General features: G+C 40.0%; 2 protein-coding genes, 1 non-coding gene and 1 pseudogene across 9 annotated transcripts; 1 reads left to right on the forward strand and 3 right to left on the reverse strand.

Moving 5' to 3' along the window:
* Positions 1 to 1,507: 1,507 nt before the first annotated feature.
* Positions 1,508 to 189,690, reverse strand: CRADD (CASP2 and RIPK1 domain containing adaptor with death domain). 4 transcript variants are annotated; one of them, XM_036018562.1, is made up of 3 exons: positions 189,552 to 189,690; positions 188,005 to 188,308; positions 1,508 to 2,239 (listed from the first exon to the last, which is right to left on the reverse strand). In XM_036018562.1, exons 2-3 carry the CDS (start codon positions 188,300 to 188,302, stop codon positions 1,938 to 1,940), a joined length of 600 nt encoding a protein of 199 aa, XP_035874455.1. In that variant the 5' UTR covers positions 188,303 to 188,308; positions 189,552 to 189,690; the 3' UTR covers positions 1,508 to 1,937. The 4 variants fall into 4 exon arrangements, with proteins under 4 accessions (XP_035874455.1, XP_035874456.1, XP_035874457.1 ...); XM_036018563.1 differs by lacking the exon at positions 189,552 to 189,690 and adding an exon at positions 189,354 to 189,521; XM_036018564.1 differs by lacking the exon at positions 189,552 to 189,690 and adding an exon at positions 188,843 to 189,106.
* Positions 31,218 to 31,344, forward strand: LOC114514258. The gene has a single exon (XR_003685984.1). It is a non-coding gene; the product is annotated as a small nucleolar RNA SNORA25 (small nucleolar RNA).
* A 6,044-nt stretch (positions 189,691 to 195,734) lies between the features above and the next one.
* On the reverse strand, positions 195,735 to 198,909 carry LOC118498979 (annotated as a pseudogene).
* A 68,392-nt stretch (positions 198,910 to 267,301) lies between these two features.
* SOCS2 (suppressor of cytokine signaling 2) lies at positions 267,302 to 272,742 on the reverse strand. Of its 4 annotated transcripts, none has more exons than XM_036018565.1 (3): positions 272,253 to 272,742; positions 270,432 to 270,792; positions 267,302 to 268,762 (listed from the first exon to the last, which is right to left on the reverse strand). In XM_036018565.1, the coding sequence occupies exons 2-3, from the start codon at positions 270,568 to 270,570 to the stop codon at positions 268,305 to 268,307; spliced, it is 597 nt and encodes a 198-aa protein (XP_035874458.1). In that variant the 5' UTR covers positions 270,571 to 270,792; positions 272,253 to 272,742; the 3' UTR covers positions 267,302 to 268,304. The 4 variants fall into 4 exon arrangements, with proteins under 4 accessions (XP_035874458.1, XP_035874459.1, XP_035874460.1 ...); XM_036018566.1 differs by lacking the exon at positions 272,253 to 272,742 and adding an exon at positions 271,600 to 272,237; XM_036018567.1 differs by lacking the exon at positions 272,253 to 272,742 and adding an exon at positions 271,293 to 271,544.
* Between the last annotated feature and the right edge of the window lie 15,616 nt (positions 272,743 to 288,358).

Consider the following 288,358-nt stretch of genomic DNA (forward strand, 5'->3'; position numbering starts at 1 on the left):
ACCCATCAATGTGGTGGGAGCAAAAGCCACAGCAACCCTCCATTAGTAAACCCAGGGGACAAAAAGCAACGCAACAAGTCTAGGGTTCAAAAGGACAAGCAGTTTAGTGAAGATGCCATGGAAGCACAGTCTGTCACTGGACACAGTGGGGGGCCAAATGTACGGGAATTTTACGAGGTAATGAATCAATGGCTGGGCTATCGAATGGACAGTTGGAGCCGAGGAGGCCAGGGGACCATGCCTCTGAACTGCTTGTTGAACTGTGGAATAACTGACCGTTTTAGTGAAGGGAATGCAGTTATCAGACACTTGAAAGCATGTTGTCAACACACCACTGCCATCTTTTTGAGCTCCCACTCTATGTTCAACTTTACTCCTCAATGCACATGGCTTCAGAATGGAGAGAGATAAAAAGTACAATTATGTTTCCCTTTGAAAAATCCTCAGTTAGGTTAGGATAAGAAATAGATTCTTCGATTATTTGGAAGGTCAGATCACAAATTGGGGATGCTTACCCATCCCTCTCGATTGAACCATTATAGGGTTAATAAAATCACATCACACTTTAAAGTGTAGCAAGAAGCATGGTGATAGCACTTCCTCTTACACTATGCAGCTCTGCCTGTGGCCTGTAGCCAGGCGCAGCCACAGCCACAGGTAACAGCTCCCATGTCCCCAGAGGCAATTAGGGACCAGGCAGGTACTAGATGAGCCTTCACTAGGCATTTTTCCCTTCATCACTCCCAAAATCTTGGGGGTGGGAACAATCATTTCCTTATTTCACAAATGAGGAAACCGAGAGGCTTACAGAAGTGAAGTGACTTACCCAAGGCAATGCTGCTAGTAGGAAGCAAGCAGGACTCGAGCCTCTTCAGTGAGCGTGTGAGAGAGGAGGAGGAGCGGAAGCCGCATGGGGCAGCCGGAAAGGGCACACAGGCGCAGTGCTCCCGCACCCACGTTCTAGCTCGTCCACCCAGCAAGCCACTTAACCTCCCTGTAGACAGAGGCTCCCCTCTCTTGCCCAGCTACTTCATAGCTTTTTGTGAAGTCCAAATGAGATCCCATTTATGAAAAGCCTTAAAAACAGTCAAGCATTTGACAAATATGTCATTACTATGTCATTAATAAAAGGACAGAAGCCTAAATCATACTCCTTAAGGCAGAACACTTCAGTCATTAGGGCTTCAATGGAAAGACCACACCCCCTTTTGTCCCCAGACTAAGTCCTTTAATTAAATGGTTCAGGATTTTCTTAAGCAATCTTTTAAAGATGAAGGGCTCAGGTATACACGCTAGTACTTGAACTCGTCTTTGCAGGGAGCTTCAGCGTCTTAAATTTAATGCAGACACCCTGCCCGATATATTTATCTTGACTAAAGAAAGTAACCGTTTCCTTGTTACTATCAATTCTGTTCCAGAGAAATGACTACTGTAAATTTACACCTTTAATTCATGCAATTCAACAATGAGGAAAAAAACACGACACATTCTTACAAAAGGCACCACGTTATACACAATAATTTATTTTTTATCATCATCATCATCATTAATAGCAAAGTCCATATTTCCATTCCCAGGCAACATAAAAATGGATGTTTTGTGTATAAGACATTTGCATGTAATGTGATATAACACAGTATAGTTTTTTTGAGCTACTATGCTTCACCCATCTATTTAAAGGCAACCACACAATTAAAACCTGAAGAGTTAAAATAATGCAATCTTTGAGCAGTGGAAAACAATGAGTTGTGGAGCCAGCGTGGGAGATCTGAGTAATCCGGCCCTTTGGGTGATGTCAAGTACAAACCCTATTGTCTCATTTCATCTATGGATCATTGAAAAGAGAACACATACACCCCCCACCCCAACAAAAGACTACCTGCCCTGGGCACATGTGACTTGGGGACACACTCCCCACAGGGCAGAAGGAGACCCCATCATTCCAGCATGTGCTGGAGCACTGAGGGGTCCACCTCCACGGCCTGGAGGCCCCTCTGCAAGCTCTGGAAGGTGGCCTGCTTCCCATAGCGCTGCCTCCAGCGGACGAAGGCCTCCACCACCTGCGAGTGCACGTTGTGGGGGTGGTTGGCTTTGCAGCGGTAGATGTCATTCTGGGACAGTCCCAGGGACAGCACCATGGGCTCCCACTCAGGGCCCAGCCTCTGGGCCAGCTGGTTAATCTGCTGGTCTGATGGGGAGCTGTTGAGGATGTGCGGGGGGATTCCAGCAGTCCGGTCATCTGGGGAGGAGAGAGACAAGCAAACACATCAGAAGGAGGCAAAACTGAAAAACGCTGGGAGAGTGACATACGCCTCTAAATGTCAGTGGCCGACTTCTCCTAGTCTGCTTGAGGCTGCCCAGCACCAGGCCATAGACAGGCACTTAGGAAATACCATTTGGCATCTATGAAAATTCAGCATTTGTTAGAGAAAATTGGAAAACAAGAAAACAAAACAAAAAAACCCCTAAAAATCCTATCAAAGAAGCCAACTGATGATAATTTGATGTATTTCCTTTCAGTCCTCTACATCTAAAATACACATTTAGGATTACATTGCACATATTGCGTTGTACATGCTGTTTTCACTTCCAGCTCTTTCTTTCACCAGAGGGGCCCAGCAGGGGGTGGTGGGAACGAGAGAAGGCTGCATGGGCCCCAGTTCCCTCTGGCTCTGGCCAGTGGGTGCAGGGATTACAGTCTCCTGCAGGACTGGCTGGAGTGGGAGGGTTAACACCACAGAGAACAGATACTCTCTCCTGATAAACTTGAACATCGCAAATAAAAGATGCATTTTCTAGCAGAAGCAGGAGCCAAGAGGCTCACGAAGAAGAAAACAAACTGAGTGGCCATGAGGTAGCGGGTGGAGAGGACAGCCGAGTTCTCTGGTCCAGCACAGGCCACAGGAAGAGAGTTACCTCCTGGCACAGCTCGGAGGAGGAAGAGAAAGTGTGTGCTGAGGACGGGCAATGAGAACCTGACCTTGCAGTCCTACCTGGATTCCAATCTCTTGGAAGCCAGGGTGCCGAGGAAGTCTGGCCTTCAGTGAGTGACTGTGTATGTCCACAGCACAGGAAGTGGGAAGTGCCCGTGGTTACACAGAAGGCCGACCAGAGGAAGGAAGTTAAAGCTACGCCCTGAACATAGGAGGGAGCCCAGCGAGAGGGAAGGGAAGGAAAGGAGTGTGTGTACAGAAACAACTGCACATACAAAAGCCCTGTGGCAGGAGAACATGGCGCGTTCAAGAAAGTGAAAGTTCACTGTAGCGAAGTGCAGAGATCCGGGACTCCAAATATCTAAATTACAGTGCTAGTTACTGGATAGGCCAGGACTAGGAGTGAGGCCTTCCTATTCCTGGTTCAGACATCTGTATAGTGGCACATTATGCGACCACACTTTCTTCCACCAGCATCACAGGTCAATCCCACTTCACACTCAGCAGCTCACTGTTTTGATTTATGAGTGCAATAAGACAAAAGGTATCCTATCAGAATAGCTAATGTTTCCACTCACATGCTTTTGGCAGCTGCCATTACCTTGGGCTTGAGCTGTAGAGTTATTGCCAAGGATACTTTCTGGTGTTTATTAAGATTGTCATTTAAAAAAAAATGACTAAGAAGCAATTAGAATAGTGATAATACTGCTGACCAGTATTTTATATTAACAGTAATAATTTTATGGCTTTTATAAAAAATATGGGCTCACTAAAAATCCAAGCAACACAAAAAAGTACAAAGAAGAAAACGAAGCCCCCGATATCCCACCATTGTGTCTACAGTGGGCTGACATAGCTTCAGACGTGTCTTTACACACGTATGCTGTTAGAAGAATACTGTAACAGCTTTTTCCTAAGAGTTATTTAATTTTGTTTGAAGAAAAAGACAAGAAACTAAATGACTTGCAGTGAAAATATTTAAAACATATGCACACAAAAATCAATACTGACACATTTTTTAAGATTTAAGAGATAAATTGCATATTTTACCATTACTGCTCTACAATGAACACTTTATGTAGCCTCTCACTTTCCTTACACCTCTTGATTTTTTTGTAAAAGGCAAAAGATTTATACGATCTGAAGGGAAACCAGAGTATATATATATATTTTTTGCTTACATCATTTTCATTTTGCTGGGTGCACAGCATTTATCTGCTCCTGCAACAATAACACCCCTCCCCAGCTGTTTAGTGTTAAAACTACATGATGATGGTTTAAATGGTCACCCTTGTTTTTTTTGTTGTTTTTGTTGTTACTGTATTTTTAACCACGGAATTTGTACTTCTGAGCCTGTTATTTTGACTTGAGTCTTTGGGTCAATTTCATCATAGGGTGGTTTTCCTAAGCAAATGCTCACAGTTACTGTATTCCTTGCGTTCTTTCAAATCAAGGCTGTCTGCTTATTGCCTTCACTGCTAAATAATAACTTAATACTATTTAAAAATTTCATGTTATATTATTTTAATGTTATACTTTTAAATTATGAATATAATTTTATATCATTTGAACAATTTTATTCCTCTTAAAAGTTTGTATACCTCGCTCATATTTCATGGTAGAGAATGTTGGTGTGGAGGATTCTGATACCAGCTTGCTTTCTTCATTTCATATAACTTGCTTTTTCTGTCTGGAGTTTACAGTGCCGAAGCTGTAGACCAGGGTACAGCTTGGCCATCTTCTCTCTGCCTTTCCAGGCATGTGGCATGACCTTGTGACCAAAGATTTACCTTCCTGTGTTATATCTTTGCATTCTTTATCTGCCTCACATGCTGCATGACTTTGCCTATCCTCCACAGCAATCTCTGTCCCTCTTACCGCTTTAGCTCTGTGATGAACTCCTGCTTTTCCTCATGTCACTTGTTTGATTTTCCACAATGTCTGTTCTGTTTTTTATTCCTGGTTCAGATCTTGTTTTGTGATTTTGTTCTCAATTTATTTTCTTGGATCTTTAATTAATCTCTTAAAACTCCCATTTCACCTCACACCCATTAGGATGACTACTATCAAAAAAAGAAAATAGACTTCCAGTCAAGATGGTGGAGTTGGTAAATGCTGTGCTTGCTCCCATGACCTATCAAAACCACAACTAAATCACAGGACAACCATTCTTGTCAACCAGCCAAATACTAACTGAACAGAAGTCCTATAACTAAGGCTATAACAAAGAAGCCATGTTGACTCTAGGCGAGCTGCAGATGCAAAACAAGCTGGCCCCACAAACAGTGTGGTGGTTAAGAAACACGAGCAATATCTTGGCTGTGGGGATCTCCCCATATGGAATGAAGGGGTTCCGGCCCCACACCAGGCTCCACAGTCTAGGGTTCCTGGGCTGGGAGGGGAAGTCCCCATAACTCCTGAGCTCCAGTACTGAGACAGTAGCTGGAAAAATGCCAAGGACATAAGGGGAGAAATTGCATTGTTTGGCTCAGGAAGAGAGATGGAGGGGTAGCTTTCTCCCCAGTAGAAATGCTGGCAGACAGCATTGTTCCTGTCTCGAGCCCTCCCACAACACAATCTGTGGGCACAGGTGGGCAATAGGTCTGACTTGCCATCAACATGGCTAACAATCTTTGCCCTGCCCTGGTGATTCCCTGAGACCCTGTCCCACCCAGTGCGTGGGCCTGCACAAGCTGCTTCAAATAGCTTTTTCATATAAATGTCTAGTCTCAGCTTAAGCTACGGACTTTTATACAATATTTCAAAGGTTCACAAATCCCCAACAAGCAGTGTCTGAGACCTCAGCATGCTCCATAACTCTTCCTAAGTGGCTCCAAGCTGACCACTAGTGGCAGCTGGCCTTGGTTTGCAGTTTAGCCTCTCCCAGGCACGTCTAAGCCCACCAGGAGTGACAACCATCTGCAGATCACTTTGTAGCTCCAACCAGATAGCCCCAGGCTAGGAAGAAACAGTGGCTGAAGTAGCCTGCATCAGAGCCCTACCTAAAAGGCCCCAGAATCAACACACCCAGTGGTTGGCTTCAGATCACATCAGAATATCACCCAGTTAGCTCCATAACAATATACCCAAAGAGTGGACTCAGCAGACCTCAGAGCCCCACTAAAGTGAATCAGGCTCCATGGGATCAGCCACTGTAAAACATTTCATCTGAAGTAGTCACAGCCATTCCATGGCAAATCAGCCTAAGGACCCATGCCTTCCACTGACAGGCCAACAGCAATCAAGGCTCAACTCCAACAAGAGGGCAAACACAACTCACACAGGGACAGCCCTGAAGTACCTGGGTCAGGGGACTAGGGAGACTGTACTACGAGGCTCCACAGGATACCTACCATGATGGGAGACAGAGTGGATCTAACACATAAAAACAAACACCAGGGATCAGCTAAAATAAGGAGAAAAAGAAACATGTCCCAAATGAAAAAAACAGAAAAAAACTTCAGAAAAAGAATTAAGCAAAATAAATACAAGCAATTGACCAGATGTAGAGTTCAAAATCTGGATACAAGGATGTTCAAAAAACTTAGTGGAAGAGAAGATGAACTCAGAACTTTAACAAAGAGATGGAAAACACTAAAATAAAGGTAGAAAACATATAAAATGAGTCAGAAATGAAGATTACAATAAGTGAAATAAGGAATACATTAGAGGGAATCAACAGTAGAGCAGATGAAGCAGATGACTGAATCAGCAATTTGGAAGGCAAGACAACAGCAAAAGAAAAACATTTGAAATGAGGGTGGTTTACAATATCACTGAGATAACAGCAAGTGTACCGACAATTGCATCACAGAGATACCAGGAGGAGGACAGAAAGAAAACAATGGAATGAAAACCTATCTGAAGAAATAATAATAGTATAGGGGGATCACATTGTAAGGTATATAATTGTCTAACCACTATGCTGTGCATCTAAAATGAATATAAACTAATACTGAATATGAACTGTAAATAAAAATAAAGAAAGAAAGAATGACAGAAAACTTCTCTAACCTGGCAAAGGAAATAAGCATACAAGCCCAGGATCACAGAGAGTCCCAAATAAGATGAACCTAAAGAGGACCACATCAAGACACATTATAATTAAAATGCCAAAAGTTAAAGACAAAGAATCTTAATAGCAGCAAGAGAATACCAGTTAGTTACCTGCAGGGGAGCTACCATAAAACTCTCAGTTGATTTCCCAACAGAAACTTCCCAGGCCAGAAGGGACTGGCATGAAATATTCAATGTGATAAAGCAAAAAACTACAACCATGACAACTATACCCAGCAAAGTTATCATTTAGAATTGAAGGACAGGTAGAGAGCTTCCCAGACAACAAAAAACTGTAAGAGTTCATCATCACCAAACCAGTATTACAAGAAATGTTAAAAGAACTTCTTTAAGAAAAGAAACAAAGAATAAAAAATATGAATAATAAAACAGGTATAACTATATATCTATCAATAATTACTTTATATGTAAATGGATTGAATGCTTCAAGCATAACACATATGGTGGCTGAACAGATAAGTAAACAAGACCCTCACATGTTCTGTCTACAAGAGACTCCTGATTAAAAGACACACACAGGCTGAAAGTAAAGAGATGGGAAATGATATTTCATGAAAATGAAAATGAAAGAAATCTGGGTAGCAATACTTATATCACACAAAAGAGACTTTAAAACAAAGTCTATAACAAAAGACAAAGAATGATTCAGCAATTCCACTTCTGGGTACTCATCCAAAGAAACCCAAAACACTAACTCAAAGAAATATACTCACTCCTATGTTCACTGCAGTATTATTTACAATATCCAAGATATGCAAGCAACCTAAAGGTCCATCAGTAGAAGAATGGATTAAGATGTGTTACATATGTACAATAGAATATTATTTAGCCACAAAAAAGAACAAAATCTTTCCACTTGTAATAACATGAATGGACCTAGAGGGTATTATGCTAAGTGAAACAAGTCAGACAAAAATAAATACTATATGATTTCACTTAAATGTGGAATCTTAAAAAAAATCCAAAATAAACAAACAATACAGAAACACAGAACATTTTGACACTTGCCAGATGGGAGAAGGGTTGGGGAGTTGGGTGTAAAGGGGAAGAGATTAAGATGTACAAATTGCCATATATAAAAACAGTCACAAGGACATAAAGCACAGCATGGGAATATAGTCAATAATATTGTAGTAAGTATGAATGGTGTCCAAAGGGTACTAGACTTATTGGGATGACCACATTGTACATTATATAAATGTCTAATCACATGTTGTTCACCTGAAACTAATATAATACTATAAGTCAACTGTAATAGAGAAATTAAAAGAATTGTTTTTGGTTTTTTAAAAATATATTTTATTAGCCCTGGCTGGCGTAGCTCAGTGGATTGAGCTTGGGCTGCGGACCAAAGCATCATAGGTTCGATTCCCAGTCAGGGCACATGCCTGGGTTGCAGGCCCCAGCCCTCAGCAACCGCACATTGATGTTTCTCTCTCTCTTTTTCTCCCTCCCTAAAAATAAATAAAATCTTTAAAAATAAATATATATATATATATATATTTTATTGATTATGCTATTACAGTTGTCCCACTTCCCCCCTTCATTCTCCTCCGCCCTGCACATCCTCTCTCACCCACATTCCCCCCCTTTAGTTCATGTGCATGTGTCGTAAGTTCTTTAGCTTCTACATTTCCCATACTATTCTTGCTCCCCCCATCTATTTTCTACCTACCATCTATGCTACTTAGTCTCTGTACCTTCTCCCCCTCGCTCCTCCTCCCACTCCCCTGTTGCTAACCCACCATGTGATCTCCATTTCTGCGGTCCTGGTCCTGTTCTAGTTGTTTACTTAGTTTTTGTTTTTGTTTTAGGTGTGGTTGTTAATAATTGTGAGTTTGCTATCATTTTACTATACATGTTTTTTATTTTCTTTTTCTTAGATAAATCCCTTTAACATTTCATATAATAAGGGCTAGGTGATGATGAACTTCTTTAACTTCACCTTATATATGAGAAGCACTTTATCTGCCCTTCCATTCTAAATGAAAGCTTTGCTGGATAGAGCAATCTGGGATGTAGGCCCTTGCCTTTCCTGATTTGGAATACTTCCTTCCAGCCCCTTCTTGTCTGCAAGGTCTCTTTTGAGAAATCAGCTGACAGTCTGATGGGAACTCCTTTGTAGGTAACTGTCTCCTTTTCTCTTGCTGCTTTTAAGATTCTCTCCTTATCTTTGATCTTGGGTAATGTAATTATGATGTGCCTTGGTGTGTTCCTCCTTGGTCCAACTTCTTTGGGACTTGGAGCTTCCTAGACTTCCTGGAAGTCTATTTCCTTTGCCAGATTGGGGAAGTTCTCCTTTATTATTTGTTCAAATAACTTTTCCACTTGTTGCTCTTCCTCTTCCCCTTCTGGTACTCCTACAATTCAGATGTTGGAACATTTAAAGATGTCCTGGAGGTTCCTAAGCCTCTCCTCATTTTTTTTGAATTCTCATTTGTTCATTCTTTTCTGTTTGGTTGTTTCTTTCTTCCTTCTGGTCCACTCCATTGATTTGAGTCCCAGTTTTCTTCCCATCACTATTGGTTCTCTATTCATTTTCTTTTATTTCCCTTGGCATAGCCTTTATTTTTTTCATCTAATTTCTGACTAAATTCAGCCAATTCTGTGGGCATCCTGATCACCAGGGCTTTAAACTATGCATCTGATAGGTTGGCTATGTCTTTGTTGCTTAGTTGTATTTGCTCTGGAGCTTTGATCTGTTCTTCCATTTGGGCCATTTTTTATTTTTTTGGTCGTGTTGCATCTGTTATGTATGAGGGGCAGAGACTTAGGTATTCACCAGGGAGGGGCAACCCACGTCGCTGGGTTGTGATGCTGTCTGTAGGCATGGGTTCCAAGACAGAACAATGGCACCTGCTCTGCTCTCTCTCTTGGATCCCAGTCCCCTTCACTGCATCCCCCAAGCAAACTGGGCCCTTCTGGCACTGATTCCTGTGTGGGTGGGCCTGTGTACATTCCAGGACCCTGTGGGTCTCTCCAACAAATTCTCCCCTGAGGTCAAGAGTCTCTTCCTGCGCCTCAACCCCCCCACCCCAGGTGTTTTCAATTGGTATTTCGAGGCCTTATTTCCCTGCGTTGGGACCCTGGGTTGCATGGTCTGTCTCATTCCCCAATTTCGCCTGGTTTATCTGCACATGAATGTGGGACCATCTGGTCAGCCAGCCACCTTGAGTGCAGTGCCTCGCTTCACAATCACCACCTTGCTGGGTCTGCCTGTTGCCACCTTGAACCCGGAGTCTGCCAGCTGCCGCCTGCATGCCCAGGGTCCACCTGCTGTGGTCTTGAGCATCTGAGATGCCTTACGTGCCCAGTGTCACTGCTCTTTGTGCCACGACCCCTCTCCGCCTGGCTATCTGACTCTGCCCTGCCTACTGGTCTGGATGAATGTGTCTATTTTAACTCCTTGGTTGTTTGACTTCCATACAGTTCGATTTTCTGTCAGTTCTGGTTGTTATTTTGTTTCTAAATTGTTGTCCTTCTTTTGGTTGTGCAAGGAGGCACAGTGTGTCCACCTACGCCTCTGTCTTGGCCAGAAGTAAAAAGAATAAATGTAAAATGGTGCAGCTGTAATGGAAAACTGTATGGGGAAAACTGGGTTTACCATACAACCCAGCAATTCTACTATGTACCTAAAAGAACTGAAAGCAATGACTCAAAGAACTATTTGTATTGATATATCCATTTTCATAGGGGCATTGTTCACAATAGCCAAAAAGTGAACACAACTCAAGTGTCTATCTAAGGATGAATGGATAGTATAATAATGCTATATTATACATTAGAATATTGTGCAGCCATAAAAAGGAAAACATTCTGACCCATGCTACAACATGTATGCACCTTAAGGGAATTATGCTAAGTGAAATAAGCCAGTCACAAAAGGAAAAATAGTCTCTGATTCCATTCATATGAGAGAGTCAAACACACTGAGATAGAAAGAATGATGGTTGTTGCCAGGGACTGGGAGAGAATGACATCGGGTGCTTCTTTAAAAAGTAAAATGTGAAAGTACTTACCACTCCTGAAATGTACATTTAAAAATAGAAAAGATGGCATATTTTATGCTAAGTGTATTTTACCACAATTAAAAATAAAAATTTAAAAAGAATCTCATTGTTTTATCATAGCTACCTTGAGTTCTTATTTCTATGGAATTGATACTGAGCTCTTCAATAGCATGAAACACTTGTGAGGTTGAATTTTCTCAAATTGGGTTTTTTCTTAGACCAGGTTGGTTATGTCTATTTTTCTCAAGCCATGTTCCTTTCTTTCATTCCTCTGCTGTAGTATTTTCACAGTTATCATGATACTTAGCTTCATCTTGTGCATACTTAATGTGAGTATCTCCACACAACACTTCTATTTGCTCTTACATTTTGTTGATATATCCTGGACACTCTGCTCACTTTGTAAGGGACCAGTTGTCTTTCTCCCTTGAGCTACAATTTGATATTGGCTGTTGCTTTTTGTGCATTGTTCTTCCTAGAGGAGAGCTAGGACATACTAGGCATGCCTTCACTGGGGGTCCTACATTGTACTCTCTCTTTTGGAAGCTAATTAAATATCTTGTACCAGGGCCTGCTCTGCCTAGTCAGGGTGCACTTGCTCCTATGGTCTCTGTCCTGGAACTCAGCACAGACACTAAGAGATAGCCTGCTCTGCAGTGCCCTCCTGCCTCAGCTGAGGGTGATACCTGACATTTAAGGAGGCTGTTGGCTCACCTCTACAGCCAGATTCTTTCCAAACTGATCTATATTAGCAGGAATGCTTGGGATTTTGTCCCCTTGCCTTCTGCTCCCAGTACTAATTGCTCCTGAAGATCAGTGTGAGGTGCTTCCTTCATTGCCTCCCACTTTTCAAAGTATAAGGACTAAAGCTGTGATTGGCTTTTTTGTTTGGTTGGTAGCTGCTGGTGAATGTTTTTGTTTTATGGGTTTAGCTCATTGGGTAGTGGGGAGGGAGCATCTGTGATCTGGCTACACACCATCATCTTTCTGACTCCTGGACAACTATTAATGCAGCATACGTGTTGAGCCAATTAATTGGAAGTGAGGACAGTGCTCTCATTCTTCTGCACTTTCAAAGGCACATACACCTTGTAAATACTTACACATAACTGGAAGATGGCTAGTAGTCTGTGGACACAGTCTGGGGCAAAGATAACAGGTACATAAACATACCCAGCCAAGAGCAAATCAGGTCCTCCAAGGAGAGCTTGTACAGATAAAGAGACAGTAACAGCTGTTTGTGCTGTCTGACCTCTATCTGGAAAAGTATCCTCATGAGGCCCTTCGAGCTCATGACTTCTTCTGAATGCAAGGCAATTAAAAAATGAAAGTCCTAAGGCTTCAGTGTCAACTCCTAAAGATACTACATAGTATCTGGTCAAGCTTTAAATTAGTCCACTGTGACCTCCTGGCCATTGTTTCTCACAGCTTGATATGCACACCACTAGTGGTGTCCAAGATGACGTTAGGTGGTACTTGGGTGAACATTCTATATTAGAACAGTCATGTATCTATTTTAACACAATTAGAAAAGTAGAAATAGCATTTCAAAATCATGATTGCAAGGATTAAGATAATTATATAAAAAGTAAATAAAAAGCAGATATACTACAGAATGATAAAAAAGTAAACAAAAAGAAAAGTAAAATTTAAAATAAAAAGTAAATTTTTAAAAGGATCAAATTACTGGTACAGTGGTACAAAGATATGGCAAAAATTGTACAAGTGGAACCCAAATGATTGAGGTCTGGGAAGTCCAGTGTTTCTCAACAATCTCACCATTGGCATTCTGGGCAGGACATTCCATTGTGCAGGACTGTCCCCTGTGCATAGCTGGGTCTTTAGCATTGCTGACCTGCACCTACTACGTGCTTGCTAGTCACATCCCTCAGCGCAGCCTGAGCACACGTGTCCATGCACCCTGGGATGAGGCAGTACTACCCCTGGTTAAGAACCACCAGATGCTGTGCCATAAGAACGTCCAATCCAGTTTTTAGATTCTAAGAAAGGAGTTAAATCCTTTAACACTGACAAAATGTTCTCTCTTATATAGAGCCTAAATGTTTCATGCAATGCTGTAATCGTATTTTCTGTGAAATTAAAACTTACCCGTTTCAAAGAGGTGAACATTCTCTGACAAACCCATCTACCACAGTGAAGCCAAGGATCCATTTGAGTGGATGGACACCCTGTCCCTCCATCCCCCATCTTGTCACTTACTCCTTCACTCCTACACACCCCTGTCTTTGTGGTTATTACATGAATGAAAGAGGCATAGTGTTCCCTTCTCCTTCTCCAACTTCCTCCCTCACTTATACCTATCAATAGCTGCCCTGGCCTCAAACCTAAAAGCCTCCTTTAGAATTCCTACTGCATTTAGAACCAAGTCTAAAAGACCACTCAACTTTTCTATGTTTCTTAAACAACACTGTTGTCTCCCAAGCTCCTCATGGACTTCTACTTCTGTACTCTTCTTTTTCAACCTTTAGCTCCTTACTGAGCACAAAATACAACCAAATGTATGGTGTTTAAATATATACGTATATATTTTTAATCCTTACCCAAGGACATGTTTATTGATTGTTTTAGAGAGGAAAAGAGAGAGAAACATAGATATGAGAGAGAAACATCAATTAGTTGCTTTCCATTACCAGGGATTGAATCAGCAACCTAGGTATGTGCCCTGACCCAGGATCAAACCTGCAACCTTTTGGTGTATGGACAATGCTCCAACCAACTGACTTACCTAGTCAGGGCCAGAACATATACTTTGTCAGTAACTGATAACATTTTTAAAACAAAAAGTTCCTCCAAGTCGAGTTTTTAAATCTGTTCAGATAGTACTCTCTGGTACATTTTGTCTGGGTGTGGCTTCTCTGAGTGAAGGAAAGTCCACAGACCCAGCATCCTGTTGATCTCCCCTTTTACCCTGTATCCAATCATATGCCACTAACTTAATGGTGGTCTGAGAAAAGGAACTGCACAGGGTTCAAGAGCACAATTCAAAGGCTGAAGACCATGGAGTAAAAGACAGGCATATCATACATGTAAACAGCTGCAAGGAAAGTCAAATAAATTAGCAGTCAGGGATCTAGAAAAACAGAAGGGTTTTTAACTATAAATCTCCTTTTTAACTTCAGTTATAAGATGTAACTGGAGATAATGTAAGCATATATGAATTCTTTACAAGAGTGATTCAGTTGGACATGGGGCAGCACTTTGAAAAACGATACAGATTCCTTTTGGAGAACCTGGTAATACACCAGCGTCCCCAGCTCACTGCTGTGGTGAGCCATTGTAACTGCTGGAAGTGTCATATGCTTCCTGTTTGCTAGACCAAACAAACAAAACAAACAAAAAACAGGTGACCTAAGAGATTTCCCCTTCCAGTGCAGCCACTTTTTAGACGTAAAAGGCTAACCTCTGCTTGAGAACATGCTCATGTCAAGTCTACTACTACTGTTCCATTGACCAAAGCAAGACATGTGGCCAAATCCAAGAATAATAGGACAGAGAATTAAATCTTCTCAAAGGGTAAAAAGGAGTGAAAATTTGCTAAACAATAATCTATAAGCATTCACAAGTATACTAATAAATTTTTAAAATCTAGATGAAGTTACACATTACTGGAAATATATAAGATGTTAAAATTGATGCAGAAAAATAACAGAAAACTTGAATAGACCAAAGTACTAAATACATTGAAACAGCAATAAAAATCCCTCCCTTGCTAAAAGAGCCCTAGGCCCAGATAGTTTTACAGGTGAGCCCTACCAAATATCCATGAGACATTAAAGTTCCAATTTTATATGTTTTCCCCCAAAATAGAAAAGAACCCAAAGCTATACAATCCATTTTATTAAGCTACTGTACTTTTTATTACAAACATGATAAAATGAATACAAAAATAAAAGAAAAATCACAGGCTCATTTTAGTTATGATTATTGATGTGAAAAATCCTAAATATTAACTAATAGAGGAAAAAGAACCTATTTAAAATAATAGATCATAAGCTAGTAAAATTTATCCCAAGATTACAATAATTTCAACATCATAAAAATCTATCAATTAATTTAAGATATCAGTAGTCTAAAGACAAGTCATTATTCTCTTAATAGCTGTAAAATAATTTTTTGATAAAATTTAACAGCATTTATGATGTATTAAGATTCTTTAATAATTAGAAATATGGGGAACTTTTTTAACTTGGCAAACATCATAAAAGCCTACAATAAGCACTTGATTTAATGGAGAACTTTAAAATGTATTCCCTTTAAGAATGGGAACAAGACAAGGATACCCACTATCACCATTATTGCTGAATACAGTAGTAGAGTGAGGTCCTGACCAAAGCTATAAGGAAAGAAAAAAAAGGAGCAGCAGAGAAGGAGCCACCTTCTCTGTGGCAGCAGAGAAGGTGGAAGCTACACTCACCTCCTCCTCGGACCAAACTAGAATAACAACTAAAATATAGAGCAATCAACCAGAATAAGCAACTGAAGACTAGCTGAACAGAAGTTTATAACCAAGATTTACAGAAGCCACATCGAGAGTGGTGGGAAGGGTGGAGATACAATCGGGGCTGGTCCCGCTCCCAAGGGTGGTGGCTGAGACTCTGAAGGTACATCTCCACTGTAAGGTGCTCCCCCTGAGGAGCGTGGTGTTTCGACCCCACATCAGGCTCCACAGCCCAGAGCACCAGTGCTGAGAAGAGGCATCCACATAACATCTGGCTGTGAAAATCAGTGATTCTGTCCAGGGAGAGATAGGAGTCTACTAGAGACACAGGCATCCTTTTAAAGGGCCAATGCACAAAATCTTCACAGCCACTCACCCAGGGCACAAGCCTGGGCGGAGGAGACTAGAGTCACATGAGGAGAGACTGGGGTTTGTGGCTCTGGGGAGGGAGATGAAGGGACAGACACCAGGATCCCTGTGCTGAATTGCTCTCTTGCCCTGAAGACACCACCCTTCTCAGGTGGACCACTCCCCTCAGTGCTGTATCAGCCTGGAGAAAAGAAGTAGCCCCATCCTCTGGACTCCCTGTCACCCCACCCTGGGGAGCTTGCACCCCACTGAGAAGTCAGCTGCCTGGGCTGGGATGTAACGGTCTGGACAGACTCAGGAGATGTCAGGGACTGTGCTGTGTGGCTTTGGGAAGGGTGTATTACCCCCCACTTTCTTATAAACCTGACTGGTGCCTCCCTCTCATAGGAGATCCATTAGCTCCACTCTCCAGATTTCCTACAGTCCCACCCTCATGACTCCTGGTGGCTATACCCTGCCAAAGTCTAGGCAGAATCCAGGACAGACTAAGTTGTGTAGATCTGGGGTGAGGACCACTGTCCACACTTTCTACAAGCCTGACTGGCACTCCCCTCTGGTGGCCCTGCCCTGTTGAGATGAGACTCCTGGCAGAATCTGGGAGACACTGAGGTGTGTGGCTCTAGAATATAGAAAAATTTTCCTTTTCATGCCTGAGCAGTGCAGAGCACTCCCTTCATACAGACAAAGTTTGGCCTGTCTGGGCCTGATAAACTCTGCTGGCCTCACCCAGGTGATTCCTGGAGACCCTGAGCCACCACAAAGGTGTGCGAACAACCAGTGGATGGTAGCTAGACTTGGTATACCCTGGGATATTTGCTGAGTGGCCTTATAGACTCTGCACTGGCACCAAATTTGAACCTGTATCAGTCTGATGCATATCACTCACCCCTGCCTGATGACTCACTGAGAACACATCTTGTGCAACTTGAGTATGGCAGAGGCTCTTTCATTGACTGAGCCTATCAGGCAGCAAGCAGGAAGAGGCATGAGAAGGCAGATCTCCAGGTTCCCTGTGATTTCTGCTACCTTCTCCCAGGCCCAGTGTCGGTAAAAGCCAGCCTTGGTGCACAGCTCAATTCTTTCCACACACACCCAAGCCCAGAAGAGGCAACCACAAACTATGGGCTGCTCTGTAGCTTCAAATAGGTTGCCCAGGGCCAGTCATGGGCAACATCTGATGTTGGTTAGGACTGGAGTCCCACTTCAAGAGGCCCCAGAACCAACAGACCAGCTTCAGACAACATCAGAACAGGGCCAAATTAGCTTCAAGAGTGGCATAGCGAAAGGAAGCTATTAGCAGGTGCCAGATCCTGCTGAGGCGAATTCTGTTCTGTGAGGTCAGCACCTGCACAGCAGCTTATACACTGTGGTCAAGGTTCAGCCTCACAGTCAGTCAGCCTGAGGACTGACCCTCCACACAAATAGGCCAATAGCAATCACAACTTAATTACAACAGCAGGGCCCATGTGACCCACAAAGGAACACTGCTGGAGTACCCAGCACAGGTGATCAAGGAGACTGCATCACTGGGTCCCATAGGATGCCTACTATATAAGGCCACCCTTCCAAGGCTGGGCATCATAGCATATCTACCTAATACTTACAAATAAACACAAAGCAGTAGCAAAGATGGGGAGACAAAGAAACATGCCCCTTATAAAAGAACAGGATAAATCTCCAAAAAATAAGAGCAAAATGAAATGGGAGCAAACCATTTGAGTTCAAAAGAATGGTTATAAGGGTGCTCAAGGAACTTAGTGAGAACTACAAGAAACTTAGTGAGACCTATAGCAGTGTGAAAATAGAACACAGAAATCATAAAAAAGTACATCAGCAGTAAAGAATACAATATCTGAAATGAAGAATACACTAGAAGAAATAAACTAGTAGGTTGGATGAAACAGGGAATCAAATCAGTGATTTGGAAGACAACGTAGAAGAACATACCCAATCAGAATAGCCAAAAGAAAGAAGAATTTTAAAAATGAGGATAGTTTAAGGGATTGCTGGGACAATATCAATTATACCAACATTCACATCATAGGAGTACCAGAAGGAGAAAAGAGAGCAAGGAACTGAAACTATTTGAAGAAAAAATGATGGAAAACTTCCCTAACCTGGCAAAGGATATAGACATAAAAGCCCAGGAAGCACAGGGTCCAAAACAAGATGAATTCAGAGGCCCGCACCAAGATGTATCATAATTAAAATGCAAAAGGTTAAAGACAAAAAGAGAATTTTAAAAGCAGCAAGAGGAAAGCTGTTAGTTACCTATGAGGGAGCTCCCATAAGACTCTCAGCTGATTTCTCAACAGAAACTTTCTAGGCTAGAAGGGACTAGCATGAAATATTCAATGTGATAAAAAGCAAAAAAACTATAACCAAGGTAACTCGACCAGGCAAAGCTATCATTTAGAATTGAAGGACAGATAAAAAACTCCCCAGGCAAAAAAAAAGTTAGAGTTCATCACCACCAAACCAGTCTTAAAAGAAATGTTAAAGGAACTTCTTTAAGAAGACAACAAATGAAGATTATAAACATAAATAATAAAAGAGCAGTAACTATATAACTATCAACAATTACTTTAAATGTAAATGGATTGAATGCTTCAATCATAACACATACAGTGGCTGAACAGTCAAGCAAACAAGACTCTCACATGTTCTGTCTACAAGAGACTCCACATTTGAAAGACACACACAGGCTGAAAGTAAAGAGATGGAAAAAGGTATTTCATGAAAATGGAAACAAGCAAACAAAAAAGCAGGGGTAGCAATACTCAGACAAAATACGCTTTAAAACAAAAGCTATAACAAGAAACAAAGAAGAATCTAGCAATTCCACTTCTGTGTAGTTATTTGAAGAAACCCAAAACACTAATTCAAAAACACATATGCATCCCTGTATTCACTACAGCATTATTTACAGTAGCCAAGATATGGAAGCAACCTAAGTGTCCATTAATAAATAAATGGATAAAGAAGAAGTTGTGCATATACACAATGGAATATGACAGTCATAAAAAAAGAACAAAATCTTGCCATCTGTAACAACAAGGATGAACCTAGAGGTTCTTATGCTAAGTGAAATAAGTCAGACAGAGAAAGATAAATGCCATATGATTTCACTTATATGTGGGATCTAAAAACACAAACCAACAAGCAAAACAGAAACAAATCCATAGTTACAGAAAACAGTTTGATGGTTGCCAGAGGGGAGGGGTTTGGTGAGATGGGTTAAAAAGGAGAAGGGAAAAAAAAATACAAATTTGTAGTTACATTTTGTAGTTGGGTTAGATAACATTATTATAACTTAGAGATGACAATTCTTGCAATGATAATAAAAATTTCATAATGGGGAGAGACTTTCTCCAAACTGGGAAAATTAGCTAATTATACAGACAAAAGTAAAACTAAACTTTTACATCACCATAAACAGTGAAAGATTCCATATGGGTAAAGGCCCAAATATAAAAGGTAAAACTACAAAGTTAATGGAAAACAATGTAGGAGTACCTTTATGATCTGCAGTGGGAAGTGATTTTTTAAAGTAGTACTCAATAATAGTGTTTTACATTAAAGTTAAAGATTTCTGCTCAGCAAAGGAGACCATGATCCAAGCCGATGGAGCAGAATTAGAAAAGATATGTGTTAGTACTATTTAGACTATATAATGTACTCCTGAAACCAACAGGAAAAGATAAGAACTTCCAAAGGAAGTAGGACAAAGGCATGACTAGGTGATTAGAATGTGAGAAAACACAAAAGCAAGTATATGAAGAGATGTTCAAATACAGAAATTTAATCAAAATGAAAACAACGTGAAGTCACTTGATGTGCATAGAAATCTAGATAATACCAAGTTTTGGCTGAAATGTGGAGATATAAGAAACTTTATTAACTGCTAATGGGAATGAAAAATAAATAGCCATTCAAAAGAACAAGCTTGCAGTGTGGGTAAAATTGAATACGGTTTACGATCTTGTTCCTCTATATATGTACCCAAGAAAAATCTGAAAAGACTCACAAGAGACACATATAAGGTTGTCTGTGCAAAGTTACATTATTTACATTAGCAAATATATATACTTTATAACTCAGCAATCTTGTTTGGGGTTTACACATCCCAGAAAAATTCTAATACAGATCCATGACAGGTCATTACAAGATTGTTTACATCAAGTAACACTGTGGGAAGAAAGGAGCTGGAAACAATCTAAGTGCTTACTACTAGGGGAACAGATAGAGAAATATGAAGGAACACATAGGGAATACCAGGCAGACTGAGAAAAAGGATTGCCTAAATCAAAAATGTAAGAAAAAGAATAATATCTATAGCAATGAAAACTTTAAAATACTTGTTCAAAACAACATCATTTACAAATACACACACCAATAAAAGAATAACCATCAGACATATAGTGAGTTTGGGGAGGAAAGGGAATGGGTGGTGTACTGGCTGCCGAGCTGAGAAAACCAATCTGACCTGCCACCTCCCAGGGCCCGTGTGTTAACCTTGGGCCCTGAGTGCATGGCTGGCAGAGAAATCCCTTTGGCTCAGGGACTGGTTGCCTGGAAATGAAAGAAAAGCACCTTGAAAAGAAAACTAATTAGAACCCCCCGTTCTGATAGATAATCACAGAGAACAATCTGGGCCTCACAGAAAGGTGAAGAAATAAACTGTTTGGTCTTTCTAAAATCGATTTTCAGGATGATGAAGTGACAGTCTACTCCAAATAACAAGGCTGTGTTGCCAAATACAAGTAAATCATACTTACCGTAATGGAAAACTTGATTTGACTACCAAGTCCATGGAAGGTCAACAACATAAACGTTAGCAATAATTGAGTTCTCACTGAATTAAAAGACAGGAGGCAGGATGGACAAGGCTCTGGGCTAAGAATTAGCAGGCCTGGGTACTATCAAATTTGAACCTGCCACTAGCTACACATGTTACTTGGGATAAGCGTTTAGCCTCTTTAGATTATTTTCTCACTTGTAAAAGGTAAAGCCAGATTACTTCCAAAGTCTCATGTAGATATAACATGTTATACTATCATTTTCAAATGCAATTTTATTTTCTACAGATTTTATAGAGAACAGTTTTTGATATCTCATTAATCAACAATTATTCTTTATTGTTACATCCTTTTTCCTACATGTATGTTAAGATAACAACAAGACTTGGTGGTTTTGTAATTTTTTTTGCTCATTTTTTCTCCTTTTCAAAGATCACTCACGGAAACTTATCCTTTCATAGCAAGAAACAAAACAAAACAGTGAAATGAATATTGGCAGAGTAAATTTTTTCAAAGCACTCTAAAAATTTTAAAAGTTCAAGTTGCTGAGCCATTCGTTTTTTTTTTTTTCACATTCTCTCATAAACCTGATCAAACTCCATCAGTTTGTCATTCATCCCATTGCTTGAATATACCAACCTGCCTGGAACCTGAGGGCCTTGCACTAGGCTGGTCCCTCTTCCTGGAACATTCTTCCTGGAAGCCTCCATTAAAAGTGGCTTCTCAGTTGAGCCCACCCTAACCACCCTACTCTCAATTGCAACTCCCATTCCACTCTGTGGTTCCCCCTTATCCACATATCACCTTCTAACATACTTTATATTTTGGGGGGTGTGCTCTGCTTTTTGTTGCCAACTGTCCCTACTCCACACGTCAACCCATCCCTGAGAGAATATAAGCCACTCACAGGCAGGGGACCTTTGCCTGTTTTATTCAGCAGTTTTATTCAATGACATATCCCAGGCACCAAGGATAGTCCTAGTTCATAGACAGCACTCCCTACATGTACAGACACTGCTATATAAATGAACAAATTAAAGGGAATAATCCATTACCATTACAACATATTCATTTAGTTCTGCTCTCTGTTGCCACAGTGTTACCAGATGCTCCCACTTTTAGTTTACTTTGCACCTAAAAACCAAAGAAATTATATTGTATAATCTGGGAATGGATAGAAAATAAAAAAGGGGAAACTCCATAACAGTAAATACTGTTGAGGTTAAGGATACATAGGCTACCCACTTTCTGTACTGAACTGGGCAACAATGAACGCCTCCCTCCCATATTCACATTTAACCTGAAGAGAATTAGAAACCCAGACAGACCCCCATATGGCTTCTGGATAAACAGGGCAGAGAGATCAGGGGATGGAGATCCTGATCCCAGGGTCTCCATCCCTTCCATACGATAGAAATGAACAGAAGGTAATAATAAGAAGCCAGTCAAAAAAGATGGTAGAACCACCCTCTAATTCCTGCTTCCCTGAAGCTGTATCAATATTTAATAAAATTCCACTTTGATACCCCCAAATCTTGAGAGAAATAATGAATTAAGTGGGATGTCTTACAACTTTTTCTCTTCTGATGTTAGTAGGTTGGGGTGGTGATTGCTGCATGGAGGGTTGGAGAGATCAGAAATGTGAACAATGGGGACAGATATGCCCTGCAGAACTGATGAGACCTTCCACGCAGTCTCAGGACACTACAGGACACGGCTGTCACAATTTGGCCCACACATGACCAGCTCAGCTGAGCTCACTCCTCTGTACTGACTCCTCCACTGACATGTGCCCTTTAAGATGAAGAAAGTGGGCAGACTAGGAAATGCCCAGTCCTCACATGGCCACAAACAGGGTCAGAAGGAGAAATCAACCCCAAACCGTTGATTTTAGTCCTGGTTTCCTTCCCATCACTGTTGGTTCCCTGTACATTTTCCTTTATTTCGCTTTTCATAGCCTTCACTTTTTCTTCTATTTTGAGACACTACTCCACCAATTCTGTGAGCATCCTGATGACCAGAGTTTTGAACTCTGCATCTGAAAGATTGGCTATCTCTTTAACGCTTAGTTGTATTTTTTCTGGGGCTTTAATCTGTTCTTTCATTTGGGCCTTTTTTTGTCTTGGCGCACCTCTGAGTTTTTCTATTTTTAAACAGGGACACGACCTCTTTCCCACATATAATTGTTCTCCAAATTTTCAAAATTGAAAAACAAAAGTACTTTATTTTAGTCTTCAGGATCAAGTACATAAAGTTTAAACTGATGCTCAAATTAAGAAAACAAGCTGTCCTTGTGCTCCCTTTATACCATTTGTGCTACTGGTTCCTGGGAAGTAAAGAGAGAACTCCTTTAAGAAACTTCAATTGCATATTAAAATTAAAGAAGAACTCTGACCCTGGCAGTGTGGCTCAGTTGGTTGGAGCATCATCCTGTGCACCAAAGGGCTGTGGGTTTGATTCCCTGTCAGGGCATGTAGATGCCCACTTGGGGTGTATACAGGAGGCAACAGATCAAAGTTTCTCTCTCACATCTTCCTGCCTCTCCCTTCCTTCCTTCCTTTCTTCCTTTCTTGTTCTTCTTTCTCTTTCCCTCCATCCCTCTAAAAATCAATAAATATATCCTTGTATGAGGATTAAAAAAAAGTAACAGCTACACCCTACTTAAAAAAAAAAAAAGAACTCTGATTGGTTTAAGTTTTTTAAGTCCTCTTTTTAGAAGGTCCGGCCAAGACAGAGGCATAGGTAGAAACCCTTTGCTTCCTTACACAACCAAAAGAAGGACCAATCTAAAATCAATAAACAACAAAAAGTACCAGAAAATCAAACTGCATGGAACTCCGACAACCAAGGAATTAAAGAAAAAATCAACCAGAACAACTAGAACAGTAAGGCGGTGGACCATGCAGGCAGACTCAGAAAAACCTCAGAGAGGCAGCTGAGGGGTCGAGTGGGCTGCCAAGCTCAGCGGGCTGCATGGGAGGGGCTGACTTAAGGGGAAAAATGAGACTCAGCTCACTGTGGGCTAAGGCTAGGGTTGCTGCAGGATTTCTACCAGTCTGAAAAGTGCGTTAGAGACAAGCAGGTGAGCTGCACTGCTCCCTCTCTGGACCCTCACCCACAGGCAGCGCTACAGCACAGCAAGGTTGCCTTGCCCAGGTGAATACCTAAGGCCCCGCCCCCTTACAACTTACCAGCTGCACGGATGTTGGGACCCTCCCTGCCTGGTTTCAGAAGCTGTAACCCGCCCAAGGCTAAGACTAAGTGAATGACCTTCAGACCATAAGCCACTAAGGAGTCAAAGCTTATCTCCCTGGCAGGGTCACCGTTTCTGCTCCTTTTTCTTCACCCTGCCTGGCCCCCAATGCTTGATCAGTTAGCCAGTGATGGGTAAGATTCCTCAAGGGAGGAATGATCTAAGACAGGCATGATCATGGGAAGCCCCCAGGGAAGGACTTGGGGGAACTATAGCAAAAGGGGGTGATGGACCCTCGCCCTTCAGCTTTGACATACCCTGAGTCCTCATTCTGTCTGGGAGAAGTCTCCTAATCTTTTGGCTTCCTTACTTCCCTTGCCTGACTTGAGCCTGAAACAATGACGGAGGGTGGTGCAGCCCTGTGCTGGAAAGGGCAGGTTCCCCCGGTGATCAAGCCTAAGAAAGAATATATAAAATCCTGTGAAACCTGCTTTGCTAAGAATGCTCTCAATTAAATGATAAGGGTCTGAGCAGGAAATGAATTTGTTTCTCAAAGTTTTGTAGCCCTTTAGCTAACAGACCCTGACTCAGAATAGGCCCTAGTAGTTCTTTGTATGTTATCTATTGCTTGATCCTTACTACCTGGCAATGATTAATGAGCTTTACCTGTATTCCCATGCAAAATGAACCTAATAAAAGCCCATTGAGGAAAAAGCTCTTGGTCCTTCTACTGTGAGAGAACGGCCACCTTTCCTCCCCAAGCAGATTGTGTCTTGGTAGACTTATTCTCATCTGTGGTGGACAGGGAGCTCTGCGGGCAAAGCTCCCCCACACACCAAGACAAAGAAATATGGCCCAAATGAAAGAACAGAGCAAATTCTCAGAACTAAGCGATGAAGAGATTGCCAACCTATCTGATGGAGAATTTAAAGCCCTGGTAATCAAAATGCGCACAGAACTGATTGAGCTTGGTTGAAAAATGAAAGAACAAATGAAAGGTACCCAAAATGAAATAAAGCAAAATATTCAGGGAACCAGCAGTGAAGAAAACCAGGATTCAAAGCAATGATTTGGAACAAAAGGAAGAAATAAACATCCAACCTGATCAGAATGAAGAAACAAGAATCCAAAAAAATGAAGAGAGGCTGAGGCTTCTCTGTGACAACCTGAAACGTTCCAATATCTGAATTATAGGGGTGCCTGAAGGAGAACAACAGCAAGAAATTGAAAACTTATTTGAACAAATAATGAAGGAAAAATTCCCGAATCTGGCAAAGGAAACAGACTTCCAGGAAGTCCAGGAAGCCCAGAGAGTCCCAAAGAAGTTGAATCCAAGGAAGCACACACCAAGGCACATCAGAATTACATTATCCAAGATTAAAGATAAGGAGAGAACCTTAAAAGCAGCAAGAGAAAAGGAAAGAGTTACCTACAAAGGAGTTCCCATCAGATTATCAGGTGATTTCTCAAAACAAACCTTGGCAGAAAAGAAGGGGCTGGAAAGAAATATTTGAAATCATGAAAGGCAAGGACCTACCTCCAAGATTACTCTGTCCAGCAAAGCTTTCATTTGGAATGGAAGGACAGATAAAGTGCTTCCCAGGGAAGGTCAAGTTAAAGGAGTACATCATCATCAAGCCCTTATTTTATGAAACGTTAAAGGGACTTATCTAAGAAAAAGAAGATAAAAAATGTGAACAGTAAAATGACAACAAACTCACAACTATGAACAAATGAACCTAAAAGAAAAGAAAAACAATGAAAACAAAAACTAAGCAAAAAACCAGACCAGGAACAGAATCAGAGAAATGGACATCACATGGAGGGTTTTCAGTGGGAATGGGGAAGGGAGGAATGGGGGGGAGGAGGTACAGAGAAGCAGCAGCATAATTAGTTGGCATAAAACAGATGGGGAGAGGTAAAAAATGGTATAGGAAACAGAGGACTCAAAGAACTTATATGTACAACCCATGGACATGAACTGAGGGCAGGAGAATGCAGGAGGGTTGGGGGTCAGGATGGAGGGGGGATAAAGGGGGAAAAATTGGGAAAACTGTAATAGCACAATCAATAAAAAATACTTAAAAAAGAAATATTAAAAGCTGTGTAAGTCCTAAAACTGCTTAGAATAAGGCTATCATGGAGGAGTGCTTACAGGCAAGAAAAGTACATGCATTTGATGGAGTTCAGCTGGGATGAATGGCTTGGCAATAAGACCAAAGAAGTAAAAGATGAAGAAGGTCACGTAAATTTGCCAAGCAAAATCTTTCAAAACTATGACAAAAAAATAATCTTAAAAATAAAACTTTTAATCATCTTATCAGCAACCTAAGGAGAGCGACAAAAGGCAGGCTTTTTAACTCAATGCCTTCCCACAACTAGAAGGGGCAGTAAATGTGGTGATTGACATCATCAACAATCCAAATAATGTGGATAGAGTGATGAAATGATATTAACAAGATTTAATTTGCTTTGGAATAAATGTGACATCCTACCAAGCTTAAAAAAATCAATCATGAAGACACATGCTATTTTCAACCTGCCTTAAATGCACTTTAGGAGAAAAGGTTCATAGGTTTTAATTGATTACAAATGCAATATGACTCTTGGGGTGGGGAAAATAAACCCAAAGAACAAAAAACAAAAACAAAACCAAAAACACCCCTGAGTGAACTCTTGGTCCTAAATACATGTTTGGAATCAGAAAAAAGGCGATGACAGTCTCAGAGAATTCGCATTAGTCAGAGAAACCCTTCCAAATCAGTGCCCTGATTGCATATTGTATGGACAGAGAGGCAGGTAAAGCCTGAATGAATGCAAGTCTCCCCAAAGATGTGAACCTGCAAGCATGTCTTCCACAGTCAACTATGAGTGCTAGTGAGGCAGAGACTGTGTCTGTCTTGTTCATAGCAAGGACCTAGCACAGGACCTTGAAGCCTGGTACAAACAGCTCTAAGAATTATGTTCTCAGGCTTTGGTTTAAAAATATTTGGGGCAGTTGCATTTTCTGCTGGGAATGCATTCAGATGGTCTTACATAATGCGAGATTAACCTAGCAAAGCACAGCAGCTCTGCCTTGCAAATGCTAAGCTCAGTGGAGAATGACACTTGGCTTTAAAATTTTGTAATTCTTGACAAAATTTTAATTTTCTAGGATTTGCATTATTTCAAATTTTGTGCCTAAAGTGAGACTTGGGTAATAAATTTTACCGACTAATTCAAATATGCCTAATTTCACATAATATGCACTGGCACTCTGAGGATTATTTCGGCAAATATTGAGACCTACTATGTTGCCAGGTACTGTTCAGTGCTAATGATACAGCAGTAGGCAAATTTAGCTCTTTATGTAAACAGTATGCAGTTTGTCTAAAGTTCCTCCATGGAATTTGGGCCTTGAAAACTATCTGTCTAAACCAATGAGTGTACCGATGAAGGGAATAAAATTGAAGGAATCAGTCACTTGTTCACTCTCACAACTAATTGGAGATGGGGCTGGAAGACAGTTATCTGCAGACCGGTCCTAGCAGGTATTCAGTGCCCACGTGTTGTTGCAAGTAAGCTGCTAAAGTTAACAACTTGGAGGCACATTTATGAAAGGATCTCAGAAGTAACATAGAATCATCATTAATAAATATTTTGTTAATGTCCTTGTTAATTTTCTCAAAAATGAAAAATTTTCCAGACTACGTTTTTCTATGTTTTTTTTTAAATCCTCACCTGAGGACATTTTCCCAATTTTTTTAGAGAAGAAGGAAGAAAGAGAAATATTGATGTGAGAGAAAAACAGTAACTGGCTGCCTCTTGTATGCATCTGGGACTGGGGATGGAACCTGCAACCTAAGTATGTGCCCCAACTGGGAATCAAACCTGCAGCCCTTCAGTTACAGAACAACACTCCAACCAACTCAGCCACACCAGCCAGGGCTTTCTATGTTTTTTAACCAAAAATTTCTTTTTAAAATACACATATATTAGAGGCATATACATGTATGTGTATGTGAAACTAGAAGTTTCATTTTTTGAAACAAAAAATACTTACCTTTACTATATGCTGTGCTACTTTATTTTAATACTGATTAGCAACCACTAAATGGACTTCATGTCCCATTAACAAGTAGCAACCAGAAGTCTGGTGAACACTGTTCTAGTGTACATTTGGCAGGCTAATTACCACTCTATAGTCGATAATTAACTCGCATGTCTCCTCCTCAAAGAAGCCTTCCAGGACTCTCCAAGCATAAGCAACATGACCCTCCTTAAAGCCTGAAATCAGTGACAGTGAGGATACAGGGAAGGAGCAGGTTCAGGAGAGAGTGGAAAGTGGCACTGGAATGACTATGCCATACCTAAGACTGCACTGGAGCAGGAACCCCTTGAGCACAGGGGCACAGTAGGCTTTCTCACCCCTCAACCCCAACCCATCTTACATTGAATATCAATGTAAGCAATTGTTGAAATAAATCATTCAGGGAGCTGATGAAAGAGCTGACCCTGAAAGCAAATGAGAAAACCCATCCATCAGAGGCTGCACGCTGATACCAATGGGCTGAATTTGGCCCTCAGATGTGTTTCATTTGGCCTGTGCAGTTCAAAAAACTACAGACAGCGTTTAAAAATTGGGAGGTTTCACAAATTTCCAGATTTGTGGCTTTGCTTGTCGGTACACCAGAGTCATCCCCATGCTGGTTACCCCCAACATCCACTCTCCCACAACGCACGAGAAAGCCCAATAGCTGGGCTGCTTCCGTGTGTCCAGGACCTCTCGGGCCCTACGGGTGTTTGATTTGTGAGTCTGTACCAAGCAAGGGGAGAAAATCCTGTCTAGAAAAAATAGTCTAAGACTTGGTGAATGAGCCTCTAGCAATCTGGGGGAAGGAAAAGAACAAGAAGGAAAGGACTCTTCTTACTCAAGAAAGCAGAGATCCTGAGAACATTTCCCAGGGTGAAAGGCTGCCTGAGGGAACTGTCTTTACTCTTGTCTCTCTCTGGGATGAGACAGAAAGAAAACAAAAGGTGGAATCATAAGAAAGGGCCAGCATTAGAACATTTTATTTTTCCTGTATCCTTCAGCATTGAATAACACCATTTTGCACAGGTGGGTTTTCAATAAACTTGGAAGCAAGGCTGTGGAAAATTTTTCAAATGCTGCATTGGTCTCAAAATTCCAGCTGTTCAGATATAAAAGTGATGTTTGAATACCTTCCTTCCATGAACCCATCCTCATGAAATCTGATAAACTTTCAATTAAAATCACTCTCAAAAAAATAAAATAAAATAAAGCACTCTCAACCAAAATGCCAGCATATTTTAAATAGAAATTAAGAAGCTCATTCTAAAATTTATAAGGAGATGTAAAGGAGCTAGAATAGCCAAAATCATGTTGAAAAAGAACAAAGTTGGAGAAATTATACTACCTAATTTCAAGGCTTATTCTAAATCTAAAGAAGTGAATGTAGTATGGTATTAGTGAAATGACAGACAAACAGATCAATGGAACAGAAATAAAATCCAGAAATAGATCTACACCTATAGAAAACTAATTTTTGAACAAGGTAGCTAGGCAATTCAGTGGAGAAAGAATAATTCTTCCAACAAATGATAGTGAAAAAACTGGCACACACACAAAAAGAGAGAACTTCAGTCCATACCTCATACCACATAAAAAAATTAACTCAAAATGGTTCACAGTCCCAAATAAGATGCCTAAAAGTACAAAACTTGTAAAAGACAACAAAGGTGAAAACATTTGCAACCCCAGGCAAAATTTCCTTTGGAACAACACCAAACGCATAACCCACAAAAGAACAAATTGATATACTGATATCATCAAAATATAAAGCTTCCAGCCCTGGCTGGCATAGCTCAGTGGATTGAGCATGGGCTGTGAACCAAAGTGTTGCAGGTTTGATTCCCAGTTAGGGTACATGCCTGGGTTACAGGCCATGACCCCCAGCAACCGCACATTGATGTTTCTCTCTCTCTCTCTCTCTCTCCCTCCCTTCCCACTCTAAAAAATAAATAAATAAAATCTTAAAAAATATATAAAGCTTCTGCTCTTTGAAAGACAATGTTAAGAGAAAAGAAACTACAGACCACAAGAAATTATTTGCAAATCATATATCCCATAGCGGACTTATAGACAGTATGTACAAAAATTATCAAAGCTTAATAAGAAAACAAACAACACAATTTAAAAATGGGCAAAGATTTGAACAGACATTTCAGTTGAGAAGTGTTCAGTTTATGTAGATGGCAAATGAACACACGAAAAGATGCCCAACATCATTACTCAACAGAAATTTAAATGCAAATTAAAACCATAAAGAGATACCACTATACACCTAAAAAATTGAGAAGACTGATAAACAACATTGGCAAGGATGTGGAGAAACTGGAACCCTCAAACGCAGTTGGTGAGGGAATAAAATGGGACAATCACTTTGGAAAACCATTTGGCAGTCCCTTAAGAAGGTAAACATGACACCTACCATACAATCTAGCTATTCCACCCTGATTTGTACGCCAAAGAGGAAAAAGGCTGTACAAAGACATGAACATGAATGTTCACAGCAGCTTTATTTGTGACAGCCAACAACACAGGTGTTTGTCAACAGGTAGATGGAAGAACAAGCTATGGTATATCTGTGTAACAAAATACTGTTCTGCAATAAAAAGAAACGAAATATCAACACTTCAATATGAATCAATCTAAAAATAAATATGCAGAGTGAAAGAAGCCAGACAAAAAAGAGCACTGTATAACTCTGTTTCCACAAAATTCTAGAGAATGACATTAATGTGTAATGACAGAATGAAGATCAATGTTTGTCTGGGGATGGGGGTGACAAGAAGAAGGAATTAAAAAGGGGCATGAGGAGAAACTTTGAAGGGTAATAGATATGTTCATATTTGACTATAGTAATAGCTTCATGGGTATATACACATGTCAAAACATCAAACTGTACACTAAGAATACATGTGATTTATTTCTTGCCAATTATACCTCAATAAGGTGTTTTTTAAAAAAACAAATAAAACAAAACAAAAAATAACACTCAGCTATGCTGTCCCTTCTTGTCCCCTAACCCCATGCCACTATGTTAAGTCCTCTTTCCTAGACTTTCCCACAGCGCTGTATGCTGGCCCCATTGGAATATACTTGCAATATAGTGTGGTTTTCATATAATTTTAAGTTGAGCCATATAAAACTGCCAGTATTCTGTGATTTGATCTTAAAATGGCTGCTTCACATGGCTCAACCTAAATGCTTGCTGCCTGCTCTACCTGATGATGAGCTCTCAGGTCCGAGAAGGGTCTGGTCAATGATGTTTGCTGTGAGTGTTCTGCCACTTTGAAAATTCTTTCCTCTCCAGTAGGTCATTTCAAAGAGAGTTTATGGGACCAAAACCAGGAACTCTTAATGCTGTGACCTAAGATTGAAGTTCTCCATAAGATGTAATAGACATTCAATAGTGCTCTGTTTTCCTGAGAAGATATAAAAGTGAAAAAGAAGAGAAAATTCTTTTCTCTCCAGCTACCCACTCTTTGCTGGGTCGTCACAGGCATCTGAAGAAAGGGCTCTGGGGCCCTGCCTTCACAGCCTCATCCCTTTTATCCACTTAAAATCACTCAAGCACCCTATAGCGCAAAACCTCTTTTTTGTATAATCCAGGTGAAAAGGATCTTTTAAAGCAACAGAAACATACCCCTAGGCTGCTGGCAGCAGCAGATGTAGCTTTGAAAATGTAAAAAGTGTTAAACATTTAAAGCAACCATAAATCAAAGTAAAACTCTGATTCTGGACATCTCTCAGAGGAAAAATTCCAGAGGCTGCAGTACTTTAAAATAATATCATGTGCTTTGGCCCCCCGCCTTGGCTGCTTCTCCCTTAGAACAACAAAAAGAAGCATGCCAACTATTAAAGGCCGTCTTGTTATATAATGCAGTTAATCTCACATACTCTTCCCTATGGGACTTAACCAAGTTTCACAGTGGTCTATTTTATTTAGCATTGATAGTTTTATTTGTTTCTTATTAAAGAGATCTTTCCACAAAATTGGCTGCTCTCTCAGCTTGGCTTGAGAAGGAGGAATATCTGAATTAAAAATCTGTGCAACAGATGGACTTCAGTTACAAAGAATATCTCTGGCTTCCAAAGTTCCTCACAGAGGCAGGTGTCAAGCCTGTTACTAAGTTCCTGGCTTGCAGATTTTCCTGAAGACACTTTAGGTCTCCATTTATATGCACTTAGTAGGCGTAACAGAGGATAAAGAACTCCATAAAGCAAAGAACTCCATAAATACTGGTTGAATTCTGGGGATATATTTGCCTCAATTTTGTCCATTTAAAAGGAACAGTAGTTTTATGAATGATAAAAAAAAAACAAAAACCCAATGCCATCAGGCAGACCTGAAGAGGAGGGAGAGAAGGGACATGTTGTATTGCTGACACACTCACCCTCCTCTAGAGGTGGAGTCCCAGGTGATGAAGGGCCTGAGAGGTAGGGAGAGACACACTGGATATCTTGTCTACCAGTGGCTCTTTTCGAGGAAGGGGTTGACAAAGGGCTGCAGAGTTCTCTTGGCTTCTTCCTCCTACTGTTGTTCCTCACCCCAGCCTTAGCCAGCCCCTTTAGTTCCCCTCCTAGCTACCATGTGGACAACAGAGAAGAGAAGCAAGATAAGTCATTTCCTTGTGTACTGTATGACTGAGATGACAAATGCCCTGTCTGGCTTCATAGAGTTCTCATATTTGTGTTTCCCTCCTTTTAGCCCTTTAAAGAGAAGGGAAGACAAAAGTAACACCTTTATTCTTAAAACCATTACCATGGAGTAGGTACTATCATCATATTCTTTTTATAAAGAGGGCATTAATAATAGAGAAAGTTGAATGACTTGCCCCAAACCATTCAGCCTAAGAAGTGATAGCCACCTGGTTTTGAACCGAGGTCTGGGTAGCTCCAGAGTCTATGCTTTTCTGATGAGTTTTTCTACACTCCTGAATGATTAGATGAATGGTGACAAATCCCTTGAGAAAGAAGGAAGATTCCTGAACAGTGATTTCATACTGGTTCAAGTATAGTTCCAGCTGCAGATACCCAGAGATGACTGAGTTGTAGTCAGTATGGAAAGAGAACGTCTGTAGGGAAGAATTTATTTATTGCACAGCCTGAGGCTCCTGGAGGGAAACAGCTCTGGTCAAACAGTTTGAGATTAGGTATACTTTAATAAATATACAAACAATGAAAACAACGAAACTTTATTTTCATGACTGGGTTTAAAACAAGCCCCTTGTAAATCTACACCTGTAATATCTACCTGACTAAAAAGAAAATGTGACCAATTTAAGTGACAAAGAGATGGGTGGGCCCAAAGGGACATCCCTGTAATGTGCTGCCACCTCCTACCAACATGCCCGGCTTTGTCTGGTGGCAGCTTTGGCTTCCTGCTGATCAGTCACAATCCATGACCAGAATAAGAACAGTCTTACTCTCCCCCCAGCTCACCACGTGCAGGAGATGCAGACACCATAACCAGCATCTAAAATTTTGGTAACTGAATCCTATGACTTCCCAGGGTGAGCACCTCAGGAATACCACTCAGCAGAAGTCTAGGGTTTTAGTTTTAGCTATGATATACCATTTTGAAGTATTCTTTAGTGTTAACACAATTGTTCCACAAGTAATCTGAACCCTGACAAATACATTCAAAGTAATCTTTTTGAATTTCTTTCTCCAGCAGTAAGGTACTTCTTTAAAAAAGAAAAAAGAAAAACTCCCAAACAACAAAAAGCCACATGTAATATTCTTTCAGCCTACTTACTGGCAGCATTTTGTGTGTGTGTGTTCCAAAGAGCATAGAAGCAGCTTTTATGGTTAGAAAATTGGAGTGCTATCATACCTAGGAAATTATAGGGCTGAAAAACAAAACAGCTTATCTACACATGTCCCATCTGCTTTTGGTCTTGTGTTTTGCACAATCAATTACTGGAAGCACTGGAAAGTATGCCGAGACACTGAACATGAAACCTGGGGTGTGTCATAATAGTGACCTGGAGTGGAAGTAATACTGCCATAGAGCTTGCTCCAAAACCCAGGCTCGCAGGAGTGTCCAGGAACTATCAAGGCAGGGCACTACAAATAAAAACACGACACACACCGAACTGGAGCCAGTGATCTGGAACACAGTGAAAGTAAATTTCCATTCACTGGGGAAGTGCCATCTAGTTCATTGTTTTGTTGGTGCACACCCTTGTGTTTGCCACAACTCAGCATGCTCACTGCGGAGAGCAGTTTGCTCCCAAGATGCTTGACGGTAGACTCTGCTCTTTGACAATTTCCCAGACTCTCGCATCTGGGTTTTAGGATGGGAGCCCTTGAGAGCGCTGTCTCTTTGGACCACTCCATTCTAACAGCCCTCCTCCATTCTCCTCTGACAATTCCCTACCCCACATCCATTACCTACTTCCTTTTTTTTAAAGATTTTATTTACTTATTTTTAGAGAGGGAAGGGAGGGAGAAAGAGAGAGAGAGAGAGAGAGAGAGAGAAACATCTATGTACGGTTGCTGGAGGCCATGGCCTGCAACCCAGACATGTGCCCTAACTGGGAATCGAACCTGCGATGCTTTGGTTTGCAGTCTGAGCTCAATCCACTGGGCTACACCAGCCAGGACCCATTACCTACTTCTAGACTGTCCCTGCACGCTCCATGAAATCATTATCTCCATTTCTATATGAGCCGCTGACAAGGAAAAGCAACTCACTTTTAAAAAGACAAAGTTTGACAAAGATGAGAAATGCAGTGAATTCACACTTGAAATGAATAAAGTGAATGCCTGACTATTGTAACAAAGGAACATTTTTCAGCTGAAAAAATTCAGTGGCAGAGAATTCTTAAAAGAAAAAGAAAAAAGCTTTCTACTCCTGTTGATCCAACCAATTAATGAAAATACACCATAAGTAGAAGTAATTTTAGTCTGAATTTTGAAAATTACTTTTGTTTAAGGGAAAAGGGAGTGGAGGGGGATATTAGTTATTGATCCATTACTCACTCTTGGTATATTCTTTTTTTTGGGGGGGGGGGGTTGTTTTTTTTTAAATATATTTTATTGATTATGCTATTACAGTTGTCTCATTTCCCCCCCTTTGCTCCCCTCCACCCTGTATCCCCTCTCCCACCCACGTTCCCCCCTTTAGTTCATGTCCATGTGTCATACTTATGAGTTCTTTAGCTTCTACATTTCCCGTACTATTCTTGCCCTCCCCCTATCTATTTTCTATCTACATTCTATGCTACTTATTCTCTATACCTTTTCCCCCTCTCTCCTCCTCCCACCCCGCTGCTGCTAGCCCTCCATGTGCCCTCCATTTCTGTGGTTCTGTTCCTGTTCTAGTTGTTTACTTAGTTTCTTTTGGTTTTGCTTTAGGTGTGGTTGTTAATAATTGTGAGTTTGCTGTCCTTTTACTATGCATGTCTTTTCTTTATCTTCTTTTCTTAGATAAGTCCCTTTAGCATTTCATAAAATAAGGGCTTGGTGATGATGAACTCCTTTCACTTGACCTTATCTGAGAAGCACTTGATCTGCCCTTCCATTCTAAATGAGAGCTTTGCTGGATAGAGCACTCTGGGATGTAGGTCCTTGTCTTTCATGACTTGGAATACTTCTTTCCATCCTCTTCTTGCCTGTATGGTCTCTTTTGAGAAATCAGCTGACAGTCTGATGGGAACTCCTTTGTAGGTTACTGTCCCCTTATCTCTTGCTGCTTCTAGGATTCTCTCCTTCGTTTTCACCTTGGCTAATGTAATTATGATGTGCCTTGGTGTGTTTCTTCTTGGGTCCAACTTCTTTGGGGCTCTCTGAGCTTCTTGGATTTCTTGGAAGACTGTTCCTTTTGCCAGATTGGGGAAGTTCTCCTTTATTATTTGTTCAAATACGTGCTCAATCTGTTGCTTTTCCCCTTCCGATTCTGGTACCCCTATAATTCGGATATTGGAATGTTTAAAGGTGTCTTGGATGCTCTTAATCTTTTCCTCAATTTTTTGAATTCTTATTTCATCATGCTTTCCTGCTTGGTTGATTCTATCTTCCTTCTGGTCCACTGTATTGAGACTCAGATGCCTTCCTTTCACTATTGGCTCTCCTCCGCATATCTTCCCGCATCTCTTTTATGGTAACCTGCATCTTTTCATCTACATTGCGCCCAAAATCAACCAATTCCGTGAGCTTTCTGATCACCAGTGTTTTGAACTGTGCATCTGATAGATTGGCTATTTCTTGGTCACTCAAAAGGATGAGTCCTGGGGGACTGATCTGTTCTGTTGGAAACATATCTTATGTCTTTCCCTATCTCTCCTTTTTTTTTTTTTTTTCCTGGTCAGGTCGCTCCTGTTACAGTAGGGGGTGGAGCCTTAGGTGTTCACCAGGGCTGGGCACCCCAGTCGCTAGATTGTGACGTTATATGTGGGGGCAGGAGGGAAAAATGGTGGTAGTTCCGTTCTCCTGGGCTCAGACCCTTCTCTGGGATCCTGGGCTGCGAGCTCTGTCCTGGTCCACAATCGCTGCCTCACTGGGTCCGCCAGCCGCAGCCTGCGTACTCAGGGATCACCGCTGCGTTCTTGCGCCCCAGATGGCTGTCGCGCCGATTTTGCGCCGAATTTTCCCCGACCTCCGCACACTGCCTACCCGCGCCCGCCCGGCTCGTCGTCTCCTACCAGTCTGAATGTACGGGTCTACTTCAACTTCTTGGCTGTCCAACTTCCATTCAGATAAATCCTCTGTCAGTTCTGAGTGTTATTCTGTCTGTAAATTATTGCTGTTCTAATCTTGGTTGTGCGAGGAGGTACGATGCATCCACCTATTCCTCCATCTTGCCGGAAGTCCCTGGTATATTCTTTAAGGGAGCAAAACATATAAAAGCCCCAGGGATTCCAGAAATCAAATTGACAATCTGAACCTTTCTTGAATGAGTACATTTCATTTGCATAAATCATCATATTCATTAGTCTGCCATTATAAGATGGCAATCTATGAAATCATAAACCTGATTTCCATTGTTGAGCAATGACTAATGGACTTGAAGGAGAAAATGTGATTGCTACATTTATGTCTGGAGGAAAATATTCTCTTACTGATAAAATATTCAAATTATATTGGCTTAATCATAAGACAGTGTTAATGTATGCAGAAGTTGTTGGATACACTTGAATACAGATAAAATGAGTACTATTAGGTGTCATTAAACATTTTTAGATTCCAACGGGAAACAAAAAGAGAATAATACAATAGAGACAAAGCCCAAAAGGTGAATGTATGTAACAACAAGCTTCCTCCCATGGACTATAATTGGGAACTTGTCCCGTCACTCCTTCCCATGCATCAACAGCTTGCCTTTCTACCGCTAATGAAGAAGGAGCCCAGAGTTGCCATGAGGATGAGGTCCAGGGTCCTGATTCATGACTGAGAAATCTTGTCTCTCATCTCCTTGGCAATGGTAAGTGGTGGTACAAAGAGGATGCAGGATCCGGGAGGAGCTGGTAGTTGTCGAGGCTAATTTCCCTCCAGCCTGATGTGGCCTCCTTCTCTAAAGAACACAGGAAGACTTTTTTCTTCTGACTCAGGGCTCTGAGGCTATGTTTCATTTCATTTTCTCCTGATTAGTCAAAGCCATTGTTTGCCAAAGCAAACTGCAAATTTCCCTCCTTGCAGTGATTGATCTGTACGCAGTAATTTTCAGGGTGTGACAGCATGGTACAGGGAAACAAGTTCAAAGATTTGCTTTCCAGTCCTCTTCCTGCCACTGAATATTTGCTGTCTACATCTCAGTTTCTGCATCCCTGAAAAGGTGACAACCCAGCTGACTCCCCACCTTTTTGCAACATGATTAGGTTTGTTTTCCACGTCATTTTTCAATTCTCTTTCTCCACTTTTCTTATTTGGGCTAGAGTATCACACAGAGTAGGTGGTATTCATAGACTACTATCTTGGTCCTCTAAATCATATATTCATGTGGCCACAAATACAAGCAAAACAACCAAGGGCATATTGGCTAGCAGTCACAGCAGGAAGAATAATTAGCCAAGTTGTATATGTGTTTCCTTTCAGTCTTCAACTGAGAGGCAGCTGTGATTCAGCAGAGATAGCAGAAACCAGGAGATGGCTCATGATCCCCCTTTCTAGCCTCCACTTCTTTACTTACAAAATGATGGGGTTGGCTGAGCTTAAGGGCTGCACATGCAAATGTCTGCCTGCCTGGTGAGGAACAAACATTAACAGTCTACGCCTGCAGCACGGGGGCTGGGAGCACGAGTGGGCATGCTCCAGGTAAGGGGAGCAGCTGCTGTTCAGCACCTGCCAACTGTTACCCTGGGAGGAGGAGGGCCCACATCTTCTTTGAGGAGAAGCCAAGAATCTATAATGTATTTTAGGTGAAATCTTGATTTTAAACAGTGTCCACTAATTTTAAATTTTTCAAATGCTGTGTGAGTCAAACAAAATGTGTCTGCAGGCTGGCAACAGTCTTAGGTGTTTAGTCTAGGCAGAGTGTCTCTCAGCCCTCCACAGGACTAAAATATACCCTGGGTCTAGTTTTTATAGCAAAATATTCTGCCTTATTAATGGCTATAATATAATCATCACAATGGATGTTAATGTACCACTGTAGATGGAGCTCAGATTTGATCTGGGGCTCAGGGGTAACAGGAAACCATGAAGGACTGGGGGAGGGTGATACTGGACAGAAGTGTGGCATGATCCAATTTACATTTTAATAAAGTCACTCTGACTGCTGCTGGAAGAATGAACTAGAAGGAAGGGTGAGTATATATGGTTGAGCAGGTATTGAAATACAAGGGTGCCAACCACTAAGCAAGTGAGGGGTGAAATGTGGCCTCCGTCTGCGGCTGCATCTTCCCCTAAGGGCAGTGTATGTACTTTTTCTACCCCAAGGTGCCCTGTAAGCTTGCTAGCCTTAGGGTAAAGGTAAAACAGGTAGGCCAATTAGAAAGTTATTAGAGGGGAGAGATGATGATTACTTGAACTAGAATTTGAAGCAGTGGCTATTCAGAAAGGTAGATGGCTCCAAAGATATTAAAGAGGTGGAATGGACATTTGCTGGCGATTTATTAAATATGAGGACAAGGTAGACAGAGGCATCAAAGAAGACTGTCAAGTTTCTACCTTGAGTGACTGGGTGGCTGGTATTGAAATGGAGAAGGCTGAAGGAGGAGCGAGAAGCAGCAGGATCCAGAGATGAGTGTTGAACATCTCAAATGTGAGATGTCTGGGAGATATCCAAGTGGAAATGTCAAGCAGGTGACTAGGTATGCAGAACTCAAATGGACATGGGTTAGAGAATAAATCTATTCAAACTCTGGTTTTCTTTGCTAATTGTTTTTCAAGGTCCCTTTCTGGGTAATGCTAATATTAAAAGTTTATTTATTGAGGTAGATTCTCCACTGATCCAACTTTGGTTGTTTGGCAGAACGCAGTACTGCTCCCCTCATTCTTGTGCATAATAGCAAATATGTATTTAGTGCTTACCCTCTCAGGCACTATTACAAGTGCTTACCATGTATTAACCTGACAAATTCTCACAACAGCTCTATGAGTAGGTATTAACCTCCCTTTCTCAAATGAGGACACTGAAGCATGGACAAGTGAAATAACCTTCCCAAGTCCACATAGATAATAAGTGCCTTAATCAGAATTTGAACTCAAGCAATCTTCTAACCACCACACACTAAGTTCCACTGCCTCTTCAAATGTCTTGAGATGATGTTCATGGCTTCTTTTAATCCTCCTCCCACACTAAATAACTGGCTCCTCATGTGAACTGGCTTCTATATCCCTCATTAGTTTTATTTTCCTCACATGTACTGGTTTCTAGATACCCCACCCCCACCCTCGCTAACTTTATTTTCCTGCTCTTGAACCACAAAAGTTGTTGGCTTGGACCACATGTGTGAATGAGTTTTCTCAAGATAAAGGGCAGGAATCAGGGCCTGCATTTATTCCTTCTGAATCCTTTACAAAGCTGCCAAGAGCACACATGCAGAACAAGCCCTCATCCTCAGGGCCAGACCCATCGGGACAACAGGTCTGCTCATGTGGACAACAGGAGTCAGGTGGGAACACGCTTTTGTCTGTGGCAGCCATAATTAAGGGAAAAAGCCTTACCTGTGGCTACAAATGTCAACATAATGAATTGGCTAATTGTTCCTTCTTGCTGCAGACCTTCGCCTGTGCTGTGTCCAGGTTCCAGCGCTGAAGCTGGAGGGCACCTTTCTTGGCCACATCATATGATATGACTGACCCCGTGTATGACACAGCTGCCTGGGGGCTGGGTCACCTCTCACAGTGCACTTGATCCTGCTCCATCGAGTTGGGGTATCTTTCTGGGGCAGGGTTGTTGTCCCCTTCAAGACAGTGGGGCAGAGCTCCCCTTCGTCTCTCACTGCATGGCTCTTCCTTCCTGCCCTGTCCCCTAGGGTTTGGACGGGTCAGAGAATACTCATCTGCTCCCTGCCAGGAGACTGGGAAACTCCTTTGTGCTGTTGCTAGATAGCTCCTGGCTTAACCCCCACTGCCCTGCATATCCTCCCCTCTGGAAGCACAGATCTTTCTAACTCAGCAGACCCCGGCATGCCTTTTCTCCCACTGGCTCTGTCATTCCTACTGCTTATGTTTGCCCCCACCTCCTGCCCCCAACCGTGTCAAGAAAAAAATTGGTGCAGGAAAGGGGCCTAACTGGAAGACACAGTCACCTGGCCTACATGCAGGTACATCCCTGTGCAGGAGATGGGGGCCTCAGACAACCTAACTTGTGGAAGAAGTTGGTAACAAGGGTTGCCTCTGAGGGAGAGGCTAGTAAGAAGCGAGTGGTGGGGGTGGCCTAGAAAGGAGGCTGACCTTTTTCCCTAGTTGCCTTTGTAATAATGTCCTCTTCAACCATAACTACTTAATTTTTCAACAATAATCTAACTCCCCTAGTTCTGATTGCAGGTGTGTTCAACAACCTTCTTATAAAAGGCTGGCTCCTCACACAGGGTTTTCTGTACAGTTTGTGAGGATAACAACTATTTGCAAGGATAACAAGAAAGCAGATATGATGACTACTGGACTGATGGCTACCAAACTGAAAATTTTAAACATTGTTCAGAATTAGTGTCACTATACCAGCTTATCTGCACCAATAGCAGTGCCTTCCTTGTGTTGATGTAACTGTTCCCCTTGCTTTTCTCAATAACACCTCTGCCTTTGTGCCCTACCCACTCACTGTTTGGGCTTCTGCCCGAATCAATGTGTCCAGAATAGTTATTTTTTTATCTCAAATAAATGCTTGTTGCCTTTCACTTCCGCCTTTTATTTTTAGGTTAACACCTCTTAGGAGGAATTTTTCTTTCAACACATTAATGAATGGGTGTTCTAATTTATATATCAGTCTCTTGTAAAATTGGTTACCACGAATCAGTTGCTCCTATGCCCTCTCCCAGCCTCCTCTCCTCTGGGTCTGCAAAGCTGAGGAACAGACCTGGAGGAGGGATCCCGGCAGGGCACTGGCATCTGCAAGGTGCTGCCTCAGTGGCCAGACAGCCCCCTTCTGATCTCAGGAGGCAGCTTTTCTTCTCATGAAAGGCTAAGGGGCAGCAGCAGCTCCCCATTCTGATCCCCAGGAGATGACAGGCAAACTGGATCCCTCACGGCTAGACAATGTACAGTTGAATCACACATTCCCAGTCTGAGCTTCCAGAGGAAGGAATCTGAGCCGTCAAATGGAAACACATTTAGAAGTCTGAGGGCCACAGACAATGGATTAGAGGCCTCCAGCTTGTTTTATAATGAGCTGCTCCTTACTGACCTGAAGCACATTTGTGGTTGAGGGATAAGAGGAGTGGGAAGAAGAAGATATTCATGAAAAAGAAGGATGAATAAGAAGGGGCAGGCAGGTTTTCTGCCAAGAAAAAAAATTCTGCCACGCAGCCATAAAGAATAGAATAATGATAGCTACTGGGACCTCTCCATTTCTTTTCATGGAAAATGAGGACAACCATGGCATCTACCTCAGAAGGCTGTCCTGCTGATTTAGCAGGTCACTGTATGTTAAGAACTTTGCCCAGCCAGGTTCCACACTCTCTTCCCCCATCCACCCTCCACACCATGCGCACACATATGCACCCCTGAACACAGTTGTTGGGCATTTTAAAAACATATTTCAAATACTTCAGAGTCACTGAGGGGAGACCTGGCCAGAATTTGCATCCTTGAAGGACCAGGTCCAAGGCTCTGATGGACCTCCTGCCAAATTAGAAGGCAGTAGCATAAATAGGGCAGGACTTTACAAAGACACCTAGTCCAATTCCCTTCATATCTGTATTCCATAAATGAGCTAAATGAGAAGACGAGGGTCAAATGAGAAAAAAGTATTTAAAAATAGTAAATTTGTGAAATTCTGAAGTTCTATAGTACTGAGCCCTCGCACTCCAGGTACTCCGCCACATCTCCAATCCAGACCTCTCGCACCAGGATATCTGTCCCTCTCTGGGGCTGGCGCCTGAGCACACGAAGCTGTGCTAGGAGGACCCAGCAAAAGCCCTCCCATACTTTTAAAGCCTTTGACCCTAGCACAGGGAGTGGAGGGATGGTAAATGTCATCTGCTGCACCACATCCCCCTTCCAGCATCATTTCACAGGAATGGGGGTATCCTCTAGATGGGGAATCACTGCATGTGATGAGGGAAGTTACGGATGCAAATACCTAGATGTGTGAACCAGGTAGAGACAGAAAAAGGGCTGAAAGCCATTATGGTGGCCATTAGCCTCCTATGAATTGAAGTGTGCTATCAGTGTGAAGTACACAGCAGATTCTGAATCTAGTATGAAAAAAGTGTAAAACACCTCATTAATGATTATTTGTTATTCTTGTCATGTTGCAATGATAATATTTTGAACACATTGGGTTAAATAAATATGTCAGACTGATTTTACATGTTCTTTTTTGTTTTTTAAATGCAGCTACTAGCAAATTTAAAATTATGTCCATGGCTTGCATTATGCTTGTTAGGTGGCACTGCTGTGGAAGCGGCTTTCTGTGCTCTTTTCCCTCTCTCCGCTGCTGTCCTCATGGCCAGTTCTGAGCCTTTTCATGAATGAGCAGTGATACAGGTGTGTGTGTATGGGGAGGGGGGGCAACTTGCTATTCCTGGCCTTTGTTCCTCTGAAAAAGAAAGTAGAGAATAAACTAAAATCATGTTGTTTTTTTATTGGTGATATATTCCCCACATACCCAATGATCACAGTCAGAAACATTTCTGGCCTTGGAATGCCAGGCCCCTCCCCCTCAGGCCCCAGGAGTACCGGGCCCAGAAAACAAGTGCTCAGAACAATGGTGGGTTCTAGATGCAGCTGAGCTACTAATCAGCTATGGGGTTTTCTATTTTTTATTTCTTGGCATATATTTCATCTTGGCTACCAGACTGAGGCTCCTTGAAGACAGGGATCATATTTTTGTCCACTGTACTAAGCTATGTACCCACATCTTTAGGACAGAGTCAATAAATATTTGTTGAATGCAGCCCATGTAATACTTAATGTACTTCAGTTTACTCACCTGCGAAGATGTTAGATGAAATAACCTCACAAGCTCATAGAATTTTAAAGTTAAAAGGAAACAGGATCCTCTAGTCCAGTGGTTTTCAATCCCATCAGATACAATGCATTTTTATAATATTTTATAGTACTATATTTACTAATCTGATATAAAATAATATAACCTACCTATACATATATTTTCAAAACTAATATAATGTAAAAATTATAATACAAAGGAGAAATAAAAAGAACTTCTATAAAATAATTTATATTTTAATATATAAATACTCGCACAACCATTCTAAAGAGTAATGAAGACTCAGATTCACACACCTGTAGAACGACCATAGGTGTGATCGCTACAGTGCAGACTGTACAAGTGTGTTGCTTTGGTGACTCAGAAATCATTAATGTTGGCTATTGGTGATCTTACTTTTCTGAAATGATGAATAATCCTTGGTAAAGTTATGAACAAAACAGAGTACAGTATGATCTTACCTCAATTTATACATATTCCTAGGCAATTCAGCATATACTTTTAAACAAGTGAAAAATACTATATGTTCATATGTAAAACAAGGTTGGATTCTTTGACTAACAAAAACTAAACTTCATGCAGGTTGGGGACGATGCTTTGAGGGATTACCCAGAATGCTGTTCAGCAGCTCTGCCCTTGCTCACCAACTGTCACCAGCCCTCCAACCACAATCATTGTAACAACTACAAAGCACCCCCACAGACTGCTAAATGCACCCAATGGGGTGATTCCAGCCTCTGCAGAGGACCCTTGACAGGCCAAACCTTTAAATCATTCACATAATTTGAGTGAAAGGAGGGGCACAGATATTGGAAATAGCAATAGTGAGTTTTGATTTTCTATTTTGAAGGAAAAGGTGTGTATATACACTACCACAAAATGAATGGAACCATGAACTCAGGTTTCACAATTTATATGGCTGATTTCATGCATTCCTGTTTGTTCTGTCATGTTTTGAATTATAAACATGACTTTCCCTATGCGATGCGTGGTCTGTGCCCTTCATTGACAAAGGGGCCTGAGGCTGTGAGCGTTAGCTGGGGCGAAGCTGGAGAGCCAGCCTCCCGGCTGCCGGTCCCGTGTTTGCAGGCGTGTTTCCTCCCGCACACTCAAAAGGTTCTAGGATGTCACGGCAGAAGATGTACTGGTTGCAACACTTCTGACTCCAACTTTAGTGTTTACTTTTGGTCATTACTGCTTCCATATGATTCTAGGATTCTTGATGAGGGTAGATCACTCATTTAAATCACTCAAACAACTTAAGTTGCAGTTGGACTGAATTCCTGTTGGGTAATCCCATTTAAAGCTTGTTTACTTTGGGGGAATATGGACTCTATTTACTTCATTCCAAACCCACCTAAACAGAAGGTGAAGTCAGCTCCTCTCCATTTCCCTCCACCCCAAACTGCGTAACTCAGAATGCGGAATCCATCCAGTTCTTCAGAGGATTCGCCTTGCCTTGCTCACAAGAGTTTGTGCACTCAGTGGGAACAATCTGCTCATGCCAGGAAACTAGATCCTGTTTCAATGGCTGTAGTTAGGGGAAAACAGTATTTCTACAGCCAGCACTAAAGCATGGTTTGTACTCTGTGGCTAGCACTGCCTCAGCAGAGCATCGTCAGACAGCTGAGAGACCTCACATGACCACTAGGCTCTGACAACCAAGTCGGCTACTGCCTTGCATTCCCTCACCTGTCTATACCCCTCAATTTAAGCATTTGTTCCGGAGGGCAACATTCTTGGGCTCCAAGTCAACTTTTTTCTGTGACACCCGCAGCACATAGGGTAAAGTGAGGAACTGGATTCCAATCTGCTCTCAGATTTCTCAGAAACATGTTTTTCTTCCTCTCCAATTTACATTCTTTCCCTTCTCTAGGTAGCTCTAAGCTCATCCTGCCCCCTTCCCTGCCTCAGCTCCACACCCTTCCTCAGGCCAGTGGTTGCCCAATATCCACGGAACCCGAGCCAAGCCTACATCATGCCAGCAAGTGCCCCTTGTTGTTGGCGCCTGGACCTCTGAGGTACCCTTCGCTTTGAGATAATTTGTCAGACAGATCCCAGTACCTGAGCCAGAGACCTCATTCTAAAATGTTAGAGAGGTGGGACAAAAGAAACCAACTACAGTGCTCATTAATGTCTCCAAAAGGTGTGGACAATGTGAATGTGAGAGAAGGGATATAGGCACAGATACGTCAAGGAAAAAGAAAAGGAAAGAGAGAGAAAGTCTCTGTTCTAATTTCCCCTGATTAGTTGTAATTCCATGTCTCTGAAATGAACCAAGAAAAGCTGCCAGCCAAGAGGTAGAGGATAAAAACATAAATATACCATTTAGTTTTTTAGGGCTCTATAGAATGATTTATGTTCTCAACAACTTCTACACTATTGTGCTGGATTCAAGTTTGTGGGATTTAGCCACTTTGGACATTTTTTCATGCCTAGATTTTTAGCGTCTAGTGAAAAACGGAAAGAGATTCTGACACACTCAATTTCCACTTACAGACTAGGTGTCAGTTCTTATTTAATTATACAATTCCTTTTACTCTATCAGATGTTGGCAAAGTTTTTCGTGCACCATTTCAATACTTAGTGATATAATTCTTTTAAAATTCAACACGTCACTTAAATGTATATTTCCTGATTTTTCTTCCCATTCTAATTTGAACCATACAAAAAAAAACTTATACAAAAGATGAGGAACTTCATGCAGGATAAAGAAGGAAACTGCTGGGCAATTTTTGATCCCAGTTGGCACTTCACATCACAACACAGAATATGGCAAAAGTCAACTCAAGATGCTATGTGTTACAATCGCATGATAATTAACCAAGTCCAGACCCAAATGTTACACTAAATGTAAGTCACTAAAATAAATAATGAACCTCATGCTTGAGCCAGAGTTTTTTTTCCTTGAATTTAGCAACAAACCATTATTAATTTTGTATAGGATAGACAGCAGTGGAGAAAATATAACATTTGTTTGAACTGAACCATGGTTACAAAGGGCAGCACATTGTCATTTGGTAACCAGCTGTATTTTTAAATAATAATATCACTTTTATTTAAAATTGATACATCTAAGAGAAACAGAAACTATGCCTGAAAAACATTATCATAACTTATAATAAGAATAAAAATAATAAAGACCTTCTGAAGGTTCCAGCCAAGATGGAGGTGTAGGTAGATACACTTCACTTCCTCACAGGACCAAAAGAAGGATAACAACCAATGTTAAAACAAAAAAAACAACCAGAACTGACAGAAAACCAAACTGTATGGAAGTCCAACAACCAAGGAATTAAAGAAGAAACATTCATCCAGACTGGTAGAGGGGCAGAAATGAGAACCCAGAGCAGAAAGGATGCACAACAAGGCAGTGGCTGGACTAGGGTGAGCAAGGTGGTGGCTGGTGGATGGGGAGGTCCCACATTTGCATATAGATAAGCCAGGAAGAACAACTTCGGACCAAGACAAACAGTGCAACCCAGGGTTCCAATGTGATGAAATAAAGCCTCAAAACCACTGGCTGTAAAAACCTATGGGGGTTACAGTGGCAGAAAAAACTGTCCATCTGACAGGAAAGTCTGTTGGAGGGTCCCATGGGGTCCTGGAATATACACAAACCAACCCATCTGGGAATCAGCACTTGAAAGGGCACAATCCACTTGTGGGAAGCAAGGGAAGTGATGGAAAGTGGGGCGAGAGACAAGCAAGTTAGCAAGCCACATTGTCCCCTCTCTGACCCCTCTCCCACAACAGTGCCACAATGTAGCCAAGTGGGTTGCTCCACCCTGGTGAATACTTAAGGCTCCACCCCTCACAACATAACAAGTACACCCAGACAAAGAAATATGGTCCAAATGAAAGTACAGATCAAAACTCAAAAAAAAAAGAACTAAGCGATAAGGAGATAGCCAACCTATCAGATTCAGAGTTCAAAACACTGGTAATCAGGGTGCTCACAGAAATGATTGAGCATGGTTGAAAAATAAAGGAAGGAGTGAAGGCTATGAAAAGTGAAATAAAGAAAAATATACAGGGAACCAACAGTGAAGGGAAGGAAACCAGGACTCAAATCAACAATTTGAAGCAGAAGGAAGAAATAAATATTTAACCAGAACAGAATGAAGAAGCAAGAATTCAAAAAAAAATGAGAAGAGGCTTAGGAACCTCCAGGGCAACTTTAAGCATTCCAACATCTGAATCATACGGGTGCCAAAAGAAGAAGAGGAAGAGCAAGAAATCGAAAACTTATTTGAAAAAATAATGAAAGAAAATATCCCCAGTCTGGTGAAGAAACGAGACATGCAAGTCCAGGATGCTCAGAGAGTCCCAAAGAAATTGAACCCAAGGAGGAACACACCAAGACGCATCGTAATTAAATTACCCAAGATTAAAGATAAGGAGAGAATCTTAAAAGCAGCAAGTGAAAAGGAGAGGGTTACCTACAAAGGAGTTCCCATAAGACTATCAGGTGATTTCTCAAAAGAAACCTTAGAGGCAAGTAGGGGCTGGAAAGAAGTATTCAAAGTCATGAAAGGCAAGGATGTAAGCATCCAAAATTACTCTATCCAGCAAAGTTATCATTTAGAATGGAAGGGCAGATAAAGTACTTCCCAAATAAGGTCAAGTTAAGGGAGTTCATCATCACCAAACTCTTATTATATAAAATGTTAAAGGGACTTATCTAAGAAAAAGATGATGAAAAATATGAACAATAAAATGACAACAAATTCACAATTATCAACAACCAAACCTAAAAAAACAAAAACTAAAATGAACTAAGCAAACAACTAGAACAGGAACAGGATCACAGAAAAGGAGATCACATGGAGGGTTATCAGCCAGGAGGTTGGGGGGGAGAGAATGGGGGAAAAGATGCAGGGAATAAGCAGTACAGTTGATAGGCACAAAATAGGGGAAAGTTAAGAATAGTATAGGAAATGTAGAAGCCAAAGAACTTATATGTGCGAACCACTAACATGAACTAAGGAGGGAGAATTCGGGTGGGAAGAGGGGTGCAGGATGGAGGGGGAATGAAATGGGACAACTGTAATAGCATAACCAATTAAATATATATAAAAAAAGTCCCATCAAGTACTGACCCTTCTCTTCCTGAACACCTCAATACTCATTGGAGACAGGCTGCCCTGATCTCTTTAACCATCGTGAGCCCCAGCTTCTACCTCCCTCTTCCCAAGAGCAAGACCAGAAGTATCAACATACCAAATTGCCAGTATTCCCAGCGCCACAGGACCTCCAAAGGCATATGAGATCATCTTACCCAATGTCTTGACTCTTATTAAGTATTCAACAAATGTTAGCTATTGTTATTACCATCATCATCACTATATCATCATAATTATCACCATCACCCATGCCCATGGCTTCACTTGTCACTCACTTAATTTGCTAATCACTCAAATTTAAATCTCCAGACAAGATCTGTTACCTGAGTTTCATATATTTAACTACATATTTGACATTCTCACTGGGATGAAAAATCAGAATCCCAAGTTTAAAATAATCAAACTGTATTTATTTCTCTCTCTCCCTACTCTTCACCCCAAACCTATTTCTTAACACAAACTCCCCTGCTCAGCCTTAAGCATGTGGATACATGGTAGTGCCCTCCACTCATTTTCTCAGGCTAAGGCTTCCTTGATTCCTCACTTCCCCTCATTTCTACTCAATCAAAAAGCCCTATTGGATTTGCTACCAAAGTACATACAGTGATCCAACTATATCTCACAATCTATGCTACTACTACACTAATTTAAAATTGTAAATTCAATAACTTCTGGCCAAGATGGCAGGGTAGGTAGACTTGCTTATCCTCCTTCCATGCCATAATAAGGATAACAACCAATCTAAAAACCAGGAATGACCAGAAAATTGAACTGTGTGGAAGTCTAACCACCAAGGAGTTGAAGAAACATTCATCCAGGCATGTAGGAGGGGCAGAGAGGATGCAGTGTGGCTCGTCAAGCTGGCAGCAGCTGCATCCTGCAGATTAGGTGGTCCTACATTCATGTGTGGCAAATAAAACCCAGGAGGGACAATTAGGGAGTGAGCGATTCCAGCCCCAGGCCAAAGTGCACCACATAGACCAGGGTTCCAGTGCCAGGAAATAAAGCCTCATCACCTCTGACTATAAAAACCAGTGCAGGTTGCAGTGGCAGAAGAAACTGCCCGTCTCTCAGGAGAGTCTGTTTAAAGGGTCCAGTGTCCTAGAATGTATGCAAACCCACCCACTCTGGGAATCTGCACCACGGCAGCAGCTAAAATGGTGCCAGTCTCTTATGGAAAGTGGAAGAAGTGACTGAAATTAAGGCAAGAGCTGAGCAAGCAGCATTATTCCTGCTCTAACCACTCCCCCACATACAGCTCCACAAAGCAGCAAGGCAACTTGTACTTCCCTAGCAAATACCTGAGGTTCTAACCCTTACAATGTTAGGTGCGCCGCCACAGGGAGTCAAAGCAGCTCTACCTAATACACAGAAACACAGAGAGGCTACCAAATTGAGGGGACAAAGAAATATGGCCCAAATGAAAGAATAGATCAAAACTCCAGGAAAAGAACTGAGCAACACAGAGATAGCCAATCTATCAGATTCAGAGTTCAAAACACTGGTAATCAGGGTGCTCACAGAAATGATTGAGCATGGTTGCAAAATAAAGAAGTGAAGGCTATGAAAAGTGAAATAAAGAAAAATATACAGAGAACCAGGCCCTGGCTGGTGTAGCTCAGTAGATTGAGCATGGGCTGTGAACCAAAGTGTCGCAGGTTTGATTCCCAGTCAGGGCACATGCCTGGGTTGCAGACCCCAGCCCCCAGCCACTGCACATTGATGTTTCTCTCTCTCTGTCTCTCTCTCTCTCTCTTTCTCCCTCCCTTCACTCTCTAAAAATAAATAACTAAAATCTAAAAAAATAAATAAAAATAGCACAATATTTTTAAAAATATCTTAAAAAAAAGAAAAGAAAAATATACAGAGAACCGACAGTGAAGGGAAGGAAGCCAGGATTCAAATCAATGATTTGGAACCAAAGGAAGAAATAATCATTCAACTGGAATAGAATGGAGAAACAAGAATTCAAAATAATGAAGAGAGGCTTAGGAACTTCTGGAGCAACTTTAAAAGTACCAACATCTGAATCATAGGGATGCCAAAAGAAGAGGAAGAGCAAGAAATCGAAAACTTACTTAAAAAATAATGAAAGAAAACTTCTTCAACTTGGCAAAGGAAATAGACATACAATTCCAGGAAGCTCAGAGAATCCCAAACAAGTTGAACCCAAAGAGGGCCACACCATGACAAACCATAATTAAAATGCTAAAGGTTAGGAATAAAGAGAGAATCTTAAAAGCAGCAAGAGAAAAGGAAAGAGTTACCTACAAAGGAGTTCCCATAAGACTATCAGCTATTTCTCAAAAGAAATCATGCAGAGGTTTCTGGGACTGGCAAGAAATATACAAAGAGATGAAAGGCAAGCACCTACATCCAAGATTGCTCTACCCAGCAAAGCTTTCATTTAGAATGGAAGGGCAGAAAAAGTGCTTCCCAGACAAAGTAAACCTAAAGGAGTTTGTCATCACCATATGAAATGTTAAAGGGACTTATCTAAGAAAAAGAAGATAAAATTGTAAATTCTTTAGGATATTGTTGTATTAGCACTTATGTCAAGGATATTAGGCTTCTGTCATTTGCGTCACAAATATTTCTTCCTAATTTGTTTATTTTTACTTTGCTTAAAGTTGTTCTACTGAAAAGAAGCTTTAGATACTTATATAATTAATTTTTTCCTTTTATGGCTTATTGGTTTTCTATCGTGCTTATAAAGACCTTTCCCTTACCAACACTATAAACACACTCATTTATTTTTTCTTCTCAGTCCTTTTATGGTTTCACTTTTTTCTTTGATCCTTCTATAATTTTTTTGTTTTATTTTTTATTGTTGTTCAAGTACCCTTGTCTCCTTCTAGAATTTTTTAATGATATAACATTAAAGGTTGAGTTATTTCAATTTCTGTCTCTTTTCTAGTGAACTTTGGCAATTGATATTTTCCTAGAAATATCCATTTCATCTAGGTTTTCAAATTCTTTGTATAAAGCTATACATAAAATGATATCAAAAGGTAAAAAAAAACTCTCTCTCATATATTTCATTTTCATTCCTAAAATTCATTATTTTTGTTCTTGCTTCTTTTACATGATAAAACTTGCCAAAGGCTTGCCTGTTGTTGCCTTTTTTGAAGAACTGCTTTGGTTTTATTGACCAAGTTCACTGATTCTTTTTGTACCCATTTGATTACTTTCTTCTTGTGGTTGTTTTTAATTCTCTTCCATCTGCCATTTTAGGATTTATTATCTTGGGCCTTTTGTTTTGGCTTTTCCTAGTCTTCTGAACAGAATGCTAAGTTCATTTAAGTCCTGGTTGTCCTCTTTTCTAAATAATTTTATTTAAGGCTGTAAATTTTTCTCTCTGTACTAACTTCAGTGGCTCAATCCCCTCAGTTTAATATGCAGTTCTCTTATTGTTGATCTATAATTTCAGGTTCCATTTTTGCATGCTTTTGCTCTCCATTAGTAATTTTAATGTTTTAATTAATTTTGTATCATAATTAGACATGTAGTCTGTATGACTTCTTTTTTAGAAATTGGTTTTGTGGTTTTCTTTGCCATCAGGTTGTAAAATTAAGTTCTCAATTCTGAAAGTGGTTTACCAGGCAAAATGGAAATCTAACCATTTCTCTTTATATATGTATATCTTTATAATGCTTTTGTATTTTGATGCAATATTTTTAGGTTCACACTGTATCTCTTAGCCCTTCTATGTATACTGTAAATTTTATTAACATGAAATGTCACTGTTATATTTGATACCTTCACCTTGAACTTCATTTTGTTTATTTCTAACATTGTTATACTTGCTACCTATTTCTTTCAATTCTTTATTATTATTACTATTAATTTTTGCTTAATTTTCAGCAATTTTAAGTTTACAATAAAATTGAGAGTAAGGTCCAAAGATTTCTCATATACCCCTTCCCCCACAAATGCATATCCTCCCTATTACCAACATCACTCACCAAAATTACACATTTTTTATCAAGGGTGAACATACACTGACACATCATAATGACCCAAAGTTCATACTGTACCTTAGGGTTCAGTCTTGGTGTTGTACATTCTATGGGTTTGGACCAAAATATAATATACAAGGTGGGGCAAAAACAGGTTTATAATTGTTCATATGTAAAATAATACAATTAATAAATAATGCAAGAATAAACTGTGTTTTGCATACTCCCAACTGTAAACCTACTTTTGTACCACCCTGTATATCCATCATTACAATACCATACAAAGTATTTTCACTGCCCTAAAAATCCTCTGTGCTCTGTCTAGTCATCTCTGTGTACCCCACCATCCCTGAAAACCCTGTGATCTTTTAATTATCTCCATAATTTTACCTTTTCCAGAATGTCATATGGTTGGAGTTGTACAATATGTAGCCTTTTCAGATTGGCTTCTTTCACTTAGTAATACCCCTTTAAGTTTCCTTAATGTCATTTCATGGCTTGATAGCTTTTTTTTTCTTTTTAGCACTAATTAATGTTCCCATGTCTCAATGCACCACAGTTTATCTATTCACCCACTGAAGGACTCTGGTTGCTTCCAATGTTTGGCAACTATGAATAAAACTGCTGTAAAACATGTGTGCAGGTTTCTGTGTGGAGCAATATTTTAGTTTTTAACCTTTCTTTGTAATTTTGTTTTAGGCAGTTGTCTTATAAACCACTAAAATTTTACTGGAGGTGGAAAGTGGGAGAAATCTCTAATCAGACAGCCTCCATCTTATAAAGGGAGAATTAATTCCATTCATCTATATGTTCTTGCTCACTCCTCAAAGTTTTTTATATACATATTTTCTTGTAACTTTATTCTCTTGCCTCCTTATTTTTAGTGAAATAATTAAGTTTATAATATTTTTCACTCCTTTGAAAGTTATATATTCTATTTTTATTCTGTCAAATTTAAATTAGAACTTTTATGTAGCTAGAGTATTTTTATATATTCTATTGAGCAAAACAATATCTGTGAAATGCCTTCTTTTCCTCTATTTCTGCTACTTCTCTTGAAAATTATGAACAATGTAAGCTCCAGATATTGTTTTGAGTGTATAAAATTCACTTTCTAAAGTACAAATTAAATAATAAAAATTCTTCCTTTTGCTTAGAACGCTTTCCCCCAAACTTCAATCCAAAACCTGCTCCACTTATAGCCTCCCCATCTTAACTGATACAATTCAGCTTCCAGGTACTCAGGCCCTATCCTGGACTCACACTTGTCTCTTCTCTTTCCCCTGCATTCCATTCTAATCTGAGGAGAGATCATGCTGGCTTTACCTTCAAAATACATCCAGAAGCCAATCACTTCTCACCACCTCCACTATTGCACCTGGATTACTGGGCCTCCTAAAGGGCTCCTTACTCTACTCTTATACCAGCACATCTGTTCTCCACATGGCGGCCAGAGAGGTCCTAAGTTAGCTCAAACCCCTGCAGCAGTTCCCTATTTTGTTCAGAGTGAAAACACAGAGTCCTCCCAATTGCCCACATGGCCTAGAAGGCGTGGTCCTCTGGAGACATCTCTGGTCTCCTGTCCTTATTCTGCCATAGCCATATTCTTGCCATTCTTTACACATGTCAGCATGATTCTATCCTAAGGCCTTTGTTCTAGCTCTCTCCCTTATACAGTCACCTCATTCAAGTCTATACTCAGAGTCACTGGCTCAGTGATGCCTACCCCAAACCACCATGATTAAACTTACCTGTCCCCATACTGCCTATTTTCATGAGACCGTTCTATACCTTTTATCTTTGTATAACACTCACCACCTTCTAACATAGCATATAATTTACTTGTTTATAATGCTTATTGTTTAATGTCTGTCCCCGTCTCACTGTTAGAATATAAGATTCTCAAGCAAAGATCATTGCCTACTTTCTAATGTAAACTAAGTGCCTAAACAGTGCCTGCATATAGCAGGCACCCTATAAATATTTGCTAATTTTGGAATGCTGATTGATTTTTATGTGGATAGTTTTAGGTCTCAAATGCCACTTCCTCCCAGAAGCCATTTCTTTTTTCTTTTCCTTTCCTTCCCTTTCTCTCTCTCCCTTCCTCCCTCCCTTCCTCCCTCCCTTCCTTCCTTCCTTCCTTCCTTCCTTCCTTTCCTTTCTCCCCCTCTCTCTCACTTTCTTTTATTGTTGTTGTCTCTAAGCTCCTGCCACCACATCCCCCTGCCCCACCCACCCCCCATAATCTCACCTCAATCCTCCCTGCCTTTGGCTTTGCCCATGGGCCCTTTGCACATATTCCTTGACAACCCTTCCCCTTCTTTCCTCCATTATCCCCCTCCCCCCGCCCCTCTGGTTACTGTCAGTTTGTTCTTTATTTCAATGTCTCTGATTATATTTTGCTTGTTTGTTTTGTTTGTGAAAGACAAAGAAGCCATTTCTTATCAGCCAAGCTGGAGCAGCCATTCCAGCCATATCACTCAGGTGATTTTCATCATAACTTTTGTCTCTATCTCACATGTTCTTACAGATTTGTTCATTTCCTCTGTCTCTCCATCTCAATTTCACAAATGTAAAACTTCATCTGTCTTCATTACCAGAGTATCTCTGGTACTTGGGACAATGCCTAGCACACAGTAGATACTCAATAAACGCTTCAGATCATAAGTTGGAAGGCTGAGGCCATGAGTGACTGAGCCTGCTACTTTGGGAGAAGCTCCACCTCTTGTGTTGCCTTTTGTTGGAGGTGACTGCCTGTACCCTGAAGGAGCCTCAGCGCACCCTCAAAGGCACCTGCCCCACAGTATCTCAATTGTTCTAAAAGGAACATTCCCATTCTTTCCTTCAGTCTGTCTTATCTACCCCTTCCATGCTTCTCCTCCTACAAAGCATTCACTGGGTCCACGATCTCTTCCAGCAGTCTCTATCCCAGCAGTCTTCAAATGGACTTTCCAAAGGCACAGTTTTAAGGAAACGAGTTCCTAAACTCTCAGCTTGCATATGTACTCTTTTCTAAAACTGCCTAAGAAGTTTTTGGCCCTAACAATATTCTCCCATTCTACAAAAAAAAAAGTCATGCTATTCATATAGCTCAAATCTTAATATAGTATGCTGCTCTAAATGACTCAAAATGTTAGTTTGGAAAATCCCTGTATCTTTCTGTCTCCCCCTGTTCTGTAAACACGTCTGCAAGGATGAGGTTGGCCAGTATCAGAAATTCTGAATTCACAATAAAGTAAGATATTAATGACGGATTATTTTTAAGTAACTGAAATGTTAAAAAAATAACCTGGAGTCACCAGATTTTTCAAGATGTGCTGGATAAAGTCTATATGCAGCTTTTTTATTGATTTTTCTTCAGATTTAACACATTATTTAGCAAAGTCATTAAAACCTATTTATCAGATCATGTCATAAAATAATTTATTGCACATATAGTATTCACCTTGCAATTTATAAAATGTGTAATGGTTTCTACATCCTATTTTTAAAATGTTAAGAAAACATTTAGATGTCAAGTTATAAACATGAGACAGCACATCATTTTAAACAACCATTTTAGGGGGTTGTCCCACAAACAGTTTGAAGACCAGGGATCTACACTTGCTGCTCTCAAGGTGATGCTTCTGCATGGTGAAGTTGAGCTGAAAATGAACTCTCTGCAACCAGCTATACTATGTCTAGTAGAAACTCCAACTTTCTAACACACGGACAGCACCCTTCTCTGACTTCCAGCACTTAAGCAAGTATTTTACATTTCATTTAGGATAGTAGAGAGTATTAGATAACTATCTTCAGGCACTAACCACTACTTAAAAAAACAATCTGGCTTCCATAGTGAAACTTGCAGCAATCCAAAAGTTTCACCATGATTTCTTATAAACATTAATGTCATACCCTGGGATAAAGCAAATGATATGCTTTGCATTAACGGTATTTCTCAGCAAGAATACAAATGAGTAGGGGTTGGGGGTGGGGAACAGAAGTGAAACAGAAGGGGCTCATTCACTGAATAGAAGACACTTTGTTAAGTTTCCAAACTATCAGAGGAACAAAGAATGGCTGTTTGTCAATTTACCACTTCTGTTTTTTAAAAAGCTCAACTATACCTGTTTGATGGTAACTGACATTTTCAATCACTGAAAGAAAACAGAGCTGTGCTTGGAAATTTCCTAGGGGGGGAAAATGTTGAAATACCTAATCCACTCATTAACAGCATGCTGCCGTCACCAACACCTAGGACACAACCACTCTGGCACATCGTTTTTCCTTCATCAGGCCTGAGAAGCCACAGCATCCTTCACAGGCTTACTGTACTCTGCCCAGGCAAGCTTCTGTGGGCATTCATGGGGGAACTGAGTCCTATATAGCATATGATGATCTATATCCTCCCCTTTCCCCTTTCCATCATAAAGGCCCTTGTGACATCCTAGTTCATGACCAAGAAGCAGGGTGTTGCCCGGAATACAAGGTATGGGCAGCAAGCAGGGGGAGTTGGTTTTCATGTTCTAATTTCATGTAACATATGAATGTGGATTTCTAGTGATCTTGCTAATACAGGGTCTCGCAGAAGTAACGCCACTGAGCATGGTTGGTAGGGCACATGAAAGTCTCACACAAGGTAGACAGCAATTTGAATACTTCATCTAAAATGTCGATGGTGTGCTTGAATGTGATATTGTTATGTTACAGAACTACCTGCTTATGATTTTGCAATAAAAGGTTTTTATGTAACAAAAAAGGGGCATTTCTTCAGAGAATTTGTGTGTGGTGGGCATTTCAAGATTAGTTAGTTGGGTTTTACACACACACATATACACAACACTGTGGGGTGTTTTGTTCTTTAATTTTTTGTACTGAATGACTCAATGTACTGGGTAGGAGAAAATGGCTACCAGGCTCTGAAGTCTAGCTCAAAAAAAAAAAAAAAAAAAAAAGGAAACTGACTATAATGTAATATAAAATATTTTAATAAATGTAAATAAATTTATGAAAATAATTCATTAAATGTTTTAATAAAAATGACTTAGATTGTAAATATTCCTTCAAAGTATTTTCTATACTGTAATGATTTCCCATTTCTTGTTACTTAGTTACATATTTGTTAAGAAAAAAATGACCGAGAAGTATCTTTTGGACACCAATTGACTGTAGTGTAAGGCTGCAATCTATATTATAGGATTCCATATATGGTAAGAGAGAAAACCTCAAATGGCTATGTACAAAGATGACATGACTTCATCTTCAGAATTACATTGTAGCTACAGCAAAGAAATTACCGCAGGTTTAAGAATATTTAGCACACAAAAATAACTGGTGCCAGACTCAGAAATGACTACTGAACTCTTCAAAGAACTTAAAACAAAAGCAATTTGAATGTATTCTGAGAAATCTTGAAATCAGTAGCTGTTATATTTGGATTATTCTTCACCCTTAACTATCACTTATTAGTTCTTGCCACCTTTGTGTGACAGGTATTATTAATCATCTTTTAGAGACCTGGAAAGTTAAAGACCAGGGAGGTTAATGCAGGGTCATACACTGGGTCTCCCTGAACTAAGATGAGATCTGAATCTCTGGGTCTTTCACTCAGTTTTTGGTTCTTAACTATGTGTTTCCTCCTCCCACTCCCCACTCCTCTGTGCCCAGCCATGAGGTTTTATTTCCCAATTGTTTTTTTTTGGTGTGAATTAGAAGGGTGACACCCTAATTGAGAGAGAAGCAGCTAGCCACATTTCAACAGTAGAGGAAGGCTGGTGATTTAGAAGGAAACAAAACCTCAGTTTGGCCCCAGGCTCTGGGGCCAAATCTCATTGGCCTCAGAGCCTGACCACAGCACTCAGGGATCACCCTAAGGGAAGCATCGTGACTCCAGCAGACATCCAGGGTCCAACTCACTGTTCTCCGGAGACAAGGGGACTTCTTTGCTTCCAGCTGGATCTCACATAGTCTGGAAGCATCAACTCTTGCCAGATGAAAACTGAAGTTTCCTTCAGATGTAGCTGGTCTACACCTGGCTATATAATTCCAACATTCAGAAATTTTGGAATCACACAAATGCCTGACTAAATGTTTACATTTTCCCCTTGTATGCCTGGCATCATTTCAACAGCCTGGATATATTTCAGCTGCTGAGGAACATCCTCACTGACATCACTCTTGTCAAATACATTAATTAAACACACAAGTTTCCAGAGATAGATTCTAGGCATTAACCACCTTTAAATATGCCTATTGTACAAATATATGTATACAGGTTTGAGCAAAAGTAGGTTTATAATTGTAATACAAATAAATAATACAATAATTAATAAATAATAACAAGAAAAAACTCTTTTTCACATACAACTGTAAATCTAGGTTTGCCCCACCCCTGTATATATAAGTGCTTTTTGTGGAATTCTATTGATATCATAGCAAATGATCACAAACAGTAATTTAAAACAACATTTATTTATCTTATGGTTTCTAATCTTACAGTTGTGTAGGCCAGAAGTCAGACACGGGTCTCACAGAGCTAAAATCAAGGCATCAGTGAGGCTATGTTTTGTTTTGGAAGCTCTAGGACAGACTCTGTGCCCTTGCCTTTTCCAGCTTCTACAAACTGCCTGCATTCCTTGGCTTGTGGCCCCTTCCTTTCAGAAGCTTCAAAGGTAGCAACAGTGGGTCAAATCCATCACATCTCTCTGGCCCACTCTTCTGCCTCCCTTTTCCATGTTTCTTACATGATTATATTGGATCCAGGATAATCCCTTCATCTCAAAGTCAGTTCCCTTAATCAAACCTGCAAAGTCCCTTTTTCCATGTAAGGTAACATATTCCCAGGTTCTGGAGATTAAGATATGTATAACTTCTTGGGGAGGGGGGCATATTATTCTGCCTACCACAGATGATCCTATTTCATTTTATTTATTTTCCATTTCAACTGGAAGTAATTTGAGACTTTTACTTCTCAGAATGCCACGAGAGACAAATCTCCTGATTTAAGACTTGCTAACAGCTTATTGGCAAGGAAAGGCGCTCACAGTTTTTTGGATGGTTTTAGATGCTTACTGCCAAAGGTGGATGTGGCATGGATTTAAGATGGAAACTGTATTTGTGTAGGTAGTCTCAAATACAGCAGCTATCTCTTTTTTTGCTCACAAACAGTACTGGCAGGAGAACAGATGGGACAGGTTGTCTTCCTCCATGTGTTATAAATGGGACGGCCAAGCTTTGTGCACCTTCTGATGCGATGCATTTGAGAGCACATAGCACCACTTAGTATTCTGAAATATCAAGCCTGAATCTAATCAGGCCTCTAGATCCAACTACTAAGTTATAGAAAATACAGGGGACACAAAAACATACTAAACATCACTACAAGAAAAAAGTACCCAAATCCAGAACGTGTAAAATTATACAAGACAAATAATATGCCCACTTTAATAAAGTGTATCACAAAATAAATAAAACAAAGATGTCAAGTTTAATGAAAAAAGAATCACCTACTTGGTACAGCATTTTGTACTAAGGACCTGTAAGCTGGTGAATTCAAAGGTGGAGCCATGCCCCTGAGTACTGTGGCCCAGGTTGTTCTGATGCGACTGCTTATCGACCTGCTGCAAAACCTCTCCTCCTACAGCAAAGAGACTCTGATTTGGCCTTTTCTTGATGTGTAATTCCAGTTCACAGACTTAAATAGATTAAACCACCCATGTATTTTTCTCAGTAATCCAGAACAAAACAGTCATTATTTCATACCTTTAATTTGTTCTCATGATCCAAACTCAGACTCAAATTATTAAGTAACTTAAGAAGCTAAAAATTTACTCTGTAGAATATCTTTCACTGGAAATTTTCAATGCAAACAAAAACAAAAACAAAAACAGCCCAGACATGCTCACGGTTAAATGCTGTGATCTTTCTAACTGAAGATTGTGGGTCAGGACTGGAGGGGAGGGGACAGGAGGGAAAAGACAAGGCATTTCCTATGTGGAAAAGGTAAACAGTACTTCAAGAAACATTGTGTGGCAAGATATCAAACATTTGGTCCTGAAATCAAGAGATAGAAGTCCATTAGAAGATGATCCCAAATAAAGTTATATTAATTTGTTAATTAATGTTTAAATAAAAATATCCAGTGTTCATAGAACTTGTGGATCTACTAGGTTCTTAGTCTCCCATCTGAAAAAGAATTATATAGTTCAAGTCCCTCATTTTAATATAAGGAACCCAAAATGCAAACTGGTAGGAATACATGCTCCATCTCCATCCCTCGCCGTCTCCCTCACCTATTCTCTCAGAACTCTGTTCCTGGAGTCCCTTTCTCTTCCACAGGCTGTGGGAGGGCAGGGCTCCTATGTCTGGAGTGCCAGGTTATTAGACCTGGGGTGCATGGTAGCTGGCTTGGATGACTTTGCCCAGGGCCACAGAGAAAATTCCTTAGCATTTCTTGGCCTGGACTTGCCTGTCCTGCAATCTGATGCTATCTGCGAGTTAAGTAGGGGCACATCTAGAATGAAAGGGCTTGCAAAAAAGTCAGCTTGGCTACAAAGTCAGCTATTACTACGGAGCTAAAAAATTCAGTTTAGCTCCGTAGTAATACAACAGCAATAGTAACAGCTGCAACTGACACATGCTCAGGACCTGAGCTCTTTCCATCTCTTTCAACCTTAGAGGGGAAGAACAACGGTTAGGAGCCCAGCATCTGGAGTCCAGATCCTGACTGCCACCAACTAGCTGAGTGGCTTTCAGCAAGTCATTTGACCTCTCTTCCTCAGTTTCTTCCCCTATAATACATGTACTGCTTAGAATGGTGACTGACACAGCTGCTGTTATTACACCATTAATCCTGCTTCACACTATTCCTCTTCACTGACCCTTCATTCCAGAAAAAAACAAAAAACAAAAAATAAAAATACTTCTGCTTCTTGTATACCTTTCTTTACTCATGTCCCCACCATCATTCATTCAGCAAATATTTCTGGGGAGACACAAGCACAAACAAGATAGTTTCCTGCCTTCAAGAAAGGTATCATCTCAAAGAAAACACAATCAATTACAAATTTTGTGTCAGCTGTAAAAACTAAGGAATGTACGAAGTGCTAGAGGACCAGAGAGGAGAAAGCAGTTGAGGGGTCGGTAAGGACGGGTCTCAGGTGAAGTTAAGGAGAGAGGTGAGGGAGATGATGCTTCTTCAAGTGAGGCTTAAATGGTGTGGAGACTGTTCCTGATCTTGAGTAAAACTTCACCTGTTCCCTTAATAAATTACCCAAAGCCTTAAAGATGCTACTAGAAAGGAAAGTAAAAACAGCTGATTCATAGGGCACTGGGATTATGGGCTTAATCCAGGAGGGTGCTTAAAGACAGAAACCACCTCCTGTTGAACTTCCTGTTCACGCAGCTGGACACTGACCACCTGTTTGTCAGACATGTGAGACTCTCTTGGCTAAACATGTTCCCTTGTCTTGACTTTTAACATTGCTCTTGGTACATCGTTATTTATTGTTACAATGTTCTTTGTACAATAAAGAAATTTTTAATAGACCTGCAGACATATAAACACACCAAGCACACATAAAATACAGTATTAGTAGTTGAGCTACCTATTGCAGTGGTGCTAAAATTCTTTTGACAAAATTATGCCAGTTAGGACCTAGATGTAACACATCTGTTAGCTGGACACTCACTGTGCTTCCAGATGTAGAAAAAAATGGCTAAACCCCCACCAACTCTATAGCCTCTGGAGACTCAAAGCCCTTCTTGGTGTTTTGGTGAGATTGCATTCTCAGGGCCTCTTTCACTTCCTGGACTTCTTATCACACGAGCGTTGTCTCCACATTGCAGTGCATCAACTGAGATGTGAACATCTGCCTCTCCAAGTTTACCCTCATGAAATCCACTCTATGTCGGGCAGGCACTAGCTAAGTAGACTTCGCAGAGTAGTTGGGGACCATAAGGAACTTCCTCCACCCTCTCCTCTTTTGTTCTTGCATGTATTCCCCTCACTCTCTGAACAACCAGTGAAAGCTTTCCTTTGACTCATATAAAGTAGCTTTGCCAACGCCCAGGCCTTCAGGGCCTCATATTCGTCCTCTAGCACTCACCAAGGTGTTTTCCCCAAGATTATTTCCTTCATAAAGCAGGTTCTGATACCAGGAGTTTGGATCATCGCATTTCCTTGTTCCACAGCTTCTGATATTTATAGGTAAGAAGAGGGGCTCATCCCAGTGGAAGCAGTGGCTGTGCCAAGCAGATGTGGCAGTGGCCAGTGCAAGTGTCTAGTAGAGGTGGTGCCAGGATATGATGTCACATGACCTCAGGCCTAAGCTGTTCATGAACACATTAGACACACCAAGGGGGAGAGAGCTTTGCAAAGGACTGGAGTTCTAATAAAGCAAAGGGGGCAAGAACCAGCAAAGTAAAAATTAGTATTAATGACAAGGAGACCCCATTAACCCTCGGGCCTTGGGAAACAGGGACTTCAAGTAAAAACTCCTGAGAAAATTTATTTCCTTGACAAGGAAAGGCCTAGGCCCATAGAAAAGTTTTCATTGATCCAAAAGTAAATACTTATAAGGAATAAGTGCTATTCAGATGGCTTTTACATGGTAGTTCATAAAGAGTAATCTTGATAAAAGAACAGAGTTCTATCTATATGGAAAATAATGTCAATTACAAAACAGTTACCTGTGGCAGGAAAAAAAAATACCAATGGCTTAGCTTTATATGGAGTTTTTCCTTAAGATATAATTCTTTGAGAAAGAGCCCAAAAGTACTTTTAAAGAATCCCCCCAACCACTGTATCAAGTAGACACAGATAGCTATTATTACACCCATTAGATGAAGAGATAAAATGAAATGATTCCAACTTATATCCAGTCTAGAAGATTCCTGAAGTATTAATCTATTCTGGGATGTGACAAGGATTTAATTTTGGTCAGGAATTGCCTTCTGCCCTCACAGAAGACTAACATTTGTTCAAATCCATGGGTTAATCCTAGTCCTAGCCTGTCTCAGTCTGACAGTCAGATTGATAACCTTGCACTTGCCCTGGCTATTTTACAGAAAGCTACTTAATTACTACATTAAAATTAGAACTTGAGGATAGTTTTTAGTTATATAAATAAACCTGGGAAAGGGTCTTTCTAGTATCAGGTCTTACTAAGTAGAAATGTATGAGTTGTTTGCGATGTGAAAAGAACAGAGGGGAAGGGAAAGGAAGGAGTAAATTGATAACTAAAAATAGGCAGGGAAAGATGAGAAGGAACAAGTGTGTCTTACTTAGATCAAAGAGTGATGGGCCTGGTGGATCTCTGTTGCTTTTGGCTCAGTTTGGGAAGGGTCCTAGCTCTGCAAATGAATGGTGTGAAGTTCAAAGACTGCTGGAGAAGAGGAGATGCAAGCAGCCATGGAATATTACTGTCATTCTTAGCCTGGGAAACTGGACAATGACCCCAATGTATGACACACGATATAAAGGGCGATACCCAGCTTTCACACAGTACACAGCACAAACTCCAAATGAGCAAGCTATGGAGGCCTTGGGGAAGAAGTATAGGGTAAAACTATATAAATTAGCCTTGGGGAAAAAAGGTCTTTGATCAGAAACAAAAGTCACCTGTTTGTTCATTCATGTAATGAGCATTAGCTTCTTGTATGTTCCAGATATTATTCTAAGTACTAGGGATATAGCACTACACAAGACAGACAAGGAACCTGTTCTTTTGGAGTTTAAAGGCTACAGGCAAAAAGTGAATACACAAATACTTTCTATGCTTGCACGCTGTCATATAAATTCAAATAACAGAGTATGGATGGGCCAGAGTGGGACCTGGGGTTATGTGGGTACTTTAGATAGGGAGGTCACTTGAGCTGAGACCTAATTGAGAGGAAGCCAGCTTTGTATAGTGATCAGTATTCCAGCGAGAGAGAACTACAAATACCACTTGGTATATTTAGAGCAGAAAAGGGACCAGTGTGACTACAGTAGTGAGCCATGGGAGAGTGGTAGGAGATAAGAGACAGATGTAGGCAAGAGCAACATCATAAATGAGCTTGAATTTTCTTCTAAGTACAATAGGAAGCCAATGGAGCGTTTTACATATGGGAGTGACATTTATGTTTTAAAAGACTGCTCCGGTTGCTCTGTCTGGCAGACTGCAGGGGCAAGCAAAGAAGTCTAGTAAGAGACTGGGGTGGCAACGAAGGAGATGAGAGAAACAGATGGACTTAGTTAAATTTGGAGGTATTCCAATATGTCATCCCGATACACTGGATGTGGGCGGTAAGGGGAAAAGGGCAATTATGGTGGTGCTGAGGTTTGAGGCTCAAGCAACTGGGTGCATAATGGGGTTATTTACTGAGATGGGGGTACAGGGAGGGGCAGATCTAATGAAGAAAATAGGAATGAGATTAAGAGTTCTGGCTTGAGTATATTAAACTTGAGAAACCTCACAGACATTCAGGTGTGGAAGTCCAGGTTAAAGATGTAAGTTAGCAGAGAGAAGACTGGTAAAGCAATAGAATCATGGAGATTACCCCGAGATTGAATTTAGAAATGTCTAAGCATCGAGCACTGGAAGCTTCCTAGTAGCAAGAAGTAAAGAGAAGGATGAATAACTAATGAGGTGTAGAAAACGACAAGGAAGTGCGGTTGATATCAAACAAAAAATTATTCCAAGGAAGTAAAAAGTAACCTACTATGTAAAATATTGCTGAAAGTCAAGTAATATGAGAAAAAAAGACTTAACCACCATTGACCATCATACATGGCAAAATGGAGGTCTGCGTTACCCCTGACAGAGGTACTTCCAGTGGCATGCTAGGGCTGAGGGCCAAACAATGTGGGCCGACCAGAGAGTAGAGGATGAGCAAGCAGAAATGGGGCACACAGAGTTCTTTCAGGAAGCTCTCCAGCAGAGGGGAGCAGAGAAATGATAGTAGTGAAGGGATATTTTTGTTGCTTTTTTGCCGTTTTATTTTCAAAGATACAGAAAAGTAGAGAGCAGTAGAAGGAATCTCCAGTAATTGTCACTCAGCTTCGACAATTATCAACTCCTCATCACACTTCTTGCACACTTCTTCCCCACTCACTCCCAAAGCCCCGCCCACAGGATTATTTTAATGCAAATACCAGGCATTATTTCCAGGAAAGATTGCTTGTATTTTAGTTTGCTTTTAAGTGAGAAATATTATTTGTTATGAAAAAGGAAAACAGAAAGTCCTAGTATACAATGCTTTCACTGAGAAAATTCCAGCTCCACCACTTTAATAGACTGACTCCAATAAAAGGTATAAACTTTATGTTTTTCTTCAAAGTAGAGACTCTGAAACTATGGCCCACAGCCCGTGGATGGGCTGTACGCGGCTTCCAGGTGAGCAGCAAACTGATGGCAAAACCCAAGTTCTTCCTTCAGTTGTAATGAATGGAGGAAGTCCAAGTTTGTGGTCTGTTTGTCTTTTTTTTTCTGGTGGGGGGCAGGTGTTGGTTTTGTGTGTGATTAAGTAGCATAACCTAAGTTATTTAGGATTACTAAAATGAGTACACTCCTAGAGGTTGCAGATGACTCTCACACAGAGTTATGCTAAGAAATCTGACTGCCACACAATACCTGGCATTGTTGCAAAAGACATGGTGAGATGGCTGGAATTTCTAAACTTGGATGAAGGATGCCTAATTGCCAATACATATCTTCAGTTGCTTATGGCTTGCAATTCTTCTGTCCTTGCTTTTTGACCACAAATGACTTATGTTTATTAGAAATGATTCAGTTTATTGTGTGTTATTTAGCTACACCCTCAACATATAGAGATGTATATATGTATCATTAACAGTCATTTGTCATTTGTTTATTCATTGGTAATCTGTGTTTCTGGGTACATGGGTTTGAGACAGAAAAGCTTAAAAACTAGAAAATTCTCTATATTGTTAACTTCTGAGGATTGAGGGGGACTTTATCATTTATTTTAGCTGTGAAAAACTTAGATCCTGTTGAGCCAATACAGCAGTTAAGGCAAATTCTGGATCTCAAGACTTGGTAGCTGTGTGACCTTGGGAAATTAAGTTACTTTTCTGTTCCTCAGATTCATCATCTGTAAAATGGGGATAACAATAGTACCTGCCTCTTATCTATAAATGAGTGACTATCCATAACTAGAACACTATGCAGAAGATATTAAGGTCTATATTTTTCCACAGAAAATATTACTACTATACCTACTACAACAATTGCTACTACTATGACAGCTTATGGCACCAGCGTTCTAAGAGAGGACACTTTGAAAATCATACAGTATAATTTGAAATTCACATAAGCGGTAGATATAATAGCATAAGTGGTGGCTAGCATTATAGCAAAGACTACTTAACCCATAACACAGATAAACTATTCACTAACTGTACTAGACTGAATTCAGGATCTTGGAACCCTCTGATGCAAAAAGCAGGGAAAATGTATGAATCCTTTTGTGAACACTGGACCAGCCTTAGATAATACTGGAAAATAAGCGGAGCAGGGTCTTCTTCATCCTCCCACCATCTTTCTGCAAGCCTGTCCTACTTTCTAACTCCATGCTTTCTAAGCCCCCAAGTACCCTTATTTTGTTCTGAGTCCTTTACTGTAATACTTACCAGGCCAATTCTCCCCTAAAATATTCTCTCCTTCAAAAAAAAGAGTTCTTTCTCTAGGATCTTTTACCCACCCCACTCCTCAAGCTCTGTGTGAAGAGAAAATGCTTTTTAAAATTTTACAATTAATTGTATATGGCTAACACCTTAAGGGTCTCAGACGTATACCTACTCTTAAAAGAAAATTTTTATCAAAATAGCATATTACTGGAAATTTAGGCAGAATAACATAGCTAAGTTAAAAAAAATATTCAAGTAGTCTGAGCCACTGCAGAACCTTTTCTAGGAGCTGGCCAAGAGATAAAAATCCACTAGCATTATTTTCATAGAATTTATTTTCCTCTCTATTTTGAAACAATGTAGTATTTTATTTAATCTAATTTTTTTCTACAATAGCTCCTGTGGTATCAGAGACCCCAATGCTTGGGTGAAGGGAAAGAAGAAAAGGGAAAGAAAGGGTGTGGGATTATCCATTTGTGTGGAGAGAGGGGAGGGGGGTGGGGGGAGAGAGAGAGAAAGAGAGAGAAACATTTTACCTATTGGAGGAGTTGCTGATACTCGATAATCACTAGTAATGAAGTGATTTTTTTTGGGGGGGAGAGGGTTTAAATATGATTTTTGTTCATAAAAAATTCACATCTAGTCAAAATTGGGACCTAGAGAGTCAGTTCCTAAGTATGGGGCAAAATTGAGGACCGATCATGCTTTAAACCTAGAGAACCACATTGTTTTTTCAAATTTACCATAATATCTGATTTTTCTAGCACAAGTATCCCTTATCCAAAGAAAAATCAGTGGATTAAGCCACAGATTTCTGACTCACTACAAAAAGGGTTTTACAGAATTTCCATCAAGAACATATGGTAACAGTTCTATGTCTCCAATGTTTATGCCTTTTATTTCTTTTTCTTGCCTAATTCCTCTGGCTAGGACTTCCAATATTATAATGAGTAAAAGTGACAAGAGTAGGCACCCTTGTCTTATACCTGATCTTAAAGGAAAGACTTTTAGCTTTTTACCATTGAATACTATGTTAGCCATGGGCTTGTCACATAGGCCTTTATGTTGAGGTTTGTTGAGATTTGTTCTCTGTATACCACTTTGTTGGAAGTTTTTTATAATAAACAGATGTTGAACTTTCTCATATTATCCGTTACTTAGTTAAAACTGTTAGAATTGATAAACAAATTCAGTAAAGTTACAGGATACAACATCAATTCACAAAACTTTGTTATTCTATACAATAATAATGAACTATCAGAAAGAGAATTAAAGAAGATAATACCATTTATAATTGTATCAATAAGAATAAAATACCTAGAAATAAATTTGACCAAGGAAATGAAAGACCTATATATTGAAAACTATGAGACATTAATGAGCCCTGGCTGGAGTAGCTCAGTGGATTGAACTGGTTCCACTCAGTGGATTATTTTGGTTTCAAGCCTGGGAACCAAAGGGCCGCTGGTTCGATTCCTAGTCAAGGCACATGCTTAGGTTGCAAGCCAAGTCCCCAGTGGGGGGCATGTGAGTGGCAACCACACATTGCTGTTTTTCTCCCTTTCTTTCTTCTTACCTTCCTTAAAATAAATAAATAAGATCTTTAAAAAAAGACATTAATGAAAGAAAGTGAAGAAGACACAAATAAAGGAAAGGTATTCTATGATCATGGATTAGAAGAATCAATATTGTTTTAATAATCTACAGATGTAATGCAATCCTAATAAAAAAGGCCAATGGCATTTTTTCAAAGAAATAGAATAATCCTAAAATTTATATGGAACCACAAAAACCCTAAATAGTCAAAATATTCTTAAGAAAGAAGAACAAAGCTGGAGGCATCACACTCCCTGATTTAAAACTGTATTACATAGCTCTAGTAATTACATGGTATGGTACTAGCATAAAAACAGACACATAGATGAATAAAATAGAATAGAGAGCCAAGAAACAAACCCACATATATATGGTCAATTCATTTACACCTAAGAGGCCAAGACCATGCAATGGGAAAAGGACAGTCTCTTCAGTAAATGTTGTTGGGAAAACTGTACAGTCACATGCAAAAGAATGAAACTCAACCATTACCTTATACTATACACAACAATTAACTCAAAAGAGATTAAAGACTCGAATGAAAGACCTGACACCATAAAACTGCTAGAAGAAAACTTAGGTGGTGAGCTCCTTGACATAGGTTGACTTGATGATTTTGTGAATCTGAAACCAGGAAAAACAATAAATAAGTGGGAATAGTTCATATTAAACAGCTTCTGCACAGGAAAGGAAATCATCAACAAAATAAACAGGCAGCCTGCTGAATGGGAGAAAATATCTTCAAATCAAATACCTGATAAGGAGCTAATATCCAAAATATATAAAGAACTCATATAACTCAACAGCAAAACAAAAAAAAAAGAACCCCCCAAAACGATATAAGAATGGGCTGAAGATCTGACTAGACTTTTTTGTTTCCACAAAAGACATAGAGATGGCCAACAGGTAGATTAAAAGATGCTCAACATCTTAATCATCAGGAAAATAAACACAAATCAAAACCACAGTGAAATATCAACTCACACCTGTTCAAATGGCTAATATTGAAAAGATATGAAATAACGAGTGTTGGGGACAATGTGGAAAAAAGGGAATCTTAGTGCACTGTTGGTGGGAATGTGAATTGGTGCAGTTACTATGGAAAACAGTATGGACATTCCACAAAAAATTAAAAATACAAGTACCATATGACCCAGCAATCCCACTTCTGAGTATCTGAAAAAAATGAAAACACTAACTCAGGAAGATATATGCATGCCCATGTTATCACAGCATTATTTATAATAGCCAAGCTATGGAAACAAACTAGATGTCCACCAATGAACGAATGGCTAAAAAAATGTGATAGATATACACATTGGAATATTATTCAGCCATTGAAAAAGAATGAAATCTTGCCACTTGGGACAGCATGGATAAACCCTGAGGGCATTCTGTTACATGAAATAAGCCAGAGAAAGACAAATACTGTATGATCTCTCTTTTATATAGAATCTAAAAACATGCCTGACCAGTGGGGTTCAGTTGGTTGAGCATCATTCCACCAAGTGAAAGGTTACAGGTTTCATTCCCAGTCAGGGCACATGTTTGGGTGTCCGGCTGGTCCCTGGTTGGGTCTCATGTGAGAGGCAACTGATCAATGTTTCTCTCCCTCTCTTTTTTGCTCTCTTTCCTTCTCTCTAAAATAAATAAAGAAAATCTATTTTTAAAAAATCCAAGCTCATAGATACAGAGGACAAGACTGATGGTTGCCAGAGACAGGGGGGTGGGAGAAATGATGAACTCTTTGTTTTGTTTTTAGTTTAAATAAGTTGTTTAAATGAAAATAAACGACATATAAACATATAAAGCTATCGATATTCACAAATTATGTAGTCTAAATCAGGAAAATGTAAACAAAATAGAAATTCAAGACAAGTGAAAATATAAACACTAGAATGCAGTCTGTGCTTACAGTTAAATTTCCAGTTAACTTCTGAGTTTCTTGGGGGCCAAACAGAAGCAAGGAGTAGCATCTATGACAGTTACTGAAAGGATAACTCCTATACTCCTACCCACAGAAGTGAAGCGCCTTCTGCAGCTGCATTCCACAAGTTACTTTTCAATTGGACTATAACTTCATAGCCTTGAGTAACAGAGCAGAGAGCAACCTTGACTCTGGGATCTCAGGCTAGCATCCCCACTGTTTAGGAGTCCCCACAAAATTCAATTAAGTGACAAGCTCCCCTTAGGTGGGCATGGGGCCTTGTGTCCAACTTACAGAAGCAGCATATGCTAGAATTTTCTGAAACCTCATCTACTACCTAGATGACAACTTAAACTTCTCAAGAGTTCAGACTACTTTTATGTATTATGAGATCTCCAATTAGAGGGCCTAAAACATAATTTGTGGAGGTAGAAAAAACAGAATAACTGGGGCTATGTTTGGTTTTCTTTCTAGAATGCTACTTTGTACAAACAACAAACATCTATTTTCCAAAATTTCCCTCCTTCTGGAATAATGAAACATATCATTTGTAATACCTCTATTGAAGTATACTTCTCATACCATACACAGAAAAAGTTCAACCACTGTTAACATAACAAGAACGGTTTGCACGGCATTGATGTAACCTGGCAGCCAAAGAGAGTGGACTGGAATGTACATGTGTGAACAATGACGATTTCACAGTACTACTCAGTGGGTGGTAGACGCAGTTGAGTGAGCATGTGTGCTTTGTGGCCATTGCATTCAAAATGACTGAGCAAGTAGAGCAATGAATTTGCATCAAATTTTGCGTTAAGCCCTGGCTGGTGTGGCTCAGTGGATTGAGTGCCAGCCTGCAAACCAAAGGGTCGCCAGTTGGATTCTCAGTCAGGACACATGCCTGGGTTGAAGGTCAGATCCCCAGTTTGGGTTGCAGGAGAGGCAACCACACACTGATGTTTCTCTCCCTCTCTTTCTCCCTCCCTTTCTCTAAAAATAAAATAAAATCTTTTAAAAAATGTTTTCATTAAGCTTGAACGTTCCTCCACTGAAACTATTCAGATGAATCAGAAGGTTGTAGCTATGGACATCTGGTGACTGGCAGCTTCATCATTACAATGCACCAGCTCATGTACCACATTTGGTGCAGAGGTTTTTGGGAAAACAAAAAATCACCCAGACGACTTGGTCCCCCTACGGCCCAGATTTGGTGCCCTGTGACTTCTGTGATTTTAGCTTTTCTCAAAACTAAAATCACCTTTGAAAGGAAAGAGATTTCAGATCATTGACAAGATTCAGGAAAATAAAAGGGGCAGTTAATGGCAATTGAGAGAACTGTGCAAGGTCCCAAGGCACCTGCTTTGAAGTGGACCGAGGTGTCACTGTCCTATGTACAATGCTTCTTGTACCTTGTATTTTATTCAATAAACGTCTTTATTTTTCATATTAGATGGCTGGATACCTCCTGCACAGACCTTGTATTTTAAGTATGGAATTTGATACAATTCAACATATATGCACATTCCTGCAATAATCACCACAACCAAGGGGAATAATTTACAAATCCACCATCCCCTGAAGTCTCTGTCTGCACTTCTGTCATCCCTCCATTCTGCCATACCCTACCCTCCTCATCCTAGGCAACTGGTCATCTGCTTTCAAGTTTTAAAGCTACACGATTAAAAAATAATTTCAACCAAAAACTAAAGTCCGTACTTTAACATTATGTTTTGCATGTGTTCCCTAGGCATTCCCTGCCTCTTCTAAACTAATCAATCATCCTATGTTCTATCTCTAAAATTTTAAACTGTTGAAATCGAATACCACATTTTGGTTCCTTCATGTTCTTGCAGAGCCTGCAGCATCAACGTGCATGCATAGCTCACTCAGGAAAGATGAATGAAGTCACCACCCTTCCCTTGAAGGTTCAGCTGCCCAGGTAATTTTCTGGGATAAACGAGTCACATTCTGAAAATAAATGAGTACATCAGGCACTTCTTAGCCTCTGCCTGGGGAGAAAAACAAGCTTAGCCTCTAAGAGAAAAACTTGGGCAACTCTGGGATATAAGATTCTATCAGTCAAAACAGGAAATTAAGAAAGAGAAAGACTTGGGGCTGGAGATGGGGGAGCCCCAACCACCATGTGGGGCTGGGGGGATCCCCACCACCACAGTCTCTGACTTTGAAATGTTTGACTACTGAAGGTTAGATAGATACACAAGTAACACAGAAGGAAGAAGAGCTCAGAGCTAAGAGCTGTGAAACAAAGTGCTAAAAACTTCAAGGCAAAGAGAGATGCTTCTATCAGGGTGGAGCCAAGGCTTCATTATCAGGAGGTAGTTGAAGGCAACAAAGACCAACATCCGCTGATCCCCAAATGCTTTCATATATCCAGTTTCCCACATCTCCCACAATGCTGAGTCTAAAAACAGTGCTACTGGTCTCCCTTGGAAGGTAAGGTAATTGAGGCTTATATAAGCCAAGTGGTCAAAAAGGAGAGCAGAGCTGAGACTGGTGTCTTCTGATTCCAGAGCCATTGCTTGTTTCTTCTTCCCCAGACAGGATCCTCAAGAAGTGACAGAATATGACAACAATCTCAGAGCCTCCTTCTAGAATCAAGAAGGTCACTCTAACAAGAGCTCAGTAACACATTTGGGAAAGGGGTGCTCTGAGAGCTATCCTTGGACCTCGAGGATACACATGATGACCAGGCACTGTGGCAGAGATGTGTTTCTTCAAGAGTGTGTACATATTCTAAGGGTTGTAAGATGAACCACATTTCAAATGCACTAGAGAGACCTGCACTTCATAGAATTCTGAGTAACCTTTCAGAAAAGTATAAGATAATTGACAATACTGCTATTAATTACCCTCAAGTAACAAGTTCATATTCTTGCATATCGGGTTTCCTTGGGAGTGAAACCTGTTTGTACTGTCAGAGTGCCTGGCAATGCCTGGCATACAACAGTCCTCAAAAGGGGTTTGTGGGATAGATGAATGGAGGCAACAGGCCACACCATAAAAGTCTTTAATTTTAATGTTAAGCATTCTGATGAAAATTTTATTTGTCCCTAAATTATGGTAGAAATAATCACAGTCAACAATGAGGAACCTTTCTAGTTCAGATAGTTTTCAAGAACTTGGTATACACATAAGTATTTCTTTCCATTAAAATCTTCTGAGAGTGGATCTGATTTGTTTCATTTTCTTGGAGAAAATCTGTCCCTGAGCTTGAGAGAATGCCATAACATTTCAAAGAAAAAACAAACACTAGATTTACTGAGAGGCAAATGCAAGGCTCTTGGAGCAGACCTGCTGTAAGGCATGAATGAGCACCACCCCTTTCAAAGCAACCCTGTTGGGAAGCTTTAAATCCATAGATCCAGTGATACTGGTTTCAAACAAAAATCTCGCAGACTGACTCTCTTGGAACTGCCTTTGGCTCGACAATCACTTATATGAAATACCAGGAAACCTGTCATATTACCTTATGGTCCTGGCTTGTTTTCAACCAAAAATTACACTAGCCAGTTTGATCACCACCTATGTGGCAGACTTGGTGGTAAACAGTTCTTGGCCATGCCCCCAAATCAAATCCACCTTCTAATAATGAATACCCACCCTGGCTGAGTAGCTCAGTTGGTTAGAGCATTGTCCTGATATGTCATGGTTACCAGTTCAATCCCCAGTCTGGGTAAAAACAAAAAGCAACTAATGAATGGATAAAAAAGGGAAAAAACAAAGCAATGTTTCTCTCTCTCTCTCTCTCTTCAAGATCAATTTTTTAAAAAAGAAAACTTAAAAAAAAAAAGAATGAATACCAAAAGTATAAAAAATCTTCAGCAAAACGTGCCAAGGGTTCTACAGACAAATTCCAAAGAGAGACTTCAAAGATATCCTGAACACGATGACATTATTGGAAGATGTGTGCAGTTCTCAAGGTGAACTCATGCATAATTCTGCAAAGACTGTAATCTGAAGAAGCAAGATAGTCTTGTACATAATTCCATTATGTCTCAGTTGTCTTTATATTATTCCTCTGGCATAATGCCCTACACATAGTAGGGTATGCAGCAAAATGCTTTGCAAAATAGATTTCCCTTGGAAACAATAAAACTATACAATAACTACCACAGGGTCTTTAGCCACTAGACTGTTTACCTATAGTCTTGTTTCTTTACTGTCAAAGGTGGTTTTTGACAGTAACTGATCTATTTGATTTTACTGCCTCCTATATTCACTGGCAAATAGAAAATTTATCCCTACAAATCTCCTAAAGATAAAAATCTTTATTTTTAAACAACTGAAATGTAAGTTGAAGGGATTTCAGATCTATGAAAAAGCACTGGCATCTAGCATTCTTTTCTAAATTTTGAGCAACTGGCCATCAAGATAAACATGAAAACATTACCAAAGACTTATCACCATAGCAAAGGTAAAGATATTACCATTTAGAACGTGCCTACTACATATTGAGGTCATGCTATGTGTAAATCTTTAGGAAATCCAAAAAAAGACATATTACCATTCTTATTTCTACAGATATAGAAACTTGAAACTTTGAGAAGCTGGATACACCTGTACAAGTTTACATATTTATTAGAGGGCAGATGTAAGGTCCACACTCAGGTGTGTTGAAATCTGAAACCCTGCCCTTTACCTCTAGCACATGGTGTATCGGGCAGTTGTCTAAAGCAGAAGGCCCATGTGTCGTCCACGGCAGTGATTTGATTAAAATAAAATGACTTGCCAATGTTTCAAAATATGGAATTTTCCATGAAACAGTGATTTGCACTCATATGTCTGCGCAATCCAGACAGATAACACGCTGGAGTCTACAACCACAGCCACCCACTGCGGCCTCTCCAGAACTTTCTTTTAAGGCCAAACCAAAACTAATGCTCCATTTGTCACGTCTTATCTGGGTATCTCACAGGAACTTAGAATCATACCACTGTGATGAAGTACAAAATAACCCCTGAGATCAAGGATAAGCCCTTTAAATAAAATGTAAGGCCAAAATGTGAAGAGATTGTTTCGTGGTCACACACTATAAGACTAGATCTCGAATGCTCTTATTCTTGTCTGCTCTACCACCCAGCTTCTCACTGGTGGCCAAACATATGTCTGACTTAATGACCTGTGAAATGAGATATTACTATTCCTCCCAAATTCCTTTTGAAATTACTGTTATGAGCTTGCATTTCTAATGAACATCGCTAGTCCTACCAAGACTTCAAATCTATTTTCTTTCACTCACCAGAGGTCTCCCATGAAAACCCACTCTGCTTTTACAGATCCACGCCTTGACCTCTCTTTCTTGCTCTTCCAGGGGCTGCCTGCAGCAGTTGTGGTTGAGTACTGAAGGGTTAAAGAAGCTATAACAATAGCCCCAAAGGAGCATCCCTGAGCTCTTACCCATAGGTCAGGGAAGATAAGGAAGATCACAGTGAGTGATTAACAGGTTGTATATACCAGTGGGTGACTCAAGCCTTCTGCCTTCTGGAGGAGACACAATTTTTATTTTTAATTCTGATGTTAGCCAGAGAAAATCAGTTGAAATCATTCTCAAGTATTACATAAATACTAAAGCATATTCCAATCATATAAACTAGCAAAGTTTCTCCTCCTTACTCCCAAAGGAAGTAAGTTAATCAAATTTAAATTGTAAAACTTTCTTTCCTGGACCAGGAAAAGATACTAAAGAAACAGCTTGCCAACTGCAAGTTATTTTCAGAGGTGTTTGTAGCACAGGCATTATCAAACATACTACTCCAGTTCCCATTTAAAAAAGAAAAGGAAAATACCATGCATGCATTCCAAAGTTTCTATATATGACTGAAGCCAGAAACAGCATTTGTGAAAATATCGTTCCTTTAAGGAAAGGAAACCACATTAATAATGAGTTGGCCCTGAAGAGGTTATAGGATTTCAGAGTAAGTAGGTGCCATGCTTTTCTGAAAAATTGAAAAGGAATAGACGTCTCCTTTATTAAGCAAGACAGATTTTTTTATTTATACCAAAATGATATTTCTTTGCCATTTGTTTTCATTTTGTTTCTGACCTAATTTCTTTCTGATAGTCTTCAATGAATATCTTCCATTTTCATGTCCTTTAACTGCCTTGAAAGGTAGCCAGGCCCACTGGCTTTCCCACTGGACAGAAAATCACTCAGAGACTCTGTGTTCTAATATCAACTCTGCATCTAATATCAAATACTGCAGGTTTGCCCCAGGTGCTTTGTCACTCTCTTTTAGCTTGGCTCCAGATACCTGTGAAACTGGAAAATGGAGCTCTAGCCCATGACAAAGGTTTTAAGGTTCTCTGAAGGACGGCAGAGGGACAAGTCATGGCAGTGTGGACTGCTGGTGTTCACATCTTCCTGCTGGCACTCTGAGGTTACACAGTGGTTAGAGAGCACAGGCTGTATCTCAGAAGGCCTGAGTTTAGAGCCCAGGCCTCCCACTTCCTAACTGTGCAACCTTGGACAAGTCACTTAACCTCTCTGTGCTTCAGCCAGCTCAGCTATAAAATGGAATTGCTGAGAAAGTTAAATGTAAGTAATCAGGTATTGAAAGGGCTTAGCACAGCTCCTGGCATACAGTAAGGCTCAATAAATATTAACAATACTTATTATTTGTCCATTTTCATGGCCTCACTTGTATATCACGAATATGATTAAAATTTTATCACTCAGATTCAATATATTTAGTGCCTGGATTCTTGAAGGAAACAACAATGTCAGACCCATTAGTATAATCTTCTAAGAGCCCAGTCAGACATTTCATTATGTGAACCAGCCACGAAGTTCTGCACTGCAGGTGTTTTAGAAAGCTGCACCGAATCTTGTAAGGCAGAGGGTGTGATTCATGTGCACCCTGAAGCAGTCACTCAGCCATGTGCCCACTGTCACTCCCACACTGATGCCTCGACTTCATTTCTTACATCTAGTGCAGCACACACCACCGATGGCAGTACCACAGCTGCACATGCCCACAGGTACAGCTGGGTTTCGCAAACGCCAAAATAATTTTGCAAGAAAGTAAAGGAAATAGTAGTCCCGGGGAAGTTCAATATTTTTTTTGTTTGTTTTGCTGGTTCTAAAGGGTTTCTTTATTGTGATAGTCCTAAAAATATCTTGCTAACATACGAGAAATTAAATCAGCCATTTTTCTTTGGCCTCCATTTCTAGTAATAAGATGATCAAATATAAACTGTTGAAGAACAAGCATAAATAAATATTATTTTGTGGCTTAAAGTTGCAATTTATAGAGTTGTATTCTTTCATGAATATGAAGAAAGTTGCTACACATTTCAGTCTCATCACTACTTTGCCTTTGATTATGCCTTTGGAATTACAGTAAGATCTTACATCTTCCTCAGACACATAACAAAGGTTATGTAAAAATGCTACTCCACTTAATTTATTCTTATTTACTCACTGTTTAAAATTTATCCATAAACAAAATTTTAAAAACTATAAAATGAAAGCAGTACTACTGGGAAGCAGCACAAAGTAATATGTAGAATTGGTGACAGACAACATGGGTTTGTAGGCAAGAAACTTAACCCTGTAAACTGCAGTTTCCTCATCTGTAGTGAGAATAATAAGAGTATACCTTATAAGACCAGTAGAACCAAAATAGTGCATGGTGCAAAGTGTGGCTCAGTAAACAATTTTTAAAGACACAGAAGGAATGGAGGGCATGTAAGAAGGAAAGAAGAGGAAAGGGAGTGAGTAGCCATGACATGCTCTGATTCAGACAAACAGTGGCTGTAATCCAGGCCTTTTGCTAGGATTCTGCCCCTAAAATAGCACAAATTCTTTTTTATTATGTAAATTTTCCATATTCAATAAAACTGGGAGAAAAGTGTAAACCACTCCCAGGAACACATCCCCAAGCCTCACCAATTATTACATTCTACCATTCTGATTCCATCAATTTCAGGCATCCTAGCAATTCAATAGTAAGTGCTTCTAGTAGGTAAGGAATTTTTTAAAAAATTTCAAACACCATTATCAAAATCAATAAAATAATCAATAATTTCTCAATTACATAAAATAAACAGTATGTTTCATTTTCTCTTATTGGTTAAAAAAAGAAAGGCATTTGAAAAGTTCTTATGTTCAGGTTCTAGACTTCTGGCCGAGATGGAGGTATAGGTAGATACGCTTCACCTCCCAGCACAGCCAAAACAAATATAACAACCAATTTAAAAACAAAAAACAACCAGAACTGCCAGAAAATTGAACTGTATGAAAGTCTGACAACCAAGAAGTTAAAGAAGAAACATTCATCCAGACCAGCAGGAGGGGCTGAAATGGGCAGTAGGGGAGTAGAGGACATGCAGCAAGGCAGCAGCTGGTGGTCTGGTGGTTTTTATCCTACATTCACATGCAGATAAAAACCAGGAGGAATAACTAGGGAGCGAGCAATCCCAGCCTAGGCAAGACTGTGCAGCCCAGGGTCCAGTGCTGGAAAATTAAAGCCTCATAACCTCTGGCTGTAAAAACTTGTGGGGGCTGCAGTGGTGGAAGAAACTCACAGTCTTACAGGAGAATCCATTTGATGGGCCCATGGGGCCCTAGAACATACACAAGCCCATGAACCTGGGGAATCAGAACCTGGAGAAGGGCAGAAACTTGAAGGGTACCAGGCACTTGTGGGTAGCAGGGTGAGTGACTGAAAGTAAAGCAAGAGCCAAGCAAGCATCATTGTTCCTTCTCTGACCCCTCCCCCACACACAGTGCCACAAATGCTATAAAGTAGGTTACCCCGCCCAAGTGAATGCCTAAAGCTCCACCCCTTACAATGTAACAGGTGCAATGAGACAAAGAAATATGGCCCAAATGAAACAACAAATCAAAACTCTAGAAGAAAAAGTAAGCGACACAGAAATAGCCAACCTTTCAGATGCAGAGTTCAAAACATTGGTAATCGGGATGCTCAGAGAAACGATTGAGCATGGCCACAAATTAAAGGAAGAAGTGAAAGCTACACAAAGTGAAATAAAGAAAAATATATAGGGAACCAACAATGAAGGGAAGGAAATTGGGACTCAAATCAATGATTTGGAACAAAAGGAGGAAATAAACATTCAGCTGGAGCAGAATGAATAAACAAGAATCCAAAAAAAATCAGGAGAGGCTTAGGAATCTCTGGGACAACTTTAAGTGTACCAACATCCAAATCATACAGATGCCAGAAGGAGAACAGGAAGAACAAGAAGTTGAAAACTTATTTGAAAAAATAATGAAGAAAAACTTCCTCAATCTAGCAAAGGAAATAGACATACAAGTCCAGGAAGCTCAGAGAATCCCAAACAAGTTGGACCTAAAGAGGGTCACACCAAGACACATCATAATTAAAATGCAAAAGGTTAAATATACAGAAAGAATCTTAAAAGCTGCAAGCAAAAAGAAGAGAGTTACCTACAAAGGAGTTCCCATAAAACTATCAGCTAATTTCTCAGAAAAAACCTTGCAGGCAAGAAGAGACTGACAAGAAATATGATGAAATATCATTCAAAGTGATGAAAAGCAAGGATCTACAACCTAGACTACTCTACCCAGCAAAGCTATCATTTAGAATTGAAGGGCAGATAAATTGCTTCCCAGACAAGGTAAAGTTAAAGGAATTCACCATCACCAAGCCATTGTTACCTGAACTGTTAAAGGGGCTTATTTAAGAAAAAGAAGAAGATAAGAACTATAAACATTAAAATGGCAACAAATTCACAACTATCAACAACTGAACCTAAAAAAAGAGACAAAAATAAATTAAACAAACAACTGGAACACGAACAGAGTCATAGAAATGGAGAACACATGGAGGTTTATTAGTGGGGAGGGGGAAGATGGAGATAATGGGGGAAAAGGTACAGAGAACAAGAAGCATAATTGGTAGGTACAAAACAGACAGTGGGAGGTTAAGAACAGTATAGGAAATGGAGAAGCCAAAAAACTTATATGTACAACCCATGGACATGAACTAAGGGGTAGAAGGAATGCTGGAGGGAATGGGGGTACTGGGAAGAGGGAGACAAAGGGGAGAAAAAAATGGGACAACTGTAATAGCATAATCAATAACATACACTTAAAAAAAGTTCTTATGTTCAAATCAAGTTCCAAACAAGGTTCATACATTGCATTTGGTTTATTGGTCTCTTAAGTCTTTTATAACAGTTACTCATCCCTTTTTCCCAATAATATGTGTTTGCTAAAGAAAAAAGTTTTATAGAACTTCCCACATTCAAGACCAGGCTGATTTGTACCCTTGTGGTGGTATTTTAACAACTAACTCTATCTTCTGTATTTCCTGTAAACTGGTAATCAGGTATGGAAGCTTATTACGATTCTGGTTCAAATTTGTGGGGAAGGGATGTAGGCAAGTATATTTCACAGGAGGAGTTGTTTCTTTTCTATCAGATCACATGAAGAGGAATATAATACTCCATTGTCCCACTGTTAGTGACATTGAGATTGATCAGTGGGTTCAAGTGCTGTCAGATTGGCTCTCCATAATAAAGTTCCAATTTCACAATTAGTGGGTGATTTTAGCACCCACTAATGATTGTTGCCTAGCTCCATTATTTCATAAGATGTTGGAAAATAGTGGTCACCTATTTCTAGCATCCTTCTAGACGTATTATCTGCAATTCTCTATAGAGAACTTACCCTGAAATACAGGCTACGTGTATGTTTTTATACACACAAATATTTGCATTTTCCTTTCTTTCTTATGCTGCAAGTAGCATACTTTAGAATATTTTTACTTTACTTTTATCACTTAACAAATAGATCCTCAAGACTACTTCATGGCAAAATGTACCATATGGTTATTTAACCATTTCTGTATTGATGGATATTTGGCGAGTTTCCACTCTTCTGCTATTACAAGCAATGTTGTAATAAAAAAACTTGTGTCTATCATTTTGAATTTTGGGGGCAACATCTAAATGAACTTTTCCGTCCTCTCATAAGTTAAACATGCCATATTAAAAATGATGGTTTCAACATATTACACTTAATTAAAAAGAAGTTTAAACCCAAGGTACAATATAGTGTAGAGAATGGTGTTTGCAACGCATATCTGCTTCACAATCAGTCTCTGGGAGGGTGACAATTTGTGAATTTCTAATCCCATCCCTAGGCCTCTGAACAGTCAAATGTGGAATTCCCTGACCTAGAGGGGAAAGCCGTGTACTTAGACTCAGAAGACAGACACCTGGGTTCAGTCAGGAGATTCAAACCAACACAATCAGGTCTGGTTTCTTTAGCAAAGATCCCTTGAATGTTGGAGATAAAAAAAAAAAAATACCTTCTCTACTAACTTCACAGGATTTCTGCAAAGTTCAAATTCAACTATGTATAAAGAGAAAAGTTTGGAAACTTTAGGAAAATTTAAATGTTAACATCTAGCAATAGTAGGGCATCTGCTAAACCAATATCACCACCTTCACCATTAATAAACACCCTACCCCTATCTTCAATCTTAAAGATAAAAATAAGGGGCTATCTTTTAACCTTAAATGCCTGCATTCCTTCACTGATTCATTTCTGAAGGTTCGTGTGAAAGAACCTGGCCAGTCAGAATCCAAAGCACACAGTGCTCTTCAGGAATTCCCACCTCTCTCTAGGACACCGCAGGCTGTCACAGCAAGGATTTGGTCCAACACAGCAAGAAAACAGAGCTCAGGGCGACTCAGAGTCTGCTTTTGATTAACTTTATACAAAGGTAGAAAATGTTTGGTGCTTCAGAAATCATTACCAGTAATGAGACACACAAAGAAAGAAAGAAAAGGCCAACCCTCCATAAATGTCCTAAAGAAGAATTTGTTCTGTCATAATTTGGTGCATGGTGTACTTTCAGTCTGGTTCCGTAATGCCAATAAATCCAGACAGGTTCAGAGTCTGTTTATTTTTTAAATGACAGGCAAAACCACTATAATTTTTGTCATCTTTCTAAAATAGAAAAGTATGCACTATTCAGTGGCACTTTTTTCTTAAGGTTCCAGAACAGTTCCTACTATTTGATTGTGAAAGTCATTCCTCCACTACAGGGCTCGAAGCACAAGGTGTGGCCACACAATATGCAGGGGTAAAACATGAAAGCCTTCAGGAGAAGGGGATGGCTGGATGGGTGAGAGGAAGCATGGGCACTTTCTACATCTACTCTGGGGAAAATATCTTTAGCCAATATTTATTAAGGATTCAGAGAAATTCAATAAGATGAAAAAGCTGTAGATGGCCTTTCAACTGTTGGATCTGAGTACTGCATTAAACATCCATTTTCAAAATGCACATTAGGCCTTAGGTTTGGGGGATAATTAAATCTAAATAACCTCTTCTCTGAATCAAGAGTATCAAGAATCAACTCTTCACAGTTGGCCAAGTGGCACTGGGATGGGTGCCTGTGAAGTCAGAGCCTCCGTTCCCTGTGAGCTGTCGGCTCAGCACACGCAGAAGCGGAAAAGAACACCCTTTTCTAAATGCATGTTGATCTTCTAAACAGATATTCAGATACACAGCAAACAGTCAAACAGAATGACATCTCTTTACAAACATACCTCAGTACTACTATGTTGTGGTCAGGTGAAGTTGTATGTTCAGAGATGGTACAGGCAGGGGTACCTGTCATTCTTAGTAAGAAAGAATTCATGAAGGAAAGGTGAGTTTTGAAGACTCTCACATCTCTGCAAAGGTGGCCAACTGACAGATGTGGACAGGGAGGACCAGCCCAGCCAGGAGAAGGGTATGGAGATGGGAGACAAGGGCCAGACTTGGGGGGTGGACAGTGGATTTGCTGATGCAGACTGGAGAAACAGGCAGAAAATGAGGCCAGAGGGGAAGGAGGAATGGATACAAAGCAAAATATTAGGAAAACCCAACCCATGGATGAGTCTTAAACTAGGAGTGAGGCTCTTGGCCTTTATTCAAAATAATTTTTAAAATTTATTGAGGGTTTTACTGTGGGTTTTCTACTTTAAGGGCTTTTATGTGGATTAAATCAATAATCCTGTGATGTCTGTACAATTCTTTCTCATCTTCACTTTTCAGGTGAGGAAACTGAAACCCAGAGGTAACTTATCCAAGGTCACACAGCTAAGAGGCAGCGAAAGTCAAGATTTGAACCTGGCATTCTGATACTCATGCCCACAATCTCAACCACCCCCCAGTGCTGCCTCCCTGGAAGAAAAGAGGGAGAGTTCCTGTAGAGTATATTGGAGGAGAACGGCAGAGTAGGCCTGGCAGAAAGACAAATTCTCCCATAATGCTCAGACCTGTTTCAAGAAGAAACAGGAGAGACAAAGACTAAATTATGATAAGTGAAGTGGGAGACAGCCTGGTTTTGACCAAAGGGTTAAATAGGGCTGAAAACTTGGGATATTAACAGAACATAAGCCCAATTTCAGTATTCTTTGAAAAGTGGTATGCCAAGGACCTGCCCCAATCTGTGTTCTTGATAAGGAAACAGCAGGTAAGGAGAAAGAGGGATGATAGAGAGAAACAAAGAACAATGACAAGGCATAATCCAAGGAGGCAATGGGAGGAACTTGAGGTTTGGAACCAGGGACAATTGGGTCAAAACTTGGCACTTTCTATTTATTTCTGTGTAACCGTGTCAAGGTAGCTTTGTGTCTTTGTTTCCACACCAGTAAAATAAAATTTTTAAGTGAAAGCAGTACATATTATCAAATATACAATATGTGCAAAAGCACTAGCACAGCACTTGGCATTGTGAGGTATTCCAAAAATACTGAGGCTCAAAAAAGAAGGGAGGGCGGGACAGAGGAAGGGAGGGAAGAAGGAAGAGAGAGAGGAAAAGAGGAAGGAAGAAAGGGAGGGAAGGACGAGGGAGAGAGGGAAGGGAGGGAAGGAGGGAGGGAGGGAGGGAAGGGAGGAAAGGAGGAAGGGAGGGAGGGAGAGAGAGAGGGAGAGAGGAAGGAAGGAAGGAGGGAAGGGAGGGAAGGAGGGAGGGAGGGAGGGAGGAAAAAGAACCACATGCCAGCTACTGCTTCCTTGGATGGGGTGGCTGGCAGGAAAGACCTCGGAACTGGCAGAAAAGGGAGGCATGACTGCAGCAGTATCACAACTACCAGGAATAGTACCTGCATGCTCCATTTGCATGATGTCTGCACTTTCAGTCCTCTCTCCAGAAGGAACTTCCACTTTATAGCAAAAACAATTTACCTGTTCATTCATTCCTCCTTTTATTCATTCATCAGACATTAGTTACAGCTATAGAGTTTGGCCAGGAAGTCTGCACAAATAAGGAGATGTGGGCGAGGGACCACCATAATGTCTATGGAGCTTTGTGTTCATCAGCATAGTATCTACATGCAGCAGCCAGAATGTAAGTACAGTGTAATAATGACTAATACACACTCCATAATTGCCCTGAACAAGCTTACAGTCGATCTACTAGGGAAGACACATACAACTATATTTTTACAACACAGTCTAATCATTCATGGCTATGAAGTATGTTAGAACAGGGAAGCAAAAGTGACAAAATTCTATAAAAGATTTCATAACTGTTTATACCATTATAATCAATGTCCCACAATTCTTATAGTAAGGCAAGATGATCTGATAATTACTCCAACATTAATTTTCACAAAATTTATTATTATTTTTGATTGTATTTTATGGTTTATGCTATTACAGTTGCCCCAGTTTTTCCTCCCTTCTCCACTTCCAACCATCCGCCCCACTCTTTCAGGCAATCCTCACACTGTTGTCCATGTCCATGGGTCACACACATATGTTCTTTGGCTACTCTTTTCCCTGTGCTGCACTTTACATCCCCATGACTATTCTGTAACTACCAATTTGTATTTATTAATCCCTTCACCTTTTTCACCCATCCTCCCAACCTCCTTTCCATCTGGCAGCCATCAAAACATTCTCCATATCTATGATTCTGTTTCTGTTCTGCTTGTTGAATAGAACCTTTCCCTTTCTTACAGAGTTTCTATATGGCTAGACAGGGGGAATGCCATAAACAAACATAGTATTTTAATTTCAGTAGAGCTTGTCTGTCTAAAGTAAATTCGTGTTCAACCGAATATGAATCTGGACAACTGTGCCTAGATTAATTCACCTTATTTATAAGCCATGTGGAATTGTCCTTCAAATGACAGGGTTACCAGTTAAGTAACTAAGAAGGGAGGGTGGCAGGAAGGGAACTTTAATTTGTTTGTGAACCTGTGCTGCCTCCTAAGAATCCTTACTTTCTTTTACAACAATTCATTTGCATAGCATAATCACAAGTGTGTCAAGGACCAACATCAAGCTCCTTGCTCTAGACAGTCCAAGATAAATCTTCAAAAAAGAAATCAAGACAGTCTTCTATGTTTGTTTTATCATTTTGATATTCCATTTTCCTTGTTTTCCCTTCGATTACACACTCTTCAATAACATCTACTAGGTTTTCTGTGTTTGCTTGTGTGTCTTACAACATAATTTAAGCAGAAAGATACAACCCTGTTTAAAATAGTCAGGAGCTGATAGGCATGGGAGTCAGGGTATCCAGTCAAAAGAGTTAGAGTTGGGCCCTGACCAATGTGGTTCAGTTGGCTGGGTGTCATCCCACAAAGAGAATGGTCGCTGGTTTGACTCCTAGTCAGGACACATGCCTGGGTTGCAGGTTCGGTCCCCTGTCAGGGTGTGTACGAGAGGCAACCTATTGATGTTTCCCTCTCACATTGATGTTTTCATGTTTCTCTTCCTCTTTTCTTCCCTTCCTTCCCCTTTCTCTAAAAACAAAGAAATAAAATCTTTAGAGAAAAAAAAAGAATCTTAGGAACTAAAAAAAAATAAGAGTCAGACTTTGAAGCAAGGCTGGATCTTAGCCCTAGCTCATCAGTTGCTGGCTATATAACTTGAGGTTGTTAGTTAACCTTCTGGAGCCTCAATGTTTGCACATGTAAAATGGGGTTGATGACAATAACATCTACCATACACTGCTGCAATTAGTACTTAGAAAAAAAGTAACTAAATTTTTTTCCCAGTGTTCAGTCCTGAGTAGAAACTCAACAAATTATAGCTGCAACTATTATTATCATCACCAATCTTGTGTGCTTCAGTTTATTCTTAACCATGTTTCTGTTACACATTCCAGTTTGAAGATCACTCTCTTTGATAGAGAAGGAGAGAAGCCAAATAGCTGAGTAGGTCTGCTTCTCATCATGTTATTATTCTGTCTGCCCCAAGCAATGAGCTTAGCCTTTACTTGTTCTTCTTGTTTTGAACAGAGCTTTAAAGAGCCCTTTTCTGTTGTCTTTAGCATTCTCTCTAGCTTCCACTCAGTCTGAACATGAACTTTGCAGATATTTCTTACTGGTTGTATGCCCTTCTTGTGAATTTGTCCTTAAGCATGTGCTTGTCTTTTAATCATCTGTACATGTTCTCTTAATATCCAAGCCCATTAAAAACTCTTTTTGTTCTTAACGGTTCCCTCTCTTTTTACTTCTTAATCAAAAAAAATTGTAATTTTGCCGTAAGATTTTCCTTTCTTTTTCTTTATCTCTTTCTTTCTCCCTTCCTCTTTTCTTGTACTGTCTTCTCTTTCAAAGTCTCTGGACATTAAAACATACCTATCCTTTCTCTAAAATATATTTTCTAAAGTCACTGTTACTGAGTGATTGTGCTCAGCTTTCCTTCCTTTCCCAGTTATAAAAACAATCCTATCATGGTTACTCCCTCCCAAGGTTTTTGGTCAATTTTACTTTGATAAAAACTTTTTCTAGTTAGTAAGAACTAAGTTCAGAGCAGTATTTCCATCTCATTACTTTCTCAGTTTATGGTTTTAAAAAAAAATGACAGAAAGGCTTTTGCTTTCCATAGTTTAAAACATGTATCAGACCTTGAAAAAGTTCAAGTCCTCATCAATGCCCATATATTAGCTTGGGGCCATTTTAACATTCAGCCAAATCTACATATGTGCAATACCATCAACCAGCAAAGTAATACTCTTCACTCACTTTCTATACTAACCTATAATAGTGTCACAGGGTGCAGCCAAGAGGGGGGACCCCAAAGGGGCATTTGAAATGGGGTCCAGAACTCAAGGTGTCCAGGAGATTTTAGGATGTCTTCACCGCCCCCCACCCAGGGTGTGGGTTGGGGGAAGGGACAAATGGAGCAGGGCCATTGAGAGCTGTTTCGCATAGCAATGGCCTTGCAGCTAACCCCTGGCATGGTCATTTAACATATCTATAACCTTTGACTGGTTGTGTAGATATGTTAAATAGCTGTGGCCAGGCTCTGGGTCAGGGGGATGGAAAGGAACTTCCCCACCAAGATGTAACTGGGGGGGGGGGGCAGGTCCCCCGAGTTACAGCGCCTGCGTGGGAGCTTGGAGATGATTGGCTCCATAACTTGGGGCCATGCCTGCCCAGACTCATGATAGCAGCCCAGTAAAGCTGGAAGGATATGAGTTCTAGCATGTGAAGCCAAGTGTGGGAGGAGTCTGAAATGTGGCTGCAGAGGAAGATTGGCTCGGGGATTTAAACCCAGATGTGGCAGCCATTGGGGAGAGAACCATGCAGCTGTGGCAGTGCAGAGAATATCACAGTTATTGAGAGGGGAGAGAACCACGTAGCGTGGGCAGAGTGGAAACTCCCACAGCCCTGTGAGAGAGGATCACCATGCGGCTTTAGCAGAGAACTGCCACTCAGCTTTGGCCAAGTGGCGACCCCCGATCCCGCAGCTTTGTGGGGGAGAAGCACACAGTTTTGGCTAAGTGGGGACTCCCATGGCCCTGGGAGAGAGGACCATGCAGCTGAAGCAGAGATCCCAGCAACTCAGCTGAGGGTGCCAGGAACCCAGGGAGGCCTACCAGCCTAGCACGGCTGAGCCATGAACTTCTATTTCCTTTCCTGAGATACGGTACTCTGAACTGGGCAAAGGGGGAAGGAAGGACTTTGTGTGTTTGTGGGTGTTTTAAGGGACTTTGAGATTTTGGTAAAGACATTAGGTCACTACTTTAAGTCTGTATAGCATTAAATAAACATTTCCTTTCCTTTTCACAAATCTCTGGCATTGAGAGACGCCTTTCCTATAGGTGGCGGACATAACAGACCTGGGAGCTTCCTTTCGGGTAATAGTATATTGTCCCAGGCCCCCCTTGTTGTTCTGTAACAATAGTTGTTCAAGCACAATTAAAACATTTTGGCTCCAGTGCCAGGAGAACAAGCTATGCTTTAAAGTGAAGTCATGATGGTTCAATCACGGTTTCTGAGGAACCTGGCAAAGGGTGAAAGTTTACTCCCAACCCAGGCAGTTGTAGAAACACTTTGCTCTTGTATTTGTTTTTGATTTGTTTTATTTATTTGTTTTTTTTTTAATTTTTAATTGTAATATAATTGACATAAACTCTGTTTCATTCTTGAGTGCTTGTGTGAATTCATTGCTACTTCCAAAATTCTAACATAAAAACACAAAAAGAAATTTTAATAGAAGTTCAAAACTGATTACCTTTAAAAGGTTTTTAAGACCCCTGGCTGGTGTAGCTCAGTGGACTGAGCGTGGGCCTACGAACCAAAAAGTCACCGGTTCAATTCCCAGTCAGGGCATGTGCCTGGGTTGTGAGCCAGGTCCCCAGTAGGGGGACATGCAAGAGGCAACCACACATTAATGTTTCTCTCCCACTCTTTCTCCTTCTTTTCCCCTCTCTCTAAAAATAAATAAAATATTTTTTAAAAATAAGCATTTAAGAGAAACAATCCAAAAAGTAAAACAAACCCAGTGTGGGCTAAGTGGAATGGTTGAGTTAGCTAATAGCGAGAAATAAGGAACAATTTGAATTATCTTGCAGTTTAATCTGTTAAAAATTTTATTCTTTATTTATTGAATGAGAAGGGATTCCGTGAGGGTTTTCACTTCCACAATCAGTTAATCATACTGAAGTTTCCCAAAGGCCTAGATATTGCCATATTCAAAGTAAAGTCTCTTGAAGTCTGGTAAGTGGAATCGAGTTTAATTACTCCCTAGTTAACAAAAGGCCTTAGACTAAGAATAGCAATAAATATAAATATATCCTCCAGTTGTCATTCAACTGGTGCACGTGTGCCAGATTCACTCCCTCTCACGCTTTGAATCATCAACCAAATTTTCACTCAGTGCTAAGGGTTCTATAGCAAGTTAAAGTAAAATCAGAGGAAAGTTATTTCTTAGAAAGCTTTAAAAGTAGATGAGATTCCTGTTTATATCCTGCTCAAGCACAAAGACTAATAGTTTAATATCCATTCTATATTCTTAAATGAAGTTTTCAGAAAATAAAACATAATCAGTTTAGGATAGTAAATCAAACACAGTGACAAAGAAGACTTCTACCTGATACAACATAGTTTTGCCATCAGATCAGTACAGATCCATACATGTGCTGTCCTGAGCCTCTAAAGTAAACCACTGGTAAACACGCAAAAGCTACCTAAAAAGAAAAAATTAACCTTTGAAACGGAACCATGAAAGCCTCCCTCAATTCTTTTTGAAGCTAAAAACCTCAGTCAGACCTGAAAGTAATTAGTAAGGGTTTGGATGTTACAGTTTGATCTGATTCATGTTACAGAGCGAGATTATAGGGACTGAGAAGTAAAAAGCTTGCTCAAAAAAACACAATCACAAGGAAAACTGGGCTTCTGCAAAGAGCTGTGTTGATTTCTCTTTAACTTGCTGTTTACTGCAAGATTAACCCTCTTTCCCTTGACCTAAATTTCATCAATCAGCACAACTAGGAGGCCATTTATAATACTCACTTCCTCTTAAACATTCTTATGATGATATTCACTAGCAAACACATTCCAAAAAAAGTCACTTCCCCCAAAGCTTAATTGCTGAATTTAAACCTGACTGCTTGCTCTTATTCACAAATGAGGGCCTCATTGTTCTTTGTGACCCTAGGTCTTTCTCCCCTTCTCCTTGACTCAGCAGCTGAGCTCAGCTTCCTCTCTCTGACCTTCCTTTTCCCAATGCTAGAGCACAGCAGGCATTTCTAGGTCAGCAAAGGAAACTATTACTACTGCTTTCCAGAACAGTACTTTCTGTGTATTCAAAGGACTGAACAAGGACAAGGAGCCAGTAATTCAGTGTACTAACCCTCCCAGCCCCCACCCATTCTCACCCTGACTAGGGCATGGCATTAACTGCCTCTTGTCTCCATTGTATGGGCAGGGGAAAAGCCCACCATCCACCTCTGTAGCTGGTTATCCTCAGCCACAAGAACGCTGGGCTCATAGTTACCCAGAGGAAAGCTTTCCACATCCAAATTTCCTGCCACGTAGCTTAGCATTGTCTTCCTGCCTGTCCCACAGGCACATGATAAAGGCCATCCTTTCTATCCCAGTCATGCATTCTGCAACTATTCATTTTTTTCAACAGCTTTATTGACACAATTCACATACCATAAAATTCACCCATTTAAAGTGTACAACTCAACAGTTTTTAGTATACTCAGAGTTGTGCAACCATCTCATAATCTAATTTTAGAACATCTCATCGCCCCAGAAAGAAACCCTGTACCTATTAGAAGTCATTTCTCAAATCTTCCCTCCCACAACCTCCCCAGCCCTAAGCAACCACTAATATACTTTGTCTCTACAGATTTGCCTAATCTGGATATTTCACATAAATTTGTGCAGTGTTTTGACTGGCTTTTTCTCACTTAGCATAATGCTTTCAAGGTTCATCCACATTATAGCATGCATATTATTGTTACAGAACAGGGCCAAGCAGGGTATGATATACTATTACCGAAAGGACCCCCACTAGGTTCGCTTGTCCAACGCCAGAGGAAAGACGTCTCTCAATGCCAGAGATTTGTGAAAAGGAAAGGAAATGCTTATTTAAAGCTATACAGATTTAAAGTACTGACCTAATGTCTTCACTAAAATATTAAAGTCCTTTAGGATACTCACAGACACACACAGTGCTTCCTTCTCCCTCTGCCCTAAACTGAGGTACCATATCTCAGGAAAAGTAGATTCAGGCTCCTGGCACCATCAGCTGTGTCGCCATTAGAATCCCCAGCTTTAGACCCCAGTTAATCCAAAGTCATGTGGCACCTTCTCATGGCCTACTGGCAAGAGTCCTTTCACCTTTCTTCCAGGCAAAGTCTCTCCTACTTCCTAGGCCACATGGCCAAAGGGAGCACCACAAAACCACATGGTTCTTATTTCCACCAAAGCTGTGGGGGTCCCCACTCTGGCAAAGCCGTGTGGTGCTCCTCCCAATGGCTGCCATGTCTGGGTTTAAATCCCTGCACCAATCTTCCCCTGTACCCCCATTTCCGACTCCTCCTACAGTCAGTTACACCTGCCAGAATTCTTGTATTATTCCAAGTTTACTAGGCTGCCATTGTGAGTCTGGGCAGGTGTGTCCCCATGTCATGGAGCCAATCTTCTCCCAAGCTCTCACGCAGGGGCTGTAACCAGGAGGAGTTGCCCCCAAGTTACATCTTGGGTGGAAGTCACTTTCATCCCCCTGGCTCAAGGCATGGCCACAGCTATTTAACATATCTATGCAACCAGTTAAAGGTTATAGATATGTTAAATGACCATGCCAGGGGTTAGCTGCAAAGCTGTTGCTCTTCAAAGCAGCCCTGCATGTCCCTGCTCCATGTGTCCCTTCCCCTAACTCACACCTGTAGGAAAGGGGTAAGGACATCCCATATATCTTTCTAATATTTCCTGGATACCCTGAGCTCTGGGCCCCATTCCAAATCCATATCTGGGGCCCCCCTCTTGGCTGTACCCTGTATCATTATTACTACTTAATTCCTTTTATTACTGAATAATATTCCACTGTATGTGTGGATCCCAAGAAGAAAGACTCATTTGATGTGAACCCAGAGAAGGAATGTGTTGCAAGAGACTCCCCATGGTTAACTGAGGGCCAAAATTTTACACTAATAAAAGCCTAGGCCACTTGCTGACAGGGGCTTCTCAAGTGCTTTGTACACCAGGAAAAGCCTCATACTGAACTTTCAGCTTCCCTACTATGCCCTGCTCACTTCTGCTGTCTAAATCCACTATTTTAATGGAGTTCCTGGTTTTGTCTTTTGACCAATGGACTAAGGCCGGCCCTGTCCATCAGAACTGCTTCATAAGGACAAATCAGGATGCATAATGCCAACCAATCAGAACTGTGCAATTCAGACCAATCAGAAGTATGTGAATCTAAATACCTCACTTACATAAAACAGAACTAATTGGGAACCTGGGCAGAAACTTTTGCTATAAAAGGTGGCCTCCCCTTTTTCTCAACAAAACACAACTTAGGGTGCTACCTGAAACTCTCTCTGTCTGCAGCTCCTTTTGCTCAAATAAATGCTTTTCATTATTTATTATAGTCTAAAATTAATTTTGGTATACATATATATTTATATATACCACATTTTGTTTACCTATTCAACAGTTGATGAACATTAAGGTTGTTTTCACTTTCTTGGCTGTTATGAATAATGCTATGTACAAGTTTTTGTGTGAATATATGTTTTCACTTCTCTTGGCTGCCACTTATTTTTAGCAGGCCCTCTCCTCTTTGCCTCCTCTTCTCTGGCCCTAAGTCCAGGATTGAAAAATACTTGGGAAAGGTAGCCCTGGCTGGCGTAGCTCAGTGGATTGAGCGCGGGCTGGGAACCAAAGTGACCCAGGTTCGATTCCCAGCCAGGGTACATGCCTGGGTTGCAGGCCATAACCCCCAGCAACCGCACATTGACATTTCTCTCTCTCTCTCCCTCCCTCTCTCCCTTCCCTCTCTAAAAATAGGTAAATAAAATATTTAAAAAAAAAAAAAAAAGAAAACTTAACATTTAAAAAAAAAAAGAAAAGAAAAATACTTGGGAAACGAAATCCATGTACCCCGTGGAGAGAATGAAAACAAGTACAGTTTTTCTGGAGTACACTTCATTATATCTATTGAACTTTTATATACATGTACTCTTTGGCCTAGGAACCCCATTGTAAGTTTCTGCAAATAACACTACAAGTTTCTAGATGGCTACAAGGATGTTCCCTGCTGTAGAGTGTATAATAAATAGCAAAGGATTAAGAAAGTAAACTTTAAGATTGTTCAGTAAGACTCATGTAGGGTCCTGGCCTTGGTAGCTCAGTTGGTTAGAGCATTGTCCCCATATGCTTAGGCTGCAGGTTCAATCTCCAGTTAAAGCACACAAGAAGCAACCAATGAATGTATAAATAAGTGGAATAAGTGGAACAATAAATTGTTGTCTTCTCTCTCCCCTCCACTCAGCATTCCTTTCTCTAAAATCATTAAATAACTTTAAAAAAAAGAGAGAATCATATAGAAGCAGTATAGGGACAACTATTCTGTTGATTAAAAAAAAAATAAGGCAGAACTATGTGGTACTATGAAAAGCTATCCTGCCCTGACCAGTGTGGCTCAGTTGGTTGGGCATCACCCTGCAAAGTGAAAGGTCGCCAGTTTGACTCCTGGTCAGGGCACCTGCCTAGGTTGAAAGTTTGGTCCTCAGTTGGGGTGCAGACAAGAGGCAACTGATCAATGCTTCTCTCGCATATCAGTATTTCTCCCTCTTCTTCTCCCTCTTTTCCCCTCTCTCTAAAAATAAATATTTTTAAAATTATTTTAAAAAAGAAAAGCTAAATCACATATTAATCAAAGAAAGCAAGTTACAGAAAAATGTATATATTAAGTGGGTCCACTTATATAAAAAAGGTTATGCCTTTGTATGCATATAAGTCCAAATAAAATGTCTAGAAAGATAATTTTTAAAAAATGAGTATTCAAGGTTTGGGAAAGAGGGATAATTACCTTGCATTTATATATCTTTTTTGTACAACTTAAATTCTTACTATAAGAATGCTTTTGGAATTTAAAATATATATTTTAAAACAATACAAAATCTCATGACACTCAACTGTGAATATGTAATGAGCAGCTGTGAGAAAATGAATGCTAAGGAGAGAAAAGGCACACCAAAGAGGAGCTGGAAGCACTGAAAACAGACACCTCATCTTTCTAACAGATCCCGGGCAACTCTGATTCTAACCTCTAAAAAGGAAAGCACCACAGGAACCTAACCTACCTGCACTCTCAGCCAACCACTGGGGCACTATGGGAGAAGGACAGACATTAGACAACTCTGACACCTGAGATGCCAACTCCCAACCATTTCCAACAACCCTACAAATCTAGGCTCTAAATAGTACCTATCAGAGAAAACTTTCTGAAAATCAAGCCCCCACATCCAAGCCTATAAAAATGTTCACACATCTTCTGCAGTGTATGTGTGTCCCTCTTCATACTGATTCATAGTTTTCTGGTATTTCATTCATCTTACCCCTGCCTCTACCAATTCTTGCAAGGGTCTGTACCTAACCAGAAAGTATGCAAAGCCCATTGGGGCTAGAAGGATGTTGTCAAGAACTTGCTGGCTCAAAAGGAAATATCTGTTGATGGTGATAGACCTATGTCCAAATGATTATTTTATGTAATTATTAACTGGTAAAAACTCAACAAAATGACAGGTGAATATAAATGTCAGTGCTAAATGCTAATTTAACACAGGAGACTTACTTGATCACTATTTTGGCTTTTTGGTTAGTTTGTTTTCTTCCTCCATTTTTCTTCAATGCATAGGTACAGCAAGCCAAGATGATCTACACTGATTATACAAATACATACACAATGTATATGTTTCAGAGCAGATCACATTTCCAATAAATCCTAAGCCATTCTTTAAGACCCAGTTCAAAGACCTGCTGCCTCCATGAAGCTTCCCTTTCTCTCCCTCAGCACTTCAGCAGCTGGTTACTTCCTCATTATTGCTTCTACTCCACTCTTATTTTATGTAGTAATTACTGTTTAAATATTTGACACCTTCTTTAGTACATAAATTTTCTCTCTTAATCTCCCAACCTCTGCTGTATCCACATCATCTTATATAATTTGGTAAGTACAGAAGGGGGCTAAAGAAAAGTTGCTTAAACACTTGAGCCAGTGAATGAAATTGAATTCTCATTCTCAGTACCAAATGAGAGGCCCCAGCACCTTGAGGGGCTCTTACTACCCTAAAATACCTAATTCCTCCTTCCAAATAAAGGTGAAGTCTACCTATAATGACCAGAATAGCTTATTTGAAAACTCTCCATTTTCACATGCTAAAAGGTAAGGGCAACCCTACGGCAGAAAATAAAGAATAATATGTCAAATAATTAAACACAGAATAAACAGCAGCATTTGGGAGTAGCAGATTCAGGTTCTCTAGTCCTGCCACTAATAGCTGGAAGATCTTGCATAAGTCACTAAATTTCCTAGGGCCTTCAGGTTCCTTATCTATAAAAAGAAGGGGTAAAACTTGACCACTTCTAAGGCCCCTCTTGATTCTAACACTATAGGAGTCCATGGAAAGGAAAATGAGCAAAGAATCTGGTCTTTTTTCTTTTTTTCATTTACTCAACAAATGTTACTAGATGCTAGTAGCAGAATTATGTGTTCGCCAAACAAATCCATTTTGTTTTTTTCCTGAGAAATACATTTCCCAGGCTCACTTGAAACTAGTAGGCACATTGCCCTTACCGGTGTAGCTCAGTTGGTTGGAGCATCATCAGGTTCAATTCCTGGTCAGGGAACATGCTTGGGTGGTAGGTTCAGTCCCCAGACAGGGTGCTTGCAAGAGGCAACTGATCAGTTTCTCTCTTGCATCAGTGTTTCTCTCTCTCTCTCTCTTTCCCTTTCCCTACCTCTATAAATAAGTAAATAAATAGATAAATGAATAAATAAATGTGTTTTTTTCAAGAAAGTAGTAGGCACATCTGTGGAATTGAGTTCTGACCAGTCGGGCATGAGTAGAAGTGATGTGCACTATCTCCAGCCTGGCCCATAACACCACCTGTACAATCCCCATGCTCATGCTCTTCCCTCACCTGTCAGCCAGAGACAGATGATCACTGGAAAGGTTCCAAGGCCCTAGAGAATGGCAGTGTCACCGGATGAAAGAAGTCTGTCACTGAACGTCTATGTGGAGCAGAGCCCCTCCTCTCCATAGCAGGAAATAACCTAAGTTAAATCACTGGGATTTGGGGGTCTTTGTTATAGCAGATAGCTTACTCTGACTATGTAATACTTTACATATTTAACAACTTGAATGGTAGATATTACTATTTATATTTCACTGATGAAAAAATTGAGTCTCCGAAAAGGGAAGTAAGTTGCTCAAGTCACACAGCTTTAAAGTGGCACAAGCAAGATTTGAACCTATAAATATCTACCTCCAAATTTCATCTTCATTACTCTTTACCATGAGATTGCTACTAAAGCCCCTCTATACTCCTCTCCTTGCTCCTGGATACCTTTACTTGCTGCTAATAGTTCCTACATAAACTTATTACTGAGAAGCAGTGCAAGGTATGGCAAATAGGCCCACCTAGAATCCATCAGCAAGAGAAGCCCAGAACCCAGCTTTGCTGCAATCAAGTATGTTCTTGGATCTGACTCAATATGTCTGTGAACAGTAGACCATTAAAGCTCCCACCAAGACCAGATCATCAGAAATACAAATAACAAGCTCTAGGAAATAATAGGAGGGTGACTTTACTGTTTTAATTTTCCCTTAAGAATCAGTCTGACATCATTAAGAGTGACCTTTAAATGCTAATCAGGAAAGTAGTGTTCCCAAGTCTGGAGACAAGTATTTGTATGTTAATTAATTCTGAGGATAAGAAAATCAGCTTCAAATATGAGGTGTCAAAAGGAGATAGAGTTTCTTTGCAGAGGAAGAGAAAAGGCTGTGACAGAAACATAGTTAAATTACCTGGTTTTAAGAATTTTTTTAAAAAGCTATCCTTTGCAATGCAAGTTCATATTGCCTCTTTATGAAGAGTACATTTTAGTGAAAGAACCAAAATGCAGATTTTTCAGCATCAATGCCCTTTTAATGCAGTGCCCTCACAGATCAAGATGGCTTTTACCAGAATGATGGCCAATGAGCTCACAATGGCTGTCCATATTGGAGACAGAAGCCCAGTGCCCTAGATGCCAATATACTACAAACACACCGAAATATCACAAAGAACATCAGCTTGATTTTTTAAATCAACAAACCATGTATTTTAAAGGAGTCATACAAGCTAGTAGAAGCCCACAAACCACACACTCAGATATTAGGCTGCATATTTGATAAGTAAGGTTACCTCAAATGATGATAATTTTAAGAAAATATATACTACATTCAATTTGCTATACTGACACTATATTTATTAGCATTATAACTATATTGTGTAACATCTACTGTTTGTAACCTTTTTTTTCATATTTGATCTCATCTTAGCACTGTGAGATATAGAATATAAATGTGCCCACTGTACAAATGAGGAAATTATAGTTCAGAGACAGTATGTGAGTTAACCAAAATCACAGAGGTAAAGAGAGGTGGGGCCTGGTCTAAAACCTAGGCTTCTGGCTCCATTTTCAATGATCTTCCTGTTCTATTACACTGTCTTTCTTCTATTTCACCTAGTTGCTGATAGTCCCTGCTACCAGGCACAGCATTGCTATGATATTACTAAATATGTAAATGACATCAGTATTTGAGGAATAACCACAATTTCAATAGGCTGAGCAGCGTTTCCCCTTCTGCTTTTCTGCAAAGGCCCACTCTATTAACAAGTTAACAAAAATTAACACTGGTTAGTTCATTCCTTGCACAGATTTATATTTTGTAAATAAACACAAAGGGGCCTTTATCTGTGATACATAAAGAACACTAACTAATTAATAAGAAAAACATAAAAACACTGATAGAAAATAAGCAAAAGCCATAAGGAGGCTATTCACAAAAGAACTACAAATAGTCAAATGAAACCTTGATCAATCTCACTAGTAATAAAATGCAAATTAAAAGATCAATGAATTGTTATTTTCCCAATAAAAGCAAAAAGTACTAAAAATAAATCACTAAGTCTCTACATTGGCAAGAGTGGAATCTATTATAATTATAGGCGAGAGTTAAAAATGATACAGTTCATAGGAAAGATAAAAGTGCATACAAGTCCAGTTTCAGGAGTTAATGCTAAGGAAACAGAAAGGTACTAAAAATGTACATATGTAAATGTTCATAATCATACTCTTTATAACAATGAAAAAGTAAAAACAATCTAACTTTACAACATGTTATTGATTAAATAAATTTGAATATGTAACCCACAAAGTCCTGTAGCCATTGAAAAGAATTATGTGAAAGCCAACTAATTAAAATATAAAATACTGAGCAAACTGAATAGGACCCAAATGGGGAAGATATTCCACGTACATGAACTGAAAGGCTTGACATTGCAAAGATGTTAATTCTATAGATTCAATTGTCAAAGCAATTGATCTATAGATCTTGATCCAAAGCAGTCTTGATCAAAATCCCTGCAAGTCTAAGTCTGTATATTTATAGAAACTGACACACTGAATCTAAGCTTTATAAACTGAATCTAAGTATTCAGTTTACTGAGCTACAGTAACCAAAGCATGTATTAATACAAGGGTACACACCAATGGAAGAGAACTGAACTGTGCATGTACAGATACTTGATTTATGAAACACATGGCACTAATAAGCAATAGGGAAGAGATGGTCTCTTTGGTGAATTCTTCTTGATCAACTGGATACCAATGTGGAATAAAATGAAATTTAACCCTAACTTTGCATCAGATACATAAATTGATTCCATGTGAATTACAGATCTAATTGTGAAAGGTAAAATAATAGAGTTCATGGAAGATAAGACAGGAGGATATCTTCATGTTCTTGGATTGGGAGTAAGCAAAGATTTCTTACACAGGACTTAAAAAGTACTAACAATAAAAAGAAAATTGTTAAGCTGAATTACATTTAAATTTAAGACATATTAATCTCTGTTTAAAAAGTAACAGAAGCAAAAGAGTGAGGGAAGATATTTTTTAACACATATAACTAACAAAGAAACTCATATCTAGAAAAATGAAGTACAAGCAAATAAGAAAAATTCTGATAATTCTATAGAAAAATGGGCAAGAGACTTAAACAATTACTTCAAACCTCACCCCACCAAAGAAACCCCAATAGTAAGTAAAGATGTAGAGCATAAAAAACTCAGTTACATTTGATGACAGAATATAAATGGTGCAAACACATTAGTACTATCCCCTAAAGTTGAACACAAACATATCCTATGACCCACCAATTCCATTCACAGGCATGTAAACTTACACATAAAATTAAAACCAAAAGCCATGTACAAGAATGTTCACAGAAACAGTTTCATCATTGCCCAAAACTGGAAACAAACTCAATGTCTATTAACAACATAATAAGTAAATATTTTGGCATGTTCTTTCAAAGAAAAAATATTCAGTGTCAATGAATGAACAAATAATACATATTAGAAACATGGATGAATCTCAGAAATGTTGAGTAAAAAAGTCAAAAATTAAAAATGATATATGTTTCTTTTACATAAAGTTTAGTAACATATACTACCATATGTACTAGAAGTAAAAACAGCAACTCTCTCAAAGGAGGAAGAAGAAAGAGGTCGTGGGGGCTTCTAGGGTGCTGGAAATGTTTCTCTTTACCTGAGTGTGGGTTACATAGATATGTTTGCTTTCTGATCATTCACTAAGTGTACACTTAGGATTTTTTCACATTTCTGAACATATATTATATTGCCATAAAATATGTTTGTCTATATTTAGTAGCTTGGAGCTATGTCCATGATGTATTAAGTAAAAAAAATAGGAGCTTAGCAAATTACATACTTCTCCTTTTCAGGCAGAAAGAGTAGGAACATCTTTATTTAATGCCTCTAGAACCTGAGGTTAACTTCTTCACTCAAAGGCTGGTGAAAATGAAGATTTATAACAACTGTTCCCTAAAATACTTAATTTTTTTAATACTAAGGACTTGAGTATTTTCTTAACAGAATTCCACATCATCTTTCCTGCATAAATCATACCTAGAATCCATCTTCTCTGTATTCAGTTTTAGTCTTACTAACAGAGAACAAAAATTTAAATATACTTGTGAAGCAATATGAATGTAGAATCCTTCATGACTTTTAACATTTTTTGAATCTTTTACAGTTATTCTACCTACTCTAAATTCCTGAACAATTGTTTTAGAGATTCATCTTGATCACATTTTCCTAAAACATTCAACCTAGTTTTAGCAGAGAAAATATTTCTATTTTTTTACACATTCTGTTTATTTATTTTTAGAGAGAGGGGAAGAGAGGAAGGAAACATGGATGTGTGTGAGAGATACATTGATTGGTTGCCTCTTGCACGCCCTCAATTGGGGACCTGGCCCACAACCCAGGCATGTGCCCTGACTGGGAATCAAACCAGGGACCACAAACTGGTACTCAATCCACTAAGCCACACCAGGCAGGGCCCTAGTCTGTTCCTTTAATCTGTATGTCCATCTTTAGACCAGTATTTTTATTTTTTAAAGATTTTATTTATTTATTTTTAGAGAGAGAGGAAGGGAGGGAGAAAGAGAGGGAGAGAAACATCAATGTGTGGTTGCCTCTCACATGCCCCCAAATGGGGACCTGGCCCACAACCCAGGCATGTGCCCTGACTGGGAATCAAACTGACAACCCTTTGGTTTGCAGGCAGGCACTCAATCCACTGAGCCACACCAGGAAGGATAAAACATTTCTATTTTTATACTTATTACATTGTTGGTTTGTGTAATATTGAATTAGATTTCATAATTGCAATAATAATTTCAACTAGCATAAACAGGGCTAAGAAAAAATAAAAATGGCTCTTAGTAAGAACACACTTTTGATCATACCAAAAAGAAATCTGCAGACTTCAGGTAAAGATGGCAGCGTAAGTAAATGCAGTACCTAAATCTTTCCACAACCACATCAAAATTACAACTAAACTACAAACAACCATCATCCAGAACTACGTGAAATTGAACTGAATGGAAGTCCTACGACTACAGAATGAGAGAAGAAGCAACATCCAGTGGTAGAGTGGTAGAAGGGGCAGAGATGCAGAACAGCTGGTCCCACACCCACATGTGGCAGATAAAAATCAGGAGGGATATTTCAGCTACAGAGGTCCCGGCTAGGGAGTGAGGTCCCCCTAGGATTTCAGTACCATGAAGAGAAGACCCCATAACTTCTGGCTGTAAAAACCAGCAGGAGTGTTGCTGAGTGAGATAAAGGCTTCTGGAATTCCAGGAAGGTCCTCTAAAAGTCCCACACAGATTTACTCAGAGTCACTCCCTCTGAGCTCCAGTGCTGGGGCAGTAGCTTGAAATGCACCAGGGACATATGGGGAGAACCTGAATTGTCTAGCTTCAGGGTGAGAGCTAGAGGGGCAACTTTTTGTCAGATAAAAGTAAAGAGGTTTCCAGACAAGAAAGAGCTAAAGGAGTTAATCACCACCAAACCAGTATTATATGAAATGTTAAAGGATCTTCTTTAAGAAGAAGGGAAAAAAAAAGATAAAAAATATGAACAATAAAATAGCAATAAATACATATTGAATCTAAAAAAGAATTCAAATAAAAACAATTAAATCTCAAAGACAAAATAAACTGACAAGCAGAACAGAAACAGACTCATAGATATGTTACCAAAAGGGAGGGGTGTTGGGGGATGGGTGAAAAGACGAAGGGATTAAGAAGTACGAATTGGTCCTTACAGAATGGCCATGGGGATGTGGAGTGCAGCATCGGTGTGGTAGCTGTGTGTGGTGTGGGATTGATCAGGATGATCGGCTGGTGGGTTATGTGGTGTCTGGTCATTGGAATATACACCTGAAACTATGATAGTATTATGCATTGATTGTAACTGAAAAATAAAAAGTAATGATTAAATAAATAAATAAAAGTTAAAAATTGTCTGATTATTAAAATGCCAAAAAGAGAGAAATTTGTTAGCAGAATGCAGTTAGCCTAAGAGCACTTCCAGTATATTTACTTAATTCTTTGCCTAAGCAAATGGAACAATAGATTCCAAAATGTTAACACTGGTTTATCTCAATTGAAGAGACTTCTAGTAATGTTTAATTCAATTTGTTTGTATGTATTTATTGAGGATACTTGTACTCATACATTTTCTGCATGTCATAAGTAATTTGTTATAAGACCACTGTGTGACCTACTTTTTTATTGTTGTTCAAGTACAACTGTCTCCATTTTACCCTCCCCCTTTCCCCCACCCTAGCCATCCCCACCTCCTACCCTTGATCCTACCCCCCTTTGGCTTTGTCCATGTGTCCTTTATACATGTTCCTGAAAATCCTTTCCCTCTGTGCCCCCATTATCCTTTCCCACCTCCCCTCTGGTTACTGACTTTATGACATACTCTTGAAGAAGAGTGGGAATTGGAGGAAGTCAAGGGCAATGAACCCTGTCCTCCTCTATGAGAGTGTAAAATGTGATTAAGCCTTTTATATCAAATATATCGAGACTGAAAAGCCAGCTCTGCCATTCACCTGCTATATGTCCTTGGGAAGATCTCCACCTTTATCTGTAAAATGGGGACAATACCTATAGCAAACAGTTGCTATGGGAATTAATGTGATAATGTAGAATCAAAAGCCTAAGCACAGTGCCTCACAAATAGTAAGCCTCAACAATAAATGTTAACTTAAAAAATGAAAAGAGGAGAGAGGGACCAAAAAAGCAACATAGAAGGCTTCTAAACTTCCCACCTCCCATGGACTCACTGAATGTACAAGTACACACAGAGCAATTCCCTCTGAGAAAAATCCAGAAACTAGCTGAAGGACTCCTACACATAGGCAAATGAGAAAACACCCACATTTGGGTAGGAAAGGCTGAGAGACACTCTCACCATATCCTCAGCATTGCGTCATACATTCGAGCAGGAATGTATATACATCCAGCTTCTCCCTGAGAAATGGATGCTTGGTCAGCACATTTAATGCCTGACTTTTAAGACTCCCACTGAAGGGAGAGGCCCCCAAAATCCTAGCTTTGCAAACCAATGGGGCTTGTGTCCACGAGGCCCATGAGACTATAGCAAACAAAGAGTCAGTTCTTAACAGGCACATGAACACCCGACAAGGCTATCCCTTAAGGGCTCAGTGCAGAGGGAGCAGGCAATAACTCCCATCTCCCAGTCTTTACCTAGAAGGTGTTTGAATGCATACTTTACAAGCTGCTGCCTGCAGGTCCAACTTCTAATTTAATAGACATCTAAGGACTGGCTCAGATCCATCCTGAAGCCCTGGGGAGTTGGCAGGCACTTCTCCACCTTCCTCCTCTGGTTTGCTCCAGCAATAAAACCAGGTCACTGGCATCTCTCTGGAAGGAGTTTATATACATGTCTGACACCCCAGCTTTTGTGGCTGCAACCTGAAAGACAGCCCCCAGATTGCCTAGTTCTGATAGCCAATAGGCTTGCATTCATGGGTCTCACAGGACTACAGCAAACAAAGAAGCAGTTCTTAACAGGCACAAATGAGTATTGACTGCAGCTCTATGCCAGGGCTCAGTGCAGAGACAGCGGGCAAAAATGGAAATCTCCCAGTTTTTATTGCAAGGGGTTTAACTGCATACTCCATAATCTGCTGCCTGAGGATTTGGCCTCTCTTTAGCACACATATAGGCGCTGACTGACATCCTCCCTGGAGCCCAAAAGAGCCAGTGGGAACTTCCTCCTCCCTCTTCCTCTGGTTCCCTCCAACACTAGTCACTAGTCACTAGTGTCTCCCTGGAAGGAATTGTGCCACACATTTTGTGCCCCAAGTTTTATAGCTGACTTGCTGGATGGCTCCCTTATCACATAGCTTTGACAGCCAATGGGGCTTGCATTCATGAATCCCATAGGACTATACCAAACAAAAAAGCAACTTTTAAACAGGTACAGGAGTACACTCCATCCCATGGCTACATACCCGGGCTCAGCACAGAGGGAGCAGGCAAAACCTATCTCCCAGTTTCTCCCTGAAAAGGGCTTAAGTACATTTGTTCTCAGGTTCTGCCTGAGGATTTAGCTTCTAATCAGCCTGCATCTAAGTGCTGACTGAAATCCTGCCCTTTAGGACACCAACAAATCTTACCATACAACTACTGGGATCCACTAAGAAGAAGGATGGTAGCTTGGACAATCAGAAAAGTTTGAGACAACCTAGAGCTTAGGCCATGGTGATTGAAGAGGTTCATCTCCTACATAAAATGAGTCTGTCAAAAATGGAAGAAGTGGGTGTTTTTAGTAACAGAAACCAACATAGATAATCAAGGATAATGAAGAAATAAGGGAACACATTCCAAATAAAAGAATAGATCTCCAGAACCCAATCTTAATGAAATGAAAATAAATGATTTTACCTGATAGTTCAAAATAAGGTCACAAAAATGCTCACTGATGTCAAAAGGGCAACACATGAACAATGTTTAAATTTCAACATAGAGATAAAAAAAATGTTAAAAGTACCAAACAGAAATCATAGAGCTGAATAATATAATAACTAAACTGAAAAAAAAAAAAAAAAAATTAAGTAGAGGAAGTTAACATCAGACTTATAAGTGGAAGAAAGGATTAGCAAACTTAAAGACAGGGCAGTGGAATTCACCTAATCAGAGGAGCAAAGAGAAAAAAGAATGAAAAAGAATTATAAGTATCTCATAAGAAGAAGAGACAGAAAGACAAGGAAAGTTTATTCAAAGAAATAATGGCTGAAAAATTCCCTAATCTGGGGAAAAATAGACATCCAGATGCAAGGAACCCCCAAAGTACCAAATAAAATGAATCTGAAGAGACACATAATAATTAAATTGTCAAAAATAAAAGACAAAGAAAGAATCTTAAAAGGAGCAAGAGCAACTAGTTACATATAAGAGAACTCCCATAAGACTATGAGCAGATGTTGCAACAGAAACTCGGCAGGCCAGAAGGGAGTAGAATGAGATATTCAAAGGGCTGAAAGAAAAAAATGCCAGCTAAGAATATTCTACCCAACAAAGCTGTCCTTTGGAATTGAAGGAGAAAAAAAAACAGTTCTTCAGACAAACAAAAGCTGACAGAATTCATCATCACTTAAAAGAAACGTTAAAGGGTAGTCTTCAAGCTGAAATAAAAGGATGCTAATAACAGAAAAACATATAAAAGCATAAAACATGGATAAAAGTACATACATAGTTAAAATCAGAATAATGTTGTAGTGGTAGATAGGTCACTTATAACTCTAGTATAAAGATTAAAAGACAAAAAGTATTAAAGATAACTAAGTATAACAATTTGCTAATGGATACATAATATAAAAATATGTGACATCAAAAAATGTAAACTGTGGGGGAAGGAGAAATGTAAAAATATAGAGCTTTTGTATGCATTTGAAGTTAAACTGTTACAGCTTAAAATTGTTATAAGTATAAAATGTTTTATGTAAGTCTTATGGAAACCACAAATCAAATGCCTACAGTAGATACACAAAAGATAAAGAAATCTAAGCATAGCACAACTGAAAATCATCAAATCACAAAGGAAGAATGCACAGAAGAAGAAACTATAAAACAGAAAACATTCAATAAAATGGCAATAATAAGTCCATATTTATCAATAATTACTTTAATGTAAATGGGCTAGACTATAGAAACAAAAGACACAATAGCTAAATGAATTTTTTTAAAAAAGACTCAATCATATGCTACCTATAAGAGACTCATTTTAGTTTTGAGGACACACATAGACAAGTAAGGAAAAGATATTTCCCGTGAATGTGAACCAAAAGAAAGTAGAGTGGCTATAATTATATCAGACATAATGAACTTTAAGTCAAAAATTATGAGATAAAGAAGGTCAGCATATAATGATAAAGGGATCAATTCATGAAAAGGATATAACAATTATGAATATTTATACGCCCAACATCAGAGAACCTAAATATATAAGCAAGTATTAGCTTATCTGAAGTGAAAAATGGACACCAACGCAATAATAGTACAAGACTTTAATACCCCACTTTCAACAATATGACCATCCAAACAAAATATCAATAAGGAAATATTGGACTTAAACCACACATCAGACCAGAATGAGCTAAGAGACATAAAAGATCATTCCATTCAATAGAACAGACTTCACACTCTTCTCAGGTACACATGGAATATTCTCCAGGATAAATTTCATGTTATGCCACAAAACAAGTCTTAATAAATTTAAGATGATTGAAATATTCATCATATTTTTGGGTCATATGGTATGAAACAAGAAACCAACTGCAAGAAAAAAACAAAAATTTACAAATATGTGGAGGTTAAACAACATGCTCCTGAACAACCAATGAATCAAAGAAACAATCAAATGGAAAATCAAAAAATAACAAAGATCAGAAAGCAAATAAATAAAATAGAGACTAAAGAGACAACCTAAAAAAAAATTAAAAAACAATGAAACTAAGAGCTGGTAAACAATAAGATAAGATAACCAATATTGACAAATATGATTTTTGAAAAGATAAAGAAAAATGGCAAGTCTTTAGTTAGATTAACTAAGAAAATAAGAGAAGACTCAGATGAATAAAATCAGAAATGAAAGAGGAGACGTTACAACTTTAAGAATCACAAGAAACAACTATGACAATTATATGCCAACAAATTAGATTTACCTAGAACAACAGGTAAATTCCTAGGAACATGCACCCTACTCATACCTAATCATGAAGAAATAGAAAAACTCAAAAAACCCAAATTACTAGTAAGGAGACTGAATCAGTAATCAATAATCTACCAACAAAGAAAAGTCCAAGACCAGACTATTCACCACTAAATTCTACCAAACATTTAAGAAGAATTAATACCAATCCTTCTAAACCACAGGTGGCAAACACAAGGCCCGCAGGCCAAATCCAGCCCTCCACCTTGTTTTATTCTACCAGCACCTGATTTCTGCCAGCGGCAGCACGGAGCTCCTTGCCCCTGTGCCGCTGCCAGTGCACTAGTCACGTGTGCAGCGTGTGTGATGAGCTTACACACGCAGGAGCAGGAGCACAGTGGGAGCTGCATGGAAGCTACAGGAGAACAGTGAGCCTGTGTAAAAAGAATAATAGGTGAGACTGATGGGAGAGACTAGTAACTGCTTTGGGGCATTGAAAGACAAGAAAGACAAGAATTATGGGGTGCTTAAAGGGGTACTTTCAATTAGGCAAACATTTCATTTAACTTTTTAATAAATTAGCCAGATACATGAACTTCTGCAATTACATGTTATTTTTAAAAGGTACCTGCAAAAAGATATTTTGTAACCAGCAATCAGGGTCCCACTCATGAATTCTACATTGTTTTCCATGGATATGGCCAGCTCTGCTGTCCAGCAGCAGTGGCTACGCTTGCGCAATAACATGCTTTCAGGTTTATATGAAGTGGCCGGAACTGATTAATGGATGAGGATGGTATGTGACATGCCGGTGTCTCAGGTTATTAAACAATATGTTCAGCCTGGTTGCCCTCAAAGGGCTGATTGTAATGGTAATAACTGTATAAATGTAACTACTCCTTAACAACTTGCTTAAGTAAATTTCTCTGTAACTATTTCAAATGTAACTATTAAGGAGTAGTTACATTTATACAATCCTAAAATTACATTCGGCCCTTTGAAGGCAACCATGAGGCTGATGTGGCCCCCCAGTTAAAATGAGTTTGACACCCCTGTTCTAAACTCTTCCAAAAAAATAGGGAACATTTCCAAACTCATTTAATGAGGCAGCCAGTACTCTGATACTGAAGTCATACAAGGCCACTACAAGAGAAAACAATTCCAGGCCAATATCCCTAATTAACATAGATGTAAAAAAATTCAACAAAATATTAGAAAGTTGAATTCAATGGTACTTTAAAAGGATTATATACCATAATCAAGTGGGAATTATTCCTGGAATGTGAGGATGGTTCAATATATGCAAATCAATAAATATGGTACACCACATTAACAAAATAAAGGATAAAATTATAGTAACATCTCAATAGATGCAGAAAAAGTATTTAACAAAATTCACCATCCTTTCATGATAAAAACTCTCAACAAATTGAGTATAGAAGGAATATACCTCAACATAGTGAAGGCCACATGTAACAAGCCCACAGCTGACACCATACTCAATGATGAAATCTGAAAGCTTTTCCTCTAAGAGGAAGAACAAACATGGGTGCCCACTCCTGCCAAAGTTTTTCATCATAGTACTAGAAGTCCTAGCCAGAGCCATTAGGAAAGAAAAGGAAATAAAACGCATCCAAATCAGAAAATAATAATTAAAACAGTCTGTTTACAGATGACATGGTATTATATAGAGAAAACCTGAGAACACTGCAAAAAAAATCCTGTTAGAATGAATAAATGAGTTCAGCATAGTTGCAGGATACAAAAGTCAATATACAAAATCAGTTGCATTTCTATGCACTAACAACTATTGGAAAGAGAAATTTAGAAAACAACCCCATTTAAAATAGCATTGAAAAATACATAGGAATAAATTTAACCAAGGAGATAAAAGATTTGAAAACTCTAAGACTTTGATAAAAGAAATGAAGAAGATACATATAAAAGAAAAGATATGATGTATTCATGGATCGGAGGAATTAATATTACTGAAAGGTCCATACCACCCAAAGCAATCTACAGAGTTAATGAAATCCCTATCAAAATTCCAATGGTTTTCCACAGAATTTAAAAAAAAGCAATGCTAAACTTTGTATGGAATTACAAAGGATCCTGACTAGCCAAAGCAATCTGGAGAAAGAAAAGAAAAAAAAGCTGGAGGCATCCCACATCCTGATTTCAAACTATATTACAAAGCTATGGTAATCAAAACAGTATAGTATTAGGATTAAAACAGACATATAGATCAATGGAACAGAACAGAGATCCTCAAAATAAATTCATTCATATATGGTCGATTAATTTTTGACAAAGGAGCCCAGAATATACAATGCTGAAGGGACAGTCTCCTCAATAAATAATGCTAAAAAATATGGACAGCCATGTGTCAACAAATGAAACTGGACCCCTACATTACAGCACAAATATCACCACAAAGTGGATTAAAAACTTGAAACATAAGATTCAAAAGTCCTACAAGAAAATATAGGAAAGCTACCTGATGATGAGCTGGGCAATAATTTTTTTGACACCAAAAGCAAATATAAACAAGTGGGACTACATCATACTAAAATGTTTCTGCATAGAAAAGGAAACCATCGACAAAATGAAAAAGCAACCTACTGCAAGGGGAGAGAATATTTGCAAACCACATATCCAATAAGGAGTTGACATACAAAATATATGAGGAACTCATACAACTCAATAATAAAACAAACCAAATATTCCAATTTTAAAAATGGGCAAAAAAAGCTCTACAGACATTTTCCAATGAAGACATACAAGTAGTTAACAAATACAAGAAAAGGTACTCAACATCACTAATCATCAGCAAAATGCAAATCAATACCACAGTAAGATATCACCCCATACCTGTTCAGATGTATATTATCCAAAAGACAAGAGATAACCCGTGCTGGCGAGGATGTGGAGAAAAGCGAACACCTGTGCACTGTTGGTGGGAATGTAAACTGGTACAGCCATTTAGAAAACAATATGGAAGTTTGTCAAATATTTAAAAATAAAATACCATATGATTCAGTAAATCCACTTCTGGGTATATATCTAAAGGAAATAAAATCACTGTCTTGAAGAGATATCTGCACTCACACATTCACTGCTATTCACAATGGTGAAGGTATGGAAACAACCTATATGTTTGTTGATGGGTAAATGAATAAAATGTGATATATATATATTAGTATTTTATATCTATAAAATTCAGCCTTACAATAGAAGGCTGAATTCAGCCTGTCATATGCAACAACATGGATGAATTGAAGGGCATCATGCTAAATGAAATGTCAGGTAGAGAAACACAAATACTGCATGGTAACACTTATATGTGGAATCTAAAAAAAAAGTCAAATTCATTAAAACAGAGAGTCGAATAGTGGTTGCCATGGGCTGAGGGGTGGGAGAAAAGGGGAGAAGTTGGTAAAAGAATAGAAACTTTCAGTTATAAAAGGTTTGAGGGTCTAATGTATAACATAGTGACTATAGTTGGAAGGGAGGGAGGAAGGCAAAAGGGAAGCAGAAAAGAAAGAAAAGAAAGTTCTATCTCAAAAATAGGATTTCCATGCAACAACAAGTAAAATAAAATTAAATTAAAAATTAGGATTTCCTGTATGATGGTGTTCTTTCAAATGTGAATAATTTTAAAACTTACACAACTATTATTTAGAAGGTAATAAACTACTTTTTTAAGAAATGTCTATTTCTTTTTTGTTTTTAGATTTTATTTACTTTATTTTTAGAGGAGGAGAGAAAGAGAGGGAGAGAAACATCAATGTGTGGTTGCCCTTTGAGCATCTCCTACTGGAGACCTGGCCTGCTACCCAGGTATGTGCCCTGACTGGGAATTGAACCAGCAACCCTTTGGTTCATAGGCCAATGTTCAATCCACTAAGCCACACCAGCCAGGGAAAGAAATGTCTATTTCAATCACTTTCAAAATGTTTCTTAGTGGTTCTCAAACTATGTCTCCAAGGATAACTGGTTGGGATTCCTGTATCTGGACCAAGATATTCTGCTAAAATCATACTCAGCAGTCTTTTACTAATTCAAAGAAGTTAATAAATAAAACATTATCAATGTAAGGTATTTATCACTTTTTTTTCTTAAACCTGTGGCACTAATTAATGCTTTCCCTCAAGAATGCCAGAGGTAGATAAGGCAACAAAGAACAAATAAATTTTACTGGAAACAAGTAATAGCTAATCATGCTTTGTTTTCCATTCACATGTGTGATCGGAGCTGTGCTTTTTAAACTGCAAACCTCTAACATAATCCTAGGAGAGCACACCCAGGAGACACTTCACTCTTTCACCCTCTATAAGAGGCTCACCCTCTCCGCAACACAGCCACACTGTGGATATTACTGTAAGGCACAGGAAATATGCATGTTTGCTAGAAAATGTGCCATTCCAGGAATCAGATGACCTGAGGTAAACGTCTTGGATCTCAGTTTCTTCGTTCCTAAATGGAGATAATATTGTCCTGTCTACTTTGCAGAGGGCTCCATGGAACATGCATTTAAACAGTAGTGTAAATTAAAAAGTGCTGTACAAATATAAGGCATTATTATTATTATTAATTAAAATCTTCATTAAAAACAAAATGAGGACTTTATTAGTGCAGCTCAGTTAGTTGGAGTATTGTCCCATACACCAAAAGGTTGCAGGTTAGATTCTCGGTCAGGGCACATGTCTGAGTTGTGGGTTCGATCCCTGGTCCAGGCACATACGATCCCCAGTCCAGGTGAATACAAGAGGCAACCAATCAATGTTTCTCTGTCTTTCTCTCTAAAAGCAATGAAAAAATGTCCTCAGATGAGGATAAAAAAACAAAAAGAACACCAGTCCCTCTTGAATATTGGTACAAAAAAGCCCTTTACTCCCTGAACAGCAGGCAATCTGTGCTAAAATGTTTATCTTCAAGCTCACAATCTGATCATTCATAATTTCAAAAATGTTGAGATTTTTTTTGCTCTCTGGATTGGACCTAGACTACATCTTATATTTTCAATATATAACTACATTCAAGATTTAAAATATCCATTCAGCCATATCTCTGTTTCTAATTGAGAAAATTTATTGGTTCTTAAATTTGTCCATGGGGATTTCTTTCCCAAATAATTCAAAACTGGGTGAATGCCTTTCATTTATATGAGGTATTTATCCTCTTTACCACATTTACAGAAGGTTGCATTGCATAGATAACTTGTTCACACATAAAAATTACATGAGAAAAATATTAAGAGAGACAAGGTTAACTTTTACATACTGTAATGATCTTCATCACACTCCCTATAGATGATAATAATAATAATAACAACAACAACTAAATACCACAAAGTACTGTGTACTCTACAGTTAGGAAGAAAATGGTTACCACATCTTCCTAAGGATACCACAGACTCTTTCCTAGTACAAAGGTGAATTTCCTGAGCAACCAAGGCTCTTAAACTCTCTTCCCATGAAAAATTTAAAGAGAAGTAGAAAAGAGAGAGCATAAAGAAATGAGGTATTTGAAACTCTGACTTTATTAAAATGCATCAGTAAAAGACTAAGAAATCCCTCCTCTCTGTGCCACTTGTCAGCTAAGAACATCACTATCCAACCAGCTATACAAACCAGGAACTCCAAAGTCACTCCGGAGTCCCCCATCTCCCTCTTCCGCAGCATCAGAGCCTGTTCTCTTCTAACCCTAAACATTTCTAGAGTTCTCTCACTTCCTTCCACCCCCACTGCCATGATCATTGGGGTTGTTGTAATAACTTTCAAACAGGTCTCCCTGCTTCCAGTCTTGTCACTTCCAAGTCACTGTTCACAGAGCAGCCAGACTGATTGTTCTTAAACCAAAAATCTGATCGTGTCTGATCCTCTGATTAAAATAACTCGCCAGGGGGAAAAAAAGCCTAAATCTGTAATGTGGTTAATAAGACCCTTCAAAATCTGAGCTATGTGAAACTCTTCAGAGCCGTCTCTCAACCCCGGCTGGCCCCTCACACTCTGCCTGCTAAATCTTTCCAAAATCCTTGAAATCCCCTGAACAGGTCATACTTGCTCTCTATTTCTGGGCTGTAGGAACAATAGAGAAAGCAAAGAAATGGGGTTTGTTTCTCTCATTGGACAATGAGGCCACAGGCAAGCAGCAGCAGCCAGTGGTAAACATGTCAACAGTTCCGAGCCAGTACATCTGCTATTCCTTCAGCTCTCCCTCAGAGGCCCAGATGGAAGCCACAGACACTCACTCGTACTCTAGGCAAGAATAGAGTAGGCACAGAGACTAGAAATGGGGTGGGACTAATAAAAATAACAACAATAGCCAAGAGTATATTTACTTTGAACTAAACACTGTTCTAAGTGCTTTATACTTATTTAATTCATTTAAAGCTTTGAGGTAGACATTCTGTTCTATTCCTCATTTTGTGGGTGTAACTTGCCCAAGGTCCCATGAGTAAGTAGAAGATATAGGATTCAAACCCAGAGGTCATGTTCTTTAACCAGACCTACTCAGCTTCTCAAAAACAAGCAAAATTAACCCATGAAATATCTGCTAAACAGGAGCTCTGTCCCCAACCTCGGCTATAATTCACTATCCTGACACCGTACAGACCCACTGCCACCTTAGTTTAAGCCCAGGCTACTCTTAGAACCTCCTGACTGGTCATCCTGATGACACCCTCACCTTTCTCATCCAGCTTACCCCTCATACTACACACAGCCTCAAAGTGATCTTCTAAAGAACCACAACCTGATGCTATCACTCCCCTCCAAGGCTTCCAGAGCAATCCGAATAAATCCAAACTCACATGAGAGTCACCTGCGGAACTTTTTAAAAATGCTGATGCGTGGGTGCCACCAGAGATTCTTCTGATCTAACTGGTCTGGGTGTGGCCTGAGCCAGCGAGAGGGGTACAATGTGCAGCCTGGGTGGAGGGTACTGGCGACCTGCCCAGTCTCATTTGCCACAGCTCCTCATCTCCCTTACTGGACCCCAACGACAGCAGCCTGCTCCACCTTTCTCTCACGCCCAAGCTCAAGCCTGCCTTACAGCCTCTACATCGTAAACCCATCTGTTTGAACCAGTCTTTCCCTTGATCATCGCTCAGGTTTCAGCTCAAATGTCACTTCCTCCAGGAGGCCTCCCTGACCTTGGTGAAGGCTGTTTCCTACTGTGCATAATTAAAAACAACACAAAGGTATGGGGAGGCTGTTCAGTTGAAATAAAAAGAAGATGGAAAAGAGGATAAAAGATGGAAGAGGGAAAAATAGAGAAATGTTAGCTCAAAATTAGGAGAAAACCATCACCTTACTGATCTCTGTGTTATTAATCTATTACCAAAGAATTTTTTCTAATCATGTTCCCTCTAGACTCACTCTTTCCTTTCTTAAGTCTTTATGATTTCTTTCCCATTTTTCCCACTCCTCTGTTTTCTCCTCTTTCCTTTCTCCTGATCCTCCTTTTTTTGTTATTGTTCTTTTTTTTTTTTTTTAGCTTAATGTGGTACTGTTGTGATCAGACATGATTAAGAACAAATCTAGCTTGGGTGGCAACAAACCAACAAACAAATAGCTACCATACAGAACTCTATGAGAATATTATTAGAGGTAGAAAACAATTCTGTGGGAGCTGCAGTGGCAGAAAGTAAAAGGGGAGGTTGCCTTCCCAGGGCAGTCTGGGAAGGCTCCTTGAGGAGGGCTATTTCAGAAGACAACTGAAGGATTAGAGGAAACCAGTTTTGGGGAGACCCAGGAGAAGAGTTTCCTGGTTGGAGGGAATGGTAGGTGCAGAGGCCCTGAGTGGCAGAGTGGGCCACTCTGCATAACTGGCAGGTGGTCGGGATGGCAGGAGCTATAGAGATGGAGTGTCCAAGATAAGATCCAAGAGGGAGGTGGGCCTGGAACCATAAGAATTTGGGGTTGTGTCCCAGGTGCAGTGGGAAGCCACTGAAAGGGAATGTCTTGCTAAGATTTTAGTTTTAGAAGTCCAAACTTTTTAATGTATGGAGAATACATTTAATGGGGTCAGAGTAGAAGCCTGGAAATCACAATAAAATCTCTGTACTACAGGGAAAATGGAGTATTAGGAAGTTATGGGATTAGGAATTGGGTTGTAGAATGTGGTGATGTTTTATCCAGGCTTTTACTTTAAGCATGGAATTTGGACAAGCAGAGATTTGGAGATTAGGTCATTCTACACAAGAAGCAAAGTATGGAGAGTAAGGGGTGTGAGGTGAGTTTGGAAAGTGGCCACCTAACTTACTTAGTATGACTGGAGAGGAGAGTATCCGTAAGGAGAGAGACATGTACTTTTTTGCCTGATACTATAAGATCTTGAATGCCAGGCCACATTACTGGGAGTTTGGCTAATACATAGAAGGTTCATTATTTATTTTGAAGGTTCATTGTTTATTTTATTTAGGCATGTGTTAATTTGCTATAAGAAGTCTTCCGAGTTCTTGCTTTTGTTTTGTAGAAAGATTAGTAGCTTCCATAGTCTATTTTTAGAAAATAAGATGTCTGAGATGTTAGATTCTTCAGATGATTCGCCCCACCCCATAGTCACAGGCATTTCATCTCTTACCACTCACACTGTAGCAACCCAGAGCCTGCATGTATAATGGTGGCTCCTCAGTAGTAGCACACAGAGAAGGGTTCGTCTTCTTTGCTTCGCTCATTCATTTATGTGACAAGCCTCCACTGAGCGCCCACACTATTGTAGATGCTGTTTGTCCTGAGGCCCAGACTGACAAGTGACTACTATTCTCCACTTCTCCTGGGGATGCATCAGTCCATTATATCTACAACTGAGCAGGCTGACCTTGAAAACCCAACAAGGGTAGCTGCCACTCCTCAGCACCAGAAGGGAGTAACAACAGCACAGTCAGCTCTGTAACAAAGTTTGTTTTGAAAAGAGTAGACTACCAACAATTTTCATCCCTGGAGATCAAATCAAGAGTCTTTGTTGTTCTCTCATTTTCCTTTGGCCACTTCTGTGTTGAGTTGAGCTGTGTGTTTTCCTGTATTTCCTGTCTTTCCTGTTGTTTGTTTCTCTGGGATTGGACGGACGTAGAGTGCCTGTGAATGTATCATACCAAAGGGATTTTTCAATCAGTTTATAAGAGAGAAAGTCTTGCTTAACAAGTTCCTTTCTTGGCTATAGGAAAAGAGTGGGGAGGAAAGTACACAGTGGAGCAAAGAAAAAGGAAGGATGACATGGGAAAAGGCTCTCAGCCAGCAAAGTGCAAAATGAAAACAGGAATTATTTCAAAATAGCCAAACAGTATCCTCTGGTGATTAAAATGAAGATGACAAACTTCAGAGAGCAAAATAATGGTATTAATTTTTCATCCAAAGAACCAGAGGAACTTTTTTTTTTACCAAGTACCTAAACAAAGAAAAATAGAAGTTTGTAAGTTTTCCAGAAAGCTAGGTGAAGGTTTTATTTTATTCGTTCATCTATGCAACTTTTTTTCATAGTAGCATTGAATAATTTTACTATAATTAGTAACGAATCTTTTTTTCTCTTCTTGTGCCATACTCCCCATTCCCCAAGCCCTGCCCTCTGCCGCCTCAGAGGCAAATTATATCAACAATTAGTATTTCTGTGTCTTTCTTTCCATTCTGGTTACATCATGCGCAATAAAGGTAAACATATTTATAACAAAACATGTTGTATAACACAATACACTTCTCCATTATGCTGGCCCTTACACTTAAAAATTAATAAACACTCTATACTCCTACAAAATTAAATGCCTTTGTATTTCAAATTCTTAGTACAATGCTTATCAGCCCTTGAATTCCTGGAAACTTGTAAGGATAGGTCAGAAGAAACAAGGTACCACAAAAGCACAGCAAATAAGTGCTGCAAAATGATTATGAGAGCTTATCTGATTTCGTAAAAGTTGGCTGTGAACAGTTTCAGCCTCAATCCAAACTTTTCTCTCTTGTAAGATTCAACATCTGAGGTAAAACTGTATACCCCTAGGATCTTAATGAAGGCTTCAGACATAAATTGATATAAAATGGTATCAAGTTAAAATCTACCAAATCTAAAAATTAATAAAATTTTCATGTAAGTCAAACTAATAACAAACCAAACAATTTGAATAATGCCAAATGTATTAATTTCCACTACATTTAAAACGTGGAAACACTGACATGATCTTATTTTATTCAAAGCTGCCACGAACTATAAAGAACCACAAAAATTTTAACTAAAAGAAATGAGTGCCCTGGCTGGTGTGGGTCAGTGGACTGAGCACTAGACTGTGAAGCAAAGGATAGTCAGTTCAATTCCCAGTCAGGGCACATGCCTGAGTTGTGGGCCAGGTCCCCAGTAGGGGGTATACAAAGGGTAACCACACATTGATGTTTCTCTCCCTTTTTTTCTCTCTCCCTTCCCCTCCATCTAAAAATAAATAAATAAAATCTTTTTTAAAAAAAGAAATGAGTGAAATTTCAAGTTATGTTTCTTAGTGGCCTATAAAAAATATTTAATTGTTGAGTTGGAGATTTGTGTATTTCCTTAAAAACTCAAGTTTCTATAACAAGTCCCCAAATTATCTGTTTTTTAAGTATATGTTATTGATCATGCTATTACAGTTGTCCCATTTTTTCTCCCCTTTATCCCCCTTCTCCCTGTAACCCCCCTTCCTCCAGCATTCCTGACCCTTAGTTTGTGTCCATTGGTCATACATGGAAGTAATTTGGCTTCTCCATTTCCCATACTATTCTTAACCTCCCCTTGTCTATTTTGTAACTACCATTTATGTTTCTTATTCCCTGTACCTTTGCCCCCATTCTCTTGTCTCCCTCCCCACTGATAACCCTCCATGTGGTCTCCATTTCTGTGATTCTATTCCTGTCCTAGTTGTTTGCTTAGTTCATTTTTGGTTTTGTTTTTTAGGCTCAATTGTTGATAGTTCTGAGTTTGTTGTCATTTTACTGGTCATATTTTTTTATCTCCTTTTTCTTAGAAGTCCCTTTAACATTTCATATAATAAGGGCTTATTGATGATGAACTCCTTTAACTTGACCTTATCTGGGAAGCACTTTATCTGCCCATACATTCTAAATGATGGTTTGCTGGATAGAGTCATCTTGGATGTAGGCCCTTGCCTTTCATGAATTGGAATACTTCTTTCCAGCCCCTTCTTGCCTACAAGGTTTCTTTTGAGAAATCAGCTGGTAGTCTTATGGGAACTACTTTGTAGATAAGTGTCTCTTTTTCTCTTGCTGCTTTTAAGATTCTCTCCTTATCTTTAATCTTGGGGAACTTAATTAGGATGTGTCTTTGGTGTGTTCCTCTTTCAGTTCAATTTCTTTGGACTTTCTGAGCTTCCTGGACTTCCTGGAGGTCTATTTCCTTTGCCAGTTGGGGAAGTTTTCCTTCATTATTTTTTCAACTAAGTTTTCAATTTCTTGTTCTCCCTCTTCTCCTTCAAGAAATAAACATTCAACCAGAACAGAATTAAGAAACAAGAATTCAAAAAAATGAGGAGAGGCTTAGGAACCTCTGGGACAACTTTAAACGTTCCAACATCTGAATCAGAGTCAAATTATCTGTTTGGTAACTAATATAATAAGGACAGCAAAGGGGAATGGAATCTCATAGGTTTTAATATCATGTATTTGTATTGCTTGACCACAGGATGGGGACTGGTTTTCATTCTGTATTTGATAACATACTTTTTGAAACAAATCTAACCACAGTAATAATAGTATCAATGAGGAGACATACGCCTGACTCCTTAGCAAAAAACAAATGTAGGGTGTGAATATATATCACTAAACTCTAATGAACCATAATATCTACTCAGGCTCAACACCTGGCCCTGTGGGCTCTGCTTGCATTACATACTGTGAGCCCAATCACCCTTTGCTAGCTGCACGCTCTTCCACTCGCCCAAGCCACCAACCCCCTTCACCTAGACAATTACCCCAGCCTCCTGACTGACTTCTCTGATCCCTCCTTGGTCGCCTATGATCCATTTTTTCTACTCCAAAGCCTGCGAAATCTTTAAAACTATCTATCAGAATATGACACTCACCTGCACATTTTCCCTTTGCTCCTCCTCCCTTTTATCCTTCCTTTCCTGAACAGAGAAGTGGGATGAACAACATCCTATTGTTCTTTTCTCCTTTTCAAGCTCTGATGAGAATGGGGCTAAGAAAAGCGGTCCCCCAAATTTGCATATCTTTACTAGTGATGTTCTCCTACATTCAAAATTTGAAACAGAAAAATGGCAGGTCACTAACACCCCATGTTTGATGAACCCAAGCTTCCAGAACACTGATGGGAAGAACCAGAGATGCAAAAGATGAGGAAGGAGATACATGGCTATTCCAAAGTCTACACCTTAACATTCCCTCATATTTTAGACAAAGCTAATCAATTCAGTCATCCATTTTTCTATATAAAACCAGAGAGAATACATTGCTGGGGACTAGGAGCTCTTGAGACTTTGGAATGTTACCTGGAAACCTTCAGCAGAAGCCCTGCTTTACCCTCCACTAGAGTTCAGTGGAAATAAGACCAGAAACATGATCATGGCGTACACTTGGCAGGTAAAGATGCTTAAAAGTATACTTGTACCCTTGTTCCTCAAGTACAGTGCAGGCAGTTACTTGCCTGCCCTCTATCTCAACCCTCAGAAGGCAAAGCTATCCTACTTTTTGTTTCTCCACTACCTTCGTCAGAGGCAGGTACTTGTGTGCATTGTTTATTGTCTTCAGGTATTCAGGAGCTGCTGCTTTGTTGCCACACATTTTTGGATAGTACTCCCAAGTTCAGTCTGTACCAAAAATTAATAGTAACTGTAGTTTTTAAAGAAAATACTAAGATATTCTATTATCAATAGAAACTGAGCAAAACAGCAGATATGAGTATACTTTTTAAAAAAACACTGTTAATTTGTGGGTAAAAAAGAATCTAAGTTTTAGGTCTTAAAATGTTAAGCCTTAAAAAAAATTACTTGTTTTAAAACATATTAGTCCTTTGTGTTAGCCAACCTGCAAAATGACCCATTGATTCTTGCACACTCCTGTGTAGCCCCCCTACTCCACCCCACCCAAGGTCCTGTTGTAACCAACAGGATATTACTGACAAGGGAGGAGTTTGACTTCCAAGACTAAGCTATAGAAGATATCATGGCTTCCACCTTGCTCTATGGGCTTGTTTGCTCTGGGGGAAGGCTGCCCTCCGTGCCAGAAGGACACTCAAGCAGCTCACAAAAGGACCCAAATGGGAAGGAAGTGACACCTGCTAACAACCAACACCACAGTGTGTGAGTTGTGTCGGTCTCAGCCTATTGATAGCGATGCTGTCAGCTGGGAATGTCTGAGGCAGTCGTCTGGGCCCCTGTATTACTTGTGGCAAGCCCCCATGGGCATTGCCTGGACTGAAGCCAGCGGTGTAGCTAGACTGGCCCTTGTGGTTCTTATTATGATCGCAGGACACACTTCAGCAGAGGATCAGAGAACTCTGAAAAACAAGATGTATTACTCACAGATCCTGGAGGGTGCATGGCACTGTTGAGAGCCACACAGCAAGGTCATGCAGAGAGTGAGAGGAAGGAAGTGAGGGCCTGGGCTCTGCCTTTAGTGTCTGGGGCGGGAGGCGGGTGCCTCAGGTTTTACGGATTCACTCTTTATTGGTGAATTTAAGAATTATAATAATTTAGGGTGTGAGGATTACGGCATGGGAAGGGAGAAGCAGGGTCACTTAAGTGGTCAGTTATCTAGGTTACCCAGACCTTTTAAAAAGGGAAGTTCATGGTTGGGGGTAGGGTGGTCTAGTTGTTTTGCTAAGAGCTGTATTATACACCCAAAAATATGTTTATTCAAGATGGATATTTTTATATGGATACTTTGGGAATAAAAAGCTTAATGCCAGCCACTTACATCACAATCAAAAATCTTAATTTTAGGCACTTACACCACACGAGTGCACCATCTTGGAAGCAGATCCTCCAGCTCTATCTACACTAACCTTCAGATGACTCTAACCCTGCTGGCATGTTGAGATTTTATGAGACCCCAAGACAAAGCTATTCATCTAAGGAACTTCCAAACCCTCTTTAATTAATGTACAAGTTTTCTGTAAGTCCGTGGTTGCCAACCGTTTCGGCTCCAGGGACTAGTTTTGTGAAAGACAATTTTTCCACAGACCAGAGTTGGGGGTATGGTTTCAGGATGATTCAAGAGCATTCCATTGAAGCTCACATCCTGCTGTGCAGCCCAGTTCCTAACAGACCATGGATGGGGTCTGCAGACCCCCGCTGCAAGTGATATTACTTCTGCATATAATTCCCCTTATTGTGACATCTGTTATGTTTCCATTCTGAAATTATATGATAGCACATTACTAGGTAATTTGGGTAATGACATATACATTCATGTCTCAGCACTTGACCTAATGTGAATGCCAAAACATAATTTTAAAAGGCTAAAAATGGGGCCCTGGCTGGCATAGCTCAGTGGATTGAGCTTGCACTGCGGACCAAAGTGTCACAGGTTCGATTTCCAGTCAGGGTACATGCCTGGGTTGCAGGCCATGATCCCCAGCAACCACACATTGATGTTTCTCTCTCTCTCTCTTTCTCCCTCCCTTCCCTCTCTAAAAATAAATAAATAAAATCTTAAAAAAAAAAGGTTAAAAATGTTGGGTTAGCCAAAAAAGTTCATTTGGTTTCTTCTGCAAGAGGGCCCTAGTAGCACTTGTCTTTAACTTCATTTGAAACAATTTTGTTAGATGGTATGGTGACAGCTGTCATATCAATGCACATAAAAAAACCCAAAATTGGTGAACTTTTGTGTAGCCATTTTAATATTGAAGATGGAAGAAAATATGCAACATTTTCAGCATATTATACTTTATGATTTCAAGAAAGGTAAAAATGCAACAGAAATGCAAAAAAATATTTGTGTGGTATATGGAAAAGGTTCTGTGACTGATCAAATGTGTTCATGCTGGAGACTTCTCATAGGACAAGGCTTCACAATTCGGCAGACCAGTTGAACTTGATAGTGATCAAATCGAGACATTAACCAAAAACAATCAATGTTATGCCACACAGGAGATATAGCCCACATACTCAGAATATCGAAATCAATAAAGTTATCAGTAAAAATGAAAAATGTGTCTTTTATTTTATGGACAAAGCTGAATGGACTTTTTGGCCAACCCAACATAATGCATACACAAATATATGATGAGCACATGTTAAAGACATGTAACTCATTATAAAAACAGCACAATGGCAAAGAAATTAACATAGTGCATTTTTAAAAATTCTGGTACAAGACTGATAAATTGCATACACAACTAGTAATATTCTATAGGGCAATAAAACATAAGGTTTGGGGTTATCTTTTCTATCTGTGAAAAATCATTAGCCTCATAAAAATTTTCCGTAAGTTATAACTTTAACAGAGTGTGAATACTAATTAATAGTAAATACTAAGTAAAACAAAGCTGCATTTTCTGGATAATCAGATGACACTTAGGTCTTATTAGACAATGTCATTTTTTTTTAAGATTTTATTTATTTTTTTTAGAGAGGGAAGGGAGGGAGAGAGAGAGAAACATCAATGTGCGGTTGCTGGGGGTTATGGTCTGCAACCCAGGAATGTACCCTGGCTGGGAATCGAACCTGGGACACTTTGGTTCCCAGCCCGTGCTCAATCCACTGAGCTACGCCAGCCAGGGCCAACAATGTCATATTATGACTTTGAAAGATTATACCTTCATTTTGTTATTTTATTACCCATTTTCGGGTCATTTTTTAATATAAGTAAAATTCTCATTCAGTTTTCCATAATGATAACTATACGTCTCTCTCCCTGAAAAATCCTCCTAATTGAAAAGCCAGAACAGAATTTGGATGTGGTATCAGTTACATTCCGAGTTCTTTTCCACACCATACTCACACCCTACGTTAGGGTCCTATGCCAAACACTGACTTAGGTCCAGAAGTGGTCCTGCTTGGACAACAGTCTGAGGGCATAAACATATCCACCTTCATGCTCATCACAAAGCCCAGCAGACCTTCCTCCTAAAAATGTACTGATTCATATTTTAAAAAACAAAACAACAACTTCACTATGTACCTACTGTGTACAAGCAGCTGTGCTGGGTTTGTTATAGTGAACTGTGTTCTATAAAGGAAATCTGCATAGTCGAGAGAGAATGCCCCAAAAGTCATTTAAGAAATAAACACAAAAAATCTATCACAGTTGCAAAACTGAGGAAGGAAAACAAAAAGGATTAGAAGAAAAAGCATGCCAATGCTGGTAGCAAAGGATGGGTGTGTTGGAAAATAAACAAAAAAAACCATAGAAGGAAACAAACAAACAAACAAAAAACAGGTAATAAGGGAACCACTCAATATTAACACGGTGACTGGTCATGTGTTCTCTCACCAAAAAGCTAAATTAATTATACAGTTGATTGAATTTGAAGGAAAACTCTAAGCAATACAGAAAGACAAACGACTGCAAATCATTTACATCTGAGTTGAAAACAGGGGAACTCTGAAATATTACCAAAGGAGCCTAGCAGTCCACCAGTATTTAATATTGCATGGTGTCCACTTGAGAGGCAAAATGGACTCTTATGCAATGATGACTTCCCCCATCCCCACCTCATACTTAAAAACCTTTAGGAGCTTCTTGTTTGAATGAAATTCACACTCCTGTCCAGAGTTTACAAGGCTCAACAACATCTAGCCCCAGCCTGCCTTTTCCTCCACCCCCATCCTCTCCCCTTTGCTCTTGAAGCTGCAACAAAACAGCTTCGGACAGGTCCTAGGAAACACCGAGCTCCTCCCCATCTCAGGTCCTTCGGATTTACTGGGCTCTCTATGATGCTCCTGGCTTGGCTAACTCCTTCTTATCCTTCAGTCTCATCTTCAATATCATCTCCTTGGACAGATTTTTGCTGACTACTCTATCTCAAAAAGCCTCACCCACACCCACCCACCAACACCCTATTATTTTCTAATATAGTACCCTCATTTGTTTCCATGGCAGTAGAGATCTTGTCTATGTCATTAACCATTATGTCCCCAGAACAGTGCCTGGCACACACTAGGCACTTATTATTATTGAAAGAATGCATGCAGTCAATGTGAACAGTTAGCTAGTGACCAAAGAGGGTCCGAGGCAATCCCTAGAATAGTTGTGAAATTTCTAGCAGCTTCTTGGAAGGCTAACTGTGACTCCTGGTAAACCATGGCCAGTGGGGCAATATCAGCCTTCATCGCTGCAAACAGTTTCAGGTAAGCCCAAAATACAGCTGGTTCCAGCCTGACTCTTGGGAGAGCCTGAAGATTGTTCTTTCTTCCAGAAACCCTAGGACTTGGATCCTAGGGTTTATCAAAGCCAAGGTTGGGGCCCAAAGGGGGATTGGATGCCTTGGCCAGATACCCACACTTCAGGGTCTTCATGCCCTTGCAGACCACTTCTCCCCACCCCATACAGATATGCTGCATCTCCACCCCCCCACCCCCACCCCCACCACCCCTGCTCCTGGCTCCATGCTCCTCACCAGTGTTCAGGGGGAGAAGGAAAGAATTACTGGGAGATATGAGAGGAGACAACAATGCTGAAGGATAGATACTACCATTCATTGAACACTCACTTCTGTCGAGTGAGGCACTTACATGTAACATCACACTGACCTCAGAACCTAAGTCTTCTCAACCACCCCAGGAAGCAGATTAAAAACATTTTTTTTCCCATTTTACAAGTTGAGCAAACCACTTGAGGTCACACAGCTAGAGGGTAGCAGAGATAAGATCTAGACCTATATTTACTACCTTTAAAAACTATATTATTTCTGGCACCATCTATTTTCTTTACAGGCAGTTTAGGGGCAAGGGTGAAAGCAGAGAGGAGGCTAATGCCACACTGACATCATGCTCCCGTCTCTAATATTAGAAGAAAAAGTTAAGAAAGGGGGAGAAACAAGTAGAGAAATGAATAACAGGAGACAATAAAGAAGTCCCCCACCTCTACTCTCCCCTCCCCCCACCCCGCCCACCATGCTTCTTACCAGTCCCCTACCCTTGGCCTTGAACATTCACCAGCACCTGCCTAACAAGAGCCCTCTCCTGGGTTACAGGAGGGCACTTCTGCTCTGACTGCAGCCCCATGGAAACACTTCACTCTTGCAATAGTGATGACTTATTGGCTTCCCTAATTGAAAGTCAACATATTTTTCCATAAAAATAACATTACCTTGTGGTTAGGATTTATAATACCCGTGACTTTTTTATTTAAAAAAGAAAGTATAATAGAGATCCACTCATCTGAAACCCAAAATGCTCTGAAAACCCAAAGTTTTTTCTTACCTCATTTGGCAGCAAAACCTGACCTGACCTGAACTCATTTGGCCTGAATTCATTTGGCGACAAAACCTGACCTGAACTGACATGAGGCTATTTATAGCTTTTATTTATCCCACTAAGTGTGAATATTCATCAGTTTCACTGCAGAAGTATTAATGTGTTTGATTATAGGATCCTTCTCCAGACCACACTGTAGTGCTATGTAACAACCACTATACGCACAATATTATCCTTCTCAAAAAAAGAAAAATCTAAAGTCAGCAAAATCTGGCCTCAAAGGTTTTGAATACAGAATTATAGACCTGTATTTATTCAAATTTAACTTCTTTGAACCTTGGGTTCATTGCAAGTCTGAAATTAGATCATAAACAACATCATTTCTTTGGGAAAATACATTTTTACTTTCAAGCAAGCAACTTATAAATGAACTTTTGGGACACCACTAATTCATGCGTTAGAAGCTATATAAAAATATAAATAAAGTAAAACTCTTCATGATAAAAGGTTTCCATCCTGCAAAAAAAGTGATCAGATTCTGGTTCCCATTCCCACAAAATCTTTAGGGAAGTCTCCAGGTTCTGAAAAGAATGGCCCATCTTCCTGGATCCCTCTGTGCACTGAGGAGACGCCTGGAATATTAGAACACAGACCAAGGGAAAAGGGAAGTAACACTAGAAATTGTTAACTGCTTCCATCCTGTCATTCTATTCATTTATACTTTTTCCAGGATTATGGTTTTATGACTTTTACTGATTCAAAGTTAACCTTTCTAGCATAAGGAAAGCATCAAATGCCCCTTTCAATACAAGATGAGTTCAAGGGAAAATCCCAATCTTCTTATATTCATCTTACAAATGTGATGAGTCTTGTAGCTTATTATCTTTCTCCAATTTTGTTTTGGCTACTAGACAAACCAGGGCCAAAAGTGTAGCTTAGTTCTAGCATCTGTGTAGAATTTTATACTAAATGTTCTTTGCACTAACCCTACTTATACCAGTCTTATTTTTCTCCTGACCTTACTTTCTTTTTGTCCCATTTCCTCATCTACTTATTTTATGTAGTATGTACATATGTGTAAATTTCCTCAAAATCTTTTTGCATTAAAGTGGAATACAAATTAATAAATAAGTAATGTATACTTAATAATGTACTGGCAAGTCTCCATTTACTTCCAGTTATAATGACGTAATAACAGAACCCTAAATCATTCTACTTGATTAAGTGCATGGATTTTGAGCCGTAATTAACACCTTCTTAGGATCCAGCAATTCTACTTCCGGATATTTATCCAAAGGAAAACGGCAACAACAATATGAAAAGATATATGTGCCCCCATATTCACTGCAGCATTACCAGTAAGCACCAAGATAGAGAAGCAACCTAGATGTCCATCAAAAAATGAATGGATGAAGAAGACATGGTACATACACACAGAATGGAATATTAGCCTAAAAAAGATGAAATCTTGCTACTTGCAAGAACATGGATGGACCTAGAGGGTATTATGCAAAGAGAAATATGTCAAAGACAAATACTGAATGATTTCACTTATATGTAGAATCTTAAAAAAGTGAATAAACAAAAGAAAATAGAGGCAGACCCATAGATATGGAAAACTAGCTGATGGTTTGGCAAAGGGGAGGGCAGGTAGGACTAAAACAAAAAAAACATGTTTATATATAATTTCTTGCTACCATCACCAGGAGATGTCTTGGTGCTATATAGACACTACTGCACTTGAAAGAAAAATACAAGAAAACCTTCCATACAGAATGCCCATGACCACCATTCATGACATGAAAACAATGATAAATTAGGGAAAGCAAAAGAAGCACCTTAGCTATGTTCTGTTTCAAACACACACACACACACAGTCATGCAAGATAAGTGGTTAAGATTTGACCACCACGCTGCTGGAGTGCAGAAAAGGCCGAGTTTCCAGCCTCAGCACTTGAGCTGCCTGTCCCTGTGCCCCACATCTCCAGACCAGCAGTTACTTCCCCAGAGCACCACATCCGAGTCTGAGATTGTGACATCCCCACTTCTTACACCAGGCCCTCCTGCTTGCTGGAGTTACTGGAAGACACTGGAGTTACCGAAAGAAGATGGGGAAGCCCCAAAAAGTATTCATAAAACTCCCCTGAAAGCCAAACACTTTCTGTTCTACTACTACAACTGGCAATTACCCTTTGATTTTCTTTTCAGTAGTTCCAAAGGACTAGAATTTTCCCATGTACAATCCATACTTCCAAATAGTTGTGCAGTTAAAATTTCTGAAGGAAAAACTTAGACTTTTAGTAACAAATGGTAATCAAGATTCAGAAACAGTAAATTAGGATATAAGACGTAAGCCTGCCCTCCACCTGCCCCAAGCTATAAGAACCATGACTCTACAAGAAGCAACAAGGGGTTTACACGTGCCCTACAACTAGGAACTTGCAAATTCAAGGACATTTTAGATATGAGTGAGTGGCAGCTAGGCCTGGGGATCTGGTTTCTTATCCAAAATTGGACTCTAGCAGAATTTGATTAGAATATATCACAAACTCTCCAAGACTAAAATGAGACTGTAGAAGAAAACCACTGTTTTAAAAATGCAATGGTTAATAGTATATATAGCATGGCATAAACTGACTTCTTCTGATGCTATACTATTATGATGCCAAAGCAAAACAAAACAAGATTAGGGAAGATTTTGCAATGTAGAAGTTTGAGTTTTTAAATAAAACTTATAGATGAATTTTTTTATTAAACCACTAAAAATTATAATATTTGATGTTACCTGGCCTTTTTAGTTTTAATTTTACCTTGCAAAACTTTGAGAATTAAGATGCTTCAAAATTCTTTTTTTTAAAGACTTTATTTATTTATTTTTAGAGAGGGAAGGGAGGGAGATAGAGAGAAACATCAATGTGTGGTTGCTGGGGGTCATGGCCTGCAACCCAGGCATGTACCCTGACTGGGAATTGAACCTGCGATGCTTTGGTTCACAGCCCGTGCTCAATCCACTGAGCTACGCCAGCCAGGGCTCAAAATTCTTTAAAATGATAAATTATGACTATTGCCATCGCAGGAAAGCTGTATCTATAAAGGTATGGTAAGCAGAATTCTAAAGATGTTATCCCAAAGATTCTCATCCCCCTCGTTATTCAACAGGGCACTAAACCCAGATACTGCTGTGAAGGGAAAAGGACTTTGCCTTGTAATTAAGGTTACTAACCAAATGACTTTAAAGAGATTATCCTGCATTGTCCAGGTGGGCACAATGTAATCACATGAGTATTTAAAAAACAGCAGATAAGGCCTGACTGGTGTGACTCAGTTGGTTGGGTGTTTTCCCACAAAGGGAAAGGATGCTATTTGATTCCCAGTTGGGGTTCATGCCTGGGTTGCAGGTTGAGCCCCCCGCTCACCTCCGCTGTGAGGGCCCATAACAAGAAGCATCCAATAGATGTTTCTCTCACATCGATGTTTCTTTCTTTCTCCCTTCCTCCCCCTCTGTCTAAAAATAAATAAAAAAAAAAACAGCAGAAGAAAACAGAAAAGAATGGTGGCGGGGATATTTGATGCACAAAGATTCCGCACACAGTTGCTGACTTTGAAGATGGAAGAGGGCCATGAGTTAAGAAATGTGTAGCTGATGCCCTGGCTGGTGTGGCTCAGTGGATTGAGTGCTGGTCTGTGTACCATGGGGTGGCCTGTTTGATTCTCAGTCAGGGCACATGCCTGGGCTGTGGGTCAGGTCCCCAGTAGGGGGCGCCTGAGAGGCAACCACAAATTGATGTCTCTCTCCCTCTCTCCCTACTTTCCCCTCTCTAAAACTAAATAAAATCTTTTAAAAAAAAAGAAGAAGAAGAAAGAAATGTGTAGCTGAGGAAGATCCCTGGCTGACAAGTAATAAGGAAGGAGGACCTCAGTCCTACAAGCACATAGAACTGGATTCTCCCCCCAGGAGCTCCACACCAGGCCTAGAGATACTTTGACATCGGCATTATGAGGCCCTGAGCAGAGGACCCAGAAGAGCCATTTTGTGCCCAAACTTTTGACCACAGAAATGGTGACATGATAAATGTTGTTATAAGCCACTAATTTTTTGGTAATTTGTTACAGCAGCATCAGAAAACTAATACAGATGTAAAGCAAAAAAGAACCAAAAGATTAGTACTTTTAAGTTTGTTACACTCATTTATCTTTATTTAGTAATTTCAGCTAAAGCACAGAACATTACATTGAAACAAAACTGGAATATAAGTGTGAAATTGAGACAGGCTAGTAAGCCAGGACAAGTGTAATAGGAAACTGAGACAGAAGCTGAACAAACTGGCCAAGTGATTTATAGCCAGATACAGAAGATCACCAGGGCTTCATGTGCCTAGCAACGGCAACACTGGTGCCAAACCTCACCACAGGGTGGCCTTTCCTCCCCCGGCATATCTCTGGACATGAGGTTTAGACCCCCTGACCTTTCATATTGTTGGTTACCTGACTTATACCCCCCTGACCTTTCCTCCCTAGAGATAATATCTAGGCCTCAGTTGTATTTCAGCTCCAGGCCCAGAAAAGCAGCAAAACCTGGTAAGTGATGCCAAGAAAGCTGCAATGACTAATGACCCCCTGCCCTGGTGCCGACCAATCAGTGAAGACTGCAACCCTAAAAGGATACACCTGGAACAGCTAATGAACCATCTATTGAGATCCCCCCAGCCTTCAAAAACCATCAAAATAAAGATCCCAGTGCTCTCTCCCTCCCAGGACCATTCTCAGGCTTGTGCCCTTTCCTTCTTCCTCTTCTTCCGCTCCCCCACCACCCAGCCGGGCCACAAACATGTAGCCCCTAAACTCTAAGGGTCCCCACGAGACTTGCAACCAGGGGAGCAATGCGCGGCAGCAGATCGTCCTGTACTAAACCCCGAACCTGTCCCCAAGGCCCCTTTTCTCTGACTCTCCAGTGAGCTTTCAGCAGCCCCACCACGGCCCACTTCTTTCCCATAACGTTTCTAGAGCCAGAGCAGCCCCACCCAGGCTCTCTCCTGTTGTTCCTTCTGTGTTAAATAAGCCCTTCCCTGTTTCACTGTCCCAGCTTTAATAAAATTCCTCTCAAAATCACCTGGACTTGTTGTGAAATCTTTCCTGCATGAAGTCAGGAATCTACACACAACAAGCTGGCTCCAGGCAGACCCACTCTGGGTCCAGTCCATGTCTGGTAACAAAATCATCAATAGGATTTTTTAAATAAAAAATATGTTGCCAATATAACACTGTATTGATTAATCTCAAGTACTACCTTGAAACAGGAATTTCTGCCATCATTTCTAAGCAGTTCAAAAGAAGGTTCAGAAGGTAAAATGCAAGGATTTGGAACACAAAATGTGGTTATCATTACTATAAATCTCATTTGTTATTTTATCATGGCCTTCAAGTATACACCACACTCACTAAATTATATGAATAATTTTAGATTTGTATTATTTAAGAAAGAACAAGAACCAAGGGGACAATTACACAGAAAATTCAATTTAATATAAGGAATAACATTCTAAAAATTAGAGCTTTCCAGCAATGCAATGGATTGCCTTTAAAAATAAGAAATGTTGTAAAACTCTTACAATTCCAAGAAAAATTGGCCTAAATGACCTCCACATTCTATTCCGACTCCAAAATTTTGATTCCATCAACTTAGTAACAGAGTCACATTGGCTGCTACAAGAACACCAGCAATGTCAGAGTACCAGTTAAATTACTGTTATTCTACAGGCCACATAAACTCATTAACCTTTAACGTTAGGTAAGCAGGGCAACAGTCACAGCAACACAAATGATTAGCAGTCTCAGTTTCTAAACAAGAATAACACATAGAAATATACAAAAATGAAACTATTTTAAAGAGCAGCCTTTTATTGTTGATTCTGCTGAATTCCTTTTCAAATGTGAAATTTGGATGTACCTTTCTGGTTCTTGGATAGATAAGAATGGGAGAGAGACCTGACTAATCTGCCAGGGTGAGAAGGAACCTGGAACCTAACTTGTTAATATTCTTACTAGTACCAATTGCCCCTTCAAAACAAAACCAAGTGAACAAGACCTTTCCCAGCAATCTGTGATTGCTAATTTACAGAAGATGGGCAACAGGCTATTGTAAGAAATGCCAATTTGCCGGATATTCTTTCCCAAAGACAAATAAAAGTGTTTGTGTAAGATTCACATTTCACTCAGGTTCGTGTTTTGTTTGGTTTGTTTCCTTGCAATTGGCTGAGTTTCACTGGTTTTGGTAGAGCAAAGAGGAGCCAATCACTTCATATTTACCTTTCACTAAGGCCAAATTGGACAAATACAAATAAACGCGTCTTTCAAGTGTACCTCAGTCACTCTGGCGCCGCCTTTGCGTAAGGTGCAGGAAAGAAGGGAAACTGCCCTTGGGGCCGAGGGGTGGCTTGCCGCCTCCCAGGCTGGGCTGCACAGGACTGCCAAGCGCCCCGAGGCAAGCTCGGTGCTTATCTCCTGTTCGCACAGCGCCAATGCGCTCACCAGTTCCTAGAGAAGGGATTCTGAGAAAAAAGAAGAGAGCCCAGTTCCCTAGAAACATTAAGTTAACACAAGGGATCTGGAAACGAAACAGCAGATGCCCGAAAGCTTTCCCCTCGACTGTTTCCTGCCTTCTTGGAAAATCTCTGCATTAAAATAGATTGGATTACCCAGCACTGCCAGATGCTACTCGAGAACTACATTTTGGGCTAACAAGAGACCAAAGTTTGCCATCTTTTAAAAAGCTTTTTCTTTCCTGGGTGGTTTGAATAGTGCCTTTGGTTTGTAGATATCAGTAGGACCCAAAGCTGAGTTTTTGCATTACAATACATAACTTTCAATAACATTGACTTGCAAATCACATGGCAGGCAAAGTAGAAAGGTGGACCGTGGACCGCGTATAAGAGTTCAGAATCGGAGATTCCTGTCTCTGGAAGCTGCTCAGAAAGAGCCGAGTCCAAACCCCTTATTTTACAAAGAGAAAATAATATATGTTTTATTTCTAAGCCTATTCACTTTGACCCAAGCTATGAGAACACAAAGGAATAAAACTATCTAATAGCATTTCCAGAGTCAAAAACAGAAGCAGGAAGGCTCTGAGTAATTTTATCAGCCTCCTCTTTCTAAACCCCACCGACCCTATCTGCAAATTAATCTCATACAATGTAATTTGTAAATTCAAACCAAGATTTAAAAACCACACACCTTGCGAACAGTGGGCCATAAGAACAGAATTTGTTAGACATTCATGTTATCTTTACTTTCATATTTAAACATGTTTAATAGCTGAGATTAAGATCCAAGGTTCCTTTGAGATACCAGATTTTACAGAGGAAATAACGTTTGTACTGCAGTCACACCTTCCTTGACATTTTAACTTTTTTTTCTTGATAACTTTTAACACAGGACATAATCCTTTAGCCACTATATTATATGTCATGCTTTCTAGTAACTCAGACAGTAACCTACAGTCCTGAAAGGATTCTATACTTTTCCCCAAACTTGGGTGTATGAGATGGGGAAAAGATATTCTCAACCAAAATAAAATTAAATATCTTTGCCCATGCATAAAAACAACAGAACTCATTTTAAAGTAAGGCAGTCAGACAAAATCATTTCATCTGTAATAAAGCCAGTATACAGCTCTATGAGAATAGTAGACCTAAATATTTCTGTTTTAACAACTCACATGGGATACACAAAACTCTATCATTCCTTCCTGATATATGAAAAAATAAAGGGCAATTTCATAGTAACTTCAGTGCTTGCTAACTTAATGGTTGAACTTTCAGAAAAGCAAGTAAAATTTCTAAATGTTTATAAGAAAGCAAAGAAAATGCTGCAAAAATTATCTGGCTGGCATGACAGGCCATGGAGAAAGCCAGAAACATTGCAGGAGTAACCAAACTACAGAGCTATTTTAAAACCGAAAGTCAAACAGCTTTTAACAGGTATTAAGTATTTTATACAACAAAATTATCCAATGCATATAACTTTTTTGATATCACAAATAGACTTATTTCTAACTATTAGGGAAAAAACTACAGTTACATAAAAATAACTAAACTGCTGTGACAAGAATATCCACACAATATTATTAATTGGCTTTTTAAAAAATGACCAGAGAATTTCAAAATGACTATGAATGATCAAGTGTGACTCCTGTATTTTCTAGGTAGGTACTGATGTTAATAATATGGCCTTCATAGAAATATATTCCATTCTATCTTATTTTCATGTGTTAATCACAGTAACAAACAATCTACAAACAAAAATGAATTGAACTCAGAAAGCTTCTTTTTAAAGCTTTTATTAAAAATAAAATGTTTTGTAAATCATACATTAAAGAAAATACTAACAGATTAAAAACCTCCTTCCTTATTATTTTTAAATAAGAGTCTTCATGCCATAGAAAAATGTTGATAGCCTTGATCCTCAAAATTCCTTTCATATAACCTAATGGGTACATCACTTCTAGAATTTCTTCAAACTTAACTGAAATGTTAAAGAAAAGGAGAAATCTTTAGATGTTTACTAAAAAAGTTATTCTAATTTTCCTATTTCACTATTTAATTTCAGCTTTTTAAAGTTAAATATCTAGTTAAGCTCCGGGTCTGCCCCAGAAGATTTTTTTAAAAAACCATTACTAAACACATGAGGGTACTCCCAGTTAAAGCTCTAAATCCAAATGTCATATACCCTGTTGTAAAAATGTGCACACTGTTGGTTAAATATACTTTCCTTCTATATATTTTTGTGCCTCTGGCCAAACTCCCCCAGTAACATTTTTGTTTACAATTTGTATCCTAAAATAAAAGTGTTTGTTTTTCATACTATAAAAGTCAGTAAACTTCTAAAGGCAGATGCTTCAAATAAATGATTAAAATGTTTTAATGAAGGCCTTCAACATTCAAGAAGGTGACTGGTAATAAAGAAGAAAGTTGAAAGCATATTTACAGTAAATCAAAAGACAATTATAATTAGTAGCCTCTACAATGATTATTAATGTTTATCTATAAAATAGTGGTCTTTGTATTAATTCAAAAGTACAAGCTCGGTTTCTTTTCTTAATAAATAAAAAATAATAATATTTTTTTTCTATTTTTAAGAGGAGAAAAACTATTTTAAAAACAGAAGATAATTTCCAGGATCTTTTCCCTTCCTCATTTCAAGTTTTATTTTTATTTATCTTTTTGAATTCTTGAAATTCAATGACACTGTCATAGCTCCGAGGACCAAGATAACAGAAACCACCAACTGTAGGAGACAGCCTTGATGCTTTTGATTATATCTTCCTAGAAAGACTTATATGATATTGATATTTAATCTTAACAGCTTTTTAAATATAAAATAGTCATTGCTAGCAAAAGCTAGATAATCTAAATCTCAGTAGTTTCGACAAATTTAACCCATTATCATATCCTAAAAACAGGATAATTTAATAAAACCTAAATGACACATTGCATTAGATTTTAAATAATGTATGTTATATACTTTGAATGTACGTGTCCTGTTAAGATCAGTGCATACTTTAAACCTGTGTTGGAAATGAACAGGGTACACATTTTTTAAAGAAGAAGAAGCGATATTACCAGTGCTTGAGGTCTTCACATTTGGGTATAAGTGAGACATGAAAAGGAAGTGTGTGCAGCCAGCCAGGTTCTTTATCAGGGTGCCTGCCTATCCCAGGGCACCACACTTGCTACTACGTCCTGACTATTGTCAGAGTCAATCAGAATAGCTCAGCTCAAGTATCTCCACAGTCAAATACCTGCATGTTTTGCTGTAGGAAGCAAGGGAAAACCAAGAAATATGAAAGTCTCTATTTCCAAACACCCTGTATTCTTTCAAAATCACACCTCACTAACGTAAGTTAGCATGATGCAGAAAGAAACCACAAGTAACCTAAATGATTTCTCCTAAAGACCCATTTTAAAGCCAAGGAGAGAACACATTCTTTTTTCTTTTTTTCTTTTTGTTTTCCTTTTCTCTCTATTTGAAGCCAGACTCTCTGACTTACTAATGATTTTTATTCTGTTTGAATCTGGTCCCTGTTTGTTATCTTTTGTGATTTTCTGGAAAGAAACAAGATTTCTGTTGTTTATGAAGATAAAACAGGAGGTAGACACTTTATGAACAAAAAAGAATAACCAAAGGTTACAGTGACATCAATTTTAATTTTCACTGAAGGCTGGTGTTTTCTTTTGCAGGGAGGTGGGAGTGAGGGTGGGTGAGGCACGTACGAGGAACTGCGTGTTTTCTTAAAGAAGAGGATTTTCACTTCATGCCTGGGTTATCCTAGTTCTAAGGACGGGTCCACTCTGCTAGCCCTTCTGGGGAGACTTCATAACAGAGTCGGCAGGCTCCATTCTCTAGGAAGACTGAAGCTGGCAACTGAATCTCATGGAAGATTCCACAAAAGGCTAAATTAGGATGAAGTTGTCAACAGGCTTCAGAAAGGCAGAGTTCCAGGCCCCATCCCTGAGGCCAAGCGGGGCTCCTTCAGGTCCTTGTCCCCACAGTCTGACACTTCAGGCCTTGGCCTCTCCACTTTCCTTCAGCTTCCCACCCCATTCTTCTGCCAGCCCTTCTTTTTTCCTCCAACCCTGCAAAAAAATAAAATGAGCAGTGCTGTTGTTTTGCTCCAACTGACAAAACAGCTAAGAAACAGCAGAAGAACATGACTGCCCTTTTCAAAATAGGCCCTGTGATCCACCCTATTTAAATCTAGCCCTTACAGTAAGTAAAAATGAATAGAGAGGGAGCTGTTTATGAAACGCTGCTGCTGCTTGCCTTCATAATATTCTCACCCACCCCCATCAGACTCCTAAATGCCCAAATGAAATTATATAATGAGCTTTATTTTCTCACTCTGAAATTCTTCCTTAGTACAAATTGCTAATGCAGCAGGTTCCAGCTGCCTAAACTCCCTAAACAACATTCCCTGATCCATAAAAAGCTTGCAACTGCAAGCACAGCAGTCCTGCTCCAGTTCCTAGAACTGTAAACTGACTACCCAGTTCCTTGGCCTGGGAGTGTCGTGAAACAAGCAACATGGCTGACTAAAAGTTATACAATATCCAAGGTTCCATTTCACTCCTACACAGCCAAGAGTGGATAAAGGAGAGGCCGCCCTCCATTTGTTTGACTCTTACATTGACTCCCAAGAACTGCCTCTGCTCCAAAAGAAGCCAGCCCTCCCATGGGAAAGGGGTGACACTGAATTTGCACTGCTTTTTACGAAGGCATTTGTTTCACTAAGAGGGAGCAGAGTCCCATATAAAAGACTGCTTTAGGTGACTTGAAAATGGTCTATACTAAAATATCACATATAGAAAAGTACAAATTTTGAGTCCTTCCTTTTAAATTAATTAATACAATTTCAGTGTTACATTAGTAGTCATTGACTTTTATCTGACACATATAGCATGTCTCTACCTCTGGCAAAATACTATCCAAACCATAATAAGAAGATGCGAATGCTTTGTTTTGATTTTTAAGATTCCAAGGCAAGAGATTCCATCACAACAGCCTTTGTACTTAACAATCTAGCAATATCTACAGTATTTTGCCATGTATAATCCTTTTTGCCCAAATTTTTGAGGGCAAAATAAGGATGCACATTATGCATGGGTATTACAAATTCTGTATATATAAATGTTTTTAATTCTTTTATTTATGCTTATGCATTAAAATTATAACTCTAGAAAGCAATAACGATATCTGTATGCAAAATAATACCCTGGAATACAATAATCAGTTTTTTCTCTAAATATAAATGTGTAAAAAATTGAATTAAAAAATTAGAAGATTTTTTCCTGAAAGTCTGGGCCAAAAACGTGGGCAAAATACAAGGTAATTACTTGGAGTTCCCTGCACACACCATGATAGTCTACATCTTCCTGTCTCTCCCTGTACTGATTCTTCTTCTTAGAATACCCTCTTCAACCTTGTGTACATAGCAAACTCTAACTTAGTCTTCAATAGGTGGCCTATGCTACCCACCCACACCTGTCCCAGACCTTTGCTGCTTGTACATCGATCTTTGCGGCCCCTATCACACAGTACCATGTTTGTTCATGTGTCTGTCCCCTTTGTGGGACACAAATGCCTTGAGAAACTGTTTTTGTATCTCCTGTGCCTTATATATTTTGCACCCTAAAACAGGTGCTATAAAAGAGAAATAAGTTGACGTGGCTATAAAATCATCTCTAGTTTTAGCCATAAGCCTAGCACAAGGCTCATATAGATCCAGTTGGTTGATCCTGAGTCTGTCATCCTATATTCTGAAAGCATTTGTTCTTTCTCTATTCTCAGAGAAAAAAGAAAAACTGGTCACATTCCTCTGTATCATAATGAGATAAGGGGTAGCAGCTGGGGGACTACAGAATAACTGGCCTAACTTGTCACATCCTGAAACAAATCATTATGGAACACAAGGAAATCAGTGGACCTATCAAAATTTGGCATTGGCATCGATGAAAATAAAAGAGAATTTACTGTGAAGAACAGAACAAAACAAGCAAAAATAATTTCAGGGAGACCTGGGATTAGGTAATATTTGTAAATAAAGATGGGAAAACATAAGCGATAGAAGTCAAAACAAAGTTTTGAACATAAGGACTCTACAGACCAGTTTGGTTTCTCTTTTTTTCAGTAATAGACTGACCACAGACAAGAATAATAGGAACATTATTCTCAAATTCCTACATAATGCACTGCACTACTGTTTAGGCATCCCAGAGTCAAACTTGCTTTGATAAACCCAAGTGCTACGTATGATTCAAGTCATAGCTCCATTGCCATGATTCTGCTCTGAGGTTCTCATTCTCTAACAATTTATGGACTATATTTCTTAAAAGTCCTTCTGGGAATGACCAAAGGAAGAGAGGCAGAAAATGGAAGCTAAAATCTCCTGAGGACCTATGACATGTACCTGGTGCTCGCTAAGCACTTCCTATATATCTGTGCACCACCCTCCAATAAGCCCACTTGACAGGCATAATTACCCTCATGTTCAATGCCACTTTAAACCTAGGTATCTCTGGTTCTAAATACAGTATCCTTTCCATAAATCATACTATTCCAATTTTTAGTATCAGCATTAAGAACACAAAAAGTTGGCCTCAAAGGCAAGAGGTATATCATTCATTCATTCACAATTTACCCAGCAGCTACTATGAGCCAGGCATACTGCTCTCTTTGTGGATATAAACACAAATTCTGCTACTTGACTTCAAACTGCTCACAGTTTGCTGGGAAAGAGATACAAAACAAATGACTTGGTTTACTCTCTTTTCCACCGGGTTATGTATTAGGTTTTGTTTTCTCCCCTTTGTCACTTTTTGCAGCCATTTTATTAACTTTCCAAATCTTAGCTGTTGCTTTCCCATTTGTTATTTAAACACTAGTAAAAGATGACAAACCTAGGCCATTTCTAAACCATCTTTATTGCTAGAATCACATTCTGTGGGGAAGTAAAATAAAACAAACCATGGCATTTAAATTTGCTTGCGCTGTTCTTGCTTCTGTGCTGCTAGTGTTCATTCATTTATTCACATATTTTTATTTTAATAAAATCTAACATAAGGCCAAGTGCTAGCTGGGGAAACAGTAGTGAAAATGAGATAACCAGTGTTCCTGAACTTGGTCAGGGCAGGGGCCTGGGGGTGAGGAAAGCCTCCCCTCACAAAAGGCATTAAAGCTGAGATCTATGAGTTGAGTGAAGCCCGATAGAGGCGGGGGTGGAGGGGCAGGAAGGGGAACAGAGAGGAGCCTTCCAAGCAGAGGGAACAGCATATGCAAAGGCCTGAAGATGGAAAGAACACAATGCTTCTGAGTTGAGCAAAGAGGACAAGTAGTATGAGGGAGAGTGTATCTTTATCCCAAGATAAAGCTGGGAAGGTGGCACTGCCAAATGATGCCAGGCATTGTAGCCCACATTCTGGGTTTCAAATCTCACCCAGAAAGCAATGGGAATGTACTGAGGTTACAGCAGGTCCACTGAACTCATTTAATATTCTTTCCAGTTCCCTTGGATACCTGTGATTGATAATATTAAGAGGAAAAAACAATGTAAAAATATATTTTGATGATGGAAAACATATTTTGAATAGAAAGCAGAATGTCACAGAAGAAAGGGCGCTAAATTAAGAATGAAAAATAATGAGTTCTTTTCATAACACTATTATCCTGGGTAGGTCACTTAATCTCAAATATCTCCATTTCCTGATCTTTCAAATGAAAATACTAAATAAAATCAAAATTCTTACTCATGTAAAAAGCCAATGAGGTAACACATGTGAAAATGCTTTGAAACTCTGAAATATAAGCTCCTTGAGGCAAGGATTTTTTATCCATTATGTTCACTCCATATCTAGTACCTAGATGATAGATGGAAAGAAGGGAAGGAGGGAGGGAGGAAGAGGTGGATAAATGGATCACATAAAGCAACATACTGTGCAAACATGAAGCAAGAGGTAGCGTGTGTAAACAAAGGCCCACCTAGAAGTGCAGCCCCCACAGAGGAACTGCACAGCACATTTTATGTGCCTGCCAGCCAGCCTGGCCTTCCCTCTGTGCCAGTGCACAGCCACCTCCAGCAGCTAATCTAGAGAACCTGCCAGTTGGCCAGTCAGCACAGGATCAGAGTGGCCTGTGACATCCACTTCTTCAGTGTAGTGAGGGGGTCATTGTGACAAATCCTTCACACTTCTCCTTAACAGACTGGCCCCTGACAAGGACCCGAAAGCCAGGCCCTATGTACACAGCCTTCCCTACTAATATAACCCATCAGTTCAGATTCTTACTTTTTGTTCACCAAATGTTCTATTACAATCAAGTTTTACATAACTTGTAAACTTTCCTTACATTGCATCATCTTGGTTATGTGTACCCAATTTCTTAAAGAATTACGACTAAAGATAAAAAAGATAAGGAAAGTATAAAAAGCCTCAAGATGTGCATTGATATGTATTAGCTTTATAGCAATGATAATAGTAGCCATTTGTTGAATACCAACTTCGCTCCAAACATAGTTTCACACTTGGCCTGTTATCTGTAATCCTCACAGCATCTGACAAGGTAAAACATTACTGACTGCATTCCATGGAGGAGAAAATTAAGGTTCAGACCATACATGACTTGCCCAAGATGATGGGGGCTATTAAGCCTGTGTTAAATCTGAATCTATTTGACTCTCTACTATACACATTCTTTCCACTATATCACATATTATTGCTAAAAAATATTCTAAAAGAGACTGAACTATATTCAGGGAGGTGTAAAAGTAGGTTTACAGTTGTGAGCACACAAAACACAGTTTGTTCTTGTATTATTAATTACTGTGTTGTTTTCCATACAAACAACTGTCAGCCCACTTTTGCCCCACCCTGTCTGATAATAAGAACAACCTGAGCATTTACTATGTGCCAGATGCTATTAAGCTCTTTACAAAAGAGCTTAATCTCATTTAATTCTTTCTACAACGTTGTGAAGTTGGTACTTTTGAGATGAAGAAAATGAAAGAGAGACTGGATAACTTTCCAAAGGTCAAAAAACTATTCGGTAGTGGAGCCTGAATTTTAACCCAGGTCTGCCTGACTCCAAAATGCAACATCTTCATTGCTGCATAAGAATTCCATTATTCAAATATTATCAGTATAACTTGTCTGCCTTTGAACGAGAATGTCAAAACAGAAGAAGAGTTTTAAGAGATAAACTGTTTTAAGAGATAATTCAAATAATTACTGCATTAAGACACTGTCTCTAAGAGACCATTATTAACCACTTTCTCAGGTGCTTGTCAACTTGTTCTGTGCCCCAAATGGTCTTTAGAACTATCTATGACCAGCATTTTCATTAGAAGTATTTTTCTTTTTCAATTGTAAGCAATTAAAAATCTATTTCTTAAATTATCAGTCCAGTCAAATGGAATTCATATCTCTGCATCCAAATCTTCATATATTGACCAAAATGAATACAAGTTACCTAGTCCACACTTCTCATCATTAAACAATGTTGAGTGGTGAGGAAGGTATTCAAAGACATTGTGCAAGTTGTTCACATGCCATATAAAATACTAGTTTTCACAGTTGCATAACAAAGACTAGGTTATATCAAGGCTTTTAAGATATTTCCAACAAGACTGTCTCCCTGTCAGAAATAATACTTTTCTAAACCAGGAGGTTCCTTGGGCAGAACTACTCAGCCATATTTGTTAAGACTACTTTTAAACATTCCATTTGTTATTAAGAGGGTGTCAGCCCAATGAGGTAACCTGAGCTTGTTGATCTACGGATTGGGCAAACTCAAATAGAACTTCCTTAAATCTATTGAGAAGTTTACTCATGTCAATGTCACACTGGCTGGATTTGTAAACCAAATAGCTGGCAAACTATTACTTGAAACACAATCAGTGAAAAAGAAGCCTGGCAATTCTTGGAAAAACATGGCAAATCATGTGTACCTGTGAACTCATGCCTGTGTCAATTCTCAAAAAGTAAAATGGAAGTACAGGAGTTACCTAAATACTCCCTAATAAAAGCAAAGTTCAAACCTGGATGAAATCCCCACATTTTGTGCTTAATCTTCACTTTGAGATGTCCCATCAGTATGGGAAAATTAGAATATATATTTATAAATATGTTTCAAAAATCAGAGTATATGTGTAAAATTAAATTAAAAATACTGCAGGAAAATATAAAAAAGAACATAAATCACTTAAAATTACACCACTGTCAACACCGTGTCCAACTTTTTTCCTGGCATATAGGGTATATAAACACTTTGAGTTTCTCAATTACAGAGTTGTGCCACATATACTGTTTTGCAACCTAATTTGTTTTGTTTTATTTTTGCCATCTGAAAATCAATCAGGGACAATATTCCAAAATTAACAAATATAGCTCTACACATTCAGTTCTCCATTACCTATTTAATCATCTTTCATTGATGGACAAGTTTCTTTCAACCTTGCACTTTTATAAACAATACTAAATTGAACGTCCTTGTACATACCAGTACTTGTCAAATTAGTCCTTTCAGACAAATTCCTAGAAGTAGAAATACTGTGTCAAAGGATGTGGCTTTTGATACATATTGCCAAACTGCCTTCCAGAAAAATCATGCCAATTGACACTTCTACCAGCAACAGAGGAGAGTGCAGGCTTCTCCAAACGCTGACCTTCCCTAGTGATGAGTATTCTTTTCAAGTTGTTTCCAATCTAATAGACAAAATAAATGGTAACTTCAGGTTGCTTTCATTTGCATTTCCTTTTCATAAGTATATTGATAGGTAGAGGCAGAAAGTCAGTGTCTACTGCAGAGCTAAAGCTTTGGAGGCAGTTCTGGGTTAGGAAACCCCTTTTGAATATGTTACCTAGGACATCCTGCCCTCACTCCCTAAATTGAACTCTACTCACTGGAAATAATTACACGTTTACACGTATCTCAGTATGTTCTTAAGCAGTAAACATAAATTCTTTAGTGCAATGCATGGAGTACAAACAATACTCAGTAAATTGCTAGTTGTAGCAGTTGTAGTTGTCATCAGAGTAGTAGTAGTATTGGCAGCCATTTGTATTTCTTCTCTTGCAAACTGCCTTTTCATATCCTTGGTCTATTTTGTGCTGGAGAATTCATCTTTTGTAAGAGTTCATTATAAATTATGGGTAATAACTCTTTGGCTGCTATATATGTTGCCAACATTTTCTCAACATTGGCATTAAGTTTGTTTGTTTTTTTAATACTCAGTGGAGGATATGTTTGTTGATTTTTAGACAGAGGCAGAAAGGGAGAGCAAGGGAGAAGGAGAAAGGGAGGGAGAGAGAGAGGGAGGGAAGGACAGAGAGAGAGACAGAGATAGAGAAACATCAGTTGCTTCACAAATGTGCCCTGACCAGGAACTGAATCCACAACCTTTTAGTGTATGGGACAACACTCCCACCAACTGAGACACCCAGCTAGGGCAGTACTAGTTTTTAACTTAATTTCGGTGTTATTTATTATATATAAGTTAATTCTCTCTTCCTTTATTTTTTAAAACTATTTAGTTTCTGCCATTGATGTCATGCTTACAAAGATCTTCACTACCACAATATTATAAATAAAGATTGGAAACATAATATATTCTATTACTTTTACAGATTCTTTAATTTTTAAGAGTAAAAATCTTTAATCAGAAATAATTTTGCTATAAAGATTTAACTTTTTCTTTTCTCTCTTAAATGCTATTTTATATTCCCAACACCTTTCAGAATCATTTCATCATTGATTTGAAATGCATGCCACCTTGATGTAAAAGAAGTTTTTGATTCCTTACCTAAGATTCTGAATCATAAAGAAATGGAAACAAAGACTTTTTTCCGTTTGTTTGTTTTGAAGTTTAGTGCCAAAATTCGTTAATTGGCAAAACCAGACCTGAGCTAATGTCAACACCATTTCAAGTCTTTATTTATTCCATTCAGTGTCATTATTAATGTTTTGCTGTGGAAACTGAAACATGGTGCAAAGCAGGGATTCCCCAAAAATAGTAGAGCATATCTCCCATGGCCCTTGGTTGCAGGGAAGGAAGAGCAGGTGATACAGTTTAAGATACTTTTTGTAACAATAGCAAGTTGATTCCCTCAGGAAGTGTACTGTTGTGCTTTACATAACTTTCAGAACATATAGAGATGAATATGAGGTAACATAGGAAGCTCTGGGTCATCATTTAAAATAGGCACAGGTTCACCATTGTCAGAAGCCAACCAACAGCTGACCTTTAACACAGTCGGGATGGATGAAATGCATCTGCACAGCAGAAGTGGCTGTGGCCAGGTCTCCTGCCTATCTCTTCCCGTATGCCTGTCCCTATTAACATCAGGTAGTGAGATTTTTGGACGCCTGTGCTTTATAGTAAGGGACCTTGCACGATGCCTCTGGTTCTGCATGAAGTGACTTGCTGACCACTAACTGGGGGCCCCTGGTAGCCCTGGTGCTGCCCACTCCCCCAACCTGGAAAGTTGAGGATAGAATTAAACTATGGGCAGACTAGCTGCCAGAACACTGGAGAAGGCCGTTGCTAGGAATGTTTAAGGAGTCACCATTCAAAAGTTCAAGATTTATTAGAATCACTGCCTTTTTCATGCCCTGGGCAGGAGTGGTTATTGATGGGACCAGGTAAATAAAGGAGGAAGAAGTTTTAATTTAAATATAATAATCTTAGTACATGGAAACATAATATGGCCCCTCTAGATATGTAGTTAATAGATCTAGGCAAAAAAAACATTTATCTAATTTAGACAATCTAATTTCTATAAACAATAACTAATTTTTAAATCACTCCTTGTACCCCTTTGATTTAGACCAATCTATAGAAACTTAGTAGATATTTAATTATAATCAGCATTTAAAAGTTTGTGTTCGTATAGCTTTGTTGGCTATCTGATTAATAACCCTCTTGGTCAAAATAACCTTTGTTTAATATGGTTAATCTGTGGGACTTCCTGTACTTTTTGGTTATTTCTTTGTTTAACATAATTAATCTATAAAACCTTCTGTTTTTAGAAATTATTTCTATGGTAACCGTTTCTGTTTTAATAATCACACCATGCGTTGAATGTTGTATAATCTCCCCTATAAAAATAAAGATTGGTTTTTCTCAGTGAGTCAGTCAGGTCTAGAGAGCCTGGCTGTCCTCCGGCACCACATCTGGTGTCTGTCTCGTTTTGCCTGAGCCGTTCCTCCTTTGGGGACCCTGAGACCCGCCAAGGCTGGACTCCCGCACACCATGAGGGTGGGAAGCCATGATGTAACAGCCATACAGTCTGAAAGGGTATAAAAGGGCCCTCCTGGTCTGCCCTGAAGTCTGGTGTGCAAGGAGGTGCCACGCGTTTTGGATTAAGACATCTGCCTGGAGAACACGGAGCACAGCTGACGCAGCTGGGGATTTGGGGGCCCTGTCTAACCAAGCCCAGATTCATGGGAGATGCCTGGGATGCTGAACCATGACTGGGAACGCTAAGCCACAGACTTCCACTTTTCTAAAAGACAGTACCTCTGAGTGGCATATTCTGAAACTGGTCTGGTTTGGTAAAGGGCGCAGGACTATGTGCTTTTGGGTGTTTTAAAGGCAGTGGAACTTAACGGCAGAATCCTGTCATTATTCTAAATCTGTATAACCTTTGAATAAACAACTCCTTTCCTTTTACACCAAACTCTTGCAATGGGAGTCACGCTTCTTGGCCGCAGGCAATCGAACCCCACAGCTGTTCCAGAATAGCCTAGGCAGCGTTCTGTAACACAACCACAAATTTGACTAAGAGATGTCACTAAAAACCCCGAATTCTGACACATGGCTGGCCCCAAACATTTTAAATAAGGGACTGTGAACCTGTGCTAGGTTTCCGTATATACCCAAACCTGCTTTTAGACTTTCTATTGTAGCTATGCCATCCTAATTTCTTTTACTCTGTTAATATAATTAAAATAATAAATGGCACTGGCTTTTGAATGCCAAACCATCTTGAATTTCTGGGACAAACTCCATTTGATAATAATGTATTATAATTTTTCTATTTTGCTAGATCCAATTTCATAGCATTTTGTTAAGAACTTTTGCATCTATGTTAATGAAGTCTATAATTTTTTCTTATCTCATCAGATATTAAATCTCATCATTTTTCATTCTTCACTAGTCTCAAACAAAATTTTTCTGAACTTTAGATTTTATCAAATTCCATACAATCATCCTACTGCAATTTTTGACTGAAGTGCATCAAATTTTAGATTAATGTGGACAAAAGTCATATTGATATATTTACTATATTGACACTCCTCATCGATGAGCATGGTGTGTTTCCCTGTTTATCTGTGTTCTTTTATGTGCCTCAGGTAAGCATGGAAGTCTTCTTCATATATGTCCTGCCCAATTCCTACATATTTTATAATCTTTTATTATTCAACTCTATTCATGTCTATACTACCACATTTCATTGTTCTGTTTACCAATTGTGGGTAACTGGTATAATTTCTTCCTTGGAAGACTTGGAGTACCATGTAGAAGACATCAGCTGAGCATCACTATTTCATTTACTTAACAAACATCTATTGAGCACATAGTATGTACTAGGCACTGAGTATTCAAACAGTAATAAGACACTGTCCCTGTCCTCAAGGGCACACAATCTAGAGGGGAAAATAAGCAGGGAAACAGATAAGCATAATATAGCAAGGTAAGTTCTGTATGAGAGGGGAGCCCAGGAGAAGAACGCAAAGCTCTCCTCCAGGAGTAGAGTACTGTCAGGAAAAACTTCCTCAAGAACTGACCCCTGATCCCTGAGGTAAGTCCCAATTTCTCCCTTGAACATGCCTGGCAATGAGTAGGTACATCAAGAAGCTACATTAAGCCTAATGAATGCCATTAATATAGAGCTAAATGTGCTGTCTTTCATGTCTGAACTTGGCACCAAATCCTCTCAAACTTGATGGCTTCTCCCATTGGCTGAGCTATCCTGGCTGCCTGTTGAGCTGGGGACTCGGCACTGCAGGTCAAGCGTCCACATTTCCCATACCCTCCTCTCCTCAAAAACTTCATGAAAAGGCCATCGAGGTCAAGTGGAGTCATTACAGCTTCAGTTACTAATGGGCCTGGCTCTAGATCCCTTAAGTGCCATCAAAGTATGCTTATTTCCACAAAGGAATTTTACTTCCTGAGAGAAAATGGTTCCATTTCATGCCTAACATAGTAACAGAGCAAATGAAAACAAAACTGCTTGGTGTCTCCTGGATAGTGACAGGTACCCAAATAAGCAGATCTAACAAAACCCAGAGATCCCCTGCTTGGACAAACTATCTACTCCTTCCTCAGTTCGATACTAACTCTGGATTCATTGCACAACTAGAGTCCTTTGCAGAGTGACCACAAGAAGCTGTGCGTGGAGGAAGGGGGAGAGAATACAGTTACTTGTGTTGGTCCTAAAACAGGCCCCAGGGATCTGTCCAGTTATTAAAAAGCACATCTGGAAAGAATTCACCTGTCATGAACCCTGCTTGCTCAACAGGAAAACAAGTGAAAGCACCACAAAATGCTCAATCATAGTGATCTCAGCTGCTAAGGCTGAAAGTTTTCCCACCTGAGCATCATAAATGAGACAAATTACATAATAGGATAATAAGAGCTGTTGCTGAAAGATGCAATCACAAAATAAAAGGACCTTTCAAAATCTAAGTATAGTTGGTAATTATCCAGGAATGGCATACAAAGCAGAGCAATTCCAAGGTTCCTGCTTCTTTGTGTTATCATGAAACTGAGATGGCCAAATGCCAAAGATTACACTTTCAGTTACAAGAGATCTTTCTATGTCTTTGGCAACAGCTCTATTCCTTTCTGTTAACTAGGGAGATGTAGTACACCATTTTGTTTATCATTCTAATATCAAATGCCACAATTCACAAAGTTGCTATCTGTGATATATTAAGATTCACAGCAGGAAAAAATGATAACTTACAGTAGTGCTTTAGGCTTCAATTGTTATGGCATATATTTATCTTGATAAGATTTTTGCCTCATGAGGAAGATACCCCTCTTAAAAAGACAACTAGTAAAGCCTGGTTCTCTAATACAAAAAGCAAGACCTGAGAAAAATCAAATACATGAGGCCTGTCTGGAAAAAGTCCAGTCATTATTAATATAATGAGAACAGTTTGTGTGACATCCATGTAACCTGGAGGCCAAGGAGAGTAGACTGGAACGCACATGTGTGGACAATGACAACTTCACTGTACTAGTCAGGGTGGGTGGTAGATGCCATCAAGTGAGCATGTGAACTGTGCAGCTGTCACATTCAAACTGACTGAGCAAGTAGAGCAACAAATCTGCATTAAATTTTGCATTAAGCTTGAACATTCCTCTATGGAAACTATTCAGATGACTCAGAAGGCTGCAGCTATGGGCAACTGGTGATTGGCAGTTCCATCACAACAATGCACCATCTCATGCATCATGTCTTATGAAGAGTTTTTTGGAGAAACAACAAATCACCCAGGTGACTCAGCCCTCCTATAGCCCAGATTTGGTGCCCTAAGACTTCTGGGTTTTCCCAAAAGTTAAATCACCTTTGAAAAGGAAAAGACTTCAGACCATCAATGAGATTCAAGAAAATATGATGGGACAGCTGATGGCAATTGGGAGAACTGTGCAAAATCCCAAGGTGCCTACTTTGAATGGGACTGACATGTCACTATGCTATATACAATGTATCTCCTATCTTCTTCAATAAATGTCTCTATTTTTCATGTTACATGTTGGATACCTTCTGGACAGACCTCGTATGTAGTTAAATGTAAAATTATATTTATCCTCCCAAGTAAATAATGCATGATCGCAAATAAATAAGCTCAACAGAATTGAGAGTCACTAAGTAGTTAAAATATTTACTTGTTACCAGTTCAAGAATAGTAATCACAAAAACAATCAGAGCTCTAGACTTTGCAAACATTCAGTTGAACTCAGTAGAGAATCATAGGTCTTAAAGTCAGCCCTGGGTTTAAATAATAGCACTATGATGTTTTAGCTCTGAGACCCTGCAAAAATTCATCTCACTGAGCTTCCCCCTCTGCAAAATGAGGAAAGTACCTAATTCATAGGGAGAGGTTTTTGACCCATGGACATGAACTAAGCGGTGTGGGGTATTGTTGGAGAGAATGGAGGTACCAGACAAGGGAGGGGGAGCAAGGAGGAAAAATGGGATAACTGTAATAGCATAAGCAATAAAATATACTTAATTTTTAAAAAGTGAAACACAGTGGATTGAGCGCGGGCTGTGAACCAAAGTGTTGCAGTTTCGATTCCCAGTCAGGGTACATGCCTGGGTTGCAGGCCATGACCCCCAGCAACCGCACATTGATGTTTCTCTCTCTCTTTCTTCCTCCCTTCCCTCTCTAAAAAATAAATAAATAAATGTTTTTAAAAAAAGTGAAACAGATACAAATTTATAAATCCCAACAATGGATAAGACAGATTAGGCACTCCCCACACAGCTAGTTTCCATTCGCATTCTCTACACATTACATAGTGAAAATACATGTCCCCAGCTTCTCCACCCTTGATGTTTAATATATCAAATTCTTTCCCTTACAAAACACCAACCTCATTTTGCATTACAATATTCTGTAAGTCAATTCTCCTCTTCAGCAAAATTTGAATTTCTTGGCATTCCCAGCCTTTCATTTTCATGCTCTTATGAACATTAACATACCACTGCCACTGTCATTTCCCAAAGTAGGAATTTGCAACAGAGGAGTGGGGTAGGGGCCTTGAGTCTTTAAAGGCAGTAGTGGCATCTAGTTCAATCTCTATTTTTCTAGTTAATCAATAATATTTTTTTCTTCAAAACAGAACATTTTGAGAACATGCAACTGCATATATAAGGAATATGGGCAGCAGCTGATGACAACCAGAAACTCAGGTGAACGCTGCCAGTAATGAGTCACAGGGAACACTGATAGGGAAATACAACATGCTAATGGAGACAAGATGAGCATATAAAAATAAGTCTCTTCCTTACAACATGCATGTTACATTCATATACTCAGAATTCCTTTGCAGTAAAATAAATGTCCAAACCTATGTTAAAAAGACAAAAGATACCAACAATTATATATTACACACCTTATCATTTTGGAGGAATATGCTCTCCTTGCTAATGAAGCTAGAGATTTCAAGGCGGGGCAAAGTGAGAAATGTTACTCCTACCCTACAAGGAATTTATGTAAGAATCAAAGAGGACTTTCAGCCAAGATAGAGACATAGGTAGATATACTTTCCTTCCTCGCACAACCAAAAGAAGGGCAACAACAAATTCAAAAACAAAAAACAACCAGAACTGCCAGAAAATCAAACTGTATGGAAGTGCAACAACGAGGGAGTTAAAGAAGAAACATTCATTCAGACAGGTAGGCGGGGCAGAGACAGGCAGCGGCTAAGGTTGGGGGTGGAGAGGATGAAAGAAAAGGTACAGCTGTCATACTGGACTCTCCCACAGTCAAGTGTGGATAAACCAGGAGGAACAACTAGGGAATGAGATAGACCATGAAACCCAGGGTCCCAGTGCAGGAAACTAAAGCCTTAAAACCTCTGGCTGTAAAAATCTATGGGGGTTGCAGCAGCAGGAGAAACTCCCAGGTTCACAGGAGAGGCTGTTGGAGATCCACAGGGTCCTAGAATGTACACAAACCCACTCACCTAGGAATTAGCATCAGAAGAGCCCAATTTCCCTTTGGACAGTGGAGGAAGTGACTGAAGGTGGGGTAAGAGCCAAGCAGGCCACATTGTTCCCTCTCTGACCCCTCCCCCACAGGCTGCACCACAACACAGTATAGTAGGTTGCCCCGCCCTGGCGAATACCTAAGGCTCCCCGCCCTTACAACATAACAGGTACACCTGGTAAGACAAAGAAATATGGCCCAAATGAAAGAACAGATCGAAACTCCAGAAAAAGAACTAAGCAACATGGAGATAGCCAACCTATCAGATGCAGAGTTCAAAACACTGGTAATCAAGATACTCACAGAAATTATTGAGTATGGTCCCAAAACAGAGGAAGAAGTGGAAGCTATATAAAGTGAAATAAAGAAAAATATACAGGGAACCAACAGTGACGGGATGGAAACTAGGTCCAAATCAATGATTTGGAGAGGGAAGAATAAACACCCAACTGGAACAGAATGAAGAAATAAGAATTCAAAAATATAAGGAGAGACCTAGGAACCTGCAGTACAACTTTTAATGTTCCAACATCCGAATCATAGGGGTGCCAGAAGGAGAACAGGAAGAGCAAGAAATTGAAAACTTAGTTGAAAAAATAATGAAGGAAAACTTCCCCAACTGGCAAATGAAATAGACTTCCAGGAAGTCCAGGAAGCTCAGAGAGTCCCAAAGAAATTGGTCCCAAAGAGGAACACACCAAGATACATCATAATTTACTCAAGATTAAAGATAAAGAGAGAATCTTAAAAGCAGCAAGAGAAAAGGAGACACTTATCTGCAAAGTAGTTCCCATAAGACTATCAGCTGATTTCTCAAAAGAAACCTTGCAGGCAAGAAGGGGCTGGAAAGTAGTATTCCAAGTCATGAAAGGCAAGGACCTACATCCAAGATGACTCTATCCAGCACACTTATCATTTAGAATGGAAGGGCAGATAAAGTGCTTCCCAGATAAGGTCAAGTTAAAGGAGTTCATCATCAATAAGCCCTTATTATGTGAAATGTTAAAGGGACCTATCTAAGAAAAAGAAGATCTAAAAAATCTTTTTAAGTAAAATGACAACAAACTCACAACTATCAACAACTGAGCCTAAAATACAAAAATGAAAACAAACAAAGCAAACAAGAACAGGAACAGAATCACAGAAGAGGAGATCAAATGCAGGGTTATCAGTGGGGAGGGAGGCAGGAGAATGGGGGCAAAGGTACAGGTAATAAGAAGCATAACTGGTAGTTACAAAATAGGCGGGGGGGCTGGGGGTTAAGAACAGTATGGGAAATGGAAAAGCCAAAGAACTTATATGTATGACGTGAACTAAGTGGGCGGGGGAGGGGAATGCTGTTGGGAGGGGAGATGCAGGGCAGAGAAGGATAAAGGGGAGAAAAAAATTGTACAACTGTAATAACATAATCAATAAAATATACTTAAAAAATAAACAAAAGCATGAACTTCTCTGGTGCTTAGTTTTTTCATCTCTGAAAAGAACGTATTGCGTAACAAAACTCAACCTAAGCAATAATCATCAGTAGCAATTAAAATCATTTTGTAAAAGACATTTTTAAATAAAAAAGAGGGGACTGGATGATGTTCTCCCTTAACTACAAAACACTTGACTTTGACTTGGAAGTAGTAGCCTCAGTCACACCTAACACTACATGTGGCAGACCCTGTTCTTCAGTCTAAGAACCCAAAACACAACCACTATTCCCAACCTCCTTCTCCTGTACTGTCTCTGTCACCATTAGTATTTAACTAATTATTTTTTAATGATTTTTTAAGATTGTATTGATTTATATTTAGAGAGAGGGAAAGGGAAGGAGAAAGAGAAAAAGATATATCAATGTGTGGTTGCTCCTCACATGCTACCTACTGGGAACCTGGCCTGCAACACAGGCATGTGCCCTAGACTGGGAATCGAACCGGCATCCCTGTGGTTCACAACCTGCACTCAATTGACTGAGCTACACAAGCCAGGGCATAATTTAACTAATTATTAATTTAAAAAATGGGGAGGGGGGAGGGAAGCAAAGGTACTTACACAAAGGTACTGCTTGCTTAGGAAGCTACAACTTGAGCAGTTAGGAAGCTGCTGCTTCACACCCTAGAGGATTACAGCCTTGCTCTAACAAGGGGATTAACACTCCTCCTGTCTCCCCTCCAGTATCAGATTGCTAGGGGCACACTGTGGGATGGTGGACCATAGAGGCTCATCAGTCTAACTATGGGAGGACTCTATCAAAAACCCTCAAAAATTTGGGAAGTTCACTGGCCTATATGAAAAAGCTTCTGGTCCTGTCCAAGCTAATATAATCCCAGGGGAACTTTTTTTCTTGCTGATGACCCACACTTGCACAGTGCCCTCGCCTACTCTTGTCAAGGCACATGGCCCTAACAGCTGCATAGCCTATGGCCATGCAGACTCCACACACAGGCTCCAGGAGGGAGCCTGAATACCATAGTACAGCAATGTACTGCAGCTGGAAACAAACACTAAGCTAATTGAATGTTGGGCTGGCCTTTTACTTTAATATAAAGCAGAAACTTTGGACATTGGCTTTTGCTTTGGCCTTGCTGAAGGCAGGATTGGACCTTTTCAATGGTGAGAGGGATGGAGATGGGAGACTGGGAAGTCAGGAGGGAAACACCCTTGATTTTACATCATCAGTAAAGTTTATCACCAAACTCCATCCTCCCATGCAGGTCTCAAGAAACTGCTTTCCTTACAACACTGCGAGAACTCCACTTTCACCAATAACATCACCATTCTAGATATCAGAAGAACATTCACTTTGCAGCCTCCTTTGGAATGGTCATGTGACAGTTTTGGCCAATGAAACAAAAGAGAGGGTGTGTTTGGTATTTCTGAGACTATTGCTTTTCCTCATAAAAAGTGATAGCCTCTTTCCCCTTATCTTCCAGCCTTTCAGATACAGTGTTGGTAGGTGCAGCTATCTTGCTACCATAAGCAAAAGAGATACTCTCGATGCCTTTAGGCCAATGAACCAATGTCAGATGGAGCCTACCTCCAGACTTGTCATATGATTAAAATAAATCTCTACTTTTTTTTGCCATTGTCAGTTTGGTTTTCGTGTTTTTGTCTGTTTGTTTTTCCTACTTGCTTCCAAGCACATTCCTAACTGATACACTCTTCACCAGATTACTAGGCTTAGAGAACCAAATATCTTCCTGAAACCAAGAATGCAAATCTCTTCAACTAAAAAATATTCATATGAAAGTTTATAGGAAAAGAACACAAAGAATGAAGTAAACTTCAGAATCTACTTATTTTGTGTCCCTAAAATCAGCCCTCTGTCTGTTTTCATTTCAGGATCAGAATCTCAAGATTGGACTTTTAAATACCTGAACTCTCTGACCCTAATAGGCATCTGTCTGGCCTCTGCTTGAATTATGTATAATGATGATGAGGAGTTCATCACTTCTAGAAGGAGCCCATACTATCTTTGGACAGTAATTTTAGAAAGGTCTTTCTTATATTAACCTGACATTTCCATTTGTCTTCCTCTACCTCCTGAGAAACACAGAAAAGAGAGAATCTCTTTTATGAATGACAGCCATCCAAATGGTTGAAAGCAGCTGTCATATCACCTCATCTGCACATTGATGTTCACCAATTCCTTCAACCTTTCCTCCTAAAGAGAGGCAACAGGTTCTAATGCTGCACCATTCAATAATGCTAGCCAAATGTGTAATTTTAAATTTTCTAGTGCCACAGTGGCCACATTTTTTAAAAGGTAAAGTTAATTTTAATATGTTATGCAACCTAGTATATCAAAAATATTAATTCAACAAATTCTCAAAATAAAATACGGATGAGATATTTTACATTTTTTGCACTAAGTCTCTGAAATCCACTATGCATTTTCCACTTCAGGACGTACCAATTTGGAGTAGCCAAATTTTCATTGTTCAATAGCTACACATGGCAGAAGCTACTGATTTGGACAGACCAAGTCTAATGAAAGAACATATGCTATTTTCTGTAGAGGGACAACAGGTAGTGCTTGGTTAACCAGATAGATTTGAAAAAATATTATAGTGCCAAGTTTTTCAATCAAGAGTACTGCACAGGTCTGTTTTCAAGGAATGCAAGGAGGAATTACAACTCATGGACCTCTGAGACTATGCCCTTGGACTTCAAGGGGTGAGTGCTCCCCACCTGAGAAACTGTTTTCAAAAGCAGCTTTTTCAAGTTTATCCTCTAAATAAAGATACAAAAAAAATTCTACTTTTTATAGAATTTGAAGAGCTCTAAGGTCCCACTTTGAAAATACTGTTGAAGTAGAACCAGGAGGTCTTTATTCTCATTTCAATTATACCACCAAACTAAGTTAAAACAAATTGATTTTTCCAGGACCCTTTTCTGTAAGAATGACCCACTTTCTCACTAAACAGTGCTGCCCTAAGCATTCACAAACCATCCTTCCAATAATCCATTCTAGAATTCTGTCCACAGTCTATGTTTCTGAACCCATATTCCTCACTATTGAAAATCAGGACTGCATTTACCTACCTTTGTAATTCCAACATTTTCCTACTCATCAAAATTTCATAAAATAAACTTAATCAATGTTCTCTATGTTTTTTCAGTGTCCAGGAATAGTATTCTTCTGGATCAAAAATCTTAAACTCATTTTGAGCAACAGTCTTGTACGATCCACTGAACTTTCTCAAGTGTTAATTTCATGTCACCAGTGATTTTTTTCTGGCCTGTTCAGGATGACCATTCCTGCATTTTATTTACTCATTTTAAAAATACTTGTTGAGGCCCTACTGTATATGCCAACACAATGGGAATACAGATGAGATACGATGAATAAAGCAAGAAAAAGCAGTTCCTGCTTGCAAAGAGCTGACACTCTCATGATGAATGAAGAAAAAAATAAGCAGGAGAATTTCAGATGATAAAGAGAAATGATAATACAGCTAACATTTGAGAGTATATTATATGCCAGATACCCTTCTAAATATTAAATAATTTAATCCTCATAACAACTCTATGAAATATATACTGTTATTATCAACCCATTTTTATACATAAGAAACCATTTCAGTGCTAAAAAGAACAGAACAGAGAAATTGTGAGAGGGAGTTCCGGGTGTTGTACTATAGCCCGGGAGGTCAGGAAAGGTCTCTCTGAAGTCATCTGGGCTGGGCCTTGAAAGAAGAGCCAGCCTCACAGAGATCCAGGGGCAGAGTGTTCCAGGAAGAGGGAACAGCAAGTGCAAAGGCCCTAGGACGGGATGAACCAGGCAAGATGAACCTGGAGTTGGGATGGTGAGGGAGGTTTACGTGGGCTTTAGGAATGGAAAGAAATAAAATGTGGCTGACACAGAGGGAGGAGACAGCAGTAGGAGGTAAAGTTGGAAAGGTGTGAGCAGGAGCCAATTTATGATGATGAGTCTGTATTTTATTACAAGTACAATGGAAACCCACTGGAATACTTTAAGCTGAGGAAGGACATGATCTGATCTACATTTTTAAAAGATCCCTCTGGTTGCTATGGGGAAATGAATTGTAGGAGGAAAGAAGGGAATCAGAGGAAATAGTTAGGACAGGGAAGATGGAAGCCAAACAACAGCTGAGTAGTTCTAGCTTCCCTCTGTCATCTGTTAACATTACAATGTCAGACCAGAGCAACAAGCTGGTTTCCTTTTGCTTCCTGGCCTATGCTTACCCACCCTGCTGATGGAGTCACTTACTCTAAGTTACACTGAGGATGAGAGAAGAATCAAAGATCACCCTTCAGATCCTTTAGCTTCTGATTCCAACCTGAACTCAAACAAGGGGAACATGTACAAACAATTTAAAGGCAAGTAAAGCAGAAAACAAGGGCAACCCAGTCAGTGATCATCTCCAGTTGCTGTTCAATTAAGCCCAAATGTACACAGACTTCTCTCCATAAACAATTCACAATTCAAAACCACAGAATTCAAATAATACTTGAAGTTCTGGGAGTTAATTAATAATGTTTTATTTCTTACTTAAAAGATTATGCTAATGAATCTAAGCATGCTGAGGTGAACTGTCTGTAAACACTGATGCTAATTCTTCCCATCTGCATATGTACCTGCTACTTATCCCATCAAGAAGTTGAGTTTACTTCTCCTTTGAATGTGGCCTGGCCTTGTAGCTCTCTTTGACCAACAAAATGCAGATCCAGTTCCAGATTAAAGAGAAGTGGCATTTTCCATACTCATGCACTTGGAACTGAACCACCACGCTATAAAGAAGATGCTCTAGGTACTGGAAAAAATGAGACCTTATTTCCATGAGAAAACAAAGGTGCCCAGGCCTACAGCCAACATAAGACATGTAAGTGAAGCTTTCTTGGACATTCCAATCCCCCCCAAGCCCTAAACTCAAAGAATCTGCTTTATTAGTGACACTAGTCAATACTACATGGAACAAAAGAACCACTCAGTTGATCCTAGCCAACACAGAAAATTGTGGAAAATAAAGTTTTAAGCCACTAAATTTTGGAATAGTATGTTATGTGGCAATAGATAACTTAAATAAAAAGGTATGAGTTGTTGATTCTACAGCCCCTTTGTATACAAGAATGAAAGCTGAGGAAGCTAAACAGATCAAACCAATCAGAAAAACCCACTGATGAAAATATTGGGTTGGCCAAAAACACTGGGATTAGTTTTTTCTGTAAAATAAAAGACTCATTTTTCATTTTCACCAATAACTTTATTGATTTGGATGTTTTGAGTATGTAGGCTATCTCCTGCCATTGGCTTCTAGTGGGTAGAGGCCAGGGGTGCTGCTAAATATCTTCCAGTGCATAAGACAGACCCACAGGAAACAATCATTTGGCCAAAATGTCAGTAGTGCCAAGAAATTTCACAAACCCCTTCAAACATGTTTGATCAGTCACAACACCTTCTCCATATACCACATAAATAATTTTTAGTGTTTCAGTTGTGTTTTTACCTTTCTTAGAATAATAAAGCATAATGTGTCAAAAATGTTGCGCATTCTTCCATCTTCAATATTAAAATGGCTCCAAAAAAATTCACCAATTTTTATAAATTTTTTTAAATGCACGCTGTTATGCCATCTGTCACAATACAATATAACAAAATTGTTTCAAATGAAGTTAAAGACAACTAAGCACTACTAGAACCATCATACAGAAAAACTAAATGAGCTTTTTGGCCAACCCAATATTTCATTATTGTTTAGTTTCTTTTGGAATCTAGCCTCTTCTTCTAGCCTAAGAATATATATTTATTTCACATTAAAAGCTGAAGAACTCTGATTTCTCATATTCAATTAAATTTAACACATTTTTAGTAAGAATCTCTTACGTATTTCATGGGTAAGTAAAAGATGAACCAGACCCAGGCTCTGACTTCTAGAAGTTTATATTCAAGAGAAAGAAATATATGTACACAAACACTTCAGTTGAAGAAGAATGTGCTTATGTGATAATCAAATCGTATAAATATTAAGTACAATGGATTAAAGGCATCATTCATGTAGAACTTCAACAGGTCAAGACAAAAAGCAGACTATTCCAGATAGAAATATGAACAAAAGCAAACACAAAGAAGTGGCATATAATACAGAGTATTTTTCAGGAATGACAAGTTCTCTGACAACTGAGAACCAGCTATTCTGGTCCAAATGAATCATTCCCTGGGTAACTATTATAATACTTATCACATGGAGCTACAAAGAAAATGGTTTGAAAGACCCAAGTTGTAATATGAGGACCCTGATGTCAGGGTGTTGAAACAGATAATCTATAAATGCATCATTCACACTTATGTTTCTCTTTCACTCTACCTTGCAGGCAGCCAGCAACATCATCTGTTCTCCACTTTGCTAAATCCTTTCCACGTTTCAAGGTTCTACGATTGCTGATTTACTCATTCATCCACCTTTTATTGGGAACCAGCTATTTGCCAGAGACTGTTCTAGATGCTGAAAATACCATAATGAACAAGGCAGACAACAGCCCTGAGTTCACAGAAATAAACATTAATGAGGGGTAGGAAGTAGACAGAGTGGGTGATCAGAGAAGGCTTGAGGGGGCCAGAGATCTAATTGACCAGAGATCTACTGAAGTGAGAAAGCAAGCCATGGGAATATCTACGGAAAAAGCATTCCAAGAAGAGGAAGGAACTAGTGAAAAGGTCCTAAAATACCTACATATTTAGAGAAGAAGGTCAGCAAGTGAGGAAAAGGAGATAGAAAAAAGAGATTAAAACAAAACAAAACAAAACAAAACATCCAGGTCACACAGGTAATGGCCAATCTTTGGGATTTTATGTTTCCAGTGTGATGAACAGCCTATCTCCTTGCACCTTTTCCCAGCCACCAACCCAGCCCCAGCCACCTCTATGGATCACTTCTGGTACACATATCACCTATGCTTTTATTTTTCCACTCTATCTACATTCCATTGAATTCTATTCATCTTTTATGTTTTAACTATATGTCAAGACATAGGGCAAGAATTCTGTCTTACTCTCTTTTGCATTCCCAGGTTCTGCAACCTAAGTGTTGCTCAATAAATCTTTTTGGGAGGTGATGATGATGTAATCCCTTAAAGTCCCTTCCAGCTGTAAGATCTATATTCCTTTAGCCTCTTTCAACAAATCAGTTTGCACAATGACTTCAGATGACTGGCATCTTTCTAGATATTTTGAGATTACACTCATACCACTTTTAGAGTTCCCATCCATCAAATGACTAGGATGAATCAGAGTTTTTGTTTGAATGAAGGTTGCACCACTTGGAAAGGAGTCCCCTTACATGAAACTACATATTAGTATGTGTACTTTAAGCCACTTGAACCTCAGGAGAGGCATAAGTTGCTAGTAAATAAATGCTATCCAGCCCTGGCTGGTGTGGTTCTGTGGAATGAATGTCAGCCTGCAAACCAAAGGGTTGCCAGTTCGATTCCCAGTCAGGGCACAAGCCTGGATTGTGGGCTAGGTCCCCAGTGGTGGGCAGGCAAGAGGCAACCACACATCAATGTTTCTCTCCCCTCTTTCTACTTCCCTACCCCCTCTCTAAAAAATAAATAAATGAAATCTTTTTTAAAAAATGCTATCCTGATATGATCCCATTGTCGTCCATTAAAGATGGCCTCAAAATCTTTGTTGCTTCTCTCAATGAAAAGTAGAGAACAATTCCCCTCCTCTTGAGTGTGAGTTAATCATAATGACTTATTTGGGATGTAGGGTTCTGGGACTTATGAAGCTATGTCATACAAAGCCTTGAGCCTTATAGTTTCTATCCAAACCATTTGGAAAGGATCCCTCTAGATACCCAGCTGTCATGCTATGAATTAACAAAAGCACACATGGTGAGATCACTGGTCAGTGCTCAGACCAACAGCCCCAACTGAGCCACCTTGTCAAGAGCCAGCATCAACTGTCAGCCATCTCAGCCCAGGAACCAGACATATGAGTGAAGATGCAATCTTAAGTGAAGATCCACTTAAAAAGTGGATCATTCGGACCCAAATACCTCAGCCTACACCATGTGGATCAGAGACAAACTATCCAACTGAGCTTTTCCTAAATTCCTAATCCACAAAATCATGAACAAAATAAAACAATTATTTCAATTCATCAAATTTTGATGTAATTTGTTATATAGGAATAGGTTTTTTAATTTAAAAAAAAATTATCACGCAATAGCACAGCTCACAAGAGTGCCTCTCCTGTAATCATTTATAAAAATGAAAAATACACATAGTCCATGGTTTGCCCTGTGTCCAGTAACTGCTCTGCCCAGAGATTTGGTTCACAGGACATGGGGAAGACATGTAACTTTGAATAAGTATCCTAAATCAATCTTACTAATAAAATTGCAGGCCAACAAAAGCACTAAAATTTATCAAATGCAAAAGTCATAGCACCCATTTGGAGAATACAGGAGACAGAATTATGCTACTGAGCAAATTACACATATTTTCACTCAGTTACCCTGCAGGCAAGGAAACAATTACATTACTTAAAAAACACAGATTGGCCTTGGCTGCATGGCTAAGTTGTTTGGAGTGCTGTTCCATACACATAAAGGTGCGGGTTTTCTCCCAGCCAAGATGGAGGTGTAGGGAGACACACTGTGTCTCCTCACACAGCCAAAATAAGGACAACAACAATTTAGAAACAAAAAACAACCAGTACTGACAGAAAATTGAACTATATGGAAGTCTGACAACCGAGGAGTTAAAGTAAACACATTCATCCAGACCCGTAGGAGGGGAGGAATTGGGCTGCCGGGGAAAGAGAGGGGTCGCAGCAAAGTGGTGGCTGGCAGAACCTGGGCGTGTGCTGCGGCAGCACCTCTCTGGGCGGACCCAGAGAGACGGATTGTGGAGGGGCTCAGCGAACAAGGCGGCTGGTGGACCAGATGGTCCCACATTCGCACACAGATAAACCAGGCAAAACTTGGGAGCAAGACAGACCACACAACCCAGGGTCCCACGACCGGGAAATAAAGCTTCAAAACACCAACTGAAAACACCTGTGGGGGTTGAGGTGCCATGAGAGACTCCCAGCCTCACAGGAGAGTTCATTGGAGAGACCCACAGGGTTCCAGAATATACACAAACCCACCCAAACGGGAATTAGCACCAGAAGGGCCCAGTTTGCTTGGGGGAAGCGGGGGAAGTGACTGAAATATGGTAGAGAACAGAGCAAGTGCCATTGTTCCCTCTCGGACCCCACCCCCACATACAGCATCACAACCCAGGGATTGGGTTGCCCGGTCCTGGTGAACACATAAGGCTCCGCCCCTCACTATGTACAGGTGCATCAAGACAAAAAAAATGGCCCAAATGAAAGAACAGATCAAAGCTCCAGAAAAAAATACAACTAAGTGACGAAGAGATAGCCAACCTATCAGATGCACAGTTCAAAACACTGCTAATCAGGACGCTCACAGAATTGGTTGAATTTAGTCACAAATCAGATGAAAAAATGAAGGCTATGCAAAGTGAAATAAAGGAAAATGTACATGGAACCAATAGTGATGGGAAGAAAACGAGGACTCAAATCAATGTAGTGGACCAGAAGGAAGAAACAACCAAACAGAAAAGAATGAAGACACAGAAATTCAAAAAAATGAGGAGAGACTTAGGAACCTCCAGGACATCTTTAAACATTCCAACACCCAAATTATAGGAGTATCAGAAGAAGAGGAAGAGCAACAAGCGGAAAAGTTATTTGAACAAATAATAAAGGAGAACTTCTCCATTCTGGCAAAGGAAATAGGCTTCCAGGAAGCTCAGAGAGTCCCAAAGAAGTTGGGCCCAATGAGGGACACACCGAGATACATCATAATTACATTACCCAAAATCAAAGATAAGGAGAGAATCTTAAAAGCAGCAAGACAAAAGGAGAGAGTCACCTACAAAAGGAGTGCTCATAAGACTATCAACTAATTTCTCAAAAGAGACCTTGCAGGCAAGAAGGGGCTGGAAAGAAGTATTCCAAGTCATGACAGGCAAGGACCTACATCCCAGATTGCTCTATCCAGCAAAGCTTTCATTTAGAATGAAAGGGCAGATAAAGTGCTTCCCAGATAAGGTCAAATTAAAGCAGTTCATTATCAATAAGCCCTTATTATATGAAATGTTAAAGGGACTTATCTAAGAAAAAGAAGATAAAAAACGTGCAGTAAAATGACAGCAAACTCACAATTATTAACAACCACACCTAAAACAAAAACAAACTAAGCAAACAACTAGAACAGGAACAGAACTACGGAAATGGAGATCACATGGAGGGTTAGCAACAGGGGAGTGGGAGGAGGAGAGAGGGGGAAAAGGTACGGAGAATAAGTAGCATGGATGGTAGGTAGAAAATGAAAGGAGGAGGGTAAGAACAATATGGGAAATGTAGAAGCTAAAGAACTTATGACCCATGGACATGAACTAAAGGGGGGGAATGTGGGTGGGAGGGGGTGTGCAGGGTGGAGGGCAGCGAAGGGGGCAAAATGGGACAACTGGAATAATGTAATCAATAGAATATATTTAAAAAATAAAAATTAAAAAAGGTACAGGTTTGATCCTGGCTCAGGGCACATTCGTAGGTTGCAGGTTCGATCCACAGTTGGGGCACATACAGGAGGCAACTAATTGATGTTTCCCTCTCACATCAATGTCTCTCTCTCAATGTCTGTCTGTCTGTCTCTCTCTCTCTCTGTCTCTCTCAAATCAATAAAAATATACCCTCGGGTAATTTTTTTTGAAAAGCATGATGAGACCTAAAACAGAAATAAAGTGTACAATTCTAGTATAAAGATATAAAGATCCAACCGCTAAGCAATGATTGCATGCAACAGAAGTTTCTGAAATTATTCTTAATCAGATGCTACCAGAATGGAAACACTCAATTGTAAATGATCCTCCCTTTTTTAATATCCTTTTGTTTGTATAAAGGAGTTCTATTATGAAAACAAAAGCTCCCCCAAATGGGCAGGCATTTGTACCCTCATCAATATGAATATCATTTCTCCTCCACAACAGTCCTGTCAGACCCTGCAAGTGGAAGGCTTCTGAGAAAGCAGCTTGCTCATTCATACCCCACCTATTCCCCTGCTCCCCAACTAGCTTCTTCAAGTCTTACTTGGCCCTCCAAAAAAAAAAAAAAATAGGAATAAAACCACCTGGACAAGAGCAGGTGGAAAGGGGTAACACAAAAAAACAAATTTTGGTAGCAAATGCTTTAAACCATCATTTTTTCACCTAAACTACTACTTTGAAGTATGTCTCATCACATGCCATGACTCACGTTTGTCATAGTATGGACTCACACTCACCACTGGCACACAACTTTTTAAAAATCAACAAAAGAAACTCACTGCTTAAAAAAATTTTTCACCTTAAAAGCTAGGGGCATAAAATGTGAAAATGGCAAAATGCTTTTAAGGGAAAATATCATCTTCCAGGTTAAAAGTACATTATTTGCTTAAAAATTAGTTCATTAGCAGTAATAACAATAAAATCATAAAAGGAACCAAAATGTCAACTTTCTATCACTGGGTACATGTATTTTTCAAAAGAAAACTCCAAAAGTTAATTAGAAAAGAGAAATGCATTAACCTCTGAGAATACTGAATGAAAGATTACCCATTTCCTTCACCCAGAAACCACTCCTTAAGCACCAGTAAATCATTAATTCAGCAAACCCATGTCTAAAAACAGATGTACTGATATTTTTACCCTGCAGCACATTTCTAAAACTGCTTAAAAGGCACAAATAGCTGGCAATATCATCAAAAATAAATGTAATGACATTTTGGTTATGTGGCTCTGATAATCAATAAAATAAAAGTTAAGAGGAATTTTAAAAATGAATTAGAAGACATAAATTGTGTTCTATTCATTTAAGTGAGAACATTAGGAGCTCCAAGTCTTTCAGATCTAGGAGTCATTGCTCACATGTTAAATTCAAAACAAAAGAAATGTGTTTATGATTATAACAAAAACTAGTTTGACTAAATGTCAAACCACAATGACACTTAAGTTTCTTGCACCTTCTGTATGACCAAGAAAGTCAAACCCTGATCATGCCCTTCTCCAATGCAAAAGCACAATTAATGGGGGAAGGAATGTATGTATTTCAAAGTTACCTCTTCCACATCACTATGGTGGTCTGTCTGACATGTTCAGGCAAATAGGAGACTGTTACCAGGTCCTAGCGGATGTACTTTTCCTGTCTTAAATGGTCCTGCCTCAGAAAAAGACCTTTTATTAATACATGCCTACATAAAAAGGAACCTGTAGCATACAGGAATTTAATCATAATGTTCTCAGAGCCCCAAATATAGAAAAAAAATTAAGAATTTCAAACATTGAATTATTTCATTTAATCAAATAATTTTTTTCAATTTCAGAAACCTCTGTGAATATCTGGTCTGTTAAGGCATCTACTCAGTAAATAATTATTAATGCCTTCTAAGGGGCAGACACTATCCTAGTCTCCAAGGATACAGGGTGAACTAGACAGTTAAGGCAGCCCTATTTCTCAAGTCTAAGGAGGATAACTCCCTGTTAAAAGGAACAAACAAATCCAATCAAGTACAGAGGATGGTTTCAGATAGTGTTAAATTCTGTGGAGGAAATATTGGACTGGCCATAAAATTTGTTTAGTTTTTTTCCATACAACAGATGTAGTAGTGCTTAGTTGTCTTTAACTTCATTTGAAACAGTTTTTTTTAGATTTTACTGTGGTAGTTGTCATATCAGTGTGCATTTTTAAAAAAGCTATCACAATTGGTGAATTTTTGTGCAGCCATTTTAATATTGAAGATGGAAGAAAATATGCGACATTTTCAGCATATTATACTTTATTATTTCAACAAAGGTAAAAACACAACTGAAACATAAAAAAATGATTTGTGCAGTGTATGGAGAAGGTGCTGTGACTGATCAAACGTGTCCAAAGGGGTTTGCGAAGTTTCTTGGCACTACTGACATTTTGGCCAAATGATTCTTTCCTGTGGATCTGTCTCATGCACTGGAAGATATTTAGCAGCACCCCTGGCCTCTACCCACTAGAAGCCAATGGCAGGAGATAGCCTACATACTCGAAACATCCAAATCAATAAAGTTATTGGTGAAAACGAAAAATAAATCTTTTATTTTATAGAAAAAAACTAAACAGACTCTTTGACCAACCCAATAAAATAGGATAATATGATAGAAAGTGACTTGGGAGGTATCTAATTTGGGCTGACCGAGCAGCCTCACTAAAGAGGCCTGACACCTAATTATCAGAGGGAGCTAATTATAGAGCAAAACGAGCAGCAAATGAGGAGCAGGGCAAACCAGACAGATGAAACAGCTAGAACGAAGGCCACAAGGTAGGAACTAACCTTGCTGACTGGAGAGACAAAGGAGGCCTGTGTAGCTGGAGCAGTAAGGGGGAGGATGGTAAACGTGACCAGAGCAGCTGCAGAGCTTTCAGATCACAAGGGCCTCATGGGCTCTAGGGAGGAGTACCAATTTAACTCTCAGTGCAATGGGAAACCATAAGAGGAACATTTACACAGAGGAATAACATAACCTGGTTTGTATTTTTAAACAATGGTTCTGGCTGCTGTGTGGAAAATGGATTGTAGAAGGAATACATGTGGAGGCTATTGCAGTGATCTTGGCAAGGGATAGAGAAAAGCAGACAAATCTGGGGAATATTTTAGGAGACTTGCTAATGGAATAAAGGTTGGGCAGGAGGGTTGGTATGCCAAAAGATGAAAGCACAGATGATTCCTGGATTTAGGGCTACAACAATGGGACATCAAGATTTCTGTTCTGTTTGATTTAGCATCCTCATTTCTTCTACTGGAGAGCTGGAATTAGAAGGTTCCTAATCCAGAAGTCTTTTAATTAAAGTAGTAAAGTGAAATTTCCAGAATAAATAATTTGCATTTTTGCTATTTTGCTGTACTAATTATTCACAAAGACTCAGTATAATTTCAAGATAATTATGCATGAAAAATCAAAAGCACAGGCAAATCTACACATGATAGGATTTCATATAACTACACATAGACATAGAGTATATGTATAAAATATCCCACTAAGGTTATATCAGATGTTATCATTGAGGGGTGCTGAGTGTAGGGTACCTGAGAACTCTCTATACTATTTTTTAATGTCTTGCTTTAACTTACTTGAAAGTAAAAAGTTATTTAAAAACAAAACAAAACTATCTGCTGAAGGACAGAGAAGCCCTAGGGAAAAGCCAATCTTTGAGCCTAGATCAACTGATTTCTACTTCTTTTGACTATACCACAAGTTCTATTCAAATTTTTAAAACCTTAAAAAAAAAGCATCCCCTAATTTGCACCTGTTTTCTTTAGTGAGTAAAGAGAATCTATGTTGTTGTCCCATTTGAAGGTGGTAAGAATCTTTGGCTGGATCACTTCTCTGTCTTCAAGCACGCAGTCAGCACATAGCAATCTAGGAGCAAAAACCTGCATCTGGCTGGCTCTGGAAGTCTGCAGTAGGTGTGGAACACTTTAAAGCAATTAAAACATCTATGCTTTCATTTTCTGAGTGGATGGAACAAAACAACATCAATGATTTAGCCCACTTGTGAAATGAATCAGAATGGAACTTACCAAATCTGAGTGGCCCAGAGTGCAGAAAAGCATTGGTCTCAAAGTGAATGATTCTATCCTATTTATCCAGGGCCACTGCTCTCGTGACCCTGCAAAGAACTATCAGTAAAGCCAAAAGACCCATTCCCATCTGCAGGCCCACCACAGCACCAACAAGGTATGCTTGCCTAAAGAGTCGTGGGTTTTGGTTTCCTTGTTTGTTTAGTAAGATGTACAGGAGAAGCGGGAGATACAGATTCAGGGTGGTGGTGAGGCAGGATTGTAAGAAGCCAGGAAAGTTCCTTGGTAAGAGGAATGGGGAAACTGAGGCAGAGAGCCAATTCCAACTGGCCCAGTCTAGCACCTTGACGGACCAGCCTCCTTCTCCCTTGCACAACCACTCTCTAAGTGCTAAGCCTCCAGGACAATGAGGTTCTGATCAGCAACAAATAACCTTAGGTACAAAGCCTGGGATGTGTTGACATCAGAGGCAAAGTTTTGGTCAAACTAGAGATAACATCTAGGCCTCAGTTGTGTTTCAGCTCCAGGCCCAGAAAAGCAGCAAAACCAGGTGAGGCTAGCATCAGAACCAGATGCCATGACCAATGACCCCCTACCCTAGCCTCAACCAATCAGTAGAGACCTATATGTTCATTTTGATGAATCAACACATTAAAGGACACATCTGAAAAACTGATGAATATTTTATTGAATATTTTATTTATCCTCCCAAGACCTCCCCTAAAATTCCCACAAGAAAACAAATAAACATTCTTAAAACAACAGACCCAGTGCATGCTCTCTCTCTATAGCACACCCACACATTCCTTCTTCAGGCGTGTAGCTTTGCTTTCTTTCTCCTAAGCTCTAAGGGCCCTTCTTTTGCCTCTGTAACTTCTTTACTGAGTCCACACAGCCCAACTGGCTCATTTCTTCTGCCTCTGTGACTTTCCTTTTAAAAGGCCAGGGCAGCTCTCTGAGCAGCCCACTTGAATCTTCTCCTCGAGTGTTACACTAAATAAACTTCCTCTTGTGCTAGAGTTCTTGACTCTGAATTCTTCCTATGTCAAACCCAAGAACCAAGGTTGCTGAACCAAGGTCCAGCACGGCCACTAACATAGTCTCTACAGTGTGAACAAGGCACCAAAGAAGCCTTCAAAGAAGGTGAAAACAAAAACAGCTTGGGGGGGTGTAAAAAAATACCTAATAGATGGGAACAAACAGCAAATGCTCACGACTACAATCCTTTCTTAACATTTTTTGTGGTTAGTACTCAAATGCTAACATTATCTCATTGCCCCAATACTTAAAAATCTTGAGACTAAACCATGAGGAAACTGTAATTAAATCCTCCTGTGAGTGTGCAGAGTACACTCCTCTGGTTTACATAATCTTTTTCTCTTATGTACAATTTTAGAAATGAAAGAAAATGTTCGATGCCCTGGTATGATAAATCTCTTCTGGCAAAATTAAATTCAAAAGAAATGGCAAAGGTAATAACATTCTTTCACAGGAAAAGCCTGCCCTGAAGAAAGGCCTCTCCAGTTTTGACTCTCAAAACAATTTTAGAACTAAGCATTAGGTTTCATCTAGCACTCTGTTAAGCCCCAAGAAAAAGGTAAACAGAGACTTCCGTCAGGCAAAGCTATATTTCGGCCTTTCTCACTCTTCATAGGCAGAGTGGCCAGACACTGTCTCTAAAGGGCCATACGGTAAATATTTTTGAGGCTCTGTAGGACACAGGTCTCCACTGCAATTTCTCCACTCTGCTGGTATGGTGTGAACGCAGCCATAGTCAACGTGTAAACAAATAAGCACAACTGTGTTCCAACAGAAGTTTATTTACAGACACTGAAATGTGGATTCCATATAGTTTTCACATCATGAAATATTCTTCTTTCATTTGTTTTTGTTTCAACCCTTTAAAAATGTAAAAAACATTTTTAACTCACAAGTCATATAAAATCAGGCAATGGGCCGGATTCAACCCACAAGGAATTGACCCTGCTTTACACAAAAGGCAGGAGGCAACAGAACATTAAATAACTTAGAAATCATTCAGCTTGTTTCGGAAAGGAGAAGGCTGTTGGCAAAGGAAAGAAAAAAGAAAGGAAGGAAGGAAGGAAGGAAGGGAGGGAGGGAGGGAGGAGAATAAAAGAAGGGACGCCCATGAGATATTAAGAAAACTGCAGCCTGAGGGAGAATCCCAGGCAAAAGAGGTGAAAGCTTGGGGAGGGAGAGGAGAAAAAAAAAAAAGGCAGGGGGGCCAAGTCTCTAGGGCTTTTGTGGGAAGTAAATGGGGCAAAAGGGAAGTCAGCTAATGACTAGCCCAGGGAACAAGATGTAATTAAACCAAAAATGCAGATTCATCGGGGAGCCCAGAATTTAAGAATCAAGGCTCCCATGTGCACAAAATTACTGTCTTAGCAGGCAAGTACAGCTCTGGTGTTAGTCTGTTGGGGTATGTGCATGTTGGGTGGGGTGGAGGGAGTTTCCTTTTGCTTTTGTTTTGTGCAATGTTCCTAGGAATAGCAGTTCAAAGGGGCCAATCTGAAAGCCTCAGATTGAGGCTTAATCTTAGAATTTAATCTCTTCTTTAAAATGATTTGGTCCTGGGCAGAGCTTGGTTTCAAGGGTTCTGATTGCTGTACCCACTCTTTACCTAACCTGTACCTCTACAACTGGAATTTTTGGCAATAAGACAGGTAAAAAACACCTTCTGATATGAGATTTCATTATTATAACAGTTACTAATAATGCTGACAAAATGAATTAGTAACCAGACACACAGGTTAGAAATTGCCTTGCGTGGAGACCAGAACACATTGTTTTACGTTTGAATGGCATCAGCAAAAACTAAATAGCAACCAGTAAGAAACGCCAAAAAAAAATCGCTTTCATGAAAGGTCAAGAACTAAAGAGTTATTAACTTCTGGCTATCAAGGAAAGGCTGAAAAATAAAATAAAGTTTAAAAAATTAGTGATAATAGTGTTATGGGCTGAACTGTGTCTCCCCAAACTTCATATGTTGAAGCCCTAACCTGCAGTAATTTGGAATGTGACTGCATTTGGAGACAGGGTCTTTAAAAAAGTAATTAAGTAAAAATGAGGCCATAAGGGTAGCCCTAACCCACTCTGATCAGAAGAGACACCAGAGATGCACATATGCAGAGGGATGACCATGTGAAAAAGCAGCAGAAGGGTGGTCATCTGCAAGCCAAGGGAGCCTCAGAAGACACCAAACATAATGACACTTTGATCTTGAACTTCTAGCCTCCAGAACTGTGAGAAAATAAATTGCTGTGGTTTGAGCCACCCAGTCTTATTTATTTTATTATATTTTAATATAGCAACCCTAGCAAACTAATAATATAAATAGTTAAGGTGCTTGGAGATTAAGGGAAAGGTGAGGAGAGCAAATAAGGTTACTGCAGATTCATTCATTCAACCAACATTTATTAGCCCCAATAGGTATCTGGCAATGTGCTAGGTTCTAAGTAAATAAGGATAAAAACTTAAGTTCTTGCCCTAAACAAACTCATAGTATACTTAAGGACAAAATTCTACCATAATATGGATGTGCTATGACAGAAAATATGCCCTTGGTGCTTTGGAAACAGAAGTTTTTCATCCAGCCATGAGGGGTCATGCAAAGCTTCAACAAAGAGGCCATGTCTGGGCTAAATTCTTTAAAACAAACAAACAAACAAACAAACAAACAAAACCTGACCTTGGGGGAAAAAGCTTCTTCTGATTATTTGAGTAGGGGGATATATTATTTGAGCTGGAGAAAACAAATTGAGGAGGAGGAAGTTTAATGTGAGAGATGAGGTGTTTTATTTTGGCCATGTTGACTTAAGGTACCCAGAATGAAGGTATCTATTTGGAGTGGAGATAGATTAGAGGCAGTTAACAATGAGGTAGTTATCAAGCCATAGGTACAGATGGGCCTTGCCCAAGGGGAATGGTGCCAGTGAGAGGATAAAAAGGATTTAACACAAGTTGGGAGAAGACAAGCATTTAAAGGCAAGTGGAGTAAGAAGAAACTGAGAAACAGTAGATGGAGGGAAAGGAGGAAAAACATGACTGAGGAAGGAGGCAACACTGAGAATGCAAGAGAGAGTGGCCCCAATGTTGGATGCTGCCAAGACAGCAAGTGGTGATCTGAAAAATGTCCATGAACATAACCAAGGTCACTGACGACCTCTGCACAAACAGCTCTGAGGGGCAGATGTCAAATGACCACAGCTTGAGAAGTAAATCTCTACATTTAGATGGAAGGGCATTTATGAAAACCCAAAGAAGTAGAAGTTGCTAGAGTTATCTTCTGCAATTGAAGCAAGGGGGAAGAGTAGGAAGACATGGATATGATTGCAACAAAAATGGTGGGCATAATGGGGAGGCTTTCATTCTGTCCTTCCAAGCCTCTGGGAGCTCTGAACACAGAGGAGAAAAGCAGGAGGTAAGGCAAAGGAGAAAAAAAAAATGACATATGCTGACTACGTAGGGGAGCAACTGATATTAAAAATACTATCTATATTTGCATAGCACTTTATGTTTTAAAAGATTCATTCACATACCCTCTCACTTAACCTTAATAATTACTCTTAAAGATAAGTAAGAGGAAGCTCTGTTTTATAAATGAAAAAAATAAAATTTAAAGAAAAAATAATCCACCTGAGGTCACAGAGCAGATAAAAGTAGAAACAGAACTTCATCCTTAGCCTAGACCCATGTCTCCAAAGGTTTACTGAGCATTTTCACCAAAGGAAATGCCATATGGCTCTAGGCTGTGTCTCAGCTTTCTCATCTGAAAAATGGGAACAATAATATCTACCTCATACTACTGAGGGTCTGGCTTACAATAAGTGCTCATAAATGTGAGTCATTGTTAGCTTAAATTCAATAAGCATAACATACATAGCAACCATATACCCCGTATATCCTATTCTGGTGAATTGGAATAACTGTCCAAACTAGAAATCTGAGTGCCAGCCTAGAATTCTCCTTCTCTCTTAGCTTACAGCTCAGTCAGAAAATGAGTCCTCTTTACCCAGTGCTTTTTACACTCATTTTCATTACTGTCTCCTTAAAAAGATTTTTGAGACAATTTTCCCTAGTTGTATTCCCTCCCATAAAATTTTAAAACCATAACATACCTGTTTATGTACTGTAGCCCTGTGGAAGGCCACAAACCATTGTAATAGGCCACAAACCATTGTAATAGCTAAGATTTTTTACACCATCACCCCCAGAACCAATTTTGGCTCCCATGGGCCCACATTCCCCCATTGAGAACTCACATACCAATCCTTCCTCCAAAATCTCTCTCAGTCCCGTTCCCCTTTTCTCTGTCCTCTGTGCCTTGTCCTCACAATGTTTCATCTGAATTATTCCCACAGCTTCCTACCTGGCTCCTTGCCCCATTTTGTCCAGCTCCCCATCCATATGCCACCAGACTGAGTTTTCTAAATGCAAGTCTGTTCATGTGAATCACTTTCTCAAAACTCATCAGTTGTGCCCCATTACCTGTTGGACATTTACATGGCACTCACAGCGCCCACTGAGCAGGCCTGAACCCTTAGCCTTCGCTGCTGTCACCCCAGCTCACTGTGCACATAGTGCCCCTGTGCCTTGACACTTTCTGTTACCTCTGCCTAGAGTGCCCTTCCCCTTTTGCCTTCCAAGTGAACTCCCACTTCCCCTTCAACACTCAACATAAGGTATATGAATGCTCTTTAAAGCCTCAAGCATACTGTCTTAGCACAGGCCAAATGGAGCCAGCACACCTTTCACATACCTCTCTGTGTCACACTCTCCAGTCACATCGTACGATAATAAAGCCGACTAACATTCAATGAATGTTGAACATAAGCCAGACTCTGTTGTAAGCACTTCACGTGTATAATGTCATTTATCTGGGACACCTGTGAGAGCCAGGATTATACCTTATTAATTTCTGCCCCCATTTAACTCCTAGCACATAGTAAACATTAAACAAATGCTTGCAGGAAGCAGTGTTGGAGCTTCACATACTGTGCTCTTTCCACTGACATATCCACACCTCTACCTACTTCCTACAATGGTTTATGGTATCTATACTGGTAATGAGAAGTGAGGAGGATGGGATGATTATTCCACCAAAGGTTTTAACAGTTTCTTTGAGATACTCTGATTAAGTGAAAAGGGTCATCAGAAATGACTTTCTAAGAGGGAAAATATAACCTATGATCCAGAACACTTACATTTTTATAAATATAGGCTATTTGAAGGATATAAATTTATTTTAATATAGCACAGGTAAAGGCTTAATCACCTACAGTCTAACTGCTTAGGAAAAACAAGAAAAAAGATTTAGAATAGTAACATTTAAAAGCATACAAAGAGGAGACACTGAAAAAATCAGATTATATAATCATCTAGTAAAACACTTTGAAATAGAATACTCATAGAAAGATAGACAGAAAAAAATCAGAGTTTTTCTGATTTTTGAAAAATATTCCTCATCGTTCCTGAAGAGTCATTTGGAGAAGGTCATGTAAGTCCAGTGCTCCCCACCCCCACCTCTGCTAACTGAAACAGTAACTAGCCTTGGTAATAATTTGAAAAGACTACTTCAAGTTAGTTCAGAAAGTTTTACTCTCTCAAGAAAAAAAAAAATATATATATATTGCACACACATATAATATTAATTTTATTCTTTATTTGGCATCATATAAGAAATTCTATATTTAAGTGTTAGTATCAAGTAAATAATAACTTTCTGAAAATGGCTGGACTTCAGAAAAGAGAGAGCTTCAAAAACAGAATTTCCCATGGTAAAAATTCAAATACTGCAGTACACTATTCATTTTAAACCATGATTTTCCTCTAGCAATAACATTATGAATGATTTCCATTTTCTTGATACCTTTCTAGTCTTTTTTAAATAATAAATATGGGTTGCTTTTACATTCAGAAAAATAGAGCTATTTTGCTTTAAAAAACATTAAAAGTTTAAACTAATAAACATTTGTTATTAATTTACAAGTCACTTTCATGTATGGCAGCTCATTTTCCATTTGTGATAAATATATTTTTTAAACCACTACATCTGATAACTAACTGCTGTAAGGCCCCAAATGACTTGATACTCCTCCCAAGGAAATGTAAGAACTCTCTCTCTCTTTGAGTCTGGGCCTTGGGACAGCGTAGTCAGAAGAATACAGCGAAAGTTAACATGATGCCAGTGTCCAGGCCCAGACCTTAAGAAACTAGCAGCTTCCACTTCCTGCCTCTTGAAACTCCACCGCCGTACTGTGAGGAAGCCCCGGCCACAGCCAGAAAGGACTAACTGGAGAGCAACCAATGAGCAGCACCAGTTTACCACAAACCTCAGTGACCTGTCTAGGAAATGGACCCTCTGGCTCCATCTCAACTAACACCAGGTAAAGCAGAAACAAGTTATCTCTTCTGAGCCTTGTCCACATTGCCCACTCATGAGTACAATAAATGATTGTTATTTGAAGCCACTAAGTTGTGGAGAAGCTTGTTATACAACAAAAGACAACCAGTGTACCATATTATATTTTATTTATTTACTTCTACCTTTCCCCAAGTACAATTTAAAGTATTCGTGGTATGCCTCTGTTTTTACATTCATCTTTATAGTCATTCCTTCATTCATTCAATAAACCCACAAAGACCAACATGTATCTAGCACTATGCTAAACAGGTTCCGCAGGTACAGAGATAAAAAGTCTCTGTCTTAAAGAAGATTACAGTCTAGTTGTACAGACAAACAATAGACAATGACAATCATAATCTCAGAGCCTTAGCAGAATAGCCAGCAATGATAGATAATCAATAAATGTTGGCTAAATGAATGAACGAATGAGGTTCTCAGAACTACTTCAGGAATTATGTACATACTACCATCATTTTACAGATGAGGTGCTCCAATTAGCAATGTATTACTTCTTGGCTCTAAGTTCACCCTCTTCCCCTACTTGGGGACACAGGGGCTAGACTCTGGAAACATTTCTCTTTTTACCAGATGATTCAGTGTTAGTTCATCAAAAATGGACACTGCAAGGCCACAGCAGAGGAAGGGGCTTTCTATTCTGGTTTGAGATGCTTTATGCCCTCTAAAGTGGACAGTCACACCCAGCGGCATTTTGAAACCCTAGCAGTGCTCACTCTCCAGGGAATTTCTCTGCTACTCAGCAGAAAGTTTTCTGAGGATCAGCTCAGGTTCACCTACATTCCCTACCAAGTTTCTCAACCAGGTAGGTGGCCCTTATAGACCAGCTCCAGCCTGTCCCCTCTGGCAAGTTGCAAATCCACGAGGCAGTAGTCACTTCATTTCCAAGGAGGTCTTGGGAGAGAGGAGGAGCCTCCTCGAAGCTCTTAGCACCTCTACCCTGTACTCTCCTTTGGTCCTAAAAAAAAGCAGCGTCTTCCATTCACAATTTCTATGTTCCTTTTAGACCTCTTTTACCCATTTAGTAATGAACCATAGTTAACTTTTTGCCGGTTAATAATTCATTATGTTAAATTTTTCTTGTTCAAATTACTGGTTTTGCCAGTAAAGGTGTGGCTTTTTCCTCTTGGATGGATCCCCTGACTGGCACATGAAGTAATAAACAGGAGTGTAAACAAACAGAAGAGGCCTAAAAAAGCACAACTGCCCCGTAGCACCATCAAATGACCGATTAACAATGAAAATAGAGAGTTTAAAGACTCAACAAACAAAAACTGCCATGTCAATCTCATTCAAAATCTTTATGTTGTCTAATCACATTTCGTAGAAAATGTTCTTATCATCTTCAGTATTTTTTTTAATCTTTCATTTGATAAACTGTTAAAAAATGCAATGGAAATGTTGGCTAAATGTAAGAGTCAAGGCAAGATAGGGTCACAAAATAAAGTGGCCCTGGCTGGTGTAGCTCAGTGGATTGAGTGCTAGCCTGAGATCCATAGGGTTGCCAGTTCTATTCCCAGTCAGGGCACATGCCTGAGTTGTGGGTCAGGTCCCCAGTAGTGGACATAGAAGAGACAACCACACATTGATGTTTCACTCCCTATCTGTCTCCTTTCTTCCCTCTATCTCTAAAAGTAAATAATTAAATAATTTAAAAAAGAAAATAAAAGAAAGCAGCTAAAGCTTGCCCAGGTGACACCCATCAGAACCAAGAATTAATATTAGGGATAGGGTAGCCTAGTGATTAACAGCGTGGACTGGAGGGCCAGACTGTTCATAATCAAATCTCAGCTCTGCTCCTACCCTAGCTGTGTCACCTAGGGCAACTGAGCTAATAACTTCATTTGTAAAATGCAAATAATAATAGTACCTACCTCAAAGGCCTTATGAGGATAAAGTGAGTTTACGTATGTGAAACTTTTAGCTAGAACCCAATCCAAATTCTCTGTCTAACCTTCTCTCCACTTTAACATTCTTAATTGATTTTTCCCCAATATCTTCTCATTTTGAAAAGGTTTAGGACTTTTGGCCAGTACTTTACCTCCTCGCACAACTAAAACAAGGACAACAACAAATTTAAAAAAAAATAACCAGAACTGCCAGAAAATTGAACTGTCTAGAAGTCCAACAACCAAGGAGTTAAAGAAGAAACATGCATCCAGACTAGTAGCAGAGGTGGAGACAGGCAGCTGGGGCAGATAGGATGCACTGCAAGTGTGGCTGGAAGACCAATCGAGGTAGCAGCTGGCAGACGGGATGGTCCCACATTTGCATGCAGATAAACCAGGAGGAACAACTGGTGAGAGAGAAAGACCATGCAACCCAGAGTTCCAACACAGGGAAATAAAGACTCAAAACCTCTGACTATAAAAATCTGTGGGGGTTGCTGCAGTGGGAGAAACTCCCAGCCTCACAGGAGAGTTTGTTGGAGAGACCCACGGGGTCTTAGAATGTATACAAACCCACCCACCTAGGAATCAGCACCAGAAGGGCCCAATTTGCTTGTGGGTAGTGGAGGAAGTGACTGAAAGCCAGCAGAGAGCAGAACAAGTGACATTGTTCCCTCTCGGACTCCCCCCCTGCATACAGCCCCAGCAAAGTGGGTTGGCCCACCCTGGAAAAAAGCTAAGGATCCACCTCTTACTCTGTAACAGGCCCGTGGAGACAAAGAAATATGGCCCAAATGAAAGAACAGATCAAAGCTCCAAAAACAGAGCTAAACGATGAAGAGATAGCCAACCTTTCAGATTCAGAATTCAAAACACTAGTAATTAGGATGCTCACAGAAACAGTTTAGTATGGTTGCAAAATGAAGGAAGAAGTGAAGGTTATGCAAAGTGAAATAAAGGAAAATATATAGGGAACCAACAATAAAGGGAAGGGAACTCAAATCAACAGTTTGGACCAGAAGGAAGAAAGAAACATTCAACAAGAACAGAATGAAGAACTAAGAATTCAAAAATTTGAGGAGAGTCTTAGAAACCTCTGAGACAACTTTAAAGATTCCAACATCGAATCATAGGAGTGCCAGAAGAAGAGGAAGAGCAAGAAATTGAACACTTATTGGAAAAAATAATGAAGGAGAACTCCCCGAATCTAGCAAAGGAAATAGACTTCCAGGAAGTCCAGGAAGCTCAGAGAGTCCCAAAGGAGTTGGACCCAAGTAAGCACACACCAAGGCACATCATAACTACACTTAAGATTAAAAATAAGGAGAAACCTTAGAAGCAGCAAGAGAAAAGGAGACAGTTATCTATAAAGGAGTGCTCATAAGACTGTCAGCTGATTTCTCAAAAGAAACCTTGCAGGCAAGAAGGGGCTGGAAAGAAGTATTTCAAGTCATGAAAGGCAGGGATCTACATCCAAGATTACTCTATCTAGCAAAACTATCATTTAGAATGGAAGGGCAGATAAAGTGCTTCTCAGATAAAGTCAAGTTAAAGGAGTTCATCATCACCAAGCCCTTATTATTTGAAATGCTAAAGGGACTTATCTAAGAAAGAGAAGATGATCAAACCTTTGAGCAGTAAAATGCAAACAAACTCAAAACTGTCAAATCCAAACCTAAAGAAAAAAAAAACAAGCTAAGCAAACAACTAAAACAGGAACAGAACCACAGAAATGGAGATCACATGGAGGGTTATCAGTGGGTAGGGAGGCAGGAGAATAGGGGCAAAGGTACAGGGAATAAGAAGCATAAATAGTAGGTAGAAAATAGACAGGGGGAGGTTAAGAATAATATAGGAAATGTAGAAACCAAAGAACTTATATGTATGACCCATGGACATGAACTAAGGGGAGAGAATGGTGGTGGGAGGATGGGTGCATGGCAGAGGGGAATAAAGAGGAGAAAAAAAATGGGACAACTGTAATAGCATAATCAATAAAATATTTTTTAAAAAGAAAAGGTTTAAGAAGACCTGTCTTGCTCCAAAAACTGCTCTCTTGTCCTTTCCTATTACCTCTGGCCTTCAACCTGGGCCTTGGTGTATTAACATGTAGAACATTCTCCTTCCTTAAAGAGCTATCATTTCTCTTCAGGCCCGCAAGTGTGGCACCTGTTCAATATAAAAAGAATGGGAGTGACATAGTATAGCAGACATCTCTTAATCAGCTTTTACCTCTTCCTTTGGACCCGTCCCTTCCCCACTCCATGTGACTCTGATGTTTGAGGAGAAGGGCTTATGAAGGAACTTCAGCCAATCAGACTGAATCTTGAGAGAAGGCAGTGGAGGAACCGAGCTGGAGATGGTCATTGATGGCCACAGAGGCCCAGAGTTGCCTCATTCCTGCCCTTATTGAACGCTAGAATTTTAGGAATTCTTTCAAAGTTGTGATCTACCCAGTATACATTAGAAAAATTCCTGGTTTTGCCTATGATAGCAGGAAGTCTACTGCTTGAACCAAAGAGCCCACATACATGCTAGTAGACTGACTTACATCCCTCAGTTTCCATATCTATAAAGTGGGGGTCTCTCAGGTCCCTCCAGCTCTACCTAACCTTCCCCAGCAGATGTGCTCTGCTTGCTCTGGAATTCTCCGTAGCAACTGTCACCATTACCCCTCAGCATCCATATACCTTATGTACAAATCGTGGAACCAAGAGTTGTTTTTAAAGCCTTTTATTTAGGCTGTAAAACCACAAGCTTCCTATTTGCCCCTTACTACATCTCAGCGGTATTATTTTGCTAACAGTTTTGCCAGCTTCTCTGCTATGGTACTGAGCATAAATAGAACATAAACATTTCCAGGAATTGTCAACTTGGCACTTCTTATACAGAGTTAAGATTTCTTTTATAGCATTAATGAAAATAAAGCCTAGGACTAAAACGTGCCCCAAACTTCTAGAAGCTATATTTCCTTCTCAATTAAAATTTACTGTTTGGAAAAGTACAATGTACTCTTTTTTTTTTCCTCTGGAGGGAAAAGTCCTCCAAAGAATCATATACTGCTTACTGCGCAAACTAAGGAACAAGTATAAACACAGCTGCCTATTAAAATTAAGTAAAGGCAACATTCCTGCAGCAAGCTACAACAGCAGCCTGCAAGTCCAAACTGTATCTATAAAAAGAGAAAGCTACCTTGCTAAGCGTATAGTTAAACTCTAAGGCTGCACCACCAGAAAAGCTGGTTATTGGAACTGCCAGCTTTCGATAGCAGGATTTAAGAGCTGCAAAAGTGGGGCCTGATTGCAGTATCAGGAGAGCCAACATACTGTCCCCTGGTCACAGCCAAGAAAATTTAGTCTTTTTTTATTCTTAATGTAGCAAGGTGGGATGGGAGTAATCCGTAGGCTCTGCTCCTTAACCCCCCACCCCATGGCCTCACATTAGACCTTGCCAACCAAAAAGTGGATAAAGAGAGATAGGAAAGGGAGAGATACCAAATGGGCAGGAGAGATACTGACAATAGGCAGGAAAGAAAAAGATAGAAAAGCCCCTAGTGCTGTGTGTCTGGGAGCGACTGGAGTAGCAGAGGAAAAAAGAATGGGGGTCGGTAAATAACAGGCTTTGCAGCAGCCACCAGTTATCAGAATTGGGAAGGAGACAAAAGTGAATTTTGAGAATGCATTTTTATATGCTATGAATTAGCAGGCTTTGAAGTCTAAGTGTCCAGATTCCAAATTTGGCTCTACCACGTTGTATGACCTTGAGCAAGTGACTTACATCTGTGTGCCTCCATTTTCTTATCAGTGCAACAGGGTGATAACACCACCTGCCTCATCAAGTCCCTGTCAGGATTACATAAATTAATAAATGCCAACACCTGGAACAGTGCCTGGCACAGACTAAGCCCTCAATAAATATTATGATTATTATTTTACTGATACAATTTAAGGTTCTTTGTGAGACATAGAAAAGACTAAATTCATTTTTAGTTACAAACACATTGTCTGACCAACCCACAGGCAGACAGACTAAACCAGTCCCAGTCTTCCTATTCCTTGTTTGTCTCTCTCCTCTCATCCACCCTCGTCAAGCCATCTTCAGCTCACTTCACATCTCAGAGCAGCATCCAGCTCATTCTCCATTGGCAGGTCCTGTCTCCATTTGGACAGAGCTTCATCTCCAGACCACAGAGTACTGTGGATGAGTTTTAATTACCAAACAATGGGAAGAGACAATGAAAATGATCCCCCCAATCCAAATTCACCAGCTAATTCAAAACCCTCCAATGAAACTCATTCTATATACATCTAGCCTATGTATTTCTATAGAGTTCTAATGGATCTTAAGGTTGGTGTTAGAGTGACACCTGTGTGGGTCTAAGATTCTGAAACACTCTTAAGCAACAATGTTCAAGAAATTTAGAGAATTACAAACATCCGTGATTACAGATTTAAAACAAAATAATATATCCTTCTATATCTCCCTTCCTACCACCATTTCACCTCCTCCCCCACAAAAACAAGAACAGCTCTTCAAGCTTGTGCATGGCTTGGGAGGCCCATAGTTGAGGAGCAATAAGTGAGAAAGGAGCCATGTGCCTAATCAGTTGGTCTGAAAACAAGATGTTCAGCATTGGATTTAGTTAAAATAATCTAGTAGAGCATTTGTGTGTGCGCATGGGCATATGTGCATATGTGTGTGTGCGTGTTCTTAATACCACCGCCCAAAGCCCACCTCCACAGATTTTGGCATGAACTGGTTTGGGCAAAAGCTTGGGGATCAGTAGTTTTTTAAAAGCCAGAGATGAAGCTAAATCAATCCTGATGGTCAATAAGGTAATTGACGTAGCCAAATGACCAATATAGCCACAGTGGGGAGGAAAAAAAAGTCACAGTGAGAATCCCTAAGAGAAAAAAAACAATAAATCCACTTTGTAAAGTGAAATGGATGCATCCCTGCTGGGGAGAGACTTGTCACATGGTTTGCTTTTCCTAGAAAGAGCTGCAATTAGCTGCCAACAGATGCATTATTTCATCAGTCCCATAAATACTCAATAAAATTCTTCCACTCTGCTTTATGTCAGCCTTGCAGGGGCGGAGGGTGGGGGGAATCTTCTGATGAAATGCAGTACTGAACTATCAAAATTTCCTTCTAAATTATTAAAATTAGCATTAATAAAAATAAAATATTTTAGTAAAATCTTATCCCAAAATACCTCTAAAAGCCCTTGAAAAGTTTCCTCTTAAAATGAAAAAAAAAAAAACAGCACTAGTAAAATTTTTACAAAGCTAATTTCAGCTATTAACTCTACAGCATAATACAATTCCATTTCAAATCCAGTGGGGAGCCAAGACTGCACAGCAGAAAAAGTCTTAAATCAAGAGTTGGGAGGCCTGGATTCCAGTCCTGGCAACAAACAGCTAGCTATGTGATCATGGCTAAGTGTTGACTTAATTTCCCTAGGACTTGGTTTTCTCAGAAAAATTAGATGAGCTGTAAGTCCCTCCCAGTCTAAAAGTCTGGAAACACCAGGATATGTCTTCATCTTGCTGACTTTGTTTCACTAGCAAATTAATGTGTTTACAATTTACACAACCTAAAGTTAAGTCATTCTGGCAATTCCACTAATAATTTTAACCAGTTCTAGCCACGGTGCACACACTGAATGAGCAAAACAGTAAAGTACCTTGACTATGGCACTATTTTCCATCTGAGTGAGAGCTAGTCTTCCTTCCCTAACTCTGCCAGCCAGGCAATGGCTCCTGCCCCAAACTCCTGTCATTCTTTTTAAGTGAGAAAATACATGAAAAGCATCTTCATGCTTTTGGCCATATCCTCATACCATTATTATTTCCTAGTATTTTTCTTTATGTTGACTCATTGTGGCTTCAATACAAACAATGTATTCTTTAAAGGAACTTCATACATAGAAAAGGGTTTTTGCCATCAATGAAAGAAAAATGTTAAATGGATACAAAGAAAAAAAGCAAAACAACTAAATTCTAACTAAATTCTAGCTAAATATTGTTGTCCACAGAAGGTTTAAGCATGAGGACCTTTTTCTGTCTGTTAAGAAAAACTGCCAATAGTGATATGTTTCAGAAATATTTGTACCAAATGGAAGCTTTTACCTGGTTATTAGTATTGAAACAAAAAGAAAAAGAAAATAAATCTCTCACCATGTGATTCAATCCCATTCCACATACCATCAAAAGTCATTTTAAAAACCATCCAAGATCATGGCTGTGCACACATCTCATGTCTGGAAAACACAACAAACGGTTCCGACCGCACCAATGCTGATGTGCACTGTGAGTAATCTCTCCACGAGGATGTCCCTTTCCAAGATGGGCCTGCGCTCTAGCCACACTCTCATCTGGGGCTCCCACTATTTGAACCGCTCTTCCTCCTATACCCACTCTGTCGCAGAATTTAGGTCTTTGCTGAACATCCCCTCATCAGAGAGGCTTTCTCTAACCATCCCCAATAATACGCTAAGCCCTTGCTCACCACCACACATGCTGTTTTTCTTCACAGCACTATCATCACCTGATATACAGTCATGTACTGCTTAAGGACAGGGATACCATTCCGAGAAATGCATTGTTAGGTGATTTCATCATTCCATGAACATCATAGAGTACACTTACACAAACTTAGATGGTATAGCCTACCACACACATGGGCAATATACTATGGCCCACTGCTCCCACTCTACAAGCCTGTATGGCATGTTACTATATAAATGACATGAGATTTAATCAAGTGCATGAGAAAATGATACAATCAAGAGATGTGGTAAACTCTAGCTGTATGAGGCGGCTGCTAGAGTAGCACTGCATACTGTTGTACAGTACAACTTTTTTAATAAGTAGAAAGAGTACACTCTAAAAGAATAAAAATTACAGGATGACAGAACATAAATCAGTAACACAGTTATTTATTATCAACTATTATGTACTGTACATAATTGTATGTGCTACACTTGTATAGAACAGGCAGCACAGTGGGTTTGTTTATACCAGCATCACTGAAAACACCTGAGCAATGCGTTGCTCTACAACACTATGACAGCTAAGACATCACTAGGCAATAGGAATTTTTCAGCTCCTTTTTAAGCTTATGAAACCACCATCATATATATAGTCTGTCATTAACCAAAAGGTTGTTATGTGACACGATTGTATTATTTATTCATTTACTTGCTGTCTATCCCCATCAAACTGTAGAATATAGTGAGCTCATAAGAATAGGGGCTTTGTTTACTGTAATATCCCTAGCACCTAATCTCTGGCACATGGTCAATACTCATTATTTGTTGAATGAACAAATGAATCCCCTCAGTTGATCTGGAGATCCTTCACACAGCTTTATTACCTAGGCTCTGGCACCTAGCAGGTCCTTAGGAGGATATGAAAATCATGCCAGGGAAACATAAAACCTAAGATCTCTGTGGACTCTGCCCTTACCACAAGAAGGGGCCTTGCTGAGAATGCTCACCATTCCCTCTCTAGGACACTGGATGCCACAAAGTAAACTACTCAGCCACAGTAGAAGTGCCTGGACAGACCACAAGCTAGATAAACTGAGATCAACACTGAACTTATATGCAGGGGATGGTCAAGTCATGGTATGACTAGAAAACCCCAGACTAGAAAGCTCTCTAATAAACCTATTACAATGCCTAAAATTTTTGCCATTATTGCTCAGTAACATCAGATGCATCCAAGTCTACATGTGGAAGCCAGAGTGTATCTCGAGACAGTGGCTGATGGGGCTATACATGGTCAGGCAATGCCAGCTCTAAAAGGGACGGGCTAAGCCCTGGAGCTGGTGAGTAGCAGAGAAACAGGCCAGCCATGCGTCTTGCTCCAGTGAGGGCAGTCATGGAGGCAAGGGCATAAGGTCCATGGCAAGGACTGACTAGCTCTAGCTCAAGCTCAAGCCAGGTTGAAGTAAATGTCAGCCCCGGGATAGCCATTCTAGCAGGTTAAAGAATTGAGGCATCTGATGCTAACATAGGAGGCACAGAGCTTTGTTCCAAGACATCCTTGCCAGTACAGCAGAGATCTGGCTTAGGAAAGGAAAAAATAAATAAATAATTCCCAAGCCTAAATGGTTAAAGGCAGGGTTGTCAGCCCGACTGTTAAATGAGGATCAGGGCAGAGACACAGTCCCACAGCCAGGGCCAACACAATGAATGGAATAGGAAGTCCTGGAGCCCAGGAGTCACTCCCACCATCACTTAGACTAAGCAAGTCCTATCAGCTAGTGAGACTGGGGCTGCCCCTAAACCTCCTTTCCAGATCCAGAGTAGCTCAGGCACTGGAGTGAGCCTGTCAGTGCAGACAGAGTAGTGGGAAGCCTTCACCCAAATTCATCATTATCCTCATCTCCTAAATGACCTGACAGGGGCCCAGAGAGGATCTGCAACTGATCCTCCATAGTGTCTACTATGTGACCTTAGCCAGTACAAGACACACCATAATGTGTTCCTTCCATGGTGCCAAGCTGGATTAAGTCATTTTATTGCCAGAATTCCTCTTTTAAAAGATAAGAGTCCTTGTAGGGTGAGGAAAAGACAAAATCAATTCTCCATTAACATCCTAGAGTTTTATTAACAGAGATAGGGAGGACCACTCATCTAACCAGATTCTGAGAGAATCAAAGGTTTAAATCCAGAACATACATAAAAACAACTAAATAAAATCAAGCACCAATTAAGGCCTTTGAGGCAGCTCAAAATTCACAAGTGAAATACAAAAATTCAACTCAGACAAACAAAGGGGAAACCAACAATCCCTGGAACAAGAAAACTTTTCAATAAAATAAAATCCGAGATATCCTTGGATATCCTTGGACATTCCTAAAATATCCTTGGATATTTTATTCTTGGAGAAAGACCTACCTCTTACATAAAGAGAAAGCCATTCCTTCTAAGAGGAAACCACCAAATCTACACAAATTAATTAATAATTGCAACCAAAATTATTGAAAAGGGTCAGAAGAGGTTGATGTATATACATACGTAGATAAGCACCACATTTTCCTACAGCCTAGTTATTCAAAATTCAAAAATTTACAAAAATTTTAATGAACTATTTAAAATTTTATTAAAATTACTCTATTACAACACTGAAGAAGCACTGAGGTTCTGAAAAATAGGCCTCTGGGTCTGTTCACAATTTTTTACAGGGAAATTAAATTGAAGGCACTTCAACTCTGATTTTTTTCCCAGGATTTTTTTAAAAAGAAAGTTTCAATTAAGTCCCAATTTAATTTCAGAACTAAAATACTGTCATAAAATTAATTAACAATTATTTTAAACACAAAGTTTAAGCTCTCAAATAAGAGCCCATTACCTAACAATTCCTTTAAAATAATATTATTTCCTCCATCCTTACATATATATGTGTATATATGTGTGTATACATACATACAGATAAAATTATGGCATTGTGAGTTTTCTACAATGTATGTAGATTTTTAAAGTGATGATTTTGAAATGGAAAACTGCAAAGTGAAGAAGGGAATGACAACCCCCAAATTCAGGGTTTATCAGTGAGTGGGGGTTGGGGATGAGGTAGAACTGGGGAGGAGCACCCGGGGGGGTCCTCAAAGGCAATGGTAATATTTTTTTAACTGAGTGATGGGGAAACAGATGTTTACTGCACCATTATACTCCATACCTTATGTATATCTTGTGATCTTAAAATGTGCAATAATTAACAATAACTATTTTAAAAAGTGAGTTTACACAATTGTCATTGTAGAAAGCATATACAAATATATTTAAATCAAACTCTCTTCAGAATATTTTTTCAGCAATGATACTCAACAAGAAAACAATTAAGAGTGCTTAATTTGTGCAGTAGCCAACCTATCATCGCATTTGACCACCTCCACATAATTAGCAAACTAACATTATTTTTCTAAACTTTAACACAGACACAGTAGATTTTTCTTTTCACTCTATATTGTTTTGTTCTGCTTACTTAAGAACAAAACAAAACTATTATTCTCTCAACTTTACTGTAACTTTCATCATTTGGTTAAAAAAATCTTAATTTTTCCCCTGGTTCTCTGAATGAGTCTGAAGAAATGACAACAACGTCATACCCCTATTAAAAATATACAACAGTACTATTTACATCACCCAAAGTGATTATAAAAAAATTTTAGTAAACATTTTGGTAGAAACGGGCTTTCAGTTTGCCTGTTTTGTTGTTTCCAACTATGTTTTGCCAAGAAGAACCTCTAAGTCACATACCAGGAAAAGACATCAGACATCCTAATATTTGTTTTAACATCTCCCCAATTCTATGTTATTTACTCTCCTTTCAATACAGGAGTAGAAATGTCTTAGATACTTTCATTTGTCTTTGTTCACATACCTGAGAATTCCTGTGGTCTTCAAAGACCAACTATTTTCAGCATTTCAAAAAGCATAAAACATACATTTGCTTGTAATTTGGTCATGCCAGGAAATGAAAATATTTTTTTCTTTTTCCACTGGGATTTTACTTGGCCTTCCTAAGTTATCTGGTTAACTCATGCTAATCAGATATTCAGACATATGTCATTAATAAAAATGGAAAAATTAATCATAAGTACTTAATAAACATCTGGAAAAATCATTCAAAATATGAGATCCATGAGGCAAAAACAATAAAAGTGGCCTTTTATTACTGGTATTTGCTTTTTAACCAGATATACTGGTACTTTAAAAACAACAGGACAAAGTCTAGGGACCACTGATTGAAGAAGTTCAGACTATCACTGCTATCAAAAACTCCAGAGAATGTTGATTTCCTAACTCTGTTAAAAATCTGCAAGTCAACTTTCAATTTTTTTTGTCAGTTCAGTTCTTTGCTCCTCAGTTTTTGTAAAAAGTATAAATCATGGACGCTGTTAGGAGGGAACAAGTATTTCATATCACATCTTCCTGCTACAACCTAGTGCCAGGTTAATGGCACTAGGGCTCTCTTTTCCATAGCTTTCAACTTTCCTTAAAATCAAAACGAGACCCATCACAAACTACTGTCTTTACAAAGTTAAATACTCTGGGTGTCTGAACAAAACCAAACTACATGGGATGACTTTAAAACAATACCTTTAAAAACAAATTAAGCCAGCTTTCCAGATAATCCCTTTTGGCCATGTAGCACAGCCCAGGGAACAGGTGCAGGGCGAGCCTTCCTAGAGGCTGTCTCCTCCTTCAAGAACCTGACCTTTTCCAGCCAGCAGCTCTGGCACCCCATGAAGCAGTTACCAGGAGGCCTAATGCCTGCTTTCCCGTCTGCACTTTCCAAATGGCTCCTGACGCCAACAACTGAGATATGACCTGGCTCTCAGATGAGAACATGCCTCCCAAGTGATTTGCCAAGTTTCCCTGGAAGCATTTCTAAGTATATGTTCTCTGAGCGCCCTCCTCACCCTCTCAAACATGGTTCATTTTTCCTTCTTTCCCGGCACTTCTAATTCCACCTCCCACCCCACCCCTGTAATGCCTTATATCTTCAGTCCAAACTCCTTACCCACTTTTGGGAACTGCTGATCCCCTCCCAGCCTAAAACCCCAATTTCAAATCCAAAGGCTGTAATTCAACAATTTTGGAGCTGGTTTGAAGTGATCTTTTTGAGGCATACCTGCAGGCAGCTCAGTTATGGCTTCTTCCCTCGCCTTCTCCAGCTTCTCCCTTACCCAGGGAAATTCTTGCAGAGAATCTAGGAATGTATCAAATGCTTTAGGACCTCTGGAAGGTAGGATATCCAGCAGCAGCATTGTTTTCCGGAGGCCTGTGGTTTGAGCTTTGATTTCTTGAAGATGGTTTTCTGTCAAGACCCCTTCCTGGTAAAGATACTGAAGAACCAGTCCCTCCACCAGTACTTCTGCACCCAGCTCCAGGCGAAGGGAGCGGAGCACTTGCTTGTCTCTAGCCTCCATTTCTCCCTGGGAAGAAACAAAATTGTACCTCAGATTACAGGAATACTGATGTGCCCCTAAAGCTACTGCCCTGCAATGTCATCTCCTGAAGGAAATGGACATCTTTGAACGCTAGAGTGCCGGCCATGGTGTTAAACTTCTGGCCTTTAAGCCCAGCCTAACTCATTTCAACTGTTTCAAACATAATGAACAATCCTAAATATAAAACTTTTTTTTTCTGATTTTGCTTTCCACACAACGGGAGTCCCAGCTCAATTCCTTATTCTATAAAAAGATTGGGGGTGGGGGGTGGGGGCGGGGGTTCAGATACCCTGCTTTAAAAGCAACTTTTATCCGAGTATTACATTAAATAACATTTCATTTTAACATAGTTGAGAAGAAACAGTGGTTTTATTTGAATAGTGCCTTCAGCAGAGTTGCCCCACCACTACAGAAACTGCCTGCAGGTGCCCTTTTGAACATGGGCATTGGCAGAACCTGCTCTGCAATGGGCACGGGGGCCAGAAACCAGCAGCACTAATAAGTTTAAGAATCTCTTACCTAGGAGAAAAGGCTTATACACCATCACCTTCAAGAAAAACATTTAAGTGTTTGTGTCCGGTCTCCAGTAATCCTGTATATAGTCAGAAATTCCACCCCATCTCTCTAGGAATTCAGACTTGCCATCGCGACACTACCGTGACTACACATGCATGGAACATTCGGTGGGATTTTTTTCTTTAAAAGAAAAATATCCATATGCTAGTCCTGCCACGCAGGGTTTGAAAGCATATTGCCAAGACCACCGCACCAGTGAGCTGAAGGGAGGTTGTGTTAGTGGCCGGGACACCCTCACAAAGTGAACTATGGCCCCTGCCCCAGCCCTCCAGGCAACCCCCGGCCCCAGTCCGAGTGGTGGCGGGTGAGGATCTTGTGCACTTCGGGCTGCCGGGGCCCTTTTGCAGCTTGTTTTTATTCCCTGTCTCAGCAGCTGAAGCTAGTATCACGAACAGGAGGGACTACGAGAGGTTTTTGGGACAGCCTGACCCGCTAAAATGGTGTTGGGAATGACCTTCAGGGAGGACCAAGGGGAGAGCTGAGCCCCGGGCACCCCCACCGCCAGCCACCCAAACCGGCTCCACTAGGGTTGCCGCGAGCAGGATAGGAGGGAGGGGGAGCCACGTCGGCCCAGGCCGTTAGGCCACAGACGCCGATGCACCGGGCCTTCGAGAAAGGATGGATACGGAGTTTCTGGTTTCCTGTTACTTACGTCTGCAAACCCGTATCTTAAAAAATAAATAAATAAAACTGCCACCGGAATCCACAGTGTTAGGGAACCTGAACCATAAGCACCATCTTTATTAAAAGCGAAAACTGAGAACAGGAAGTGTTGTCGCCATCTTTGTTGAGGGCAAAGACAGGAAGTGCTGCAGCTGTCCTTATTGAGCGCTCAAGTGACGGGCTGAAGCCTTTACTGCCATGTTTGTTGTGGGTAAATAACCTAGCCAGCTGGAGATGAAAAGTAGCGTTACTTTTGGGGAGGCAAGTATCTAAGAAAAAACATAATTGCATTTTAAACACAGTAACTCCACCACGGCTTTGCACGCAATTGAAACAATAGGTCTCAAAAGACATTTTATCAGCGAGGCCTCACATGACCACTTTATTTAAAATTGCAAAATCCATCTCCTGCACTCCCATGCCCTTTTCCAACTTTAATTTTATCTGTAGCACTATCACCATCTTACTAAAACTTCTACTTAATCATTTATTTATCATCTGTTTCCCTCTAGAAAAAAACGCAAGGTCATTTCTTTATATCACAAGGTTCCTGCTCACAAAGCATCTACAAGTCAATCAGTTAGGACTCAGTTCCAATGATCAACTAGCTACTCCAGACAGAAAGGGATTTTTCATGGCGGTGAATTGGATACATTCACAATCATTGGAAAGACTAGAAAAGGTCTGGCATACAAGCATAACTCCCTAAACAACAGTGACAAACTGGCCCATGGGCACAACCAGGAAGATAGAGTCAGGAAGCCACAACCCCACAGTTCCAGTCTTAACACTGACAGACTGGGCAATCAAACGCTGCTGCAGAAAAGGCAAGGTCTCCACAGCTGTATTTGCCAGCAGCATCAAAATAGAATCTGCAAACTTACTCTGATGCACGAAGGAAAGACCCCCAAAGAACCCAAATTATCTTCTGGAGGGTTGGGCCCCTTGTAGTACAGGCTTCCCTTGCTAAGTGAGTGTTCTAGGAACCCATCTGTGTCACTGCATCAGCTGGTGTTGTTGTGAGAGGCTGCATTTCAGTGATTTTTTTAAGAGTCTTTCAAATGCATTTGCCCATTTCATGAAGTGTGATTTACCAGTGTACCTGCCCACACTGCAATGTGTTAAGCAGGGTTTTTTTTTTACCAAAAAAGGCATGACCCCTGTGCCCCACCCTCCCTATTCACCTGATCTCATCCCAGCAGTTTTTGTGTGTGTGTGTGTGTTTGTTTTCCCTGATGAAAAAAATCTTCAAAAGGAAACATTTTGCTGATGTGGAAGAGGTGAAACAAAAAATAGCAGAAGCTCTAAAAGGTATCAAAATCAAGGAGTTCAAAAATTGTTTTGAGCAGTGGAAAAAACATCTTGATAGATGTATTATATCAAATGGGAAGTACTTTGAAGGTGGCTGAAGTTTAAACATGTAAGAATAAATATACAATTTTGTATTATTAAATTCCAGGGGCTTATTTGGTTCCCCCCCTCATATGTAGTCGGTAAAACAATTAGCATATGGAATGTTATCAAGCAAAGGTGTCTGGAACATGTAGTTTGGAGTTTTCCAGATGCTGAAGCACAGAAAGTAATGCTAAAAAGAAAGAGGGGCTGATACTATGATACTAGGTGATAGATCTGCTGAGTTCACCACATTTTTCATTCGGAAGCCAAAATAAATGCACAATCCAAATACAAAAAGATACAAAAACGTTAAGTTGAGGTTCTTCCCTCAAATTCCTTTATGAAATTCCTTTATGAAATGAGTCAGTCAATAAATATATTTTTGATTCACTTTCAGATCAATTGGATAGTATATACAGAAATTCATACATACTGCTAAAAATTACTTGATAGTAACAACAACCAAAAAAAAACACAACTCCTTAAGTATCATTACTTCCATAGAGGTTTTCACAACCCTCATCTCCAGTGGAAGATGAAATATCTTTATAAGCAAACTAGTGGAGAGCAATTCTAAATCTCATGCCTCAAAACCTTCTAATTTTTATAACCAGTTTAAAGTGTTGTTATACCAATCTGCAATTTTACTATACAATATTTTTACATGAATGGCAGGTATTAATTTTATAACTAGCATTTTACATATGTGAGGAGTGTGGAATCAAAATGGTCAAGTGTCTTAGCCAGAATCTCATAGTTAATACACGCATATAGCAAAACCTGAATTCTAACCAGTTGTCTCTGGTTTCATGCTATTTCCAGTACACAGCACAACCCACAGTGGTAAAGTCTGTCATTCTGATGACAGCCAAAATATTGCCAAGTCATTCTGGTGCTGTCTCCCACTCTTGATACTCTTAAGTTTCAGGTAGTCTCTTCACTCTCTCCATCTTCTTTCGTCCTGGAATTGCTGTCCTTTCCTGGGCAAAACGTCTGTATGTGGACCCTATTAGCAACATTCCCTGTCTTTATCCAGATAAAGTGCAGACCTCTTGTGATACTGCCAATAGCTTAGGTTCCTGACTTTTGAGGGAAGAAAAAAACATATTTTTCCAACTGCAAAGTAAACTTTGATAATTTCCCAACATACAGTAAAGTTCAAACAAATAGCACAAAAAGCATCTGTATAAAAACTACCTAGGTTAAACCACTTCTTGATGATTTGTTGTATTTGGAAAGGCTTTAGATATTCTGGGAAATAGAAAGCAATATTGATGATGATATCCAGGGGAAGATGAAGAGCAAATAGTGAGTTCCATGAAAATTCACAGAACAGAGGAAAAGTGAATGAGACAGCATGAGAAGAATTAGTGCAGGAACCAAGGGGCATAGAGTCCTTGTGGTGAACAACCTGAGAGGTTAGCATTAAAGATCTGAATCAATTAGTCTGTTGGAGGACCACCACCCATTCTAGTGTGCAATGATACTTCTGAGAAGCACACCAAAGTTTCAGCCTCCCTTATATACCATATTTTTCAAACCATAAGACACAGCTAGGTTTTAGAGAAAAACAGAGAAAAAAAATTTGAAACAAAAAAATGTGGTAAAATATTTAATAACATAAAGAACATAGTATTTCACCAATGTAAATATAAACAGAACTCAACAGCAGCATTAACAACCATTATTCCTCCCAAATTTGGTGGGAGGAAAGTGCATCTTATAGTCCAGAAAATACAGTAAATGTCTGAGGCCAACAGGCCCCTAAGGAGTCCACAATAGATCAGAATGACCATCACAGGTGGTTACTCCTCCTCTCTGTCCAGTCCCTCCCTGTAGGCTGGACCTCCACTCCCACAGAGGATTAAGCACCTGTTACCCAGTGGTAACCAATCCATTTTCAGGAAGGACAGATATTTTCCTTTTTATCTCTCCCCTACGATGTTTACTTGCACCAACATATACCCATTGCCTATCTGCAAAAGAAAGAGTCATAAAGCTGGAAGAACAAGTGTAGTACTTTTCTGTCTTTCAATTTAGTCTTGGCTTTGCAACCTTCAAAACAAAAAATTAAGGGAGTTATTTTGGTTTTTTCTGCTTCATAGATGTGGAAATTAAGACATGGAGAAAAAGAGATTCATTTAAAGCATACCTCAAACAGTTACAGAAATGGATCATGAATTAAGTAACAAAGAAACTTTAATAAATTCTGAAAAAAAATCAATAGCATACAAACTATGTACTCCCCAATTTTACAATGAAATTGGAAATTTTAACAAAAGGATAGCTTCCATAAATACCATATGGTTGGAAACTAAATTAATCAACTATTAAACCCTTGAGTAAAAAAAAAGTCATGCATACTTGTACTGATACAGCCATAAAAAATATTATGGAGATTCCTCAAAAAAAAAAAAAAATAGAATTAGCATATGATCCAGCAATCCCATTTCTGGATGTAGATTCAAAGAAAGTGAAATCAGTATCTCAAAGAGATATCTGCATTCCCATGTTCTTTTTCGGTTTTTGGTTTTTTTAAGATTTTATTTCTTTACTTTTAGACAGAGAGGAAGGGAGAGAGAAAGAGAGGGAGAGAAACATCAGTGTGTAGTTGCCTCTCATGCACCCCCTACTGAGGGCCTGGCCCACAGCCCAGGCATGTGTCCTGACCAGGAATCAAACTGAGGACTCTAATTCGCAGGCCAGTGCCCAATCCACTGAGCCACACCAGCCAGGAGTGCATTCCCATGTTCATTTCAGCATTATACACAACAGCTGCAACATAAGTGTCCATCAATGGATGAATAAATAGCTGCAACAATGATATATATATATATATATATATATATATATCAGCCTTGAAAAAAAAAGAAAATCACACTTACTAGAATGGCCAAAATCCAGAAGTCTGGCAACACCAAATGCTGACAAGGATGTGAAGCAACAGGGACTCTTATTCACTGCTGGTGGAAATGCAAAATGGTACAGCCACTTTGAAAGACAGTTTGGCAGTTTCTTACAAAAGTAAACATACTCTTATATGACCCAGCAATCATGCTCCTTGGTATTTACCTAAAGGAATTGAAAAGTTATGTCCAAACAAAAGCCTGAACATGGATTGTAGGGAACCGTTTCACAAGGCATGGAAATGTAGCTCAGCACTCACGTGGAAAACCATTGTGGAGCATGTCGGCACACAGGACCATGCCCACAGAAAGGCTTTCCCATGCAGAATGAGGCCTGCATTGTACCTAGACCACTATGAGGCTTGCTTTTGCTATAACTCCCTCACCCTGGATTGAGGCAGCAAGTGTTTACTGTAACTTCCTAAAATCTGTGCTAAACCTCCCAAATATGGAGTATAACCAATTCAACAACCTTTCCCCTTGGTCTGCAACATCCTTCTCTTTGAAGTAATTAGCAACATTCTTTCCTTTGTTATCCGTAAAAGGTAATCACCTGCAGTGAACCTGGGCATAGTAAATGAAGACTGCCCTCAATGTAATGTACCCAGAAAAGCAATAAAAGCTTGTCCAGGCAGGGGCCAGGGCCCTCTTGCCCTCTCGCCCCCTTGCCCTCTCTCTCTCTTAGAGAGCAGCCACACCATCCCTTTTTCTCCAGGATTTCTGTAGTTTGTGTGTTTTTGATCATAGCAACCACAACACACATGGATCCTGCAGGCCAGGATCCACATCAATGGATGTTTATAGGAACTTTATTCATAATTGTCAAATATTGGAAGCAACCAAGATGTCCTTCAATATACTGCGGTACATCTAGATAATGGAATATTATTTATCCCTAAAAAGAAATGAGCTATCAAGCATTAAAAGACAGAGAGAAACCTTAAAGAAATATTCCTAAGTGAAAGAAGTGAATATGAAAAGGCTATATATTCTATGATCCCAACTATGTGACATTCTGTAAAAAATAAAACTATGAAGACAGTAGAAAGATCAGTCACTGTGTGGAGGTTGGAGGTGGAGAGAAGATGAATAGAAGGAAGGGACACAGAGGATTTTTAGGGCAGTGAAAATACTTCATATGATATCACAATGATGAATACATGTCATTTTCATTTGTCCAAATCCAAGAACACACAACCCCGAGAGTGAAACCTCAGGATAATTATGGAGTTTCGGTGATTACAATGTGTTGATGTCGGCTTATCAGTTGTAGTGAATGTACCACTCTGGTGAGGAATTTTGGTAACAGGGGAAACTATGAATGTGCAGGGTGGAGGGGATATGTGAAATCTTTACATCTTCCCCTCAATTTTGCTGTGAACTTTAAAATGCTGTAAAAAAAGTCTTAACTAAAAAAAAAACAAAACAAAAAGAAATCCTATCACCCTACAACATGGATGAACATGGACAATATTATCCTAAGTGAAATAAGGCAGACACATAAAGAAAAATACTGCATGATATCGCTTACAGGTGAAATCTAAAAAAGTCAAACTCACAGAAGCAGAGAGTAGAATGGTGGTTTATCAGACCTGGTGTGTGAAGTAGAAGAGATGTTTGTCAATGGATACAAAGTCTAAGTTATGCAGGATGAATAAGTTCTGGAGATCTAATATTCTACATGGTGACCATCACTAATAATGCTACATTGTATATTTGAAATTTGCCAAGAAAGTAAATCTTAAATGTCCTCATCACAGAAAAAAGGATAACTCTGCAAGGTGATGGATATGTTAATAAGTTTGACTGTGGTAATCATTTCACAAACACAAGGGTAGGCAAAAGTAGGTTTACAGTTGTTCATGTGGAAAATAATATAATTAATAATTAATAAATAATATAAGAATAAATTATGTGTCACATACTCACAGCTGTAATCCTCCTTTTGCCCACTCCTGCATACATATATTAAAGCATCATGTTATATACCATAAATATATATAATTTTTATTTGTCAATTATATTTCAATAAAGCTGAGAACTAAAAGACACACTTCTAACCAATAAAGTATAGAAAAAAAGACCTCATAGCAGAGGAACCTAGCAGACACCTCCTAAACCATTTCATCAAGGTTAACATCACCAGAAATAAGTCATGTTGGTATCATGTGCCCCAAATAATGTAATAAGAGGGTAGCACATTACCTCCATGGAATCCTTCCCCCAAATTCACAGTCTCCATCTTTTAGTGAGAAAACATCAGAAAAGCCCAAACTGAGGAACCTTCCACAAACTATCTGACAATTACTATTCAAAAGTGTCAAGGCCATGAAAGACAAGGGAAGACTGAGAACCTGTTGCAAATTGGAGGAGACTAAGGAGATATGACAACTAAAGGAAGAGATGGTGGGAGAAAGGGAAGAGGGGAGGAAAGAGTAGAAAAGGAAGATGACGAAGGCCCATTGTCAGGAAGGTATGAAGACTTCTGGACCTAAATTCTTTCATCTTTGCTATTTTCTTGACATGCGACAGGAATCCCATGCAGCCTCCTTTCCCTGTACTCCCACCCCCACAAAAAAAGATAATACAGAAGTTGTCCAAGGAAATATAGGCATCTATCCCTGTAACTGCAAACCCTAAAAGCACACTTGAAATATGCAGCCATGCTGTCCCCTTCCTGTATAACTCTGGATAAAAGTATTATGCTGTAGATCATATTACCTGAATAATGTGCACCAGTTAGCTATACCTGAATAATAGACACCAAATAACTATTAATTTACTAAGTTATGAATTCTAATGATTCCTTTAGTTCTCTAATATCTCATTTTGACCTTAAGTTAATAATGGCTTATTGTGAGAATCCTGGGACAGTTCACAAAACCTAAGTTGCAAACCTTTTAAAGGAGCCAAATACATTGCTATGCAAATTATCATGCAGTAATATAATACCCCAACAACATTTCTAGATGTTGAAGTATTATGAGATTGTAGTGATTGATGCTACCAGGATTGTTGCAATTTATTCATAATTTGACAGAAGTAAGTTTTTGTTTGTTTGTTTTTTACCTTGTCAGCATTTATTTACTTTTGGCCTTGTGGCTTTAGGTTTTATTGGCTAACAGAATGGCCCGGATGTTAGGCAAAATGCCACCCTGGGCGATGGTGACTTTGCCCAGCAGCTTGTTAAGCAACTCATCTTTGTGGGTAGCCAGCTGGAGGTAAGAAGGGATGATGTGTGTCTTGCGTTGCGTGGCGTTACTGGCCAGATCCAGATCTCCGCGGTCATGTACTGCAGCCTCTTAGACTGGCTTGCCGGCACCACCCTCTGTGGTAGTTGCGTTTGCGCAGTCTGTCCAGGAGAACTGGAGGCCAGCTCAGGAAGAGTGCGACTTGGCCTTGGCACAAGCTTTGCCTCCTTGCTTCCTGCAACCATACATAACTGTAAGTAAGGTTATAACCCTTAAAACCCAGAATCTTGTCACCAAACAAGATTCAGCAATAAGTTTTTATTGAGCATTTATTATGTGCTAGGGTGAGTTAGGGCTAACATATGGGAAGAGAGATAAATTTTGTGTTCATGAAGCTTACTGTCTAGAGGATGAGACAAACATAAGGCAACAAAAAAGAATAATTACACATTATTATAAATACAATTAAGGGACAGTGCTTAGATAAGAAAAACCAGTCGATGTGGCTAGGGGACAGAAGCTGATTTCAATTGAGTCTGCAGAAAAAGCCTCTTTAGGGAGGTGACCTTTCTTTTTTTCTTCAGAAAAACCCTGCAGTAGTTATAAATTTTACTATACACAGTAAGAGATTTAAAATCCAGTTAAGAAGGTAACATGTTAGGACACCTAAAGACATTAGGACATGAAAAGATAAATTTTTAGTTTCCTGGCATTCACAATGAAAAGAAAAAAAAACTTTTGTGTTGTACAATTTACATCTCTCAAATAAAGAAAACATACTGAGTCATCAAAAGTTGCTACAATTTCTTTGACACTGGTTTTAAACAGGAATTTATCATGTGCTTCCTTATATAAAAAAAATCAGATAAATTAACAAACTCTGATTTTTCCTGTGTCACTTTGCGTACGATACTAAAATGTTCTTCAATTGTATATTTCTGGTATTAACCAATGTAAAGCACAAGATAATACATTCTGGATACTGACTGGTATAACTAAATGCAGTGACTGAAAGAAACTAGTAAATGGATGCCACTTAAACTCTCAAGTACCAACTAACAACCAACTAGGTATTCTAAATGGCAAGATATAATAGCTAAATTCTCTGCTGAAAATCTATGGGGCCGAAGTCATATATCATTGATTGAATAGAAATCCATACACTTTGGGTAGCAGGCAGAAAGAGGATTTAACTGAACATTCTGTGATGAGGAATTGCATGTACCGTCCCTTCTTGTTCAAACGAAGCAACACAGAAGCAAGCTTCAGGGCTGTCAGGGAAAGGGGCCAAGGTGTTTCTCAGTGAACAACAAAAAAAGAGTTTGAACTTATTTAAAAATATGGCCAAGTATTTGGCTGAGACCACAGAATTTGCATCATAAAGCACAAAGAAATTGTTTTAATTCTCTCCCTCAAAATCCCTGAATAATTCTATTACCATTTGGCCACAGTAACCTTCAAAAAACTTCACATGGACCTCACTGAAAGATTCCTTCCAAGCAGAACTACATCACCATGGGTTTGCCAGGATGACTTAGTAAATGTATCAAGTAGTTTAATGAACAAAGCTTTTATCTGGGGTTATTTAATAAAAAATTAAAACAATTTTAAAAATTGAACAATGATTACTAAATATAACAATCTTTGTTTCAGTGTAATTGAGGATGGACAGTTCTTTCTGACAAGAATCCACCAAAAGGCTTAGCTGCATTTGATAAAGCAATACAACCATTATCACAGAGAACGGTGCTTCCCTTCCTTCTCAGTTGCACCAATAAGTGGGCATGCATCCAGTCTATCTACTAGTTATTCAAGAAGTATAGAATGTTGAACATATGGTGAATATTAACATCGAAGCATTAGAACAGTTCTTTTGGGAGACTAATTTAGTAGGAAAAAGAACTTAGCTATTAAAAGTGCTAATGGATTCTTTATGTCTCTTCTCCCCAGATAATGAGAATATGAATGCTGGGATGCTTTGATTACTAGTGAACTAGAAGCATGAGATGGGCAGAGATATGCTTCTCTCCACCCAGAGAAGCTCTCCCATTGACTGGAAGTATAAGGGGAAAGACAGAATGAGTTATGGCCTGTGGCTGACTTCATCAAGTCCAGTTGGCCCATATGATTTCTCCTAATGGCTTAAGAACATCAGAGATGCAGAAGGAAAAGGATACACACTATCCCTGTGACTTTGAGTGATTTGTTGTCCTTTTGAGTGGCAGTTTTAGACCGTCTTCTCTTGGGGACAGAGAACTGCTTTTTTATTTTGGGGGAACTTATTTTTTATTTTATCAATGCTATATGATCTAATACTATGCACACGGCATGTGCTTAGTATATATATTTGACCAATAAATAACAGGACTGTCCTACCGATTTCATTTTACATGTAGTACCTAATATGATGCTTTGCAGTGGGTACTCAAAAACATAGGTCATTAAATGTGTATAAGACCAGTGTATTACAACCAGATTTCTTTTTGGCTCCCACTTATGTATGCTGAAGAATATGAGAAAAGTCAAAAATTCATTTTCATGTGGCTAATTGTGTAGGCATTATAGGGTGTATATTACGCATATATAAAGAGAGGTTATTTCTGTTGGGTTTTGTTATGAGACATAAAAGCCTGAGATTTTAAGAATATTTCTAAAACCTCTTTTCATTTCTAACTGTACTTTTTTTCCCCCTAAGTACTCTCATCCAGCCCATTCCATTAAATATTGTCTAAAGGTGAAAAAATCTTTCAAATGTTTAGCTCTGGTCTACTTGACATCTCCACTTGGAATTCAATAGGCAACTCAAACTTAATCTTTCCAAATCAGGACTCCTGATTCTTCTTTCCCCTGACCTATTCGTCCTCAGCTTGCTCCATTTCTGTATATGGTACCAACATCCCACTTAGCCAAACACTGTAAGATTCATCCTTAACTCTTGCCTTTCACTCACAACTTCCATTCAATCCACCAATAAGTCCTCTTGATTCTATCTCTACAACATCTCCTAAACCAGTCACATCTCTACATCCTAACTACTACTGCTCTCATCTAAATCACTATCATATCTTGCTTAAACTCCAGAACTTTGCATTCCTTTGTCATTCAAGTGACATCTTAAATGTCACCTCCCTAAAGAAGCCTCCCCTGAATACCTAACCTAAAATTGCTCCCCAGACTCTATCATATCGCCACTTTCTTAACATTTTTTTCTTTAAAAAATGATCACTACCAGTTAATCTTTTATTGATCTATTTATTTGTTTGTTTATTGGGAAGGGGAGTATTTTCTGTCTCTCCCCATTAAAATGCATGCCTGTAAGAGCAGGGACCTTTGCTGTCTCACTGGATGCTATGTTTCCAGTATTTATGAAAGTCTGGCATATAACAGGTATTAAATAAATAGTTCTTAAATTAAGAAACCAATAAAACAATTAGTGAATAAGCCTAAAACACATTTGAACATGAAGAATAAGCAGAATGCAGAACACACGTTTTTAGACAAAGTAACATATTCATTGAGACTCAATTTAAAGTGCCCAGCTTCCTTCAACAGCTTTAATTCTAATTTTTAAGCCAAAATGATTGGACATTTACTGCATGCCAAGAACATTTTTTTACACATACCATCTCATTTAGCTTTATTCACTCCTTGCACAGCCTTCTGAAGTAGGTACAATTAGCAAAGTGGCAAAGCCAGGATTCAAACACAAGTCTTATTCCAAGGTCCTGAGTCCTAACTACTGCCCTATGGATACTATGCTCCCTTTAGATTGTTCCAGTTTCTCTGGAAACATTCACCCAGGACAGTAAGGTCTGGGCAGCTTAGCCCCAACTTAGAGCTCATAGCCCTCTCCTGGAAAGCTGCAGTGGTGGTGTCCTCTTTGAGAGCACATGCAGGCCAAGGCTTGGCTGCACAGGAACATTCTTCCCATGATGCACACCCTGCACACAGAACGAGACAGCATTCAGAACAGCATTTCTCAAGCTAGTTGATCATTAAATGTCTGAACCTTCTGCCAAACCTATACAATGATTATTACATGCTTTTTAAGACTCAGGTCTCTTAAACATTTCTTTTACTCTACAGAAGGAGCAGGTTCTTCTAAAGGCCAAGTAAGCTAGTGCACATGGTACCTCCTTGAAAAAAATACTAGCCGTTTTTCAGAATGTGGATTATCGTACAATCACAGAATTCAGAAAATGGAAAGGAGCTAAGAAATGGCTCCTTATTTCACAAAACTAAAAAGGAGGTACAGAGAGGAAGAGTGGGATGAAATTCCATCATTTACCAAACTTATTTCTCAACATGTAACTGAGCAATGGCTTTTTCAGCCATTTTGCCTGAATTAATACACGTGATTTCAAACTTTCAAAATGACACCAAGTTTATGATATTTTGTGCCCACATTTTTTCTAGACTTTATGTTTTATTTCGTTTGTTTAAAACTTTTCAGGTTACCAATCTCCCATGTAATAATCAATGGACATCATTTCACCTTACCGTCTCTGGGGAGAAAAAAATCCACTATATATTCTTGATAAATGGCTCTTCAAAAACTGATTATTACAGATGCAACTGGTGGAATTTATAGATGGCTCCAAATTCAGCAGGAAGTGAAGGCTATCTTGAAGAATCTCCTCCATTGTATAAGCTTCTTTCTGAGTTCAAAATGGTACAAAAGTTCAACAGTGGTTCAAGATGTTACACTAGTGCCAAACTGAACTTAATTCTTCAGCTGTCTGCTTGTGTATCTCATACAGTGATCCTGATCCCCTCAGTTCTCAAACTTCAAAAAGCATCAGAATCCCCAGCGAGTGGTGAGAGCTGAGTGTCTGGCCCTGCCCCCATAGTTTCTGATTCAGCAGGCCTGGGATGGGGCTCTGGAATTTGCATTTCTAACAGGTTCCCAGGTGATGTTGTCTGGTGTCCACTGTTTTAAATCAAACCAATAAACACATTTCCATCAAGATTATCCAGTATTGAAATTGCTTGGCATGGGTTTTTATAATCCAGGGTTAAACCTAGAACACAGGGATTGGTGATTTTTAACTAGATGCCAGCCCCATGCCATCTACAAAAATGAATATCCAAAGCTTTTTGTTGAATTCTTTTGTTCAGGGAACAGAACTGTGATGTACTGTCAGAGCCCCCCATGAATATTAGTTTTCAACTGCTGATTCGTGCTCTGAAAAATCATGACTGTTATTGTTGCAGGTAAGATTCTATTAAGCATTTTCCACTTAGTAATTCTTCATCATAGTGAACAAAGAAGAACATTTACTCTTGTGCAGTCCAGACCTGGTTCCGTTGCTTGGTGATGAGCTTCAGGCACCATCACGGTATTGTGTTTTCCTCTTCAAAAGGGACAGTGTGTCACAGGTACTTTTTAACTTCACTAGAGTGCTCCCATTAAGGATTCATAAGCATTTTAATTTAATCTAGCAGACTAAAATTTCTCAAAGTAAGAAGCTTTCTTTTAGGATGCTTTTAAATGCATTGTTCTATTTCTTCAAAGTGATGCTCTATGATTTCCCCATCATTGAATTCACTTCTGGAAGGGATTCATCTTCCTGACAAAGAACCATCAATTGCTTCATGCATATCATACAGCGTTTCATCTATGTTCAGCTTTGGCTGGACAACTGGTAGATTCTAAAGACATGAAGAGAAAATCTGCAGACACATTTGTACACTGTAGAGGAGCAGGTTTACATATGAATATTATTAAGATAGTGCCTTCTTCATAAGATCTATGATCCATAAGAAAGACGCAATTAACTTAGAAGAAACTGTAGCAAACTACCTAAGACAGTATGCAATTAGCTACTAAATTATGAAACACTCCACAAAAAAAGCCTTTTTAAGAATTCAGAGAGTGTAGAAATGAGTAAGACATGGTATTTATCAAATGCTTCCTATATGCTAAGCACTTCAAATGCATTATCTCTTTTAATTGTTACAACAGTCCTGAGAAGTCAGGATTAGTATCCTCATTTCAGATGAGGACGCTAAGGCTTAAAGGTTAATGAGCTTTCAAGTAAACAAACCTAGGTCTGGGTTAAGTAAAGGAGAGCTTCCTGGAGTGTGGTGTGAAACCCACCCATCATGCTGCCCTTTTCCCGGGTGTCTCTCTGCATCACTCATAAATGCAGGGCCTAATTCCAGGCTGGGTGTTCCTCAGGGGAAAGACCTAAGCTTTAATTCATGACTATTAACTTGTGTGAATACCTATCCTTTCAGACCTTTCAGCTAAGAGGAAATCCTCTGAGACAAAGATAAAGGAAAGAGAATTTCTTTTTATATTACTTTTGAATAATGAATTCTGTAGAATGATGTATGATTTGCATAGAAGTATGTTGATTTATAAAAGCACTCCCTCTGTTTTCATAATAGCAGAATCAAATCAACCTCCCTGATTTAAATTGCGCAGGATCTCTGTCCAAACAACCCTTCTCCTTAGTTGCATTACTAAAAACTGGGCCTATATTGATGAACCTTTTTTGATTCAACTATTCCTTGAATTTTACCCATGTCTTAAAGTACCCTATTTGGAAAGTAAACTTTTGGAAAGTAAACTTTCCAAATAACAGTATATAATTTCACCCCCTGTTATTTGGAAAGTATACTTTCACCCCCAACACTCTGCCTTATTCTCCATACAGACTTAGAAAAACACAAGATAAGCAGTCATGTTTTCTAGGAGGCTTTTGAGATGTAGGACTGGCTATAGCCCCTTTTTACCAGACTTGGGGTGAGAAGGATTATCAAGGCAAAGGCGAAAGTTTAGGCCCACAACTTTGGCAATTATCTTAAAATGTCTCTGAAAATTTTGTAGAAAGTGGAGGTAAAAGACCATAAATGGTTATTATTTACACTAACTACTGAGCCCTGGGTTGGGAATGAGGAATCTTAGGTTCTAGAATTGTTTCTGTCCCCATTTCCAAGGCTTTCACAGTCTATACAATGTGAAGGACAAAGGAAAGCAATCTGACACTAGCTAGCACTGTCTAGGATACAAGGAAATGAGAACTCTCATATGCACCCAGTGGGGTTCTTCTATGGAAAAAGGAAACAACAGAGTAAAAAGGCAACCTACAGAATGGGAGAAATATATGCATATAAGATACTCTCAAGTAAGGAGTTAAGTCCATAATATATAAATAAATAAGTAGCCCAATTAAAAAATGGACAAAACACTTGAACAGACATTTCTGTAAACACAACAGGCAAATAACCAAAAAGAAGTACAGATTGGTAGTTAGAAAATAGTCACAGGGATGTAAAGTACAGCATAGGGAATATAGTCAATAATATTATAATAACTATGGATGGTGTCAGGCAGGTACTGGAAATATTGAGGGATCACTCTGTAAATATATGGCTGTATAACAATTGTGCTGTACCTCTGAAACTAATATAAACTAACATTGAATGTAAACTGTAATTGGAAAACAAAATTTAAAATATAATAAAATACTAAAGCTGAAGTAGAACTAAGAAAAAAAGCATATGTAAAAATGCTCAAGACTTCTGGCAAGATGTAGGAAAAAGTGGACGCACCGTACCTCCTTGCACAACCAAGATTAGAACAACAATAATTTACAGCTAGAATAACACTCAGAACTGATAGAGGATTTATTTGAATGAAAGTCGGACAGCCAGGAAGTTGAAGTAGACCCATACATCCAGACTGGTAGGAGAGGACCAGCCCGGCGGGCACGGGTCGGCACCGTGTGGAGGACGGGGAAAACTTGGCGCGAAATTGGCGCAAAAGCCATCCGGCGAGCAAGAACTCAGTAGCGGTCCCTGAGTATGCAAGCAGCAGCTGGCGGACCCAGTGAGGCGGCGATTGTGGACCGGGGCAGAGTTCACAGCCCAGGATCCCAGAGAAGGGACTGAGATCCCAGGAGAATGGAACTACTGCCATTGTTTCCTCCCATCCCTACTCCCACCCCTGCCCCCACATATAACGTCACAATCTAGCAACTGGGGTGCCCAGCCCCGGTGAACACCTAAGGCTCCTCCCCTCACTGTAACAGGAGCGACCAGACCAAAAAAAAAAAAAAAAAAGAGAGAAAGAGAGAGAGACATGTCTCAAACCAAAGAACAGATCAGTGCCCCAGAACTCATCCTTTTGAGCGACCAAGAGATAGCTAACCTATCAGATGCACAGTTCAAAACACTGGTGATCAGAAAGCTCACAGAATTGGTTGATTTTGGGCGCAAATTAGATGAAAAGATGCAGGTTACCATAAAAGAGATGCAGGAGGATATACGGAGGAGAGCCAATAGTGAAGGGAAGGAAACTGGGTCTCAAAACAATACAGTGGACCAGAAGGAAGATAGAATCAACGAAGTAGGAAAGCATGATGAAATAAGAATTCAAAAAAATGAGGAGAAGCTTAAGAGCATCCAGGACATCTTTAAATGTTCCAACATCCGAATTATAGGGGTACCAGAATCGGAAGGGGAAAAGCAACAGATTGAGCATGTATTTGAACAAATAATAAAGGAGAACTTCCCCAATCTGGCAAAAGAAATAGTCTTCCAAGAAATCCAGGAAGCTCAGAGAGCCCCAAAGAAGTTGGACCCAAGAAGAAACACACCAAGGCACATCATAATTACATTAGCCAAGGTAAAAATGAAGGAGAGAATCCTAGAAGCAGCAAGAGATAAGGGGACAGTAACCTACAAAGGAGTTCCCCTTGTCAGCTTATTTCTCCAAAGAGACCTTACAGGCAAGAAGGGGCTGGAAAGAAATATTCCAAGTCATGAAAGACAAGGACCTACATCCAAGATTGCTCTATCCAGCAAAGCTCTCATTTAGATTGGAAGGGCAGATAAAGTGCTTCTCAGATAAGGTCAAGTTAGAGGGGTTCATCATCACCAAGCCCTTATTTTATGAAATGCTAAAGGGACTTATCTAAGAAAAGAAGATAAAGAAAAAACATGTATAGTAAAAGGACAGCAAATTCACAAATATTAACAACCACACCTAAAGAAAAACCAAAAGAAACTAAATAAACAACTAGAACAGGAACAGAACCACGGAAATGGAGATCACATGGAGGGTTAGCAACAGGGAGGTGGGAGGAGGAGAGAGGGGGAAAAGGTATAGAGAATAAGTAGCATAGAATGTAGGTTGAAAATAGATAGGGGGAGGGCAAGAATAGTACGGGAAATGTAGAAGCTAAAGAACTCATAAGTATGACACATGGACATGAACTAAAGGGGGAGGAATGTGGGTGGGAGAGGGAGTACAGGGTGGAGGGGAGAGAAGGGGGGAAATGGGACAACTGTAATAGCATAATCAATAAAATATATTTAAAAAAATGCTCAAGGTCACTAATCACGAGGAAAGCGCATATCAAAACCACAATGTAATATCACCTCATACCCATAAGATGGCAACTAGCCAAAAAGAAAAACAAAGGAACAAACAAACATAAAATAATAAGTGGTAGTGGGGATGCAGAAAAAATTGAATCATTGTGCACCTTTGGTGACAATAGAAAATGGTGCAGCTACAATGGAAAACAGTGTGGAGGTTTCTCAAAAAATTAAAAGAACTATCACATGATCCAGCAATCTCATTTCTGGGTATATGTCCAAGAAAATTGAAAATAGGATCTTGAAGAGGTACTTGCACACCCACATTTCTTGCAGCATTATTCACAATAGCTAAGAGGTGGGAGCAGCCTAAATGTCCAATGACAGATGAATGGATAAACAAAATGTGGTATTTATATGCAATGTCATATTATTCAGCCTTGAATAATATGAGGGAAAAAAGAAGGAAATCCAGGGGAAAAGGTACCAGGCATAAGAAGCAGAAATGGTAGGTACAAAATAAACAGGGGAAGCTTAAGAATAGTACAGGAAATGGAGAAGCCAAAGAACTTATATGTATAGACCACAGACATGAACTAAGGGTGGGGGGAATGCTGGTGGAAGGTGTTGCAGAGCAGAGGGGAATAGAGGAGAGAGAAAAATGGAACAACTGTAATAACATAATCAATAAAATATACCTATTTTTTTAAAAAGAAAGAAATCCTGTCATATACTATAACATGGGTGCACTTTGAGGATGTTATGTTAAGTGACATAGCCATTCACAAGAGGACAAATACTACATGATTCCACTTATATCAGTCAAGTCCGTAGAAACAAAAGGCAGAATGTGGTTACCAGAAGGGGAAAATGTGGTGCTCTTATTTAATGGGTATAGAGTTTTAGTTTTGCAAGATGTAAAACTCTAGAGATTTGTTATACAACAATGTGCATATAGTCAATACTGCTGCATTGCATATTTACAAATGGTTAAGATAGTAAATTTTATGTTAGGTGTTTTTTACCACAATAATAATTTTTAAAAAGCATGATCCATGAGAGAAAAATTGATGGTGGACTTTATTATAATGAAAAGTTCTTTAACTGGGGACATAGCTTTTTGTTATATAAATTAAGTTGAAATAAAGAAGAAAAAGAGCAGGAGAAACTGAATACGATGAAGAAGTCACTCGTGTAAACCTCAGGTAACAGTGCCTCGCACAGAGGGAGCTTCACTAAGTAGTAATTCTTATTGTACCTCATTACTGGAAGGTTCGTATTGCAGTTTGTGTTCAAGCAATAAAGCAATTCGTTAGGTTGGAAAAATATCTTCTTGAAATGATTAAAATATAATCTGAGAGTTTCTTTGAAATGGTTTAAAAACTCCATTTCTAGAAAATATTATTTCCATTGCACATGTAATATATACACGAAAGTTTATTACATTACTGATTTATAGCCCCTCCCGAAATAGGGGGGGGAACAACCTATCCAGATGTGAGTAAACCTCAAAATCATGAATGCTGTGACATGCATTTAAAAAGGACATACAACATTTCTGTATGTACACACTTACCTATGCGGTGAGTATTCCAAAATATGTGTGGTGATACACATCAATTTTATGATAGATGTTACTTCTGGAGAGGAAAAAATAAAGGGATAAATGATTGAATTTAAGCTGTAACTATTGCATTTTATTCTAAAAATTAAAAAAGTGAGGGGAGATATCTAAAACAAAGCTTATCATATTACATTTGGGTAGTAGATATACAGAAGTCTGTCATGGTATTTTCCGTGCTTGTATGTGTTTAATATGTTTTATAATTTACACTCTATGATATTAGGGTACTGATATTCATTTTCACATGCATTTAAAAACTTTTATTTATTGATTTGAGAGAGAGAGAGAAATACAAGTTTTGTTGTTTTGCTTATTTATGCAGTCACTGGTTGATTCTTGCATGTGCCCTGATGGGGGATCGAACCCACAACCTTGGAGTATTGGGTTGACGCTCCAACCAACCAACTACCTGGCCAAGGGCACATACACCTTTATTACTCAGTAAAACTCAAATTCACCCCTCTTGAAAGCCTTTCTGGAATCTTCTGGAAGTCTCACTCCTTGGGTTCCCACAGACCTAGTTCATTCCCCTGTCATCAGTTATTTCTTCACAATCTGGGTATAAATTGTTAGAATCTCAATTGCAGTGACAGACACTTGCCTTTGTCTCCTATTCAAAGTTAAGGCTAAGGTGGCTACATAGTATGCTTTTAACAAATTCTTATGTGATAAAGTAATGAGGCCCAATTGCATGTCCTGTAACTGCTGATTAAGTAAGATATGATTGCTAATAAAAATGAGGAAAAAATGAATACAAAGAAAGGTATAGTCATGAGACAATACACCTGAGAAATCTAGTTTGTTGATAAAATTCTCAGAAGCTTAGATCTCAGTCTACTTAAGTTGCCATGGCAAATACCAGAGACTGGTTGCCTTAAACAACAGACATTTCTCACAGATCTGGAGGCCAGATGTCCAAGACTGAGATGCTGTCCAATTTTATTTCTGGTGAAATATTTCCCTTCCTGGCTACCTTTTCCCTGTGTCTTCACATGACAGAAACAGAGCTCTGGGGTCTTGTCCTCTTCTTATAAGGGCACCAATCCCATCATCGGTTCCCACCTTCATGACCTACCCTGACCCCAATTATCTCCCAAAGGCCCATCTCTGTATACCATCATATTGGATGTTAGGGCTTCAACATATGAAATGGGGGTGGGTGTCAGGCATGACACAAACATTCCGTTCCTAACATCAGTCCAAGCTTAGTACTCCACCTATGAACATCATTACAAAGACTCGGGCTCTGGGGGCTACCGCCATGCTCGGAGACACATGTCTAGGTGAGGCAGGGAGAGGACAATTGTGGTAGAGTCGTGTGGCCTTTTCCTTACCAGCACATTTTTGTAATCTCTTCATAAACACCACAGTGCCAAGTTTTAATGCTCACTGCTTCAAACTCTTCATCAGCCTTTCATTGATTGCTCTCATGTGTAGATGATGGAGGATTATAGATTTTGCAGTCAATTATAGAATTTCATAATCAAGTACAAAGCTCTTGAATGGTCCACATCTCTTCCATGCAAATGTCAGTTTACTGTTTAATTACTGAAAAATCCATTGAAACAAAGAAAGAGAAATTTGGTGTGTTCATTCCCTATGGCTAAAAAAAAAAAAAAAGCCATTCATAAGCATACACTGTCAGATAACTTATTGTAAAATCAATTTAATAGCATTATCAATAATTACAAATCTAAATAATTCCACATGTAGGTTGGTTATGTTAACATAAGCAGGGTGTTGGTTATCGACGGACCAAAGGGTGCACAATTACTCATTATCATGGAGGTGATGCTGATTCATCTTGTCCTGATGGACATTATTAACCACATGAAAAGGAGACCTAGTCTATTTATTTAAGGCTTCATAGAAGGCAGGTCTTAACTTTTATGCCTAAAAAAATACAAGTAAATACATAAAAATTCCTTTTTATTTTTAATCATGAAATGAAAAACTGTGCACTTTCTTAATCAGAACTGTAAGCTCCTAGACTTATAAGACAAACTTCCAAGGCTTCCACTGTCAAAAACAGCCTTCAGGAGCCCCCCCTCCCCTGTCCCCTCTCCTGCTGCACACACTCAATTCCCATCAAACTCAGGGTATAAACCAATAAATGACTCACTATATCAGCTCTTCAGCAACAGACTGATAATTCTTGCTACTGCTCTCCAGAGTTCTGTATGTAACTCTAGCCCTAAGAGGCCACAATGGTTTCTCTTAACTGCAAATTTATTCTCATAAAACTGGGTGAGAATTATACAAGGACACATTAGCATAAGGATAACTGTAAAGGTGAGCAATCTTGTAATTAATGTCTGGGTTGCTTTTTTCTCCAGGTGATGGATGTTTTTCTCCACAGCCCATAAAAGCTCTTTCAGCTTAAATAGGGATGGCAGATAACCTTTCAGTCTTACCTTATATATAAAAGGTTTGGCTGGTCAAACCCAATATCCCTGTTCAAGTTAGCTTGGGTAGGTTTTTACTATTTTCAACCCAAGAAAAAGACTAGCAAATAATCAAAATGCTTTTCAGATTATTATTTCATTTGACCACTGATTATCTCATTTAATGTTTACATCAAGCCTGTGGAAAGATATTATCATTTTTATTTTTGCTGATGAATAACCAGTTTCAGAGAAATTACGTCAAGTGCCCAAGTCCCACAGCAACGAGCACAGCTAGGGCTGGAATTGAATCCTTCAGTCCAGAGCGGGGCTCTCTTCTACTTCACTGTGTGTAAAAACCTCTGGGAGGCAGGGAATGACACTCTTAACCCCGTAGGGTGAGCAGTTCGATCAGATTATTTGCACTCTGGGAGAAAAGTGGAGGACGGCATGATGCCACCAGCTCTCGGGGGAGGGGCAGATGGAACTGAAATGAACATGCAGAGAGGACAGCTCAGCCACACCGGACGCGTCCTTTTCCTCCCCATTGTGTAGCGGCTGTGCTTGCAATTCGGAAAGGAAATCTGATCAAAGCCAAAAGGATAAGAATTCTTGTCCTACAGGCACTTACATTTTGTGTTTTGACATTGGATCACATTGACATTGGATCACACTCCAGACTGTGACACAAAAACTTATAGAAAGCCCTGAAGGGAAGCAAGACAAATGGCAAAGACCTGGAGTCATGGCACCAAGATGAAAGGCACTGGGTTCTCCTAGCCTGGGTGAGAACAAGGATGGAGGAGAACAGTAAAGCCAGCTTCGTGGACAATGAATGATGAGACAGCCCTAAACGACAGCGAACAGCTGCTTGGTTTCCTCAGAGCTAACAGCTGCCACCTCTGCTGGGCTTTCTCTACCACCAGCTCCTTTGACAACCAGCCTGACAGAATTGATGATCAAGGCTCTCCAGTGCGGCAGGGCAGCGAAGCCTCTGCAGCAGGGAAAGGTCTTTGAGCACCGCTGGAACAGGAGGGGAAAGTGACAGGCAGGAACAACCTTGACAAAATAAAGGTAACAAAGTGCTCAAAGCACACTGGCAACAGTATATGCATAGAGGTCTTAAGGGAGCTTGTCTTTACAAAAACTTTCACTGGTCCCAGACCGGGGAGGGAGGGAGAGAGAGAGAGAGAGAGAGAGAGAGAGAAGAATGTAGCAAGTTCTTCTTTTTAAATGCATTCCACTGAAGGGACTGTCCTTTAGCAAAATGGCTTCTTTGCTTGCTTTGATGTTAAAGTGTCCTTTTATGAAACGATCATAGAACATGGTATTCTTTTTTCTTCCTGGCAAAATAAAATATTGGCAACATGATTTCAGTCATCAAATTTTTGTTTTCTTTTTTATTGGTCCATGAAACTGAAAAGTCTGGGGCCCATTCAAAAGTCTGAAACTGTTTAAGAATCATTCACGAAGAAAAAAAAAGACCAAAAAAAACCCCTTAGGAAACATTCACACATATTGGAAGGATAAATCATATAAAATCAAGGACAAATCAACGCTTAGAAGTGGAATAAATAATAGCGTCTTTGAGCAAAGTCATAACACCAAACAGAAAGGAATTAACTGGTGAGTCTCTATCAGCCTTAGGCATCTGACTTCCCAGTGCCTGTTAAAGAATGTGGAAAAGGGAGAAGATGGTCCAACCAAGCCTCGACCTTGACTCACAATCATCTCTAAGACTGAAAACACAGCTGACATGAAAAACTAGGGGCTATTAAATTTTTCAGAGTGGATTACAAAATACTAGCCAGCTGCAAAGATTTTGACAACAGAGCGGATCCCAATATTCACAAGTGGTAAGAGAGCTAACCGCAGCAGCTGTTTTGCAAACATGCAAAAGAAGGGTGAAAGAACAAGAGGAACAAATACTGCAAATAAAAACTATAAATGTTTCTGTACTGGGAGGTCTACATTTACGTGCCACCTGCTTATACTCTAGGACCAGACCATGTGAAAAATAAGACAGTCTGGGAAAGGAAAAAACTTGGACTAAAGTGCAGAGGAATGAGGGTGAAAGAGTGAGGCACGTTTTCCTTGGTTGGTTGTCTTTGACTTTCAGATACTCATGCACCAATTTAATTGCAAATTGTGTTCTTGACTTTGTGTTGTCACCCTTCAAAGCCAGGCAGGTTCATGGTATTCTTGCAGATGAAAAAATATTCATGGAGCCGTTGGGGTGTCTGGCATGCCTTTATTCACTGGTGGGCGAGCCCCGCACACTGCAAGCTGTGTGTCTATCTGAATGTCTCCTGTCATGGCCCCTGCTCTCCAGCGTGGCACCCATCCCCTTGCGTGTCTGTCATCATCATCACCCCCAGCAGGGAGTCCTGTTTAAGTACTGGAGAGGAACAAAGCTGGAGAGATGCCAGAAATTATATAACATGACATAATTCTGAGCATGTGAGCCTACTTCATGTTATGGGAACAGTTTATCAGACCCAGTCTCAAGGCTGTGAGAACACTGGTTATCAGACCCTTCTAAGGCCATGGGAACACTGCTTCCCTTGGTTACCCAGACACCTGGGCGAGGAAGCCAGGCTGTCTCCACTTACCTTACAGATTTGCAACAATAACATAAAGAAACATAGCTGTAATATAACTAGAAAAATGATTGTAAATAAAATCTTGAGACATTGACATTCTCTGAAAATTCTAGTATTAATTCTCTTGCCCCGTGTTTTTAACTTTCCAGTGGAAATGGAAATGATCAAGCAGTGTTTGGGAGAAGGAACTACCACATTTATTGAACGCCTATTATGGGCCAGATGCAGTGCTTGAAACTTGCAATATACTATCTCATGAACTTCTAATAACAACATTGTGAGGTTAGTATTATGGCCTCACTTTCCAGATGAGAACGTGGAGGCTTGACTACAATAAGATGCTTACTCAGAGGTTGGTAGCTAAGTGTCAAGAGTCAACCGTGTGTTTTTGTTTGTTTGTTTTGGTTTTGGTTTGGGGGAAAGATTTTGCATTCATTTTTTTAAAGCTTTTTATTTGTTTTTAGAGAGGGGAGGGAGGGAGAGAGAAAGAGAGAGAAACATCAGTGTGCGGTTACTGGGGGACATGGCCTGCAACCCAGGCATGGGCCAAGCACAGGCAATTCCCTCACTGGGAATTGAACCTGTGATGCTTTAGTTTACAGCCTGCGCTCAATCCACTGAGCTACGCCAGCCAGGCCTGCATTCATTTTTTTAATAAAAAAAAATTATTTTGCCCTGACTGGTGTAGCTCAGTGGATAGAGCACAGGCCTGCGAACCAAAGGGTCACGGGTTTGATTCCCAGTCAGGGCACATGCCTGGGTTGTGGACCTGGTCCGCAGTAAGGGGCACTCAAGAGGCAACCACACATTGATGTTTCTCTCCCCCTCTTTCTCCTTCCCTTTCTCCTGCCCTGTACCCGCCTCCCACCAGCATTCCCCCTGCCCTGCCATATGTCCATGGGTTATACATATAAGTTCTTTGGCTTCTCCATTTCCTATACTATTCTTTACCTCTCCTTGTGTATCTTCTACCTATCATTTATGCTTCTTATTCCCTCTACTTTTTCCCCCATTCTCTCCCTCCCCACTGATAATCCTCCATGCGATCTCCATTTCTGTGATTCTGTTTCTGTTTGATCTGTTTGCTTAGTTTGTTTTTGGTTTTTTTAGGTTCAGTTGTTGATAGTTGTGAGTTTGTTGTCATTTTACTGTTCAGATTTTTTACCTTCTTTTTCTTAGATAAGCCCCTTTAATGTTTCACATAATAAAGGCTTGGTAATGATGAACTCCTTTAACTTGACCTTATCTGGGAAGCACTTTATCTACCCTTCCATTCTAAATGAAAGCTTTGCTGGATAGAACAATCTGGGATGTAGGTCCTTGTCTTTCATGACTTTGAATACTTCTTTCCAGCTCCTTCTTTCCTGTAAGGTCTCTTTTGAGAAATCAGCTGGCAGTCTTATGGGGACTTCTTTGTAGGTAACTGTCTCCTTTTCTCTTGCTGCTTTTAAGATTCTCTCCTTATCTTTATTCGTGAGTAATGTAATTATGATATGTCTTGGTGTGTGCTTCCTTGGGCCCAACTTCTTTGGGACTCTCTGAGCTTCTTCCAGTTAATCTTTCCGCCTGGAGGCAGAAGAAGTGGTTACAAAACTGAGATAAAGACAATCCTTCCTGTTAGAATCCCTCTTCCCACAGTTGCCCCCTTCATTACCAGAAGTGTCAGTTTCAAATGCCTGCGTCTGCTCTACCTAAGGCTGCACTCTCTTACTCACTCACATTAGAATCAATTTACTTGTCTTTGCCCAGAAACTCACTTTGGTATGACAAGCTAGAAGAGAATTTATATGATCAAATAATATATAGTTATCCACTACTGATGCTACTAGTAGGAATTCCATGTCTGCTAACATGAGAGCTCAACAGAAATCTGGTGGGGTCTTAACACTTCCACTATCCAAACAAAAACAAAAACAAAAACAAAACATTTCTTTATCTGTTCAAAAATATGATGGTTTAAAAAATATGCACATACCCTCTATCCAACAGCCATGGAGATATAAAAGAGAGAGACTTACTCTACTGGGTTGAATAGGATCCCCCTTTACCCAAATCCTGTAAATGTAATCTATAGAAACAGAGGCTTTGCTAAAATAAAATCGTACTGGATTAGGTGATTCCAGTTCCAATCCAATGACATCGGTCCTTATAAGAAGGAAATTTGAACACACAGAGGGCACATAGCCATGTGATGATGGAGGCAAAGATTGCAGTAATGCAACTACAAGCCAAGAAATACCAAGAATGACCAATAACCACTGGAAACTAGAACAAAGGGCTCTTCCCTACAGCCTGGGGGAGGTATGAAACCTGATTTCATACTTCTAGCTCCAGAATAGGGGCAGAATACATTTCTGTTGTTCTAAGCCACCCAATTTCTGGTGTTTTGTTACTGCAATGCTAAGAAATTAACACATTTAGCGCATGCTTTCCATGAAAGAGTCTTGACTACTGTAGAAAAAGCCCAGTGAAACATAAGAGAAAGAAAGAAAAAGACAGAGACAGAAACAAAATAGAGGGGACTAATAAATAAATGGCAGATTATTTGAAAAGATTAACAAAATAGACACAATTCTAGCAAGCCTGATCAAGTAAGAAACAATGACCTGTGGGATTTTATATTGAATATACATTTTAAGCACACACAACAAACGATACATATTTTATAAAAATGCATATATTTTTCAAAGACCTAAATCAAACAAATTAAGGTGGGTGTTCATAGAGCATAAAAAAATGTGAGCACGATCAGTGATGAAAGTAAAAACTGTAAATAAAAAGAAGCATCTCACATGGACAAATGAGGTCAGGGTTGCATAGCACCAGGTTTAATGGGCAATGAGAGTCATTCTGTAATTTCTGTGAGGATAGTTTGGGAGAGAAAATAATAAAGTGAAATCTTTGTTTACTCCCAGTAAACAAAGTAGTTTTTTTCAGATTTGAGTAAAAAGTTTGATGTTAACAATAAAACCAATAGCTAAATAAATATATGATTGCCTTATTTTGACTTTGGGAAAAACTTTGTAAAAGAAACAACAAAAGAGAAAAAACAGTAAAAAAAATCAACAAAAGACAAAAATAAGATGCTTTGACTTCATTAAGATAAACCTTTAAAAGCTCCTGCCTGGTGTGGCTCAGTGGATTGAATGCTGGCCTGCAAACCAAAGGGTTGTCAGTTCGATTCCCAGTCAGGGTACATGCCTGGGTTGTGGGCCAGGTACTCAGTTTGGAGCATGTGAGAGGCAACCACACATTGATGTTTCTCTCCCTTTCTTTCTCCCTCCCTTCCTCTCTCTCTAAAAATAAATAAATAAAATCTTTAAAAAATAAAAATTAAAAAATATTTTTGTCCATTGAAGAAAAATTAAAAATTAGATACATAAATCAAATAGGAAAGAACATTTGCCACAGAAACTACAAAAGAAAAATATCCATAATATATTAAATGTTTATGCAAATAAGAAAATACAATAATAAACCATATTAAAAATTGGGCAAATTTTTTATTTGAATTTTATTTTTCAATTACACTTTACATTCAATATTATTTTGTATTAGTTTCAGGTGTACATCATAGTGGTTAGACTATCATATATAATAGATACTGTTCCCACTAGATATTTCCAGTACCCATGTTGCATCAACATAGTTACTACAATATTATTGACTATATTCCCTATGATGTAGTTTATATCCCCTTACTATTTTGTAACTACAATCTGTACTTCTCAATCCCATCACCTTTTTCATCCAGTCTCCCAACCATCTGGCAACCATCCCCTCTGGCAACCATCAGTCAGCTATCTGTATCTATGAGTCTATTTCTCTTTTGCTTCTTAGTTTTTTCTGTTCATTAGATTCCACAGAGAAGTGAAATTATATGGTACTTGTCTTTCTCTGACTGGCTTATTTCATTCAGTATAATACCTTCTAGGTCTATCCATGCAGTTGCAAATGGTAAGATGTCATCCTTTTTATGGCCAAGTAATATTCCATTGTATATATGTACAGCCACATTTTTATTTTTCAAGAGGGAAAAGGGAGGGAGAAAGAAAGGGAGAGGAATGTCATATAAGAGAACCTTTGATCTGTTGCTTCTCATAAGCACCCCAACCAGAGACCAAACCCACAAGCCAGGCATGTGCCCTGACTGAGAACTGAATCATGCAAACTTTCACTTTCTGGGACCATGCCCAAGCAACTGAGCCACACCAGTCAGAGCTGTACCACCACTTTTTTATCCACTCGTCTATTAATGGACACTTGTATTGCTTCTTAATCTTGGCTATTGTAAATAACACTGTGATAAACATAGGGGTGCTTTTCTTTCAAATTGGTGTTCTGGGTTTCTTCAGATATATACTCAGAATTGGAATTGCCAGGCCATAAGGCAGTTCCATTTTTAATTTGGGGGTGACCCTCTGTACTGTTTTCCAGAGTGGCTGCACCAGTCTGCATTCCCACCAACAGTGAATGAGGATTCCCTTTTCTCCACATCCTGGCCAGCACTAGCTCTTTATTGATTTACTGATGATGGCCATCCTGACAGGTGTAAGATGATATCTCATTGTGGTTTTAATGTTCATTTCTCTGACAATTAGTAACATCGAGCATCTTTTCATTTGCCTACTGGCTATCTGTACGTTCTCTCTGGAGAAGTATCTATTCCAGTCCTCTGCCCATTTTTTAATTGGATTGTCCTTTTGGTGTTGAGTTGTATGAGTTAAAATTTTTTTTCTAATAATCCACAAAGAAAATACAAACAGCTAATAAACTAAAAAACATTTGATCTCATTAGTAATATTAAAACTTCAAATTAAAACAAAATTTTCATCTACCAAATTAGGAAACTATTATTCTTATACATTCCTTCTGAAAATATGAACTGGTCCCACTTCCTGATTCAGTAATTTTTCTTCTAAGTATCTGTCTTTGGGAAAAGACCTACACATTCATCAAAATAGGAATTCACCTTATTGCATCCATACTGTGACAGTAAAGCTCCATGAGAACATAGTCTCTGAGTCCTCAGGACCTGCCACAAAGTAGCAATGCAAAAAAAGTTTTTTAAATGACTACATTTTTAAAAAATGTAGCAGCTTTTTAAAAGAATGACTTTGAATTATAACATGGAAAGATCCCCACTTATGCTGTTAAGTGAAGAAAACAAGATGAATACAGGACATTCAGGATGATCTCAATGACGTAAAACTGAAACCAGCACCACAAACCAAACCACACAAACAAAAAACAACACTCTCTCTCTCTCTCTGCCCCCACCTCCCCCCTCCCTTTGTATGAGTCAATACATAGACAGATATATGAAAAGATACCCACACCAAGGCAATAAAAGTGATTACATATAAGGAAAAGATAAGGATGGCCAATGAAAGGGACTTTGGATTGTCTGAATGGTTTCAGATACAAATATATTCTCAGGTTAATCACATACCTTAAAAAAGTGTTTCCTGAATGATATATATGCAAAGATGTTTATGATAACATCATTTGTAAGAATGAAAAGTTAAAAACAACCCATTAGGAGAGCAGTTTGATATATGCTGACCATAGACTATTATTTAGTTGTAGTAAGTTATGTTTTTGAAGAAGAGTCACAGGAAATGACATAGTACATTATTAAGTGAAAACAACAGTAGCAACAACAATTTGATGTAAACAATATAGGTTCACTTTACAAGAAATACTAAAGAAAGTTGTTGAGGCTGAAAGCAAGTGACCCTAGAGAATAATTTGATTGCATACACTGTATTCCTCACCCACGCTCCTCTCCTCTCCCCTTTTTATACCACATTTTTATATTGGTTTCTTATTTTACAATAAAAATTTGTTGGCAAAAAATGAAAAAATAACCAGGACCAAGAAAGATAATTACGTAGGTAATTTTAAGAATGAGGATAAATGCATATTTCTTCTCTGAAATTATTTTAAAGGCAATTGTATAAAATATTGTGTACATAACTATTGTTGGGCCTCCGGCATATAGAAACACAAGATATTTGGCAATAACAGCAGAAAGTAGGTGGGTGAGAGCAAAGCTGTATGGGAATAAGAAAACTACACTGGATAACAACTCACATCCAAAGTAATAAATAAAGAGAACTGGAAAGGGTAAATAAGAAGGCTAATGTAACAAACTCTATAAATATGCACTTGGTCTCCTTTCTCCTCTCAACTTCTTTAAAAGACAGAAAATTATATAAAATATACACATATGTGTATGTATTGTATGTATATATAAATATTTATATGAGGTACAAACCCAACAATATTTATCATTATTAATTTATATAATTCTAGATCGTTTAAAGAAGGTGAAAGAGAAAGGAGAGCAAATATATCACAATAACAGCATACAAGGAAGAGAAAAAAGAGCTATATAGGTGTAAATCTTCTATACCTCACTATAATGAACTTTGAATAAAACCAAAGTCTATTCTGATAAGCTAAGGTATATTTGGCAAGATCCAAAGCAATAAAAAATGCAGTGGAAAAGAAACACTAATGGAATTAAAATGTTACACTAGAAATTAATCACTTAGTGCCAAAGAAAGCAGCAAAGGGAACTAGAGGAACAAAGAAGGCATAAGACAGGAGAAAAAAGTAAAATGGCAGACATAAATCCAGCCGTTCAATACAACAGTAAATATGAATGGGTTAAACAATCCAATCACAAGGAGAAGATGGTCAGAAAGGATAACAAAAAACAAAACAAGATTTAAACATATGCTGTCTACAACAGACACACTTTAGATTCAAAGATACAAATAGGCTAGAACTAAAAAGATAGACAAAGATATACCATGCAAGTAGCAGCCATAAGAAAGCTGGAGTATCTATACTAATATCAGACAAAACAGATTTTAAAGATAAAGAAGGACATTTTATAATGATAACAAGGTCAATTCACCTGTAAGATATAATAATTATAAACACATCTCTGCACTCAACAACAGAGCCCCAAATACACGAAGCAAAAAATGATGGAATTGAAAGATGAAACAGACAACTCGGCAGTAATAGTTAGAAACTTTGATCCCTTACTTTCAATAATTGATGGAACTAGGAATAAGATCAGCAAGGAAATGGAAGACTTGAACAACACTCTAAACCAACTACTCGTATACCTAGCAAGCATTTATAGAGCACTTTATTCAACAACAGCAGAGTATACATTCTTCTCAAGGGCACAGTGAAACATTCTCTGGGAGAGATGCTATGGTAGTCTCAACAAAGATAAACAGGATTCAAGTCATACAAAATATGTTTTCTGACCATAAGGAAATGAAATTAGAAACTCATAACAGAAGGAATTATAGGAAAATTTACAAATACGTGGTCATTAAACTACACATTTCTAAGTAACAAATGAGTCAAGGAAAAAGTCACAAGGGTAATTAGAAAATATTTTGAGATGAATGAAAGTGAAAGCCCGGCATCCAAACATTTATGGAATGCAGTGAAAACAGTGCTTAGAGGGGAATTTGAAGCTGTAAACACTTTTTTTTAAAAAGGAAAAAAGAAAAATCCCCAAACTATAATCCAACCTTATACCTTAAGACTCTGGAAAAGGAAACCCAAACCAAGCAGAAGCAGGAAAATAATTCAGATTAGAGTGGAAACTAATGAAATAAAAAAAAAGAAAAAACAATAGAGAAAATCAATAAAATCAGAAGTTGATTCTTTGAAAAGATCAACAACATTGGCCAACATACAGCTAGACTAATGAAGGAAAAAAAAGAGGGGACTCAAATTATTAACAGTGGGAGTGAGAAAGGGTACATTGCTGCCAACATTAGAAAAATAAAGAGCATTATTAGGACATACTATGCCCACAAATTAGATAATGCACATGAAATGAACAAATTTCTACAGACACATATTACTGAAAGTGATTGAAGAAGAAATAGAAAATCTGAACAGTCCTATACCAAGTAAAGAGATTGAATTTGTTTATTAATCATGCCTTTTTTATTTTTTGTATTTCTGATGCTTTGACATCTGGAGCCTTTGTGGACCCCAGAGAGACTGACTCTTTCAGGGTTAGGCAGTTCCTAGAAATAGAAATCTAACTGTGAATGAAAATTTCACGTGCAAACTAACAAATCCAAAGCCCACACCCCACTGTCTCCTGCACTGGGCTTTTATAATCTGGGCCATTATTGCCCTGCCCTAACTAATCACTTGGGCATCAGGCAAGTGGAAACAACCCCTATACCCCAGAGCCTAAAAATTATTCAAATTAGCCAATTCAAAATCTGCATACAACTGTCTTCCACAGGGCGGGGGAAGTGGGGTCCTTGCCAACATTTTTCCTTGCTCCTTTTGCCTCCTGACTAACCCTGTTATTTCCCCATGTGTGTGGAAACTTGGGAAGTATGAGTAACAAACTATTTTCAAATAGCAATCATCTGCTGATCTAACGTCCTCACCAGACCTGAATAATAATAAAACCTATATTTTGAAACGATGAATAATTTAAATGCTGCCCATAGAACACCCCTAGATGCAGGCACTTTCACTGGTGAATTTTACAAATATTTAAAGAAGAATTGATACTGATTCTTTACAAACTCTCCCAAAAAATAGAAGAGGAGGGAACACTTTCCATCTCGCCCTATGAGGTCAGTATGACCCCGAAACTAAAACCAGACAAGGATATTAACAACAAAAGAGAACTACAGACCAGTATCCCTTATGAATATTGATGCCAAAATGCAGAGAAGCATTTGACAAAATCCAAAACCCCTTCAAGAATAAAAGAACAAAACAAAATACTCCGTGAACTAGGAACACAAATGAACTTTCTCAATTTGATAAGAGGGCATCTATGAAAAACCAACAGCTAACATCATACGTAATGGTGAAAGACTAAATTTTTTCTCTGAAAGATGAAGAATGAAACAAGAACGTCTACTCTCACCATTGTATTCAACACTACACTGCAGTGAGTTAGGCAATTAAGGAAGAAATGAAATAAAAAATATTCAGGTGGGAAAGGAAGAAGTAAAACTATATTTACAGGTGACATGATCTTTTACATAGAAAATTCTAAGGAATTTACTAAAAACCTATTAGCACTAAAAAATTAGTTCAGCGAGGTTGTAAGATTCAAGATCAATATAAAAAAGTCAATTGTATTTCTGTACACTTGCAATGAGCAATCAGAAAATGAAATTAAGATAATATTTCATTTGCAATACTATCAAAAGGAATAAAATGCTCAGGAGTAAATTTAACAAAAGAAGTGTGCAAAATGCATACACTGAAAGTTACCAAATGTTGCTGAAAGAAATTAAGACCTAAATAAATGGAAGATCATCCCAAGTTCATTAACAGAAAGATGTAATAATGTTAGGATGGCAACACTCCTACAATTGAGCCATAGATTTAATGCAATCCCTTCAAAATCCTAGCTGGCCTCTTTGCAGAAATTAACAAACTGACCTTAAAATTCATATGAAAACTCAAGAGACCCAGAATAGCCAAAACAATCTTGAAATAGAGACTAAAGTTGGAAAACTGATACTTTCCAACTGCAAAACTTAGTACAAAGCTACCATAAATAATACAATGTGGGATTGGCACAATCCCACAAGGACAGACATATAGATTAATAGAATAGAAGTGCGAGTGAGGAATACACCTTCACATTTAGAGTCTACTGATTCTCAACAAGGGTACCCAAACAATTAAATGAAAACAGAGTAATTTCTTCAAAAAATGGTACTAAAATTACAGATATCCGCATGAATGAAGTAGGACATTGATCTCACATCATTTACAAAAATTAATTGAAAATAGGTCAAAAGCCTCTTAAATGTAAGACCTAAAACTATAAAACTCTCAGGAGAAAATGTACGTGGAGGTCTTCATGACCTTGGGCCATGCAATGATTTCTCAGCCAGGACACCAGAAGCACAGCAACAAAGGGAAAATAAACAAACTAGACTTCATCCAAACTGAAAACTTTTGTTCTTCAAACTGAAGACATTAGCAAGAAAGTGAAAAAACAACCCACAAAATGGGAGAAAATATCATATATCTAATAGGGGTATTATATCTAAAATATATACAAAAACCCTTTACAACTCAATTATAACAGAGACAAACCAATTACAAGTAGGCCAAGAATATAAATAGGCATTTTTCCAAAGAGGATATGTAAATGGTCAATAAACACATAAAAAAGATGTTCAAATATACTAGCCAGCAAGGAATTGCAAACCAAAACCATAATGAAATACCATGTCAAATCCCCCAAGATAGCTATAATCAAAAAAGACAGATAATAATAAGTGTGGGTGCAGATGTGGAGAATTTGGAACGGATATGGTAGGAATATCAAATGGTATATCTACTTTGGGAAAAGGCCCAGATGTTCCTAAAAAGGTTAAACATAGAGTTAACACACAATGCAGGAATTCTAATCCTAGATATGCAACTCATATGCTCCAAAGAAATGAAATGTGTGTGTCCACACAAACAGGTACACACAAATAGTCACAACAGCATCATCCCTAATAGTCAAAGAGTGGAAACAACCCAAATGTCCATCAACTGATGAACAGCTAAATAAAACATGGTGTATCCAACACGGGAATATTATTCATCTATAAAAAGGAATAAAATACTAACCTATTATGTAATGTGGATGAATCTTGAAAATATTCTAAGTGAAAGAAGCCAAACACAAAGGGCTCCAGAACTGGGTATTGTATGACTCCATCTATATGAAGTACCCAGAATAGATAAATCTACAGAGGCAGAGTGCAGATAAGGGGTTGCCCAGGGATGGCTTAAAATATGAGGGAGATGGACATTAAGGTCAAGAGCGTGAGTGCTAATAGAGGTGCATACAAGGTACAGTGGTGTGTCCAAACTTCCGGTGCTATTTGGAGAGATGGGAAGGCCAAAGAAGTTAAAAGAAATGGTTGAGTGGGGTGTTGAAGGATAAGTAGGAGTTCTCTAGGTAGAGAAGGGCATTCTAGGAAGAGAACAGTGTGTGCAGAAGCTCTGATGTAAAGCATTGGGCCTGCTTCATAACTGTGACTAGTCAGGCATGCTTGGACTGTCGGCGGTATAGCCAGGTAGGATGGTTGGAGGAAAGTCAACAAGACAAGGCTGTAGAGGTGTGTCGTGCTAAGGAGTCAGGACTCAGTGTAGTCTGCAAAGGTATATCTGCACTCAGCAGAGGTCAACATTACCTTCAGAAGCTTTCAAGGAGTACATTGTTAAGACGAAGTGGCAGCTGTGGGATAAACAGAAAGAGGCTCATTGTACTTTACTGCCTGGTAAGGCCAAAGCAATGATCTCAAGCTGTAAGAACCAAGCCTTTGGTTGAACGTTCTAATAGCTGGGCTAAGGGTTCCTTGTGGTGTCAGCCCTTCGTCCCTCTCACTGCCATCTCTTGCATCAGGCCGCCTTCTCTGATTTACTGAGCACCCTGTGTTTTCAGGGCTTTTAAAAAATAATAAAATAGGGTTGCACCACTGCCTCTGTTAGCCTCATTACTGAATGATTTCAGATGCAGAGTTTGGTGCCAGAGCAGTTCAAGGTAGCAAAGCAATGGATCTGATGGGCAAAATAGTAATGATACCACGTTCTTTTTCATCAAGGAATTCTTAAGCTTTTGTAGGGCTGAAACCTGAATTTAACACTCTTGGCTAAACCTGGGATTTGGTTAAAGATTAAGTAATTAGACTTGTATTTCATCTGTATGAGGTAGGAAACTAATACATGAATGAAGACACACTGAGTGGAAATTCACTATTACATGACTAAGTAGAAACATTTTTTAGCATCCTATATTGTGTGTGTGTGTGTGTGTGTGAGAGAGAGAGAGAGACACATTGACAAAATACATAACTAAAAGTACTGGTAAGAATGCATGAGTCACTGAGAATGTTTCAAACTATCTGGCTCCCCCAGGAGATAGCCAGATAGTCAGCAAATGATTCAGCCTGGGAAATACCGGCCTGAGCAAACACCAACCGTGAGGGGATCTGAAACAGACATCAGAGGTGGGGAAAACTGGGACCTTCCCCTGCTGCGGAGAGTTTTAAAAAGATTATCTCAGGGAACCAGTGAAGGTCTGGGCTCCAACCTTCTTGCTCTAAAGGTAGCTCCTATGACATAGTTGGAAAAGAAAAGTAAGAAGCATCAGCCATTATCATTGCTAACCCAAGAAGATGCTCTCCACCAAGATACCTGTTCTAGGGCTTGTTTGGGGTTCTATCTTTGCATGGAATCAGAAACAGCTTTATCTGCATAGCTACTACTTATTACAGCTTTTCCCCATTGGTTTATAGATTGGCATGCAAACCCCATTAAGAAGTTCCAACAAGTTTTTGATGCCTGCAACATTTGCATGCCTGCTCTGTTCTTCTTTTATTTAAATACAAAACAAAAGCAAACAAACAAAGAAAAAGACCCCATAATGCCTTGCAGAGTTGTTTGGGTGATAAGTATATAGAGGGTCATGCCATATCTCTGTCATAGGTGTGTCTAACCTCCTGGTGTCCTGGAACCACACTAGAAAAAGAAGAGTTGTCTTAGGCCACACATTAAATACATTGTGACACGTAATCACAAAAACATCTCATAATGTTTTAAGTAAATTTACAATTTTTTGTTGGGTCACATTCACAGCCATCCTGGGCTGCATGTGACCCATGGGCCACAGGTTAGAGTGCAAACCATCCTAATTGTTGTCTTCCATGTGAACCTGAAGACACCAAAAATATTAATTGGTGCTGTTGACCATCCGGCTGGAGTAAATACACCAATGTAATCTCAAACTCTGAACATCAGAATCATCATGTCACTTTGAACCTATGTTAAGCCTCCCTTTTAAAGAACTCAAACTGATTTTTTTTAAATCTGCCTAAATTTTCATGCCTCAAACCCCCACAAGACAGAGAATTTGTAGTATCATTTGTTGAATGCTTACTATGTAGCAAACATTCCAAGTATTTATTAGTTGTATCATTTTGGATAAATTCTGTTTTCTCTAACACCTCCAGTTTATCTGTAAAATGAGAAATCACAAAGTTGGTTGCCCACAGGTAAATAAATAAGCAGGGGCAGCTGGGGGTGAGCACTCAAGCCGTGATCGGATGAGACGTGCACGGCCATCTCAGCGGCCTGCCCACTAACCTCGCCTCTTCTTTCCCCGAGAAGCAGGGAAAGTGTGAGACATGCTTTCCTAGTCTCCCTGGCAACTAGGTATTGGCATATGAGCCAGTCTTGGCCACTTGTGAGCTCAGTGGGAAGTCAGCTAAGGACTTTTTTTTTAAAGGGTTTTCTTCATAAGAAAAAGAGACCAAGAGGAGGGCAAGATCTCCTCTACTGGACATGCGTTTGTCTGTCTGCATGTGATATGTGAGCCTTTTGGAGGCATAGGTAGAAATGAGAGAGAACTTCGCAGCTGACGTCCTGAAGATGTCAGAGAGGAAAGGCAGAAAACACCAGTGGTGGTGGAGATGGCTGAGGTGGCAGCCATCCTTGACAATGTTTCTGTGTCACCATATTAACCCTGGAACTACCCTGCCTTGGACTTCTTAACTGGGTAATAAACCCTTACTTGAAGCAACTATGAGCTGAGTTTTCCATCAATCACCACTGAGATCATCCCCACCGTACTGGGGCAGGCTGCCGAGGTGCATTCCTAAGCAGTACTTAGCACCCTCTGTTTGCTGCCAGATGAGAATTGTTCCAGAAGAACCAGGAGTCCAGATTTTTATATAAGACTCCAGATTTGAAAATGTTGGCTCAAATTAAGGAAATATGTGCAGACCAAACACAACATGTCTGAAGGCCAAGTTCAGCCCATAGGCTGACAATTTTCAGACAGTTGTTGCGAGAACTAAATTAAATGAGTTTAAAATAAGATCAGTAATTATAATAGCAAATACTCACATAGAACTTAATATGTGCCAGGGACCATTTTGCTTGCCTTACCAGTCTAGTCCTCGTAGGTAAGCGCATCTTAAAACAGCTTATGGGGAGGTGTACTTATTACTTTCACTTCACGGATACAGAGTGTAAGGGAAACAGAAGTTAAAAAATTTGCCTGGTCACACGCTTATGGCAAAGTGGAACAGGTAATCTGGCTTCGGGCTTCACTGCTCTTAATCAGTGCATTATGCTTGTATAAAATTCAATACAAATTTCTGACTCTTAATAGATACTCAGTCTAAGTAACTTCCCTTCTCACATCCTCTACTGTGCTTTGAGGCAATTTCAGGGATAGTACTGGGGATGTGCTGATGCTGAAGAGAACGATTTGCTATTTTAGATGCCAATGACAGTTGTCATTTCAGTTTCATGCCTCAAAAGCTGCTATAATGTCATATAGATGATCAGTATCATAATAAGTGGAATCTATATGGTTTGGGCTCAAAGGTAGAAGAGCTGTGAAGACATCTGTACTCAGCTTCTTGGCCACCAAAAAAACGGGGCTGCAGTGAAGATGGTGAAGCTGCATCTTCAGACAAGGCCACCAACCTTCGGTGGTGACAGCTGCATTGCCACCAAGACTCCTGGGCAGCGCAGACTGCAGTGGTGGCTGCACGATGGATGGATGGATGGAGGGATGGATGGTGGACTGGATGCCCAAAGACATTCATGCATCTGCATATGGCAGGAAATACCGTTATTCTGACTCTCCCCTTGGAGTCATCGCAAAATGGATTACAAAATAAACTAGTCTCAAAGTGAATCAACTCAGTGTAATTAACAACTGTAGTGTTTAATCAGTTTTAACTAAGCATTCCCTAAAAATTGGCTCGTATGGGAATGTTTCTAATGAGAGAAGTGCAGTCCCAAAAAATGTTTGTAACAACATTGTTATGGGGATGGTATGGTTACAGCTGGCACAGGACTGCTTCTTGTCTCTTTGTTCCCACCCAGTTCCACTCCACACTCTTCCCTGCTCTGTTCTGTGCCCTAGGAGGTTGACTACCATGAACTGCATCTCCCAGGCTTCCCCGCTCTCTGGCTTCCAATTGGGTTTGGCCAGGAAATACTGGCAGGCTACCTGAGGGTAGGAGGAGAAACGAGTTGGGTGGTTTATCCCTCTCTCCACTTCTTCCCTGCCTCCTTGCTGGAATGGGGGGCAACCCTTCTTGCATAACACAGCTTTCACTGAGTGTGGGACTCAGTTCCCTCCTCTCGCTCTTTCAGGCCCGGGCTGGGGATGGCTTTCTCTGGGCCTTGCCATGCCTTATTGATTTTCTTCACCCTGCCCACATTTCTGCACCCAGTCTCTTTGTTAAATTCCTTTCAGTTAAACTCTTTTGAGTATGTCATCTGCTTCTCCCTGGGACACTTACCGACATCAATGATGAAAGCAGACAAGTCCTTACCATCATGGCGCTTATGTTCTGGTAAACAACTACATAAACAAAACAACCATGAGTACTGTGAACAGAGGAAAGTAAGATGATGTGACCAAGAATGGCTGGGGAAAGCTACTTGAGTGAATGACATTTGAACAAAGACCTAAAGGCAGATGGGAGCCAGCACTCCAAAGGCCTGCGAGACCCCTAGTTCAGGCAGAAGTGCATATATAAAAGTTTTAAGCATTGGACAAGCACAGGAAGTTGAAAGAATGGGAAGAGTCCAGTGGGCATAGAAGTTGGTGAGCTCAGGGGAGAGTGGTGGGAGGACGGTCAGAGAGGCAGGAAGGACCAGTCAGTGTTGGGTGTGATGGGCGGTGGAAAAAGATCTGGACTTTAAGACAAAGACTATTAGGAAGTCTTTGTAAGGCTTCAGGTTAGAGGGTAATTTGAGCCATAATTTGAATCTATCTTCTGTTTTGTGGGCAATGGGTTATACTTGAGGCAAAAGTGGGAGATTATTGCCAAGGCCCAGGCCAGAGTGGCTGGTGGCTTGAACTAGAGGGTCAGCAATGGAAGTAGATCTCAAATCCATATGAATGGATATCATATGAATGGATTCAAGATCCATTTACATTATGATTCTCAGGTACCATAATACTTCCTTTTTTCCAACCAGTGTCCTAGACCCCTGGAGGATGGTGAGCAATCTACTATATTTTTAAAATATTTTTTTCATTTTGATTATCACATATTTCAAAATTAATATGAATATATTTTGGATTACCTGCATGCCAACTTTATAACAGAATAGTATTATCACATAATTTCAGTGGCCCCTATTCATTTTGTTTTTAAGACCTCAACAGTGTCAAATGATTGCCTACAATGAGAGCATTGCACATAATGTAATGTTCTCTCTTGAAATAACACACATATAGAAGTGTTCCACTCATAGGTACATAGCTCAATAAATTTTCACAAATTGAGCATCTCCAAATAACCAGTTTAAGAACCCAACACTCCAGGAACCCCTCTCAAATTCTCTAAGTCACTCATGACCTCACCCCTAAATGTAACCATCATTTTGCTTTCTTACACCATGATTCAGTTTTTCCTTGTTGGTGAACTGCATGTGAATGCAGAGGTGAGATTTACATACGTGGGATGATGCTGACCTAAAAATCCCTTGCTGGTGTGTGGGCAGAATGGGATTCCTGCTTGGGACAGGCTTCAGTTTCAGTTCTTGCTTCCTGGGCATTGTGATGAGGATCTGATCTCAGAGACTAGACGCCCAACTACCCCCAAAGCAGGAAGCACTCTCATAGCACATCACAGCGATGCCATTGTTTGCCTGGACCCCCATCCGTGGACACGCCCCTGCACAGTCGCATGAGGAGTGCAGAGGATATCGAGTGTTTATTTATTATGTCTGTGGCTGTCCTGCACTATATTTTCTCACACCTGAGATGAGTCATGAGATTTTAAGACCAAAATGTGTTGACTTTTCATCTCTGCTTTTCCAGCCTGCACCCCAGCAACCTTCCCATGTCCAGACCAAAAGGTGTTTTCATTAAACCAGGAGAAAAGTCCAGCTGAATCTGCTGCTAGCCACATATGTACCCCACCCCACCAGTCCTTGTGCATGGGAGTGTCAGAGTCAAATCAGGGACGCAGGCACACTTTGGTTCTAATGTACTCTTTGTTAACTTCAATGCTAACCCCTCCCAGTCCCCCAGTGACCTCATGCCTCCCACTGGTCCCCAGAGGCCCCCTCTGGAAGCACATACCCTTCCCATCAGAACATAGTCCTCTCGTCTCCATTCTCTCCCACTTCTGCTTTCCGTTATGCGACAATGGGTGGCACCGGGTTAATCAAAGGAATGCCCATTGCGGGTTAGTAGAAAGATCACTGCATTTGGGAGTTAAGAGGTGCGGCTCTAGTTCTAACATTATATCAGTTAGGTTAATTAGTTGGAAGTGACAGAATTTGACTTAAGCAAAAAATAGACAAAAAAGAACCCAGTTATTAGTGAGTTCCTACAAGGGTGCGGAGTCAGACCCAGCTGTATGAGCCTCTCCAGCGATGTTGTGGGACTGACTCACTGCTCGTCTCCTGACGGTGCTCCCCTGGGCCTCCGCCCTCACAGCGAGATGGTTGCCGGCGGTCCAGTCCTCTCCGCAGCCCCCAAGCACGCACACAAGCTTCTCTGTTCTCTGTTTCCTCGCAATCAAACCTCCTGGGAACACTTGTCTCGAAGCTCTGATTGGCCAGGCGTCGTTCACATGCTCATCTTGGATTTGGGAGTGAAGTCGGCACCACCTCAAGTGCGTGGACTCAGAGTGGAAAGGGCTGGATCCCCGAAGGGACTGAGGCAGGCATGCCTCAGGAAATGTCCTCTTCAGCCATTAACCGATCATGAGAGCTCGACAAATCTTCCTACCCCGGGCCTGGTTTCTCACCTGCAAAATGAAAGCAATGGACCCTATAACCCTAAGATCCCCTTGACTTAAATACTACCTGACTTCTCGTGAGAATGCTATGGAGTGTTTTCATCATTCAGAGGACAATACCTTAATCCGATCGACATGGGGAGCAGTACAGACATAACCTCCTACACAACAAGCCATATGGGAGGAGCGAGTCCCAGCACAGATACAGGCCTTCCCCATCCATTCTGCAGGATGCCTGCCTAGTGACCCCATGGAGAAACACCTAGAGAGGCTGGTGCCAATGGAGAGGCAGAAATGGAATCTGAATCAGCCATTCACTGATGACTTCAACCAACAGTTATTAGGCACTTTCTCTAAAGCAGTTCCCCTTGTCCTCAGTTCCAGTTACCTGCAGTCAGCCACGGTCTGAACATATTAAATGGAAAATTCCATAAATAAACAATTTATAAATGCTAAGTTGTACTCTGTTCTGGGTGGCGTGATGAAATCTCGTGCATTCCCACTTCGTCCCACCCAAAGCATGAATCATCCCTTGTACGGCTTGTCCGCGCTGCACACACTCCCTCCCCATTAGTCACTCGGTAGCCATCTCTGCTATCAAGTCAGCTGTGGTGTTATCACAGTGCTTGCATTCAAGTGAGCCTTGTTTTACTAAATAACGGCCCTAAAGTGCAAGAGTAGTGGTGCTGGCGATTCTGATATGCCTCAGAGATGTGCTTCCTATATGAGAAAAGGTATATGTACATAAGGAAAAACGTTGTATATATAGAGTTTGATACTATCTGCAGTTTCAGGCACCTACTGGGGGTCTTGGGACATATTCCCTGTGGATAAGGGGGGCAACAGTATCCTAAACTCTGGACTGGGCTCTAGGAATGAACAGTGAACAAGGCACAGCTTCTGTTCTCTAAGACATTGCCTTGGGGTGGGCACAGACAAGTAAACTGATTAACAACTCAGAACGTCAAGGTCTATGGCAAGATGATAAGGAAGTTAACCCAGCAGGAGACAGGGTTTAGGGGATGAGGAGAAGGGAGGATAATTAGGGAAATTATCCTAAGAAGATCCTGAACTGGGCCTGGAAAGAGAAAGAGAAGAATTTAGTCAGGAAAGAAAAACAGAGAAACAGGGTTCACAATACACCTAGTTGGGGCATGCTCAGGATGTTGCAATTTGTTCTAAGTTGCTGCCACTTGGAGTTTAAATGGGACAATGGCAAGAGGCAAGGCCAGGCCTGATTGGGACCTAGAGTACCAAACCAAGAAGACTGAATTTTATCATAGAGGCACTGGTACCATTGAAGGATTTTAGGCAAGAGAGTAACACAGTATCATATGTACAAAGGATCTACCAGTACTGCGTGGGATCTGAGAGACATAAGGCTGACTGCTGTCTCTAAGAAGTCTGTACCCATGTATCTTAAAGACAGAGGAAGGACTTCATACACAGTATCTGCTTGCTTGTGTAATTTTTGTGATGTGTATGTCTGTTTCTTCATATTTCACCTTGTTCCACATAAAATATAAAACTCACTCTTCAGAAAAATGCCTGCACCTGGGACCAAGACTTTTAAAAGCACATCCCTGTTCCAAAAATGCTTACAGGTGATCTATAAGTTTCTGCTGAAAATCTGGCCACCCCTCCCACCTGATTAAAAAACAACTCAAGATTTCTGCAGCCCCTGGATAGTACAAGGGTTTAGTGTTGCATTGGCATTAAAGGGGCAGACCTGGGACCCTCTGCTGGCTGCTCCAGAAGCTTCATTGGTCTGCCCTCTGTAGAAGGGGAAAGGTCCTGTATTTTACAGAAAATCGCTTTACACAAAAAAAGTCATAGATCCCTGCACAGCCAGTCATGAGAGTGGAAGGTTATTCCTTCCTAATGACGTCTCTTCTCAGAGCAGAGATGCATCTGCAGACCAGGACTGTCTCAGACAGAAGAGAAAAAAGGAAATGAATGATGGAGCTGTGAAAGTAGCATCTACCTCATCAGCCTGAATGAAACCTGGCCTATAGAATAGGTGGCTTTCCAGATCTGTCCAGAATTAATGAATAAATTAAAAAATGACTGGTTTACATAGACATTTGACATTCTCAGTCCAGTATAAAGGACATTCAATGTTTAATCATGTGGACTAAGAGGGACCTTGGCCAAACATCACGCAAAATGAGGAATAATTTTTTTAAAAAACTTTCATATTTTCCTTTGGAGTGCATTCTATTTTTGTACCAACTTTAATTTTCAAACTCTGTTTCACTGAAGATTAAGTGGCAATGACAGTGAGAATGACAATTTCTCGGTAGAGACTGCTGCAATTTTCAAAGCTTATTCCAATCCATTGTCTCAATGGAGCTTCTCCAATCCCAGCTCTGAGCTGCTTAGCAAACAGCACCTTACAGGTGAGGGGCTGAGGCTCAGAGACACTTCACAGACAACAAAGCAGCAGAGCTAAGTCTCAAACCCAGTCTTCTGACTTGAATCTGGTATTTTTTCCTAGGAGGGGAGGAAAGCATCCAAAATAAAACAAAACAAAAAACTGGATTGCAGAAAATAAAGCACTGAGTGTCTTGGCTTTACATGAGTGAGAAAATAATAACAGAGGGGGGCCATTTTTCACGTGGACTCAAAATGTGAGTTCTCATTTTTTTTCTATTTACACAAGGGCTTTGCTGTTTTAAAAGGCCTTTTCTTCTCATTCAAAATGAGAAAATACCTCCTGACAGCCACCAAGCCAGCAGAGACTTCAGGTAGTGATTTCCTCGGTGCCGGTGCCTCGGCAGGGCCTGTTCTCACGGGGCTCCACACGGGCTCCCGATGGGAAGGAAAGCTACACCTGCCGAACTGGCCTTGAAACCCACCTGGCTGCTTCTCTTCGCCATCTCTCAGCTGCTTTCCCAAGGCTTCCCCTCCCTCCTTACCTCCATCTGAGAGGGTTTGCTAGGCACAGATTTTAGAAAGGGACGAGGGAGGAGGAAAAGGAACAGAGAAAGTGCAAAAGATGGGAATGAGGAGGAAAAATAGATCTCTTGATAAAAACCCAAGAAATTCCTGTGTAAAAGTTATATTCCCACCCTGTTCTGTGTGGCTCAATTGGTTGGAGCAACACCCTGTACACCAAGAGGCTGGGGGTTTGATTCCTGGTCAGGGCACGTACCTAGAGGTTGAAGGTTCAGTCCCTGGTTGGGGTGAGTGTGGAAGGCAGCCAATCAATGTTCCCCACCCCCCTCTCTCCCTTCCTCGAAAGGTCTCTCTCAAATCAATAAACGTATATTTTTTTAATTCTTTAAATATTTATATTCACTTTAAAGAAAGGTGAGAGGGTGAAACATAAGACGGAACCTACCAATGACACCACCATCACTAATTCATTGGTTTGTTCATTTTTTCCACAAACATTTACTGAGATCCTACTGGCACCAGGGACTATAATAGGCTCTGAGAATGCATGCAATTGGCAACAACGATATAATCCTTACCTTTAGTGATGGCACCTTAGTACAATGCAAGTTCTGTTCTACAGGAAGCTGATTCTGAGGCCACAGTTAGAATGCATGAATTCTATTAAGAAGTGCTCTTAAGATTAACACCCAAGGGAAGGAGAGAAGTAAGCGAGAATAAGCACAGGATACAAAGTATGAGAAAGCCTCCTGGGTCAGTGCTGCAGGAGGTTCTGAAGCTGGGTTTAGCTTTCCAACCTGTCCCCAGGCGAGCGAGAAAGCCAGGCCTTCATAATCCCCATATAGATCATTCATTGGAAGGGGATGTGGCTTTGTGCGGGCAGCTCAAGGCCAAGGGTGCTGGCAGCTGAGGGCCACACTTCTAGCATGTCAAGCAGTGACAGCCTTCAATACAGAAGGCAGATCTGAGCGGCTCATCAGAGCCTACAGCACATGTAGTCTGGTAGAGGCAGCAAACAGCCACAAAACCATTGCAGAAAAAATGTGTAATGCCACTGTGATCTGTGTTACAAAGGAGAGCCACATGGTACCCTGAGAGAAAGTGCAACCCAGTTTGTGGGGAGGGGTTGGATTTCAGGCAGGGGAAGCAAAGCCCTGAGTTGGGAAGGAGGGGGAAGGGAAGCAGAGAGCTTGGAGAGCTTCTCTGACTGTGAAATGGGCTGACTCTGGCTGGGCACTCACCTCATGCCAGGTACCACATCAGCATTTTAGACACATCTTGTAGTTTGACTTCACAACAACCCTATGAGGTAGGGATTGCCCCCAGGGTAACTTCTAGCACCTCTCGAGATCAAAGAACAATATTCCCTGGCCCCAAGTGAAGCCAGAAATGACAGCTTTGATGGGCACTGAGTCAAAGGCACAGTGAGTTAATGGGGGCTGAGACCAAACTAACCAGTTATGTGAGCAGAGAGACAACATACAAGGAAAGCAGAGAAGCGAGCTGAACTAGAATGCCTTTGTGGAGCATGAAAAAGGAAAGCAATCGATGTACACGTAATACCAAAGCAAGCTGTTTTGGTTTACACATAATAGCATTGATCATTGTAACAAAATTCAATGGAATTTGTTACAATAATTTTGGCTTATTCTTATATTCATTTAGCAATGCTCCATTTAGGGACTTCAGAAATCAAGTAAGCTGTGCTGAAACAGAGTCAAAATACAATAACTCTCAAGGCAAGCAATAACACATTGTCATGAAAGAGGATTCTTTTTTTTAAAATTTTATTTATTTATTTTTAGAGAGGGAAGGGAGGGAGAGAGAGAGAGAGAGAGAGAGAGAGAGAGAGAGAGAGAGAGAAACATCAATGTACGGTTGTTGGGGATCATGGCCGGCAACCCAGGCATGTACCCTGACTGGGAATCGAACCTGCGACACTTTGGTTCGCAGCCCGCGCTCAATATAGTGAGCTACACCAGCCAGGGCTATGAAAGAGGATTCTTAAAATACTTTCTGGCAAGTGGTATACAGCTTTGGTTTCTATAGCTGATAGTGCAAAATGTGTTGTAATAATGCAATCTGCAAAGCAACAATCACATCTTGATGACTTCTTTATTTCTTAATTAGAGAGCATATATAATTGTAAGCACAATTTGCATAGCAGAGGGCTCCACTGAAGTCTCTGGTGTGTCCACTGCAGACCCATGGGAATGACTGGCCAGCAGCCCATTTCTCAGGGGCACTCGGACACTTCCCTGGAAAGAATTCATCCCAAACTAAGGGAGCTGATGACCTCAGGAGTCTGTTGTTTAAGGAGGGAAGATAGAGAAAATCTATTTTGGTGTCAGACCTAGGTTTGAGTCACTCTCTAGCTACATGATTTCAAGTAAATTTCTAAACCCCTGTGAAGCCCCCTTTTTCTTGTCCATAAAATGGAGTAACACCACCAACCTTGCAGGGCTGTGACAACCCTGTGAACTTCCAAAAATGGAGTGACTCTCAATTTTGTTAGAAATGCAAATCCTCAGGCCCCACTCTACACCAGACCTGTTGAATCAGAATTCCTGGTATTGGGAGCCCAGGACTCTGGGTCTGAACAATTCTCCAGGCACAGTGACCAAGGTTTGCCTGGGGCTGAGGGGCACCCCCACATGAAGGACTGACTTCCAGAGCCATCAGAGATGAGCTAGTTATCCCAACTCCATGTGACACGTATGTGTGCTTATGTCTGAGAACCACTGCTTTAATATATGTAGGTGCATTCTAAATTGATATTACATAATGGGCAACACATTTGAAGGTTCCACTAGAGATTTCCACAGATCCTTAGGGGACAGCTAAGAATGACTGCATTTGGATAGACCAGTATTTACTGAGCATCCTTTAGAGGTCAAAAGTTTAGATAGACACCCTCTATTTTACCTCTTTGATCTCACAGCATTTTCTGGGAGGTAGGTATTTTTATCCTCATCTAGGGCACTGAGGTTTAAAGAAGTGAGAAGCCTGCCTGAGGTATTACCGGTTAAGTCCAAGGGCTTGGAGCTCCGGGACGTCACTTTCCAGAGCCTGTGCTGGCTCCATTAAACCTGTGTTTCTCCAAGAAACAGGGTGCATCTCACCAGGGAAGAAGAGGTGATTTAATGTGGTCTAGGAGATGATTTTAGCACGAACAAGACATCACATGTAAAAATAATACTAAAAACTGCTAATGCATATGTAAACCTTCCTACATGCCAGGCACTGTGGCCCTGCTGCAGTCAGTGCCTAGCCTGTCCCCAGACACACTTGGGAGCGGTGACCAACTCTAGGGAACAGGGCCCAAGTGGAAATATCTGAGGGTAGAATAATCATAATAGCTGATATACCCATATTAATTCATCTAATCCTTCTAACAGCCCTGCAAAGGGACTGTCTGAAGACCAGAGATGGTTAGACACTTGCACAGGTCACTCGTAAGAGGAGCTGAGCTGTACAGCCAGGTGGGCCGTCTTCAGTGCCAGCCCATTCAATCACCACATGGTGTTCAGGGGGTAAAGTAGAGTCGGGGCTTTGAGGGCTGGGTCTAGGCCTCAGTGTCCTTAAGCAAGTCACATCTTTTTAGGTCTTATTTTCTTCACCTGTGACCAAGGGGCTACATAGGAGTCTATTATGATTGTCCCAAGGTCAAGAGAATAACAAAGAAGAGAGTGTGCTTCTGTCTACAAGATATAATGGCCCCATACACAGAGCCTGGGTGTCTGGAGATGCTGAGATAATACTTGTTATCATCATTATTTCACAACTGGTGCTTCATATACATCACTTCTAATCCTCATAAACAACCCTGGAAGGTAAACATGCGTGGCAAACATCTTTTATTTAGTCTCCCTGCCATCTCTCCATTTTCTGGAAAAAAACAACCTTTCTTTTGAGAAATACCCCTCTACCAAATGCAGCATGTGCTTCTGTTGACTTCGAGGTTCAGCATGTGATCCAATCAGGCCACTTAGATCCTTCCCTGGATTTTCCCAATGGGATCACAGAGAAGAGAAGCAATCTGTCTCTGGTGAAGCTGTGAAATATGAGTTCTTGTTTCCCACCACTGGAAGAAGCCATCCTTAGGAATTAAAATCTTTGCACATAGCAACAAGCAGAGAGGAGAAACAGAAAGTGCTCTCACAAGGCGGCAGGCCCTGGTTCCGGTCGTCACTGGGATCCAGCCATATGTTCCCTTCCTGGACTCATAGAAGATAAACTAGATAAGCCCCTCTGGTTAATTCCCATTTACATCACTTATTTACACCCATGTAAGTCAATTTGAGTTAGAGATCTGTCATGTGCTGATGGAGTATTAATATTATTCTCTTTCTACTTTCTCAGTTTCAGTCTGAGACTACCTGGTTAGTGAATGCTCAGTCTGTCTGACTCCAAAGCTGAGGCTCTTTCCATCACCATCCCGCCTCTCCCAACAGGGTAAGACAGGCTGAAGACCGGGACTCCTCTCCTGCAGTGCCGCCTTACTGCAAAATTATGACTTGAGTAGGCTGGACAATTACTGGGCTCCTGAAGGGAGAAGTTCCTAGCTTCTCCTGATTGTATCCAGATTCTCCTCAGAGAAGGTAAATAGGAAAGACACAGAATATAGAGGCTTCGCTGGCTGCTGAATGGTGAGGGGTGGATGGGGTGAGCTCTGAAGAGGCCTCTGCTGTACCGGTTTGAGGTCAGATTTAGCCAGTGAGCAGGGCAGACCTAAAAAAAAAACAACTAAGGGGACTTTGGATTTCAGGGACTTGCCCATAGCCAGGACCTATACGAGAATGAGAATAAGGAAACCACTCCACTGTTCAGAGGAAACCCAGCCCACGCCACCCAAAGCATCCCATTTTCTGTTAGAGTCACACCCAGGCCTCCTGGCTTGCAACCCAATGTTCTTTCCATTAACTCAAACTGCCTTTGTGTTACTACACTTCCAGATATTGCAAAACATTGCTTAAACTGTAACAGTAGTTGTCAGGTAGGAGAAATATTGCTTAATCAAGACCCAGCAAAGAAAAGAGAAAAAGAAAGAAATTTGACATTTGAAGGTATTCTTGACTTTAAAAAAAATGCTGTAGCATCATTACCAATAATGTTTATTAAGCATCTGATGCTTTGCTTGGAATTGGACAATGTAAACAAACCACTCATAAATTCATTTATTAAAAAATACCCTATGAACCCTCTACAACACGTAGACACTGTGCAAGGTCCTGGGGGCACAGCGACAAGCCAGCCAGACACGTTCCTTGCACCAGTGGAGTCTGAAGCCTAGTGCAAGGGCAAGTGTGGAAAAAGCATGAGCATGCGCAATTATAAATGAGAATAAGGACTACAAAGGGAGAGAAAAAAGAGGGAACTAATTTAGGAAGGGGAAGGTTGGGGAGATAGGGACCAGGGGATTTTCAGACTAGGTTAGCTAATACGAATGCGTCACTAGATAGGCAAACTCAAAGATTCCCATCTTCGTAAAAAGATTGAGTATATTTGGGACATGACAACCAAAGGGTGAGCAATCATGTGTTCAGCACAGTGGTCTCAGAGAAGGAACCATCTCTTTTAAGTCTCCCCAGAGTCTGGAGCTCCTTCAGCAATGGCTCACCCAGCATGAAGAGCGGGTTCCAAAGGCCCAAAAAGCACCCCACTGTGGAGCCATGTTGGAACCTCAGACAGAGGAAAAGCATGCACCTCTACATATGCTCTTCAAAATATCCCCCACATATTTTGAACTGAGAAAAATTAATAAAAACTTTATAATCAAAAGACATATATAAATATATAACAATTTATAAAGCCCCACATTGCCCAGTCTGTGTGAGCACATTACTGACCCCTGTACACCCGCATGGCAGGGGATTTGAAGACCTCAGCTGTTCCCATCACTCAATGATGCAATGTGGCAACACCAACAACATCAGCCTGTCTTTATTTAAATATTTGATATTTGCTCACCATGATTTTATTTTCATTTAAAAAATTTACATTAAAATATTGCTTATCTTGATTACTAAGTTTTTTGGCACCCCTGTGATTTTTGCTGCCAGAAGTGAGTGCCCCACTTGCCTGACCCTGACCCTGATCCTGAACCAGGACCCCAACTTTTAACACATCCAAAGGTGAAGATCTACAAATCAGATGCTTGTGTGCCTTTTCTTATGGTGTATCCTTTTGATCCAGAGTGAGCTTGAATAACGTCAGGTGTGAACTTTCAGGAAACAGGTCTCCCTTTTGCAATTTGTTTTCAGCACATGCCAACTCTTAGCAATTGTGATTTGGGCGGAAAAGAAGGGTTGCTCTCTTGCCAAATTTTGTTGTACGTAACATGGTGGTGGTTGGATGCATTGAAGAAAAGCAACACCTGGTTTCAGTGCTACTCCCCACTCCCTTAAAATAATATCATTTCTAGAAAATTTGCTACTTTTTTACATAATAATTTGGAAATAGTCCACAGTCCCATTATTGGGCTCAAAAAAACCACATTAGGACATATATTTTATTAAAGGATTTCCTTCTTATTAAAGAATTTTCTAGCCTGACCGGAATCCAGGTATACTCTCAATCAAACTAAAGAATTGCATTTTTTTTTTCTTGGTCTCGGCTCCCAGTTCCAATTGGACAACACCCAAATGTACTGCCCATTGCTCAATAAGTGTCACAGAATTCTTTCAACAAAATTCAGTGTGTGCTTGCTGGCACACTAAAGCAGAGTGCCTTCCGGGATGCTTATGTTAAACATTGTGATAAAATCAAGCAAACGCTGCTCAGGTGTGGCAATCCCTAGGCAATTGAGAGCTCCCAGCCCAGATCCTGGTGTTAGAACTCAGCAAACTAGATGCAAATGCATAAGAAACAAAAACAAAGCCACACTCAGCTCCACAAAGTACTAGCTGTGTGACCTTTAGTAAGTAACTTAATCTCTCTTTTTCTCAAGTGTCAGACAGGCCAGTTTGGGCTTGACTCCTAGTGTTGGTGTAAGGTTGAATAAAAACTATACACTCGTGACACTGATGTCTCATACCACCCCCATGTCCATCTCTTTTTTTTTTAAGGCAAGGTCCTGGTGACCATATTTTTTTTTCTTAATTTCCTTTTTTTATTTTGATTTTAGAGAGGGGGGAAGGAAGGGAGAAAGAGGGAAAGAAATATTAATGTGAAAGAGAGACTGATCGGTTGCCTTCCACATGTACCCGGACCTGTGCCCCGACCAGAAATCGAACAGGCGACCTTTCAGTTTGTGGGATGTTGCCTACTAAGCCAACTAAGTCACACCAGCTGTGTCACGTCCTCTTATTCTATAGACATATAAACCCAGCTTGAATAGCTGCCATGCATGGCTGTGCAGATAAAGACTACATTTCCCAGCTTCCCTTGGAGCCGGATGTGCTCCTATGGTTCAATTCTGGCCAAGAAATATGAGCAATAACTAGTGATGAAGAGCCAAGAGCCATCCTAGATTATGATATGAAAGCAATATCCTAGGAATGGCAGAGAAGCACGATAGAAGCTTGGATCCTTGACCCGATGGAGCCGTCATATCAACCATGGATCGCATATGTCCAGACTGTTATGTGAGTGACAAATAAAATTCTACCTTTTTTCAGCCATCGCTATTTTGGGTCTCTGTTATGGCAGGAAAACCTGTATCCTGACTAGTATCCCATGTAAAGTGTTTTCAAGTACTGACACATTATACAGCATGAAGTGAATGTTAGCTATGATGATGATGTTGATGGTTATGAATACTGCCTCTACCACCCCTTAGAACATCAGACAATTAGAAGAAAATCAGGGCTGCAGAATTTGAAATACATTGACCTTTCCCCCTTCTACTCCATTCTCTAACGCTAGTAATATTCATGCAATGAATATGCATGCAAAGGACATCTACCCATCATCAATCATGTAATTCTTCTTTATTAATTACAATGTGCTGGGGGAGGAGGGCATTCCTAAGGGACCAGCATCTACTTGTAAAGTCAGATCGTCTCATAATATGTATTACACTAAAAACCTCAAAGAATCAACAATTAACATTTTCCATATTTGCTACAGATGATTTCTAAAAATAAAACACCTATAGTGTTTAAACACCTATATGTTTAAAACCCCTGGCCTCATCCATTCAATTTCCAACAAGTTATGGCCCTTTGGAAGGGTTGAGTATCCTCCCATTGTATATTTGTGTCTCCATAAGCATATGTATCTGGAAGATATATATAGTATAGCTTTGAATAACTTTTAATCTTCCATATATATCAGCTCTACACTGCATGTAACACTTGGCAGCTTAGGAGACTATTAAAAGCAATGCCACATAATCATCCTTGTTAAACTTTTTTAGGAGTGGCAGTGGTGTCATATTACTCTCTATGTTTTTGCATATTTGAAATACATTGTGAGCACAATTTTAAATAAGAAGTAAGAGAATTCAAAAGAGCTACTCAGAAGTTGTGTTGACAGATAAGGTCGCCAAGACCACTCTGACTGGGGCCAGGAGGGGGCAAGATAGGGCTGGCTATTTCCTGGACATTTACCCTACATGTGTGTGAGCAATCAACTTAAAAAAAAACCAACATGCAAAACTCTGAACTTACCCAGCAGATGTGTGATAGATGACTAATCAATTCACTTTACAAATCTAAATCTTTCTAAAGTACCCACCACAGTTTTTTCTTAAAACAGTCAATTAAGGAATATTTGATAGGCATACCTGTACCTATAAAATATCTGACAAAATTATTTCTTTACTGTAGTTAGTGTAATAACTATAGTATAGTTAGTGTTCATTTTAATAAGTAATCAATAAAATTTTTTGAACATAAAAACATTAGATTAGAATAAAACGAATCATTTCTTTTTGGTTTGAGGAATAAAAATGCAGGTTGTGGGGGTATCATTTTTTTAAAAACGGGCATTCACCCATACTTCACTTGTCTATGGCCTATCCATGAAAAAGTAGCATCTATTTCCCCCCTTTCCCCCACCATTAGAGGAGGCACAGTGACAAAAATTCAAGCTTTGGGAGAGCCTATGTGTTCAGAAGGATAGAAAGAAATGAATGTGTGAAAACTAACCCTCTTACACAGTCACTGCCTGGAAAGCCGTGTTTGAGCCCAATTTCCCCACCTCCCTGGCATGACCTGACAACTGGGGTTCCTGGCCTGAGCTGCACTGAGTCAACTACAGTCCGTGCCCTAGAAATTGGACTTGAGGTGCAGTGTCAGGGTCTTTGGGTCATATAAGCTGAGGACAGATGACACAGTGAGCTGTGAGGCAGCGACACACAGAGAGGCAGATGGAGCCAGTCCACACACAACGAGAAGTGAGGAGAGGCCTGGGACCCAGAGACAAGGTGCCTGAGAGGACAGCATCCTGAACCAAAGGCGTTCTGGTCCCTCCCAAAGCCCCCAACACTTGCCATCCTTGGAATCTATGAGATAACCTTGCATCCTTACAGCAAAACCCCTGTCCTATTTATGTTCTCTCAATACACGTATATCTACAGTTGACCTTTGAACAATGTGGGGGGCTAGGGGCACAGCCCCTCCTGTACCCAAATCCACCCACCAATGCACAGTTGAAATCCGTATATAACTTTTGGCTCCCCCAGAGCTTAACTGCTAACAGCCTACTGTTGACTGGAAGCCTTATTGATAATATAAACAGTCTATTAACACTTATTTTATATGTTATATTATATACTATATTCTTACAGTAAAGTAAGCTAGAGAAAAGATTTATTAAGATTTATTAAGAAAATCTTAAGGAAAAGAAAGTACATTTATACTACTGTGTGTATTTACTGGAAAAAAAAAAAGTCTGCGTATAAGTGGGCCTACACAGTTCAAACCTATGTCGTCCAAGGGTCAACAGTATATGTAAATACTATTACTCATTTATTTTGCTTAAGCTTGTTTGAAGTAGGCTTCTGTTACCTGCAAGCTAAAGAGCTTTGACTCCTACTCCCAGTGCAGGCATTCTCTGAGGCCACCACCCACCACCCCACCTCCCCACAGAATCAGCGGAGCCTTTTTACACCCAATGCCCAGGGGACTCACCAGGAAGCGGCCAGCAGCACAGTGTTTTCCCTTTGAGAGCTGCCCAATTAGGAACAAGCATATTGTCTCCATGTGGGCGTTCCCTTGACTTCCATTGGACAACCAAATTATCACTTATTGTTTCCCCAAATGTCATTAACATGTGATCAATAGATTTAAGTCAGAAGTTTTCCAGGTGCGGCTACCCTGATAATCATGCCAGTCATCTCAGAAAACACAGGATCCTGAACTTGATTTTTCTGCTAAAGCAATCAACAGGGAACAGGCGGCCACATTTCTGGTTCCATTCCGGGAGTTTGCTCATACTTTGATGGTTTTTTTGGCCATTTTTTTTAATGGTCATTTTAAGACTGCATTCTACACAACTGCTGGGCGCCATTTAAATTGTCAAGGAGTCACTCCAAATACCACTGTGTTGGAAAAATACCTTGGGTTTCTTTGTGAAAAGAGAACATAATGAGAAGAACAAGCTAATCTGTAAATTCAATGGCTTAATAAAATAATACAACAATAAGAAAATGATATTTAACATCTCCCATATGAATGGACAGAATCTCTTGATTATTTAACTTGAATTCAATTATCAACTAAAATTCTTTGAGAAACCTGGACCAGATCCCATGTAATAAACATTCCACCACAGACGCCGTTACCGAATGTAGAAAGGCAGGGATAAAAAGGGGTCAAAAACGTGGACTGTGGCATCCAGCTGAGCTGATTTGGATTCAGGACTAGGCTCTGCTTCTGGAGGGCTATGTGACTTGGGGCAGGTGTTATAACCTTTCTGAATCTCGGTTTCCCCATCTGAAAAATAGGGATAATGACAGTGATTACACCAGGCGAGGATGAAACAAGATAATGCATATAGAGCACTTAGCATGGCACCTGTACATAATAGCTCTGGGAAAGTGGTGGTGGTGGCCATTACCAACATTGTTGAGGTGGTTGTTACACTGGACTGGTCTGTTACGCTGAAGGCTACCGAAACTCAAAGGTCTGGGTTTTGAGCTATTTTTGCAAGCAATGAACTACTAAAAATAGGAAGCAGTGTTTACTTTCATAGCTTTGGGGAACAGCTATGACTTGGTCTCTTACCAAGCAGATTCAGTGGTAAACGTCCTGGTAAATGCCTCTCAGTTCAGACCACATCCTGACTGGACCTCACTCCAGGGAGGTTTGGATAACCCAGAAAAGCAGACCCAGCAAATTTCTATGGGCCAGGCCCTTCGCAAGACTTTCCAAAAGGAGTGGGCCTATTGCCTTTCCTATCCCACCTACAACACGACAGGGCAAAGATAGCAGAAGACCCAGGGGCATACTGTATGAGGTCACTAACCTACAGTGCCCTTTATCTCCCCACCACTGCACCATGGAATGCCAGGGCCAAACGTCTTAGTGAATTGTAGAATGCAGGGCCCTGAGGTAGAAAAGAGCCTTCTCCTTTCTTAGGAGCTGAGCAGTGAAGGGGGCTGCAACCCACCCTGTGGACTAGCCTGACCATAATCCTAGGAAGCGAGCTCCACCCATACTTGAACCACTCCTGGTCCAAGCAACCCATCAAAGGGTAGGAACTTATCTCCAGAAATAATACTTCCCAAAGTCTCTTCTAGACCTGTCATACACCTTTGAACTTGAAACGGATGCTTTTCCTGGGTTGGATTTTTCCAACTGCAGAAAAAATGTTCTCATGCCAACGTTTTGCGGCCCACATGACTTGGTACACACAGACACACATAGAGGTGCCGTACACATGTGTATATATCTATGGATACGTGTGTCTGTATCTGTTATACAAATACCGAAGATTGACATCATTTTCTTGTTCTCATTTCTTCTTCATCCTCGTCCTGAAACCTGTGACACGTGCATCATTGGTCGAGTCTACAGTGGCACTAACCTATGAGGTCACTAACGTCCTGGTAAATGCCTCTGCAGTCCCCAGCAAGGGACCAGTGCTATCTAATCTCCTAAACACTGTAAAAATTGTATTTACTTTATTTCTGTTATCAAAATTTTGTGAAAATTTCCCAGTAAATTTAGCAGTGAAGGAAGTAGGAAGGAAAGCTAAATAAAGAGTGTTATAGAGTGCATCAAGATATTATGTATCAAAAATGAGGCCCATGCTTAATTTTTGCCCATATAGAGACATAAAAGCACTGAACAGAATCATGAATCCTTGGAAGGAACTTAAAGAGATTAACTAAATGCTGGTTAATTGAAAAAACGAATAAAAAAGTTATTTACAAACAATATGACTGTCTACATTTAAAAATCCAAAAGACTCTCCTAACTACTAGAATTAGAAAGGTTGCTGGATACAAATAAATATTCAAAAATCAATTGTGATCCCATATCCCAATAGAGAACTAATAGAAAATATAATTTAAAAACAAGCAAACAAAAATATTTCATTAATAATAACAACAAAAACTTGGAGTACTTGTAGACAATGCAAGTTCCTTTGACTTTTCCAAAGCCTTATTGAGGTACTTAAAAGATCTAAAATAAATTAAAAAATGTACCATGTTTATATGCGGGATGGGAAAACACAAAGATGGCAATTCTCTCCAAATTAATCTGTAAATTTATTGTAATTACAATTAAAATCCTTTAGTATTTTTCCCATGGCAATTGGCAAGTTGTTCCATAAGTTAACATAAGAGTAAAGAACCAAAAATGCCGAGATAACTTAGAAAGATAATTCACCACACTAGATAGCAAGGCTAATTATGAAGCTGCAGTAATTTCAAGAGAATGACATTGGTCTAGAGACAAATAGAACAGAACAGAGAGTCCATAAATAAACCATGCTTATGGGAAAACTTGATACATAACAGAGATAAAAATTACAAATCAGTAGCAAAGAGATAAGATTATTCAATTAATGATGCTCAATTAGTTGTCTATTTGGGAAATAATTTCTTTTAATTCATACTTTCATTCACAAAATTAATTTTCATGTCAATTAAATAATTAAAGTGGAAAGCAAAACTTGAATATTTTTATGATGCCAGGGTTGGAAAGTACTAAGCATAAAGAACAAGATTGATAAATCTGACCACATTAAATTTTAAAATGCAAACCATCACTTTAAAAAGTGAAAGGAGCCCTGACCAGTGTGACTCAGTTGGTTGGGCGTCATCTCACAAAGTGAAAGGTCGCTGGTTGATTCCTGGTCAGGGCACATGCCTGGGTTGTGGATTCAGTACCCAGTTAGGGTGCATTTGAGAGGCAATGGATTGATGTTTCTCTCCCTCTCTTTCTCCCTCCTTTCCCATTTCTCTAAAAATAAATAAATAAAATCTAAAAAAAAGTGAAAAGACAAGCTAAAAATTAGAAAATATTTTTAATGTATAAAACTCAATGAAGATGTTTTCAATGCATATTTCAATGCATAAAATCCAGCAATGGATTGCTATCCAGAATATACGAAGAAATCCTACAAATCAATAAGAAAAAAACAAACAACCCAACAGGAAAATGAGTATACACCAGGAGCAAAAACTTTTCAGAAAAGAAAGCCAAAGGGCCAAAAAACACAGTAGCTAAAATAGAAACAGACTCAGAGGCAAAGAGAGCAGACTGAGGGCTGCCAGAGCATGGAAAGTGTCAGGGACGGGGTGATAAAGGTGAGGAGGTTCACTATGAATTGGCAGTCACAAAATGGTCATGGAGATGTAAAGTATACCACTGAGAATATAGTCGTTAAAGAAAAAAATACTAGCTAGTAATCAGGAAATGCAAATTGTAACAATGACCTTTCATTTCATATCTCTAAGATTGACAATGGCTAAAAGAAGCATAATACCAACTATTGAGGATGTGGAGAAATGGAAATTCTCATACACAGCTAGTGACTATAAATTGGTACAATCACTTTGGAGAACAAATTTGAACTATCTGACAGAGCTGACAATGAGCATACCTAAAGACCCCATAATTCTATTGCTAGATGTATATCTTGGAGAAACTTTTCTACACTATCCACAAGAATCCATATATAAGAATACTTTGGTTAGAACTGTGTATAGGAGAAACAAATACATCTTTAAAGTCTTTTTTAACTATTTTTAAAAAGTTTTTATTTATTTATTTTTAGAGAGAGAAGGGAGGGAGATAGAGAGAGAGAGAGAGAAACATCAATGTGCGGCTGCTGGGGGTTATGGCCTGCAACCCAGGCATGTACCCTGGCTGGGAATCGAACCTGCGACACTTCGGTTAGCAGCCCGCACTCAATCCACTGAGCTACGCCAGCCAGGGCCCCATCTTTAAAGTCTTAATAAGAGAATGAATAGATAAAGAAAATTTGGTATACTAACAGAATGGGATACACATAGCAATTAAAATGAAATGAATTAACTTTATCTAAAACTATCAACATAAATAAATCTTGAAACACAGCGTTGAATCCTAAAAGTGTTACCACCCCCCTGGCTGATCTCTTCCTTGGAAAACTGCAATAATCCAACTGCTTCCCGTTCTTGTCCCTCCTTTCGCCATCTCCCACAAGGCAACTGTGGCACATCTGCTTATACCTTTAACGGTTTCCCATGGCAGCCTTAATAAAATCCAAACTCCTTATCAAAGTCGCCTTGCCCTTTTGTAATCCCCCGAGCCCCCCTTCTCCTAACCTTCACTCCTCAGACCTCACTTAATCCCCCGAGCCCCCCTTCTCCTAACCTGCACCCCTCAGACCTCACTTACGTCCACCCTCTTGGTGTTCACACGGGTCCAGCCTTAGTGCATGTATTGTTCTTCCGCGTACAAACCAACTCCACTCTTACGCGAGAGCATCAGCACTTGCTCTTACTTTTGCTTGGCTTGCTTTTTCGTATCATTTAGGGTTTGATTTTAACGCAGTATCCTCTGCAAGGCCTTTCCTCAGTGTCCTGACAATCCCGTCGTTCCCCCAGCTCTCTGCCAATCTGGACCACAATACACTTGTCCCCTCTGACCTGTGGTTTCACGCTCTGAACTTTCAGTTACCCATAGTCAACCATGGTTGGAAAAATAAGTGGAAAATTCCAGAAATAAGCAATTCATAAGTTTTAAATTGAGTGCTACTCTGAGTAGCATGATGAAACCTCACGTGATCTTGCATGAATCATCCCTTTGTCCAGCGTTTCCTCGCTGAAGACCCCTCCCCTTCTCCTTAGTCACTGAGTAGCTATCTCTTGGTGATCAGATCAACTGTCACAGGATGGCAGTTTTTGTGTTCAGGGCCCCCCTTACTTCACTTAATAATGGTCCCAAAGAGCAAGACTAATGAGGCTGGCCATTGGGATATGCCCAACAGAAGCCAGGAGGTGCTTCCCTTAAGTGAAAAGGTAACTGTTCTCAATTTAATAAGAAAAAAAATCATGCTGAGGTTGCTGAGAATGAATCTTCTATTAGTCAAACCAAGAAGGAAAAAGAAATTTGTGCTACTTTGCTATTGCCCCTCAAACTGCAAAAATTATGACCATCATGCATGACAAGTAGTTAGGGGAGAAAAGGCATAAAATTTGTGGGTGGACGACATGAACAGAAAATGTGTTCCAAATGGCATCATGTTGCACCAGAAAGCACTGAGCCTACAGAAGACTTCAGCAAGGGCTTCTCTGAAGCGAGTAACATCAAGCTATTTACTACAAGTAGGGATAGTTACACAGATTTGGGAACAGGTTCGGGTGGAAAAAAAAGTAAAAATTACCGAGAGGTTGCATCTGCCAATGAAGAAGCTGCTGCCATATTTCTGGTAAATGGAATGGATTAAGGGCAGTATCCAAAGTAAGTCTTCAATTACTTGAAAGTGGGCCGTCCTCAAAGAAGATGACGTTAGAACCTATATTCCTAAAACCACAGAGGAGGCACCAGAGCATGAAACATGGAAGGACAGATTAACTGTGGTACCGTCCTGCAATGCTGCAGGCAGATGCTAAAGCTGAGTGTAGTATACAGAGCAAAGTGTCCATGCACTCATAAATAAAAACAAAAATCATTTGCCATGTTCTAGAAACATAATTAGAGACCATGGGTAACAGCCACCTTGTAATACAATGGTTCCCCCAAAGCATCACAAAAACAAGGTGGAGTACAGTACAATGAGACATTTTGAGAGAGAGACAAAGTTAGACAGTTGCATAACTTTTATAATATATTGTTATCATTGTTCTGTTTTATTATTATTTTGTTAATCTCTTACTGTGTCAAATTTATAAAATAAACTTTATAATAGGTATGCATGTATAGGGAAAAACATAGTGTATATTGGGTTCAGGACCACCTGCCATTTCAGGCGTTGACTGGGGATCTGGGAGCATACCCCCCTCTGGTAAGGGGGGACCACTGTACCCAATTTATCCTTTTCACACAGTTACAAATCCTGCAATTATCTTAGTTAGTCATACATTTAGATATTTAGGACAAGGGTTTTGCGTTATTCACCACCATATTCCCGAGATCTAGAGTAGTGCCTAGCATAGAATAAACACTCAATAAATATTTGTTGATTTATTTACATAAATTTTTAAAACATACAAAACGATGTTATACAATGTTATAGCCACCTAGGAATGTAGAAAAATAAAAACACAAATGGGAAAGATCCACAGTCACGTTGGGGCGGGGCTTGTCTCTGGGAATGGTAGGTGGTTGACAGAATCAGAGAGGAGGACAAAGAGGCCTTAATCTCAATACGGGCTTTTTTAATTGTGAAGGAAATACAACATTTATTACATTTGCTTATTTGTTAAATCTGAGTGGTGGTTATACATAGGTATTGCTAAAGTATTTTTGTAATTTTCGGATTGAGATATTTCATAATAAAAACAATTTTTAGAAGAGAGATTTGAAATGACAAAATCGGAGAGATGGGAGAACAAATTAGTGGTTGGGTGGGGGAGGGGGGTAGCTGTAAATGGGTAGCAGCAGGGAAACCTTAGTGACTGCTTAGTGACCGCCAAGTCCTGTATCCTGATTTTGGTGTTGGTTACACTAATCTACAGGTGATAAAACAGCATACGTATATTATACAACAATATCAATTCTATGGTTCTGTTAGTGTTAGTTAAGCAAGATGCAACCCTGGGGGAAACTGGGTGGAGGGTACATGGGTCTCCTCTGTCCTGCTCTCTACTATCTTTGTAACTTCTTGGGACTCTATAATTATTTTTAAATAAAACAGTTTTTTTTAATAAAAAGAGAATTACATAGCCCACCTAAAGTAACATTATTTCCATTTGACAGATGGCACCAGTGAGGCTGCCAAGAAGAAAAGCACTTTGTAGTGGGTGGTGTTGGGCAGGGCAGTTTTTATAGAACAACCAAGTTAACACCCACCTGGGTCCAGACCCCTTTGTAGCCTTTTGCTAGGGCTCTGCTATCACAGTGACTTCCCAGGAAGTAACTTGGGCTCCAAAGCCTAGCTGAAGATCTCAGATATGAAATATTAAATCAGATATTAAAGATGCATATAACCTAGCTTGAAATTGCAGCCCTGCCACTTAGTAAGGGATTGACCTACTTCAACCCTGTGAGTCTCAGTTTCCTCATCTGCAAAATGGGGACAATGTGATTATTGTGATTATATGCCACCCTTGGTGATTAAATCAAATAATACATGTAAAATGCTTGACATAGCCCTAGCTGGGTGGCTCAGTTGGTTGAAGCGTCATCCACTACACAAAAAGGTTTGGGGATTGTTCCCTGGTCAAAGTGTTCCCTAGGTTCTGGGTTTGATCCCTGTTTGGGGCACATATGGGAAGTGACTAATTGATGTTTCTCTCTGTCTCTCTCTCAAATTAATAAACATCCTCAGTTGAGGATAAAAACATATATGCCTTTCAGTTAAAAAAAATGCTTAGCATAAAACTTGGCACATAGTAAGCATGCAATTCAAAGTCAACAAACACAGCCTATTACCTGTGAAGTAAATCCAAATACACCTATTTGTCCCAACGCACCTCCTATGCATGATAGTGTCCAAGCACATAACCAGGTTTTTGTGCTGTGTGAAGTGTGGAATTTCTTGCTGAAAAGTATATAAATGGCAGGCAAGTGGAGGTAGGGGTGAGGACAGAGATAAGCAAACTCAATAAAATTAGCACAATTGCCTATGCCCTCCACTCTCTATGAGAAAGTAGCTGGGAGAACCATGCCCCCACCAGAAAAAGAAAAGTATACAAAGTAAAATGGCTCACTTTGTTCATGTAACCCTGTAGATTGCATTAGGGTATAATTACAAATTCAATGCCAAAACAATATAGAATTAGATCAACCAGACACAAAGCCAAAAACAGCTATATACTTGAAGTTCCCAAAGACTACAGTAAGACTATAGACTGTGGATGTTTAAAATTAAACAGAAAAATGCGGGCACTTCTTTTCTTTGGTTATGAACCAACTAAATTTAATACTACTGAAACTAGATTTAATCTGTGCAAGGAGGGCCCGGCTCCACTTTCAGTTGGCCGAAGGAAAGCATTCCCGCTCCAGAAGCACACACATGTACAAGAAACTGGAGAGTTAATTTATTCTCAAAAGGTACATTAAAGTTGACAACAAGCCCACTTGAAATTCTGAAATCAGGATAAGGAGTGGTACAAAGGATGGGTCTTTCAACTGAATTTGTAATGACAGGGCGTGAGACAGTCTTCCAACGTGCACAAATCAGGTATCTAAGGAGGGACCATCTAAAGTACAGCTCATTTGTAAAACTGAAATCACAAAAATTAGTTAAAATATGTGAAGTATTCCTAAAGTTACTTGGAATCAGTAACATATCTGTCTATAAAAAGAAAAAAAAAGGTAAAACGTATATTATTTTCAATAATGAGATTCCCAAAGTATAACCATCTCCCTTTACAAATGCTTTTAAATCAGTAAAATTTATGACAAAAAGTACTTGTTTCATTTTGACAAGATATTAAATGCACTAGTAAATCTAAGTGTAATACCCATTACATATTTTACAAAAGCAATGAAATCAAGGTAATAAAAGAACTCTTAATAAATCTCCACTTTTAAAGTATTGCTGACAAGAATCGATACCCTGTGTTTCTGGTTGGATTATTCAATGTGACGTATTAACAGAATGTAGTAAAATTTGCTTAAAGTACTGGTTATATAATGGTGAAATTCTTTTTTAATTTTTACTTAAAACACAGAGTTTTAAATAACCAATGATCCACCAGGACAAATTTTTCCCTTAACTTCAGAGTCCATGAGCTGATATTCCCCCACTAACTCCTCTATGTAACACTCTTCTTCGTAATTTGGGTAAATATGCATTCCTATTATCAGCTGTCAGAACAACAGAATTCTCTAGAATGAATTAACTTAATATTATTTACAAAAGAATTACATCTAAAGAAATAAGAATAATAAAATGAACCAGAATACTTCTTCTTATCAAAAATATTGTAAAAATGGGAAAATCATATCAATTCCATTAGTAAACTATCAATTAAAGGATAGATTTGGGAAAGAATATCTTCTAAAGTCTAACGAACTTAAAAAGTTAGAAGAGTTAGGCAGTAGAGATTATAATAGTCAAGAAACATCTTTGTTTCACTTTTAAGCTTTTTTAAAGAATATGTAAAGAGCTGTAAAAATGAAAGTACTGTAATAGTGAATGTCAATTTTAGTCACAGAAAAGGAGATTCAGAGTTAAGCTAAAATTTTCTATCTTAATTTCCTATCTTGATGTTATCTGCATTCTTTCCTAAATTTAAATGCATTTTTAATTTGAATTCACTATCATCAGAAATCAGATTATTAAAATGTGTGTGAGAAAATGTTAAAAGCAGCTGAATTTAGAAACCAATTTATTTTTCCCTTCTTATTTAAAAAACAATTTATTTTCAAATTTCTAAAGCAATCTTCCAGGTGCTTCCTGCCCGCTGTGAAGAACGTTCTATTTAGGGACAACGCGAAACAATCCATTTCACCTCCTTGCTTCCTGCTGGCTTCTAGTGTGTTACAGGGAAATGAAGAGTTTAGATCAGACAGGCCTTCTGTGCCTGTTGGTTTATTTCCTTTGCTTTAAGGCATAAGCCTCTCTGTCAGATAATGAAGTAGTTTACAAAGCCACAGAGATTCAGACCTAAAAAGGGAAATTCATTTTAGTTTAGTTTAGGGCGTGTCTGTTTGTTTGTTTTTTTCTTTGTACTGACACCTAGATCCTACTCTGGCCTGACTGTTTTTTCTTCTTTGAGGGTGAGAGAGCTGGGTTTTAAAAGGGCCATTTTTTAAACAAGCAGATAATTTGTGAAATAAAATATTTGTCAAAGTTCCGTAATTCCCAAAGAGTTGGCTATAATCTAAAAAGTATTGTAAGTGCTACTATGATCACTTACTAAGCAATTTACTAGCAACTTGAACTACAGGTTTTTTTGTAACTTGACTCACATCTTGGTCCCTGGTTGTACCTTGGTTTCATGTGTAACAGGTGTTAATGATTTAAACAAAAACTTAAAAATGAGAAATAAAGTGTGCTGTAGTGTAGGTACAATGCTCTAAGCATCTGGAGTCATAAGCAGAGGTGGGGGAGAAGCCAGAGAGCCGGGTCAGTGCAGTAATAACCACTGGCATAGTTAATTCCCTCTCCAGAACCACCTTTCAGTCGCAGTAAATCAATTCCATTGTCCCCCAAATTGGCCACCCTTCTGGTATCATGAGGGGGCACAGAGGATTCGGGTAAGTGGTTGGTATGGAGAAGAAACAAACACAAAAGAAGGAGGTGAGAAAGCTAGGTAAGGGGACAGAAAGAGGGGATGACAGGGAGTTGGAGGAGGAGGAATTTTGTACCACAGTTGTGCTTCATCAATGTCTTTTAGAAACAACTAATTGAAGATGATATTATTAAACATCAAACTTTTTCAATTCTGCCCCAGGATTTCTAAAGACTGTCCGTCAGTTTTATCTGGAGCCACGAAGCAGGAAACCATGTGCCTGCCCCTCAGCTCAGGGTGCCTGCAGGCTCCAAGGCTTTCCCAGCTGCTGCGCTCAGCCTCTGGCTGGTTTTAAAGGCCCCAGGGCCCATCACTTTGCCCTCCAGAGACACTCTCCCTGAAATGGAGATTTGACTTCCAGGTCATTTATTTAGCAAATGAACAAGCTTATTTGGTCTCAATACAAAATATGCCATTTAAAAACTAACTGTACTTTAAGAAAACCTCTCAATTATACTTACAACTTAAAATTTTGAGAGTGACTTATTTAAGCCTGAAAAATTAATTGGTGCACCCGTTTTAGAATATGATTTGCAAATACCTATTAAAATGTTAATGCACATATCCTTTGGCCCTAAAATTCCACTACTAGAAGTTTACTCATCATATGTGTCCCTAGAAGCACACAGAAACCTTAGCACAGAGATGTTTCCTGCACTGTTGTTTGTAATAGCAGAAAACTGGAAACAACCTAAATGTCAACTGGTCGGGGACTAATTCAATGAATGATGATGTATTTTATACCATGGAATATTGTGCAAATGTCTATGGATGAGTTAGTGCTTTTTGTTACAATAAAAGATATATAAAGCTACACAGATATAGAGAAATCCCACATACTAAATTTAAAAAGCAAATTGCAGAGCAGAATGTATAATAATATTCACACATGCTTTTAAAAACAATTTAAATATACGTTTACCTTGCATTTAAAAATTCTGGAATAAAAAGAAACTTTTAACAACATTCACCTCTGCAGAGTGGGACTAGAGGGTTGGCAATTTTATTTTTTACTTCATAACCTTCTAAACTGACTAGATTTCTAACCATGGTAATAACCATGTCATCGCTTTTAGATGAATTTAAAAACTAGCTCCTCATAAAAGGTTATAGTAAACATGCATGAACAAAAACTGAATGGATGCTCTTTTCTGAGCCAGTCCATGGAAGCCACTTTGCCTAGCCACATTCTCATCTGCAGCAGGATACCTAAATCTACCTGAACAGATGTTAACCTATTCCATACACAGCGAAATGGTAACCCAGCTGTTTACTCTCAATACTCCACTCATCTGGTATGCTTTCAATATTAAACGCGTTGACATCGGCCAGTTTCTAATGTCTCCTTTCTTCCTAGGCTATACGCAGGAGGTCCAGGAGCCCCGAGCAGCGCTGGCACATGACTGGGAGGAGCAGCCCCTGCCACAGGGCGACTGGGCTCCGCACTCAAGTGGGGTACACACAAACAAGCTTTTCTGCATCACCCAGTGGCACCACGATGACTTCCCAGACAACGGTGTGAGCGCTCGTCGTAGCCCAAAAGCCAGCCCCTGTAGGAAACTTGAAGATTTTAAAGTAGGAAGTACGGAAACTGTTAGGAGATTCCTCCTCCCGCAGACAAGTACTTTCTCCTCCTAACTCCTGTCTTTTTCATTCTTCCTTAACTAGTTCCTAGAAATATCTGCCGCTGTTCCTTTTCTGGTCTTGTATATGTAAATCAAAGTCAAATGCTTCCCAGTCTCGCGCGCGCGCGCGCCGAGTCTAGGTTTTCACCTCCTTTGTTAACTATAAAAGTTTTCTCTTCCCGTGCTTCGTTAACCTGCTCATTAAATGATTTTTTTAAAAGTTGGCTTTGAAGGTCTGCAGCTTAAATATTTCTTCCAAATCTAAAATTTTCCTCCTCTAAAAATTATATTCAAAAAAGCATTTTTAAAAAAGTCATTTTGCTCCAAGAGTATTCTGAGGCTTCACTACAGTGTCAACAAGTATGAACTTGCTATCCAGCCAGTTAATGTTAAGGGAGAAGCCAGTAAGTTTAAAGAAAAGTTAACTCATTGTATTACCAGGTAATAGCTCTCATTTCTTCATTACCTATCTCTAATGTGCTGTTCAACTATTTATAATACTAATGAAGAAAATGACTGATTTTCATGTGTAAACTGAGAAGCTAACTTTTCGAGAGTCCGCTGCTGTTTCTCCCAAACCCAGCTCCACCTCCTTCCAAAAAACAGCCAGAACAGAAAACAGCAATCAAACCTCCAGGTTAATCCAAGTAGTCTCCATGGTTACTGCATTGAGAAATGTTATTTAGAAGATAAGGGGAAAAGGTGCCTTTTTCTAGAAGTTTGGGGGCTAATCTAGTGTCAGTAGCTAAAACGGTATTTTACTGTTATCAGTAACTCTTAAAAGTCCAGATACTTGCTTATTTTTGTCATAAATCCGTGTTAACAGTTCAGTACTTTGTCAGCCTCCTCTATTTTGGCACTAATGGAAGGTGCTGTTAAGGGCCCTCAAAACTGAAGTTCCTGTATTTCTTGTCACTTGACAAAAAGTTCTGCCACAAAATTGTAGTAACATTAAGTTCCTACAAATCAACTTGGAGATATCTAAATGTGTGTTTCCTAGAAAAAGTGCCAGACATCAGTTTTATCAGGTAACCATCAAAATACATCAAACCACATATACATTTCTGGACCTCACAAGAGGACAGCCAGGCAATCAGAGACAGCTGCAATTCCATCTGCAACTCAGCATGGTCAACAACATGAAAATGCACCACTACAACCAAGACAGAACAGGCACCCCCCCCCCCAACAAAAATAATAGGTAGAAATTTCAAATCCATCTTCTCAATTTCTGGTTTAAGATTACATAGGATTTTTCAACCCACCATCACACTAAACTCACACAAAAACAAGTAGCACAGGTAAAAGGAATTTTTATTTGCACATTGTGTTATTGTCTGTGAAGGCAAACGACAGAAAACTTGAGAAGTTTAGGTAAAAGCACCAGGTCTAAGAGTGTCACAGGTGGTTATGACTTTTACAACTACAGTATGGTACAATTGATGTACATAAGGACCTTGAAACAGGAAGTGCCTTTGGAACCTTTGGAATCTATCAGTCATTTATTCAATACCTAAAATGAAAAACATAGTGGGGGTTATAAGGCATTTCCTGCACAGAATTCTCAGTCTAACTGGAATTTAGCTTACCACTGTAAGTTTAAAAAAAAAAAAAAGTATAGGATTGGCATATGGAGAGGAGAGGAGCAAGGCATAGTGTTTTTTTATTGTCTTTTCCATACTACTTGATTTTTTGAAACCACACTTACATGTATGACTTTGATAAAAGTTTAAGACTTAAATAACAATGGCAATGGACCCTCCTTTCCACTACTGCTTTAGGCACCTTCCTCTGACCTTTTTTGACCCTTGGAAAGTCAAGTGAAGACTATGGACCCATTCTCAGGACACTGTTTAAATCATAAAATTAAATATACAAATCACAAAAGATGAATGCTATTAAAATGCACATATCAAATTTGTGATGTGATAGTATATGCACTCCTTTATTAATTCATTAAATAACAAGATGTATCCACGGGTCTAATGGCTAGTTATTTGGGTTTGGTGAAACATGTAAAGGATATTTTGAGATATCTGCATCAACTGTATTATGATACCAAAATACCAGACTTCTAGTGGTGATAAACTCACATATTCTGCAAATTCCACTGTGATCTGCTGTCCAGACTCATATTTGAAGGACATGCTCAATTTCAGTCAGAGTTTAGTGACAATAACAGTGTACTTTTTTCCCTATCCAAGTTCATACATCCCAAGCATTCCATCCATGGACCTCTTGCAAGTCCAAGGACTGGGTTAAGAAACCCTGATCTAGGGTCATGGTTCTCCGGACCAGCCTTCCACATTGCCACCAAATCCAGTGCGGTCATTCTTCTGTTCTAAAGCCTTCCATGGCTCCCTTATTTCTTGGATGAAACACAAACTTCTGAAAGGCAGGCAAAGTCCTTGGTGCTCTGTTCTCTGCTCAGCAACTCAAGCTTATTCCTGACCCTCCAGCCCATTCATTTCCTCTTTTGCATCAGAAGCTCCACACACAAGGGGAGAATTTTGTTCTCCACAGTGTGCTTGGAACTCCCTCACCCTGCTGGCTGGTCAAAAGCCACCTCTGCTCTGATGCCTTACCTGACACCTTCAAGCAGATCCATGTCTCCTCTCTGCTTCTGCTGCTCTTTCTGCACCTCGATATACCGATGATCTTACTGTAAAGTTGGCCGAGTTGACCCTTGGATGCATGGGGGTTACAGGTGTCAACTTCCCCACTCTACACAGTCAAAAATCCACATAGAACTTTTGATTCCCCCAACTACTAAGAGCCTACTGTTGACTGAAAGCCTTACCAATAACAAAAACAGGTGATTAACACCTGTTTTTATGATATACATATTATGTGCTGTATGCTAGAGAAAATGTTGAGAAAATATATTTACAGCATTTATTGAAAAAAATCTGTGTATAAGTGCACCCACACAGTTCAAACCTATGTTGTTCAAGTTCAATAGTCAACTGTACTTTAATCGATGACATGTGGCTCCCCATTACCCAGAATCTCCTTAAGAGTACAGACTGTACTTCTCAACTTTCTCCAGGACTCTGCCTTGTGCCTGGCACAAGGAGATGCTCACTAAATAGTTGCTGAATGACGGAGGGAGTGAATAACTAAATAAATGAGAGAGAGAAATATAAAGAGTAGTCAAAAATAACATTGCAGTTTCTGATCTGGGTCAATGTAGAAAAAGTGAAGTAAAGAATGACGGAAAAAATTATGTTTGTAAAATTTTGAAATACGTTTTACATATTCTAATTTTTTCAAAGATAATAACCCATTAATGTTAAAACACAACATTTATTCTGGTGTTCTGATTATACATAAATATGCTATAGAAAGACAGCCCAGCCTAGAAACAGGCTACATTCTAAAACAAGGCTTGCAAACCCATTGTCTGGAATTTAGAATACAATTTCCCTCAGAAACCAATTTAAACTGGTGACAAGGTAGTCAATTTATCACACAGAAGTCCACTTGATTTATAGTATGCCTGAATGGGTGCATGTTTAATTTAAAATTGATAGAAAGTAATACTATTCAATACTACTACAATATAGCTGGATTAAGCAAAAACAATAAGCAGAACTAAATGTGAGCATTTTTTGTCTTGAATATTGACAATGGAGGAAAGCTCAGTTTACATTTAGCAGGATGAGGAAGCCCAGGGAGGCATTTGTGAAGATCAGAAGGAATCTCTACTTATTTCAGAAGCTTTTGGGGTTAGTAGTCCTAGGTATTCAATATGTATAATTTCACTTCAAGACTTAAGATCTTTCCTTCTGTCTCACAAATGGCTCGCACAAAGGAAAGGGAGAAGTTATTTTGCAGTACTTGAAAAAGTTTTGGAAGACAAAAATGAAAGGAGGAATGGAATTAGAGGATTAATGTGTATCCTATAACGTTTACCTGAGGTGTAATTAGCCAAACTAGGGAGAAAAAAGGAGGAAGAAATGTATGGCATGGTGTATGTGGTGGTTACTACCACTGCTCACCTAATATTGGTTTTTCTCCCCCTGGGCACAGGGGAGGACTGGGCTGCCTGGCTCTCTTATGGTGGATGGCACCATTTTACAGAGTTCTGGCCAATGAGTTGGGAGTGGAAGTGACAAGGATTTTAAAAGCCAACAGAGACCCTTGGATTTCTCCTTTCCCACTGGCTCAGCACCTGGCCATCAGCCATGGTGGAGGAGGGGACGGCTTTGTCAGCCTAGGTTCCTAAATGACTAAAAGCCTCCCCAGCGACACAAGACAGACATATGTGGGTAGAGAAATCTTTGTTATTTCAGGATATACACTGTTATTTTAAGTCACTGAGAGTTTGGGGTTATTTGTTTTGCAGCATAACCTACCTTATTATGACTGATGCATTGTTCATATAATTTACCTCCAGGGAAAGGAAAGGGGTGATGGGGAAGAGATGGCAGGTTATAGTTGTACTGAATTGATCCTAAAGATTAGAGGAAGGGAATAGAGGTATAAATTCAGAAATCCAGATGGAAGGAATCCTTACAAGCTGGATGCTCAGGGTTTGGGGAGATCTTGTATTACTTCTGAAACCAAAGTCCTAATAATACCAGAATCACAAGTTGGGCAGACACCGTCATAGCCCTCTACTTACTGCATGTGACTAAAAGGCACATGGCCTAGTGTACATCATTGAGGTCCATGCTGCCTGCAGGCCTCAGAGCTTAACAGTATTTGTTAAGCTTGTTGAGAAAAAGGATAGAAGAGTGAATAAAAGCATGGGTTTGGAGTCAGACTGGGTTGAGCTCAAATCTCAGCTCTTCCTTGTGAGTCACTAAATCTTCCTGTGTCAGTTTCCTCATCTGTGAAGTGGAGATAAAAGCAGAATCTATTTCAAAGGTTTGTTGAGAGCACTAAATGAAGTCGTATTTGTAAAGTGTCAAATACAGTGCCTGACATCACTAAATGTTCTAGCTTTTTCCAGTTCACTAGAAGCCCAAGAGTTCATTTGTTATAGAATGGCCACCTCACTGCCATTCCTGGAACGTCATAAATCCCACGGCAGCTGCAACCTGGATCTTTTGGGACTTTCAGCCATTACCAGGCTCAGGGCCTCTGCCTGTGAGGTCTGTACATACCCACCCTCCAAGAGCGTGCCCCCAGATCAGAGGTGTGCCCCACTTTAAAAAAGATACAAGAAAATCCAAATCAACAAGATGAATAGATTAGGGTAGGATCACTTATCTTCCAAGAGCCTTTTCACCTTACCAAAGACTGTAAGAATTCCTTTAGTACTTTTCAGGTTTCTTGTGGTTTGGTTTCTTTTCTTTCCCTTTCCTTTCCTTTTTTCTTCATTTCTTTTCTTTTCCTTCCTCCCTTCCTTTTTTTTTCCTTTGACTTGTTTGACAGAGAAAAAGAAAAATAAAGCTCACTGGCACTCTGTCTATTGAGGATTAATTAGAAATAAGAACAATCTATGTAGACAAGAAAAATGACCTGCAAAAAATGTATCACTTGCCTACAACTGTCTGGGATCACATCTATTCTATTGGCTCAGGGAACAGAGCAAAGGCAGCCCCCCCAGGGCCCCTGATAATGAAAATTCATCCAAAGGGTTACCGTGATAATGGCCAACACACAGCAGATTTCCTGTTTCTCCATCAGAACCAAGACTTAAAAACCCAAGTCCAAACTACTCCTTGCTTATAGGTAGAGCTCAGAGATCCATAGCCATATATGAAAACACAAAATTCTTTTAACCAGAATAAAAATGGAGTTAACTGACTCCAGTTGTTGAAAAAGTCCAGAATTAAGAGGAAGTTAGTGGGTTTTTTTTCCCAAAATAAATGAGAATATATTATGGCTTAGAGGCAAAGTCTACACTACAGTTTAATGTAGAGCTTGCCTCGCCTCTGGCCACTTGCACCGCACCAACTGGAAGACAGATTGCTCTGCATCTGGGCAATGAAGGTGCCAAGCTCCTCATTTCACAGCTTCAGTATTTGGCTTACAGTCAAACAACCAAGAGTGAACCCCAAGTTCTTCAACTCATAGGTCAAGGTTCTGCCCATTGCACCACCACTCCCTACCTTCCGGAAATGGAATCTGCCAACTACCTAAACTCACCTGGTGTGGAAGCTGCTCTTCACAGAGAGGCATGCATCTGTGGAACCCAAAGTCCAGCACAAATGTGAGCCTACAGCCAATGGGGGTCCACATCTGCACCTCTCCCCAGTCTTCTCCCCAACCACTGCCTCCTTCCCACCCCTCCACACCTATCAGCTCACACCTAACCACTCTCCTTAACTCCACCCTTGCTTTGTTCCAAGCCGTTTTCCAAAGGGCTTCCAGGGGATATAAAATACAAACCTAGTTCAGTTATGCCCTCATTTTAAAAAGCTTTTATCCACTGCCCTCTGCACAAATTCCAAGCTCCTCAGTAAGGCCTATAAGGTATGCTCTTGCTAACCTCTATCCTCTTCTTCAACCTTATCACATCCTCATCAAGGGTTCTAAAGACATACATTTGCAGTGGCTGCCAGCTTCTGTAGTGTAAATAGTCCCACCATGGCTGGTTTCTATCTGCCAAAGATTTACCCATAATGATTTAGCTCACAAAATCCCTCTCAGGAGTCCTCAGCACACCACTGATTCATCTTAATTTTCTCATTTTGACATCTTTTTAGTCACTTTTGTTGTTTATTAACATTCTCATTGTCTGATGGACAGGGAAAATAAAGTGAGTGAAAAAAGAAGTAATTTTTCTAACAGTAGTTCTAGCAAAGGAGATTGAACGGGGAGAAAGGTGAAACCAGAATTAGCTATACGTATTTGTTTTAATGACCCCATTCTCTCTGCCCCTATTACTGCAGATAACTGAAAGCAGATGCCCTCATCAAATGTGCAAAATGCAAACACACTTTCTGACCAAATATAGTGTTGATGGCCACAACCTGGGAATAGAAATGAGGAGAAACAAACTATACTGGAAACCTGAGAATGGTCAAGTTCATCAAGATGGCAGAAGGGAGGTTAAAATGGGAAATCAAACAACTTCTCTGGGTAGAAATAACATGGAAAATATTTTTCTAAAAGTTAAAGATCATAGCAGCTCTCTGGACAAAAATCTAAACAGGAAAAAAAGCATACCAAACTAACAGAAGGGAAAACCATTTAGCAAAATATAAACTTTTATCTGAACACAGTTAGAAACTAGGAAAATTTTATGGAGTTCTGTGACAAAGTCTCACTCTCCTCCATAGAAATGGGGCTCCTTGGGTGGTATTTATGCTTAGACAGGAGGAGAAGGCAGCTGGCCATACTTCCTTCCCTCTCTCTAGGACTCTGGCTTGTGTATCCCGTCCCTCTGTTTCTAACAGGGGCGGCGCCACATGAGTAATAGTTCACAGAACGTGCACCTGATCTCCAGGGCAAGTCAGAGTTCCTGTAAGTCAAGGATACAGTTCCAAGTGAGACTGTCTGTAAAAGCAGTTTTATTTTTATGGCTCACTAAACGTTTACTGACATGAACCCCATTCGCTGTGACAACAATTGTTGGATCCAGCCTCTTGTTGACAAAGCTCCGGGGGTGTAGAAAGGAATATCCAGCTTTGCTCTGTGATTTCAGCTTATTTACTATCTCGGCACTGGGGGCTCCAGGACTTTGAGAGGCTACTGTAGCAACAGCTGTTACTTTACTTTGGTAATAAAGTTAAGTAACCTGAAGTCAAGCCACAGAGAAAAAAATTAGAAAAACAAAAAATATGTGAAGATGGGGGAAAAATATTTATGTCTACGTCAGAGTGAAACAAGACTATCACAGAATCATTCTTACATACAGACAAGCAGGAGGAAGGAATGGAGGGCATTTCCACTGCAATCAAATGAAAGGCAACTTAAGGAGCCTCTCATACTTTAAATAAAAATAAATACATAAAACACGCATATAACAGAAGTGTGGTATTTGGGGCTGGCTACTTGTTTAAAAACCTGAAAGGAATCAAAGAGAGACTCAGAGATTTAATCTGAAGGCATTCTACATCATTCAATTACCCAACTCAAGGGGGCCGTCTGTGTCAGACGAACTAAAGGGCAACCCGAGGACGCAGACGGCAGAGAATGAGGCAAGAATTAGCTGCACCATCATGCCCACGACCGGGTGGAAGAAAGAACGGGCTCCACCAGTGCGGACAGGAGGTGGCCAGTCACCCGGACACGGCTGTGTGTGAGTCACATCTGGCAGAGGCAGGAGTGAGATCATAAAAGAACATGGACGGCAGGTTTTAAACATTAAAACAGCAAATAGGTTAGAAGCACTGAGGAGTTAAAATGAATGCAAAACTCTAATGTGGACATCAGGAAACCCGGCAGAAGCTGATTATCTGAAGCAGGGTGGACGGAGCCAAGAACTGGAATTATCCCATCTAGTGCTCCAAAGGCCTGCCGTCTAATTCCAGAGGAAGAGAAATGCGATGTTAAAAGAGCTGCAGGGCTTACAAGGCAGCAAAATAGAGTATTGACAGTTTAAACAAAGAGTAGAGGGTGCAGTTTTCACAAATGCTGTTCCTTCCTACGTGTCCACTGACTCTGCCATTGATTTGCTGAATTGTGTGTGTTTGTGTGTATCCACAAGAATTTCCTGACCTCCTCTGAAAGTCTTCAGTAAAATGGCAAAACTGAAATACGTGTTCAGAAAAGTGGTTTCAAGCTTCAAAATTCTAAGAAGTTAAAAATGGGAGAGGAGCATACAGGCCTCTTAATAAACGAAAGGCCTAGAATGAATGACAACACTTTTTTTGCTCCAAAGGCTAGAAATGACTAGTGGGAGACAAGAGAGGTCTCAGCCGGCTGCTGGCTGTAACCACAGCCACTCATCCCCACCGCTCTGTGCCTACACCCACTCGGAGCAGAACAGGGCCTGGTCTCAGGACATTCCATCCCGTGGATTATCTGATGACGTCTCTCTCTTACCCTCCCACCAGGGTACAATTTTCTAAAAGCAGAGAAAATCCTTCCCAAGAAAATAAACACTCCCAAACAACTGTACCATTCTCTTACCTATTTGGATTACATAATTACTATGAAGTCAAGACTTTTTTACTGACATGCCAGAAAAGAGCTCTCAACTCATAAGCTGAACTGCCTTTTCTCCACTGTCCAAAGCCCCCCAAAAACCCAACTCCCTAAAAAGCAGTCCCCAGTGCCCACTTTAATAGAATGAAAAACTCTACTGCCTCAACTCTGCTCCCAAGGGAAACTCAAAGTATTTTAAGTTTGAGGGGATACTATATACTATATTTTTCAACATAGCAACAATAATGCATACATACCCTCACTAAAGTCTGAAAATGCCCTACACAGAAAGAGATCTCTGGATATTTTTCTTGGCTCTGTTGAGGTTTAGACAAGTGCATACCTTAACTTTTTTGTTCAACAGTTCATGAAATGGGACTATCAATAGTTGGTAACTGGCATCATGGACCAGCCCCCAAGTAAAACAGTGAAACCCCTCCTGACCCACCCTGGCACCAGGAGAGAACCACTGGGCCCAGTGGGAAGGGCTCACAGGAACAAACTTAAAGGGCACATGGTCATAAACTAAGGGGAGGGTGGTAATGGGCGGGAAGTGGGGTGGGTGGGAGGGGAGAATGGATTGGGATTAAAAAGGAGAAAACTGTATTTGAACAATGATTAAAATATAATAAAAAAAAAGAAAAAAAAAAAAAAAGAAAACCACTAGGCCCAGCTGACTGGAAACCCACAGAGCACAATGCTAATTAAGGCACCTGTACTTTTCCAGTCGAGGCAGCAGTAGAACTGCTGAGGGTTCCTTTTATGGCCTGCTCTAACTTGCTCATTTGGATCAATGTAGAAATAGCAGCGATTTGCTCTTTGTAATCCCTCTCCAGGAATAAAGAGGGCCAGGATATTCCTGGAATGCCTCCTCATGCCCAAGTCAGGTGTACCTCCTGTGATCGCTGTGCTTTGCCCTTCCATCTGTGTGAAGTTCAAATTAGATAATGCATGTATGGGGCTAAGAACCAGGCACACGATGAACTCAATATAATCTTAGTAACTGTAAAACAAAATAAAACAGAAAGAGAGAAAGAGATTGTCTCCTAATGCTTATCAACATACTCAAAACAGGGAAGATTGAAATGTAAGGCAGCAGTTCCACAGCACACTCCAGAGATGCCTTTGATGTTCTCTGCTTTCCTCAGTCACTTGCTAGCAATAATGCAGAACTTCCCACAGTTCCACAGGTACTCATGCCCCACTACTGCATCCAACTCGCAATAAATGGGAAACTGCAGACTGTTTGAAACAAGGAGAGCAGAAGTGTGACAGACCTTAAGCAAATCCCACAAAGCCCCTTGTCACTGGCCATGTAGAATTTTTGCCAGGGAAGTCAAACATCCCATGTTAGACAACTGTTTTCAGTGGAGAAAATGGGTAAGTAACGCACAGAACCTGTACATCTTACCAAAAAGGTTAACCTTTGATCATAGACCAGACCCTAAAAGTATGGCTCTTCTGTAAATTTTAGGCTACAAATTAATTCTTCCTAAGGGACACCTAGCTATCTTTTGTTTGGCTCTGCTGTTTAAATACACAGGCACAAAACTATTTCCCGAGTTTCATGAAAATATTTGCACAGGTTTTGCTATACTTTATAGTCATAAATTATATGTGTCTGTCTCAGCAGAATTCACTCAAGACACAGGCTATACTAGATTCGCCTTCCCAGGGACACCCCATCGCACACAGCTGTTCAGGCAAATTTCCTATGTCTGGACTCCAAAAGGCGGCACATTCGCGACAGTCATGAGACTGTGCGTGGCATAAAGTACACGGCCACAGAACTTTATTTTTATTTTGCATTATACCTATTCAACCTGTAAAAGACTAGGATATGTTACAGTTTTTGTAGTTTCTAAACCATGTTTTTGGAAATACAAAGGGCATTACTGTTATGCCTGTTCGAACTTATATAAGGGCCACTTGGCAAGTCTCGTAGTTTCTAAGCCATGCTTCCCAAAACGCAAAGGGCAAGTATGACCCACAGTTTCAGAAGGGCAAGTAATGCTCCACCTCCCGCTGAATATTTATTTGGCTTATTTCACCTAACTTGTTTTCATGGTAACCCTCTATTACCACTACCACAAAAATGTACATTTTCTACGATTCAAAGTAATATAAGTGCAACTTGTAAAAGTCAGGGTTTCTTTTATTTAATACATTCTAATCAAATAGTAACAGCAGTAAATAAACATGTTGAAAAACAGGCAGGTATCCCCCTATATCTGGAAGAAAATTAAGTCAAAGTGTTCTACATGGTAGAAGGGAGAGAACCATTGATGTCTATGGTTAGACAATTCAAGGACACCTTGGAAATCTCTAGAGCCATTTCCAAAGAAATCCATGGCAAAAGGTTGGGACACAGCTACTTCAAAGGGTAACATATCTAAATCCACATGGTTTAATGAACAAGGATTGGGTTGCACCTGTATAGCAGGACATTCTTGTCTTTAGCCTTAAAGGAAAAGACAAAGTCTTTTCTGTTTGCACCAATTTGAAATATGTCTGAAGTAAGGCTCCCTTAAAATGGATTACTACAGTACTCATTCACATGGGAGAGTTCATATGTGTAGTAAAAAGACAAATACAGGATTTCATGGTCACTTTTTTTGGTTGATTTGGTTAATTGCATAAAATGCAGGATAAACGCTCACAAGTAAATCTGATCAACAAAACCCCCAGGTACATCAGAATGCAAAACATAACATGTCCAAAGCAGACTCAGATCACCAGGCATGTGAAACTGAAGTCAGCCTGTGTTAGTTTCCTTCCCCTTCAGTACCCCTCGGTGCAGTTCGTTCACTGGTGCTTGGACCTTCAACCAAAAAGGAAGGAATCTCAAAAGGCAAGGCATTCTGATAAAAATGTTACTTCAGCCTTTACTTGGGATATTTAATTTTTAACTTAAAAGGTCAACTGGTCTTAGCCTCAGGAAGGGAAGTGTTACTACTCAGGTGAAAATAGTTGAGGAAACTTTACCTCGCTACCTCGTCACACATTTAAGTTAGATTCCTTTGGCTGTTCTTAGAATTCCATGTAGTTATCCAGAGCAGTCACTCAAGTTTGGGGTTCTTTTTTACGTAGCTGCATTCGGAGATACTCTATATGAGGCATGTTAAGAAAAAAAGAAACACTTATACCTGGAATTTATATTCTTCCAAGTAATCTTTTAGTCTTGTTGGTAAAGGCAGTTCCCAGATGGTGCCGGTACATTTGTTAATGGTGAGTCTACAGAGATGCTGCAGAGGTGGCGCTGCCGTGTAGAGCGGTTTGGTCAGATAAAGGTGAACAGTGCCGTTCCTCGGGGCTTCTGGGCCTGTCCGCTTGTCTTTGCACATCTGAACATAGTAGTCAATCAGATGAACTACACTGTCAAATTGCTTAAGCTTGGACTTGACACATATGATAGAGTCCAATCTGAATTTCCCATCTTGATATTCGATTCGAAGATTAGTTGGTCCAGCTGATGTTTTAACAGATATTGTTAGTAGGTAGTCTGAATGCGAACTATCTCTAATCAAGAAAGTTCCTTCTGGTGCCTCTTTTAATTTCTCTTTGGCTTCATTAACAGTCATACTTCCCCAGTACCAACCTGGGGTTTTTATTCAGGAAGAAAAAGAAAAGAGAGTAAAATTGTTATTATGAAGAATGTTTTAAGTGGGGCAAGTACTTGTCAATTTTTCTAGCTCTAAAAAGAGGTGAGTGAAAGTGTACCAGAGGCTACCACAAATACTTTCGACAGAAACTTAATGAAAATGTGGGTCCATGTTACTTCATGCACTCAAAATGCGAGCCAGTTGTTTTTTTAAGTAATTTTCTGTAGCTGTTCTTTAAAGCATCGGGATTTTCTCCTAATGAAACAATATTTGCAATACGACACACTGGCTAACAAAGCACAATGCTTTCCAGCACCACCCTTGTGAAATCAAAGACTTAGAACAAATTAGAAATAAATCAGAAGTTTAAAATAAAAGCTATGCCCTTAAAAAAGAGGAAAATCCCACTGCAGCTCACTAATGGAGTAAAACAACAGAAGCAACTTTTTGGATGGTTGGTGTCTCCCACTCCTCTTCCCCAAATCTTTCAATGGATATATCTCAGTTCACAGCCCTAGAAGACACTGCTATTTACTTGTTTTAAAAACACAGTTCTTTGTACAATAGCTTCTGTTTGCTGTTTTGATTACAACTACCTTATCAGTCATTGAGAAATAAGGGAAACCCCAATTGACAATTAGTATTTCAACTCTATCTTTTAGACTTTGCCCTAACTCAAATCCAATCCCAACCATTCCTGGATCTACCCAGCATTCTCAATTTGATCTGCCTGCCTGCACCATCTACCCGGCCCATCCTGTTTACAAAGTGACATTCTGCATTAAAGAAGTTTAAATATGCCCTTCCTCAAAAATGAATGAATGAATGATTGCTCGGATTCCTGACTCTGCCGGTCTCTCCAGCTGGGGGGAAAAGCCGATGACCCACAACCACAAGTGAGGGAATGAGGGAATAGTCCCCTCTCCCCAGTGCTACCAAAACATCAACTTTGCCCCAAACGTTAAGGTTTTAGGATCCAGAGATGTTGAAAGCCTGCAGGGTTTGCCAGATTTTTCTTTTCCCTTTTTCTCCTTCAGGTTCCCGAGAGACAACAGCGAGCCGTGCAAAGCACAGGACTGCACTCCAAAGACCCCCTGAAGGCCTTGCGCTTAGCAGGGGCTTCACTGTGCACACTCGTCAAGGCTCCGCGGCTGCCGGCTGCCGGCTGCCGCCTGCGCGGCGATCTGTTGGTCCCTGCACTTGGCCATTAGGATCCCTGCTGCAGCCGCTGCTCTGCCCGGGAGCGGGATGCAGCAGAAGCTACGGGCAGCGCTGCGCCCACTTGCCTCCTCGCACTCGGCACAAAGGCAGGCGCCAGGCTCTTTCCCTCGATGTACTTTGAGCCCTAGTGCTGACCCCCCCCCCCCCCCGGGCTGCGTGAAAACCAGTTTACGGCACCCTAAGGGGCAATTTCCAAGGTCCTCCAGGCCTAAGTCTCTCAAGAACCACTTTCATTTCGCATCCCAAGGATCCAGGGCCGTGTGGACATCCTCTCCGAGGCAGGGGCAGGAAGCGAGGGGACTTTTCCCACCCCATTCTTTGCTTTACAGCTCGTCCCCTTTTCCCTGCTGCGTTCCACACCAGCACAGACCCCAGCCCAGTCTTTGGGGAGGCACCCGCCCCCCACCCCACCCCGGAACGTGTGGCGGCCTTACCACTCCCTACCTGTTTGACTGAGCTCCCTCAAGGCCTTCGCCAGACGCGCCGCCTCCGGGGACGGCTCCTCCGAGGTCCCCGCGGTCCCCCACTGGCCCCGCGTCCCTTCCGCGCCATTCCCGGAGGGCTCGAGGCACCGTAGGGTCATGGGCAAAGGGTCACCGCAGCAAACAGAGATAGCCGCCGGAACAGGGGTCAGAGAGGGGCACTCTTCCTTCCTGGAAGTCAGTGGGAACCCCAAAACACTTCCCTGCAGAGTATCCAAAATGGTGGTGGAGAGGGAGGGGGTGGAGAGCTGCTGATTCTTCCTCCCTGGGTCCCAGTGGACAGATAGCAAAGTCGCCCGCAGGCGCAGTCACCCACAGTTTGCCTGCAAAGAGAAAGTGTGGGGTTGGGTCAGTCCGAATTGGACCCCTGGCCGAGGTGTGGGTGGGGAGACAGCGACGTGGAAAATCCCGGGGACTCCTCCGAGTCTATGCTCCTGCACCACTTAACCCCAAGCTTCCAGTCACTGCCCAGACCCAGTTCTAGAGACAGGAAGATAGAGAGTGCAAGGGATCAGGGACGCCTGGATTGTCAAGAGGGAGAGGGGCGCGGCGTGGGGGTGGGGGTGGGGAAAGGAGGGAGGGAGAGACAGGAAGAGGGTGGGGAACCCGGTGTCTTCCCGCCCAGGGTAGCTCGCTGAAATCTCAGGCTAGCAGAATGGAAGAGCAAAAAGTCACCTGCAGGCACAGTAGTAAATAGGCCCTAGTCAAGGGCAAGTGGTAAAAATTGTTTAAAGTCAATTAACAGGAGAGCTCCCAAAACTGCACTCCTATGTCACACTCCGCACAGCCCGAGGAGCCCCGTGAGAAAGTGCCCAGCACAAACTCGGTGCCCTGTGGCGCCGCGGGGTTCCTGGGGCCGAAGCCAGCAGCCTGGGGTGTCAAGGTGCGCGAGTTGTCGTATCTCTGGCTTGGAGGCAGCCTCACTACCCTCCCCAAGCTTCGGGCAGGGGTAGGGGGTGCCGCTGCGAGTTGTGGCGGTTGCTGCTGCCGCAGGCGCTGTCGAGGAATCGACCGGAGCGCTCAGGCTTTGTGGGTGTTCGGAGCCTGGGGCCGGGTCTCGGCCCAGAGCCTGCAGCCCGGGGTGCAGCGAGAGCCGCGAGACCTCCAAGAGAACCAAACTGAGCCCTTACCTTGGCCTCCACCGCCGTCTCCACACCCAGCAAGCCTCCCCGGCGGACCTGGAGCGAAGGAGAAGGGAGGGGCCCTGGAAAGGAGGGGTGCCTGCCCCAGTATCCCCTGTTGACTTTTAATTTGGTAACAAGATGCCTGGGGATGCGACGACACCAGAGCTCAGCAGCCGCGGCCAGTGTTCTCAGCGCAGAGGGCAAACAAAAGACTCGGGGATTGTAGCCTAGACGCTCCCCCCACCAACCCCGGGCTCCAACACCCCTTCTGGGTTCACACCCCCCCCCCCCCCCAGGCAGAGCAGCTGTTGGGTTTCCCTCCGACTGTGATCAAGGAGGTGGGAAGGGCAGAGGGAGGAGTAAGGAGCCAAGGCGGGAGGCAGGGGGTGGGGAGGAACGGGAGATCAGGTTATTAAAGAGGATTATTAATTTGGATGGCAGTTTAGGAGAAAAAAAATTCTGGAGACTTCCCGACGCCGGGAAGGAACCGAAGAAAGCCAGCAGAAACGCCGGCTGCAGGGCAGAACCGCAGCTCTCAGACTCTTTCCCTGGCGGCTCTAAACTGCGGAAGCCAAGGCCTCCGGCGCTCGCGGCTGTACCCGGGTTTCCTCCCCAGCGACCCTCCTGGGGCGGAGCCTTCGGGATCCCCAGACCAGTACCTGCAGCCTGCCCCAGCGGGAGCCCCTCTAGCACCCCTAGAGCCGGCACAGAGGATTGTGAGGCGGTGCGCCCGCAGTCCTAGCGCGCACTGTCCGCGGCCCGCGCAGCGCTGGTAGAGGCAGGAGAGGAGGCTCATGCTTCAAGGGAAGCGCAAGGCCTGCGAGCCGCGGTGGGGGCGGCGAGACTTGGCAAGAGTTAAACGTCGGTACCCGAAGCGTTGTCTGCGCGCGACTTCCCAGCCGGACGCGCCTCCCAAGCTCCCCGCCTCCCTCTCGGGTACGAGCTCCAGGAGCGCCCCGCCCGACTGCTGCGGAGGCCGCTTTCCAGGAACTTTCCAGGAATTAGCCCCACGTGACCGTGGCCTCTGCTACTGCTTTAAAAGGGCTGGGGCGCTACTGCGCAGGCTTCAGGGGAGGCGGGCTCTGAGTCCTCCGGGTGCGGGGCTGAACCCTGTGGCTGCCTGGGAACCCGCCCTTACTTGATTCCCACTCTCCTGATTGTTCGGAGACGTGCACGAAACGGCCGGGTGCTAACATCCGCAGAGCCTGCACCCCTAGCCGTGCCAGGAGTACGGCGGGATCGAACGAGCCGGCAGTGGGGTGGGGGGGGGGTGTCTTTTTCCCATTCCCTCCGCCCCTTCTCGCTATCCTCCAGTCACATTTTATGAGGGGCAGGCAGGAGAGACTGGAGGTCCTCGAAAAGGTCTTTCCCGCTTGAAGACACTTGAATCTTGTGGGGAAGGGCTCGTGGAGCCCACGCCCGACAGCCAGAGGGAGCAGCTCGGAGGCCATCCCCTCTGCCCAAGTCCTACAAAACACGCAGCAGAGAGACTTCTTAGGCAGCGCTGGCCGCTCTCAATTTCCTCCCCCGGGAGGTGCTACTCTGTCTCCAGCACCAGCCCAGCAAGGCTCCTCCACTCCTCCCGGCTCTAGTCTCCTTCCGGCCGCCTGGCGGCTCCCTCTCACCTGCGCTGACTGCTGAGGGTGCTCTCTTACCCGCACGCCTGGGTAATGCTGGGCGATGGGCCTTGGTGCCTGCAGTCCGGAGGGTGCCTGTCTCCGTGATTTTCCGCAGGGCTGGCGCCCAGGGACCGGGAATTCAGAAAGATCCTGCCACTTCTTCCCTGTCCGGGGACCTTTCACCTCCTCCCACCTGGTGGTAGGTCACCTGGCCTCAGTTGGGACTGATCTTGTCTTGCCCGCCCGCACCTGAAATGTGACCTACTTTTTAAACCATTAATATTCACGGGAAAACCGGATCCAAAATTTCGATAACCCATTTTTCTTTGAAATACTATTCTATTGCATCACTGCTCAAATGAAAGGTCAATGACTACTTGTAGTCTAAACGGTGGCTTTGAGGAAATTGGGCGAGAAAGGAGGGAGGAGACGCGGGGCGGTGCAGCTGACAAACTTTGCCTGGTGCCCCCTCTGCTGGCTCTGGGAGGAAGCGTAAACCGGTTCCCCGTCTGCCCTGTGAGGTGTCAGGAGGGTTGGTTTTCTCATTTTTACTGTTTTTCATTAAATAACTATTCAAATGATAGGCAGGCGAGCAATTCCCAGGTATCCAAGGACTTTCTGAAAGATGGAAGATGGAAGTCCTGTGCACGCAATCATATTTTGTTTTTTAGTTTTTGATGTGGAGTGTCTGATGTGGAGGGCAGAGCTAATTGAACCCTAGTTAAAACCCTCTTTAAAGTAGCTGAAGACTTGCACGGGTCGTTTACCATCTTTAGACCCTCGGTCTTTTCTACAAAGACTGCATTCTAGTTCTGGGTGAGGGACTGGGATGAATGAACAAACCAGATTCCACGTAGAGGTTGTGTATAGTCCGAGACCAGAACCTTTAAGAACCACTACGTCTACTAGGGTTCGCCATGTTCTAAATTATTCCATACAATTTCTTCTTCCTTGGTAGAGAATCCCAGAGGTAGGGTGTACTCACTCTTCTGTAGTTTACATTAAAAGATATATTTTTAAATATTTTTAAGATAAAATACATTTCTACTTAACCGTCGATTGAAATGAGTCTGCCAGTATCCGTTCTTAATGTGCTTTCCTGTTGCCCCTAACACGTGTTGTTCCTTCTTTTGCACGTGCTGTCTGCATTCCTGGAGTGCCTTTACCAGAGCGGGTGCAGGGCCAGCGCTCATCATTCAGGTCTCAGCTCCGGGTCACCTCAACAGAGAGTCATTGTCCACAAAGTGTACAAGAAACACACCACCAGCTGTCGGGGCTCCAAACTGAACCAAAGTAGGATTTTTTATTTTTGTTTCTGAAATATTTCTCAATAATGCCCAAGCACTTTTGGGGCCATTTTTAATCCACAAGAAATACATATGGGAGCCTCTTAGGAAAAAGGTTTATGGGATCATGTTAAATTAAAAAGAAAAAGTAAAAATTGTCTATTTCAAGCTGTTACTACATTATGAAGTTATGCTTGCATGTGGACAAAAACAAGGGAATGTGGAGAAATGAAAGCAGGTTTGTTTTTTTTTTAGGGTGGCAGGATATGGGTGAATTTTTAAATTTGACTTTTCTTAACAGTGTTCTAGTATTTTTGATAGTCACTGTTTTCCCAAAATTGCACGTAGGCCAGTGTCTTCAGTTACTCTAAGGCAATAGCGTGTAATTTATAGAGCTTATAACTCCAGTCCTGATGTATCTGTCTCCTCAACTCCAGGCCTGCCTCAATATCACTTTTGAATGTCAAATAGGCATCTCCAGTTTTATACATTCCAAACTGAGTCCTGATACCCCTTAAAACAATACCCCCTTAAAACAAAAACGAAAACCATTCCTCCTTCAATCTTCCCCATCTGTGAAAAATGTCAACTCCAGTCTTCGGTTGCACAGTTCAAAAACCTTAAGAGTCATCCTCAACTGCGATCTTTCTCACACACCCCACATCCCATCTGTCAGCCAATCTGTTGACTCTGACTTCACAATAAACCCAGAAATGAAGCACTTGCCACATCACCACATACCAGTCCAATCCACCCCATTTCTGCCTGGCTTACTACTGTAACTTCTTGGTATCCATGTACCCCAGACAGAGCAGTGAGTGATCCTGTTTAAACTAAGTCATTTCATGTCTCTCCTCTGCTCTGAACCAAATGGCTGCATCACACCTAAGTAAAAGACAAAATCCTAAGAATCACTTGCAAATCCTAAGAGCCACCTATAAGATCCAGTCCCATCTCCTGCTCTGTTCCTTGATCACTCTGTACCAGTCACATTGGACTCCTTGCTATCTCTAGAGCATGCTGCTCTTTCTCCTTCCTCGGGGCCTTTATCTATGCTGCTTCCTCTACCTAGCATGTTCTTCCTTTCAGATATCTGCTTGGTTTGCCTCCTTGCTTCCTCAGATCTTTACTGTGTCACCTTCTTAGTGGGACCTTGCCATATTGCCCTATTCAGAAGCAACCCTCCCACAAACACTTGTCTCTCTTCCCTGCTCTAGTTTTTTTCTTTAACACTGGTCACTATGTAACCTAGCTTACATTTTATTTATTGGTCTGTTTTCCTGTCTTTATCTCCCACTAGAATGTAAGCTTCATGAGGACATGTATTTGCCTTTGCATTATTCACAGTACCTTAGCCCCTTGAGTAGTTCCCAACATGTACCAGGCATTCCACACAATTGCTGAATGAGTGAATGGAAGGGTGAATGTTGAAGCAGCATAGCTTTAGAGTTGAACTGCCTAGCCCTAGATGCATGTCTCAGTTGGTTGGAACATTGTCCCATACACCAAGAGGTTATGGGTTTCATTACCAGTCAGGGCACATACCTTTGTTGCAGATCCCAGCCCTAGTTGGGGCACGTGTGGGAAGCTATTGATCAATGTTTCTCCCTCACATTGATGTTTCTCTCTCTCTCTCCCTTCCTCTCTCTCTAAAAATCAATAAAACATATCCTCAGGTGAAGCTAAAAAAAAAAAACTGCGTACACATGAATCCTCACTCTGCCACTGCTTGATACATATTGATCTTTGGCAAATTATTTAGCCTCTTACAGAGATAATGGAAATTACCTTATAGAGGTGTTATGGGAATTAAATGAGCTAATCTATGAAAAAATGCTTTGCCACTCAGCAAATAATAAAGATTAGCTGTTATTTCAACTATCATCCTTTTACTCTCAGTGACTTTGTCTTTTTCTGCCTATAGGTAGGATTATCATCTATTTCTCAGCCTCCTGAGACTGCCTGAGAGCCTCTAGTAGTTCATTCCCTGGAGCTTGTCTTCAGGTTTAAATTTGTAGCATAAAAAGTGATTCCATTTGTTTCTAGATGTTCAGAAATATATCTGTTCTCTTCAGTGGGCCCACATGCACATGGCCGCAGTGGAGAACTGTCACTCTGCACCCAGTGGAGGGACTGGAGAGTGATTTCACACAGATGGAGTTTCTTCTGTTGCTTGCATTGAGAAATTGCCAAGGCTTGAAAATCCCCTCAATGTACCAAACCCCAAATGGACATTCTTGGTTTTGCAATGCAGATGTTCTAATACTCTAATTGATAAGGACTCCACACCGAGCTTCTGCCAAGTTGCAGAGAAGAGTTTTAGTTTTTGTTTTGGGAGTAGGGGAGCTATTGGATGATCCTCGGCTGTTACATCTGAAGCATTTGTGGGCAGAAGGTATACTTTTAAGTGATCACCATCACTTCCTTTTAGAGTTTGCCATCTCACCACCGCCACCACTACACACACACATATGCGTGCACAGGCACACCGTTCTCAGATGCCCAGTGATCCTAGAACCCATTCTTCTGGAGAGCATGTGATCCAGGCTAGCCGATAGGAATACCCCATGCCTCTGGACACAGTATGACAGGCCAAGAAAAAAAATTTTTTTAGGATTTGATGTAAGTGCTGCAAGAGAAATAGTCCCTTTCCTTCTGAGATGATGAGTAGTAATGACCATGTAAACCAACCCTTCTACCACTTGGGGAGGGCCTGTCAAAGAGTAAAGGTAGGAGGAAAAAAAGCAGAAGTTTAAGTGAGCAGGGAGAGATTCCTGAGCACTTGAATCCAACATACCTGAAGTTGTGCTACCCTTGGGCTTCTCAGATACAGGAGACAATGAGCTTATTTTTTCCCAACCTGGTTTTATTTGGGTTTCCATAGCTTGCAATCAAAGACACTCTCATGAACTGTAGTGGGTTGGGTGTGGAGAGACCCTTGGGAAAGAGTGGAATGGAGAAATGGGAAAACAAAGAAGAGCGATACCTTCTACTTTCATGGGTATCTCTTACTTTTTCCCTGGTGCTTCTTAGTACCAATTCCCTTCCACAACGTCATTCTTTATTTGTTTGTTTTTCATTATATTTTATTGATTATGCTATTACAGTTGTCCTAATCTTCCCCTCCTTGTCCCCACTCCATCTAGTAACCCCCTGCTCACTCAGACAATCCCCCCACCATTGTCCATGTCCATGAACATTGTCCATGTTCATGAGTCATGTGTATAAGTTTTTTGGCTACTTCATTTCCTATACTGTACTTTACATCCCCATGGCTATTCTGTAACCACCTATTTGGACTTCTTAATCCCCTTACTTCTTTACCATTCCCCCACACTCCCCTCTCATCTGACAACCATCAAAATGCTCTCCATGTCCATGATTCTGTCTCTGTTCTTCTTGTTTGCTTAGTTTGTTTTTTAGATTCAATTGTTGACAGGTAGGTATTTATTGCCATTTTATTGTTCATAGTTTTGATCTTCTTTTTCTTAAATAGACCTCTTCAGCATTTCATTTAATACTGGTTTGGTGATGAGGAAATCTTTAGTTTTTTCTTGTCTGGGAAGCTCTTTCTCTGCCCTTCGATCTAAATGATAACTTTGCTGGGTAGAGTAATCTTGGCTGAAGGTCCTTGCTTTTCATGATTTTGAATATTTCTGGCCAATCCCTTCTAGCCTGCGAAGTTTCTTTTGAGAAATCAGCTGACAGTCTTATGGGAACTTCCTTGTAGGAAACTAACTCCTTTTCTCTTGCTGTTTTTAAGATTCTTTCTTTATCTTTAAACTTTGGCATTTTAATTATATGTCTTGAGTGGGCCTCTTTGTACCCATCTTGTCTGGGACTCTCTGTGCCTCCTGCACTTGCCTGTCTATTTCCTTCATCAAATTAGGGAAGTTTTCTTTCATTATTTTTTCAAATAGATTTCCAACTTCTTTCTCTTTCTCATCTCCTCTTGCACCCCTATGACATGAACATTGAACCTCTTGAAGTTGTCCCAGAGGCTACTTTTACTGTCCTCATATTTTTTAATTCTTTTTTTCTTGTTCTGATTGGTTATTTTTTGCTTATGTTCCAAATCTGATTATGATCTGATTCTCAGCTTTATCCATTCTACTGTTGTTTCCCTATAAATTGTTCTTTATTTAAATTAGTGTATTCTTTGTTTCTGACTGGTTCTTTTTTATGCTGATGAGATCCTCACTAAGTTCCTTGGGGATCCTTATAACCAGTGTTTTGAGCTCTGCATCTGATGGATTGCTAATCTCCATTTCGTTTAGCTCTTTTTCTGGAGTATTGATCTGTTCTTTCATTCAGGTCATATTTCTTTGTCTTCTCATTTTGGCAGCCTCTCTGTGTTTGTTTCTGTGTATTAGGTAGAGCTTCTATAACTCTGTGTGTTGGTAGTGTGGCCTAATATAGTAGATGTCCAGTAGGGTCCAGTGGCACAGCCTCCCCTACCACCTAAGCTGGGTACTCAATGTGGGCTGAGTGCACCCTCCTCTTGTAATTGAGCCTTGGTTGCTGTTGGAAAGTCAATGGGAGGGATTTACCCAGGCCAGTCAGGGGCAAGGATTGACCACTTACCACCAATCTTCCCACTCCGTGGTGGATCAGCTGTGCAGGGATAGGGTGGTGGTGCTGTGATGTGGTCTCTAGCTATCCACTGGGTGTGCTGGCCCTGGAGTTTCCTGGGTGATGCAGGCCAAAGTCAGCCCCCACCTGTGTTTTGCCCAATACCACTCTGCCTGAGCTATAAAGTAATCTGACATGGCTGCTACTTGTGCAGGGCTTGGAGATTCCCTGGCAAAGCCAAGTTGTGAATCTAGTCTGCTTGCTACTAGTGCTGGGCCTGGAGTGCACTTAGGCCAGCGGCTACTTATTTGATAGGATTTAGGATGTTGTGAAACATGAGCCATGACCAGCCATTCATATGGAAAAGCAACTTGGGTGGTCCTGTAAGTTGGGTGGGGTGGAGTCTCTGGGGGATCTCCAAAGTGGGTCAAACAGTGTTAGCCAGGTTGATGGAGTCTCAGATATGGCACCAGCTTGCCGGTTCTGTGCATGGAGGGTTTAGAAAAGAGACAATGACCTCTGCTCACCTTGATGCCAGACAATTCAGTTTCTCCCTGCATATCACTACTGCCTTTCAAGCTAATACCCCAGTGCTGGAGCTTAGAGGGAGTGAGTCTGAAAAGGTGAGTCCATGTGTGTGTTCTTTAAGATGAACTGCTTGGGATTCCAGCACTTTCTTCCACTGACTTAATTCCTGCTGGGTTTTTTGCAGCCAGAAGTTGTGGGGACTTATCTTCCTGGCAGTGGAACTCCTAAGCTGGGGAGCCTGGTGTGGGGCTAGGACTCCTCACTCCCAAAATATCTCTCCTGAATTTTTATCCACCACACATGGTTAAGGGACCAGCCTGTTCTGCATCTGCACCCCTCCTACAAGTCTGGATGGATGTGGTTTCTTTAATTCCATAGTTGTCAGTCTTCCATTCAACTCAAGTTCTGATAGTTTTGAGTGATGGCTGTTTTATATTTTAGTTGTAATTTTGATGTGGTTGTGAAAAGAGGCGGGCCATGTCTGCCTATGCTGCCATCTTGACCAGAAGTCTTACAATGTCATTCTTGCTTCATCCCCACAATGGGGAACACTTACTGGTGGACAGAGGAGGAGTGTCACTGGCTTCTGTGCTCTGGGACATGGATGGGGGTAGGGGGAGAAGCCAGGCAGATGGTTCTTCCCTAGACTTTTGGGACCCAGAAACATGGGAGATGGCTATGCCTTTAGTCTTTGCTCCCACAAAACTTGAGGGAAGTTGTGTCCTAGGTAGGACAGTGGTTGTTAATGTTAAGTGACAGATCTTCCAAAAATTCTGGTAAAATCTATAGACCAGAGTTCACAAACCATTTGCATATGGGCCATATTTCACCCCCACTCCCAGTGTTATGGTTGGCATGTCAAAATTCTAAAAAATGTGAACCAAATAAAAAATCTGGAGACTTCACCCCAAAGGAGATCCAGCTTTCTGCTTTCTCTTAACCAACCCTAAGGTCTGTCAACACTGGACCCCATTCCCTCAAGGCAGTGATCAGCTGAAGCACAGTAGTGGCTGCCCCTTAGGAAGGCACATTCACTACAGTCCTCAGCATCCTCTGTGCTCAGCGACCTCAACCCTGGGCACTACTTGTCATTTGTTGTCACCCTTGCATTGTCATTTTTCTTATGGTGGAGAAGTATTTCTGTTGATCAAAGTCTCTACCAGAAGCAAGTAAAAGATAGATCCATATAACTGACTATTTCAACACAAATGGGAGAGAATTTATTTCTCTGTGGAAGTGAAGCTTATTTCTGTGTGTTTAATGGGCAAAGGGTGGTTGGGTTCTTCTACCTGACCTACTTTATTTTTCCATGCTCCTACTTGGCCCTGCAGGCATTTGGGTGGCTCCATCCAAGAATTCTCTTTAGAAAAACATTCTGGAGGCACAGACTTGGGGGGTGGGGGTGTTAATTGACAACCTGAAGCCTGACTCTGAATCTCCAGGGTCCTGTTGACCTCAGGTGAGGTCCTAAAGGTGGATGGTCTCCATGAAAATACTCCTGAGAGACTCAGGTCTGCCTGTAGCCTTGTGTGGGACATTGTTTCACAGAACTGGTCTCTCTAGTTAGAGGACCATGAGTCATAGGACTTTGGTGCTGGATTTCACTTGTGCAGAATTATTTTCTTTATCTCCTTTCTCCCTCATGACAGTCTAATCTCTGACTTCCTTGTTTTTCAAACATACCAAGTCTGCCTCAGGCCTTTGTACTTGTTGTTCTCTCTGAAATTCTCTTTCCCTGGTATTCTGATGACATCACTCCCACACTTCATTCAGGTCTTTGCCCAGAGAGGCTCCCGCTTTCTTATCAGTGACTATTTCTTTCCCACGTTGTATTTTTCATTCCAGCACTTAGCACTACCTGACATTATAATGATTTTTCATTTGTCACTTGTTTAATATCTCCCTCCCACTGGAGTATCAGCAAGGACTTTGTCTGTTATATTCACTACTGTATACCCAGAGCCTAAAGCAGCTCCTGGCCCTAGTGGGTACTATAAAGTTGTTAAGTGAATGAATGCATCTACAAGTGAGGAAGCTGAAACACTTTTACTACTTTCTTTCTGGCCTGGGTCCCTTTAACTCTCATCTTCCCTTGCCTGGTTGTGCTTCTCAGCATAATCTATGGCTTGGCCCTCAGACTCTGGTCTGTCTGCTACCAAGAGAAGCTCAGCTACCAAGAGAAGCCAAGATTCTCTTGGAGTTTCTCCTTAGTCTGCATGAGGCTGGCCTCACAACTATAGTACCTAGTAGATAGCATGTGAGAAAGTCACCAACTCAACAAACATTCATGAGTACTTACAATGTACCAGGCCTTACGGATAAATATAACTTGGCCCATTCCTAGTGAAAGAGATACCATCAAGCATTCTAACATAGGATAAAAATTCATGGAGGAATGCACAAGGTAGTTTTCCAAACCATTGGAAAGCACCACAAAAACCATCTTGGAAAACCCAGAAAGGCTTCATGGAAGAGGAGACCTTGATCAAGCCACTTAACTTCTCTGTATTCTTGTTTTCTCATGAAAAATTTGTATTCAATGAGCTATTATGTTTTCTTCTTGTTCAAATAAACTTCCAAGCTCTGTTTCATGCCCTTACAAAGAGCAATTGATGGTGTTATTAAACCTAAGCCTGGGCAACTTCTAGGTATGTTTGATTTTCCAGAGAAGTTCACAAAGGTCAAGGCCTGGTGTGACTATGTGGTAAGCAGAGCAGGCAGAAGAAATACCTATTAGTAAATAACAAACACCACTTCTGGCTTAGTCATGAAATTCTGAGAAACAAAAGCACCCAGTGAACCAACCTAGAGATTGGCAATTATGAATGAGACTAATTTCAACCGAAGGCATGTGGCAGAGCTGCAGGAGGCAAGCTCTAAACCCTATGAGGGGTAGCCACCTCCCAAGCCACAGGAAATTCCCACATACATTCCATGTGCAAAGGTCAGCTGATCACCCATATGGGCCTTTTCTGCAGTCCTAGAACATTAAAATTATAATGGCCATGCTCTACCATAAAATAAAGCAGTAATATCATCAGTGTGCTGTCATAAGGTGGTTTTAATTTCTCTTTACCAACATGTTATAGGATATACCTGATTTTGTTTTTATAACAATCCTTTGAGGATGGTAGGAAAAAATACCTACTTTACATGTGAGTAAATTAAGCCAAAGTAACTATGTACGTTATTGTGTATTTGCAAACAAGTTGTCTTTAGGAAAACACTACAGGGTTTAGTATGAACAAAGACAAAATTTTAAGTGGAAAAGTAGGTTGGAGGCTAAGTTACTTTTAAAATAGGTCATTCAAATCACTGAAAGTGCTGTTCCAACAAATGTGGCTAAAATATTTTCAAAGGCTATTACAATATTTAAACATAGGCTAGGGATAAAGAATTGAGGGGAAAGTTGGGTTCTTTATGTTTTGTTTTAAAATACTCCCAGTCAAGAAATCTTTACATTTTAGTATGTGGCTATAATTGTAAAACAAACACTAAAGTCTTGTTACTTATGAAATACAAAAAAATATATTTGGAAATAACTCTATGAATTTCATGCTGGTAAGTCCTATCACTTTCCTTGTGGCTTTTACAGTGCTTGCTGGGAGGGAGATTTTTGTTGTTCCCCTTTATTATTCTCCCATTTAAAAACCCCATACTTAAAAGAGACAAATCTGTCTAACAGTCATCAGGCAAATCCTGATTTTCTCAACATAATATTTTTAGCCAAGGACTACAATGCCTTCCACTCTAACCACCATGTCTCCCTTGCACATGGTTCTTGTCAACTAGATTAGCTGTATGGTGATCTGTTGATTGCTGCCATTACATGGACATTGAAAGATGGCACAATAAGTAAAAGTGGTGTGAATGTGTAAATATCACTGATAGCAACTGGGAAATCAGAAGACAGTTATAATATGCTAACACCTCACACAAAGACCACCACAAAAGAACAAACCACTAGCTACCAAAACTCACTCAAAAAGAAATAGACAACTTATATAGACTCTTTTCTATTAAATAGACCCCAGATTCAGAAGGCTTCACTGATGAATTTTACCAACACTTGATTAAGAAATATCACTTGCCATGACTGGTGTGGCTTAGTGAGTTGGGCATCATGCTGCAAACCAAAAGGTTGCCAGTTCGATCCTTGGTCAGGGCACATGCCTGGGTTGTAGGCCAGGTCCCTGGCTGGAAGCAGGCAAGAGGCAATCAATCAATGTTTCTCTCCTTCTCTCTCTCCCTCTCTTCCCCTCTCTCTAAAGATAAAAAATTAAAATCTTAAGAAAAAGAAATAACCCCTATTTTACATAAACTTTTCCAAAGAAATAGATGTGGGAACCTTTACAACTCATTTTAGAGGCCAACATTATCTAGATAGCAAAGCCAGAAAAGATAGAAAGAAAACTATAGACCAATATCTTTCATGAGCATAGTCACAGAATGTTAGCAAACTGAATTCAGGTGTATATAAAAAGGGTAATGCATCATCACCCACTTGGGTATATTCCAGGAGAGCAAAGATGGCTCAGCATTCAAAATCAATCAGTAAAACTTACAATCTCAACAGACTAAAATAGTGAAATCATATCCTTATCTCAATACATGTAAAAACCCCATTTGTAAAATTCAACATCCACCCATTAAAAAAAATTTCAGCAAACTAGGAACAAATTTCAGCAGACTAGAAAGTTCCTCAAGTTGACAAAACTTATCAACAACAACAAAAAAAACAATGGTAAAGATTGAGTGCTTTCCCCCTAAGTTTGGGAACAAAGCAAAAATGTCCACTTTTACAATTTCTTTTCACCATTGTATTGGAGATCCTACCCAGTATAATAAGATAAGAATATGAGCAAAAGTATAGATTACAAAGGAAGAAGTAAAAATGTCTTTAATTGCAAACAGCATAATTACACAGAAAATTCTAAGAAATCAAAAATACAAATAGTTACTACAAAAATATGTGAGTTTAGCTAGGTTTTGGAATATAAGGTCAATATAAAAATTAAACCATTTTGACTTCCAGCCAAGATGGAGGTGTAGGTAGACACACTGTGCCTCCTGGCACAACGAAAAGAAGGACAACAACACATTTAAAAACAAAAAATAACCAGAACTGACAGAAAATCAAACTGTATGGAAGTCTGACAACCAAGGAGTTAAAGAAGATATATTCATCCAAACTGGTAGGAAGAGTGGAGACAGGCAGCTGGGTGGAGAGGACTCATGGCAAGGCAGTGGCTGGCAGACCGGCTGTTCCCACATTCACGTGCAGATAAACTGGGAAGAACTGGGGAGCAAGACAGACCACACAACCCAGGGTTCCAGCTCCAGGAAATAAAGCCTCAAACCTCTGATTGAAAACACCTGGGGGGGGGGGGGGGTTGAGGTAGCAGTGGGAGAACTCCAATCCTCACAGAAGAGTTCATTGGAGAGTCCAACAGGGTCCTAGAACATATGCAAGCCCACCCACTTGGGAATCAGCACCAGAAGGGCCCAATTTGCTTGTGGGTAGCCGGGGAAGTGACTGAAATCCAGCAGAGAGTGAAGCAAACAGCATTGTTCCCTCTTGGACCCCTCCCCGACATACAGCATCACAATGTAGCAATGTGGGTGGCCCTGCCCTGGAGAACACCTAAGGCTCAGCTCCTTACTACATAACAGGTATGCAGAGACAGAAAATGGCCCAAATGAAAGAATGGCTCAAAACTCCAGAAAAAGTACAACTAAATGATGAAGAGCTAGCCAATCTATCAGATGCACAGTTCAAAATACTGATAATCAGGATGCTCACAGAATTGGTTGACTATGGTTGCAAGTTAGATGAAAAAATGAAGGCTATGCTAAGTGAAATAAAGGAAAATGTACAGGGAACCAATAGTTATGGGGAAAAAAACAGGGCTTAAATCAATGGTGTGGACCAGTAGGAAGAAAGAAACATTCAACCAGAACACGATGAAGAAACAAGAATTCAAAAATATGAGGAGAGGCTTAGGAACCTCCAGGACAACTTTAAACATTCCAACATCAAAATCATAGGGGTGCCAGAAGGAGAAGAGGAAGAGCAAGAAATTGAAAACTTATTTGAACAAATAATGAAGGAGAACTTCCCCAATCTAGCAAAGGAAATAGACTTCCAGGAAGTCCAGGAAGCTCAGAGAGTCCCAAAAAAGTTGGACCCAAGGAGGAACACACCAAGGAACATCATAATTAAAGATAAGGAGAGAATCTTAAGAGCAGCAAGAGGAAAGGAAACAGTAACCTACATAGGAATTCCCATCAGACTGTCAGCTGATTTCTCAAAAGAGACCTAGGCAAGAAGGGGCTGGAAAGAAGTATTCAAGTCATGAAAGGCAAGGACCTACATCCAAGATGACTCTATCCAGCAAAGCTTTCATTTAGGATTGAAGGTCAGTTACAGTGCTTCCCAAATAAGGTCAAGTAAAGGAGTTCATCGTCACCAAGCCCTTATTATATGAAATGTTAAAGGGACTAATCTAAGAAAAAGAAGATAAAAAACATGTATAGTAAAATGACAACAAACTCACAGTTATTACCAACTGAACCTAAAACAAAAACAAAGACAAACTAAGCAAACAACTAGAACAGGAATAGAATCACAGAAATGGAGATCACATGGAGTGTTATCAACAGGGGAGTGAGAGGGGAGAGAAGACGAAAAGGTACAGAAAATAAGTAGCATAGATGGTAGGTAGAAGATAGACAAGGGAAGGTTAAGAACAGTATAGGAAATGTAGAAGCCAAAGAACTTATATATTTGACCCATGGACATGAACTAAAGGGAGGGGGATGTGGGTAGGACGGGTTTGCAGGGCAGAGGAGAATAAAGGGGGGAAAATGGGACAACTGTAATAGCATAATCAATAAAATATACTGAAAGAAATTAAGTTGTTTTTTATTTACTAGCAACAAACTACTGGAAATTGAAAATGTTAAAAATACCATTTACAGTATATAAAACCCTGAAATATTAGATATAAATTTAATCAAATATGTGCAAAGACTTGTATATTTGTTAGAAATTAATGCTGTGAGAAGTTAAGGAAAAATGAAACAAATAAAGAGCAAATCATGCTCATGGATGGGTGGGAAGAGTCATATTGTTAAGATGTCAATTCTCCCCAAATTGATCTATAGATTCAACACAGTCTTAAACAAAACCTCAATAGTCTTTTCGTTTTTGTTTTAGAAACTGACAAACTGATTCTAAAATTACTTGGAAATGCAAAGAACCTAGAAATGATTCTTGAAAAAAGAATAACGAAGTTGCAAGATTCACTCTGATTTCAACATTTATTCTAAAGCTATAGTAATAAAGTCAGTGCAATACTGGTCTAAAGACGGACATACAGATTAAAGGAACAGACTAGGGCCCTGCCTGATGTGGCTCAGTGGATTGAGTACCAGTTTGTGGTCACTGTTTCGATTCTCAGTCAGGGCACATGCCTGGGTTGTGGGCAAGGTCCCCCGTTGGGGAGATGCAAGAGGTAACTAATTAATCTATCTCTTGCACATCAATGCTTCTGTCCCTTTTTTTCTCTCTCACTTGCCCTCCCTCTAAAAATAAATAAATAAAATCTTTTAAAAAATAGACTAGGGAATGCAAAAATAGTCCCACTAAAATATAGTCAACTGATTTTTCAACTACAAGTGACCAGGTAATTCAATGGATCAAGGATAGCTTTTCAACAAATGATGCTTGAACAATTGGACATCCATACCAAAATAGTGAATTTCAGCCCTTACTTCACACCATATACAAAAAACTTGAAATGGATCATAGACTCAAATATAAGAGACAAAACTATAAAACTGAGAAAACGTAGGAGAAAAACCGTGTTACTTTGAGCTAGGCAAAGCTTTCTTAGCTAGGACACAAAAATCACATGCCATAAAAGAAAATGTTAATGCATTGGACTTCATCAAAATTAAAAATGTCTACTCTTCAAAAGATAATGTTATGTGAATATATCTCAATAAAACTGTTATTAAAGAAGATATTGTTAAGAAAATGGGGACAGAAGCCACAGAATTATAAAACTTTTAGAAAACCCTGTATCTGATAAGAGATTTGTATCCAGAATACTTATAAGGAACTTTTACAGTTCAATAAGAATATTTAAAAAATCAACTCAAAAAGGGTCAAAATACTTAAACAGATACTTTCACCAAAGTGTGTGTTTGTGTGTATGTGTTTATTTACATATACATAAACGGCAAATTCATTCATTAAGAGATGCTAATTTGAATTTAGGGAAACATAAGTTAAAACATGAGAAGATTACCACTGCACACCCACTAAAATGCCTAAAACTAAAAAGACCAACATTACCAAACATTGGTGAGCATATGGAGCAACTGAAACCCTCAGATTGCTGGTGAGAATGGAAAATGGTAAAACTACTTTGAAACAGCTTGGCAATTTCTTATAAAGTTAAACATACACATATTATATGACCCAGCAATACCACTCCTGGTATTTATGTGAAAGAAATGAACTCATAACTGTACACAAAGACCTATTCATGAATGTTTACAATTTTGTCCATAGTAACTAAAGATTGGAAATAGACCAGACGTTCATCAAGAGGTGAACAGATAAATTGTGCTACATCTAGATCATAGGATAATACTCAGAAAACAAAACAAAACAAAAAACTACTGACAGGTGCAACAATATGAATTAGGCTTAAAAGCAGTGTGCTAAATATGAGAAGCCAAACACGAAAG

This window comes from Phyllostomus discolor, chromosome 2 (assembly GCF_004126475.2).
Source record: "Phyllostomus discolor isolate MPI-MPIP mPhyDis1 chromosome 2, mPhyDis1.pri.v3, whole genome shotgun sequence".
NCBI lineage: Eukaryota > Metazoa > Chordata > Mammalia > Chiroptera > Phyllostomidae > Phyllostomus > Phyllostomus discolor.

Bases quoted from the DNA above. Each gene is read 5' to 3' on its own strand.
- CRADD (XM_036018562.1), bottom strand. From the start codon at position 188,302: ATGGAGGCTAGAGACAAGCAAGTGCTCCGCTCCCTTCGCCTGGAGCTG. The intron at 2,240-188,004 runs GTATGCCTCAAA...TCTCCTCCCCAG, and splicing joins CATAACTGAGCTGCCTGCAG to ATGACCGGACTGCTGGAATC.
- SOCS2 (XM_036018565.1), bottom strand. From the start codon at position 270,570: ATGACCCTACGGTGCCTCGAGCCCTCCGGGAATGGCGCGGAAGGGACG. The intron at 268,763-270,431 runs GTAGGGAGTGGT...TAAAAACCCCAG, and splicing joins GAGGGAGCTCAGTCAAACAG to GTTGGTACTGGGGAAGTATG.